At 42.8% G+C, this 243,793-nt stretch overlaps 11 protein-coding genes across 12 annotated transcripts; 8 read left to right on the top strand and 3 right to left on the bottom strand.

Moving 5' to 3' along the window:
* Window positions 1-3,540: 3,540 nt before the first annotated feature.
* On the top strand, window positions 3,541-26,169 carry glis2b (GLIS family zinc finger 2b). The gene is made up of 7 exons (XM_030790642.1): window positions 3,541-3,626; window positions 21,614-21,827; window positions 22,157-22,296; window positions 24,222-24,404; window positions 24,613-24,746; window positions 24,870-24,988; window positions 25,098-26,169. The coding sequence occupies exons 2-7, from the start codon at window positions 21,638-21,640 to the stop codon at window positions 25,832-25,834; spliced, it is 1,503 nt and encodes a 500-aa protein (XP_030646502.1). The 5' UTR covers window positions 3,541-3,626; window positions 21,614-21,637; the 3' UTR covers window positions 25,835-26,169.
* Window positions 26,170-29,889: 3,720 nt separating this feature from the next.
* Window positions 29,890-134,268, bottom strand: LOC115826260 (mitochondrial import inner membrane translocase subunit tim16). 2 transcript variants are annotated; one of them, XM_030790005.1, is made up of 31 exons: window positions 134,209-134,268; window positions 131,259-131,355; window positions 130,853-130,933; window positions 130,459-130,529; window positions 129,180-129,363; window positions 128,129-128,205; window positions 123,530-123,580; window positions 102,160-102,243; window positions 101,805-101,887; window positions 38,546-38,600; window positions 38,350-38,407; window positions 38,108-38,253; window positions 37,797-37,892; window positions 37,580-37,684; window positions 37,313-37,472; window positions 36,927-37,102; window positions 36,573-36,681; window positions 36,319-36,405; window positions 36,096-36,238; window positions 35,823-35,927; window positions 35,618-35,703; window positions 35,214-35,355; window positions 34,941-35,030; window positions 34,715-34,831; window positions 34,277-34,412; window positions 33,894-33,985; window positions 33,628-33,714; window positions 31,075-31,159; window positions 30,788-30,924; window positions 30,508-30,573; window positions 29,890-30,204 (listed from the first exon to the last, which is right to left on the bottom strand). In XM_030790005.1, exons 1-31 carry the CDS (start codon window positions 134,266-134,268, stop codon window positions 30,121-30,123), a joined length of 3,150 nt encoding a protein of 1,049 aa, XP_030645865.1. In that variant the 3' UTR covers window positions 29,890-30,120. The 2 variants fall into 2 exon arrangements, with proteins under 2 accessions (XP_030645865.1, XP_030645867.1); XM_030790007.1 differs by lacking the exons at window positions 33,628-33,714; window positions 33,894-33,985; window positions 34,277-34,412; ... (22 more) ...; window positions 131,259-131,355; window positions 134,209-134,268 and adding an exon at window positions 31,744-31,847 and having other exon boundaries at window positions 29,900-30,204.
* vasnb (vasorin b) lies at window positions 54,701-81,163 on the top strand. The gene is made up of 3 exons (XM_030790008.1): window positions 54,701-54,915; window positions 63,686-63,752; window positions 78,550-81,163. Exon 3 carries the CDS (start codon window positions 78,578-78,580, stop codon window positions 80,588-80,590), a length of 2,013 nt encoding a protein of 670 aa, XP_030645868.1. The 5' UTR covers window positions 54,701-54,915; window positions 63,686-63,752; window positions 78,550-78,577; the 3' UTR covers window positions 80,591-81,163.
* Window positions 134,269-134,939: 671 nt separating the features above from the next.
* dnaja3a (DnaJ heat shock protein family (Hsp40) member A3a) lies at window positions 134,940-140,840 on the top strand. The gene is made up of 11 exons (XM_030790676.1): window positions 134,940-135,161; window positions 135,963-136,099; window positions 136,367-136,450; window positions 137,047-137,253; window positions 137,471-137,623; window positions 137,732-137,879; window positions 138,044-138,108; window positions 138,516-138,644; window positions 138,799-138,914; window positions 139,036-139,133; window positions 139,949-140,840. The coding sequence occupies exons 1-11, from the start codon at window positions 134,954-134,956 to the stop codon at window positions 139,969-139,971; spliced, it is 1,368 nt and encodes a 455-aa protein (XP_030646536.1). The 5' UTR covers window positions 134,940-134,953; the 3' UTR covers window positions 139,972-140,840.
* Window positions 140,841-142,479: 1,639 nt separating this feature from the next.
* Window positions 142,480-148,822, bottom strand: hmox2b (heme oxygenase 2b). Its single transcript, XM_030790592.1, has 6 exons — window positions 148,785-148,822; window positions 145,803-145,931; window positions 145,286-145,403; window positions 144,462-144,953; window positions 143,965-144,088; window positions 142,480-143,793 (listed from the first exon to the last, which is right to left on the bottom strand). The coding sequence occupies exons 2-6, from the start codon at window positions 145,898-145,900 to the stop codon at window positions 143,666-143,668; spliced, it is 960 nt and encodes a 319-aa protein (XP_030646452.1). The 5' UTR covers window positions 145,901-145,931; window positions 148,785-148,822; the 3' UTR covers window positions 142,480-143,665.
* A 546-nt stretch (window positions 148,823-149,368) lies between these two features.
* On the bottom strand, window positions 149,369-160,192 carry cfap70 (cilia and flagella associated protein 70). Its single transcript, XM_030789703.1, has 26 exons — window positions 160,121-160,192; window positions 159,726-159,909; window positions 159,533-159,631; window positions 159,348-159,433; window positions 159,036-159,215; window positions 158,743-158,919; window positions 158,499-158,593; window positions 158,210-158,312; window positions 157,926-158,060; window positions 157,369-157,527; window positions 156,573-156,635; window positions 156,387-156,478; window positions 156,157-156,217; window positions 155,639-155,833; window positions 155,390-155,521; window positions 153,958-154,083; window positions 153,641-153,774; window positions 152,710-152,825; window positions 152,117-152,302; window positions 151,775-151,956; window positions 151,417-151,569; window positions 151,123-151,284; window positions 150,916-151,005; window positions 149,736-149,837; window positions 149,581-149,628; window positions 149,369-149,449 (listed from the first exon to the last, which is right to left on the bottom strand). Exons 1-26 carry the CDS (start codon window positions 160,190-160,192, stop codon window positions 149,369-149,371), a joined length of 3,213 nt encoding a protein of 1,070 aa, XP_030645563.1.
* Window positions 160,193-170,145: 9,953 nt separating this feature from the next.
* Window positions 170,146-170,532, top strand: LOC115826016 (transmembrane protein 100). Its single transcript, XM_030789702.1, has one exon. It carries the CDS (start codon window positions 170,146-170,148, stop codon window positions 170,530-170,532), a length of 387 nt encoding a protein of 128 aa, XP_030645562.1.
* Window positions 170,533-180,506: 9,974 nt separating this feature from the next.
* Window positions 180,507-189,629, top strand: ccnf (cyclin F). The gene is given in 19 exon segments (XM_030790926.1): window positions 180,507-180,584; window positions 181,525-181,679; window positions 181,852-181,958; window positions 182,071-182,138; window positions 182,296-182,492; window positions 182,907-182,960; window positions 183,265-183,369; window positions 183,483-183,560; window positions 184,146-184,297; window positions 184,453-184,617; window positions 184,897-185,020; window positions 185,373-185,553; window positions 185,997-186,031; window positions 186,033-186,085; window positions 187,995-188,094; window positions 188,182-188,315; window positions 188,514-188,683; window positions 189,154-189,251; window positions 189,303-189,629. Coding segments are annotated over 19 exon segments (2,316 nt in total). The 5' UTR covers window positions 180,507-180,571.
* A 2,527-nt stretch (window positions 189,630-192,156) lies between these two features.
* Window positions 192,157-219,282, top strand: abca3b (ATP-binding cassette, sub-family A (ABC1), member 3b). The gene is made up of 31 exons (XM_030790709.1): window positions 192,157-192,186; window positions 193,823-193,905; window positions 195,982-196,240; window positions 199,595-199,722; window positions 200,453-200,618; window positions 201,912-202,171; window positions 202,444-202,560; window positions 202,684-202,804; window positions 206,081-206,254; window positions 206,443-206,624; window positions 208,210-208,356; window positions 208,549-208,678; window positions 208,943-209,097; window positions 209,229-209,384; window positions 209,616-209,826; window positions 210,099-210,249; window positions 211,196-211,294; window positions 212,355-212,553; window positions 213,146-213,455; window positions 213,620-213,893; window positions 214,390-214,594; window positions 214,834-215,053; window positions 215,440-215,598; window positions 215,744-215,931; window positions 216,261-216,374; window positions 216,550-216,744; window positions 217,054-217,241; window positions 217,893-218,063; window positions 218,213-218,409; window positions 218,518-218,591; window positions 218,866-219,282. The coding sequence occupies exons 2-31, from the start codon at window positions 193,852-193,854 to the stop codon at window positions 218,995-218,997; spliced, it is 5,136 nt and encodes a 1,711-aa protein (XP_030646569.1). The 5' UTR covers window positions 192,157-192,186; window positions 193,823-193,851; the 3' UTR covers window positions 218,998-219,282.
* Window positions 219,283-222,756: 3,474 nt separating this feature from the next.
* On the top strand, window positions 222,757-226,059 carry LOC115826805 (cytochrome P450 2K1). The gene is made up of 9 exons (XM_030790710.1): window positions 222,757-223,074; window positions 223,162-223,324; window positions 223,432-223,581; window positions 223,704-223,864; window positions 223,966-224,145; window positions 224,305-224,446; window positions 224,827-225,011; window positions 225,138-225,279; window positions 225,441-226,059. The coding sequence occupies exons 1-9, from the start codon at window positions 222,868-222,870 to the stop codon at window positions 225,626-225,628; spliced, it is 1,518 nt and encodes a 505-aa protein (XP_030646570.1). The 5' UTR covers window positions 222,757-222,867; the 3' UTR covers window positions 225,629-226,059.
* An 8,094-nt stretch (window positions 226,060-234,153) lies between these two features.
* Window positions 234,154-240,729, top strand: LOC115826806 (cytochrome P450 2K1-like). Its single transcript, XM_030790711.1, has 9 exons — window positions 234,154-234,442; window positions 234,530-234,692; window positions 234,819-234,968; window positions 235,092-235,252; window positions 235,354-235,533; window positions 235,712-235,853; window positions 236,952-237,136; window positions 237,249-237,390; window positions 240,108-240,729. Exons 1-9 carry the CDS (start codon window positions 234,236-234,238, stop codon window positions 240,293-240,295), a joined length of 1,518 nt encoding a protein of 505 aa, XP_030646571.1. The 5' UTR covers window positions 234,154-234,235; the 3' UTR covers window positions 240,296-240,729.
* Window positions 240,730-243,793: the final 3,064 nt, after the last annotated feature.

Here is a 243,793-nt window from a genome sequence, read left to right as displayed (position 1 = left end):
CTTTATGGAAAGGTGCTTTTAACGACAATCAGTTTATATAGTCCGTATATACAAAAGTAAACGCTATAATGCTGTCCCATTCGGCACCCTTACGACAGGCAATCTTTTGTAATGCTTTACTACTCGGACAAAACATGTACATTTCGACAGGGTCTCAGAATCGTAATTGTTGCCTGTTCTCCACTTCTCCCAGATGAAATTGTTTCTAGCATAGAGCCACTCATCAAGGGCCGTATAGGTGGGTCATTCAAGGTACCTTTTTGATAACTGTTATAATAATTCAAAACTATAGCATACACTGCATTGAGGGCAGCGCTCAAGGGAGATCCTGTTACGTCCGGGAGTCAGACACCCCTCGAGGATCCCGAGTTCCAGTGGAACATGAATTGCTTACGTGGAAAAAAAAAGACTAATGATGACAAAACCAAGACCTTTTGAAGCGCAGTACTCACTTAGACAGTGTACCAATTCTCGAGGGAGCAGTGGCAAGTTATACCCATAAATGAATTTAAAAAACATGCAAACAAACAAACAAACAAAAACGAGTGAGTTGACTCACAAATTTCCTCAGTATCATTATGGCCCAACTTATGAATCTTCATAATTTTAAAATAATTATATTGAAGACATGGCGAAATTGATAACAATAAAATTCAAAGTGTATGCTATAAGCCACTTAATGCAAAGAACATGCATGTCTTGCCTTAAATAACAACTCTAGAGATATTTTGTGTTACCCCTTAAAGTGCCCTTGGCAATGTCAGAAATATATGGCCTCTGAAAGTGTTTTTGGTATAAAAATAGAAGTTAGCCAGCTTTGTAGTTGTTAATAAATGTACCATACTTCAGGGGGGTGTTCCAGAAAGCAGCTTTAGTGAAAACTCTGAGTTAGTTAACTTGGAGCAAGTAGTAAACCTCCTGGCTTTGTTTTGCTAAGAGAATGAAGCCATAGGGCTCTTCCAGGTTTACTGCTTATTCTTGGTGAACTAACTGAGTTTTCACTAAACCCACTTTCTGGAATACCTCCCAGGTCTCTCTCAGATCAGACATGAATGTTTGAGCACCATCTAGGATGTTGCCTATAATTTTTCCTTATGTAGGCCTACCACATTTAGACAATTAAAAAAATGCAAAAATATTAGGTCTGTTCCTAAGTTATTATGTATGACTGCTTCTAATTGAACAAGCATTTTAGAAAATTGTTGTTTGTTTATTTAAAAAACATCTTAATTCTGAGGTTACTCTCAGAGTAAACAAATAGTCAGTCATTTTTCTCAGTTTGATTCTCTAAAATGGAAATATATTTAAAATGTCAAATTGCCAGTTTTGAAATGTATTACAATTGCATACAAATTACCAGAGGAGTAAAACTGACTATCCTATAAGAATTTGGACCATCAAGTGAAAGTCTGTTAGATTCTGAAAGTTCTGTGCAGTAGCCTATACTTTGTTTAGATACTAATATTCAAAAGGTGCATACTTTAAAATACTAATTCACTACCAAAGAAAATTCTACAATTAGTTAAGTCACTCAGTGTATGGTCAGCTGATATGCAAAAGTTTAATCTTGGTCAGCCACCACACCCCCCACCCCATCCCAGATAGACAGATACATGCATAGATGGATAGATAGATAGATAGATAGATAGATAGATAGATAGATAGATAGATAGATAGATAGATAGATAGATAGATAGACAGATAGATAGACTAAGTGATACATACATACATGTATACACACACACACACACATACATACATGCATACATACATAGGCTACATAGAATGATAACTGATATTCTTGATAGACTTTTAGATAGATCTAAATAGACTTTTGTCCAGTGGTCCACCTGAACACCTAATTAGTAACTCATTAAATCGCTGATATACTATAGGGTATATGGTAACGACTTAGGAACACGAGACTAAGTTCAGGTAAACTATATTATACTCAAGGACGAATGCATGAGGGAAGGAATAATTCATACGGGCCATCATCTATTGAGGTGCCCTCTAGTGGTGTATTATATTTATACAACTTTGTTGGAGTTGCTCCTAGCCTCCCTCAAACTACAAATTGAAGAGCATGCCATTTTCCACTTACTTAGAAAATTAGACAGAATGAGCTACACATTACAGATCTAAATGGCTACACAACAACTACCCCTCAATCATACTATGCTATGAGTTAGAGTGAAAATCTTCGAACATATGAACCCTGCTTTGAAATTAAAATATTAAAAGATTTAAAGATGGATTTTATTACCCCAGACTGACACACAGGCCAGCATGTAGATGTACTCATCTCTCCCCTGAACTGACCACAGTAAACAACTTGATGTTCAGGTTCACTGATTATGTTCACAAAACAAAACAAACAAAAACTAAACTCAGACAATTAAAATGAGTATATCATTTTAGTTGAAGATTTGTAAGCTTTTGGTGCATAAGGGAACCCCCGGTGGCTTCATTAAACCAATTTTGTCTGTTCTTAAAGGATATAATGGGTTAATTTATGAGTGTCAAGTAGAAAGTGGAAAAAAGAAAGGAAGCAGCCCAACAATTTCTTGAGATTTGCTCATGGTAAGAAAGCTGTGGCCAAAAGAGAGGAGAGACATGCAAGGTTGTGTATGTCAATAAGAGTTTCTATACGAAGCTGAGGCACGGCAGGGGAGCCAACATAACTAAGTACGAAGTCAAGTATGGCTCAGGGAAGGGAGGGAATGAGTGATTGTTGAGGGGAGCTGAGGACTGCCCATGGTAGATGGGCGGAGCAGTAAGCATGCGCTGAGCTGGCAGAGTCAGGGCTAGTCCCCTCCGCTGCGCCCGAGGAGAGGGAGACACGGACTGGCTCAAGTCCGGGTGCTGTCTCCGTTTAGACAGACGCAGGAGACTACCTTTTCACTTAACGTCTCCATACGGCGAAGACGAGACAGAAGAGACAAGAAAAGGAAAACACCTCAGGATAAAAGACGAGAGGGAGACATCATCTGGAAACAAATCTAAACCCCCCCCCTCCTCCTGGCGACATCTCTCTATTGCCCTGCGAACCCCCTCCCACCCCCAAGAGGACGACCACCCATTGAAAACCCCACTTGACCAGCATTGCCAATAAGCGATGCACCTTGAATCTAAGAAGAAACCGACAACCATTTTTTTGCAAATATATGGTTATACAACTTGTGGTCTTTTATATTGTGGCGTAGGCTGTAATTAAGATTACGGACACTGTTTTAAGTGTTGACACAATTAACGGGTTTTTAGAGTGAGAATATTTTCTCATTTCTTCAAACTAACATCAACTGTCTACCTAAATTACTCGCTCCGATTTTATTCATTTCCACTTCTATAGTATTGTTGTTAGCCGTCTTAGTTCGTCAGTGAAATTTACAGCTTTTTCGACAATGGTCTGACAATCGACTGCTGTACGCAGCACTATATTTTTGTGCTATCAGTGACAGCGTCGCGTTTTCGACTGCAAAGACTAACCTTTAGTATTAAAGAAAAAGGCTTTTGGCTTCCCCCGAGGGATTTTCACGAGACGACTGAGGGGAAACTTTGAGCGGCAGGAGAGCGCTTCAGCTGGAGACATCTCGGCCATATCCAACCAAGGGATTTTGCCAAAGGTAAGCCCATCCTCAGAACTCGGTACCCGTGTGTTGTTTCAGATGGCACACGAATGTTACATCATTTTGGCCACGGTAGAGACGACAGTGCAGTTCTTTTGAATTCGATTATTTCTCCTATGTCCGTCACGCAGTCATTATATGTGACATGGTCAATTCAGGGCAGAGCGAAATGACCTATTTTCTAAGTCCAAATCGACGGATAATTAATGCTCATGTTGAGCTGTCAGTGCTTGTCTCCGTGGCGTACGTGCACTAGCTTGCTTTATGAAAGCGGGCAAGACATTTCTCCAAAGCATTTAGACCTGAAGACTAACACTGTGTAACAACACGCACGTTACTATATTACAGTCAGGCGTATGTATAATGTCTATCATAAATGCGGCCTCCTATTAGTTTGGAGAGCATCAGCTGTCGGAGTGGTAATGTCTAGGGCCGATAGTGAAAAAAAAAACGTAAACTTGACATCGGGTGTGTTTGATTGGTTCAGAGTGTTTATCATTTGATATCTATGACGCTGACATTAGACATACTATAAGTCTCCGAAGGCTTCCTAGTACTTTAATCTGACAGTTTGTGAGAGACTATTGTTGATGTTTAAAAAGATCGGACCCCAGATTCGCCTCCCATTACTGCACTGTTATCGTAGTTATCAAGGCACTAATGCTGAGCAGTGGCTGATGCCAGGATAAAAAGCTGTTTTCCTCCAATTAGGCAATTCCGCTGTCCCTGCGCTTAATTGTGAGCACATTGAGGCTGGGGTTTGGAACAGAGCCTGTCCTCATTGGCTGTGACTGCCTCACATACGCCTGTTGATAGACCAGAGGATGCCAGGACATAGTTAATGCATTGAGGACAACTTAGTGTTGAAGAACAAACCTAAAAAATCTAAATTTGGGCATGATAATTCTGAATTTGGACTTCAATGTTGATACTCCTTCACAAATTATCACTATGTCCCAACATGATTTATGGGAAGCTGGTTCACAGCTTACTTGAGAATTCCTTAAAGCAGTTTCAAAACTCTGTTCCTGGGAAACCATCGGAGAGCGTGTTTTCAGCCAAATCTAGAATTGCCGTACTTCACTGAACGTGAAGCAGTTCTGGAATAGAACAGGGATGGAAGGAAAAAATGTATAATTGCATGGGTTCCTGTAACTGAAGACAAGACACCCTGCTTTAAAGAAGAGAGGCAGGGGTGCACAGCTTGCTGAAAATAACTCTTTTTTTTATTTACTTCAACTCTTTTGTATCTGTTTTGTCTAATTCAGTGATCTTCGACTCTTATTTCTCTTAACAGAGATGAGAAGCCATAAGATAAAAATGTGAAAATGTGTTGTTGGACCCGCCTCAGTGCTTTGCCAGAACTAAATAAACTGGATTCAGTATTTTAATAGAGCATTTAGGTTTCTGTTGAGAACTGTATCCTGCTGAGAATATGCCAGATGGCCCCTCTACTCTTTACATCTGGGTTATCCACTCTGACCTGTGTAGTCCAGATAGTGACACTATCACACCTCCATGTGTGCGTATTTATTTGTGTGTGCACAGGTTTTAGCCTTATGTTGTACAAACTGCTCTTATTACTGTTCTGCATGTACGCTTGTCTGTTCTGTGGCTTTTTGGCTCCATTTAGCTTTTGACTCGAGTTGTTTTGCTTTTGAAAGTGAAGTTTGGACGATGATTTGATGATGTGGTTTAAAAGCTCTTACAAAACATTTTGTCTGAGAGGTTCGCACTGGGTGGTGATGACCACTTGTTTTTTAAAATGTTACAGCCTGTGTTAGAAACTTTGGCAGTCCAGCAAACTGAGGATTTGAAAGACCTGCCGAGTGTAGACTTTGAGTCTGGCTCATGAGCGTGGTGCGGATGTCCCTCCATGGTAAGAAAACCTTGCCATAAGAGACCCACCCTGAATAGTTGCTGTGAAGTCATGCCTTTGGGGCAACCAGCTGCATTGTGGGTAAAGAGGGGGCCCCTATGTTGTCACCATTTATAGATACAGATTAGAAGTATAGCAATAATGCAGAGCACATAAGTTAGTGAAAGTCGAGAAAAGTTGTTCTGAAGGTAGACTGACTAAGTGCAACGAAATAAACAACCCCCCACCCCCAAACCTAAACATTACATTTTTTTGCCTCCTTTTTCACCTATGATCTAACTCTTACTTAAAATCTGCACTCCTTCAAAGCAAATTTGTTCTCAGAAATCAGCTGTGTATGTGATTTCTCTCTCAGTCAGTCTCTCTCTCTTTCTCTCTCCCCTTTCACACACACACACACACACACACTCACACAGCTGATAGCACCTGCATGGTGTGCGAGCAGCAACACCAACACAGGGGAGTCTAAGAACATGAATGAGTATCTCTGTGGGGTTCCATAGCTGCCAGGGATTACAGTCAGGCTGAAATGCTATCTAGCAGCAGGGAAGGGAGGGTTTAAAGCGGTCATTGAATTGGAGTGCCACAGAGGAGAGGCATGGCATTTGCACCAATATCAAGGTGTATGTGATGTTAAATTGTGCAATTTTTGTCTCTTTGAAACTGTTAGTGTATGATTTTACTGCCTGAAATTGTGAGGAGCCATCTTGGCCTCAGACAGACTCATACTTCCAATGCTTTTTCAAGGTATCATTAGAACAATACAGCTTGTTTTATGATTCTCATGTGCAGGCCCTAAACAGAGAGATTTTTTAGCCTGTGCTCTACACAGTCAACACGAATGTGTGAGTGTATAACAAACCACATTGGATTAATAATTCCAGAATGTCTCCATTGCACCGGTTTTTGTCTTTAAATGTACTTCTGAAATGGGATTTTGACTGTGAGATGGGTCCATTGATGGAGTCCTCAACTTTGTCTACAAATTCCTTTAAACTAAGTTAGGTGTGTTTAAGTGTCTGTGTGTGATGGATATTGCAGTTGGTACATGGTAAGGTCCAAGTTCCAAACCACTATTTAACATTTTGCCTTTTATAATAGCGAGAAGCATAGTCTCTAAAATTCACTCTGGTCGCTTTCAAACAGTGAGACAAAGACTAGAACAAGCAGTCTAGACCTCAAATTCCAGACAGAGATGTGGAGAGCAGAGTGTTTGAGATTCCTGGAACATGTCACCTGACTGCTTAGACTGACATTGCCTGGAGACATGGGTAATGATAAAACTGTGGGGTTACTGAAGAAAGAAGACCACTGAAATGACAGTTCAGGGCTTGGTACTACTGCACTGTGTATGACAGATAAGAGAAGTATTTTCTCACATGTAAATGGGGTTTTGCTCTACACAGTCCATACATACGGTTTACTCTGCAATGTCTGAGTGACGGGTTAATACCGTTTATTTATACACGGTTTCATTTACTGAACATTACCTTAATGTATTCCCACAGGTGATTTCAGCTCTGCTGTTTAAATAACTTACAGTTTGATTTCGTTTAGGTGAGATATTTGGACAGAAACAGTATATGGCTAATAGACATGGCCGTGATAAATGGCATCGTTCGTCCAGTCTGACTGTTCTCACTAATTTGGAAAATATTTGAAGTCAAAGGTGATCAGGGAGTGTTAAGGACAGACAGACAGACTCTGGGAGACTGGAGTCAGAGCTGATATGAGAGAAATGAGGCCTGAGTCATGCAAGCTGAGAGAGGCCAGTTAAAAACCGCCCTCTCTGGCTGTGCTCACACCATGCATTTTTCTCCAGTTAAACTGTAACCACTAATCACAGCGCGGCCTCACTGTTTCCTCCTCTAGTGTCTCATTCACGTCCTCGCTGTTGCACAATCCCCCCCCCCCAAACACACACACTGCCCACCCCCCCACCTCACCTACCCTTCTCCCCAGTTGACCCCCCACTCTCCACACCTTTAACGGGCAGCCTCAAGATGTTCCCCTACACCTTCCTTCATTTTCTGTCTTTCATGCCATATTCCCTACAGATCCTGGTCTTTGGCACAGCATTTCCAAAATAAACACAGACAGAAATTGTGTGCCTTGGTTCACAGAACTTACATCCTACCTCTTTCTCCTATTCCATTTTTCTCTCCTTCCTTTATTTCCCGCTCTCATCCCCCCCTCCCTCTCTCTCTCTCACTCTCTCTCACTCTCTCTTCCCCCCCCCCCCCCCCCCCCCCCCCCCCCCCCCCCCCCAGTACTTTTGGAGAGAGAGGATTTTGTGAACAATACACAGACCACAGCTTTGGGGAGGAAAAACTGAACCAAGAATTATAAAGGCCTAAGTACAGGAAGAGAGACTAAATGAACCTTTTAAGGAAAAAAAAATGGATGAAATGTTGATGGAACTTTTGCAAGGATGGAGTCTCTTTAGAAATGTTATAAAGAGTCTATAGATGTTTTCAGGCGACTGTGTTGCAAGCATTGTGCCAAATAGCCACATCACCACAATTGTTTTCGAGCCTTAAGCTGAGAGCAGTGAGTTGCACGCTGTACTGTAATGTGCGGAGCTCTCCAGAAGTTAAACCAAAGTCACAGCTGGTCTTTATTATTATTTACTTGCTGGGCCAACACCCTGCATTCTCCATTATACCCCTACGATTGTGCTAGAGAAATACAATGAGCAAATATGAATCAAGCGTGTGTATGTCCTTTCTCAGTCTGGAGAGAGGGCGGCCGGGGAAGAGAGGAGTTGGGGGGAGGGGGGGGGTTGGCTCTCTGAAATCTGGACTTGGGCTTGGCACTCTGTCTGGGCAAAACCATTCCCGTCAATGCATCGCAGAGTCCCTTTTTATTTTTTGTTTTAGCCCCCACCCCTTTTCCATGGTCCTCTATTCCTTCAGCTTAATGTTTGCGCTGGTCAATACCACACTAGTAGTACACTTTGATCACACACATTTACTCTTTTTGTTCTTCCTGATGTTGGGCTGAGGCTTGGTAATGCATAGTGCATAAAAGGTGTTGACCAGACCATTTGAAGTATAATTGCTTTAATATTTTAATTTTAAACATCGTTAACTGTATTGACTGTAATAATTGTTAATCATTAACCGTCGTGACAATCAGAATTATTTATCCCGCTGGACTTTGAATGCTTCTAGTGCAGCGATAAATCAGTTAATCCACGAATTAGTTTTTACCTTCTAATATTTTGCCACAAGACATTCATTGCTTTTCCTGCGTTTTCTGTTTGTCATAGCACGTGCTGTTCAGTAAGATTGACCAGCACAATTTAAGTCTTACACATAAAAATTTCTATTTTATCTTTTGATTTCAACACAACGTCCTATGGTAACCTCTAGACCCCAGCTACACCCTCACCCTCATCCTTCTAACTCTCTCTCTTTCCCTCTCTCTCTCCCTCCCTCTCTCCCTCTCCCTCTCTCTCTCCTCCTGTGTGGGTAGAGACAGGAGATGAAAGGCTCTTAGTGTTTGGGAGGAGCTTGTCGCTCAGCTGAGCGAAGTCACAGAGGCTGAGAGAGGGGCAGCAAAGAGGAGGAGGAGGAGGAGAGAAAGAGAGAGAGAGAGAGATAAAGGGAGAGAAAAAAGGAGAGAAAAAAGCCTGTCATGTTGACCTTGTCTGGCTGCCAGGCAAAGGAGGGGGAGGGGGAATAGGGGGGGGGGGTAGCACGGGGGGTGGTTTTGCTTTGAGAAAACAGGCGCCCCATGCGAAGGGAACAGGAGAACACAGGCAGCAGTGAAGCTGGCAGAGCCACAGAAGGAAAGAAGAACAGGAGGCACAGGGAGAGGGAGTGTGTATGTTTATGTGTGCGTGTGTGTATCTGAAAGAGGAAGGGAGTGGGAGAGCATCAGCGGTGGGCAATCCTGAGGTTGCACCCGCTCCTTAAAGAGGCAGCAGCACCTTCACGTTTGGCCATACGGTGGCTCGGTAACACAGACAAAGATACATGGCCCCTCGGTACCCCACCACACACACACACACACACACACGCACGCACGCACGCAAACGTTGACTTCACTTACACCGACATGTCTATTTTCATATCACGTCAGTTTGTCTGCTAATTACACTCTGCTGGTTTGCGTTTTTACCTCTTCCTGTTTTCTTCCCGTTCCAATGTGTTTTGGTTTTTAAGGAACAGAACCCCCGCCCAACCCCCCTTGCTCTCCCTCCGTACTCAACAGCTCCCTGGCTGCAACTCAGGCACAACATCTGGTGCTATGGTCCTTCCGTCCTCCAGAAAGTGCTGTGTGGTTTATGCACAGGTGTCCCTCTCTACTCTGTGCAGAACAGCACAGGGCAGAGGGATTCTGCGTAAAGCTGCCTAAATTGGAAATGCTACGCTGCTCTTTAACGTGCAAAGCCAAGATCCTGACACCACATACATACCTCGAAGGCACTGTTACATAAAGCTGCCTCTTGTATCAAATTACGTACATATTGAATGCACATGAAAAAAAAGCTCTTCTTTTAGACCCGGGAATATACACTTCTACTCTGAAGTTGCAGACATTCCAAATTTTAAGGAGGTTACTTTTTTTTTTTTTTTTTGAAAAGACGAATGGTTAGTTTCTCATGTGGTGGGACCATAATATCTGAAGCCAGGAAATGACTTCGAGACTCAGACAGCCCCTCCCAAAATTGAAATATACCCAGAGTGAACTGTTCTGGATTGAACTCAAGTGTTCAGCCTGGTGTGTGTTTTATGTGTTCTATAATAGCCATAGCTCCTTTTCAATACACTAAAGCTTCTGTGTGGACGAGTAGCCAAGCCGGCATTTTGTCATTTCGAGAGTCTGCGGCGTTGCTCTAATAGCTTTCCACGGAGCTTTATTATGACAGAGGGTCGTCACATATTGTGCCCGTTTCCATATGCCGGACAACCCCCGTAAATCTGCAGTGCAGAGGCTGCTAAAGACGTGGGAGAGATATAACACTAGACCTTCCTCCTTACAGATAGCGGTGCCCCACCCTAGAAGTCATATGCTGGAGCAACATTGCTCTTTCTCGCTCCCCAATAGGGGCAATTTCAAACAGGTCTCAACCGAGCCATCAAACACCTGCGTGTCCTCGTAACTCCTTTTGCTTCGCACCCTCTCTCACCTGAATTTGAGACTGCGCCTCTCTGCCGTGGCACACCTGGACCGTACCTTAAAGTGATCTTTTCCTCGCCCCGAGGCCCCTATAACAACACACCAACTTAACGCCATACTCCTCAGTGCCTTGTGTCTAACGACAGCGCACGAGTAAGAATGTTATGACAGTGTATATGACATTCTTTGTGTACTTGGAGGTAACAAGTAAAGCTGAGCTACAGTCTAGCTATTAGCAACAAAAGAGTACAGTGTTGAGTTACTACTTAAAGAGAGTAACCCATTATAGATTACTTCTCTCCAACCATAATGAGTGTACTCGGTACATCCAGGAAAAAAACTAAAAACGCTACTCATTATTCAACTTCCCAGTTACTATTTAAAACCCACACAAATCTACAAAATGGAAAGTATGGGGATGATACCCAGCAGTCCTTTCAGTAGCTACTTTATTAGTGGTTCAAAAACACACTAAGTAACTGTAGGCCACATGTACTGAGAAATGACTCATTTACACACACTTTCAAAACATATGGATGGCCATGTGAAGTACTTTCGTACAGTAAAGGAAACGGCTCAAAAATAAATTTTCATAAGTAAAAATAAAACAAAAGAATAGAGGTCAAGAAGTTCAACAACATACAAACCACAACCAAAACGGCTTTTCAGAGAAAATGAAACGCACTTTATCAAATGTTCAGCACATCACCACATCCATCGCTTCAGTTGAACTCATTTTGCTTCCTCATCTCTGAAATAGTGGTTAGATTTCATTGACAAAAGTGTCTCAAATTGTTGGCTGGAACGTCAGTTCCCCTTTGAAGTCACCACAAGTCCACCTAAGCTGAAATATGATAACCGGTGGCTGAGTTGAACTGCGACTGTTGACCTTAACAAAGAGGTAAGATTCGTTTAAAGGGGTTTTGACAAAACTTTTGGGGAATTTGTTTATAAAAAGATTATGAAAGATTATCTCCCCTGTCCCCCCCACCCCACCCCACCCCAAAAAACCCCACAGACACGTCAGCAGCTGCTGCAATGACTCATGAAATACATGCACCGTTAAGTCAGCATAGTTTTAATGTCATTTCAAGAATTTGAATTGTAATTCATTACATCACTTCATTACAGAGAAGGATAATTGGATTACAGTAACACGTTACTTTGTACCCCATTACTCCCAAAACTGATTGAGTAACATAACACTGAGTTCATATGTTTCAGCAAGTATAGAATAAGGTAGTTTTACTTTCTTATCATATTCATATTCATAGTCAGTGTAGACATCACATTTATGTGTCTGTTCATAGTTTATCATAGTCTGATTTTAGTCTAAGCAACTGTGCATTCAGTATAATCTAGAGAACATGAGAGAAAGGGAGAGTAGAGGAGAAGAAAGCATGTGTATGGTGGGATTTAGGCAGGTGCTAATATCCCGCATTCTTTCGCTGACCTTGTGCGGTTTTTCTCCACTGCCTTCAGGGGAGGTCTGCCTCTACAGAGCCAACAAGGCAGGTCCAAGCAGAGGGGTGGATCTGTTGAACAATCTGTAGAAATATGCACAAACATGGCCATAAACCGGCCACAATCTTGCTTTCCATCTACGCAGGGTTCCACTTGAACTCACTGAATAGTTAAAAACCTCCCAATTCTGCTTTTTGTTCGATTCTTTAGCTAGTTTCAACCTGTTACATTGATGTAAAGGTTGCTGAGGTGCTACTCTGGTTTGGCTCTAGGAGGGGGAAAGGGAAGAGAACGGGGCTTTCTGTGAATCTGTCGAGAATATGTTAACATGCTTCTGCTGACATATTTATGCTTTAAAAAGAAGTTGTATTTCCTTTGGCTGCCTTGAGTGTGTTGGGAAAGCTATTCGGCCTTAAGATGGGACTGGCTCACATGTTATTGTAAGGAATTGTGGGAGGGTGATGGCACGTTCACTTCCGCCAACAGTCAGTCAACTAGCTCAGAGCTCAGCTGCTATGACTGCTGACTGACTGACGTGAGTGGGTGGTGTATCCGCCTTTTTTATCATTTGCTTTTCGCAGCTTTATCTGATTTTCATCCAGACAACGTAAATCTAGGGATAAATATTAAGACAAGTGACCGTGTTTACCCCGTTCTTTTACCTTTGAAAATACTCTAGACAAGCCAAAACGTATATATCAAACTACTCGAACCACATTAACAGCAACGGTGTCTTCGGGTGGAAGGTATCATAGTTCAAATGAAACCGTAAAAATTGCCCGTTTAATTTTTTTTTTTTATCATGGGACGTTCTCTTTCTCGGCCACTGGCTTTAATACTTCCAGACCCCTTCTCGCTTTTTCTCTTTCTTTCCATCCCTCCCTGCCTCTCTCTCTCTCTCCCTCCCTCACTCTTTTCACAGACACACAGACTGGAGCGGACACGCCCCTGCCCCGCTAGCTCGCTCCAGACCCTGCTATTGCACACAGGAGTCTGTGGATTGCATCACTGCCTGTGGGGAGAGGCTGCGGGAATCGGCGTAGAGAGGGAGAAAAACCAGAGGGAGGGCAAGAAAGGGAGAGAGCAAGAAAAAGACAAATGATATGGAGAGAGAGAGAGAGAGAGAGAGAGAGAGAGAGAGAGAGAGACAAACAAAATTTGGGGGCAGAAAAAAGTCACATTTGCAAAATAGCTCGTCAGGACTTTTGGGGGTAGCGGGAAAGTTGCGGATTTTCTGTAACTGATTTCCCTCAAACAAATGTCTTAGACTCTACTCCTGCACATGCTTTGAGGACTCTCACGTATTAGCCAAAATGTTACTGATGTAGCCATCATTGCAGATACTTTTTATGGATGATTGTCGAGTTTTTTTTTTCCCCCTCTCCCTAGGAGAACAGTGCAGATGTTCTTAGTTTATAACATTTAATGATAGATGGGCAGACATATGGATGATGCTCTTTTTAATGTGAGGGGGCAACTGCCTGTGAGTTACAGCTTCCTGTCAATGAGGGAAAACACACCCCCGCGTGTACACACACACGCACACGCACACTCACACGTCATGACTCAGCTATGAGAGAACCTAATAAAAGACTGTACTTCTGCTTGGAAGAAGCTCACCTCTCCTTTGCCAGAACTCTGAACCCTATACACGCTCTCCAACCCCTCTCTCCAGCACTTAACTCCCTCCTTCACAATCTACACCGAATAAGGTTCCTGTAAACACGTGAAACTTTCCACTTGCTTATGCTCTCTGTTTGACCTGTTTCTCAAGGTAATGGAACAGACACAAAACAAAATGAAAACCAATGCTGTTGGTGCAGTTTGCCATAGTTTTGTTGACAGGGAATAAAAAAAAAAATTCCCAAGGGCATATTTCTACACCAGTCCTCTGTCATGTATTCTCATCTTCACTAACTCTTCCGTTAGCGCAATGTTCTAATCCTTAGACTCTCTGTGGAGTAGCTATGCAACGGCACAGGTGGTTTACAGATGGATTTGGTTGTGAAATTCCAGTTGTCTTTTGTTAGTAGTTCAACTGGCAGAAGACACAATGTGCTCTGAGAGAGAAGCTGCTTAGGGCTGTTGTCTAGATTTAGTTAAGATGGCTAATCATGGAAACACAGAGACCGGCACTGGTACACAATGACCTGATGTGGTGCTGTTGAGTTTTTGGGTGGTCCTAGCCCTTACCCCCTCTTCCCTCCCCCCGCCCCCCATTCCACTCCTAGTTCTAGCCCCTGAGTCAAGTCAGGTCAGGCTGTGTTTCATAATTCAGGCCTTGGCTATGTTTGCAGTGAGGCCGACAAACGTGGAGTGTGAAAATGCCGGCGTCTGCTCTCAAAGGGTACTTCACACACCCTCGTCTGCGAGTGACGTTAAGTCTGTCGAAGAAAAAAGAAAAAACTGAAGCCAAGTCAGAGTTAATCTGTCCCTATGGGGTTTTCGGTCCAGGACTGGTGATAGATGGATGAATATTTGTGAGAAAAAAAAATAGTATCAGTTTGTTATGGCTTGTACCCAAGCAGATTTTTAGATTACACTTTTTAAACAAATTCTGAAGGACAAAAGGCTTGTTAACTGCTGTGTGTGAACTTTTATGCGGTACTGAAGCTGTTGGTTTCGAGCATTCGTATGTCTCAACACAGTGTTAGTGGTGGACTTACTGATATTATTGCCAACATGAACAGAGTGGCTTGTTTCATTGGTGTGGTGGTGGTATCCTTGAGTGTTTCAACCTCTTTACCAAGCCCTCGGGGCTTGGCCCAGGTAGTGATCCCTTTCAACTGTGAAGCCACAACTGTAGCCTTCCTTCTCCTTTCTCTCTCGCTCTCTCTCTCTCTCTCTCTCTCCTCCCACTTTCTCTCCCTCTCTGCCCTCTGCTCGGAATTCCTTAGTGTCTGAGATTTCTGGCTTGGAGCCATTGGTTGCTTGGTAAGAGGCTTCCTGTTGCCGTACTCCGCCTTCTCTCATTCCCTCATTCTGTCTCTACCACTTTTTTTTTCTCTCTCCCCCTCCATCTTTCATTCTTTTAAAAATGCGTGACTCTTAAGTTGACAGCTGTCAGCTGTCAGTCCTTTACCATGCCCGTGCCCGCTCTGGAAACGTAAGCAGAGCCACCGTTACCGTCTCTTGTGTTCCTCTCTCATTCCTTTTTCATCCTCTCCAGTTGATTTTCTCCTGTTCGGTGTCCTTCTCCTTTAATGCCCTCCCTCTCTTCTCTGTTTTTGATGATTACATAACAACTCATAAGTTCCTCAAAACATTTTTTTTTACAGGGAGAGAAAAGCAAGGAGTGCAAAGGGGGCAGAGAGAGAGAGAGAGAGAGGAGAGGTATCAAGGAGCGCGAAGGACAAGATTAAAGGAAAACAGATCAATTACAGCGTTACAAAATTAGAGAAAGGACTGAGGATATCCGTGCGTATGCGATGTGTACTCTATGAACCACGTTAAGAAAGAAAAAACTGTTTAAGGGAGGGTGGGATGATGGGAAAACAGCAGGGGTGGGAGAAGAAAGTCCAAGGGGGAGAGGGAGAGAAGGGGGAGTGAAAGAGAGAGAGAAAGATTGGCAGAGGAGAAAGAGAGAGAGAGAGGGAGAGAGGGGCCCTGTGGAGGCGGAGTGGAAACTGAGGTTTCCTGTCTGAGAAGTCGGCTGGCTAAGGAGGGGGGGGGGGGGGGGGCGGCAGGAAAAAATCTCTCAGCTCAGGGGCTGTGTGTGCGTGCGTGTGTGTGTGTGTGTGTGTGTGTGCCAGGGAAGGAGGGCTGGACACAGGCTGTGGTTTGGGTGTGTATGTGTCAGGGGAGGTGGGGTCAGTCTGCCAGAGGGGAGGTCAGAGAAGGAGAAAGAAAAAGAGAAAGCGAGGGGAATAACGAAAAACAAACAAGTTAGATATGGACATCGAGTTAGAAAGGCTGAAAGACTGCTCTGTTTGGAGAAATCCCTCCAGCGTATTGAATGCCCAGGAAAATAGGAGACAAAACACGGTATATGGTTTTGTCGCAAAAGTCAAATCCAAAGTCAGTACCGAATAGTGGTGTCCAGTGGTGAAGCTAGGGAAAGATGGTGGAGCCATTTTGTCTGACTTTCATCTCTTTTGACCTTCCCCTGTTCACTTTAGAGAGACTTTCTACCCCAACCAGGCCATGATTCGGTTCTTCAGAGATTAAACGCTCTGGGTGTGGACACAACCCATCCAAAAGGTGACACCCTTGCAGCATAGCCTCGTGTTTGTCAGTGAGTGGCTTTAAGTCTTGGTGGAGTAGAGTTTCAAGGAGACGCAGCACTGACAGCTGGTACCTTCTGAATACTGCACGATGAATCTCCAGCCGTGAGGAGAGTCCATAACAAGGGTGTGTCCGCTTCAGCCATTCAGCCTCCAAAATCTGAATCAGTTCACAAACCCTCGTTTTACACGGATACGTCGTGAAAGGATTGTACATTTTCATGTTACAATAATGTTCCCCGTGGGGTGTAAGGGTCAGAGAAATACGAATTGTACATTTCTGTTGTTCCATTCAAGATTACAGAAAACATAGTCACATTTTCAGAACAAGTTGTTTGTTATAATTCTGGATGTCAGTGTTTCATAGGCTATGGTGGAAAAAATGATAAGTTAGCATACAATGTGCGACTTTGTCCACTCTTGCTGTAGTGCTTATAGCTATTGTGTTGTATTCTGCAGTACAAAGGGGAAGGCAAGGTTGGGACCTTAAGGGTCTGTTGTTGATTTGTTGAAATGCGGAGAAATTTATATAGTTTGTGAAATTCATCTGTTTCCATGCCAGAGCCAAGACTGCGATATTTCACCCCCTCCCCTCCCTTCCCTGGTGGGTGCCGGGATAGGAGCCCAAATTCGTGTATGTGGGGGGCAGAACAGCAGGGGAAGACAAGCCCCAAGTACAGGGCTCTCCTGCAGACCACCCCCCCAGGGCCAGAGCAGGGGGGATATTCAGTTACACCCACAGAGAGGGAAACATGGTTCAGCACAAAGAGACACACACACATACACACTCGCACACATTTAACCGTTTTCATTTTTAAAGAGTCACTCTGTACTTAGTGGGAAAAAACAACAATATTTGCATGACTACCATAGCTAGACTCTGAGTGCAAAAAGCTTATCGGGAGCAGTTTCGCCGCCATTCTTGTGACCTTAGCTGTAACAGTATCGGGGTGGTGAAATCTCTACCCTCTTACTGACCCTCTCTCCCGTTCTGGGTGCTCCTCACCTGAGCAAACCAGAGGAAACGGATGGTTTCTGTGACTTGCGTCAGAGGTTACCCTCTGGTTTTAGAGGGGTGAAGCTGTTGGGGTCACTGTAGAGACAAAGACAGTTCATTCAGCACCCCCCCTTCAGTCCCCTACTCTGGACACCCCCCCCCCCTCCCCTCCCCTCCCATGCATCTCACCCTGCCCCACCGTCTTGTTCAGCTGCTACAGCCTGTGTTTACTCTGCAGGGGAGGGAAGGGGTGGGGGGCTGGGGGTGGGGGCGGCTAGTGGGACAATGCCACCTTTCAAAGACTTACCGACCCCGCGGCAGAGTGAGGAAGTCTGCATGGGGCAGACCGACACCCTCTCCCCAAACTTCACATTTACCCGACACCACTCCGCTCCTCTTTGCTCCCACTCTCGCTTCTGAGAGTCAGCAAACCTCAACCAAACAAAATACTGCCCTGTGTGTTCAGAGGAAGCAATTGGCAGTCACTTAGTCATCAAAGCTAGAGTGGTCAAATGTCTCCATCTTCATAATACACACCATCGGTTAAAAAGCAATGCAAGGAATCAGTTAGTCTCTACAGATCCTGTTTACTGATCATGCGTCATCTCATGTTGCTTCAGCAATGCAGACGTCTTTTGCTACTGATATGCCAATGAGTTTCATGTATGTTTTACTGTGTATCAAAATGATTCACTACAGGCTGCAGAAATGCGTGTACCAACTTTAATTACCTGGCACATTTTGGAGGACCTTAGTCCTTGTATAAAGCTATTGTAGGTGAGAATATATGCTTTCATGACAGTTGTATTTATAACATATGATGTAAGGAGGAACTCTCACCTGAATTCCAGTGACTCATCGTGGAGTTGTTTGAAAGCAGTAAGCAAAACTTTATCATGCAGGAAAAATCAATTCCTTCAACCCCCCTGCGCAGAATACAGTTTGACCCCTTTTTAGAGAATTGCAACACCCCAACAGATACCCTCCATCTGCCTGGACTATACCTTTCCAGATTGGTCTTGGAAATGGGGGTGGGGAGGGGGTAGTGATGGGGGGGGGGGGGGTGTCTGGAGGTTGGGGCGAACTAATTAAAAGGGGAAAAGATGATTTATTGCAGCTGTCTTTAGGCATGGACCAGTAATGGTTTACACATGGACCCTAAACCCATGTGAGAAGGTCTTTTGTTTTGGAGTCTTTTGAATCTTTTCTTTTTGAGCTGCATTATGTATGGCGCTCAGGAATAGGAGCAACAAAATTGACATATTTCCACTGGGGGTGAGACAGTACTTTTAGCTCGCTGTACATTGAGTATCCACGATTCTCCCAATCACACTGCACTCCTTAAAAAAGCGGTAAAAAAAATATTCTTCATTTGGAAAACAGCCTATTTGTCATCCATGAAACAATAAGCAGGGATAAAAAAAAAATCCAAATTACTTCCAACAACATTTTTAATTCTATTTCATTTCATTTCAAATTCTTTGTTCAGAGTAAGGAGTGGAGCATCTGAATTTTTCAGTACGGTTTTTCACAGCGAGAGGCAGTGCAAACAGACATCATCCCAATCCAGACGCTGGAATGTTTTCGACGGTAACTGATAAATATACACGTACTGGAGATCATAGCTAAGGGGAAATGGGTCGTGGTGAAATCCACATTGCTTACACTTGTACTTTAGATAGACTAAAGGGAAACGTCTGCTGGTTTTGTAGCAATGCTTGGAAAATGTCTCGATAATTTAGAGGAATTGACACACATAAAGTGTTGTTAAACACCTTTATCTCTGCTTGGAGGAGCAATCGAAAGACAATAATTAACTGACGCTTTATCAGAGCGCATGACATCTCTGTCTCTTCTAATTCCAGCCTGGGCTGTGCTAGCAGACAAAACTGTTTGCTCATTAACTTTTGTGATATGCAAACCTCATAGTTTGTTCTGAATTCTGAAGTTGTTCTGATTCTGAAGAGACTTTCGGGAATATTGTTAGGCGTTTTCATATGCACCTGTCCCAGATTTCATAGCGTTACATGATTTCATATGACACCGTATCAGAAATGAACTTTAACTGCTGTTTTTTTTAATCGTCGGAACGTGTGCTACACCAGACTATGTACCTCGCTAACATATGATACATGAAATGAATCTCTCATTTTCACACGTAAGAAAATCACACTCGATGCCCGTACTGTAAAGTGAACTGAAATATATAAATTTGTATTTCTGATTGTCACGATGTGAGGTAGTTTGGACCAAAACTTTAGAAAAAAAAATGTATAGGTGTGCTTGTTCGCAGGAGAGCTCCAAACGGCATTTCTACTGATGTTTGTAGTTCCGAGTTTTCTTAACAGAAGTATTCTGCACAGGACTGTCCGCATGCTGTTCAGATTAAATGTGCTCAGTTAGGATTTCGCCGATATTTCAACACTTTTCTAACGCTCTGACTTTCCGTGTCACAGATCGCTGTACTCGAGTTCTTTTTATGCTCAGCAGAGGAGGGCAGATTATGAAGTGATGAAACCAAGGTGGTTTTGCATAAAAGGAAATTAGTTTTGAGAGATGTTAGTGTGTGTGTGTGTGTGTGTGTGTGAGAGAGAGAGTTTGTACGCGCGCACACGCGCGCGTGTGTGGTTATCTGTTAATTGTCCACTCCGTTCCTCTGGGTGCTAGAGCAGCAGGCCCTCTTGGCGGGTTATTGAACTTGGTGACCTCTCCCCTTCGCCTCCCAGACACATCCGCTCCCCATGTGGACACAGGCCAGCCTCTCTTGAAGGCCGCCATTCAGCAGAGGTCTGTGTGTGTGCACGCATATGTGTGTACGAAAAAAGAGAGAAAGAATAGAAACAAATAGAAAGATATGATGAACATCATACTAGATTAGAAAAGTTTGTTTGCTGCTAAAAGTTTGCATAGATATTAGATATGGAACACATGAATTATAGATCTGGTGTAGTATTATATCAGACCCTGTGATCTATGTGGTCTGTATGTTCATATATGCGTGCTGAAAACAGGAGAATGTGTGAAAGCTAGTGGAAATAATCGTTGGACTTCATGGGTGTTCTGCTTGCAGTTGTGTGGGGGCACAGAGGACCATAAATATGTGTATGTGCATGTCTTTCTGTGTGTACGTGTGTGTTTGTGTGTGTGTCTGTATGAGAAAGAGAAAGAGGAAGAGAGCAAAATGTCTTCTGAAGTGCCTCACATCCCCTGTGAACCTCAGGAATGAGTATTGTATTGGACCGCAGAGTTGCAGGGGTCAGTCTCCCAGGGTCAAATCTATAGAGTGAGTGTCTGTCTACACAACGGTGTGTGGCTCAGCAAGAGGCGGGTTGAGCAGGATTATCTGGCTGAGCTGTAAGGTTTTTTTGTCCAGCAGTTTGTGTGTTACAGTGGTTGAAGCCAGGTGTAGGAGTAAACTTTGAGTGAGGCTAAAGCAGCAGTGTGGCTGTTGGGGTGTTTTTAAATGGCTATGTTGTGCTTGAGTGCTGTGCTTAGGCGTCGGGGGGGGGTGTGTGTGTGTGTGTGTGGGGGGGGGGGTTGCCGCCTTAGGGAGGGCTGCTGCCTTAGGGGGGGGTTGGGAAGGGTGGTCTGCGGGGGTCAGAGTGACCATCTGGATTGGATTGTAGACATTCCTTTGGATGAGCAAAGGTCAACAGGGAAGAGAGGGCTCATGGATAAGTGTGATTTTGAGGGAATGCGCAAGTTTGAAATCATTAAATTGTTTATTCATTATGATAAGAGAATAGATATATAGAACTGATAAGAGGAAGAGGACCTTTTGGGTTAGGGCCAACAGTTTACTGTTTTAATACCAAAGCTAGAAACACCATAGAATGTTTATGACAGAAATGTAAGACTGTTATTGTGTTTTCACATGTTGATAAAATTTATCTGAGACATCTTAACTTGCAGTTATACTCAATACAAAAAAAATGCCTTTCAGTGCTTAAAAAGTGTAATTTGCTATATCATTAAGAACTTTAGAGATGAATTGAAAAGATATCTGACTCTATGAAAGACAGGAGAGTCTTACCAACTTTTATTGCATACTCATAAATGAACATATTAACGTATTATCATTCATATGTATGTCATATGAATGAATCCCTTTTTAAATCCTCCTTTTTAAAATAAAAGACTGATTTTTTTTTTAAAAAAAAAAATGTTTTTGAAGCTACTGTGACGTATCCATGAAGATGTTTAATAGTGTTTCACTGGAAGCCAAACAGCCCACCTCTCATCTCTCTCTCGCTGTGTTTTTTTTTTCTGTGTGTGTGTGTGTGTGTGTGTGTAGGTTTGAGGTTCCAGGACCGCTGCCATGCTGTCCTTGGATGAGCCGCTCGACCTGAAGCTCCCACGAGGGCGCATCAATGGAAGGGACAGAGGGTCCAGGTCACCCCCCACCCTCACTCCGTCCCCCCTGCACGCCAAGAGGGCACGACAGCTCCGCATGGCGGACGACGGCACGGCGGTCATCGTTCCGGCCTCCCCTGCCTCCCCACATACAGGTAAACCTGGGCACAGACACACACTCTAACGCACACACACACACACATACAGAGTACACTTTTTATCTCGCTCACACTGTCTCCCATCAGGCATCTATTTTTATTAGCTGTGTTACAGTCCCTTACCACACAGTGACTTGTATGCTGCTCTGCTGTAGCAATACCATTTTATGCATTACGCTGAAAGCCTGACTGTGTGGGGATGAAACAGTGTGTGTTGTTGGACATAGGTTTGTACAGTGGTTTATCATAACGCTGTGCTCAGGAACTTGCAGGCACTCAGCTTCTGGTGGCTCCGCCGACCGGGTGTGTGTCTTTCACATTCACAGGCGTTCCGGTGGTACCCCAGGAAAAACCCGAGCCCCCTACACCCCCCGCAGTTGACCTCAGCATGTCCCCCTCCTCCCGCCACGCCCCTTGTTCTCCGGAACTCTCCAATGGCAACGGAACGTCACACATTTTCTCTGGGGTGAGTGGACAGGACGTGACGGAGCTCTGCTCCTGTTACTTCAAATGAAATATGCATCATTTAGTCAAGGGTGATCGAGTGAATAAACCTCATCTTTCATGTCATTAGATCACTTGTCTTACTCCAACATTGCATCAGTATGTATTTTTTGGTCAATGTTAGAATTTTTTTTTTGCCGCATATAAGTCATTTTTGTCTTTCCTCGTGAGCAGCTGCAGCTGAATAGACACAGTATCCCCACAGATCTGGAGAAATCAGTCACCACATTTGATCAGACACTCTCTGTTGTGTGTCAACATTTACAGCCCTTAAGTGATTAAGCAAAACAAGAGGGGCTGTGGAACTACATCAGGTCCTTAATGAGCTGCTCCACGCTGGGGCTCAGATTCTGGCTATGCATGCTGGGAAAATTAGACACACAAAGCTGTCCTTGACATAGCCTCTCCACACCACACCACACATACACACACATACACACACACACACACACATACACACACGCACAAGGGAACTGGCTTATGTAGCCTCACTGACCTATCCTCAGCTTTGGGAGGGGTGGTGTACTCTATCAAATACCCCCTGTGTCCCCTCAGACAAGTGCCTCTCTCTGTTGCTCTCACTTTGCTGACGGGACAACGCAGGAGTAAATCGGATTTACGGAGAGGTACAGCCATGCAGACCTCATGCCGCCTAATTCAATTCTCTCTCAATTGAATTCGGTTCCTGGTGGCTGTGCTCATTCAGTGGCTAGAGCTGGTTTGCTATGTGTTCAGTCACTAGTCACACACACACACACACACACACACACACACACACACAAACACAGTCACTCTCAAGCACACCAAGAGCCTCCCACCTCATCGTCTTGTGGAGGGGAAGGCAGATGCGCTAAAATAGTCAGAAGTCAGACGATGTCAGGGCCATACACTGGACAATCAGTTTCGTTTCATGAGATTGGTCACACACACATATTTCACATAGTTCAAGACTTCTCAAACAACCACAACACTGTCAGTAAGTACTAGACTTTTCTTTATACCTCCTTTCCCAAGGCCCCAGCACGAAACTGATAATTCAGTCAGATAAAGTAATAATGTCAGTACTCATATCAACAACATGCCTTTTTAAAAGAGTATTAAAACATTAAACACTTTGATTGTCAAAAGTTATTGAGATCCAAAAACATGACAGGTGATTATACAGCTATAAATATATATTAAAAAGTAAATATATTCAGGAGCGTTACTTCTATGACACTGGTGTATTATATACTATTATAAGGCGGGGAAACACCCTGGACAGGTCGCCAGTCCATCGCAGACAGTTCATCCTAAAATATTATATATGTTCATGTATTTCAGTATTTCTTCCAATTAATGTTATTTGTCAAAATGAATCTGGACCGTGTTAATCCACCCTACTAAACGTATCTTGGACCCTGTTCCCTTACTGTATCTCTCCAGTGTAAAAACGGTTTTAACCTCACGCATATTTTCCTTACATTGCTCACCAAACTTTCACATATCATGCGAACATGGACAGCTGCGTGTGGGAGTGCGCCTCTCTCTGTATGTGTTGTGTGAGTGTAAGGTTGATGGTGAGGCTGTAAGCTGTCTTTTCTTCCCACTGCTCCTTGGTTATTCATTGGTCCCCCTTCCATTCTGCCTTTGCTCACTGGAATGTAAGAGATAATTAACTGATAGTGACCCTGCTAGGTACGGAGAGTGGATGAGGTCTAGTCATCCTTCGCAGGGTAAGCCCAGTGGGGGTGACCTTGCCCGTAGAGTGGGAACCAACATTTAATACATTGTTATGTAATGTATTCAGCAGAGAAAAGGGCTAATTTGCCCCAGTGAACAAGGTCTGTGTTTGTACTTTTTATTTTCTCTTCATGATTGACTTCTTTCTCTCTCTGTGGTAACTAGGAAACTGGCCATATTCGTTATGTGGAAGGGGGAGCGTCATCTCAAGCCTTCCAGTTTTTTGTGCCGATTGGAGGTGGGGGCGGGCTTCACTTGCCATCCACCATGTTCATTGGCCCACCCAAGGACAAACGCGCCTCTCCTGATCTCTCAGCGGATGAACAGCTGGCCTGTCGCTGGAGGAAGGTGAGAAAAAGGACTGTAGCATAAAGACTGTTACAGCACAGCACTGTGGACACACCAGAGCACACAGAGAGTATTTTATATTACAACAGTGAATTACATAGAGATTCTCTAACTGATGGATGGACCCAGAGGATTTGCTGTGTGTACGTGGTAAAGGTCTGGGATCTGTTTTGACGGTTTTTGTATTCTTTTCTCTTCTCTCTCGTAGTGCCACCTGCTGTTCGACTCACTGCAGGACCTTGTGGACCATGTCAACGACTTCCATGTCAAGCCTGAAAAGGATTCTGGGTACTGTTGCCACTGGGAAGGGTGTGCGCGAAAAGGGCGGGGTTTCAATGCCAGGTGAGCTGGTTCAGTCTCTCTCTCTCTCTCTCTCTGTCTCTCTCTCTCTCTCTCTCTACCAGGAGGATGGAACAAAGATTTTTTTGTCGTCGTATGTCTAAAAATCTAAACACGTTCTCTCAGGTACAAGATGTTGATTCACATCCGCACTCACACTAATGAGAAGCCCCACCGCTGTCCCACCTGCAACAAGAGCTTCTCACGCCTGGAGAACCTCAAAATCCACAACCGCTCACACACAGGTCGGTGTGAAAAAACATCTTGTGATATTTCTAATCCTGATATCACGGTCGAATTTCTTTGAAGACCTAGATGACTTTTTTTTTTTTTCCTGTGCTTGTTCCGTTTTAGGAGAGAAGCCCTACATTTGTCCTTACGAAGGCTGTAACAAACGCTACTCCAACTCCAGTGACCGCTTCAAGCACACACGCACACACTACGTGGACAAGCCTTACTACTGCAAGATGGTGGGCTGCTTGAAGCGTTACACAGACCCTAGCTCCTTACGAAAGCACATCAAGGCCCACGGGCACTTTGTGGCCCAGGAGCCGCCAGCTGCAGGTGGGGTTGGCTCCCTCCTAAAGTCAGGTCAGATTACGGGCATGAGCGGATCTGTTGGAGCGGGAAAAGAATCAGAGCTCACCTACGTCAGTGGGGCTCACATCATCATACCCGGGGCAGCAGCTGCCCTCTTGGGAAGCCACAGCCTCCAAGGTCTAAGTGGTTCTCTCCCCCTGTCTCCTCTCAGCCCCAGACCGCTGGACCTCAGTACCCTGGGTTGCCCGAGCTCCCCTCCTGCCGGGCTTGGGGGTACCCCAATCCTGTCCTTCAACGGCTCCCCTCTGGGCCTGACCAAATCGCCTCTGCTCTCTCCTGCCTTCTCCTCCTCCGCCCTGGGGCTACCTATGGTTCCTGTGCTGGGCTCAGAGCGCAGGGGCCACAGCAAGGGCAAGGCCAGGGGGGAGGAGGGCGAGGACGAGCTCTCCGGGGGCGTCCTCAACCTCTCCACCGGGGCGTCCCATGACCCCCTGTCCTGGGTCGTCATCCCCTCTGGCCCAGTGGTGTTGAAGCCAGCTGTGGTCAACTGAGACCTACATTCCAGAGGAGAGCCGGAGGCGTGTGGGGGAGGGAGGGCAGCAAAGTGGGGGTCAGATGTGAGTGGCAGGCCTACAGGGTTCTTTTTTTTTTTCCTTCCCCCCCACTCCCCTCATAAATCAAAACCCATCTGAGCTGCTCTCAAAAAAAAAACAAAAAAACACACTAACGTCCTCCACCTCTGACACCGCACTTCACAACAATTTGTAACTCATACTTTCAGAATTTGACCACATTTTTCTACTCCTATTGGCAATTACAACCCACAAGTCATCAAAGAGAGAAGCTACACCCATGTGTCAAATGAAGAGTTTGGAAAAGCAGTGCGTTCGGTGCAGCCTTCGCCTCTGGTCCGTACTCTTAACGCTCCTGCTCTCTCTGCTTCAACCTTTTTTTTTTTTTTTCTTAAGTGTGACAGCACTGGTTTAAAAAAAAAAAAAAAACGACCTTAAAAACCGGTGCCCTTGCTTGTCTAAACCCATGACTATTGTGTATTTATACGTAACAGAAACTTCTGGACGACAGTGTACGCCGCACACTAAGGACAGTCTTATTTGATTACTATTAGGTTAAAGGTAAACTGTAACAGTCCCTTAACTTTGACGGTGTTTTACAAACTTCTGTGAAAAAAAAAGCAAATGAACGACAAGCTAGTGATCTGAGAGCTGGCAGTGAGACCGACTCAGAGGAGTCCCAGTCACTTTTGGCAGGGGAGTCTGACTTTGTGGGTTTTTAAGAGCTCATTAAAGATGTTTTGAAGATGACAAGCAGTATCTGTCATCAAACAGTACTGCGCTATGGCTCGAGTGATAAACCTCAATTCCCCACGATGACTCACAACCACCCCTAGTGAGAGGACATGCCATCGCTCAGAATCACTCGCTAGATTTAAGGAAACCTCGCAGTTGCTGCTAAGATATATCACAGCTGACTAAGCATAAATCATTTAAGGAAAACTTAAGGGTGGGTAAGATTATAAAACGACAATCTGTCCTCTTAGTGGAAGACGACTGAAGTTGACCAGCCTTGTTCAGTTTAAAAACCAGACCAGGCCTGAATACCAAGGCTGAGGTTTCATTTAGACAAACGGTGAAACATCACCCAGCAATGAAAGCTCCCTCACTTACACTTCTTTTGTCTTACACCACCTGGTGGAATCATTTCACACTGCACCCTCGTTGATTACACATTGATCCTGTCTATGGTCATTCTATGCTAACACTACATCAGCCCAGCAGGGTTAAATACAAAAAAAGATCTGCAGAGGTTGTGTTAAAAATTGCCATTTTAAGCCCTGCTTTGGAAAGCAGGTTGCTATCCACACCACAACACACTAACCATTCACAAGTGTGATACAGAAAAGGGCCTGTCATGTTGAAATTGATCACAAACTTTTGCCCTCAACTTAAATAAAATGACACTGTGCCAGAAATACACTTTGTTGTGTAAGTGGGGCTTCCCAGCTGCCGGGTTTTTCAGCATACTGATTGTTTTAAAAAACTGTCGAGGGAAGCAGTTGGAAGCAAATGGTGAACTTTTTTTTTTATCTTTTGTGAATTGACAGATCAATATATTATCTGCTACTATTGTTCTATAATGCAGTCAATCATTATTTTTTTTTATCTTTCTTCGCAGTAAAGTTCTACCATTCTTAGACATCTATTCGCAATGTTAGGGTAATGTAAAGTCTGTCTACCACATGTAATATGTATTCATCCAAACCCAGGAATATACCGGTCACTACTGTTTCTCTAGACTGAGGGGTTCTACCAAAACAGAGACACAGAGAGACGATACAGGAAATGACATAGTAAATATATTTGCCCAGTGTTGTTGTTGCTTGTGTGTGCCATATTGAGTGAGGAAGATGGCAGGTTTTTTTTTTTTTTTTGTTTAGCAGAGAAGAGGTAAAACATCTTTACATTTGAACATTCCTGTAAAAAAAAAAATACTTTTAATTACCCTGCCATAGCTCTCCTCTCAGAGTCTTATAATTCTACAATGGTATGTTTATTTTTTTGGAGTAATTCCCATTATTGCAGTTTTGTTATACGGTTTTTTGGACGAAACATTTCCTGATGTTGAAGTTGCTTTATTTCCTTGCCTTTGCTATTGCTGCTTGGCATTCGGCTTTCTCCAAGGGAGGAGGAAGAGGGGTGACTGGGGTCAAGGAGTAGGGTCAGTTTCCTCATACCAATTTCACCTCAAAACAAAAAAAAAAAAGGCTGCCTTCACTTGAGAAGGTAAACAAGACGGGGATACACACGACAGTTGTATCTGTGGTGCTCGTATTTGGGCTTAAATGTGGCTTTATTGGCCTTGAAAAAGCCATGGCATCATTCCATAGGCCCTTCAGCTCAGAGACAATTTTCAGTGTCCGAACACCACACCAATGAAAGGCTTTCAATAACCACTGTAATCACCATGTCCTCAAAACAGGGATTTCTCATTGAACCAAAACACAGAGAAAAACACGAACACGGCCTTGACTATTCTCTAAGGTTTTAGGAGTGGAATGAGTGTGTGAATGGATGAAAGAAAACAGTGATGTATGCTGGCTACAGATGAGACAGTCCATGCATCTATTTGGATTCTCTCCTGGTACAGCCAGTGACTATTGCCTTTCTAAATGCCACAGAAAAGGCGTACGGGGCAGCTCTCCCATGCCCACCAAGCGGCAAAAGTAGGCCGCTGAACCTTGCCTGACCCCAGTTTCTTTTTTAGATTAAAGCAAAGAGGCTGAACTCAGTGCCCTCTACAAAGCCTTTTACTAGAGAAGAAAAACACACAAACTCATAGTATATAACACAACTCTCTCTCTCTCTCTCTCTCTCTCCCTCTCTCTCTCTGTCTCTGCACTTTAGCTTTGGGAAAGGTTTTGTTCACCACAGCGTCAAAAAGAGACAGGCTTTTACAGACAGCGGGTAAGGCACACAATATCAAATACTTTGCCATCTGGTTTGTGAACAGAACTGTGTAAAATGACAGAATTCTCCATGCGATGTCACGTGGTTTAATTAAAAATTAGGTTAAGGGACATAACTTAAAAGCCTTCACCACTGTCCCCTCTCTTTGGACACCCAACCTCTGTCCTCCCTGTAAGTCTCCGTCACAGAATGCAGTCTGTGACTGAGGCTGCCTCTGCAGTTTGTTGGAGAAAGCTGATAACGACACAGATCCTACAGGGTCTACATTGTTCAATATTAAAATAAGCTGTCTGACTCATTAACCTTTGAGCACTCTGGAATACCCTGCACTTTCCCTGTCCTTGTAAATGTTCATTTGTGGGACATATCATTAGTTTGATGAATTGTGTAATGTTTTTTTTTCTTTGCCAATGACTGAATAAGGCTCTTAAAATAGTTTTTTTTTAAGGTGTGTTAGCAATAATTTAATGTCAAGGGGCCTCACAATAGCTAGAAATTCAAACTTGTAACTGAGTGAACACATCTTAAGTCATTTGAGCTGTTTTTATTTTTCTTTCACCAACTTGATCCTGCAAAGATGCGGTACATTCCACAAAACATTTTCCAGTGAAAAAAAATAAGAAATTAAACAGATGTTTTTCAGCTAATTTTAAAATGAGTTAAGTGCTGAAATGATTGAATCCCAGAGCACTCAATTTCGCTACTTGTTCTGCAGTATCCTTTCACAGAATATACCTTTATTAAGTGCCACAGTTGTGCACAAAGGGTTAATGCAAGACTAAGGCCAGGGAAGGCCAGTATCCAGTTTTTTTTTGCACATTTTGAGATATTGTAATATCAGTATTTTAAGTTTTCCAAGTGCCTTTTATTATAGGTGAAATGTAGAAGAAATACAGTATATGAAAAATAAATATATAAATAAATATATATTTTTTCCCGGCATCATGTTCAGAGGCCGAACATGCAGAATTTTAGAGCTGTAAAAGTCTCCAATTGGTACAACATAGGTGCGTGCTCTCCTGTTTTAGAGGAATTTTATTACGATATTGATAATTATGTCAATGAAAATGGAAAAAAATGTTTAATAAAGTTGCATTTGATAGATTGTTTGCTGTATTTTTTTGTGTCCTTTATATTTATTTAGGCCTTCACACAATCATATCATCTCTTCAAATCAGTGATATTGCTTTTACTGCATCAGACTTTTATATGAACTGAAATTCACATAAATTCATTTATAATAACAAGCAGTCTGAGACCCACTGTTAAACAAAAGGGTAAGGCTTTATTGGCCATAGGGGTATAATTTACAGTGGACGGGTTGAAGGGGAAAGGGGACTCGCTGGATAGACTTATGTTTCCTGCTTTTGCTCTGGCGGTACGTTCTGTTTCTGAATTGCTAGTTCTTCATCTAGACGCTCCTTGGCTCTCACCACCTGGACACAAATCATCACACCCAAAAATGAAGAAATGGAAAGTACAATTCAAATGACAGCATTTGTGTTAGAAGGCTCCTGAGTCAAACATGATTTCACAACCCAAAGATATAATAGATTATACAGAAATTTTATTTCTATACTGAGAAGTCTTCACTATCTTCATGCTAGTGACCGCTTAAACCTTAATGTAATATAAACCAGTAACACACACTTCTGTTGAATTGTAACATGTAACATACAGTTATGTACAACATGTTTCTATTAATATAAGTTTATCTACAAATGCATAAAGATACTCACTTTAGATTGCAGGTAGAAGGAGCCTCCAACCGACTTCTCATTAACCTTGAAAAGATGCTCATAATTCTGTAGGGAAACATTCAAATGTCAAACACTTTGGTAATTAATATCCCATTAAGAGTTTTGTGAACGCTTGCAGTATGAAGAATTTGATAAGAATACCTACTGGCTCACTCAGTCCTATCAGTGACAAATGTGCTTACTGCAATTAAATTTAACCTTGTGCTACACAGTGAAATTTCTGAAACACATATCAACAAGCATTTACTGATGATGGCACCTTCTGAATTTCCTCTGGGGACAGCGTGGACACATTTAGGATCTGCTGGGCTTCCTGTAAGGTCATTCCAGTGATGCTGGACGCCGCGGCAGATTGCCTCCCTGCCCGCCCCCTTGCCTCTGCTGCGGCTTGACTGGCTACAAAAAACACCCCGACATACGCTCACATATGCACGCCTGGGAGCGTTACATAGCTAAGTAATACGAATGCGAAGTAATACGGTTGTCCTCAGACAGTCGCTCATGCCACTACACTGAAATGAGTCATAAACATAAACATGACGTTACCTGCAAATTCTTGACGCAGTGCTCGTGCAAACGCTCGCCCCAACACCTGAGCACCCATCACAATGATTTGGGCGAGATATTTAGCCTGTAGAGGGTCAGATAACAGCTCCTGGTTAATTACTGCTAGTATACCTGTATTAAACACCTAAGTCAGACTTAAAGCCAAATTATGTGGCATTAATTCAAGTCGATTTCTCCTCAAGATGCGAGTAACGTTAGGGAGATAAAGGTACACTTCTATAAAGCTAAATTTGAAAATGTCTCCTATCCTCAATTGAGTGGCGGTGTTCATTTTACATATTTACAGGAAGATATTTATATACATAGTTTAATAATTACGTCTCTTCAAATGACACATAGTTAGATAACGTTAACTGAGACAGACTAAACCTATTGCCTCATCCAGTGAGGTTTCTTAAAGCTTAAAAGCTTAGCAGAGAATGGAGAAATGACCAACGCAGTTTTACAGTTTAATAACCAAAAAGCATGTTAGCGCAAACTGTCACGGAGCAACCTTTTCAGAGGGATTCTGTAATTACATAACACATCAGACAGGCAGCTTGACTGATGAAGCTGTTCTGTGGAGTTCATGAAGCTGTACAGCCCTACACGAGGAGAGAAAATGCCCCCCCCGAGTCTACATAATTTAACATATTGGGACAAACTTACCATTGGCTAACTCTGAATGTCTCTTGTGAATGCCCGAATAAACGATCAACCACACTCAAGAGCAAAACGTTTTCACATGTATCTCCACCAAGGTGAATGTTCTGTTAAAGTTGAAAGGCCACATCGACCATAGATGCAGATACCAGCCTGCTGTGTTATTACACATTGTCACTGGATACTGCCCCCTAGTGTTTGGATGTCCTACATGTACTTTAACTTTCCAGAAAAGAAAAGAAAGTTCAAAGAACATTCGAAAACGTTTTATTCTTTTTCTTGTTTTCATATTTTTTATTATTGCAAGGCAACATTCCCACATGACAATTTCCTAATCCATAAAAGAAAAACAACCACATTTTTTTCAGACCGAAATATAAAAAAGTTTTTGTTTGACAAGTATTATGCAAAATATCCCAATAAATGACATTCGTGTTAGAGGTGGTCAAAGGATCAGACACACATAAAAGTCTGACAGTAACACATCCAATAACATCAACTATTTATGCATGAGTGCGTGGTCACAATTCAAGAACAGTACATCACAGTAAGTGCTATACCATGCACAAATCCTTTCATATCACACTGAACCATGATCTACACAATAAGAAGGACAGAGTGAGTATTGCCTTAAACAACAGTCTTGATTGGTACGTGGATCTTGGCTTTATGATTGCATCAATTATTTATAATACTGCTGAGGAGAATGTTCGAAAGTGATAAACTAAAAAGAACATTGGACAACAAACAGATGTTGAAAAGAGTCCAACTGAAATGGAATGTTTCAAATGGTCTCCTGTCAAACTGTTTTGAGGTACAAAGATTCCAGTAACACCATAAGAAAAAAGGGGGAAAAATAATCTAACTGGAAGCTTTAACCCTGTTAATATTGGAAGTTATCCCAAAAAATTGTAAATGCCCTGACAAACATCAAGAGGAGAGTACAGATTTATACAAACACCACCAAGAACAAGAAAAATACCACGAAAAAAAAATCAATAGTCTGAGATAAAATGCTCTCTTTCCATCAAGAAAAAAAGAACAACAACATAGATTCACATACTGGACTGTGAGTGTGTTTGGAAGAATTCAGTTTAAGACCACAGGTTGAGAAACATGTACTGTATTGCATGAATGCAAGCCAAACCAGTTCAGAGTTTTCTGATCATAATTTAACCTGTCAGCACATACTATCAAGGTCCAAATTTGTGCACTTGTGCCAAATTGCAGTTGCAAATGAAAAATGAGTTTGTATGTAAATTACCATACATATTCCATTCAATTAAAGTTTGTTAATTACTTGAAAACCACAAAACAGTTGTACAATATGCTTGCGTTGTGTTCTGTAAGTTGAGAAAAGAAATTTAACTGAAGAAGACAAAAAAAATGTATGCATCCAATCCAGTTCTGAGCAAGCTGTGCAGTTGTGACAACTTCATAGAGTACATAAAGATTAATATGCATGTTATTTCAAGTTAAGCACTGGGTACGAGCAAAGATTCACTTCAACCAGTGATTCATATAGGAATGAGGTGATCAAACGTGTTCCCAGAGCTTGGAGTGTACATTAAGACTGTAAGCAATACAATGAGGTTGGTATAACATGAGAGGTCAAAAAAGTGGCATGAGGTTTAGGGTTAGGGTACTGGAAGCAGAGGTACATTGGCACTCGGGAATGGTAGCAGGCGCTTCCCTTTCACTGCCCGCTGCTGGAACCCTGGTTGGACCTCAAGGCAAGTGTTTCCACTAATCATCCTGAAAGACATATTAAGACATATTTTACCTCTTCTATCTCAGTGCAGCATCAGAATTGCCGATGAAAATTTCTGCAAGGCCCCATATGAGCTCGGTATGAGTCTGTGTTCTTCAATGTGTGTGGAGAACACTCACCCACTCGTCCTCATCAACTCCCTCAAACAGTTCCTGTGGCAGTGGGTCTTCTCTGTTACCCAGCTTTGCAACCATGGCACTCAGTAACTGTCATACACAGACACACACACACACACACACACACACAAACACACACACACACACACACACACACACACACACACACACACACACACACACACACAGAATAAGGGATGAACATCCTCTTGTAACAGAAATCGTACAGAGACTTAAACACAAGGATCATACACTTATGTCAACCATACCTCCTCTTTCTTTTGCTCATCAGTCTTTTCCTCCAGATACACAGAGGAGGGCAGGTACTTCCTCACCGGGGCCTCCTTTGGAGCCTCACTCACTGAAGGGGCATGGAGAAAAATATGACGATCAGAAAGAACCAAACCCAGAAAGCAAAAGAGAGAGAGGCGGGAAAACAGAAAGACGGAACGAAAGACAAAGACAGAGGGATGGAGTGAAGCTAACTTCTTCATTAGGTCAACAGTGTTGAAGAGACTAACTACAGTGCAGACAGATACATAAAAGATACTGTTGATATATATTTTACAACGTCGTTTTTATATTAATTGTAGGTAGTGTCCCAGTGTTCTGTGCTGTGTGTGAATGGATGTGTTGATGATACGTGTTTTACCAGGTGTCATGTCTTTGGGCTTTAGGCTGATTTTGCGGTGCTGTCCGTTGGAGCCAGAGAGCCAGGCAGAGGCGGTGAGAGCAGGCTCCCACCACACGGCTGTGTCAGGGTAAATGTCATCCTGGAAGTACTCTTTCTGCAGGTACGCCCATACCAAGAACAAGGGAGAAGAGAACCAATGAAAAGTCAAGAGCTGGCGTTAATGACGTGAAACCTCAGCACGTTTGAACAAAAATCTTTAACATGTCGAGGAAATATGTTTTGATGAGAACGTGAGTTAAGATTTCCTGCCTTCAGTTTGCATTGAACTATTTTCATACTGCAAATAATCTCGATTGCACTCGATATCTTGTGTGTGTCAAACACTGAGTTACCAGAACGTTCACTAGATGGAGGTGTTGTACCATGAGGCTGAACCAAAGGTCTCAGCTTACTAACCTTGACTCGTGGGACCTTAAAAGCCACAGGCTCTATGGTGGTCTTACTGAGCCTGACTGCTCTGGCCACCTCCACATCCTGCACCTCACACTCCGTCTTCGGCAAGAAACAAAAACCCTGCCAGCAAAAAAACCCAAAACAACCCCAAAAAAACCCTCGGCTGTTTTAGAATGTGAACATTTTACCAAAAGAAGAAGGGTATGTGAGAAGACAGTTATTAACTTACTTTGTGCGGCTCAGAGGAATGGAAGCTACTGCATTCCATAAAATATGGAGTCTCTGGCACAATCTCAAAAATATACACACGTGTATCACCCTGAAACAAACAAACAAATAAAAACTGTTTATTCATGTTTTTTTGGGGTTTTTTTACAGGAATACTTGACACCAGCTGTCCTAACTGAAACTGCTGCATAACCAAAGCTGTACGGAAAACCAACTTTTTTTTTTTTTCTATATGGGAAACATTTTGAGGCAGGTCTGGGGATTACTCAGGTACCTTTCCGGTGAGGATGACGACGCTGGTGTCAGGGTCATAGAAGGGAATGAGAGTTGAGGGTGACACATCAGCAGAAGTAGTCGCCAGAGCTCCAGAGGCCAAAGACTCAGAAGAGAACAGATACAGCTGTCTCTCACTGCGACTGCAGGGGAAACACAGGCAGCCAGAGGTCAGCATGAAACAAAACTGTAGCTAAAAACTGCCGGTCTCTCGAGAGCAAAAGTCACGGCGTGCAGGTCGAAACGTGTCCCGAAAGGCTCGAAAATATTTGCGAGACAGTAAAATGTTGAAACTCATCTTCATTCTTTTACTGACCTCTGGGGCAATGCGCTGAGTGAATTTTAAAAGTCTATAAATGGTCACTCGGTGAGGTTACAGTTTTTGACCCGCGTATGTTTTCTTACCTGTCAAAACCTGAGACCAGCAGGAACTTGCCATCACACACCCATACCACTCTGGCCCCTCTGTGGCCCTCAGGGCCTGGCCCCTCCTGCAGAAGCAGGACAGAGGAGAGAAACAATGGAACTGTGAAAACTCTGTTCTGTATAACACAGTTGGCCCCGTTCATGGTACAATCAATTAGCGTAGACGTCTCTGAACGACACAAACCTGGACAGGTTCGTTGGACTTGCGTGGATCGTACAGACGCACTTTCCCGTCCTTACAAACAGTGGCCAACAACTTCCCGTCTGGACTCCAAGCCATCCCAAAGATCTAGGAGACATCCAGTTACCAATACATGCCAATAAAATGAGAAAATTACAAGTGCGAATTTCCAAAAGTCAGTCCTTAATTACATCATAGCAACAATAATAATAACATTATTCCTTGCACCACCCCAAACGTCTGAGTCTCCAACCGGTCCAATCCAGCTCAACTAACCTGGTCTTCATGCCCCTTGAGCAGTTTCACCTCCCTCCCAGACTCCAGGTCCCACAGACGCACTGTCAGGTCATAGGAGGAGGATGCAAGGAGGCCCGAGGCATGGGGGTGGAACTTGATGGAGTATATCTTCTCAGTATGTCCTGTAATTGGTTGAGCCTGGTGTCAATCATACTATAAATCTTAAATTTAGATGTCAGTGTTCAAAGGGAGACGTTCTTACCCTGCAGGATACAAGCGGGGTCAGTGACTGTCTCAGTCACACCACCTTTTGGAACCTGCCACACCCGGATTTTAGCATCATCTCCAGCTTTGAGGGAGACCGAAAAGACAGAGATCAAAATAAATGCTTATTTTAATTTTATTTTTATATGTTAAATTGAAATATTTAAACTTAATATCTGCGTCTGATGAAAAACCGAGTATGTATAATGGAAAGGTATTCTTTGTATTGGCAAGTCAGAGAGAGTTCCTGACCTACGACCAGTTTGTACGGGTCAAAGGGGTCCCAGCAGAAGTCAGCCACATTCACTGAGTTCTGGATGGTGGGCAAAGCGGTGTCAGGCAGTTTGCCAGGCTGAGAGAGCTGGAGAAAGGAAAAGCACAACACTAAATTCTGTATACACACTGACAAAGTACTTTGGAGTGCAACTCTGCCCTCTAAAGCAACTGCATGGTCATTGCTAAGATCTTTATTTAACATAATCGACCTCTTTTGGAAATATCTTAGAACAAACTGATAGAGATAAGCTGGCTATGAGCAATAAAAGATATGCAATTTATCTGATATGACTATTGCAAGATGTTGGCATCTCTAGTGCAATACAGTACCTCAAACACAGCAATCTGCCCTCCAGCGATGGCCAGGGGTACTGCCACGCGCTGTCCATTGGCACAGAAACCGTCGCACTCTCCGGGCGTGGTGAGGTTGAGTCCCCGCAGGTTGGTGATGTGGGTATCGCGGTGCAGAACTTTCCCTTGGATGTGACGGAACTTAGAACTTGGACCTGCAAGAAAAGATAAGAGAACAATACTCCTATAAATTACAGTTACAATTGCAGGGAGGAACTTTTTTTTTGACTCTTCTCTTTTTAGCCATTGAGCAAACAACTGAGAGTACAGAAAGCTAACTCAACAGCTAAAAAAAAAACCCAAAACAGCGTCATCTTTTTCAGCAGCACTGAGGAGTTCAACAGTGAACAGAACGAGGTTCTGACCCAGCATGTTCTGGATGGCACGAGAGCTTTGACTGGGGCTGGGGCTTGGCAGGAATCCTGAGGACAGGCCACTGGTGGATGAGGGGGAACGGGACGGAGCAGCACTGCTGCTGGGGGTGCTCGTTGGACTGCTAGAGGTGGAGCAACCAGTGGGAGCCTCCTAGGAACGGAGAGAAAGAGTTAAACACGTGAGATGGTGGTAGAAGGAGGAGAATGGTAGTTTAAGGAGAAAACAACCTATGACAAGCAAACATTCTTGCCACTCACCTCCTTGCTCTTCCCACTTGTCAGCTCCTTCTTTGCGGTTGGCTGTTTGGCTGACTCAGATTTGGGCTTTGGTCTCTTGTCTGGGTGGAGGCTGACCCTTTCCACCTGTGGAGTCGTGTGATTGGACAAACTCAGGGGCAGATAATGTGCGTACACAGAGCTTGTTTGAGAACACACTGTGGGCGTGTGGCTGAGCGGCTGTGAGATTAGTTTTTACCTGTTTGTTTCCACCCTTCCACCATTCCTCCGCTGACATGGCCGCAGTCTGACCCAGCGTGTCCGGGTATAGGTCAGAGTGAAAGTCTTGCCCAGGCTGAAACAAACACAAACACAAACACATGCTTCAAATGACAGAATACAGAACATCAAATAAAACAGAACTCTAAACTGTAATTCGGAAAGGGACTGAGATGACATCTTTGCACATAGCTGGCGTACCACAGATCTTCATCATGTCTTTGATGAACTTTGAGTGGTTGTGCTGATTAAATAAACAGAACTGAGCATTAAGTTGGTAAGGAAGCCTACCTTGCGGGGCACCTGGTAGGCGACAGGTATGATGAAGTTGTCTGTCAACTGCATAACCCTCAGAACCTCACAGGAGCTAACGTCCAGCGCCAGTTTGGGAACCAAGGCAACGCCGCGAGTTGGAGTTTCAGTCAGACAGTGACTCACTGGAGCAGAGAGAGAAGGGAACAATGTTGAGAGAAAAAGAATAAAACATGTGCAGTTTATCACTGACAAATTCAGAACTCTAAACTAAGGCCTACCTTGTGAGAGGAATGGTTCGCTCGTAGTCACCTCAAAGCAGTCGATGCCACAGTCTCCCTTTTCAAGACAAGAAAAAGGAAAAAAAAAATTAAAAACCGTTGTGTTAAGCAAATCCGACATAAAGATGTCGGTAACAGTTTAAGAAACAGACAAAAGGTGTCCATGCTGACTAGTTTAAAATAAAAAAATCATTACCTTTCCTGACACAATCAGTAGACCAGTATCAGGGTCAAAGAGAGGCATCAGAATCCTGAAGATGCAAGGAGAGAGAGAGAGAGAGAGAGAGAGGGAAATATTAAACAATGCACTTCAAATAATTCCTCAGATTTAAGACTACTTAAAATAGCAGTTACACCCTTTAACCATTAGAGGGCAGGAGAGCACCAGATGAGAGGATCTTGCACCTAGTCAAAAATACCGCAGCCAGTCAGAGCTTTACAACAAACATCTATTCATTCATTTCATAAATAAAATGCAAACATTTCTGAAAGAATAGGTCTGTGTTGTTTAATGCAAACTGTTCCACTGAACTCTTAAAAATGAAATTCCAGCATAAAATCCAGCCGCTTAAGGCCTAACTACTGGCTTTCACATCCATACAATGCCACATTCATCTTAGTTCTGCCGAGAGCAGAAATAAACCAATAATCGCTGCATATGTCTCCGGGAGGATGATCTCCTACTCCCTTTTGTGATAGAGAGGAAAAAGGGAAACCATGTTTGAACCGCGTGTGCCTGTGGTAGGATGTGTTTGACCACAGCACTTACACTGATTACTGACGTGACCTCACCAAACAAGTCTAATACATTACAGAAGCCTAAAGAGAATTAGTTTCATTAATCCCCTTTCACAAGAAGAAATGCTGAATGTGAGGTAGGAAGTGGCTTAATTGTGGCCATATGCTCTAAATGACTAAACAATAGGTTCATTTACGTGTCCAGTGGCCTTCGGTAGTTACAGTGCTGTTTACAAATTTAGGTACAGACGCTAGTGTGTGAGAGGGAATGAAATCATTTGGAGCATGTTCTGTCAGTTTGGGGCTCATCAAAAGAAAAGGGCCACACAGTGAAAACACACACAAACAAACACAAACACAAACACAAAGCTAAACACACGCAGTCATATCATTTGTCTGAGGTTGTGTAAGACCGAGAAAAGCTGGGCTGAAGCATTCAATGAGGATGCAGAGGAAAGAGAGAGAGAGAGAGAGAGAGAGAGAGAGAGAGGAGAGCGAGAGAGAGACAGACGGACAGACAGACAGACAGACAGAGAGAGAGAGAGCAGGAGTCTATGTTAAGGTTAATAAAAATCCCCACCAAGTAGAGGATGGATTGCCGTAACCCCCCATAAGCGACATTAGGGTTACAGTGGAGTGTGTGTGAATGAGTATAAGGAGGTATTCTCTATTAGAACTGTTCCTCCAGTGACTCTAGACTCTAGAGTACTGGATGTAAGCTTAAGAGCTGCTTCTGTTTGCATTTGAAATTTCTGCTCTAACCATACATCACAGAACCGCTGGAGTTTGCTTTGGTTTGGTGAGAGTTGTTGTGAAGCATAACCACTCTCTTAGATCTCATTCTGAATGCTGATTGGGAGATGCCTTGAGTGACAGCTGACTCCACCCCTCAGACCTATATGTGCCTCAGGCCTCTGAAGTCAGTGAGGGGTGGCCACGCTTCGTTAGGCCAACGCTTCGTTCCCATGTCGAAGCTTGTCTACAGGGAGCCCCTAAACACCTCCATTCCCACACCCCCCTTCTCTCTCTCCCCACTTCTTCCTCTTCTTCCTCTCTCCCTTTCTGAACTTTACCTCATCTCCCTCTCAGACTTATACCATGTCATACCTATCCTTAGATGACAACACCTTTCATTTTCCCTCTTTGTGTTTCTATTATTAATGATCTCACTTGTTTTCCCTCTGGTTTAATCTGTCAAACTAATCATTCCATTAATAGAAAGAGAACCACAAAAAAAAACAAACAAAAAAAAACCCCCAAAGCTAATGGGACTCCACTTGAGTATAGTCAATTAGTCATAGAGAGCATTTTCCCACATAAGTACACAAACAACCCAGCCTCCCTCCAGTAATGGCGTGTATGTGTGTGTGTGTGTGTGTGAGAGAGAGAGAGAGAGAGAGAGAGAGAGAGAGAGAGGCAGGAATAGTGAGATGGAGTTGTAGTCACAGTCACACAGGGTGTAGTCATGAATGAGCACGGTAACAATCAAAGATTTCATTCATCAGTGTTTTAAAGCAGTAAACAAATGTGTAAGTAAGAGGGTGTGTGTGTGTGTGTGTGTGTGTTTGTGTACATGCTGCGGTGCAGGGTGCTGAAAGGTACCGTTACAGCAGATCCTGTTTAAGACTCTAAACCATGCGGAAAGACATAAGCCCATTCAGGCCAGTGTGGGGTGAGTCAGAGGAGCAGGGCCATGTGCTGCCAACAAACACACACACAAACACACACACACACAAACACACACACACACACACACACACACACACACGTGCATGCACTCACAGTGCTATCCTCCTTCAATGAGGCTCATGACTGGCCGTCCAGAATAGTCCGGTAAAGATGTAAGTGCATAAATGCTATTCTTACCACAAGTCTGTCTATAAACTTTGGTTATTGGTTATTAATAAATTTTGGTTATATTTTGGTTATATTCAGCATATAAAACAGGACAGCTTCAAAGACACTCCAGAATGAAACCACTCAAACTCATCACAGTGTCTGTATCAGCCCTGGGCTTACGGTACCCCAATTATCCACCGAATAAGCTTTTCCGTATGACAGGCATAATCATCACCCGCAGATATGCTTTATAATATTATTATGATCGTGATGATGGCTCCTCTGATTTTATTATTACACAAAAACAGCATGCCAGGAGGACAGGAACATGTGTGTGTGTGTGTGTGTGTGTGTGTGTGTGTGTGTGTGTGAGCTGTGATAATGTGGAAATATAAAGGCTGAATGAACAGGAGGGGACAGAGTGACAGACAGGTGGATGAGAGATGCAGACTGTTATCTCCAGGTGAGGCTGGGCGGGCTCAGGCTGGATGTAATATCTGATACGTGGGATGGCTTGGACACGGTCTACGCCAAACACAACAGAAACTGGAACAAATCCAACCAGAAGTCCATGCCTACACTTTTCCCACTGTGTGTGTGTGTGTGTGTGTGTGTGTGTGTGTGTGTGTGTGAGTGTGTGTGTGTGTGTGTTTGTGTGTGTGCATATGCATGAATCTGTGCTTATTCCCAGGAGGGTTTTCAGATAAGCCTAGCAGTCATTGTAACTGACTCTAATTGTGTGTGTGTGTGTGTGTGTGTGTGTGTGTGTGTGTGTGTGTGTGTGTGTGTAAGGATAGCACGATTGATCATGCATGACCAAGCTCTGTACCGCAGGTAGTTATTAAAGAAAAAGGTCCCCAGAAGTTTCAGCCATAAGCACTCACTGCATGGAAAGCAACTTCAGGGAAACTTCAGTGACTACAGCCCAGTGATCCTTATCATTTGAAAGGCACCTTTCACAGTCCACAAACAGTATGAACAAACCACAGCAGACCCAGCAAAGGGCCTTTCTGCTCCTAGTCACTCAGCCATGCAACAGTCTCTGTACCTTGGCCCCCACACACTTGTACAGTAAGAAAACACACACTGTGAATCCTAGACTTCTCTCTGTCCCACAACTCCTCCCTTCATGTATCTCTCCTTCTCTCCTTTTATCATCTCCCTCTCTCTCTCTCTCTGTCTATCTCTGGTGATTAGCTCTGGTGAAAATGACAGAGTGGTGTGTGTGAGAGAGTGTTCGCAGAGCGGGCGGGGTGCCCAGTAAAGTGTGTGAAGATACAGAAGGGGGTTAGCAGGGTGCTGAACCGTGTGCTTCCAAAAGCTCCGTTTATCAGGCCCCTGCTATCAAAGGGCAGTAAATCTCTCTCCAGTGGGCTCCCACACAACAGGGCCACAGGACAGACTCACTCCGCTTCCCTCTCCCTTAGCAACTGATACGTGAAAGAGAGACCTGGACTGCTTTATTGAAGAGGGACAGCCTGTGTGTATCGAAATGTGTGTGTGTGTGTGTGTATGTCTCTAACTCTCTGTAACAGACGCACAGGACACAATTTGTATTTATATAGCAGATGTATAGCAGTTACAGCCATTTATCATCATATGATGAATAGTTGCTATGACATCTATGCGTTGGTAAGGAATGAAACTGCTCCTGTATAAAAGCCTTGCACACATCTACGTTACTAAACAGATTACTGTGCTAATGGCTTTTGGGCGATCTATCTTATCACTCTCATCTCATTTTCAGGCTGCTTCATCTCATGAATAGAGTCTCTTGTTGTGCTAACAGTTGTGATTTCATGCGCTTTAAACATATACAGGCCTTGATTCAGATGAGTTTGAGATTTGAGCTGAAATAATCCAAATGTGATTAAAGAAAGAGAGAGAGAGTGAGAGAGAGAGAGAGAGAGAGAGAGAGCGCCAGTTTGGTCCAGGCTTGGAAACACAGCTGCTGGAAAGTTCTTTTATTGATATAGATGCCCAGGGAAAGCTAAGCTGACTTAAACCTGAACACAGGGAGAGTGGCATGGAGGGTAAGAGACTGTGTGGTATATTAATCTGATTACACACAGATACCATTACATAAAACTCTTATTAGCACGTCATGCTGTCAACCACAAAAACAACGCCTTCTCAACCTAAATAAAGTCTTTACTGCCGTAATGTTCTGATTATCTAATCCACTTGATGAACTGTTGCCTTATTCGCATTTTGTGGTAGGAGAGCGTGGGGTTTGTGACTCAGCGTCTTTCCAAGCCTAGCGTGGCATTTTTAGTGGCATCAAAGAGAACCTTCCAAATAAAACACAGGCATTAGTGGATCATTAGCATGTTGGGAGCTAAGCCCAGTGGTGATGGGACTTTTTTCCACCCTATTTCCACAATGACCTAAACACTGGTTATATATGGAGCAAGTCAACCCTAACACAGACCCAAAGTTAATACATCATCATGAAACAGATCCCAGTGTGCGTGTGTGTGTGTGTGTGTGTGTGTGTGTGTGACTGTGGCCACAGACTCATGCACATGTTCCTACATTTATGTTCTTGATCACCTTCATTACGGTCAGCGTCTGAGCCTGTTAATTATTTGGCTGATAGTCTACGTAACACTCTGAGATGAACGGACTTGGCCAAATCCATTAACAGAGAACACTATTAGAGTTTATTGGTCAAGAGGTTCAGTCATTCGGTCTGGGGTTTCTCACCATCACGATAAGATGACAAGAGCTGTGTAGTTTATTGTACAGAGTCGCCCCTGTGTGAGGCCGACTGATAGTTAAGGGCCTATCTTTGCATGGCATGCTCTGCGGGTTATTGCTGATTGGTTGAATGCACAGTGTCGAGTCATTCCTGGACTGCCTTCAGCGTTCGGGAGATTTGGCCTTCCACATAGCTGAGAACAGTAGCGCTGAGGGTCCTACTCCCTTGCCACCTGGAGCCTGTTCATTTAAAAGGACTTAGAGGAGCGGAGGTGGTGCGTTCCTGAGGTGGGGAAAGGGAGCGGGTCGGGGGCAGGGGAGGCCAGCTGTGCCCACACCGTGTGCAGGCTGATGAGAATGTCAGAAGAGATGCCAAGCCAAGCCCCGCCGCATTCGGCCCACCGTGTCTCGAGAGACGGGGTAAACTCAGACTTTAATTAAACTGGAAGTTTGTTCCAGAGCCAATGCACCTGAGTGTACTGACATACTGACAGGCTATGCGTGCATGTGCGCGTGTGCAAGCTCTCTCTCTCACACACACACACACACACACACACACACACACACACACACACACACGCACACACGCACACAGACAGACACAGACAGACACAGACACACACACACACAGACAAACATTCATATATATGGATACAATACTAGTCTGAAGAAAAAAAAAAACACTTAACACATACACACAAAACAACAAGAAAAACAAATAAAATCAAACATCAGCACCCTGTTTACAAACGTCCACTATGAAACCTAAGATTCATTTCCCAGCCCACAGAAAAAAAAAAAGGTTCGAAAGAAAACTGGGTCAGGCCCAGAATGATACCATAAGTTAAGGACACCATAATACTACACTACACATGGTACCATAATTTTTGTTACCATAGATAAACTATAGCACATCCTAAGGGCAGTAAGAGACGTGCAGGGGGGAGACTTGTAAACATCTGGTTACCTGTTCCAGACAGTCTCATAAACTCACTGGCCATGTCAGTGCCCATAAACCTACAATGACTGTGTACGCTGGCTATGGAGAGAGGAACTGCAGGTGGTGGTAGGCAGGAACGAGACGGTATTACCGTTAGGTCTTAAATGATTTATATGTTGAATGCTCTGCTAATAACAATGTATGGGAATTATCTACACTATTACAGAGGTAGTAGTAAAGTTGGCTAGATTTTCATTCCTGCCCACCATCGCCTGAAGCTTTCCATTAGGAAGTGAAATTCAAAACAACTGAGACAAAATGGAGTCTCCAAAAAAAAAAACAAACAAAAAAAAAAAAACAGCAGCTGATTTTCAATAGGCGACAAGGACAAAACAGGACGTATTTTGGTTGAATTAGCTCAACTTCAGAAATTCTTTAAAGGGTCACTGGTATGTAAGAACTTCATCTGTGAGGTCTGTCTGTGTGTGTGCGTGCGTGCGTGTGTGTGTGTATCTGGGGGGTTGTTTAGGAGGCAGGTCCTGACCTCTTAAGCCCCGGAAATGGGAGAGCTCTGCGTTAAACTCCAGACAACAGTCGGCTTCAAGGGGCTACAGGATATAAGCGTTAAACTACCTGTCAGCAGAGCCCTAAGAAGGACAGAGGCGAGTGAAGTGGAAGAGCCCAGAGAGAGGATGCATGGAGGGAGAAGAGAAGGGGTCAAGACAGAGAACCACACTCCGCTGAGGGTCACAGGAAGAGACTAGTTTGCTTGACACGGATGCATTGGATGTGCTAGTACAGAGGCTCCAAACACTTTCATTCTCTCTCTTACACACGCACACACACACACACACACACACACACATGCACAGACACGAATTCATATGCATATGAACACACACACACTTACATACATGCATGGGTACATGCACTCACACACACACACACACATGCACGCACACACATGCGCCCGCACACACACACACACACACACACACACACACGCACACACATGCGCCCGCACACACACACACACACACACACACACACACACACACACACACACACACACACACACAGGCATAGCAGATGAATTTCCAAGAAAATAATGACCTCAGTATTGACTTAAGGGACTTAAACACATTAAGTCAGTTTGCTACATCATTGTACACATAGCAGTGATATCATCCCAAATTAAAAAAAAAATTCCAAAATTCCACATTCCAAAATCATCAACATCAGCACTAGAATCTCAGTTTCATTAAGTCCAGAAAAGTTCTTAAACATACTACAATAACATTGTAAAATATCACACCTGGCAGTCAACAACAGAAATCTTTCAGAGGGACATGGAAATCACTCCAAGAAATCTTTTTCTTAGATTTTTCTTAGTTTAGTGTTTAAGTTTAAGACCGTTAGATTAAACAATGACATCAAAAGCTGTCGAAATTTTATGTCTGAGTCAGCACACAGTTTACCAAGTCACACGCCCTCTGGCTTGACTCTATGACTAAACAGAACAGACAATGAACATGCCGTCCTGAGGAATTCAAGCACTCAGATACATCAGACTAAGGTATGTAGAACGCGGACCTCTCATGACATGATCAGCAAGAAAATCAGCTGTCTTTTCCTCTTCCTCTGGGGTACTGACATGTAATGTGCTTGTAATTTATATTGCTGAGGCACTAATTTGCACCAGTGATCTAAAATTCCATACCTTTCACGGCGTTAAATAATAAATAGTGGTGAATAACTCTCTTTGCTTTTCCAAGCAGCGGTTCTGTTTGGAGCACAGTTTATTTGTCTTCCTGAAGTTTCAGCGATCATGACACAAGTATGAGGAGTGTATGGAACGTCTGTGCTTCTGACTTTAACGAGTCCAGAAGTCAGACCTCAGAAAACCTGTGAGCAGGAACTGGGACTGATTCCACCGAGTTCCATGCATTTTGAAATAAGTTCAGCCAGAGGTGTTCCTTTATCTTCCCCAGCCGTACTCTGCTATGGATCCATCTGAGGCCCAAGAGGCTGGTACTGGGTGGAGTCCAGAAATGTGCTGTTACACTTGTCGATTCATTTGCAATTTCTGGCGGTATTACAGCAACTGGTCCAACCCCTGTCATATCCACAGAAACAGATAAGTGTGTATGCAGGAGTCAGCTGGTTCTGACCTGGTATGGCGTGTACTGGATAACGAGAAGTTAAAACCGGGGTCATTTCAAGCTCGCGCTTGACCACAGACAGGACGATGAAGAATGAGAAAGAGGGAAACATATAATGATCATTCTTCTTGTAAGGAGAGCCCCAAACGACCCATTTTTCTTTCAGATTGCAGAGTAATTTCTCAGTAATGGGGTTCACTCCCCTTGATACATCCAGGTAAGAAAGTCCTGCCAAAAAAAACTCTTGACTTTGGCAGACTCCATTTCACGCAGCGGATCCACTAACTCCTGTAAATACAGAGAGATTTTAGAATGGCCAAGCTCAGAGTGGACCACATGTCTGGCTATACTGTTCATCTCAGTGCCAAGCTTCGCAGTGCCAAGGAAGAGGAACAGGAACCACATAGAAATGAGGAGGAGGACAACAATAAAGATGTTCCTCTTCCTCTGTGACGCCGGCTCTTGGGTTTAAAGCGATGAACTTCTCTCTGCTGACGAGGGAGAGCATTACCGCGTTCCCTGTAGAATCTGAGGCCTGGAGTCGACGGAATTGCTTATCGTCATGTCACATCAGCTCACATGTGGGAGCTGGGAATCTGTTATTTCTTCCTCCACTGGTGGCTGGAAGTTCTTTCTGTGTATATCTGAAAATGCCGCTGCCACGTTGTTACCAGCGAGATCTGTGGGATGGAGAGGGGCTATGTTCATATTACTCCACTCCCTTTGCGTCTGATGTGTGATGTATCTGATCTATTTTGATACGTGTCTTCCCTATCTTTTACTTTGTAAGTCTAATCTAGTCAGCGTCGGCCCAGCTCTCTGTGTTGTTTCCAAGATCTGGTGCACTGGGATAAAATCTCCCTCACGATCGGATCAGGGAGGGCTCCCAATCCCAATCCCAATCAGAGGGGAGCATTCCTGAGTAAACCATAACGTGTGATGGCACATGCTGAGCGAGAGACGTGCCGAATGCTGCAAACACACACACACACACACACACACACGGCTAAACAGCCGGGACCCCTACCACCATGTCTCTGCTTGCCTGCTATCTGCCTATGCTGCCTCACACTCCATTCTAATCTCTCTCTCTCTCACACACACACACGCACACACATACACACACACACACACGGACCAACGCTCGCTGACACGCGTGCGGTCCTTTGGTGTGTCAGGCTTCAATGCAGCAGTGCTGTCAGAGTTAATAGTCAGTGTTAAGGTGAAAGAGAGATTTTGCAATAAATGCCCTACACTAACTGTATGGATCCTGCCATGAACAATTAGCCAAAGAGACCTACAAAATGTTCTTTATCTCAGCTAATAAACTGTGTGTGTGTGTGTGTGTGTGTGTGTGTGTGAGACACATGACAACATCTCTCCTTTTGATAAAAATGAATGGCGTCTGAAGAGATTAAGCGAGACACGACGGCCATATAAAACATAACTAAGTGACAAAGACATGCCCTTCACTTCTAAGGATGAAAAACAGTGTAACTGCACATAGTTATTTCAATTGCTTTTATATCCTTAATACACACCTGAAAAGACTCTTACGCTGGAGGATTTACAACAGACAAAGCAAAGACGCTCTTGTATGACCACCCATTGAAAATGTCTTTTCAGAGAGAACGTGTGTGTGTGTGTGTGTGTGTGTGTGTGTGTGTGTGTGTTTTACTGTCAATCCTGGCAGTGTCTGCAGTATGGCAAGTTTGGGAAAACTTCGTGCCGAGCGGTGCGCCACAGTCCCTTAACAATATGGACTCTGACCAAACGACACAATCCAGGACTCGCCCGCTGCTAACTTTGTTTTTGACCAACAATAACGATAACAAATAAAAATGCCCGAACAATTTGTAAACGTGGCACAATGACAGCAGGAAAATTCCAAGAGTTATTTGTCATTAGTCCTCAGAACTAATTGTCTTCTTTTTCAATCGGAAACAGGTTTGGTTGGCATTCTAAATGTGGTTGCCTGAATACATATGAATCATTGCTTATTGCCTTGCTGTTGTTTTCGAAATCTGTGTTTCCATTCTCTCAGGTATGAGGCCCTGAAACAGTGATTAAAAATCACTCTTCTCTCATCTCTCTCGGTTTCTCTTTGTCCTCTCTCTCACTCTCTCTCTCTCTCTCTTTGTCCTTTATCGCTCCAACTCTCTCGCTGTCCAGGTTTCCCCTCCTCTGTTTCTCAAAGTATCTACAGTCAAGAGGTCCTAATGCTGCCTCTTTCTTTTGTACTCTCTCTCTCTCTTTAAGCATCTATGCCTTGAGTGATATTAGAGGATGCTCTCGCCCTCCCTCTCTCCCTCTCTTTTTGCGTGTGTCTCTCTCCGAGGCTAGTGGTTGTGTTATCAGAGGCGGGGGGCGATAATGCTAGTGTATGTGAGGTTGAGTAAGTGTCTGAGTCTGGTTTCAGTGTGTGTGTGTGCGCGCGCGTGTGTGTGTGTGTGTGTGAGAGTGGGTGGGTGGTTGGGTTACGAGGCTGTTTATGGGGATTACCTCAGCTGTCTGACACGGAGGTCCGTGCAAGAGAGCACGCATGGACAGTTAACGCTTCACCAGATTCTCATGACTGAGGGGCAGCATCTTTGACGTGCTCAGATGGATAAGAAGAGCGAATGGTAAGCATCTGTGTGTCCTCCTTCTGTCACCCCCCCCCCCTCCTCTCTTTCGCTCTCTCTCGCTCTCTCACTCTCTCTCCCTCTCTCACACACACACACACCCCTAAAAGAGCACCTCACCTACGAGGATGTGCGTATGGACTTGTTGTGCTTCAATCACAGTTCAGTGAGACATTCAGTGCATTGAGACATCATCCCGCGCATAGCAAGCATTTCTCAGACACGCTCATCATCAGCCCTCAGCTCAATAAACCACAGGCATCAAACCCCTCATTCCAAACATACCACAGATCAGACAGAAAGAGAGAGAGAGAGAGAAAATGAAGGCAACATTTTCTTAGTGCCTTTCTTGGCACAATTTAAATACTAAATCCAACACTGACTTGAAAAGAGCACTATAATGTGATGAATGTTTTTGGCAGCCCTGTAGGTAAATACATTCATAATTTTACACATACGTTTGGTGTGATGAATCCAGGACGACCTCTCATTATAGAGGTCACCCTCTCCTCTCGTACCAGTGCGACTATGGCAAATGGACACATATTCTCATTAAGCGTGAGGAATACACCATACAGCACATTCAAATGAAGGCTCCCTGATAAAAAACTGCCTGCAAGTTTATCTGTTTATAGCCAAACGACCGAAAAATTCAAAAACCAAAATTCGAAGCAGAAAATTACGAACCAAATCACTAGGCAGGCCTCTTCTTTTCTTCCCAACCAAGTCATTCAAAAGAACATTTTTTCCTAAGCCTTGTAATACTTTCAATTTGTCTTAACTTTATGTTAGCGGGTCGCTCCAAAGATTGGCACAGATGAATACCACTCTGCGGACTCATTTTGGTTTCGCTTGTTGCTGTCGTGCCTCTCTTGTAAATATGAGCAGTTTGAAATCAACAGAGCAGTAAACCACAGAGTGTACCCATGCTTGACCCCATCACAAATTGCCTCTCTCTCTCTCTCTCTCTCAACACTCCCCCCCCCCCTTTGATTCATTAACATGAATCTCTCTCACACACATCTCTGGCATCATTAAACTAGCGCTAATGTCAAAGGAAATTATTCTTTTTCAAATGATTTTAAAGGACTCTCACATCAGCAAGGGCCAAGAATCAATTGTGTGAATTAGAAAGAGTTTCTCAGGGTGTTGTTGACATGTGTTGGGTTCACTACCCCATGACTTCAGCAAACATTTGAACTCTTGGATTTTGAGAAAGTGTAAATAGAAAACCATTTAGACAAAAGAATCCATATTTTTACAGTCCAAAGCTGAGCTTTAAAAATGTAACTGCCCAACCGATTCTGCTAGAATAAGCAAAAAATAGGGGGAAAATAATTGTGTATTTACAACACTGTACAAAGAAGATCCAGTGCTGTCAGATGTGTGAGAGACTGAAGTGTGAGCAGTGATTGAAGTGAGTGTTAGTGACTCAGTCTGAGAAGAAAAAGAAAAGTCAGCAGTTGAAACCAGAAGATGATCATTTACCCAGTGTTTCAACACCCAAGCCTCTGCTTTCACTCTCCTTACCACCGGCTTATTGCCTGAGATGGAATCTCTCTCTCTCTCTCTCTCTCTCTATCTCTCTTTGGTACTAGGTTCTTTGTTTCAGTTTTTTTCTTTAAACTGATCCCAATTAACCCCCCTCACATTGTAGACAAACCCCTTGACTCTCCAAGTGTCCTCTCCACACTTCCCACGGACCTCAAATGCCAGTTTAAACCGGGGCTCTGGGAAGTTGCCACAATCCAGGGTTTCACCGAATGACAGAACCTCAAGCGCAGAACCTCCAGGTTCATAGCAAGTCACAGTCCAGCTGCAAAAACACGGATACCTATACGCTTGATGGACAGGCCTGTGGCTACGGAGAAACACAGTGAAATATGTGCATTTCTTCATTCCGTTGTAGACACAAAACTGTGCATTAAGATATGTGACAGTAAGAGCTTAGCTCATATCAGTGGACAAGTATGAGCTCTAAACATTGACCAGCGATGATGAGAAAGACACAGAGAGGGTAAATAACACAGAGCTATAAATGTGGTTAAAAATACATAAAAATATAACTTAATCCTGCAGTTCAACTGGGGACAGGGGAGGGAATATGGGACTCCCAAAAACATCCGCCCCTCCTTAGCAATTGTCAAGCACCGGCGCTAGCATTCTAAAATTCATTATTCTCTTCCCTCTTTACACCTCCATCACGACACTGAGGGCAAACAATTCCACACCGCAACCCTCTTGCACAGTCTTTTCTTCTCTCTTTTCTTCTGAGTTATGAGAAAATAAAACACGATGGCACTAGCCCCTCACTTCCTTTCACTTCTTTCCCGTAAAAGTGAAGGAAATGGAAAAATCGATCCTAACCATAAATACGTAACTCCGTCCCGATAAACACACAAGCTCAAAATCAGACCAATAAAACTACACAGCCAACAAAAATACACAAATGTTCCCATGAACACACCAGATGTGCTGATATGACAAATGACATAAGACACACACACACACAAAACAGTCTGTTTTTGGGCAATACACACAAGTTGTAACCATGTGTGTGGTAAAATCCTAAAAGTCACCTCACATTACTCTTCGAATCCTCGGCAGGTGATGTCATGTGGTATTTGACATGTTACAGACCTGAGGAAAAGACACCATCTCCATAGCGACCATTCAGGGGGGTCAGCTCACTGTGTCAGTGTCTATCTAGTTTTGTTTGGACAGATTATTGATTAACAATCAATCACACTGTCTGTCCTTATCTTTTTGCTGTCTATGCAAGAGTGTCACTGGGACCTTGAAATATCTTTTTTTTTTTTAGGGCAAAAGAAAGCTAGGTAAATTAAAACTATCAAAACAGAGCAAACCAGACACAAAGAGGGATGGACTGACAGAGAAATCTTGCCAGCAGACACTTGTGATTAGAGTGGAGACACAGGTGGAAACGCCATTATCAGAAGAGATTCTATAAATACCCCAGCAAAGAACAATACTGGCACTGACAGAGAGAGAGAGAGAGAGAGAGAGAGAGAGAGAGAGAGAGAGAGAAAGAGAGCAAGAAAGAAAGAAAGAAAGAAAGAAAGAAAGAAAGAAAGAAAGAAAGAAAGAAAGAAAGAAAGAAAGAAAGAAAGAAAGAAATATAAAGCATTAGGAGGATTAGTGCTCTTTAACTCACTGGCCACTGCTGGATTGGCACCAGCGCTGTGTTTTACAGGTTCCCCTGGGCAACATTACCTCCGGCCCGGATTCCACTGCACCATCTTTTACAAGGCCAAAGTGATTAGGGAACTCAGGGCGCTGACGGCATAGAGTACGGTTATTACAGTAACCATGATTTAGCCTTCACTGCAGCAGCTTATTTAGATCCCCCCACCGCGCACACACACACACACACACACACACACACACACACTAACACTGGCTCTACATCTCAACCCTCTCTGTTTACATACCACTTCAGCGGGGCCCGGAGTGAGAAATAGATCACTGACATTAAGGTAGAGATGAAACAGGATGAGGTTATTTTTCTCATCATAACTTATTGTACACACAAAGAGGGACAAAGGAGATCATAGCAAACGGTGGAAAACCCCTTAAGGCGTTTATTTAAGCCAGATGAAGAGAAAGCAGACAGAATCTGGGATGGGTGACTGTTTGGATTTCAGCAGAGTTGCGACCTCAGACTTGTGCTTCATCAAAAACATACACAAATTTACTGATGGACCGGTAACGTCTTCAAACGCACATGCCCTCTACCTGGATGCACATGCAATATAGTCTCATATGTTTGCACAGAGAGAAAGAGGGAGAGAGAGAGTGAGAGAGAGACAAAGAAAGTGAAGTGACAGAAAGAGAGGTGAGAGAGAGAGCGAAAGTGAGGTGAGAGAGAAAGAGAGAGGTGGGGGGAGAGAGAGAGGGGGAGAGAGAGAGAGAGAGAGAGAGAGAGAGAGAAAGAGGGAGACTGCTGTTTGTGTGATTTGCAAGTGAAAATCTGTGCTTGTGATAAACTAAAAAGGACGATTTATTCTCTGGGAACGTGCGCGATTCAGCAACGGCAACAATATGGGACTACATCTGGGTCTTGCTGAGCATGCATGAAATCGTCTGTCTATCCTCACAATTTAGAATAATGTGTTACAGATGTGTAGTGTGAGCAGTGTGTGAGGGAGAGTCAAAGGGAAAGAGTGTGTATGCGCGAAAGAGAATAAAAGGGCTACACCAAGAGAAACAAAAGAAAAAGTGAGTAAAGAAGTGTGGATGAGAAAATGCAAAGGAGAAGTTAATGACAAAGCCAAGAAAGCAACAGCGAGGAAAAACACAGAGATATACTGTCAATAACAATAAAAGCGAGACACAAAGAGGAGCTCTGTTTATCATGCAGGTGGGACAGTAGCCATTATTCTATAGCAAATCCTTTCCAGAAATTCTTCACAGTCAAGGAGCCAAAGTCCCCACTGTTTGTTTAATCTTACTCTTAGTAAGGCTGAGTCCAACCCGCAGCCCCGACAGCTCGAGAGGGAGAATGCTGTCATCACAAATATACAGGAGCACAGTGAGTCTCAGTCCAATTACTATTACAACCTCACGACAAATAAGCTGAAAATACTAGAGTTAACGAGCTACATGATATACAGGCATGCTCTGTTTTCAGACAGAAACTAACTACTGAAGGTTTTCTATTACAACTGTTTGTCTTTTTCTGTTCAAAAATCAAGCAACATGTGTTAACTGGTATAGGAAAATCAAAACAATATTTATATAATGCATCTCAACATGCAGCAAACAAAACTCAAGGTAGAGAGCACACTCCCCGTCTGACAATATGCATGACAACAAGAATTTATATACTACGTTTGGCCATAATGGCAAGCTGAGTAGCATTTTGAGATTATAAGTGATATATATAATATGATGAGAATTCAACTCTGTGTATCATATCTCAAGTATGGTCACAGAAGTTTAGAGTAAACAATTACTTTTATATATACCGGCAACTTAGCCATGTTAGAGCTATTACTTTTCCCCTGTTAAAAATGAGACCATAGATTCAGTGGAATCGGTTTACGCGTAAATCACTGTTGAAGCCTGCCTAAACATACCGGTCCAGCAAGTTAAAATTCAAGTGAGGAGAACAACCGAATGACTAAGAGACTGTAGCGCTACACATTTGTTTCTCTAGGTGAGTAGCGCGCTCTCCAATCCGTACACGGGACACGAGAGCTCGGAACGCTCACTGCTCCAGCGTCGCTCCTCTCGCCCCTCCCATTTCCAACTTTAAGTGCTGGGCTCCAGCTCACCGATAAAGCGCTATTGTGAGAGTTCGGGACGTGAGCGATTGCGCTTTCGTCAGTCACTTCGTGAACGTGGACACTTTCTCGTTGTCAAAGGACCTGTGATCAGTGTGTAACATTTCATCTGTAATACTGTGGTCGCACAAAGAGTTTCAAAGTCCGTAGAGAGACTCGAGAAAGGAATTTTTGAGACTGGTCGAATCCCTGGATAAACATAAATTAATAAGAACATCGGGTGTGTTTGCATCGATAACATTTCTGCGCTTGAATTGGTGAGTGCAACCGCTCTACATTGTAACATACAATACTATTAAAATTGTGTGCTGCAGTCAAGGTGTTTGGGTGATTCGTAAATTCATTGTAAAGACTGAACGAAAGTTGGATCCACATTACGTTACATCTCTTCTGCGAGCTTATCCCTGTGCAAGTTGCTTAAATAGCCGGAAGCCTGTTGCATTACACCCATGGTAATAGGCTGAAATTGGACTTTCAGGGATTATTAAACAATTTCAAAAGTTTCAAACATTCGGCGAGATTCAAATACATTTCGTCTTTCTGAATGATATACTTAGGTTCATATCAAATAAGCATGTAAGTAAAAATGTGTCTTAGGCAACTTTACCAAATCTGGTCAACACATTAGAGCAAAATTTAATGCATGACGCATCTGTGTAATTTAAACTGAAATACATGATTTTTATTCAGACCCTTCCGCCCGCTTCTGGAATGTTGGTGCTGTGCGCGTGTCATGCGTCTCAGTGACAAACTTTCTATCTGACACTTCGCACCATGCCCTTGACGTTAAACAGATATCCTACGTGATCAAACAAAAGCAGGCAAAACAAAAAGGATGAATAATTTGAGTTTAAATCTATCTGAATTACGTTGTTGGTACTACACTGGTATTTTGATCCACCACACGTGCTGGTATATGGAAATAGCAGTTTTTGACTGCATGGTACAATAATCGAGGTTGTAATTGGAAGATCCGCTACAAGAACGCACACTTCAGTTTATAACAACTAGAAACAACTTTGTCATAGGAGCCGAACTGGTATATAGAGGTAAGCCCTTAACCACAAAACAGAATATAGCACTGAACCCACGCCTGAACCGGGTCGTTCTCCACTCATCACCAGGGAAGCCTTTTTGGAAAGACCCACATCAAGGTTTGCTGGAAGTTTAGCAAACAAAACAGCTTCCATGGTTAGGAGAGGTTTTAATTTTCTCCGCTCAACTCAAGTTCAAAGGTAGAGTGTGGTAGCTTAGAGGAAAATCTGTTTAGTCACACGGAGCGGAAAGGAGATTAAATGTTATTATTTCGGGTTTAGGAATCTTTTATTTGATTTTTATCGGAGGTGACTCGGGGAGTCTATCAAAGGCAGCTATCAACTCTTATGACTCGGCAAACAGTCCGAAATAAAAAAATATATGACTGAAAGGGAAAGGTTACCATAAATATTCGGGTTCACAAGGGTAGCGCCAATACCAGGGGAACTCTTGGTGATTTGTGGAACCCTTATCCTTTCGTTGAATAAATCAAAGACCAGATAAACTGCTCATGCCGCAACAGACTACACACTACAGTTAAGAGTCTCCAGATCGCTGCAAATATACAATCACAATTACAATTCTATTATTATTATTATTATTATTATTATTATTATTATCATCGAATCGTTTCGCATTTTATTGCAGTTAAATGCAAGACAATGCATGTCTACTGCTGACGATGCCCTCATAAATCATTCTGTCTACCCAGTTGCTACGTTCTGTTAATTACTTTATTACCAGCAAAACATCTGGAAAGAACAGATCGTGTCTGTTCAGGAATACAAGCAAATGCGAGTCAATGTACGAGATCAGATAAAATTAGCGCAGATCTGGGCAACATCTTCAAAACATTTGTTTGACGGGTTTTTATTACACCGTCACCTGACTGCTATCAGATAATAACATAGGCGTTGGAGATTTTGGCAAAGTATTCCTGATATTTTAACAAGTTAAAAGATAAAAGTATATCCACTATAAGTGCCATTGCATTATGCCACAACATATTATTATTATTTCTGACTGAAGACTATGAATATACCATGCTATATAAACGGTCAAACTAAGAAATATCCACCCAAAAGCTCTAGGTTACATTTTCGAGGCTTTAAAACTTGAAACGTGCACACTCCCATTAAGCCACCTTGCTGTATCAAGAATCACTGATAGTCACATCTCTTAAAAAGTAAAATCAGACATTTTTATGACAGGATTCATGCTTTTTTTCTCGTAGTTGGTACTGAAAACATCTCGTGATCGAGAACACTCAGACAGAATCAGATTGGCATCGTTGTACACCCGCATGCAAGCGCGCAAAATCGTCTAATCTATCCTCTGAGCTTAAAAGACGGAGTGTGGCTTGTCAGTAAACTTCCATTAACCCCTGCGATGGGTCACAAACAGTGCGACTTCATCCATCACAGGTCTGTTTAGTGTAGTGCCTCAATTAACAAAAATATTTGCACAGTTCTTTCTATTTGTCATGTGATATGATGTGATATGATAAGCTGCCTCCTTTTTGGAGTTGGTAATGTTTCCAGATCAGGTAATTTAGACTTCATTAGGTGGCTTGTCCACGTTCGAGTCAATTGTGTCTAGGTTAGTTTGTACAACACAATCACTGAAATAAGATTGAAAAAGAAACAGTAGACTGTAATGTAGATAGACAGAACTGAGTCATGGCTATGTTAACAGTTGCTGGAGAGCTGAATAATTTGCTTTCTGTCTGTGTGTGTGTGTGTGTGTGTCCAGTCTTGTACTTTAGGGTAGAGCCTGTCCCCATGTTTGTATATTGACACCTTGGCACTCTGAAGCACCATCTCAGAGTTTCAGATGGATGGCATATTTAGAAGGAACAGACTAACTCAAAGCACAACTAAGGCATAAAAGCATAACAATAAAGGAGAGAGACAGACGCTAGAAGAGAGGGGGGGGGGGGAGAGGGGGAAAAGCAAACATTCCTGAATATGTGGTGGAGAGTCTTAATTACAGAACTGTGAGCTAGTGGAGTGAATACTCACAGGAAGATCAGGGTGGGCTAAGAGGAAGTTTTAAAGTCCTACAAAGAACCCCTCAGACGGACTGGACTTGAACCCATGTTTAAAAATCCAACATCACACCATCTTCACAAACAAAAATGGGTGGACATCTGCCTGAATACACGTAAAGTATTTCACTCGACGTGGTTCAGACAAATAAAGCATTTATGCTGTCATTTTGGGCTCAGTCAGAGACACTTGGAAAAAAAAGGTATGCAAAAATGGAGGATGCAACTATTACCTGAATACATACACAATGAGTGGATTAACCCTGTTCCCTGGGACTCTTTTGTCCATGGAGGTGGGCTAGGGTCAAGGCCAGCAGTGCCCCCTCATTTAACACAATTAAATGAATTAAAAACAGGCTCTGTGCCAGATTTGTGAGTACATAAAGATCTAGTCTCCACACAGGGTATGTTCTCTACGTACTCTCATGAAGGAATGCAAGTTAGAACAAAAAAGATGAGAAGAGAATGAGAAAGTGCAGGCGGCTGATTTGATTAGGTCAAGGATACGTGTCTGGAGTTGCGTGTGTGTGTGTGTGTGTATGTTTGTGTGAGTGAGTGAGTGTGTGTGTGTGTGTGTGTGTGTGTGTGTGTATGTGTGTGTTCGTGTGTGTGTTGTACCAAGCAAAGTGTCAGAACAACATCCCTTGGTATTTCCCTACTGCTGTGTCTAAACATAGTGATGTACAGTAGTGCCAAGGCTCCACTTTTCAATTCAAACAAACACACAGACACACATACACACACACACAGAGAGAGAGAGAGAGAGAGAGAGAGAGAGAGAGAGAGAGAGCATTTCCACAGTCAATGCAAACAGGGTATGCCATACTAAAGTGACACTCAAAAGCCACCTAATATCTCTGTTCCCAACTCACACACAAGCCTTTTCTCTAAATCTCTCTGTCTGAGCAGTCCACAGTCCTCTGTTTCTTTTGTTTGATCTTTAGTGAAAGGATGAATCAGTGTCGACCACTTCAGACCAAACAGAAGAAAACAAACAAGGCACGCAAATTTTTAACAGTTGAAAATTTCACAGATTTCCAGTTGCAAAATAGAACCTTACAAGTTTGGGGATTTTAACAGTAGCTTTACACGCATTCTTGTAAATTTAATTCTTTTCAAAATCTAACTGCTATTTAATCGAACATTTCATAAAAGAAAGGCAGAATCATAAACACAGAGTTGTCAGATCTGGTCCTTTCTGATTGGCTACAGACTTTCATGGCTGGAAAGGTGCTGCATTGCTTTACTGGCCTGCCCCCCCCCCCCCCCCCCCCCTTCTAGGTCCAATTAGGAGTTGCATCTTGGCTTTCCTGCCCCTCACAACAGAGGGATTAGGGGGTTAAAAGTCAGGTGCTGAAGTGAAGGATCGGTCAAGGGTGGGGGGTTGGATGAGGACCAGTCAAACAGCGGGCACACACAGAGAGCCGACAGGGCTGAAAGAGCAGTGCAGTAGCTCTTTGTGTGTGTGTGTGTGTGCGTGTGTGTGTGTGTGTGTGTGTGTGTGCGTGTGTGTGTGTGTGTGTGTGTGTGTGTGTGCACGTGTGCTTTCTGTAGGTTTTGAGAGCGTAGTTTGCTTTAACTGTGCTCCTACCACAATTGAAGACTCAGTGAATGAATTTGTATGGGAACCTCAAATTACACTCAGGTGCTCCACCAGGTGTCCAAGTCCCACAATCCCAAAGGCTTGTTGTGCAGGACTCTTAAATCAAACCCTGGGCTTCCAAAGCAATCTCTGCTGACCCAGCAATGTGTGGAGGCCAAACCATCCCATGTCCCCGCCAAGCCAAACTGTGGAAGAGCTAGATAAATGAAGCCCAATGATTCGTACACGGCGACCACTTCAAAAGGCCGTATAAATATGCACACTCGTCAATGCTATACGCTCCTCCGCTATAGCAAAAACCTCAAATAACTCATCTATCTGTTTCTCTCTCTGTTCCAATGTTCTTCAAAGACACATATTTTCAAACTGTCCTATCAGCGATTTGACTGTAGCTCCCCTCTCAAACTCTCTTTCTCTCCTTATCTAGGAGACTATGAATATGACAAAAAAATCAGAAAAATTTGTCTTCTAACCAATCTTTCCTCCCTGAGGATGAGAGAGAGAGAGAGAGAGAGAGAGAGAGAGAGAGAGAGAGAGAGAGAGGGAGAGAGGGAGGGAGAGAGGGAGAGGGAGTGAGCACATCCCAGAAAGCCACCGCAAATTGCCGTGTTTCAGCCAAGCAGTAAAAAAAGAAAAACGACTTTTAATCTAAGGTTGTAATTACCTCCCGACTGAACTGTAATTAGGAAATGAGCCTTGAACCAGAGAAGGAGCAGCTCTCCAGAGCAAACACTGGCCCAAACAGAAAATGCACTCAGAGCTGCTTTTGACCGCAGCCTTGAACTCAACAGAAGGTCAAATACTTAACCGGGTGCCAGTAACTGACTAATGAAAATTAAACAAATCATTTGATGATCATTAACTTTCACTTCGCTAAGAAATAGATTAGAAGATAAGGGCAGAATAAGTGGCAGCATAATGTGTTTTAACAAGTTAATGTTGTGGTATCTGGTTTAGTATAAAAGTGGGAACGCCTGTGGAATGACGATGTACATATATGTGTGTGTGTGTGTGTGTGTGTGTGTGTGTGCATGTGCGTGTTTATCTGTGTATGTTTGGGTTTGCTGTTGAGTGATTTCGAGTAGCAAGCGTTGGAATCAGCAGCTCGCTCAAAGTCGCGACATGTGTCGTTCGACCCGGTCAGCGCAAATTTGCGTGTGCGTTGCAGAAACGCACGTGCACGCACACACACACACACACTCCAGTTAGCAATTATGACATTCGTGTAACGTGTTTACGCACATGTACACTTAACTACATGTGTTCAGATTACGCCGACGCGGTCCGCACGCGACTCGTCTCCGAGCCCTCTGCGTGGTTGGTTCTGTGTTTGGGTATCCTGCCCTCTCAGTTTCTGTGGGTCTATTTCAGTAACAGCTGAGAACACAGCTATCTGCTTTCATCCGGGATGAGATGAAGTGGTCACTCTTACATGCCCGTGCACTTCCTTTGAGGAATAGTTTGGGATACCTGAGAAAAACAAGCCTAAGAAATCCACCACAATATTAACGTAAACATAACAACTGAATCTCAGCTGAAATCACGCGTTAATCAAACTCATGTCATTAAAAGCAACGTAAAATCACTAAGTCAAACTCATGTCATTAAAGCAACGTAAAATTAACCAGGCACTGCAACAGTCTAGATCATTCAGTCCCAGTCACTTACATATTCATCCACCCTCCAGTCTCCCTCTCTCTCCCTCTCTCTCTCTCTCTGTCTCTTATCCTTTCCCTTCATGTCGTCCGTGTGGTATTCTCAGAGCGGGGCTTCTTTCATGCCTACGGGTTATCTGTAATTTGCGCGCGCTGTTGGCAGATGATTGGTGGCCACTACAGAGTGTGCTCCGGGATCAAACTCAGTCAGACGTTTAGTCTGGGTGGTGCTCATTTGTATCTGGCAAACTTTCTGATGAGACTTGGGGGTTAGGCGGGGTTGATGGGAACCTAAGAGCACATCAGAAAACCTTATTTCATACCGTGTGTCATTTACCCACCGCATGGGTATCACACGGAGAGGGTTAGGCCAGCGTTTGTGAGTTGTGGCTTTTTGAGGTTGGGGAGTGTATGTGTTTGTGTGTTGGTGTATGTCTAACTAGGTCATAGACAGTGCACATTGTTGTCTGGTTTCAGGTGTTGCTTAAGATCACAATCCTGTCACAGAAGGCAGTTTGGCACATGTTTGCGTTGTTTGTGTTGTTAGACTGACAGACTGACTGACCCTCAGAATATGTGACTGGGGTGTGTCTGTGTGTGTGCGTGTGTGTGCGCATGTGTATGCGTGCATGCATGTGTGTATGTGTGTGTGTATGTGTGTATTTGTGTGTGTTTTTTAATATCTGGGGAAACAATTTTATGATCTTTTTTTTTTAATGAAAGACAAAATTAAAAATTGTGGTGTCTTGAATCAAACATTTCTTAGCAATAAACTCTGAATGAAGTGGCTAGTTTATATTGAATTGAGCCAAGCCTTTTCATCCTGATAATCTTTAAAATGCTACTTATAAAATTATAAAATAACAGAAAACAGAAGTGCACAGTTTCAGCAAGAGACAGAGGGAGAGGGGTATGTAGTAGAGTGAATGTTAAGTAAAGCCAGTTCACCAGCTGGATTTACACATAATTACCCTATTTGTCATCTATCTGGAAACAAGACACACACACACACACACACACACAAGGGACAGGATGATGACAAGAGTGATCAGAGCTGTTGTCTCTTGAGTGTTGTCACAGGGTCACAGAGCTGTCTACTATGGTTGCGCTGTCAGCGGCATCGCATGTGAGACACCTCAGGCCTTTACACCTGATCTCCTCAAGGGAGAACGACCCTGATCCAACTGCCTCTGCCTCTCTCCTTCTCTCTCTCTCTGTCTCACACACACAAACATAAACTGCCTCTTTCTCTCTGTCTCACACACACAAACATAAACTGCCTCTTTCTCTCTCAGACACACACAAACATAAATTGCCTCTTTCTCTCTCTCATGCACACACAAACATAAACTGCCTCTTTCTTGCTCACACACAAACATTAACTGCCTCTTTCTCTCTCACTCTCACACACACACAAACGTACAAAAGTGTACCCTGGTCTCAACACCTCCCTCAGGGCAAAAACTGTCACAGGGACCTCCTGACTCACTGGCTTCTTTCAGCACCCTGTGTCACTGTGATTACAAAATTCTGTGTGTGTGCGTGTGTGTGTGTGTGTGTGTGCGTGTGTGTGTGTGTGTGTGTGTGTTTATCACCTTTGGGTTATTCAAAGTGGATCTAGAGTACCAAATGGGCGTCTTTTCCTATTTGTGTGAAAGAGCTTCAAGCATAAATATGCACAGGCTACAAGTACACTGTGCGTTTTTATAGATGTGAGTTCAGACTGCATTATACTTATCTTTAGTGCCGAGAAAAACCAAGAACAGCGACACATTCCGACGACTCATCAAAGCTGTGTTTTACTGCTAACCCGAGACTTCTACACCACTAAATGTAAATATCCTGAGTCTATTACCCCAAAAACAGGGAGCTGTATTTGGACGCGCGCGCGTGTATTTGTAAACCGACGGGAGGTAAAAACGCGTTCGGACACCTCTGGGATGACAGTGTGATACGGGGGGGTCCAGAGGCGGAGCTGGGCCGTCGGGCCGCATTCCAGCCGCGCGCTGTTTGCGCCAGAGCGACACCCACGGCACACAGCCTGCTGGCAACCTCACACACTCCACTCCATGCCTCTGGAATCTGCGCTGTTAAAACAGAAATCCTCGGAGCACTCGCTCAGACGCAGACAGCTGCTCGCTATCCGGCCCCAGGACCCAGCGTAAATCGCTCAAACGTTAACATAATCTCTGTAGCGTTAAAACTTCCGAGACATCCGACTGTGTATCGAAAATGCAAAGGCAGTGTTTTTTTTTTTTTTTAAACAAAGACATCCCGTCATTAACGTCTCTTACAAATCAACCTACTGCTGGTTCAGTTCTGTCCAATCCAGATCAGTCTTTTACATATGAGTTTCTTACTAAAAGGAACTGCACAAAGGAGAGGGTGGAAAGGTAGAGAGAGAGAGACAGCAAGAGTGAAAGGCAGGAGAAATGTCATTAAAGTAAATCTGTAGAAAAGGGGGAGGAAGAGAGGGGAGAGAGAGAGAGAGAGAGAGAGAGAGAGAGAGAGAGAGAGAGAGAAGTGTGTACTGTGTCCTTTTCTCCTGGACACGGGCAGGCCTGTGCGTGCGCTGACCCACTGACTCCCCCACACAGACTTCCTGAAGCATTCCACGCCGAACCTGCCAGCCAATGATGAAGCCTGCTCTTTACCCAGATTTCATTGTTGTTGTTTTTGTTTTTCAGAAGGAGGAGAGCTAGCCTGGTGAGACACAGAGCAGAGTGAAAGAAGAGGAACTGTCTTGCTGCTGTGGTGAGTTGGACTTGGTCTATTACCTTTTTGGTGCTCACACCAAGCCTCCAAATAACAAAACCATAACACTGTACATCAGCTGACAAATGAGTCATCTTGCAAGCAGTCTACGGAACATTCTAGTTTACCACTACGACCGTGATTATACCAGGAGCCATGTAGGGCTTGCATTTTTGTACAACGCTCTTAAAATAGCTCTGGAGACGTTAAACGGTTTGCATTAAGAGCTTCCAAACCACACTGCTAGTTTCCTTCATAACGTAAACCACAAAACATGCTTTTTCAATAAGACTTTTCTCAAATTAGATTGGAGCGTTTGATGAAAAGTTGAGTGTTGAGAGATAGGCGGCCTGAAGAAATTTCAGCGCTTTATATGACAGCATCCTGCTCACACATGGTTGGTTCTGTGTTTGGCACTGCAAAAACAGAGCTGGTTTTGTGGACGTGTTATGGGGGCAGAGAGGAGTAGGGAGGTGTGTAGAGGTGGAGCGTGAAGTGAAGAGGAGGTAATAGGTGGGCTGGGCGTTTAACGGTCTGTTTTCTTCATGTGTTAGTAGTGGAGGTGAAAAGAACACGACGGAAACTACTAACCGAGTGACTGTGTGTGCATGCTCATGTGTGTGTGTGTGTGTGTGTGTATAAGAGAGAGAGAGAGAGAGAGAGAGAGAGAGAGAGAGTGAGAGAGAGAGAGAGAGTGAGAGAGAGTGAGAGAGAGAGAGAGAGAGAGAGGGACTTTTAAAAACTTTGGGGCAGGAGCACTCATTTAATCCCCGGTGATAATTGCCCCTCTGTGCCCCCCTGGTGTGGCTGCTGGTGTGTGTGTGTGTGTGTGTGTGTGAGAGAGAGAGAGAGCGTGTGTTTGGACTTGACCTGGCGCAGAACAGCAGTCATGCCCAGATCGGCATGGGCTCCTGTATTGTGCTGGCTGCTGCACCACAGAGTCCCTTCTCCACCCACTGTCTCTCTCTCTCTCTTTCTCTCTCTCTTTCTCTGCTCCCCTGCACCTCCCTGTCTTACTCCGCTGTGCCCTGGCCTGTCCCAGCCAGTGGACCATGGCCCTCGGGCCAGGAGATGCATCACTACACTCACTAATTGCCTAACGTCTTCCCCACCCCTTGACCTGAGCACAACAGTCTTCAGTAATAAAAAGAGAGAAAGTGTGTGTGTGTGTGTGTGTGTATCGTGTGCTACGATGCATGCACTTCCATTCCACGTCTAAGGCCCCCTAACGCATTCGTGTACTCGTTCGACTGGCACATATATGCCGAGACATAAACACACAAGCTCTGAGACGTGGGCATGTACATTTTTACAGATAAAAAAAAAAAATCAGCCCCAGCCTGTAAATTATTCACTATCTGCAGAGAGCTTTTTTTTGTGTCAACAGTTTCTCTCTCTCTGCGCTCTTACGTTAAGCTTAGTGTTTGACATCAAAGCTAAAGCACACTGCCTGAAATTACAGCACATAGTGACATCCTGCCTGTGTTTGTTTTAAGCTAAGCTCTGGAGTCTGCTCATATATATTCTCTTCTCTGTGTTTTTGACACTTTTAAACACGAGCCTCTCACAGACACGCGCGCACACATACACAAGATGAGCGGACTCTAAGCTGGAGCCGGAGCCCAGTCGGTTGGGTCTGCCTTCCGCATTCCTCTACTGTTTTTTTCACAACTCACAGATGAGTGTTAAAAAAAAAAAAATACACAGACATGAGCCAAACGCCTATATGCAATCTACACTATAATGCAAAGATTTACTGAAAGAAAATAAATACACATCATGTATTATTATGACGCATGTTATACACACCTTCTGGTTCCACGGGCCCTAGATTCGCTAACAGGCATGTTTTCACTCACGCGCGCACACACACACACACACGCACGCACACACACACACGCACGCACACACACACACACACACACAAAGACATACACACATGTGCGCGCACACACACACACACACCCCTACAGAAACAAACAAAATACACACATACACACAAAGACCAAGAACGTCCTACCTCTTGCTCAATGGCAGTTTAATTTAGAACTATCAGTGACAACTTAATGCATTCTAAACCACTGAAATCAGACACTGATTACAATCAGAGCATGTCGAATACTTTCATGTTGCCTCTGCCCTGTCTTTATATTTCTGTCTGCTCGCAGGGTCAACGTACTTTTGACGTGACATTGTGAATAACCGATACAGCACATGTGGTTTCCATCCATGCATGTGGACACACACACGCATGCGCACGCACACACACACACACACACAGACACACACACAGAGCGGAAGGCACATGGAATTCTGAGCGGCCCCTAAAACCACAACATCGACCCATCCCTGAACATCTCTGCTGTGTGGATGGATGGGTGGGCATGACGAGGCCCATGGGATCAGTCCGATTTAATTTAGTGTGTGTGTGTGAGTTTTTTTTTTTCAAGTGGAGAGGCGTGTAGCGCACACGGCTGGAGCAGGCAACAGCTTCCTCAAGCCCTTTCCTCTGGGGCTCTCTGTACCTTCAGCTCCTCTTCTCCTCCAGACACCCTCACAGCTCAAGGCTAGTCACTTAAAAGGCCTCCAATCTGGCCACGGCACATCAGTGTTCCACGTTTCACCCAACTGAGAGAGCTCTGAGTGGAGCTGCAGGGGTGAATGAGTGACAGTGTGCTTCTGCTCTGCCTTACCATTGGTCTGTTTGTAGAAATTCCTCTGAAGGTACCACTGGCCACCCTCTAGTTTAGTGTTACTTGCATTTACACGATTAGTGAAAACATGAAAATTTGGAAATTTTGGAAGGATGGTCAGATCAACTGTAGCTCAGTGAGATGAGGTGATTCAGGTTAGCTGAGAGATTATATTACCGCCAGTGACATCAGTGTGTTGGAACCATGAGTTTTCACTCGCTGTGAGGTCTTGGCAACTGACCAATAAGGAGACAAGTGGCTTGAACAAAGGCTTCTTTTGTAGCATACCACGCAATTTACGAATCTTCCTATCATCTCATCTTTTATGCATGTGCCTATGTGTGTGAGCGTGTGTGTTTGTTTGTTCGGAGAATGTCCGCAGGGCTGCCTGACTTGAAAAATCACAAACGGTAGAAGTGCGGGAAGCCAGTAAAACAGGTAAACCCGACAGTGGCCGATAGCCAAAGACATTTACCCGCCATCAAGAATGAGGAAAGACGTCTGGGTGAATGTAACTCTTCTGTTCTGTTTTGTAATGAGCATTGAGAAAGCACTGACTTCTGCTTATGCAATTTGACAAAAGTCAATTCCATGAGGACACGTAAGAGAGAGAAATTGAATGGGCTGTTTTGCGTTTCGCGGAAGTTTCAATCGCAAAAAGACAATAAATTTGACAGCTGCCAAGAGATTAATGTTGACTCTTGTGTTTACTCTTCCTCGTAACTACTGTCATCGAAAATTCTTCCTCATCATTCATAACTGACAAATTTGACCTTGTGCTAACATCACAGCCTTCTCAGAATCGAGTGATATCCTCTAATATAAGAACAGCTATGACTATAGCTGTAAAAAAAAAAAAAAAACAAAACAAAAAAAAAACCTAGTGGAAACTTAACCGAAGCTATTACACTGCTGTTTAGCTGGAAGCTCTGTTTCCCCGTACCCGCAGAGTGGCTCATTAGGGGAAGAAATATAATCATGAGGACATGGCTCTCTCACTTTTAACTCTTTCATTTCACAATCTTTACATCTCCACTCACCCTGCTGACAGCACACAGTGAGAGACTAATGAGCAGACCACTCTTATACATGGCAGAGGGCATGTTTTGGGGAGAGAATGAATATCCCAGAGACAGGTTGATAAATATATACTCCGCTGCTTTTGTTCTGAGGAGTCCAGGTGTGCTCGCAGATGTGGAGAGGACCAAAGTCAGACTTCATATCTCTCAGGCACAGGTCAACTGCTACACAGCTCTTGGCCAATTATGTGTGTGTGTGTGTGTGTGTGTGTGTGTGTGTGTGTGGTGTGTGTAAAGTAATGTACATAAGCACACGTATATCCAAAAAAATGCACAAGCTCAGTGTGACACGAAGAAGTTCCGGCACTTGTCAGTTGAACCATGCGCCTTTATCGTTCATCAAATGTTTGTCTATCCTTACAGATTTGTGCTCAACCTGTCTGTCTCCCCATGTGCGCGTAAGTGTGTGTGTGTGAGTGTTTGTGTGTGTGTGCGTGTGTGTATATGTGTGTCAGTAGTGCAGACAGTCCTGCTTATTTACAGATAAAAGCCCCGCAGGGACAGAGTGTCAGTGTAAAGGAGAAGAGAGAAGAATGGACAGAGATATTATGGCAGGTGTCAGGCGTACGCTTACTCAAGGGCCATGCACACGACAACGGTGAAAAAAGAGTTTTTGCGAAAACAGAAAAATTTTGTTGCCTTTGGTCCACACGACAACAGCGTTTTTGGGGGCCCAAAGACGCAAACTTTTGAAACCGCCCCCACCTTGCACATGGCTATTTATGTTTACGTGGTGCTCCTCTGTGGTGTTTGTATATTTGAGTGGCAAAGTTCCACTGCGCCTACTGGCCTGGCACACATACCACAGCGTTTTCACTTGTTTTTGAGAATCCCTCTGGACGAGGATGAGTTCTCAAAATGTTGTTGTATGGATGTGAAACTTCTTGAAAACGCAAAGTAGAAATGACATTTTCAAAACATTCCGCTGTCATGTGGATGGGGCCTCAGATTCCTGTCATTCTCACCTTACACACACACACACACACACACACTTCTGTGCATTCTTACCTATGCACTGGTGATATGCATGAGTGAGAATGCAGAATGTTCACCTGTTGAAGGTCAAACAAGCCAGCAAGTTTAATTGCTCGTGTAGGCTTAGACGGCAACATGAGCGCAGGTCCGGATATGTAACAGTTGCTCTTCGCGGGGAACGACCTTTATGACTGGGCGCAACACGACAAAAATACTGTCAGACCTGAAGATTTAACGCGAGATGCAAAAGCACAGACTGATGAAATGTGGGCACGCTCAGGCACGTTCAGGTACGTGGACCTGACAGAGAGAGACTGACAGCCGTGAGCTGAGAATTTAAAAAAAAGAAAAAGGAAAGTCTAAAAGAGAAACGATAGAGAGATACGCAGATAGGCATATATACACGCATCCAAGAGTGGCTTCCTGCTCGAAGAGAACAGGTAGAACCACTTAGACAGTGTTCAATAAGAGAGAAGGCATTTGTTCTTTTACCTCACTTACTCCGAAACTCAAACAAAAGAAAAAACAAACAAACACGCACGCACGCACACAATAAGACACAAGCTGTTCGAGGAACACAGTGATGAATGGCCACGTACAGGCATAGCTTGACTTTTCTTAACGCACGAAATGAAAATTCCAAGACCGCTTCTCTTCCGCCCTGTGCGTCATCTTTTTCTGAGCTATTATTTACTGTTTGGCTGTTCCCTCTCTCGCTCTCTCTCTCTCTCTCTCCCTTCCCTTGTCATGGTCAAGCAGTTTCAGCTGGAACAGCTGTGCGGTTCGGTCCAACCCACGGCCCACTACCGACCTGTACTCGCCCTCGTGACTGAGCACAAACACACAGTGAAATCCATCTTAAGACGGCAGCTCTTTCCTGCCCAAACCAACAAAACAGCAAAATGAAGACAGAGAGACACAGGAAGGGAAATTAAGATACAGATTCTTGTTTCTTTGCTCTTTTGTGGCCTGTTGGCCATTGGCTGGGGTCGGACAGGTCAAACGGGGGCCGTCCCTTGGCGTCTGTGGCTCAGGGGTAGGGTCATATCTTCTTTTTATTCCTTCAGTGACCCATCCAAATGCACTGTTGCATTTGAGAACTAATCTAGTCATTGTCACAGATCTCACAGATCAAGTACAGGATGGCGCAAGTTTGGTACATTCTGAATTAGAGTTAAATAAGTTTTTAAAGGGAAAACAAGAGTGTCTATATGTTTGACTCACAAGGATGTATGGTTTTTGGTTTGTGGTTTATCTGACAGCATTTTAAGCGTTTAGTATTTTTAGTGGGACGGCATTAATCATCTCAAACTGTTGATTAACAGAGGAGAGGTAATGTGGGTAACCAAGCAGACTTTGTCTCTGCTTCTCTCATTACAGACTCAGGAACATTGTTGGCCAAGTCTGTGTCAGCTATTCAGTAATGTCTAAGTACTTCTACCAACAACACAGACTGCACGCGCGCGTGTGTGTGTGAGTGTGTGTTAGTTCGTGTGTTACTGTGTGTGCGACAGGGTCGCAGTGTATCCAGAGGCATAACGTCTGGCATTTTTTAATATAACGAATCCCCCTAACAAGCAAAAAAAAGGCAGAGGAAACAGACGACATTTCCTTTTGGATTGAGCTGAGCCTGTGACCCAGAGCCCCAGAGCTCTGGAAGGGGCTGAGGAGTGAGCGAGCAGACATCTGCTGACCCAGACTGCGGCCCACTCTCCTTCTTCCGTTCCTCTCACCCCCGGTTCCCGTCCCTCGGGTCCCAGCAAGGCAGCGTGCTGCACAGCCGTCTGAGTGAAGTCTGGCACGGGGAAAAGCGGCTCCGCGGACACACGTCAAGGGGTTTCGAGTTTCGGTGCCCCCAGGGAACCAGCTGAAAACACCTGCCTTGACTGAGGAGGGAGGGAGGGAGGGAGAGAGGGCAAGGGGACGGGGAGTGGGAGTAGGAGGAGGAGGACCGGTGTAACCGTACCTGAAAGAACGTGTGCCAAACATAGCCCCGCAATCTCTCTCTGTCTCTATCTCTCCGTCTCTGTGTCTCTCCCTGACAGTTGCACAGCTATTACACAATGCAAAAAAAAAAAAAAAAAAAAAAAGGACCTATTTCTGATTTCAGCCAGAGTCCAAACTGCAAACATACCCCTTGACCCGGACACGCTGCAAACAAGCCCAAAGAAGATTGCCATCTAACACTGTGGTTTAGCTCTTAGAGAAAAACAAACAAACAAAGAAAGAGGGAACGGCCACAGTGAGGCTGTGAAATTCACAGAGCGTCCCGTTGACTCACTAATCCTCATCATACAAAAACTGGAACATCTACAGATGGGCCAATGGTTTGATCCATTGAATGATCCAGTGAATTAGAACACAGGGCTAATGTTGTGTATTCCCCATAGCAAGAGTGGGAATTGAAACAGAGCTTGACATAGCTGGCGCTGTAACATTGCTGTACATTCACTGCAATCTGATAGTCTTTATGTGCAAAAGAAATGGACCTGTTCTCATAAATCACACCTAGATTGGATCACGCACGTCTCAAAAGCGGCTAACGGTGCCTTTTTATTTAGGGCCGAGCATTATTCTCCAGCCTGGCCCTGACTGAAGCGTGCTCTTAAAAACGCTCCTTTCATGTTTCCAGCAGTTCACAGTAATAGGCCTGCAATTACCCTGTCCTATTGGGCAGCCCCTGTGAAGCCAATAAATCTGAGACACCAAAAAGAGCTTTTCACAAATCATGATCAGTCTCACTTTAACGGAGTTCAGAGGGAAAACGGTAGGGGGGGGGGGTGGTCAGCAGTGCTAAAATTTGTGAAGCGCCAGTATTTAAAGAATTACAGACAAAACACAAGGCTTGACAGACAGTGTGACAGTCAGCCATGAGCTGTGTCTTTTATTCTAGGTCAGTGCTAATATCACCCAAAACTCATACCTCAGTCTATACTACAACGCGGAAACACAGGATCAACCTGTAGCTACAAGGGAAGTTTTGCCGCTGTTGGGGCCGTCTCTTGTACATTCAAAACTATTTGAAAAAGGAATCGACAAAAGTGGAAGTACCCGCTAAGATACAGTTTTCCTCAGCCTGTTGAATGCTATCATGCGTGACATCGTAACCATGATTCAAATCATATCAGAAACTTCAAAAAAAAAAATCATGACTAGTTCAACAGGTATACTTAACAGAGCATTACATCAGAAATGCTTCTGTGAATTCTTTGCATGAATAAAGGACTCACTATTACATAGCACACGTACCAGAGCTTTGAACTGAACATAGCAGACATAGTTAAAGTTGCTTTCCACATGTGACTTCTGTGGCTCCTGCATCCATTATCTTTTTTTTTTTTATTATTATTTTTTTTTTTTACGTCACTTAATTTTGCCTTGCTTCTTTTGTTGTTTGTCTCTGTTTGTTTCTCTCTCTCTCTCTCTCTCTCTGTCTCTGTCTCTGTCTCTCTATCACTCTCCCCTGTGCTGTCTAGAGCTGCCATGTCTTGTTGAGGGATGGTCCCGGTGCACTGTGGGTAACAGGGTCCAGCTGTGGTCAGGAGGTTGCTGACAGAGACAAGGGGTGCATAGGGGGCCCCTGTTTCATCTCACAGGGACAGCAGGATGGGGGTGGGGGGTGGGGATGAGGGGGTGGGGGGGACAGCCAGAATGACGCTAGTCCCACCATGTCTGCCTTTGTTTTACTACCTTTATGTACACAAATCCCTGCTCTAAACTCCACAGTAAATCTACAGAGATTGTGTGGATCACAGCTTTCGAAAGAATGAACATGAACTAAAACTGAGCTGAGATTTGCTATAATATAGGGAAACATTACACAAACCTAAAGGCACTCTTTTCTCTGTACATTAGGTGCCCCCAGACAGGGCTCCTCAGATTGGAGCGGGCTCTGTTGACTCTCTCTTATCCCCTTTCCGAAAAAATTTCCCTTAGTGCCCCTCAACAACCCGCTGTCTGCTCTCCTGGATTACACAACCTGCCCCCTCCTGCCGTGTCCCTCCCCTTCCAGCCGCTGGCTTTCTGCTGAAGATAAGGGTTCTTGACGGCGACCTTGTGAAGCTCTAATTGCTGCGCCCCACTTCAATCTCTCAGGCTCTGCTTTGCCCACCTTTGCTACTGCTGACAGGGCTATTCTTTTCTTTTCTTTTCTTTTTTTTCTCTATCCCATTCCCTCACTCTTGTTTTCTTTTCCTACATGTCTTGAAAAGAGACAGAGGGTACAAGAGGAGAGAGAGAGAGAGAGAGAGAGAGAGAGAAAGAGAGAGAGAGAGAGAGAGAGCCTTCCATTCACAGCCCTTTGTGGGTTTTCTTCCTTTGTCCTCGACAAATGTTTTTCTGGCAAGGTGTTATGTCAAGATATTCCCACACCATCATAGCACAGCTCTTCACTTAAATAAACAGTTCACTTTCAGCAGTGAATACGTCTTTTCTAATAATATGGTAAAAATTGGACTGTGGGGCTCTGCTGCACACAGCTGTTTTAACAATAGTTTAATGATGAAAAGGGGAACAAAGACTGGAACATTCTCTACAGTAAGTCATTAGTCCTGTAAGAACCTAGTCCTTCACTGAAGAGTTCCTTCTGTTTTTAGTTTAAAGTATCACTCAGACTAGTTATTCAGACTCAGCCCCTGCACATTCTAGGAATGTTTAAACAATGACTGTACAATTTGGAGACAGGAGGAAATAACAGCGCTGAAGAGAGGCCAAAAAACCTGACGGTTTAACTATATGACGGGATCGTCAGTGGATTTGACAGGTCAATCTTTCCTTTCGCTCTCTCCCTCTCTTTCTCTCAGCAGTACAGAGGCACTTGAGTTAATACCACACAGTCACAAGTCATTCCGCACAAAAGGATCTCAGCACTTCAAGGTAATCCTGCAGAGATGGTTTTCATCTGCTGGCTGATAAGAGGCGTGCTGGCAGAGAGAAAAGAAGATGGAGAATCTAAACCAATGTATGTGGGAGGTTTATCAGAAATCTCCTTACACGTAAAACTCCCACTCTCTGTCTCTATGTTGCCAATGCGGATGGCTCCCCTCCACACCTATCAGATTTTTCTGTACTGGTTTGGAATGAGGCATGTTAAAATAAACACCAGGCAGATACAAACGGAGAACGGAGGGTGGGGGTTAGGGTCGGGGTGAAATTAAAAAAAAAAAACAACAAAAAAAAAAAACCCATCTCCAGAGCTGCAATTCTCGCGGTTCACTTTCAGGTTTCCCTCCCGAATTCCCCTCTCCTTCGAAATAGCCTGCATCCATTCAGCCCTTCATCAGGGCAGCTACAGTATGAAGTTCCTTTCATCCTATATGCTCTGGCTGAGCTGCTCTGTTTTCCAGACGTTACTCCATCCACCAGTCTCTTTTCCCCAGCACAGCAGATTTTGGGCTCTGCAGTTTTTTGCACCATCTCCATCAGCTATGTGTATCATCTGTGTCTGTGTGTGTGTGTGTTGGCACAGATTGCAGCCACCAAGCTTGTATCCAATCTGCTTCAGTCCCTGAGAGACTCTTCTGGCATCTAGTTGAGGCTTTGAAACTTTGAAGCCCAAGTGATAGAAATGGACTCTGACCTCCAAATGGCAATCTGTCAGTGACATCCTTTTCTTTCCTCTTTCACCGTCATTCTGTGGGTTTTCTTTTCATTCTTTTGCTTTTTTTTTTTACTCTCTCTGTCTCCTTCTTCAGGGAGGACTGTAAAACCCTACTGCTTGATAGGTGAAAGAACATCCGCTTTGTCCCCCTCCATTACCTTACAGTGTTTCTCTGTTTCATTTTCTCTCTGTCTGAATCTCACTTCTGCATCCCAACAGCTCTTTCTTTCCTAGTTCTTTATGCCTTGCCTTGTTTTGTTTTTTTTTTTATAACAGATTACTATTCAAACAGGAACATCCTGGACAAACCTAACAACAGTTTTACGAGACACATTCTCCCTTAATCTCGCAGTCACATTTAAAATCATTTATAGAATTGCAAATTATAACAGCTTATGATAATTCAACCATTGTCGACAATGGCTGATGGTCTCTCATCAAACTACGTCATGGTAAAAGTTCTTTGTCTTCGCTCTATATACAGTAAATTACTTACATTCAATTGTCTGACGCAACAGTCATAATTAAAGGGGTAGTTTTTGTACCATTCTTAATTCCATAATATCTCTAATGTTTATCTAAATAAATGTAACTGAGTACATTCTCACAGTACTTGGAGAACATAAACCCCATGGAACATGACTGCCCCTTAACCTTGCACTGCTTGACCAACAGACCGCGTCGTGTTGTGGTTTACCTGTTATCCTCTTATCTGAAATGTCAGGGGTGTGTTGTTTCCATTAGAACCTAACATAAAACTTCTAATTAGGCTCCTTACTGTTGTGTCATGCACCACTGACTAGAAATCGGTGATAGCTCACCACAGATAGTACAATCAGAACTGCAAAAACAGCAATGGTATATTAAATCAAGGGAATTTCCATTACACTTATTTGCGTAATTCTTTTCCTCTGTCTTAACTGAAGATCTTTTCTTTGAAACACCCTCACCTTGACGATTTGTCAGTCAGGCCTAGCACTCCACAGAGTCAAACCATGTAAAACCTCTGCACGTTTTACAGGCTGTGTTGACCTAGTAAAATTACGCAGTAGTGTATAACATCATAACGGGATCGCTTTTTACGCCATTTCGCCTAAACAGCTTTCTCTGCAACTCAGTATCTTTCTTCCAAGTCCTCAGATTTTAGACAAGATGCTCGTTTTAGTGTCAGTGAACGATGAAAAGAATCAGACAAAAATAGCTCTGGCTATTAACTGCTTTATTTATTCAAAAGAAGAAATTACAGTTGCTTTGAGAGGACAGGGGTAGCATCATTGACAAAAGACAACAATAATAGCCTAAACCTTTTTTTGTGCTTTCTTCCCTGAAATTTTCCATTGATTCAAAATGGAAAAAAGTGGGTTTCTTCTCTCAGAGTAAGATGCATTCAGATGACATCTGTCATCAATTGGGCTTAGAAACAGTAAAGAACTACATGCTACACACCCTCACACCATAGGAAAACCACAGGCTTTATTACACATGAGCTTTTAAAGTGCCTAGACAGAGATTGAGGATTTTCTGATTCAGAGTTTTGCTTAAAAAAAAAAAAAAAAAATTCTAACGTCATTGATATAAAAAATGTCCGAAAAGGCTCTCTCATTTCGTTTCAATTCACAGTTGAACAATGTGTCCCAGATATGACCATCTAGGTGACAGCCCTCTGTGCCTCTTGTACAACGTCAATTAAAAAAGTAGGACACCAAAGTGAAATTAAATTGATTACGCCGCTTATGAAAAGGGATGTCTGTGCTATGAGGTCTCCTGGAACAGTGGGATTCATTCAACAGATGGGATGAAAAAAATTGGATTGAACAGTGGATGAGTTGGAAAAAACAACAGTGAGGTTTAGAACACAGGACGGGAATTATAATGTTGGCTGGTAAGGTGACACTTGGAATGCTGCTATCAGCGCTACAGAAGCAGGGCTTGGAAGCTCTGGTCAGGGTAGTTGTGTCTTTGTTTGGTAGCTTATATCATACCGTTGCTGTGTAAAGTAAGCCAAACCACAAAGAACTTTTTCACTCATTGGTGCAGCAAGAATGCCTGTGTCTTAAAAGTTTTAAGAACAAAATCGAGACACCATGGAACAAAGTGTACTCTGTGTGCACTCTATAAAAAAAAAGTCAAACTTGGCAATAATCAATTCACTCTCTCTTACAAGCAAAAAAAAAAAAATTAGATAGTGTCCCAAATAGCTACCAAAACACATTTTAATAGACCCCTAGGTGGCCTCTTTAATGGGACCAAATTGACCCAAAGGTAATTTAGAGTGTCAGAAATTTCCACTTGCTTAACGAGACAGGAGTGTACTAAATGTTCCTCTAACCTTTTTTTTTATGATGAATAGTGCAGAAATAAAATAGCACGGCAGTCATCAAAGAATGACTCCATGAATAAATCAGACTATTGTGTCTCGACTGCCTGATTTAAGAGGCAGGAAAATTATGGCCATCTTCTCTCTTCTGCACTGTCTAATAAAGGGAACTGGGGTATTTCACTTCAACATGAACTACAGATATTAAAAAGCCACCCCTCCTCCCATGCTTTCCTTATCAGTCTGGAGAAAGTTAAAGAGTAAAATAGTAAAATACTGAGGGGGGGGGGGGGGCTCTTTTTCCACTTTTCTTTTTAAGGCCACTAACTTTTCAGAATTAATCTCTTAGGGAAGGATGATAAACTGCTTCCCTAACTCAGTTCTCAGTTACCAGTATCTCTGCTCATTTCTTTCATTCTATCTTTCCTTGCGTGTTACTTTTTATTCTTCTTCCCACAACATGTGTGTTCTTGCAGGTGATCTGTGTCTATGAGGATTCCTATCAGGTGAATCCTTTCTGTAAATGTCCAGTGATGCTTCCTGCACACACAGTTTTCTAGCACAGCGCTTTCTCACTCTTTCAGCCTCTGGGGTTAAGTGTACCACTTACCTCAGACATGTAAGCTTTTTCAGCTGACATACATCTAGGGATAATGTGTAAAACTATGTGTGTGCTTTTAGACAGCCTGTGGTTACACTAGTTTGCTTTTTGTATAGAGAGAACACCCATGTGCAGGACACAAAACCATATTACAAGCTATTGCAACAAATAAATATTGCAACTGAATTTAATTTAAGTTAAGAGAAAATTTAAGCGAGGAGAAAGAATTTTGATTAATAGGGCACTTTGTATTTTACTTTAAACTGTATTAATAAAATGGCTATTTTAGTACAATTATATATCCTAATCACAAATCTATAGTGTAAAAAACAATTAAAACTGGAATGACTTATATACAAGTGGAAGAGAACACGTTACACATTTTGCTGAAAAAATTTGGTGGAAAATTGGTGAGAGGACTGTAACAGCTAGAGGTCATATACTAACAATACAGCTCTTTTATACAATGTTACAGTCAGATTTTACATTCCTCCTCTTTTCTTTGCTCTTTTTACTCTATGAAGAAGAGTAGATGGTGTATGTGCGGCTGGTGTGTGGGTGTGTGAGTGTTTGAACACTCATATGGACTAAGAGAGGGTTTCACAGGCAAGATATTCTGCTATAAACACTGAAGGGAATGCCAAACATGTTCCATTAAACCAGAGAGATTTGTGGGTGGGCTTCTAAGACCCTTAATGGAAAGAAAGGAAATGCACTGAGAAGTAGTGCTTACAAATGAGCAACTGGGGAAGAAATACCCTTCAAATCACTGATATTTATCATTTTATACAGGCCTTCAAGACAGTACGTCTTGTGTTCCTAGTGATCATCACAGGAAAATAACATATCCACCACGGCATTCATCAGCCCATTAGGCTAAACAATATTAGTTACATGTTGATGTAACAAAGAGTATAGAATATGAAAACTTATGGCACAAGTCCACAGAGAGAACTTTCCCTTATGTCAAATGGAAAGTTCCAGAAAGCCCTAAGGTCAGTAGTACTATCCATTGTTTGAGGAGCACCAAGTCAAGAGACCCTGCCTTTGATCACTCAGCTGCACTCAGTCCAGGCAATGGCAATAATCCCACTCAACAAAGAGAAAGAAGAGAGAAAAAAGGAAAAAAAAGAAAAGGAAAAAATCAGACAGGGAGTGAAAAGGAGCTCAGACAGGGAGTGAAAATAAAATTCCATTTAAAAAAAGCAATTCTATTACGGTTGTTAACAGTTTTATTAGATAAGGGGAAAAGAAACAAATGAGTCAGTCATTCTATTCTGTCTCACTGATTTTTAATAGCATATTTTTATTGGTTCTGGTCTTCTTAGAATGTCCCTCACAATGCACCGCATTGAAAAGGGCACACAAGGTGTAAACCATATGTTTTCAAATAACTGCTCGATAAGATTCAGGCCCGTGTTCCTCAATGTCTTTGTGTGTATAAAGGCAGCACATGCTGTAGGCTAAGAGAAAGCACCCTACTGTTTAATGTTTACTCAAGTCACCAACCTTTTCCTTGATCTCTCATTGCAGGCTGTGTGGGGAGAGCATCAGCAGCAACATGAAGCCCTTCCTCTCTTTGCTGTCACCCCTGCTCCTCCTCCTCCTCTCTCTCCTCTTGCCATCATGGACGCTGGCAAGTGACTGCCCTAAGGACTGCACCTGTTCTAGCCCAAATTCAATCTTCTGCCTCATGAGACGATCTTCACAAATGCCACCTGCTGTGCCGACATCAACCAGGAACCTTTACCTATTCCAGAACGGCATTGAGACTCTCTCTCAGGAGGATTTTGAGGGACTGCAGAACCTTGAAATGCTGGACCTTAGTCAGAACAAGCTCTCTGAGCTAACAGACCATGTATTCGAACCACTGTCTTCTCTGCGCAATTTGGACCTTTCATCCAACCAGATCACCCACATATACAAAGACAGTTTTGCTGGGCTTGAGCTACTACAGAGGTTATACCTCTACAGCAACCAGATCGAATCTATCCACCCTGCAGCCTTTGATGAACTGACTGAGCTGTTGGAACTCAAGCTACAAGGGAACAAGTTAACAATGCTGCCTGCCCTCAAAATGCCCAGCCTGCTCCTACTGGACCTACGCTATAATAATATCCCGTTGCCTGATCCTGCAGATCTCCAGACACCCAACCTAGAGTCACTGAAATTGGGTGGACTAGGCCTAAGTGGATTGGATGACAAACTTATAGGGAGTTTGGTGAACCTCCAAGAGCTGGACATTTCCAACAACCAACTGAAAGAATTTCCTCATGTCCTACGGGAGTTAAGGGGCTTGGTCATTCTCAGCCTTGCTGGAAATCCAATGGGCCCCTTGAAGTGGGAGGACTTCGAAAACTTGAGGGAGCTTCAGGAGTTGGACATAAGCAACCTCAGCCTGCAGGGCCTCCCAGAGGATTTCCCCCAACGTTTTCCTCATCTGCAGAGGCTGACTGTTGCAGAGAATCCCTTCAACTGTCTCTGCACACTGGCATGGTTCCCTGGCTGGCTGCGTAATCAGAAGATAAATCTGGCGAGGACTGAGGAGACCCGTTGTCACTTCCCACCTTTGAATGCAGGAAAGGTTCTGGAAAGGCTGGAACATCGAGATTTTGGATGCCCCACTACCACTGTCACTACGAGCACGGTCAAGACCACCGTTCCAACCCTGATCACTCGTCTAACTAGCACAACACAAGCTATTGTACCTCCAAAGCCAAGTGATGATCCTTCCACAGGAACAGACAGCTACCCTCTCCCACCAGCACCAGCTACACCTACAACCAACGTGGACTGTCCATCAAGCATCTGCCTTAATGGAGGTACATGTTTTCTGGACCAAAAAGGACATGTGGAGTGCATCTGCCCACGTGGAACATCAGGAGTATATTGTGAGACAAAGGAACCAACAACCATCTCCACAACAGTAATCACTGTGGAACCTGATATCAGCTCACGTCATGTAACTAGCTCCTCTATACTCATAGACCTACATCGCTACATTGACTCACGTCCTCATATTCGTGGGATCAGACTGACCTACAGGAATCTTTCTGGGCTAGATAAACGTCCTTTGCAACTTAGTGTACCGGCCACTTACCCAGAATACACCCTAAGAGGACTGAAGTCTAACTCAACATACTCTATTTGCGCCAGCCCAATGGGCGAGCCCAACAGCAAGGACAGTGTCTGTATAGAGGCCCACACAGACACCCAGCAGCGATCTACCATGGTGGCACAAGTGGAAGACCAGAAGCTTACCACTATGATTATCCCTGCTCTAGCCATCCTCCTTCTCCTAGTGCTGATGGCTGTTGCAGTTGGCGTAGTGTGTTATGTGCACAAAAGAAGAGCGAATGGACAGCTGGATTTTGAATGTGACCCTTCACAGCTGGAACAAGAGGATGTAAAGGCTGGATTGGACAATGGGGCATTACCCCAAAAACAGCCAGAGCTTATATCCTCTCCGCCAACAGCGCAAAAAGGTGGCTTGGACTATGAAGTCCCACTAATGCAACAAGAACACAGCACAGCCAACAACAACATGACTGCTAAGAAGCCATCTTATTTTTGACATCATCACTGTTAGTCAGGGATGACGGTGAGACTAGGTGAGAAACTCTGTTGCCTTGCCTTTACCTTTCGGTGAAAAGATACTGAGATTCAGTTGTATAGTTGGAGGCCATGCCAGCCAAGAAACAGAAATATCAAGTTAGAGTGCAATCTTTTATAAAATCAAGGAAACTTTCCTTTTTTTCAAAGAATCCTGCAAGTGCCTTTGATCACATGTCCTCCACAGACTCTTTCTCCAGTTGTACTGTTGGACTGCTACTATGCAGGAAAATTAGGTGTCCCCTAATTGGCCCAAGAAAAGCCAAGGGCAAGTGGTGTATCTGAAGCTGAGTTAACAGACTTCATGGGCAGGTTATTTAAGTTGATCTTCTCATTGACTGTGGGCTCTTTTGTCAGTATGTTAAGGTGGACACTGGACTGAAATGTGAGCAACAGTAATTAATGACTGAATCAACTTTGCTAAGCAATGTTTTGCTATGTAGCATCTGTGTGCAACTCCAGAGGAGCTGTACTTGCTGTGAACTTAATTCGACAGAGTCAGCTAATGAAGATAAGGACTGCTCTCGAGTAATTGGAGAATAAAATGGCTGATGTCTGTTATGCTATGGCTGATATGATTTGTGAAGTCAACATTTTTATGTACATTTTGTACCTGTGTCACTATGTGTGTATGTGTGTTTGTGTACGTGTGTTTTTTTCGTCTAAATACGTGACTGTTACTAGGCCTCCCCCACCTCTTGTGACTTAAAGGCAGACAAAACACCAGATTAAAATCTTTGAAGATTAAAACATGTTTGTACCACGAAGTCAATCAAAGGCTTTACTCTATGCATGTCAGACAGCCTAAGTAGCTGAAGATCTATGCAGACTTGAAACTAAATCCCCTCTCAATTCTCTGGACCTCAGCCCCTACCCCTACACAAAGAGGGCCAGATAACCAAGATTATAAGAGTTACAAAGGGAAGTGGTCAACTGAAACTCCAGTCTCTCTGTAGCAAACCTAATTCCACAGCAAACCTAAAATGTCGCTTCAATTTGATAACCACACTCTTGCCTGGGAAGTTAAAATTAAGACTCTGCTTTTAACTTCTCAAGGGTTTTATTTACTGTTCATGCTCCCTAAATAATTAAGTTTCTTCCTAAACCACAATTCACAAGATGTCTGCAGTTCCTAAGAACAGTAGCAGATTCCCTGTAGGCAAAAGCCTCTTTTGCATGTTCTGTACCATTAATTTGGTCCTTGGCAAACAAGTTCTGGTTTATTAATTGACGACCCATAAAATGATGCCATGCCCAGACACTGCATAGAGCATATAGCTGTTCCAATGAACTTATCCAGAGACAATAAAGAGGTATTACAATATGCAAATTTCGAGGTGCATTCTGCTTAGCTGTCACCATCCCTATTGTGTTAACATTTAATCATTAAATGAGGGGCAAACAAAAGACATGAGCTAATTACTGCGTCAGCTGTAAACCTCCAAAATGATGGAAACATTTCATATCAGAAACTGTCAGTGAATATCTCTAGTGATGAGTCTTGTGGAGCAGTGGTTCTCAACCCCAGTCCTGAGGGCCCCTTGTCCTGCACGTCTTTGTTTTAACTCCTCTGGACTCAGGACTGACACACTTGATTCAAACGATCAATTAATCATCAAGCCCTTGATTAGCTTGATTAACTGTGATAATGAAGAGTTAAAACAAATATGTGCAGGACAGGGGGCCCTCGGGACTGGAGTTGAGAACCACTGTTGTAGAGGTTGTGTCTTTCCAAAGGAGTGGTGGGCACAACCTCATGTGGAGTACTTTATCTCGAAACAAAAGTAACTGAAAGTAAATAACAGGTTAGGAAAAAGTATCATTATACACATTCTGCAAGGAACGTGAGTTAAGAAAACTGAGCTTAGTCAGGTTTCTGTAAATATACATTAATATGTAACAAATGGCATTTAAGCTAGTTTATCCTGATTGGAGAACAGGCCCACGCTCCGTTTTTTTAAAGAATGCCGAACTCTGAGTCAGAGGAAAGGAGGAGCAGGGACCTGTGCTGATTGCGTTGTGTCAGGCAGAATATTAGTATTCAAACACTTCTGCAGGCTGTCACTTCACCTAAACCCCAGTCAATAAGACACATGTATGAATAGCTTTGCTCCCACATAAATGTAGCTTGACATCTTAAGTTTTGCCAGGAGATCATTTACAAGAGATACTGAAGAGATATGAAAACAGCCTAACTGGAAAACTAAGTTCTACAGTGTGAAGTATTGAAAATATTCATGAATATTTTTAATATATATTTTCCCTGTTTATTTTGGGAAACATTTTTTGTCCTTGATCTATTTGGAAGAGTGTATATATTTGTACAATGGCATTGTTAAAAAAACTGCAATAAATACAAGTTTTAAAAATCCACTGTCAATTTTTTTCTTTCATTTGAAACTCCTCCTTTCATTAAGAATGACTGACAGTAGTGGATGTTATATGGTGTCATCCCAGTTATTGCCTTTTTCAACCAATCATAAAGCAGTCGCTAACAGAACCAACAGGATGTCACCATCACTGCCTTTGTCCACTGAGTAGTATTTACTCGTTTCTGTTTAATGAAGTTCATAAGACGCACTGGAAGAAAAACTGTGTTTTAATAAAAATTCACCAAGATGAGAGAATCTGGTAATACAGAATGTTGCCCTCTACAACACCATCTGCTAATGCACCACCTCAAGCAACCTTTTATGAGGCTATTTAGATTTAAGTGTGAGGAGAAAAGGAATTTGATTTTTTCTTTGTGGAGAGTGCTAGAGGCAAGGGAGAAGCAAAAAAAAAATACTGAAAACATAACAAGGTTAAATCTTATACATCAGTTTATCACAGTCATTCTAACTGACCCAAGCATAATGAGAACACATTGTTTCTTAACATACACATCACTGTGACTGGCCACCCACAACTTTACAGGTAGAGTACTGGCAGGAGAAAAACACACACACACACACACACTCTCTGTTCTACCCTAAAACATGCAATGTTTTGGGATAATTGCAGCTGCAATTTGTTGACCAAACTTTGTCAAACAACAAAAACACATAAAACCGCCCCTCTGCTACCAATTTGCAATGAACAGGTCCAAACCCACAAAATTCAAACATACACTCACATGTCCGCACTCTCTCACACACACACACACACAAATGCACGCATGCGCGCACACACACATACACACACACACACTTATGCACACTCACATACTGAGCAAAACATTGATTGAAGTTCCACTCTTCACCTGCCATTTCATTTAGATTTCACTTTTTCACAAGCATTGCTCTTTGTCTCCTTCTTCCTTTCTTCTCCTCTAGCAAAAAGTTGAAATTGTGGTCTGGATAAAGCTAAGGAAAGACTTATGCGCCTTTTCAAATATACAAACAGTCGGTTGCGGGCCACACGTTTTCCTGTGCTGTATGTAGACATGGGTAAGTAGCTGAGAGCATATGCCTAAGTATATGTCTGTTTCTCTCTTCTCATTCTTTGAGTAAAAAGACCCCTTTTATTCCGTGAATTTAAGAGACCTGGCCCCTGGCATCAGTCCAGACCCAACGCTCAAGCTGAGCTACTCAAAGAGCCCCATTGTAGACATGAGGCCCAACTTTTTCAAATTATCATCCAAAAATTCCACACAAAATTACTGCTGAGTAAATATTTTCACTACTCATAATTTTTTTTTTCTTTTTTTTCTTTTTTTTTTTTTTTCTTTTGCTGAAAGTTTTCTTCCAAACCTAGGACAAGGAGGCAGGCTGCCAAGGACAATGTGTTAAAACACTGGGTCGTGTGGCTCAGAATAGACATTTTCCCCCTTGTTTTCAAATAGCTTTGTTTCTGCCTTTAACCCACAATCTTTTAGGTCCTCAATTAGCAAGCAACACAAAGCTCAAATGCCCACCCTGTAAGTTCGTGAACTCTCGTTGCTCGGTCTGGAGGCAAGAAGACGCTCAAGCATCCTGAGAAGACGTTGACAGGCATTTAGATAGAAAGTTTCCATTAACAACTACAACAACAACAATAATAACAATGAATACAGTTCCTTGTAAGGTGATTTAGCTTTAATCCAGAAAACTAAATCTTTAAAAAAAACACACACACACACACACACAAATTGTTTAAACATTAATTTAGATGTTGAGGTCATTTAAGGTGATAAAACACAAAAGGCAATGGAAAGTTAGTGCTAAGTTGTTGGGCAGCCGTGGTCATATCAACATCTCTCAGAGAGAGTTGTTTTTTTGTTTTTTTGGATGAAGGGGAATAAGTAACTGTTCTCCCTGTGGTATAATCTGGCATGTGATCCTTTTTGTTTCTGTGCTATGCATTTTCTCTTTGTGATGTGGGTTCCTGCCACCACATCCTGGATGGAGAGGCAGAGGTGAGCTAAAGAAGGACAAAAGTGAGACTGCTTTTGTTTTTGAAACTTGCAGCTGAAGCCCCTCCCTCTGCCTGGCTTCTGCGGTAAGAATGCTTTGGGCTCCAGTCTGATAACAGAAGACTACGAGAGGTCAACGCACGGGGTTTCGCTATCAGCACTGTCACAAGACAACTGTATCAGAGCAACGACTAAACCTGCAGGATGTAGGACATTTCAGGAGGTAGTGTGAGGAGGCAAAAAAAAAAAAAAAGGCGAAACGGGGAAAACTGCATGCCTGAGGGATTTTTTATTTGGTCAAAGGCTCTGCTAGTAGCACACACGCTGTTCACTTCCAATTTTAGAAGATTATGACAATTATAGTAAATACAAGAATAATGTTTCCCTCTTTTTCTCCCACTCCCTGCCATTTCCTCTCTCCCTCCAGACCAGTGCTGTCGTGCAGGGTTTGGACGTTACAGAAACCAGAAAGATATCTATCAATATCCCTCTCGGTTTAACTGTCTCCCCGGAATCACGCAGAGTGATGGATGATAGATAGAGAGGGGGTGAACTGATAGAAGAAAGGGACACAACAAAAAAGAAAAGAGGGAAATACGTGCAGCACAGGGTGAGATTTGGCAAAGGAAACGAAAATATCCCCAGTAAAAATGCAAGACAGAGTGTGAAACTGACTGGAATAGACGGGTAGGGAAAGAAATGCCTTCCAAAGAGAAAGAAAGAGACAGAGAGAGAGAGAGAGAGAGAGAGAGAGAGAGTTTGAATTAAAATAGAGGATGCAGTGACACGTGCCCTGAAACCTCAAGGCACTTCAGAGGTGAAGTATTGAATTTTAAAGAGAAGGCAAGTGGGGGTCCACTCAGCAAAAACAGCTTCCAAAATTAAAGAGTATCTAAACGGAACAGTAAGTCATTCTGCAGAGTCTTACAAATGTGGTTCACATTTCGGAGGAATGACGGGGGTTGGCGGGGGTGGGGGTGGAGGTGGGGTAAGCAAAAAGAGAGAAAGAGACACCCCCCCCCCCAAGAAAAAAGAAAGAAAGAAAGAAAGAAATCTGGCATTAATGAAAGAGTTTGATGGTTAGGACAGGGAAGGGTAGAGGGGGGTCAGGGTGTAGGAAGGGTGGTGGTTTGGATCGAATCTGTCAGTAAAATTAAAACCAAACCCAAACATCTCAAGCCTAGCACGACTGCAGAAGCAGATAGCTCTTAGAGAACACAGCTGAACCCAATTAACTTTCTATTGGCAGGGAAAGATAAGGCTGATACCTGGCTAATCTCTAACACTTGGTCTAAATGATGATGTGTGTTATTTGTTTTGCCTCATTGTTGTTGTTACTGCTTGGCCGTCTCTGGCTAGGCCACAGGGTGCTGGTCTGCTGACAGAGGAGGTAACTGGGAGCAAGGAAATCACCAGTGACTGTCTTGAAGGAAAACCATTACAGGCCCAATGGGAGATAAAGAGCTCCCCTGCTGTTTCCGAGCCGTGTAGTAAGATTCCAAAATGTTTTATGGTGTTTGGCTTCAATGAAACCGCCTCACAACACCATCTGTATCCAGAATGTTCCAATACATAGAAAGTATCTACATTGTGAGGCCTCACCTGGAGATGGTAGGTGGAAGATTCGTTTTACTACAAATTGCCAAGTTCTTGCTTAATGCACCTGTTTTCCATCACTCTATTGTGTATATTTGGTTATCTGGGATACTTTGAAAACTTTACTGTTTGATTTACCCTCAGGCAAAGCTAAATAACCTTAAATGCTCCTTTTACAATGCCAGCTATTTAATACTGTGCTAGAAATAGTCAATGAGGATCAGTGTGTGCAACGCAAGGCAGTATCTTTCCTCTTTGCATGCCGCTATCAATTGAAACAGATTGAAATTATGTTAATGGTCCAACAGTGTTCAACGCACTGACTGTTCTTTGACCCAGATCACAAGTGCATTGACACAAACCTGTCTCCAAGAAGAGATCCGCTTTTTCTCATAGTAACGACATAACAAGTGACATAACCATATCTTATGTCGTGCACATGTTTTTAGGATTTATAAAAAATAAGGCAGATGACACGCCTAAGATATCCAAAAAAAAAAAAAAAACAGAAATAGAAGTCTGGTGATCCAAATCCCCTTGTTGAAAAAACAGTATGATTACAGTCAAAGCCGAACAAGAGAAATCACAAATCCACAGGTGCACAGTGCGCATATACACAAACACACACACGCTCATACATTTTCTTTCTCTCTCTCTCTCTCTCTCTCACATACACACACACACACACACACACACACAGTCATGCGTCTGACAGGATGGGGTGGATTTTGATGAGGAATACTGAACTGACTAAGGAAGCGCAGGGAGAGCCAGGTTTACAAACACAGATATGCATAGTCTAATTACCAAACGCCCAGCCTTAAGGCTACACCAAACCCACAGAGATTCCCTCCAAATCCATTCTTTCATAAAGCAATCCACCTTAATCCACGTTGTTCCATTCATTCTATTCTGACAGGTGCAATATCACAAGGCTGTTTACAATCACTAATCTGCTTAGAAAGACATAAAAGATCTTAGGTAATCAAACATTCAGATCCCTTTAATTCCTTTAATTCCTCCAAACTCTGGCTGTCGTCTTCAGATGAATAACACAAGGTGAATATGGTGTAACTAATATCTCCGCTCAGCACAGCTGAAGTATCCAGCAGTACTAAATCAGCCTAAAGTGAGATACTATCATAAAAAACACATTTCAAGATATGGGGTTGAGAGCATTGATGCTTTCAACAGGAAAAGACAGACATATCAGTGCATGTTTAGAGCTAATATGATGAATAATACTGATGACTAATACTCAGGAGTATATTACAGTATATGAGCATCAGCAAAGTTCAAACCCCAGCAGACAAACTCAGCCTTCTCTGATTAAGAAACAGCACAATGCCAAGGACACCAAGTAGGATAACAGTATCACTCTGTGTGTGTGTGTGTATGTGTGTGTGTGTGTGTGTGTGTGTGTGTGTGTGTTTGTGTGTCTAACTTTATTCTGGAGTTCAGAGAACAGCTGCGTTGACTCAGGTCTGATAAATCACTCAACTATGACAACAAAAACAGTTCCTGCCCCCCCCCCCCCCCCCCCCCCCCCATGCTTAAAACAGACGATCGTTCGAAGAGGACTGCGTTCGTGGGGGAGCGTCGTGGCTGCCACGCTTTCCTCCTGCTCCATTCTTCATTCGGTTTGTGGCGTTTGGAACAAACGGTTAAACGGAGGAGAGGAAAACAAGTGACAGGGTTCTGAGTGGAGTGTTAAACTGAGACAGGATCAAGGCCAGGGTCAAGCGACTCGACAACACTGTTATTCTTCCCCAAGCACCGCAACCCTCCTTTATCACAACCTTCTGTATACACTCTCAGAGGGATCTGACTCTCGCATTGCATCATGCGGCGAATCTGTATACAGACCGCAGAATATTTGTGCGAGTGGGGTTTTTGGAGGCTGAGTTGTGTCATACACACAGTCCAGTAAAAGCAACAGAAAAGAAACAGAGCTAAAGTTTTAAATTATAAAAAGCAGATTTTTTTTTTTTCATGTTTACACTGAGCAGAAGTTTGTGACAGACCACCAACCATTTGCTACATTTTTTAATTTTTTTTTAGTTGTTTGCTGCTCTGGAAATATGGATTTCTAAGTAGTCTGTGATGTGAACCGTGCGGGTCAACACTGCATGAAAGTTTCCAGCACAAAGTTTAAGGAAATAATAGTCAGTTTGAGAACGTGTTAATTCTAGAAATTTCTGAGAAGGTGTTGGCCCCTGAGGTTTTGAAGAGTGTGAAGCAGAGGCCTGTCACGTTAGTAAGACCCAGTCGAACTGAGCACAAGGGGTCTTGGGTTAAAGTGATGGCAAACGACAAAACATGGACATAAAAAAGTGAGAGACAGGGGACGCATGACAGTATCACCCAGAATGAGTCTGAATGCAACGACATTGCACGAACACACAGTCCTCAGTGGGCACACACAGTGACCAGCCCAGTTGAGCCAAATTTAACCTCGCACAAAACAAGCCTTGCACTCCAGCTTTGACATAAAGACAGTCTTAAATTCCCTGCTAGCATTTAGGGTGTTCATGATGACCTCTGACCGCAGCCTACAACCTCTGACCCTGAAGGAATGAGAAGGGAGACCGCTACTACAACCAGCCATTTATGTCCTGCTATAAGCCGTATACAGGAGTCTGTTTCACACTCTGGTTCACATAAACACAAACACACACACACATACACAAACACAAACACACACCAACAACTTCCTCCGAGCTGATCACAGGAAAAGTTTGGACACTGACAAGTACTCACACAGTGCTTCCAATTGAGTACCTGAATAGTCCAGGAAGCATTTAATCTTTTATGAGCTGTTGTCAAGCCAATTAAGTCTAAGTCTACATGTCTCGACCAGCCTGTGCTGAAATGAGAGAGAAAAAGAGGAATGAGCTAAGAGTACCCCCCCCCCCCTCCACCTCCTACCCAAAAAAAAACAGTGGGTCTAACAGATAAAAACAACCACAACAAATTCTAATCTGTATTGTGCTTTTTAGAGCAAGGCACTCAACATGCTTTACAACATTAACAATGAAATACAAATAAATAGATATGAACATAGGAAAAAGAACAAGAAGTAGGTAAGTCATTGGCAAGCCTGCGTCAGTCAATATGCAGTCGTTCCATCACAAGAGAGGTGTTCATGTCTTAACAACAGACTGCTATCAGCAGCCTTTTCTCCTTTCCTGGTCTCATACAACAGACACTCAGAGGCAAGCTCTCGATGTCCTCTAAAGCTGCAAGAATGTGTCAGTCATCCAAGCAGATATAAATGGCAACAGTTTTTCAAGGTCTTAAAATGGATTCTGCTTGAAATGTGTATGGCAAGTTTTCTCAGTGTCAGAATTCTGAGCAAAAAAAAACCCCCTTTGTCCTAAATGATTTCTTACTCCCTGAAAAATCAGACTGTCTTACGTTTGCCGAGATGTGTTTGAAAGTCGATGAACGCAGTAAGCTAACTGAATCTTATCCCCGAAATTTAAATCCTTAAATTCAAGGCCATGGTGGGGAACTGGCACCACTCAAAAAGACGAGCTGTAAGATTTGACCAGTCTGCTTTGATTATTTCACCTCCTTTCAGCTGTTCTGATTTAAACCTCTTCTCTGGTTTTCTGTACTGGAGTGAACAGACCTACTAAAACCAAAAGTGCCTTTCTGACAGAATTATTTTATTTTATTATTGTGGAGTCAAAGAATAAAATTCCAATCTTAGATGACTATCAGTCACATTAAGAACCTGTCTAATACGCTGGCTGTGGAGTTCTGAAACATTGTACAGTCCTCGCTGGTAGCCTTGGTTACACTTTTGATCTTATTTTGTGTTTTAGCCTGAGTATAAACAATGTAATTACAAAGAATACTTAAGCCCCCAAAAGTAAAGGAATGCATTTATCGAAAACAAACATGTCATTCCCATCTAAAGATTACCATGTGAAAAATGGAAAAGTCCAGTTTATGTTGGCTACCAAACTCAAACACCTCTGAATCACTGTCACGTTCAGGTCCTGTTGACCACTATTTCATGGTTTTCTTTGACTTGTTTTGGATATTTTGGATCTTTTATGATTGTTCTTATTCTTTTAATCGATAGTTCAAACATATGTGCCAAAACACTAAAAACCACGCGTAGGCTGAGAGTAACAGCAGTGGCCTGTGTCCCTGACACGGCCCGATCTCTGTCTCTGGTCTACGGGGCCGTCCAGCCGTGTGTAGTAAATTGGGACCTTTCGAACACCACACAACACAAACACAGGCGTCCGCCTCGCCGCCAGACGCCGGGCCCCGGCGGCGTGCTCGTCTGTCGGGGCTTGACCGCGGGCACAGGCTCCGCGTGGCTCGCGGCGGAAAGTGTGGGTCATCCCTAATGGGTGCCCTGCGGCATAGGACAGCAGCCCTGTGTCCTGCCCCTCATGCACCATCTACCGTTTACCATTTTCCCCAAAACCACAACAGCTTCTAAATCCATCTCCAACCAGAGAGAGAGAGAGGGAGAGAGAGAAAAAAGGAGGGAGTGAAGGAGAGTGGGAATGAGAGTATATGCAAGAGAAAGAGAGAGAGAGAGAGAGCACAGGGGTGGGGGTACAAAATGCCTTACCACCATATTTTTACCCCTAATGAGAGATATAATTTGAAGAGAGAGAGAGCTGATGTGAGGTTAACACTCAGGCAGCATGTGCCAGCCGCATTGGCCTAGACTTTTCGCTCTTTTTTTTTTTTCCGCCTGTCTTTGCTGACATTGGTAGGTATCTATTTTATTGGGGCCGTCTCCAAAAGGTGGTTTGAAATATATGGTTTGGGATGATTGCGTGCATGCGTTGGTCCAGAGCCGTGCTGCTTTTAATGGAAACATTTTTATCTCTTTCGCTCTCTGTGTGGTTGAGGGGCAGCCTGGCTCTCTGGCTCCAGGCGGGCTTCTGGTTTGGGTTTCATCTCTGCTAGCCGACGAGAAAGGCCAGTGGGATTAGAATCTGCCATGAAGGTAGACTGGTTTGACAGAGTTTAATTTAGCTGACAAAAAAAAAAAAAAATTCCTCAGATGAGGTGAAAGCCGAACGGTCAGGGGGTGAACCCAGGTCGGCGAAAGAGAACGAGCTCAGGAGAGACCTCGGTCTCTCAGGGAGGACAGACTAACAGCCACTGTACAATTAAATATATACAAAGCTTCAAAAGTTCAAATAGGGCATTGACCAGCTAGGCATCACAGACACATGAGAGAATCCTTGGGAACTATTCCAGTAAAAATCTCTGAATGGCATACAGAGAAACCAGTGACAGCTCGTTGAAGCACAAGACAGAGCATAAAAACTCAGTGACCCAAACAGGCTCTCCCACGGGGAGGCAGGTCTGACTGAAGTCTGTCCATTACATGGGGCCCAGATTATTTTGCAGTGGAAAACAGAGTGAGCAGTGCTGAGAGATAGACGATAAAACCAAACATAAGAAAGACTAACAGTGCACAGCTGCGAGGTGCATAGGCACGGCGGCAGTGAAGCGTGATTGGCTCAGGGAGAGAGGTCAGAGGTAACCAGGAGCAACCAAGCCAAGCTGTATCCCCTTTATCTATATACACATCAGACAAGCCCCCATGGTTGTATTCATTGTGTGTGTGTGTGTGTGTGTGTGTGTGTGTGTGTGTGTGTGTGTGTGTGCAAGTGTGTGTATGACAGGCCAAGGGGTGTGTGAAGTCTCAGCCCAGTGCTATTGGAAGAATAGCTTCTCTTGTACACAACCGAGCACCTCCAAAGCACACTCGTTTGACTGTTTGGCTTGTGAAAAAATTTGGCCCCAACATATTTTTGTGAACCCCGGGCCTCTCGCTTTCTCTCCTTGGCCAAATACCTCTCTAAGGCAATGAAGGTTCACAAAATTGCTCTTTCATTCTCTCTACCTGCAGTAGCCTGCTCTGTTCTGAATCTTCCCTCAGAGAAGGGTCAGGTACAGAGCATGGACGCATGACAAACGTCTTTCTCATACTGAAACAGCTGTGTAGGTAGCAAAAATAACAAAACAACAACAACAACAACAACAACAACAACAAAAAACAGCCTTAAACTGTGTACAACTGGTAAAGGTATGAGTTCAGGAATGTACCTGACAAACTGTGATCAGTGTGGAATGCAGACTTCTTGTCAATTTTCATTTTTATAGTAATCTCAGAAAGGAGACGTGTAAATTTCACAACCTCGACTCTCGCTTTGGGGGACTCAGACATTTCACAATGGCAATAGATTATTAAAATTTATATTCAAATGACTAACACAGCCATACTGTTTCACATTATAAAACCATTCTCACAAACATGGGATCGCTAACAGATAAGATCACAGAAACAGCTGGAATTCAGTTAAGTATGAGTGATGTTGTTTTTGGATGGTACAAGTAACAATGACAACAGGAAGAAGCCTGTTGAAACACGTACTAAGTGTCTGTGAGTAAGTGAGTGTGTTCACATGGAAGTATGCACTTTTGGGCTCATGCGAATCTTTTTTAGAAAGAAATGTGTGTGTATGTGTGTCTCACTTTTCACACAACATGGCTAATGGAATGGTTCTATACGTTGTACAAATGCAAACGCATAGGAATGCCTGTTGGAAATCCTCTGCCTTTATGAACATGGTTTGCTAACTACCTGTGTGGTACAGTGTCTGTCATCTAGACCACAAGACCGTATGTGTGTGTGTGTGCGTGTGAGGGTGTGTGTGTGCGTGTGCGTGTGGGTGGGTGTTTGTGTGGGTGTCTACATGCAGACTCTTCTGTTTGCATCAAGGAATGCTGATCTTCCAGCTTGTCCCAGGGTCATGCTTGGGCTGGCATTTGAGGGACACCTGTGTTCTGAGCAGGGAGTCTCTATGGTTACGCCATTAGGACAAAGCTGTCCTAAATGGAAGAGTGAGTCTACTTAGAATCAGCCACGGTTATGAGCACACAGTGAGAGCACATAAAGAACAAGGACCCATCCAAACTCATCAGGAACCAAACCCAGCCAGGGAGCCTGATGTCTTTTTAACATTTCCTTTGTTCTCTTGATTTGCTCAGAAGGAAGCAGAGCACTTCAAGGTAACAAAAAGGACAAACCCACCCTGTTACTCGTTCATGGTTGAAAAATGAATCAAATAAGGCCAACTCCGCAGTGGAAATTGCTGGAATCTAAGCCAGTACACAGTTAAACAGAGTTTAAGTTACACAGTTAAATACTCAATCCTAAATTACAGTGTTGACAACCAACAATAACACGCCAACCTACTGACTTTCCCCAAAGTAAACTTCACACTCGGTACCTAAAATCCATTAAAAACACGGCAAAAAAAGAGAAGAAAATCTCTTAATGAACGGAGAGCTCAAAAGCTTCCGTTGTTCATCTTTCAATAGGTCCTCTCTAACTTTTCTTTCTTCATTCCTACCATGAGGAAACACTTTCCTTCTGTCAATTACATTTTGATGAAGTTTTTTAATCTTGTGAGAGCCCATTTCTTTGACCCCTATACCGGCTGCTCACATAGAACCACGGGCAGGTGCAAAGCATGGTCCTATGCTATGTTGTTCTAACATTACCATGACGACCAGATGGATAAGAACTCTCATTCTTCCAGTCTCTTATTCTCTTGTCATGCCTCCCCCTCCATATGGCCCGAGTAACTCTGAGGATTTCTGCTTCACGTAGTGCATATCTTTTCCTCAAAAACCCCTGCAGTTCAGCTTGGGACAGCTCTTGACAACTAAAATACTACAACTGTGTATACACAAGAGAATAAAAACAGTTAAGATTGGCACCGGCTGTTTGCACTGTCCATACAAATGACCAATTAAAACGATCAATCAAACTGACAGGTAACAAGCCATATATGCCCGCTAACACACACACACTCGCACTCACACTCACACACACACACACACACACACACACACACACACACGGACACACACGGACACACACACACACAGTGACAGCTTAAATGCTTTTCACCTCTCAAATGTAATTGTGTCTCTGTAATTCTTTCCTGCACTGACGTTAATATGTTTCTCGTTGGGCCCATCTAAATGAATGAGTAAATAAACCACTTGAAGGATCTCTGGAGGGTCTATACAGGCAGTTCACCTGTCAGCAGCCAATCAGATGAGCTTATTAATGAAGCGTTTCCAATGACAACCTGGCACAGACAAACAGGAGAACATTCTAGACTACCACAACGGAAAGAAAATGGTGGCAAAAAATGAAAGACAGATTTTAGTTAAGAAGCCGGAAAAAAAATACTAAAGTAGTAAAGTAAAAAACTGTAAAACTAGCCTGTGCAGAAACAGAGAAACAGATGAGCTGTACTACACTAGATATAAGACTATTTCAACAAGGGAGAACATCAAATGAAAAGTAATTCTACAGCATCAAGGCTGGCAAGCTATCCCAAAACCTCATTCAAATCATTTCAGTGTTTTATATGATGTGCCCTACAAGAAAAACAGACACAAGCAGGACCTGTGACCTATCCCAGAACTCCTGTGGCATGACATCACGGAAGAGAACTCAGACTTTAACCAGTGCCCAAATGCTACTCAATTATCTTGTTGAGATATGTTATTTCCTGCACGGCTGCTCCGTTTTTCCTAACTTGATTAAAGCTGCTTTGGTCTTTTCATGTGTGTTTAAATAAAAGAGCACGGACGCGTGCGTGCGTGTGTGCGTGCGTGTGTGTGTGTGTGTGTGTGTGTGTGTGTGTGTATAGACTGACAACCTGCCACTCAGTGCTGGGAGGAGTGTGTGGGCCAGTGGAGACCAGGCTGTACAAGAATCCAGCACAGGAAACCAAAGACTAATGGGAAACACACGTCCCATCGTCTCATAACTGAGTAGAGAAGGTGGCCATTCAACAGAAACTCCAGTCCAAAGGCATCATTTAAAACCAGCAGTTAAAGCCGAGCTTAGGACAGAAAAAAAAGATATTCAGATAGAGGGCAACAGGGTATGAGGCAGAGAGAGAGAGGGGAGGGGGTTGGAAAAGGACGGAAAAAAGAGAGAGAAGAGAGAGACTGAGAGAGAGAGAGAGAGAGAGAGAGAGGGGGGGGGGGGAGAGAGAGAGAGAGAGAGAGAGAGAGAGAGGGAGAGAGAGGGGGGGGGGGGGGGATCCCTAGGTGATTTGTTATCAAAGTCCACATCAGAACTGCACATCTCTATCTCTCTTCGTTCTCGTTAATGCAGTTCACTTTCTGGGTGACTATCCCATTGCATTGGCTCCATGTGTTCTGAATAAGACCCTGGGCTGTTTTTACTTTAGTGTACATCATGCCAAACCTCCATAACCTCTCTCCTGATCTCTCCATCACACGGCAGCTACCGAAAAACCCACCCAGGGGAGACAGCAAGACAAGAGTAATTATACAGAAATGAGACGGCACAACGGATGGGTTCAGTGCCATTACTAACACAGAATATAACCGAGTATTTCAGCTAAAGCAGAGAGAGAGAAACAGATGGATGAATGCAGCAAAGAGCTGTGATCTCATTTTAGGGGTTATTCCAGGATGCTGCTGCACAAGGAACCTGATCCCACAATCAAGTAGATTAATATATCATCAAAAAGCTAGTACTTCTTTCAAAAAAATCCCTTTAAAGCAACAATTAATGACTAATAGAAATAACTGTATCATGACTATTTAAAACGCCACATGGAGTAATAATGGCTGTGAAAAACTGGTCCAAAAGCAAGATCGTGGAGACCTAATTAAAACCATACTGGCCATCTAAAAAAGATGGAGGGAAGATCATTTTTTAAAATTATTTTTCTTCTGTGGCAATTTCACACAAAAAGAGCCTTATCCCAGGGACGCACTATAAATACCTGTGGGATGAAATTGAAAACCTTGGAGAATTACTGCAGATACTCGCTGCCAGCTGTCAAATATTTCCATATCGATTTTTCAAAAGAGGGTGAGAAGTCTCCATTAGGCCCCTTATATGAGACCTGCTTAATTACAATCCCAGGGTCTCTGGATTCTGGTCCAGACATTCAGTCAGAGGATGGGGCTTAGGGTGGGGGGTCAGGTATAGGGAACACACTCAGAGGGAACTAAAAAGAGAAAAAACACTGAATTTCTGTTAGCTTAGACAAACTGGAAAAACAGCTATAGTTCTATTCTGTGCCACATGGGAAAAGGACAGAGAGAGAAAGAGAGAGAGAGAGAGAGAGAGAGAGAGAGAGAAAGAAAGGAGAAGAGAGAGAGAGAGAGAGAGAGAGAGAGAGAGAGAAAGAGAAGAGAGACATGGGTAGGGGTACAAAGCTCCTCAACACCTCATTTTTGATCGTCATTTTCCACCTCGAACTCACTAAAGCCACGTCTTAAAAAAATGAAGAGATTTTCAGAACCCCTGTCATTAGCTACAGCTGTCACAAAGAGCTCAACCTGGCAGATGGAGAAGTAAGATCCAAAATGACTAACATGTTCCACAGACTGCCTCTCAACCAAATGAGAAAGACCGAACCCGAACTGAGCTACGGTTCCCCGACGGGAGCCACCGCGGTCTCCGACTTTCACCACCTGGGATCTGATCGTCCATCCCCAACCTGACCGATCCAGCACTGAACCGACCGCAACCATCAGGGTTTATCCCGAAATCTGGCTGAGCACAAAAGAGTCCATAGAAATTAGCTGACAGCAGAAAAGTGGGGATAAAATAGAAGTACTGTACAGTTGGACGAACACACGCCAAACATAAACACAACCGCACCCCCACCCCCACCCCCCTTTTTCCCCCATCATCACTCTCTTTTCCGTACCCTGTGCAGCTGCCCTTAATCCAGACAGGACCAATTCATCTGGGTTTGATTTGCCCGTTGAGAGGGAAAGAAAGAGGGGGATTCTGTGCTCCGAACGGAGGAGCGCTTATTAACGAGAGACCCTCAATCTGGTTGATTAAAGGAGTTTGGATCGATTACAGAGGACGGCGGAGCCGTGGTCCAACCGACCCCTGAAAAAACAAAATAAAAGAATCGTGCAGAAAAAATAAACCTTAACCTGCCATGAGCAGACAGACTAACACAGAGAGCCTACATAACACTGGCTCTAAATGAAAGGCCTATACTAAAGTGGAGCCAACGCCAACTCACGAATTACAACCATCCCCCCGTTCCACTTTTCCACTGCCATCAGAAAGCTACTGTGTTTCTCCGGGAGAGGTACTTCATCATGTTATTTCACCCATTTCTGTGACTCAGTTATGGAAACAGCAGGGTCAACCCCTCCAGGTCTCCTGTTGAATCAGCACTACGGTAAATGGAGTGTGCTCTTATGTGTGTTCGTGTGTGTGTGTGTGTGTATGTACTACACGCAGTAATATTTTTAGCAACTGCAGACAATTAGTAGGTGAAAATGTGACCCCCATGAGTTTAAAATTCAGTCATGCAGCATTCACGACAAATGACCCGATTGGTCCCAGAGCTTTTTGTAATAGTATTTTTGGATTTGAATGCAGGGCATCTGTCGGCTTCCAAATATACAGGCACTCAACCCAAATAAATCTGTATCGTGCCCATCTTTGACTGTGCTGTCCTGAGGAGGGGTGGGTATGGGAGGGGCTGTGAAGCGGGACAAGAAGCCCCCTCCAGAACCAGGACGGGACAGGAAAACGCAGCGCACAAAAATAACGTCCGTGACGTCCCGGTGTTTAGACAAAAAGCTGGTTGCAATTGAGCTCAATTGTAAAGTTCTCTGATTGCAGCTGGGCCAGAAGGTCCAATTAAACTCATCACAATTATGTTTGGAGAGGGGTGGGGTTGGGGGGGGGGGTAAGGAGTGATGCACCGGAGAAAGAAAAAGAATACAATGTTGAGTCTCAGTCACGATAAAAATCTGTTTCCAAATGGAAAATGGGGTATGATAGCCATCATCTCTTATTGAAAGCAACTAAATCTCTCATTCCTGTCCAAACCCAATGTTCTTTACGGTCCCTTTTTTTCAACAAATAAAGAAAAACAAACATTTCCTGCAATGCCACATGTCAAATTTCCATCCACAACGACCACGATATGTTGGAACATGTAAAGCATTTTTAACACCATTCATCTCCAGATTAAACAGTCCTCAAAGAGCGCTGACGTTTAACCCACACACAAGTCATACGATACAATCCAGAGCTATTTCACAAACATTATTTAAGCAAGGCCAGTTTTGGGATCACTGTAGTATGAAACAAAATGCGTACCCCAAGACGTGTTTCTGCACAGTTCCCAGAAATGCACCATACCACAATGCTGTTTTGTTGTCAACTTAACCTCAACACAAAACAGAAATGTCCCATAAAATATAAATTCAATAAACAAAACAAACTATAAGCAGAGGGGTTGTTCCGTAAATAATGATTTGAAATCAAGGGATGCTGAGCATTCAGGCAACAGGGGGCAATTACTCGTGGTTTAATTTGGGACATCTGACTGCTGCCCAGCATTCACATTTTCAGCCCTTCAGACATTCCTACGTCTATTTTTTTTTTTTTTTGTAAAAAGCAGTTGTTATTAATTACATATTAATGTGATATAAGAACGGGGAATGGAACGGAAGGAAAAACGACAAGTTCAGCTATGAATGAAAAAACACGGGCCATACGCTGAAAAAGGGGTATATTAGCTTGATTGTATCGAAAGGGAAACAAACTGGGAGATTAACTGACCTTTTTCTCGGAGGGCGAAGCCCAGAGCGAGCATTCCATACTCTACGCATTGCCAGGGAAACAGACTGAGATCTGGAAGTGGGATACGCAGGAAGACTTGAGAGGCCCTATCTATGTTTTTGTTTATCACCACACACCATTCATATTTTACCGAATGTGGCCGGACTCTGAAAAAAAAAATCTTTCTCTTTCTTTGGGTTCCAGGAACGTAACGATTGCATTTTCCCCTCAATTTCACTTCTAATTCCAGTTTACTCTGGATTGTTACCAGTTTGGGGATTAAGGGGAGAGAGAGAGAGAGAGAGAGAGAGAGAGAGAGAGAGAGAGAGAGAGAGAGAGAGAGTAGCAGGCTTTTTGGAAGAGAAAAATGAGCACAGAGGGACCAGAGGAGAGTTAGCAGAGACAAAGAGAGAAAAGGTCAAAGGCTCCCTCACAGACTCATTCAGTCTGAGTTGACATCTGGAGTGAGAGCGACCCTTTGTGCATGAAAAGAGATGTCTAGGCTGCTGACCCCTGTCATATGATAGTAATCCATATGATAGAATCATTTGGAGGCCGTTCAGCAAGAGTACTACCAGACACCATCTTCTCATTTACCACGAGCATACTTTCAACCAGACAGTGTATACAAGACCACAGGTCACAGAGCTCCGATGATTACTCCAGTCAGGTCCCATTATTTAAGGCACACAAAGCCTGGACTTCTGGATTTCCCTCACCTAAATCCAAAAGACCAGCTTAGCAGTGTTACTAACAAGCCCTCTGCCTATATGTTATTGGAGTTATGAGCTTCAGAGGGGAGAATAATCGGAATAGGAATGGGTCGTATGGAGGTAGGTAATACTTTGTGTGCACAACGACGGCAAACACTGCATGAACAAACACCAGCCTTTTTTAATAAGCGCAACTCTTTGCTTTGGTGCAGCCTAGATTAGAGCTGGATTGTAGACTGAGCGCCATGGTGAAGGTGTTGACGTGGAGACACCAGAGAGCTGGAATGTCGGACAGCTTGTCACCAGATGAGCCAGACATCGCGTTGTGAGGGACCTGTGCTACCACTGCACATTCTGCACATTAGCACGACTGCAGAAAAATCGACACAAGCGTTTCGCAGATGCTAGGTAAACTACGACATTCCTCAGTCAACAGCTTCAGCTCTCTTACAAACTTACTAACAAGCAAAGAACAAATGACTTGAAGTAGCACACAGCTGCACATTTTGAGGTTTGGATCTCTCTCTCTCTCTCTCTCTCTCTCTCTCTCTTGCTTGATTTTGGCTAGTATCTGTGCTTGACTGAGATGGGTTCACAAGTTCATCATTTTAATCACTTAAAGCAAGAGATATCAACTGTTCATCACAACTAAAGCTGTACTTGTATGAGATGGTCAGGGACATCATTTGGTACACATATAATTTAAAGAAAAGCATTCAGTGGTGATGTTTTATAATGGGGATTTTTCAGCCGGACAGAGTGGCCGTTATCTACCTAACTAAGCTTAGAGGATGTGGGGGGAAGGAGGAAAGGGGTGTGTGTGTGTGTGTGTGTGTTGGAGGGCGGGCAGGCGTAGGTGGGCATTTAGGGTCCTCTTGTGTAAACCACCAAATGCCTCAGACAAACAAAGAGCCCAAATGCAGTAACATTCCACCAAGGGGCTTTCCTTAGAGAATAACTTGGTTTGTAAGCACAAGTGCTTGTTAAAAAAAAAAAAAAAAAAGGAAAAAAAAAAAGGTTTTCCTTCATTCAACTGTCTCTGTTAAATGTCCATGTCTCCGGAGAAACCTCCTGTGCCTGCGCTTTCCTTAAACGCTGCAATTGCCTGTTTGGGCTTTTCTCTGTGGCACACGCCAGGTTTCAGTCACAAAGAGCAGAAACACGAGGCTGCTCCTGAAGCTCTGCCACACAAGTGCCACATAAATGCTACCACATTTCTCTCCCTCTCTCTCTCTCTCTTCTTCCGACGGAGCTGTCAAAATAAACCGGCGAGCGTGTTTACAGTAACAGCAAGAATCACAGGCTCCCCGTCAAGAAGACCGTACCGTCGTTTTGCGGCCGAAGTTCGGCCACCGGGGCCTCCTTGCCTGCCGCGCTGCCCTGCCCTGAAGAGTAAACCCAGCTGAGAAGAGAGGTCACAGCGTTGAGAGGGGACGCACAAGAACTGCCTATTTAGTGTTGCCACTGTCTCCAGAAATTCTGCCAGGATTTCAACCACAGTCAGCAGGAGGAAGAGGAGCTCTCTGTGTGTGTCTGTTAGAATCAGTGTGTATGTTTTTTTTTTGTGCGAATGCTGAGAACACAGAATGTCTCTGTTGCTGATTCTGGGCGGTCTGCATTTTTAAACGCAGAATAGTCTTCGACTTGTATGGGCCCTTCGCGTACATAAAATGGAAAGGAAGTCATCATTCTGAAGTCAAAGGAACGACACTGTAGGAGCGTTCACGCATGTCTACATGCACACGCACACACGCGGGGCAGAGGGCGATGTGTGTAAAAGCCCACACACAGAGATATACAGTTCATACGATGAAGTCAAACCATTGTGTGGACTCACCCATTGGAGGTGCCCAGAGACACAGAACTCAGAGAAGAACCCAGCTTCCTGCTGTCCCAAAGCCGCACCTCCTGCTGACGCATCTGCAGGCCGTCACAAACAATTACACGTCGTCACACATCCATAAGCACACACTCTCTGCAGACGCAACTACCATTCTTGTGACTACTACGGCAAATAATTTACTAAGAACTCCAGGAAGCATTAGGAGATGAACCCAAGCATTAAAACACAGGTAGCTTAGAACAAGAAAGAAAGAAAGAAAGAAAGAAAGAAAGAAAAAAATAGATAGAAAGAAAGAAAGAAAATTCTAGAGAACTGCTTTTTAATGCATATTCCTCTTGGTTCCTCTTACCTGGTTGAAACCAGTGGTTAGTAGGTGATCATCTTTGACGAATAGAATCCGTGAGTCCTTGTTGCTCTGTAGACCTGAGGTGCTCTGAGGAGAAAAGACAGGAGTTATTATGAAAGAGAAAATGATTTCCTTCCCTGGACAGATAGGAGAATAAAGTTAAACAGACAGACAGGCATTCAAAGGAACATCAATTGGACACCAGTCCTACTTCTAGACTTTTCTCTTACTAATATTACAGACACAGAGTCGGCACATAAAGACAAGTCAGAGGGGTTAAAGCAGATGATGACAGGAGGTCACCATTGGCAGGCTGGAGTGGACAGAGGTGTAATGACAGGAGGTCACCATTGGCAGGCTGGAGTGGACAGTGGTGATGAGTGACTGACAGAGAGTCAGTAAAAAACAAAAAAAAAAAAAAGAAGAAAAAAAGAGAAGGAGTAAAGAAGACTCTTTTCAGCCGTCCTTTAAAGACGCCTTTGTGAGTTCAAAGACAGATCGGGACATGTTCGTGACAGGGGGGCCTTGTTTTTGTCGGTGTAGAGGATGACATGGCATCTGCTTCCATGAGACAGAACTCAGCAGCTTAGACATCATCACCAGGACTGTGCAACACTGTTACCATAGATACCAGTGTCAAAAAACTATTGGTAGAGCCTCAAGAAAGGATGCTTTACTAAACATGTGAAGAGAGATACCTACAGAGGTACACTGCAACATGTGGGTGCGAGGACATGTGCAGAGAGAGAGAGACAGAGAGAGAGAGACAGAAAGAGAGAGAGAGAGACACACATTTAAGGTCACTTTTATTGACGCAAGTAACCCCTGTGAGACCAGCATTTTAACATAAAAAAATGTGGAAAGGATTAACAAAAAAACCACAGCACAAGTTATTGACATTGGGACAAAAGACAAAGGAAAAACAGAATTAAGCACCCATTAGCATTCTAAGAGCACAGTAACAGAGTTCTCCCCCTCACAGGCTTAGTCTTAAAACCACACATACATCAGGCTGACAGACGTAGATCCCCACCTCCCACACATTAAAGAAACAAGAGAGAGAGAGAGAGAGAGAGAGAGAGAAGAGCTTGTATGTTTATAAATATGGTGCTTCCCATTTTCAACTGCTTTGCTATGACAGTGGGAGAGACAGGGGGAGGAAGAGAAAGAAAGCAATAGAGTTTAGTAGGAGTACCATTACGCATGCATGTGTGTGTGTGCGTGTATGTGCATCTGTGTGTATGTGTGCGTGTATGTGCATCTGTGTGCATGTGGGCGTATGTGTGTGTGTGTGTGTGTGTGTGTGTGTACGCGTCCATGTGAAGCAGAGCGTCAGGTGGATGAAGCCTTTGTGTTTTTAGGTTCTTAGGTTCTTTGAGAGGTTACAGGTCTGGTGAGGTGGCCCAGGCCGGTCAAGGACTGGGGCCAGACAAGAAGCTTACGATTCGTTTCAACGCAACACAGGCCTTTCAGTAACAAACAGCTATATCTCTGATTTTCAAACTCAGAGAGATCCAAAAGATCCAATCAAAGCAGAAAACAGACGGAGTTCAGAATCAGTTATCCGTACCACTGCTATTGGAGACCTCTGAAGTTCCAATTCATTCATTGGAGGTTTGATTATCCATCCTAGCTGACAGAGAGCCACGTCTGGACGCAAAGCAAGCAGCTCAGATGTCTCCCTTCAGGAAACGCTGACAGGGCGTTTTTTTGTGCCACGAGACACATATGCAGGGGGAAAAGGATACTACTCTATAAAAAAAAAGACAATTTAGGACCTGAGCAGGGTCCAGAAACTGAAGGACCATTAAGGTGCCAAGCCAAAGACGAATATTACTAACTGCCCGTGATTGCGAATTCGGCGAACTCCTGCTGGGTTTGGGTTTTGAAGGGTAAGAGCGAGCGATGGCAACCGTCTCTGAGCAGCTTACCTCCTCTGCTCAAATTCTTGCTGTCATTTTTATGGGCGCCTGTGGCATTGCCAGAAGCAAGGGAGCGTGACAGAACGGCGTCAAACAGTAAAAGTCAGAGCCCGATCCCTAAGACCCTGACACTTAGTGAGGGGGCCACCACACTTCTTCCCACACTGACACACGCAGCGCAAGAGAAGGAAAAACAAACCTGGCGGGAATATCAACCCCCATGTGTACCGTCCTTAAAAGAGCCTTTAAATAAGGCCTTAGTCTCAGGGCCTCTCCATTCTCCCCTATGGTATAAACCTCTATGTTGTTCCCTATGGTATATACGGTGGTCTATACAGTTTCCCCTTTGGTATATATATATATATATTATCCCCTATAAGGTAAATACACACACACACACACACACACACACACACACACACACACACAGGTAAACTCTCTCACAGACCAAACAACACACACACACCTTTGACACATATTTAGGGGTCTCTTGTTTGATTCTTCAGACATAAAAACCAAAAAGGCAGGCAGGTTCTAGTGCCGACAACAGAACACAATACCTGACTGAGAGAGGGAAAGAGAGAGAGAGAGAGCGAGAGACAGAGATAGAGAAAGAGACAGAGAGGAACAGAGAGATATGGAGATGCACTGAGAGGCATTGAGGGCACATGTGGGCTCTATCAGTGTATTCAGTTGTCTGTTTTTCCATGTTCTGACGTTTCACTCCCACGTTACTCACACTGTGGTCGGGGACTAAGAGCGGGTGGAAGGAACTATTAAACACACACTCCAACAATCCTTGGAAATTATCATCAGTGTTTATTGGCAACATTTTCTACTTCCCTGATGGGTACAACTCACATGCATTGGAGTTTTCGGCTGAAGTTATAAACACAGCCCTACCCACCCACACACACACACACACACACACACAAACACAGTACCATTTACTACAAAAGTCAAATTTCCCTCCATTTAAACCTAGTTTAAGTATTGATCCGGAAGGTTGAAGACTAATTCAGCACTCAGGGAAGAGACAGACTGTCTTTCATTAAAACTTCGGATGAAGGTTGAGTGGGAGGTTAGATGTTAAACTTTTGGGTTGTTCCCTATTGATTTCAGAGGAATGGAATCTTGTCCTCTCCCTCTCTCAGGGAGAATCCCACCATTCAACAGGAACTGAACAATGTAAAAAAAAAAAAAAAAATACTGATTCACGTAGTTTGACACATAGAGTTAATGTGCACACACTCAACATCACTAGCTCTGTTTGACTGAGGGTGGACCGTAAACTCAGTACCTCAAATTCCTCTTTATGTAAGTCTCAGTGTATTACTGCACCTCTATGTCTGAGCCCCCCCCCCCTTTTTTTTAAGGTCAAATGACGACTTCTTGCACTAACCGTGGGTCATTAATCAAATGTGAACACACCCTGTGCATGAAGCTGCTTCAATACAGTAATGGCATGAGGACGTCTCCAAAGATACGTCTCCCACAGGAGACATAGCTTTTCGGACCATATCAAGGATTTTTATCACAAACCATCTGGAAGGCATGTATATGCACTCGCTCTCAGCTTGGTACATGTCCAGATGTAAATACATTTATTGGAAGATTACCAAACATTGACGGAGTTTAGCACAGACGTGTGTAATAAACAACTCGAATACCAACACTGGGACCATCATGGGTTAGAAGAAGGGTAAGCGCTTTAACCGTAAAAGTGAGTTCAGATTTCTGAGTACGGTTTGGTCTGCCTGTAGCAGGTACTTTCTGAAGTTTTTTTTTTTTTTTTTTTTTCCCCTCATGACGGGAGCAGCATGTAATACGACTGACCCACCAGCTGTAAGGGAGGAATGGAGAGCAAGCGAAGACCCCCAAAGAGCGATAGATCAAACTAGAAGAAGAGAGAAAAGAGCCAAAGGCGAAGCAAACAGACGAGGCGAGACTCCCCAATCTCTCATTCCGATCTCCTCTGCTCCACTGACAACAGCTCTTCCAAAAGGACTATAAAAACTCACGCAGCCTGGCAGCTCCCTCTCTCTGAACTCTAACTCTCTCTCTCTCTCTCTCTCTCTCTCTCACTGAACTTTGATTGGCTGGGATTTTGGAGAGCACTGGCAATAATTCGTTGAAACGATATGAGTGCATCATTGCCGAAAACGCTGGCGGGGCAGAGCTGAGAGGAGAGGAGGAGGAGAAACGGTTGGCATTGAGTTTCACTCTTTTGTATGGAGCATAACATAAAATGGAGTAGTTACAGTTCAGCTGCAAACATCAAGAGCGTGGTCTTAAGCGCACTATTTATTACCTCCCATACTGTTTTTTTTTTTTCTTCTTCTTCAGGAAACAGAAAATTACGTTTTGGTTTAGAATCCCTAATCAACTAACGAGACTGTGATGATAAAAAAAAACACACAGGGGTGACAGACAGTGTCTAACCAATCAGTTAAAGCTCTATTGCCTATTCGTTCAGTCTGTTTACAGGCCTGTCTGCCTCACGCTAGCCAAAGCCTGGATAAAGCATGGAAGACAGCCTGGAGAACTGGCCAGAACAGGCCCTGCTTGGCAACAAGACATACACAAACACTCATACACAAATATTTCTTTCTAAACAACTTCCCAAATATATGTCTCCGCTAATCCCCATGCTGTTACTTTTTCATTTTCAGCTAAGAAATGGTCTGTTTGGGTGAAAATATAACATCTGAGATGCCGATTTTCGGGGGGGGGGGAGGCTAATTAAACTATGACATGGTTAATTTACAGGCCAATCTCACCCAACACTGGTACGGCGAGGTCTGATGACTTTGTATGACTGTTGGCTCCGACCACAAAGAAAACCTTTTGTCTGGCCTGGGTAAAATTAACCGTGATCCTCCCTATAACACAGCCTCGAAAAGTTCAAGCCTTATTTTCCCTCATGCTCTAAATGAATCGAATCAAGATGTAAGGAAAATAAACATCTCCGACTCCGTCGCAAAGCGTATCATATGCATGTTCCATAGATTTAAGGCTCTGCAGAGATGATGTCACTCTTCCCACTGATCTGACTGAATTGGATGTTGGGCAGATGCGGGGGCCTTCGGTGATGATGTCATCACTGCTCGCCGGCAGTGGTAGGGTTGCTGCAGCTGCAGTTTGGAGAGGAAAGAGGCTCCAGGGCCCCTGTGCAAGGGACCATCTATCACCCTGCTTGGCTCCCTCTCCCAAATAAACACTCCCGCACATGAAGGGCTTGAGGCCCACCCTCACTGCCACTCACCCCCAGGCTTCACAGAGTTAAGCCAGCTGACATCTGGACCTCTGAGTCCAGCAGATGCACTAGAGGAAGTACGTGTGTGAGTGTGTGTGTGTGTCTGTATGTACGCGTGTGCTCAACTTCACTGCTCGGCATGTGTTTATGCGGCACACTTAAGGTTTCCATCAAACTCCCTGCTTGTACTGCCTTTGTAACAGTGACTGATGATTCCATCAAAAAGTAATTGCAGCTTAATGAATGACTGACTAGTCACTTATGCATTGATTTGAAAATCTGTCCATTTGCCAGAGCACTTCTAGAAACTGATCTGGAGTGAACAGAGTTCATTATGAGCAGTATTATTTGTGTCTCCATTTACCGCCCTGTGTCAGGAGACCTGTGATTCGGTCAGTTGGCCTGATAGTCCACTTCTACCATTCTACCTGCAGTTCTAGAGTCTTACTCCTTAAACTACACTACTTGAAGCCGCCTACTCAGGCTCTGCATAGCTTGATAAAGACTCCACTGGGACATGTGTGCACATATTTATGTGCATGTACACAGGCACACACATGCACGCGCTCACACACACACACGCAAGCACACACACACGCACACACGCACACACGCACACACACACACACCTGCACACACACACGCACGTGCACGAACACACACACACACACACAAGATGGAGCAGTATGTTTTCTTTAGCAACAGAGCAAAGCATAGCAGAAATCACTCAGGAAGAAGAGAGAGGAGAGGTGAGGGACAGAGGGAGAGAGAATTACTGGGTGTAGACAGGACCTTCACTCTGGAGCGTTAGTCAGACTAAAACCATACAGCTAATGAATTTATCAAACATTCACAACCAAAACCTATAGAGGCTCAAGAAGCTTGTGAAAAATAGAGAAGTTAAAACGTGTATACATATTCAAATAAACAAAACCAAAACAAAGCAGAGTGAGAAAGAGTGTCTTAACGAAAGAAAACTTTTTTTTCCACTCTTTTTGGTTTTTTTTAACCTTCGCTAAATGGTACATTGGGAATAATAGTTTGGGGGGGAAAAGAAAGATGACTGAAATGACTGAGACCCAAGAAAATGGCTTTAACTTAGCAGACGCAAAGCAAACCTCCGGAGGCAATCTGAGCGCTGATCAAAGACACGTCAGGATCATAATTGTGCTCAAAAGAGACAAGTCGCAGACACAGTCAAAAACACGACGTCACAATCAGTGTCTATGATTTAGGGATTTATGAAAACGTATGCCCTCACGACTGCCGTTCCCTCTCGATAAGTGAACGTAGCTTAAACAGCCTGAGTGCACATCTGTGTCACTGAAAGAGAATGTTGATTCACCCACCAGGAGGACTATCAGGTGTCTACGTGCACATATGGGAACAATCTAAGTCTCTCCCACTCTGACTCTCTCGGTGCTTTTGACAGTGTAGAGTAGGCCTCAAATATTTAGGACTCGGTGCCTCATTCATACCCCTCCCCTCCAACGTAACCATCTTCTCTTTCTCTCTCTCTCTCATTATTTTCCACGTCACATTTATCAAACCTTTGTGCTCCTCTGCTTCCCAGACGATGAACTGAAGAGGAATGATCTTCTTCTAACTGACGTGGCTCTCCAAACCTTGCGTGTGTCCTACCTTTTCGCATTCCCAAAGAAATTTCCTTTTTGCTCTCTCGCCATGGACGTGGGGATCTGACCGACGCTGTTGTTGTTGTTGTAACGTGAGCCTGTGTGCTGTTGGACAAGCTGACAGACCCTTTTTTTTTTGCCTGAACACGACTAATTAAACTGATGGCTGTCTTGATTAAAGCGACTCTGTTTCCGTTGCTGGTTATGCTCGTAAGGGAGGGGGGGGGGGGGGGGGGGATCTAGTGTATTTTTCCTTGATTACTGGCTGAGTGATTCTACCATAAAACCACCACAGTCCTACAGCTGGACCTCTTTTCTCCCTTTTCATCCGTCCAACCTGTACCGCAACCGCCGTCTTCCTCGGCCGGATGTTCTATCCTTCCTTTCTTTCCTCTCTCTCTTCTCTAATCAGGCTCTCTTGGCAGCTCTGCCTAATAACACACACGCTAATAATTCGTCTTTTTTTACTTTTTACTATCAACAGCGCTCGCTTTTACATTTTATTTGCTTTAATGGAGATCTGTTCCTGTTTTCTTTTGGTTTCTTTCATTTGGGTGTGTTTTTCGCTAACACGCGATGGTGAAATGGATGAAAAAAAAAAAAAGGTAAGAGAGAGAGAGAGGAGGGGAAAAAAAAGGAAAAGCATATGGAGGAGGAAAAAAAACCCCAACAAAATGCCAACCACCCATTTAATTTTTTCATTTCCTCCACAGTCATTTACTTTTTTTCTTTTTCCTCGCTGATTAGAATAATCTTAAAGCTCCCCTTTTCTGACATCTCAAAACAATCTTTCCTTCTCTTTTTCTTTTTTTTCCCCAAAACTAAATTTGTTTTGTTTTGTTTTTTTTTTCTTTCCACTTCATGCTAGAGCTTTCTAATTCCATTTGGGAGAACAGGAAACATGCCACAAAAGTGTAGCAGGAGTGTAACCTGTTGTAGTAGCCCATTTAGGATACAATCACAGTATGCAGACGTCCATGTGTTTTTATGCGTGGAATACAGTGCATGCATATACATGTGCACACAAGCGCCCAAACAAGCCCGGAGTTTGGATCTAAGGACCTAGCTCCAGATCCTACTGACAGGTCCGCCTTTCTTTAAGCGTAAGCATCTGTGACTCAAATTCATTCAACCTTTGAGTTTACTACGCATGAGGAGCTCTCTCTTTCTTTCTCTCTCTTTCTTTCTCTTTCTCTCTCAGATGTGAAAGATATGAGGGGGGTGAAAGAAAGTCCTTGGTGACGTAAAACAGAACGACAACGATAGGGTCTTAAGGGCACTGTTCACTACAGGGGAGTTGCAACGGAGCCAAAGTGATGTAGGTATAAAAATAACATCTCTTCTGAATGGATTATGCAGAAGGATTTTTTTTTTTTATCTTGGTGTGTTGTTTGCACTTCTTTTCTTCTTCTCTGGGAATCTTCCCACAATCTTCCTGGGAATACGCTTGGACTAAGACAGAAAGGCAAATGAGAAGCGTAGAAGATGGAGAGAGAGAGAGAGAGAGAGAGAGAGAGAGAGGGATTGAGTAACAGAGGAGAGGAAAGTCTTTGGCTTAACCTATATCCTTCAGATATAGCAAACAAGTGATCCCTGAATGCCCACCCACACACGTTCCCTCAGTGTTATTACTCCAACCATGTGCTGACAATGCAATGAGCTCGACAAAATAAAAAAGACTAAGATTTCATGCTGAGTTTGGTGAGGCCTTGTGTTACCTTGGGAACTGCCAAATCCTAATACATGAAAGAAATTTATTTTCACTGATGCATTCAAAGTCTTTGCTGACTTGTGGACCTTTTTATTTGAGGCCTGAGAGGTTTGACTGACAGAGAAGTACTCCTGAACGTGATTTATACAGGTCATATTCACAGTAACCTTACAGTGCAGATTGATACATCATATATTTCATGCACACTGTTTTTAGACTCCAAGAGAAGTTTCAATTTTGTGAATTACAGGTCTGTGCTATTTGATTGACATAAGGGTAGGTTTCCCTACAGTCCAGTCCTTTCTTAAAGATTGATCACCACACAGCCGCTCGCCACAAAGACGTCACTGCGCACAGTCAGCACGCAAGAAAAACATCCTGCTTGAGTCTGTCTCACGGAAAAATCGAAAAGAGCAGTCAAAAAAAAAAAAAAAGGAATATAAAGGGAGCAAAAAAAAAAGCTAAACTGCATGTGAACTAATAAAACAAAATCACATTACTGTCTGGGCTGAATGTGTGTGTGTGTGTGTAAAGGGGGGGATTGGAGGCTGAGAGGTGATAGCCGTGGGCTGTAAAACGCGTACAGTTTGAATAGGCAGGATGGTTTGTCCGCGAGAGGCTAAAAATACAGACAGAAAAATGGAGGTTGCACAGACGCTCTGGTGGCCACTTTCTCACCGGTGTTGGCTTTCAGTAGCTGGCAGTCATATTCCAAACGACTGCTACGACTCCTTTTCACTTCACACAGACTATTCCCACCTCATCATCCCTGATCCATGCAAATTTAAGAACTGGACACGTACGCATTCAGAGTGGAAACAGTAAACTTTAGCCTTCTTGTTTATTCTTCCGTGTGTATGCGAGCGCAGATGGTATAGATTCTCGTCATGCTTCAGCTTCTACTGATGACCTATACCAGCGGGAGCAAGCGGTAAACCGATGATCTCTCTCATCTGATTGGAGTCTCACAGTGTTCACAAGAAGCTGACGTGACAATTTCAGAAATAGTCTATGTTCTTTTCACTCACAGTTCACTCACAGGTTTTGCCATTAGAGACACATGTATATGTAACCAAACAAGCATACGCATAGCTTCAAGTAAAAAGTGCCACCTAAAAAGGTTACGAAGCCCCGTGCTGTCTGCGTCATCCCTTAGAAGTAAACGTGGTTTTTAAACTTGAGTTTCCGGAACAAGCATCGAGTGAAAATGTTCGTGCGCAAACCATGCCAAAAAGCACGTTGCGTCCCGTCCTGGGCAGGATGGACGTCCGGTGCCATACTTATTAAGTCTTAAGTGGAAGGACGGTAATCTAATCTGGGACGTGTGATTACTAAGGAAATCGACGGGGTGTAAAAACCATTAGCGACCAGGATGGTAGCCAGAGCTGGCTACTGTGGTAGTCACAATCCTCCCTAAAACAGGAAAAGCTTCAGCAATACGAGCGTTTCAATTGACTTGTTTATTGGGGGGGGGGGGGGGGGGTTGTCAAGTCAGAGTATCTGCTGAGAGGATAAACTGAAATGATTCACTGTGACAATCCAAAAATATTCTATATTAAAATAATTCAGCACCGGAGAAAGTAAAACAGTTTCTGTTATGAGATACGCAGAAGTGACTGTCTGGTTTTTCCACTAGAATCTGACAGCATGACATATCATAGGGAACATTATGGGAGACACATGAAGGAATTTCCCTTGGGGACAATCTGTCCAAACCCCAGCACTCAGTTTTGGTCTGTTCCACTGGGGATATCTATATAAAAAAAAAAAAAAAAACTGCAAACGGGTTTAACTGCAGTGTGAAATAAAATAAAACACTGAAGTGGGAAGACAGCCTGCAATTATTTGGTCACTGCGTTAATTGGCCTCCCTCTCCACATTGCAAAAGCCAGAGAAACTGTGGTCACCCAGAGGCCTGAGGACAACAACTCTGCCATATGTGAGTACACCAGCTGAACGGGCAAATTGGCTTAAGAGCGTACCAAAGAGCGGGGTCTAATAAGGGCAAGGCATGGCAAAGATCTACTGTTGGAAGCAGAGGCTGACCTTAGTGAGGGCAATGGATAGAAATGGTTTCTCTGAAAGAGTCAAATGGTAGAATCGAGCGGAACATTCTAGATTCCCAGATTCCTTTGGTTCCCGCATTCAGTTCCATTCCCTCCTCTATGGAACCATTGTCCTCCTTTTTCCCCCTCTTTTGGTAAAGATCTGATCACCAGCTTTTCAAGGATGCAAGTAGAAAACATTTGGTTAGGATGTTCTGAAGACACTGCACTGTGGCACATGAAAAAGAAAGAGAGCAACACATGACAAAGTTGCCCCCAGCAATCTGTCACTGCACTCTGATGCCTTTTGTCATTTACAGCTTTTCCATAATTGGAATGGTTACGGTTTGCTGGCTTTAATTCTCTCATAACCACATGAGAAAGGCCTCTGTCTTCAAAGTGCCTCCACACACATGCACATATCGACCCCACGTTCAGTTAAGAAACACAGATGTGCAAAGCATGCATACATGAATACATGTGTTGCAGTACTACACACACACACACTGACAGAAATACATGCACGCTGACAGAAATACACACACACGCGCACCTGCATACACACATGCACACACACACACACACACACACACTCAAAGTTATAGAAATCCTTACAGACACATATTAACACACACCATGGAGGCCAGTGTGATTAAGTCTATCATAATAAAACTGGTGTAACTTTCACACTTAAAACACCGAAAGCTAGTTAAGGCCAGTTCTTAAGCAGTTCAGGCAGGTACTGACAAAATCAGTGATTGACAGATTGATTTATTGCTGAGTTCCCACAGCACTGCCAATAAGCAAAATCTCCATGACAGAATCAGCACTCAGTTCCAGAAAGTTCTCAGAAGTGTGACAGATCCACAAATGCAGCTCTGTACAAGCGCAACACTTTATGGGACTGAGGAGAAATCCCAACGGTTCAAACCGTCAAACCACAAACTGTCAACGAAGTGTTCTTTTGTTTGTGTGAATGCCATAAACATCATGATTTAATCAAGGCGGGATCTTTTTTTTTTTTTTTTTTGTAGAAAAAAAATATCTGTAGATAATCCATGAACAGCTATGACTTAATCTAGCCTGATGCACAATTTGGACTCAGTTACAGACATACAGCCTAATCTTCAATTCGGTTGTTATTTCCCCCAGAAGCCTCAGGTGACTGCCAGCACTTCCAGCGGTTCGTCAAGGCCATATGGAAAAACGCATTTTTTTTTTTAATCCATTCTTGAGACTCACTATAGCAAAAACCACTTCTGCATCGCAGTAGAAATGGACACCTGCACAGACTTCCAAGCTCACAACCACAGCAGAGGAAAACCTGGCTGCAGCTTCGCATGCCTGCAAAAATACCATGTCATAGACGCAACATTAACTATTATTTTTATGGGGGGGGGGGGGCGCGGAAATGTGTTTCGGGTGTGCTAGCGCTCTTGGATGCTCACTGCTCCGTGTGATGAGTGGTGCCGAAATGAACTCAGGATGGGATAGCGTTACACTCTCGCAGATGGCCCCGCAGAACACACATGCACACACACACGCACACACACTGCACCAGAGAACCAGGGGGGGAAAAGGCCTGTAATGCCTATGAAGTCTGCCGAGGTCGTCCATAATGTCGACTTCACAGTCACACATGGAGGAGCTGGCAGGCAGTAACAAAGGACCAGCATTGTGTTGAAGCTTGTTTGAATTTTGCATTGACATATAAAAGAGCCGTGGAACGTGTGTGCAATGCAAGCCGAACCGCTAGTAAACTGCAGGGATTACTATTGTTTCGATTGGTATATGTTTGAAAAGGAAGAATATCATGTTGGTGGATACGTGCTAGTCTCACTGAAAACGCACAGGTGGCTGGGTAAGGTCGACTAGGCTACCACACGCACAAAGCAGCCTCCCTGCAAAGCTGATTTCCTCTTCATCCATTAGGGAGGTTGCTCCCAGTTCTGGTAATTTTTTTGCTGCTATGCCACTCCATCCAACTCCATTAGTTTAATCTCAACCTGAGGCCTGTGTGCTGTCTATTGTCACCTATCTCATCCTCCAAGAGTACCCCCGCCTCCAACAAAAAAAACCATAGGTCTCCAATGTAAAAAGGTCAAATCAGTTTCAAATTGTTCACTACTTTTCTAGAAAAGCTCAAAATGTCTATTTATGGAATACATATAGTTATGGCAAGCAAGGATGGTATTTTAAGTCTGGCTCTGGACTTCAATGAATACAAAACTGTTTGTCATGTCGTCTAGAGACAATCACACCACCTGCCTAAAGTAACACAAACGGAGACTCAAACACAGAGAAAGTCACGCTCAAACGCAGACAGCAGCCTTCAGTGACGGCAAACGGCCTGAAACCACATCTTGGGCCAATGAGCAATCAGCAAAGGGCTTCATTACTCTGACAAACATATGAGTCAGAAGATGGAGCAGGACTTCAGAATCACGCCTCTCTTTGACCTCTGTCCTCGTTTACAGTGATGAATGTTACTGCCCATCGTTTTGACTTCTCTCAGCACTCTAATTTTCCGTCCAGTAATGATTCACCCTGGTCATGGGGGTGTGTGAGGAACCGCCTCAAATCAAACAGTCTCCTCACAATTTGACATGTGGTGTAGCAGTTTATTCAGAAAAGCTCAAAGTCTTAAGTGTTGCCTCACAGTACATGAGAAATAAAGAGGCTGTGTTGGCTCTAGGAAATCATGAGACTAATCTCAATCACCCAGATGACTTGTTGGTGTCCTTGATATCTTATACCGTTTTGAGGATCGGATCCCTCAGAAGGTCAGGATCCTCAAATCGGTGGAGAAGTAGTAAAGGAACTGGCCTAAAAAATGGAGGGAATTTGGTTGAAACTGCGGTTATGACAGCTCACTTCCAGTGTAACCCTAAGCAAGGCATCTGACCCTGCGATTTCCCCAAAGGTGTGTGTGTGTGTGACCTCTGACATGGACAGCAATGAATGCGAGCTCGGGATAAAAGTGTCCGCAAAATAAACATAGCTGTAAATTGCAGTATTTCAAAGTCCAAAAGGGGTTGGCCTGCGCTTTCAGATATCTGTTTTTGTTGTTCAAAAAAGAAAAAATGACAGCACGACAGAGTAATGCCTTGATTCAACATGAGGTCAAATACATAACGGTGGAAAAAAAAAAAAAACATCTGAGAAGCAGATTTACCCTTTGATGAAAGCTATGGGAACAGGAGGCTGTCACCACGGCACGGATCAGCCTCATCTCTGGCCTGCCTTTACTCCGTTCTCACATCCATCTGGCTTTCTCAGGGTGGGGAGTATTTACTAATGGACCCTGCTTATGATTGACAGCTCTGCTTCTCTATACCACATCACAAGCCTGAGTCAAGGCACTAAGGCATGAGAGCCTGCACTGCATCGCCATTTTGGAGCCTCTGCCAGGCCTCTGCAGGAGGGCACTGCTGTCCAAGAGCCGCCATTTTGGCTCCAGGTGTCACACACGTGTGTGCGCTCATATAATTAGCTGGAAAGAAACAGTCCCTGGGCAACAAGCAACAAGTAATGAGGCCTCCGTTTACAAACGACGCACACATGTGTGAGAGGTTCTCCATCACTGCCAGCTGGCACACGCCATCTCCTCTCACTACAAAAAAAAAAAACACATTTCACCCCCTATTCTATTCATTAGCTAAAAACCTCCTTGAAACTCCTCTGTTTCCCCAATGCTTTCCAAACACACTCACCCTCCTTTTCTGCCTGCATTCATCAAACCTCTCACCTCCACAGCCAAGCTATGACTCTCTCTCTCATTAGCTCATTCCTTCTTTTTTCTCTCTCCCTCTCTGCTATACACACACATTATGCACCAAATAAAACATAAACACTCCAAACAGATAAAAAAAAAAACATACTGTGCATGTATTTGTGAAATAAGCCGATAGGAGTCTCAGGGGCTGGTTTGCAGTTCAGTTGGCCAGATTCTCAGGTGAACTCGGGTTCTCACGTCCATAGGCGCACCTGGCCTGTGATTTACAACCCGAGTGTGTGTTAAATCGGAACAACTTAAAGCAAAACATATTTCTACATCGAATATCAATGGTCTACACAGACGATACCCTTCAGCAAGATGTTGTTCAGATGACTTAAAATATCCATCTCATTCCATTCCGGAAAATTCTTTCTGTATTGCTTCCTGAAATCATGAGGGATAGTAGCCGACAGACGGGTGGGATTACAAGGAGCTGTGCGAGAATGGCTGTGCAGACCATTGCAGAGGAGCGGAGTACAATGAGCAACACATGGGCAACACAAGTCGTTAGCCAGTTAGCTTCAGGATACAGGCCTGTGAATGACAGGGACTTGGAGCAGTCGAAGACTCGTTGACCAGAGGGAGCCTACAAAAACCTGCAGGCGCATACAATGAGCCCTAATGTTCCGAGCAGCCAAATCGGTACGCAGCTGAATTAGGGTTCTGAATAAGATGAGAGGAAGCCAGATTAGTATGTCTGTCTCAGCTCTCAGGCTTTGGCTTGGAGTGATGTAATTCAACCTTGTCTATGTGTGGAAAGTTCAGAGGAAGTGCAGGAGGCAGGTATTGGCTAAAGGCTAGCTGCAGATGGATGAAAGGATCAGACGACCTCAATAGTACAGCATTTTAACTGTTGAATTATTCAATTTTTTCCTCTTCTTTTTTTGCACAAATTCCTTCCCTATTCACTCATGTTATTCTTCTCAGTCATCTTAAAATAATAATAATAAAAAACCTCTATTATACCAAATTAATCATGAGTTTGACCTATGCAACAACCACAAGCAATAAGTGATAAGGGAATTTTTCAACAAAGTGAGGATTGAGGAGGAAGACAAAGCTAAAACCTCTTCAGAAAAGCTGGCTACCATATATAAGTATTATCCACTTAACACGTATTTTTCTGACGGCTGTGTAAGATGTGTTTATTAGAATCTGTCGGAGTTATCATGTTCAACAATGCTATCTGTGAGCGCACACATAAACCGGAGAGCAGGGGCAGTAGTAAAAGTGCCATGAGAAGCTAAGCGTCGCCGTGGAGACGGCGGGATATTTCAGCGTTGAAATGTTTACAGTGGCAAAGATTGATTGCTCTTGGACACATACTCCACACTCCAACCTGCACATTCTCAAACACCTCTGGAAGCTGAGAAACAGTTGATCTGTTCACTATGGTGACGTTGTATTTTTCGTTCTCTCTCTGCGTGGGATTTCAGCTTTATAGCGCCTATCCAAATGATAATTTGCCGCATTACATTAAAAAAGACTGTTAAAACGACGAACATAATGCAAAAGTCGTTGTTGATATCGTGCCTTCCTAGCTACGAGGAATTCGTCAAAGACTGCACTGCTATGACATTTTCTTGGACAGGAACATAGTGCCTTATGGTTGATGTATTTCTTGTTTCACAATGTTGACGCTACGCTTCATAATGTTAGTGTTACACATTCTCTTTCTGTATACATGTTTTATTCTTGAGGACACATCAGAATGGATGTGCTTTGGAAATGCTGATTGCAAATTTCAAATTTATGAAAAGATTTGAATCTGTTATGGTTCTATTTGAACGGTGGAAGAGACTATACTGAGGAAAAACGCACAGAGGGAAAAGACATGCTGAAGATTGCACAAGTTGAAACATCTTAAGTATACAAATGTGGGTATTCAGATATTCATTTTTTTTGCAGGGCCTAAAAGCCATAAAGTCAGAACCCCGACCCATCAGAGTGGAAATAATTACGCTGAGTTAAGAGAATCATTACGCATAGATCATTTTTATCCAATGACGCAGTCTGTTCAGTTTTATAAAAATATTAAACATTGCATGAATTCTTTTTTTTTTTTCCAGGCAATAAAAATGGATGGAACTTTTCTGGAGATGTCAAAAGTGTATAACTGAATATATATATGTGTGTGTGTGTGTGTGTGTGTGTGTGTGTGTGTACACGTGTGCATATATGGAAAGGAAACTCCAGCTACCGTTTCTAAAGCACATTCCAAATTGCTTACTGGGCCGGCTATGTCTGATCAGATGGACCAGTTAAGTCACAGTGTCTGCCAGCTCTCCCATTAGAGTCTCCAGAAACACAGGGAGATTTGATCCCAATGCTCCAGAACTTCAAACGGTCACGATGCACTACCAGCATACGCCGTACAATCATTACGCATTGATGTAAATGCAAAAGATCTCAATGAAATTCACAGTTGCTGACTCTGATTGAAGTTCCTATGTGATGCCCTGTCTCCTCTCAATGAAAAAAATCTTCAGACTCACAGTGCTACCTGTTGGCTTTCATACTACATTTCGACTCACTCATACACCGGTCACTGAAAGTTTATGGCACGTGACAGCAAAAGCCAGGCCAGAAAGACACTCACACACCCATGGACACCTAATGTTTTTCTGCCCTGAAATGTGCGTCTCCATCAGCCCTTTGCAGCCATACTGTCTGTTTGGGCTGTTTTTTTCGTGCGGTCTTGCCCTTTTTTTCATCAAGACTCATTCCAAGCCCTCTCTAATTTCACCAAAAGCAGCAGAAGCCGAGGACCGAATCGAGAAATCTGGCCCCCAGGTCCAGAAAACATTCCCTTTCCTGTCTCCCTGCTGCTGCCAGGGACCACATCTCTGCTTCTCTGTAGCCAGCACTGGCCCAAAACTATGAGGAGTATTTTCAGCTCTGTAATTTGAAACACACGTGCAGACGCACATACACACACACACACACACATACACACACACACATACATACACACACAGAGCAGCACAATAGAGCATACATACTCCCAGAGGGCATGTGTAAAGCATCCAGCAAAACACCCCCAACACGCGCCAGTCGTAATTTCTGTTTTAAAAAAAAAGAGAAGATGACTGCCACTGTCGGCTCTGTAAGCGTGAACTGCAGATGAACAGCTAAGAAAGAGTGTGTGTGTGTGATGTGTGTGCGTGTGCGTGTTTGTGAGGTATAGGGGGATGTCGTGAAAAGCTCTGGGCTGAGGAAGAGCTGCACAGAATTAAAGGGGGGGGGGGGTTGAGGTTCTCATGTAAACATTTCTGAAATCAAATCAAAATGACAACTTCTTACTGGGAGCAATTCTGAGAACCCCATAATCTCTTTACACACATACACACACACACACATATACAGAGCCTGCCAGCTACCTAAATACACCCATACACTCAAACAAACGCACACACATATGCGCTGATTACAGATTCAGGATTCAGGCAGCTCTTCTTGTCCAAGCTCAAAATTACCCCGCTTTGCTTCTTTCCCGTAAATGTGCACGACAGACGAGCAGAGCTACAATTTCCGTCTATTTTCACCCTACCTGTCTATATCAAGATATCTGTCATAAAGCCCAATTATAAGCAGAAATACAACCTCTGGACAACCATAAAACAGTCAGAATACACAAACGTGTCGCTGCCCACTAAAGCAGCCAGTCCTGGTTGTTTCTCACCCTGTCTTCCTTATGGCAGCTTGACTGTTTTCCTGGGCACAGGCTTCCTACCCACAGGACAAAAGTTTGGTTGTCTGTCCTGATGATGACAAACTGATCGTTTTTGGTACGGGCTTTAAGGCACACAGGCACCCCTGGCCGCCCTGAGATACTTCATAGCCTCCCACTGTTTACGCTGTGGCCTGGTTTTTTGGTTCCCTGTGACTGAACTACACTGGAAAGACCCAAATCATAGCAGAGCTTCAGAGACTTTACGCATTTAACGTGCGTCTCTGAACTGAAACACACACACAAAAAAAAAAACAAGCAAGCGGAGGCCCCCGGGTGGGCACAGAAAAGAAAAGCCACCAACAGAGAGGCGATGCGTCGGCATTGTTTGACCTTACGCTGAAGCGATGTATACGTTAAAGACTCGCACACTTCGAAATGGAGCAATTATGAAGCTCATCGGGTTTTTTTGTTTTAACGCCGGCCCTCCGCAGCTCATTAAAGAGCACTCGAGTGAATGTGGTGTTAATGAGAATGGCAGCTCTTCTCACGTCTTCAGACTTCCAGCTGGAAACTGTCAAATCTATGGCCCGGGGTTGGAGAGACCCAAGCAGACAGGGTTAGTCAGACGATGCAGACACAGTTCTGGAACTTTTTTTTTTTTTTTTTTTTTTTTAAACTTTATTTTTAGGAGATGAACAATTGTTTATACCAGGGCTGCACAGTAATACACAAACAGTGATACTCAAACCTCTGCATTCTGTTTTTCAGATATCCACCATTCCTCGGTTGTGCTTATGCCTCCCCTGTCTTAAATAAGTTGCGGATTTCTTCCAGAATCCCATTCTTTTTTCTTAGTCCAGTCTTAATGCAAATGTCAGTCTCTCCATAATGTATAATTTACTGACAATGCCCATCCACCTCGTCACCACAGGGGTCTCTGTAGAAAGCCATCTTCTATTGATGGGCTTTTTACTTGTTGCCAAAACTTTCAACGGGTATTTGTCATGGTTCTGCTATTCGCTGAGCAGATCACAGAACCCATTATCTCTCTCACCGAGGTACCAACATCTTCACAGTATGACTGAATAAAAGTTCAGGACCAGAAACACATGCATGGTCCACCATTATCAGCCCACGCTGCCTCCAGCAAGTCATTAGATACTGAATTAGATATTAGATACTCTCCCTCGCTGTTTAGGTAGCTCTAGAAGAGAAGAGAAGAGAAGAGAAGAGAAGAGAAGAGAAGAGAAGAGAAGAGAAGAGAAGAGAAGAGAAGAGAAGAGAAGAGAAGAGAAGAGAAGAGAAGTATGATGCTGAGTCAGATCTCCTTTCCTTCTCCTCTTTGGCAGGAGTCTCTGGCTCATTTGTGCAGAGGCACAAGCCCTCTCTAACCTCTTCTCTCTAACCTCTAATAAAGACAGAGAGACACATACAACCCAAAGAGGCCAGTGGGGCTACGCTGGAATGCAAATAAGGCTCCAGAGCACAGACGCTCAGACCAAAGCTAACTCAGCCCAAAGCTAACTCAGCCCACTTCCACAGACATTACATATGGGGTCTTCCAAAACCGAATACAGTCCCTGTGGCCATCAGACTTCAAACAACAACAGTCAACACAGTGACGCAAGACAGGCCAAAGCACAACGTGTTGTGAGACTATACAGAATTCCCCCAACCGTCTCAAGGAACACTAAAAAACTGGAAGTATTATTACCACTAGTCTGACTACAACACAACTCATTATTATGAATAATAGCCCATCTCATGGTAATGTAAAAAAAAAAAAAAGAGTCTGCACTTTTTCCTTTATAACATTAAAAGGAAAGGAGATACTGATGATTGGTTTTGCAGAGGAGCCTTGAGTGATGCAACGGACAAATTCTGGAAAGGCCGACATGAACTCATCCTTTGGCACCCAGTCAAGTTTAAGGACACTCGGTCATACATATTAAACACACCTGGAGCGAACGGCTCCAATTCATGAACAATAAAAACACCAGCAATTACCAACAACAGTCCAATCTTCTCCAAAAACCCTCAAAAAAGTATACAAGCAAGCTACATGTTTAAGTTCCAAACACAAAGTTTGCGTGTGTGTGCATCTGACGTCGGGCCTGGTACTGTTTTAAAATGCAAGTGCCTGATCATAAAAGGTGTCTGAACACTCAACACAGCTCCAGGTGTTTACCTAGAGAACGAACTAATACTTAACCAAACAAGGCCTTTATTGTTTTTTATTTGTGGGCTATGTGTACTGATAAAAAAAAAGGCACTTGACAAGCCTACGTGGACGTCAAACACCTTGGTTGAGAAGTGTGGGAACATTTGGTCAGCTCTCCCTTACTCTCTCTGGTCCTCAATCTCATTTCCTCATTCCTTACTGCACTAACTATGACTGATTAGTTTTGGCAATGGTTGAGGTTAACATCGACAACGCTTCCCAGCAACAAAATAAAGTGTTCACGAAGGTTCACGGTCATACCAGTGTGTACTGTACCTTTTCCCATGATAAACACGGTTCCCACGATCACCAGCTTGTGAGAAAATCTACAGCAAATTAGTCAGTAACATAAATCAGAGTAGGCAGTGATATGTGATAGTACTGAACCACACCCCAAACTCCTCTGATTGGATGGAACAGAGATTGAGTGACAGGTGGAAGCTCAAGGGCCAAATAGGGGGCATTGGGGTAAGTCATTCTAAGTCATTCTAAAGTAAACAGAGAGGAAGAGGTAGACAGCTGACCTCATAGCCCCAGAACCAGTGCACAAACACACACATAAACACACTAGTCACTTCTCAGAGAGGCAAGCTGACCTCTGGGACTCAAGGTCTCATTGCCTGTCAGGTCACCATGGGCTGAGGTCTCTAGGTCAGTACGAACGGACAGACAGTGACTGTAAGACCAGCCCTCTGTTTGTGTTTCTCTCCTCTTTGCCCTCTTTCATTCTGTCTTTTTCATAGTCCTGACAAAATACAAATTGCCACTAAAAGGCTATGATCAGTGCATTACTGAATAGAACTGTTCTCAGATTTCACAAACTTAAAGTCCTCAAATGAAGGGCAGCACGTGCTACCCCTACTGACGCATTACAATGCTCTTTTGCAATTTACATTGATTGGTGGGTTTGGATCCTAAAAAGAGGGAATATCTAAGTGTGAATATTTCAGAATGAATAACTCAGAATGAACATTTAAGAGTGAATATTTAAGTGTGAATAATTCAGAATGAATAACTCAGAATGAACATTTAAGAGTGAATATTTACGTGTGAATATTTCAGAGTGAATATTTCAGAGTGAACATTTGAGCGTGAATATTTCAGAGTGAATATTTAAATGTGGTTCACCATACCTGTACAGGAGACAGCTGAGCTCTTGGATCAAAGATTCGAAGCTTTTTATCCTATGGAGGAGAAGAAGACGGAAAGTTGCTTTTAACAAACAAAAGCCATCAGTAAACAAAATAATTTACGAGACAAAGTGTGTGAGACAAAATATAACATATTATTACGGACGTATGGATGGTAAAGACTGAACAAAGTTCTTTCCAACCCTGGTTATGTTTGAAAATGAGATGGTTTTTCTGTGTTGGTGTACATTTGAAGCTGCCACGCAACAGTGGTTCATCAAAAGCTCGTGAAAAACGTGTGAAAGATTCCATTTTAAAGGGCTCACACTACACCACTCAGTGCCAGTCCACTCACCCCACCTCTATAAGATTACAAACAAGGTCTTTACACCTTTCACAGTCTAAAAAAAAAACAAAAAAAAAAACGGTCTGGCGTCCAGCCATGGTTTAGGTCTAGTGTGTCCTGACACGACTAAACAATTCCACATGATACTCGCCAGTCAGAATTTGATATGGCTACTGCACAAGTATGTATGGAGATGATTCACATTTGTAGATATACATATATATCTCTTTTTCTTTTTTTTTCAAACATTGTACAGACTTTCAGTCATGCTAAATTGACTTCAGTGAAAGCATATACCGTTGAGATACACATCACAGTATCATAAAATGGTAGAGAGTAGGCCAAGCTGAGCCCTGCCTGATTGTTTAATGGGACTCCCCTGTCAAAATAAGTCAGGATCTCACTAGCCTGAATGTCTAGCAGTGACCATTAAATGACCCCCCCAGGCATACGGCAGTAATAAGGAGAGCCAATCAGAAGAGGGGTATCCAGTGATTAAGAGGAAATAAGAGCTAATGGGAACAGGCTGTTACCAGCTTTGCCCCATCAAATAGTCACTCAACACAACACAGACCTTAATCATGGTCAAAGACTGACACGTTGACTCAAGAGTGACACACAGAGGCTCTCTCTCTCTCTCTCTCTCTCTCTCTCTCTCACACACACACACACACACACACACACACACACACACACACAAACCTGCTGGCAAATCCCTCACGTAATGGTTCTACACCGCCGGGTCACAGAGACTGACACAGACACACACCCAGGAGATAGACAAGTCTTCACACACGTCTGCATACTACATTTTATCAAGGCCCCCAGAGACAGACACTCTTACAGCCTACACCCTCCCTAAAGAAAAACAGTCAACTCTTTACTCACGGTACACACTATCAGTCCCGTGAGATACACAGTCTCTCAGCTAGCCTCTCATCTCTGAACCAACACGCTTCAAAGCTGCACACACAAGCAACAGAAACAACACGACCAAGACACACACTCAGATACAGTGCATCAGCAAAGTGGGCAAATACACTCAGGCACCCAAACAAGTTACCTCAGAGTTTACACTTAACGCCACGAAAGCACAATTGTTCTTAGACGTACTCAGTACTTGACAGTCAGAATTTCGTTTCATAGTTCAGTTTTCTCGAGCTATTATGACTGCGGATGCTGTTTTGTTTGCTGTTTGTAGGTTAGAAAAGCAAACAGGGGCTTCACTCGGGGCAAGGGGGATTCTGCAGCAGCCCACCCAGCTTGCTGTGGAGCTCTAGGCTACAGGGTTAGGCCTCTGTGACCGCGCGGTAGACCCAGGCCTAGAGACGAGGCTGGCGTCTTAAACAAATCAATTCTGACTACAGCTGCACACCTCAGCTGAGCAGATTTCATTTTATGTCCCCCACTTAAAGGGCAGCATAAAGACAACATATCCACTGACCTCTTTGACATACGAGAGCCCCACACACAACAAATTAAAGAAAAAGAAGAAGAAGTCGCATCTAGCACACACAAACACAGAAACCTTCGAAAGTTCTCACAAACAAACAGATGAGGCCGTGTAATAAACACACAGCCAGAGCTCAAACACTCCGGCTCATTCACACGCGCATCAAACTTTAGTTTGTGTGAGTGCGTGTGCGTGTGTGTGTGTGTGTGTGTGTGTATGGGTGTGTGGAGGCGGCAGCTGTTCAATCAAAGAGGCAAAGGGCAGGGCACATTCTCACACTGCTGATGATGAGTGCTGCCCTCTTTGTCTCTCTTTCACACACACACACACACACACCTCATCTCTGTAAACAGACAGCCCAGTCCCACATTTTCACAGTGTGTACAGTCAGTCCCCTGTATCTGCCACACACCCACCACTGACAGTCCCCAGCAGTAATGCACCACCAGGCTGTCAACAAACAGTCACCAGAGGCACTGGTTACCCAAACACTAAGCATGATAAACATAAGCAATGACGAACAATGCGTGTTTGTAAAAGAACAAAACGGAAATGTTTGTCATTAATAATAACAACTGGATTACACTGGATTAAATCGAAGCACACACCCAAACATATGTAGACACACACAAACACAAACAGGTGGTAAAGTCATAATCATCCGATAGCATTCTATCCTATTCTTCTGGTTTGTCTCCCAACACTCCTTAAAGGCCAGCTATAGGCCCTACTAGCTAATACACTTAGCATGAGGTCTGTGTTGTAAAATATGCACTTCCATGTCCCTAAATGAAGCCTGTCATGAACAGTGCTGTCTAGCGATCGCCATGGCCCCGCTGGTCTAGCATTTACTGCGTTTACCCAATGGGAAAAGCTCCTTATATTGAACACATATGTTGGCACCGCTTATTTACTTTAATAAGCTGGATTTGGGGGACTGAAAGACTTATTGAGCTAGATTACACCAGAGCTAAAGGGAGGCCAGAACCGCTTGGAGTGAGCCTGTGATCTAGTGTCACATTTCTCCTTTTTCTAGATTTTTCTTTTTCTCCTTGTCTTTTGACTTTTTCCAAAGCAAACTCTCTAGCTTACGGCGCACTGTCGCCGTGTCTTCACCTATAGCGCTGTGAATTCCAGAGGGAAGTTTGCACATATTACGTTACAGTAATAGCAAAAAGACAGCGCCAAAGTGCTTTTCCAAGTACTGTCATGACCTTTACCTTATCACCACGTGTGCTTGCTTATTAAACACACTTACGGTGACATGATTGTAACTATCAGAGCTGCTTGTGTAAGTGTTGCTGAATTTTCTTTATTTGTGTATAGGTTCAGTGATCAAATGATTCCGTGAGTAAATCCCAAAAAGGGAGCTTTGAAACAGCATGAAGTAAATGAAGGAACATTACACACTCTTGAATACCCCTGCTTCTTTTTTTTCCTATAAACTATGGCTAAAATTCCATCTCCACTCATAAACTCCCCTTGCATCTCCACCCTCCCTCCTTCACCATACCATCAACTCAACGGAAAGCCCTTCTAGCGGTGTTATTATTTCCTTATGAATCGCTTTTCATTTCCTTTGGAAGATGACAGGAGGGGTGGCACACATAGTTCCGTGCCCAGGTCACGTTCCTTCTCCCTGAGTGCTAAATCACCCGCTCCTGAGGCCCTGTGTCGGGCCTCCCGTGGCCAGGTGAGCTCTATGGTCGCTCTTTTCCTTGCTTTAAAAAGGCCATAATTCCAGCAGTTGTCAGGGAGCAAGCGGAGGTGAAGTACTCATTAAAGAGATCTTACCCTAGGAGATGCAGGAGAAGCGTCAGAAAGGACCGTGCACCGGTAGGACATGGGGTCAAAGGGCAGGTCAAGCCAAAAACCTGCTACATTTATCTTGAATATATACTCATTAGCTATCCCTTTTAGGCCCTAATTAATGGCAAACCCAATTGTGTTTAAGGGTTCGAGAGACAGAGAGAGAGAGAGAGAGAGAGAGAGAGAGAGGGGGAGAGAGAGAGAGAAAGAGTGAGAAAGAGAACAAGTAATTGAAAGAGAAAGAGGAGAAACCCAAAAGAAACTGCCTCAAACCCATCTTGCATTACCCTAAAACATTTCCTGTCCTTGGCTCCAGTGTTCTTCATCTATCCCCTGAACCACAGTTTAACTAAAATCAACCCCAGCACTCGCAATCCAAACCTTTGTGTAAAAACAAATCAAATTCATTATCAGAGTCCGTGGCCTGTGAATGAGGCCTTACTCAGCAGGCCTACAGGGCACAGATAGGGGCCAATCAGTGTCTTAGTTTACGAGTGTCACCCCTGTTGACTCGTTAATGGAATGATCCGGCCATAAACAGATGTCAAATAATGACCCACTATAACAAGCTGGGAGAGCATCACTTATTACTACCAAAGCTTTAAAGGTATTCTAGTGACATCAGCTGGTGGCTTCATGTAACTACATCTCAGAGGGTCAAATGAGCTTTACTTGATCATGTTTTCAGAGAAGAGAAAAAAACTCATCCACACGCAAATAATTCTGTTACCAACAACAAGTCGTTGTTCGTTTTCTGTACTATCAAATGCATATGTTTACGATTTTGAACATGTATTTTCTCAATATTAATATTCTGGACCTTTTACAAACCTTAAATTAGGGAGGAAAATCTAAACGGAAAATTTAAAGTGTTTCGGTTTTGAAATAACAAACAGCCATGGAAGATTTCCAGCCTGTGGTGTGTTACAGAACTGAAACCATGACAACCACGAGAGAGGGAGAAACCGTTCTCCTGTCTGGAGACAAGACTCACCTTACAGGAGGTGGCCAGTAAGGAGCCGTCCTCTTTCCAGGCCAAACTCTGCAGCTGCTCCGCATGGGACTCCAGAGCTGTAGACACACAGCACCACGTCACCATACGGAAAAAACACGGCTAGCGTTACAGGGTAACCGAGGACAGGGGGGGGCACTGTGACAAATTTACCACGGGACACGCAGAGGAAAAAGGAAAATAGTGCACACAGATAACAAAGACAACTTATATTCAGAAAACAAATAGAGGAAAAAACACAAACACAAACAGCTTGATGGAAGTGGTGCCAAAGTGGATGAACATAGCACAGCACGTGTGAATTAGGAATGAAGCACGTTTATATGGACTAAAACAAGATATAGCTTCACTTCAAAGATTCAGTCACACAGGGTGGTATATAAAGCTCAGGTCTCAAATTTCACTCAAATCCTCCAATTCCTCTGGTTTTCTTCCTCGCGTGAAACTTTGAAACTTGAGCCCCTTTCCCGAAATGACTGCATTAAGAACATTTAATAAGGGAAAGACACACACACACACACACACACACGCTCCAAGAAGTGAAGTTTATAACCAATGAAGAATGCGTGACAACTGCATGAAGGGGAGGAGAGAGAGAGAAAGAGAGATGAGGGGGGTCCTGCCAGTAGGTGGCAGCAGTGAGCAGCAGCCATCATGGGGTCTGGGTCTGTGACCCAGAGTGCTGTGGTGCTACTGAGCACAAACATTTACCTCAGCTGCTCCAGTTTAGACCCCAGAGGACTGTCAAATGCAGCCCTGGAAAAACCAGAGGCTATGCAGATCAAAAAACACCTCACACGCCCAAAAAATTAAATACACAGAGACAGAACAGAACAAAAAAACACAACAGACAGGACGCAGACAAAACTCTTACGTGCTAGTCAATACTAAAGTCTTCCTTCAATGGGTTGTTAAATTGTTAGCGTAACTGACTTGATAACGAACGGAAGTGTTGGTATATTTGATTGTGTGTATCTGTGTGCGTAAATTACAGTATATTGCATCTAATACCATTCAGTCAGATGATGCATACCTGCCAGAGCCGTGTCCCGGGTCGAGTCCCACACTTGGGCGGTTTTGCCAGAGCCCACAGCCAGCAAATCAGAGGAGGTGGGATGGAAGAGCACAATCTCCAGCCTGCCCTCCCCTGGGCTCAGGGTCACCTCAGGGCCTCCGGGCTGCTCCCGTTCTGGATCACACACACGCCACAGCTTAACCTACACAAGACAGAGATGGAGAGAGAGAGACAGAGAGAGAGAGAGAGGGATCATTTCAGAGTACTTCGGTCTACTGTCTTTGCATGGCCCCCTACAGACCATAATAAATGGTTCTCCATCGATCTACATGCTCCCAACTGCTGTGATGAATACGGCCAGTCTGTCTACACAGCGATTCATTACAAGTTCACTGTAACACTAACAGCCCTACCCTTAGATCCTAACCCCCTTTTGCTGCCCCCAAAAGGCCGACACCAGCCCCGGACACCTGACCGAATGCACTCCGTCGCCGCCTGTGGCTGAGGGTGCCAGGTGGCACACATCTGTTAAGACATAAACAGACGGAGTGCGCAGCGGTAAGATATGAGTGTGTCAGCTTGTCTGAGGTCTGGAGCGAGAATAAATAAATGAAGCGGAATGCGTTCCTCTCCCGCTCTGCTGACTTTTCACTTCACTGCTTTCTTTTAGTGTGTGCTGTGAAAAGACAATCATCTGGACTCCAGCATCTGCGAACTAAGCACAGTTCTGTTACTTTAATTAGGAGTAATGCAACGATTCTGCATAATAAATGAACGTGTGTGTGAGTGTGTGTGTGTGAGTGTGTGTGTGTGTGTGTGTGTGTGTGAGGGTGTGTGTGAAACAGGTGTCTCTAGAACCACATGTGCCTGTTTTTTGTTTATTTCTTGAAAGAGAAGAAAAATCCCGTAACCCCTAAACGTTTACAACAAAGTTTTTCTTGGCAAAAGATTAGAAGGAAACGGGTAGTCTGAGCTCAGGGCTTTGACTGCAAACACTGCATGATTTGCAAAGCCTCTATTTAATCTGGATGTGTTTTATTCCAGTCACTCGCTTGAAAAAAAAAAAAACCCAACAGAAAACGTTGAGCAAAGATAAATATGATGCAACTTTATCTACAGGCATGAACACAAGGTCAGACCAGCCTAAACAATCTGACCACTAAAACAAAAGAAAAAATGGGGCCTTTATATTTACAGTATTTATCAAAACCCAGTATGAATGACTGTGACGCTGGTCTGACTGGAAAGGACTTTACAGGGCTTCAAGGCATCCAGAGGTGAAGGTGCAGAGGCTTACCGTCTCATCAGCTGAACAGGTTGCCAGGACATGGTCATCAAACGGGGAGAAGTCCATATCAGTTACCTGGTCTAAGAGGGCAAAACAGAATCAGGACAAATCCATCTGGGTCACATGCACTGGGGTTTATTCTTGGTGTGCAACAGCACTCAAGTCAATCATGTGATCTACTGAATAGTTTTAAAAGGAAGTAAAAGTTGGTCACTACAACTTAAAGCATGGGATGAGACAAAAATGTCCAGGGAAACATATTCAGTCGCAAAAATTAAACAAATGAATAAAGCATCAATAAAAAAAGGTTTTCTCTTTCATTTTTGAAAGAATATAGGAACAGATGTGGATTCAGATTGTTGTTATGATGTAGTGTAGTGTAGTGTAGTGTAGTGTGTCGCACCAGCATGACAAGGAATGTTAGTCACTGTCCATTTTCCATCGGATCCTGGAGCTACAGCACAGAGCCCCACAATTCCACCTCCTTCAGAGAGAGGGACAGAGAAAAAAGAGAAAGAGAGAGAGAGACAGAGAGAGAGAGAGAGAATTACCTAAATTTGGATGTATTCATATTAAACAAACACAGAGTTTGTTTCATATTACTCTCATTGCCTAAAACCCAAATGCCTTCAAACAGGAATCAGATTCTCAACACAGATAACATGGTATCTGTTCACACACGTTCAGACAGACATTAAATATGTTTAAACAGCACCAGGTTGCATAACTGAAGGAAAAGAGGGATGAACCCGTCCACTATGATGATGCTGTTCACGAACGTGGTCATTGAAGCTAATGTTACATCTTACCGGCCTGTTCAGTGTTAAAGGCCACCAGGGTGCAGCTGGACTTAATGTGATTCCCCTGAGATGTAAAGGAGCCTCCTCTTACATTTGGGATCCAGCCCTGAACAAAAGAAATGAGAAAAAATTTTGTCATGAACAAACAATACACTGTAAATAATGTTTGAGCAGATTCCGAATTGTTAAACTAAAGCCTCTCTATACGAATCACGATGGGGTATTAGTCATTAAATATTAAATAAATCGTTTATGTTCCTAACTTTCACGTCACACCCGTCATCCACACACAAGACATGTATCTGTATGTAAACTGAAGACTGTAACTGTAAACTGTTTGGTGAAGGGAAAAAAAAAAACACTTTTTAGTGGTAATTGCATTTTCCTGTTTAGGAGTTGTAATTTGTCGTTACAATTACATCAGTATAGACGGAAGAGACAATGACGATAGCATGAAGAGAAGTGCACGTGACCACATAAGGGCATGGAAAACACAGGTGCCAAAGCGTCTGCAACTGAGACTAGAAATCTCAGCACACATTCAGTTTGACAACAGTAACACCAGCCTAACAGACATATTCATTCCTCACTCTAAACAAGTAAACAAGGTTCTGTTTTATTAAGAATCTTGCCGTCGACACAAACAGGAGGAAGGAAACAGGCAGGGCCGTTATGCTTTCTGTGTCTCTCACTCACAGTCTACAGCTCTCTCCCTCAGACACACACACACACACACACAGACACACACACACACACATCATGCCTGTATTGAATCAGCAGAAACTTGAGGAAGTGCAAAAGGCTCCCTGCGATGCACAGCGGAGCAGTTAAGAACCCTTTTAGAATGTTAACAAGAGAGCGCAGGCAGGGGGGGAGAGTGTTCCAGCAACGTTCCCTGGGACTGCTGAGAAACCTTTATGGAATAACCGTGTCAAACAAAGGGACGCTGAACCAGGCCAGTGACGGCCACTCGGTCAAACCAGATGGTCTAACAGAACTGAAAATGGACTGTGTGCGAAAACACACATTTCTGTTCTGAGTGCAGTCGAGCAGGAAAAGAAACACGGTGCTCCTGGCTCGCCGTGTCTGAATTCTCATTTCTTTGAAGTGCTGCCTTTCTGAAACATTCATCTTAACAGGATTAGAAATCTCTTGAGTCGTAATACGGCAACGGACTGCACTGTCTCTCAGGCTAACACCCACTCTGTGTGGCAGGATGCCAGCACTTCAAAATAACACAGTTATTACAAAAGCTCCAAAAACCAACCAGGAGGGAGAACATTCACACCTAATTACACACATGAACTAGATCTGTCTGAGGCCTTGGATTCTGGCCCTTGAATATATAAGGGCCTTATACTTGTATTATCTGCCTATACATGGTCACATCACAGTTACAGTTTGAATAAAGAGATTTAACCAATGTCCTCTATTTAACCAGTGTTTATTACAAACTCCTATTGATGTAGTCCACACAGGCATGGTTTAAATACATTGTTGTTCATTTCCCAGTTGACACATGCAGTGATAGCAACCTCAGCAGCTGTCAGGGGAGACACAATCTGATATCTTGGTGAGTGTGTATGACAGTGGGGATAGCTGACAGTTCGTTCTGTTTCATCACATCACTGGCCTCGCGCTAGTTCTTATTCTGCTCTTGCTGGTGCTTTCAGTCACTTCTTTTTACTTGCAGTCTTACAGCCTCTGCTGTAACTGTCATAATTCGCCGCTGAACAGGACAATGCTAAAAGCGTTCTCTTGCTGCTAAGATCTGTCAGTGTTTAACAGGCATCCTGTCATATGAGAGAGCAATCTGTGTTGCTGCTATTATGATTCTTAAGGTACAATGTGCGCGGTGGATGACGTTGGGGGAGAGAATATAACTGCTCTTGAAAGCTCCGTAGAGAAATCTGCTCATTGAGGAACTTAAGTAAATCTTATCTTCATTGCTGTAACCTAACACACTAAGAGACTGTCTAAAATGGCACAGTGAATGAGATACAGTTTTAGCCAAAGCATAAGACAAAATTATACAGAGATCGTGACTTACTAAAGCCTTTACCGAGCGCAAAACCGGCGATTGAGTATCGTGATTGTGATGTACCAACCATCCATGTTCTCGTTTTTGCATGTGAAAATAATGTGCAAATGAGGCTGGTAAATCTGACCTTATGATGTATTGTCACATGTTAACACTTATGAAGTTACTGAATGTTTTCTCAGCGTGTTAAAATGGGTAAAGCAAAACGCTTCGCGATAAGTGCTTATTTTGACAAAACGTAACTCATACCAACGTTCTTTCAGACAGTGGTATGCCAGACATGCCCGAGTAACCTGCTGCGCCTCGGGACAGAACGCATTCAAAGTCCGCGTGCAGCCAGTAATTGAGATTTGGGACTCTCAGTATTCTGTCTCTCTGTAGTTCTTAGAGGTTGCTGTCATAGACTGATCATACTGCACAGCTTATGAGCACACTGAGCATCCTGCAGTTAAAGTAATTTAACACCTAAGGAAGAGCGATCCAAAGAGAACTGAAAGTATGTCATGTATAACGGAGGATTAAACTTAATGTGCGAAAACAAACCAAACTGAGCGCATATAAGTGACAGTTGCAATGTCCGAAAACATCGCTTAAAAGGGGCTGCATGAACATACTGCAAGATCTTTCCACAGGACGAGTCACCATATGAATTAAACCGTTCCATATACTTTTATGCATGTGAACACACTGTACAACGTTAACAGCAAAGTGTATGTAAAAATGAAAATTTTCTCTGTGATATTCACGTCTGAATTTCATATATCTCGTAAGGTACGTAGCAGGAAGTTGTACATCCTCCATACATTTGCGGGCGTTCCTTAGACCACCACTCCTTCACCATTGATTACGAACGGTTAGCCTAGCCTAGCCACAAGTCTAGCCACTGTTTGCTTTCAACTGCATCAGTTCACTACTCACATCTTTTTTGGGCACCTTCGGAGTTGTATTTTTATATTTTGAAGTCTTGAAGCGGTTCATGTTCGCCTTCAGTGCTGCGCCTTCCGGGTGTCTCGGTCTGTTGTTACTCTCAGCGTATGACACAAGATGCGACTGCGAACTGATTGTATTCACTGAGTGCTCAGCTGACAGTTCAGCACTGTCAGAACACGCTTTCGCCAGCGACTCGTTCGGTAATCGACCGACTGACTATGTCGGGGAATGTGCTTTGAGTTGGCAGTTTGAGTTTTGAGACACATTTCCACATATTCCCTTTTTTCAGACCAACAGTACACATCGTACACATTTTAGAAAAATTGTAACTTTAATAATTAATACCACGCAATATAAGCCTTTTTACTCTTTCCCACTTTTATTACTGAAATTATGTATTATATTGAATTATTTATTATTGATTACAGTTCATAAGCTAGTATTACCCATGATCTCATTCATGCCCAGAAGTGTATGATGAAAGTCACATTATGATTAGTCAACAAATAATTTACATGCTGTACAAAACTTATCGTGAAAATAATACTGCGAAGATTGCCATTCACGAAACAGTGATGAAAAGCCGACCACACTCTCCCCATCCAGCACAAACCTACAAAAGCGCTCGAGTTAACCATCTTGTTGAGGGGAGCTCTTTACTGCAAGTCGGCTTTGCGCAAGTGCGTTGACTGACGCCTGCGCACTTCGGCAGAAGAGTGGCCGTGTCGGTGGAATGATGGCGTCCAATGCTGCTCGATGTTCATCACGTTGGATTACAGTTGCCGTGTCCTCTTGCCACCGTCGGGCTTGCTTGACCTTTGCTTCAAGTGCTAATGGAGGCCCTCGTTCTGTCACCAAAGTTAGAGCCCAACAGTTCTGGTCTGCTGGTAGTGTTTTGCGCCAGGGGCCAGGGAATGCCGTGACATTGAGGGGGCTGTCAGGTGAGGAGTGTACTGAAGTACGGCCTGTCCAATGCAATGCTATGTAGCTAGCACCTCTACAAGTCACATTCACATTCTAGTTATGTGTTATATGTGAGATGATGCCAAAGCTTATCAGATCTCTCCGGCAGGTGCAATACTCGGTGCGTTCAGATCAGGTAGTGGACTATAACGTTACTTGTCATGTACGTCTAGCTTATGAAGATGTGTGATGTAACGCTAACATAGCTCGCAAACCATTAGGTCTCCCCTCCAGTTTTCCAGTTCTTGTAAACTTATCAGATTTTTATTTCCTTACAAGTGTTGGACACACTTAGAATCTCAGCAAAAGCACTTTGATTATATAACTGAGCTTAGAGTGCGTTTTTCTAGAAGGTTCTCCATGCAGCATGCAATTATCCTGACCTTGTCACTCAAGAACTATATGCCTCAGTTAGTGTCCATGTCCCCGATCAGATATGTCTTAAAATGCATCGGTTTTCAAACGAAGACAGACGAAAGATCAAATAGAATTCTCCGGCTCACCGAAATGATGCAAGATTACATGAGATAAGAACAACAAAAAGCGCGACCAATCAACAGTCAATATTTCGATTGTTCCTCCAATCATAGTGTGCTGTACTGCGTGGTATAAAGTACAAAACGTGGCCGATGTAATAATACATTAAAAATACATTATCAACAAAATATATTCGCAAACGATTGTATTTGGCTGAGGGAGGTTATATATCGTGTGTGTCAATAATATTCCTCCACAATGGATTTGACATCATTATTTATACATAAAATTAATATCCGCAGGTGTGACGTCACCTCATGTCATTTGCAAGTTGTCATTTCACACCAGTGCCCCCAGCTCCAGCAAGCAGGATTATTACCAGGTGCTCGGAGTTCCACGTACTGCCACCCAAAAAGAGATAAAGAAAGCCTACTACCAGGTGAGATCCTCCTGCTTGACTCTAACTGTGAACTATAGATATAGAAAGAAAAAGAATATTATACGGACAGTGACTTGTTTTAATGAGAAAGCTATAGATGCTGATATCAAGCAAAGGCCAACATACCTTTTAAAATCTCTAAAAATGGATATGTGCACATGGCCATTGTCTATATCTGCTGATGGTTTGGAGAATCAAGTTCTTGTGAGGAAATGTTTTACTTCTGAGTACTAAAAAGGGTCAAATTTTGTGTTTGTTCAATTTCAGCTGGCTAAAAAGTATCACCCTGATACAAACAAAGATGATCCTCAGGCAAAGGAGAAATTTGCACAGCTTGCTGAAGCATATGAGGTTTGAGAAATGCGAGACCTTTTTATTGAATACACAATCAGCATTAATGTAATGGTATAAATGAGCAGTTCTAATCATTATTCATCTTAAATGGGAAGTTCACAATTAGTAACACGTGGGACTATTTTTACTGTTGCCACACTGTAATGTAATTGAGATTTTTCTGCTAAACATTGTTCTCCCGAAATAATTAATCAATATACTGTGTGCTAATATACTGTGTGCTCATATACTGTGGGCTGACAGAGCAAAAATAGCTCTTTGCCCTGTATTAAAAAATGCTGCTTTGTTTGTGTATTTTGGTTTGTTACAGAAGAACAGCAGTTTTCCTGTAAAATACAAAAACAACAACCAAAAAAACAAAAAAAAAATGAAGCATCTGAAGTATAAACACATGTTGAGAGTTACAATGACAATTTACATTGAATCTCAAAAAGAGTCAACCTTGCCCTTTAAAGGTCGTCCTTAGACGAGATTCACTAGAGAGATTCGCTAGAGTTTAATGGGCTTAACTGACTGAGGTAAACAAAGCTATTGTGGAGCTCAGTGGGAGGGTGAGATTCCCGCCGAGTCATGATCACGCCGTCTCTGGGCAGGTACTCAGTGACGAGGGGAAGAGGAAGCAGTATGACACGTACGGGTCGGCAGGGTTCGACCCGGGCCAGGCCGGGGCTGGACAGCAGCAGTACTGGGGCGGAGGGGCCAGCATGGACCCAGAGGAACTCTTCCGAAAAATCTTTGGGGAGTTTTCGGGCGCTCGGGGTTTCGGGGACTTCAACGCCATTTTCGATCAGCCACAAGAGGTCAGTCTCTCTCACTCACTTTAATGACGTGATGGTTTCAAAACAATCTCTGGGGAATTCCATGAAAACATTTTGTGAGTTTGGGTCTATGTAATCTTCAAGTGTGACGGCATTAATAGGACTGAATGCATCAAAATTTGGACCAAGAAAGATAATGTTTTGTTTCTTCTCTGATTAGACTCATTACCTTGTCTGCGGTCTGTTCTGTCTCTGATAGTATGTGATGGAGCTGACGTTCACTCAGGCGGCCAAAGGCGTTAATAAGGAGATTTCCGTCAACATTGAGGCCAACTGCCAACGTTGCGATGGCAAAGGTCACGAACCAGGCTCTAAAATCCAGCACTGCCACCACTGTAACGGCACAGGCATGGTTAGTGCCATGTCCACACAGACAGCAGACCCTAATGACATTAATAACACAACACAGGATGGGGTGGGATTCTGGCTATGAGCGTACGTGTTTTTTCTATCCCAACAGGAGACCGTCAACACGGGACCGTTCGTGATGCGCTCTACCTGCCGTCGCTGCGGTGGGAGGGGCTCCGTGATGACCTACCCCTGCACGGCATGTCGAGGGATGGGTCAGACCAAGCAGAGACGGACCGTCATGGTACCCGTGCCAGCCGGTGAGTCACACAGATACACATACACTCACACGCTTGAGTCAACAAAAACACCACGCGGACCACGGTGACCACACGAAGTCATTAACTTCGCAATAGAATCACCGCGTTAAACTCTTTGTATGGTAGCCATTCATGATTGCTCTGTTACTGGTGTGCCCCCGCAGGCATTGAAGATGGACAGACTGTGAGAATGCCAGTGGGAAAGAAAGAGATCTTCATTACATTCAGGGTGAGTGTAAAGTGACCGCGTATGAAAACAGCGGTAACTGAAGTGGTGCTAGTGTCGACGTCCATCCAGAGGCTTACTCTACAAAGCACGGTTTTCTGTTTTCGCAAGATAACTTGAGGCAGAAGTGAAACAACTGAGCAACACCCCTGTTGGATTTTGAGTTTTGATTTTGGGTTTGACTTGTCAGACTAACTGAGAAATCCTGCTTTGTTGAATACCCTCCTAGCCCTTTGGGTTTTGTCTGGTGACAGATGAAATGGATTAGTAGATATTGTAAAGAACATGAACCTGTACAGACAGTGCAATCCCATGAGCACTCCTCACACACTCCTACATCTTCTCATTTCTGACTGATGGTGGTGCTGTAATCTTACCTCTTTAGTGATTCCTGTGTGGTGCTTTTTCAGGTCCAGAAGAGTCCTGTGTTCAGGAGGGACGGAGCAGACATCCACTCTGACGTCTATGTCTCTGTGGCCCAGGCCATCCTGGGGGGCACAGTCCGGGCTCAGGGCCTCTATGAGACCCTAAACCTTTCGGTGTGTGGTTGGTACTGCCTACAAATAGTAAAGGGGGGGGGGGGTTTGGATGTAAATGAAATGTATCAATGCAGTGTCCAGCAGCAAAGGTTTCTGATGAAACACATGTATGTGAAGAATGGTGTTTTGTAATCCTGCTGCATTCTTCTCACAGATTCCAGCCGGAGTTCAGGCAGACCAGCGGATTCGTCTTTCAGGGAAAGGCATCCCACGGGTCAGCGGTTACGGTTACGGAGACCACTACGTCCACGTCAAGATCCGGATTCCTAAGTAAACGCCTTTCCTTTCCCCCTAAGGCTGCTTTACTGAACTTTGCTAGAATGGAAAACTGCTTAAGGACGCCTGCCAAAGACGACAGTGGTAACAAAGACTGTTCTCTTGTGTTGTACAGGATGCTGACGGACAGACAACGGGCTCTCGTGATGAGTTACGCTGAAGACGAGTCTGACGTAGAAGGAACTGTCAATGGAGTCACCAATACTGCCACAGGTAGGCGCCCTGCAGAGACACAACGGCAATAGTTTGTTAGGGACACTTACAGCAATACTTCTCCAGCTGGCTGTACATTTCAGTGTGGTACTGAGCCTGATATTCTGAAATGCTGCGTTCAGTCATCCCTTTAGCTTCTGGTACACTGCCATGTAACAGCTGGTATTCTTCAAAAATAATATGCCTGTTTGGTTTGAGTTTTGAATACGTTTTTTGCTTTCAGTATTTTATTTAGGCCAGTAGCAATTTGTGAATACACAATTCTGCCTCATGATGGATGAGAGGATAGATAAGAAGATTTTATTTTATTGGTAAAGCCTGCCAAACTCTGAGAATTCAGTGTCTGATGAAGAGAGACTGAGGTAAAAGTGGGCTCTGGACTGACTTGTATTACCCATCTATGTCCAGGTGAGGGCAGCAGAGGTAAAAAATCTGAGACAGGGCAGAGCAGTCGAGAAAAGAGACAGAGCAAACAAAAAGGAGAGGAGGAGGAGGGCTTCCTTTCCAAATTAAAGAAAATGTTTAGCTTCTCCTGACAGCCACAAACCAGGTACGGCTAATCATCTTATTACTCAGTCCTTTATGTACTCCCACGAATTTGATAGCTGCAGTCTATAGGGATACTACATAGCTTACTAGACAAATGTTTATACTGGTTTGTGGCTATCATTTATACCAAACTGAATGTAACTTGTATTTGTCAGACCTGCATGTTCAGCTAGGAAGGAGCTTAAATTGTATGAGAACGCATCTCTTTTTTTTTTTTTTTTTTTAAACTACAGCCCCTGCATTAATTCACTCCACTTTTTGGTCAGGTAAAAGATCGACTGGGAACTGAGAGCGAGCCTAATGGTGGGAGAGAGTTCGGACTGTTTGCACTTCATCCTGAGAGACTGTTCTACGGACATAAAGAAATACAAACAGGAGAAGAGGAGGAGGAGGAGGTGCACAGGCTGCACAGCAGCGCTGAGCCGACCCGAAAAGAATCCACTCTCTGCCACTCCGTCTCTAAACAAGAGGACTGTAACGCGTCGATGAAGTCTTGGCTGTGGGATTTAGTCTCTAGAGACAATACGTCAAAGATTCCTCAGAAATAAAATGGCACAGATAGCCATGTTTATCACAGTCTGAGATCAGTAGTAATTTGTTCAGATTTTTTTTTTGTTTTGTTTTTCGGTCTGTGGTAATTAATTGTTCCTCATCAAGTGCAATGATGTTTATCCCTTATTTTTTTCCCCCCCTCAGAGAATATTCAATTTACACTAAGGAAATAGATATTTTTAAATGCCTCAGATGTAATGGCATGTTTCCTCTCATCATATAACTAATGAAGCGTTCATGTACATTTTTTCCCCTCCTTAAAATATCATTTTTCTACATCATATGGCCTTTCGGGAGGTTGGTTGTAACCTTCAGATAAAGCGCTCTGAAATATGCTCAAATATAAGTGTGCCACAGAGAGACAGGTACACAGCTGTACATACATCTGAATGAAATGTGAGGGCTAGTGAGTGCTATGCAGTGCAGTAGCAGAGATAATAAGAGGTAACTATGGTTACGGCTCTCTCGGTCAGTAACCCAGGCTGAAAGCATGAGTCCTAATGTCCCACCCACCGTACGCATCTCAGACGTGCTTAAGGTGTCCGCTATATCGCACCACACGTGTAGTAACAATAACTTTGTCTCTGCCTCACCAGCTGGATAGATTGAAACAATTTCAACATTAACAGCTGTCTATGTGTTATGATTGTAGAGATATCAAATGCATCTATAATAAAAAGATTCTACACATAAATGGCAGTTTTGGAGCTGGACTGGACCGTAATGGTGTGAACTGCTGTGTAATTGAATAACTGTGACAGAAGCTTGTCCTAAATGTTTGGAAAAAAAATCTTTACTGATTTATAATAGTAGAATGTTATTTAAGGTCTAAACTGTGAGACAAAGATGAAAACAAATCAGCACAATACAATCAATATTTTTATTAGAGTCATATATTGAGACCACTGTTCAAATTCAGCAATTAATCAACCTTAACGAGTTGAATTTACCAGACCAAGTGAGTAAAGGTACATGTTACTTTTATAATAAATCAGTAAAATGAAGTGGTTAGACCCCAGAAGACCCTACTATAACCTTTCTCAGTTCTAGTCCTGGGGACCCCCATAACAGCAAACTTCCTTCAAAGCATCCACTGACCATTCACAGAACCTCTGATTTCTGGCTGGGCTGGACCAGTATCTGCAGTCTGGTGAGTCCCCATGAGTTGAACTGGGAGGCAATGTCATGCTGACACTGTCTGACTTATAACTACCCCAGGTTAATACCTCTTCTGGCACCTGGGCCACAAAATCAAAATATCAGACCTAGTGCAAAGGAACTCTGTTAAAGTTTATGTTTGTCCATGCCTTCCTAGACTTCCCTGTGGAGAGAGAGATGACGGACATACCACAGTCACCTTCCACTTCAAAAACCAAGAAAAAGAGTTAAGACTATCTTAACACAGTGGCAGAAACAGAATAAGAAAGCCGCTAATCGTATCAGCTGCTTGGAAACCATTAAAGATTCTGTGCATTGTTTATGTGAACTAGAAATACTGTGGAACAGTTTTAAAACCAATGATTCACTGAAAAATACAAAAGAAAAAAAAAAAAAAACTCCCGTTGTGCTTTTGAGTGTGTGTGACTGCAGCTCTACACTACCATGACAGAACCTTTGGTTTACAGAATTCAAGTCTTCCTCTAGCATCTTCCACTCGTAACAATCTACGGAATGTTCCTTTACTGACTTTGGTCAAATGATCACTTCTCATAAATATTTACTTCTCATTGTGCCCGTACAAACACACCATGCAAAAAAAAAAAAAGAGGCAATCTCTGATATATTTATTCCTTTTAGTGACACTGGTATTCGGCGTAATATACAGTGAAAACTCAGTCATGGGCTGCACATTTTTGAAGCAACCAAAAACATTTCCTTTAAGGGTAGATCAGTCCAGGTCCAGCAAACGTGAGACCTCAGGTTTGCTGGGAACTCTGCCTGCCCAGTAGGCCACCGCGCTGTCTCTTCAGTCTAAAAATAAAGTATTATTCCATCTTATCACTCTGGTATGAGAACAAGACCCAAGACCCGAGCCACAATGCCTTCCATTCCCATACTAAATAACCGGCCAAGTTCAGTTGTACACGATGGACTCCCACCTGTGCTTGACTCTAGAGCTTTCTGTCAAATCATATCAGCCTACATCATTTCTAAAAAACCACTCAGCTGCTTTATATACAACCATGTGGCAAAAATAAATCATCGATGTTGGAAACACCGTCTGCCATGTCGGTGATGGCCGAGGTCATGTCAAAAGACTGCCGGTCTTTTTTTTTTTTTTTTCCCCGCAAGCCAAAGGTTCTTTTCCAGGACGGCTATAAACATTTCCAAACAGTCAACTGATAAAACTGCCTGAGAATCCAGAGACAAATCGTCAGTTGTCTCCACATTACAAAGCTGCTTAAAAACACCTTGGCCGAAACATACCGCAAAAGGCCAAGTGGCTGTGTTATGTACACCGTTTTCATTTCAAGATATTTTCTTCATAAACATCCACTTTCCCTGAACCTTTTCATTGACCATTCCCTATCAACAGAGAATTCATTAACATTAAAAGTTGCACGCTGACCTGTTTGAGCATTCAAGTCTGTTACAAGCAACAACCGTCTTGCATAAAAATAGCTCAAAAAAATCAGTATAACTGAATGAGAAGAGTTTACGCATATTCACTCATTCTCGTGGTCCACTCGCCATAGGCAACATGGGAATACATATGAATGGCCAGAGGAAAGATTATATATTTGATTATAATACTACTAATGCTCATAGCACATGCTCCTGCATTTGTGTCCTTGAGCCATCCTCAGTTCAGTCACCCATCTTCTACAAAATTTATTATCGATAAACAACCATCATGGTCCGGATTTAAAGAAACGGTTATCTGCCCTGCAGATACACCCTCTTCTCTTTTTCCTTAAGTTTTTATGCATAATAAATGCATAGCATATTGTGTGGGTAGCTAAAAGCCAATTGAAAGATATCCTTCAACTTGCCAAAGGAGACAAGTTTCTATCGGAGTATTAATACAGTCATTTCCATGGAGGTATTTCTGTTATCTAATCTAGTTATCTGCACAGCTGACATCCAATGTTCCATCGACAGAACATGTTCCTAACATTTCAGAAAATATGTTCATATGTTATATTACTACTAAGACATTTTTGATTTAAAATGCACAATACTATCTTATCATTGCTGCCTAAGAGTCGTTTATAATATGATGGTTTAACACTTTTACCCAACGTTACTGAAGGGAAAAACGATGGGCAGGAGGAATGTGTTTGGGATATGGAGGGAAACAGAGAAACGGGGAGGTCGAGGGTTAGGTGCTCTCCATCCAAACACGTCTTTCTTGGGAAACCAAACCCGTCTTGCTTGCAGTGCCCCCTTCCCCCAACTCCCGGCACGGAATCGACTGATTATGACTCAGATCACATGAGGTACCAGGCGGCTGCTCCAGCCAGAAGAGCGATCCAGGCAGCCAGAAGGACCTGGCCGGTGGGCTTCCTCAGGAGAGCTGTAGCCATTTGATAGGCGTACGCTGATCCGCCACTGGCAGCTTCAATTAAGGAAAAAAAAAAAAAAAGTCTCAAGTTAATAGGAGTCTCTGATTTCTTTAGAATCTAGAACATTCTCACTGATGAAAATAAAACAGTTCTACAATATTTTTTCCAAATGTAAGCAAGAGTAAGTGTTCAAAATCTCTCGGGTGTAAGTTGATGGAGCCTACCCATTTTGGCAGCGTAGTAAGGGCATTTGCTGATGTCTCCTTGCATGTCTCCATGAGCAGGAATTCCTCCATCTACAACATCATCCTGCAAAGTTTTACCTATCTCTTCCAACTCACCAAAAACCTGCATCAAATAGAGAAGGGGAACCAGGTTAAAACTGTACGTGAATTTTAGGACATCGTTATGTACTGTACACTTTTCCATTCTAAAACAGGAAGTTTAGTTTGATACCTAATGTTAAAAAGAGGAAGAAAAAGCAAGAAATGACAATGTGAAAAGCAAATAAGGGAACAAAATTTACTCAGTAAACAACAGTATGATATAATAGTCATCGTTTTCTTCAAATATCATTTTTTCATTCATTCTTTTATGTCTTTAGACATAAACTAATACTGGATGTCTTCTGTCGACAATAACATTTATCATTAGAGGCCAAGTACTTATTAATATACTGCCACAGCAGCAGAGTAAAGACTTATTTCCCTGGATCTCTTACTTCCATGTTAAACTGGAAGGCCAGCACAGCCTCTGCCACTATCCTCTCCTTGGTGGCGGCGTCAAGCTCCAGCTCGTTCATGCGGCTGCGATAAAGCTGTTTGAAAGCCTTGGCACTGTGAATGCCATCAAACTGGTAGAAGTTAAGCCCCTCTCCAGTGGGCGGCAGCTTCAGGGCACGCTGAGCGACCTTCTTCAGGACCTGACCCCCTGACAGGTCGCCCATGTAGCGGGTGTAGGCGTGAGCCACCAGCAAGACGGGATCGTCCTGCCCAATTTCGTGAATGCGGTCTACGTACTTCTGCGTGGCTGGGGAACAGCTGATCTGGTTCTCCCAGTCCTCCCCGTAGAAGTATTCTAGGTCCCGGGCTAGGGCCTCGTGACGATGCAATTCATTTGGGAAGTAGAGGGGGGCAAAATGAGGGTGATCTTTATTCTTCTCGATCTCCTCCTCCATCGCCGTATACGTGTAATATAAAGCAACAGCACCAAGCTAAGAGAACAAAGAGACCAAAGAACAGAATGCATCAGTGTTTTAAGTGTGACACAGAACAGCCATTATGTCTGTAAGACTCAGGCGTGTATTTGATTCGAAGAGGAATACTACGTTTAAGACAAACTTTTTACGAAAATATAGGGCAATATCAGTGTTCCTACAAATGTTGCTCTTTCTCCCTGGACATGACTCCCTATGACTCAGAAAAATCAATCAGTAAATATGTGGGCACGCCTTTAAGGGAGAGCTAATCTACATTTTACCTGATACAGTCTTGTTAATCATGATACAGTTTTGTTGATCATTTGATGTTGGTCATTTAAGCTGACCTTAAAGAGCTCCCTGCTGATCCGGCCGCGGAGAAAGTCTTTGACAAACTGAGTGTTTTCTGCCTTCTCATGAACTTCTTTGGTCCCTGCAGCCAACAACTCTGAGAGATCTCCAGGCCTGTTAGGGAAAGACATTCGTGGAGGTTGGCAAACTGACACACATATGGTTGGGTTTGTGCAAAAACACAGTGAGAAACGCATACAACACATGCACACGCGCGCACACACACACGCACAGACACACGCACAGACACACGCACACACAACTTGCCAAGCTGAGACCTGCCAGTACAGAATCATTTTTGGTAAAATGAAAAAATCTATGTTACTGGAAATTTTTTTAAGGAAAATGTTTGTTGGAAGACCTACAAAGGAAAATCAGTAATCTGCTGTTAAAAGGATAGAAATGAAGGTCATAGATTGTATTCAAGGATCTTTTAGCATTTCATTTCTCTTACACTAACACTGTGTACTCCAAACCCATTGCTTCTTGAGAAAACCAAAGAGATTTGGTTACCTGACACTTTCATCTGAATCCTTCTCTTCATATAACAGCCCTGCGCCATTGGCCATACCCTCCACTCTCCCATTCTCTTCCTTCACCTCTGCAGGCATCTCAACGTTCTCTCTGTCAGTCTCTGATCACCTGTTGTTTTGATGACAAACACATTCACTAAGCACAGGCTCAATTGCTTCATTTCTTTTTAACACATATGGTATGCATTAAACGATCCAGTGAACCACTAAGTTAATATTTTCTTTTTAATGAATTCTTCAGCAGTATCTACATCCTCATTCTTAGCATTTCCTTTTTACCGCTCTTGGAGTAAGCCTTGTCGTGCCAATGGTATGAGGAAAATCTGGTTAATGGTTCACTGTGAATATTAGACTTAATACTAATATCACTTTGCTGTAACCATAACCTTATTTTGGAACCTGAACCCAGTGAAATTACAGATATTCTGAAAACTCCATTTATTGCGCAGCGCTCTGAAAACTCAACCGAGAAATTATTCTGAATACCTCTTCATTAGCCGTACATATACTAATAACAGCATTAAAGTAGCAAGTACAATAATACTCGTCGAATTTAATACTTCTAGCTAACTTAGTTCCTGGATCACCACATTCAGTAACTAGGAAATAATTTATCACGTACTCAAAGAGTAGGACTACAGACGTACACGTTTATTACAACGATCAAATTCAAACGGTACAGAATGAATCTAATGTTGAATAAATTGGAAATCTGGTGGAATTAAGGCAATCCGCTATACACACACATACAACGGCATCTAAACTACTCACAAGAAGACAAACAACTAACGGTAGACAATAACAATATCCTCGTTACCTAAAGTATGTATGAATGAACAACTACGCGAGCATGAGGCACGCTTAACCAAAAGAACTACCTGAGTGATGTTCTAGTGGAGTTACTTACACACAAAAAGGGGGTGTCTCTGCCTGAAAGGAGGAGACACTCCTTGGAATTTGGGAAGTATTAATTTGAGCTCGGTTGAAATCATTTTACATAACTTTTTTCCCATTACAGAATAGTAAAATTACGTCCGCGTACTCGAATCTATCGCATTTTATGCTTGTCATACGATTAGCTGTTAATGACTTGGCTCCTGGCCAAGTCATTAACAGCGAACAGTTGGGCCTATGACTCGATATGCGTATTTAACCGATAATATCGTATGGTTAGTTTCATTTTTCTTTTGTTCTACATAGTTTGTACTCGAATGGAGCAATGCAGATGGGGCCTGTGACATGGTCTGAATTCCATTCTCACAGGGAAACTAATCTCCCGAGGTGATCTAGTCTCCCTCGCAATTAAACGTTATCAGCATTTGACCAAATGGTCTGGGGGTTGGTGCGCTAAAACATCGAGCCTGGCGTCTGTTAGGTGTTACTGCGAGTGGTTTCTGCTTTGGTATGCATTGGTCCTACACGCAGGCAGGCCTGGGCCATGAAAGAGAGAACTGGGATCAAATGGGATAGGGATAGAGAGGCAGAGTGAGGGTGATAGAAACAGATAGAGAAGAGTGAAAAAGAGGAAGAGAGTTTACACAACTGCAACTTTAATTACTAAGGAACACTTAAGGTTAACAAATGTCCTTTTCTTTCTGAAAGCTGCACAGTGTTTGCCCGACAGCCTCAAGAGACAGCAACGAAATGAAGCCCAAACATTTTTGGCTAAATGGTCAACTCAGCGTGAGGAGGAAAACACAAGAGCAAAATAAAATGCAAAATCACCAGTTTTTTTTCCTGACCTCAAAATATATGTCCAGTGGAAAAGGAAAATGTGGAAGTGAAGCAGACAAGACACACGGCTCTTAAAAAAAAGGGGAAAAAAATGATAAAACAAGATAAACCAAAGCGCATATCATCTTTAGATCTGGTGAATATTCTCTCTATTACATCATTTACTTTTCAGTTCGCTTCAAGCTCTATCTCAGCGCACAATTCATACCTTCAAGTTATCAGCTGATGTAATGTTCGATACTGATAGTAATGGTTGATTACCAAGCATCAGGAACAGCAGTTTGGTGTGCTGTCTGACCTTGGACACAGAATGTCACACAGAGTGTCTATGGGGAGTGACATAAACAAAATAAATAGAGCAACTGGCACTGCCTGGCTTGAGCTGACACAGGGGTCACACGGGCATGTGTTTGAAATGGAAAAGGAACCAAGGATTACAATGACAATGCATACCAATGCATGCAGGGGGAAACAAAGGACCAGTCATTGTGTGTACAGATTCACAGGAGTTCTGGTGTTTGCCACAAATGTAAAGGCAAAAAAAAACGAGGGCTCAGGATTCATTTGATGGATTAAACATTTCGAGTACAATTACATGAATTACAGTGAAACCAAGTACACAAACAATAGAGCACCACAGCTTTGGATTCAGAGTAATTTTGTTAGTGGAACTACACTCAAAACATGAACAGCTAATACATAAACGCTGCACAATAGCCCGTATTCTTACATTTAAACACGTCATATCTCAAGCTTTGCGGTGTTCCCAGTTATACCTAACGCCAACGGCTATCATCCTAAAAACTGACAAATAATCATTTCTGGTCAGTAAATAGCTTACTGACAGCGAATTAGAAGCTAGCCACAGATTTGACTGCGAAGAAATCGCACGACCCAACTGTTATCCACCACAACTGGTTCTCTGTAGCGTTTAAACTAGTACATTATTCATATTATGTATTCACTGCGTTTTGTTGTTTAAGATTTTCAGTTTAAAAGACATATTGGATGGAAAACATCCCCACACGGAACAAGGCTACATTTGCAGCGCTGCCTGTTGTACCAGGACTAGCTAAGATACTTAGCTATGTCACTGCCTCCCTGATTTAGAACCAATCAAAACACTAAAAATTGAATATGTCCTATTTTCAGGTCTAAATAACAGTTGCGTAAAGGAGTGAAACCAGTGCGCTGTCCTCAAACAAATAAGAAAACGGCCTTGATTTACCTCAACGCTCTTCGACTACTAAGCAAATCACTCTTGGGTCAAAACAGGAAGCACTAACTTGCCAAGATGAGACCACGTGTTTATCAAAGGATACCCGACTCAAACAGTAGCCGCGAACTTGCGCCATGGTCCAAGATAGAATTACTTGTTCAGTTATAAGTATAATGTTGATATTGATAGTGAAGGAGAAAGGGGGAGGGGGGGGGTAGGCTTATTGAATAGGGTGTTTGACTTCATGGTAGCATAAGGTTAAATGTCCACAGATAAGTGATAATAATAAAAACATCAAAACAGAGTGCACCGATTATATAGTACACCTGCTCAGCAATGCAATAAAACACAGTTTTTATTTGGTTTTCATTCTGGTTTTATTTTTTGCCTTTTAGTCACTGAGAGAAATATATAAAATCCAGCAGAAAGTTTTAACAGCAGGGTCTTCTTGTGGATGGATAAATCTTATGTCACAAATTACATATTAGTTTAACCATGTAGTTTTTTCCGAGTGTCCACAGCAGCTTTTAAGCACAAAATCTTGTTTAAAAAACAAAAAAGCTTAAGAACAGCCTGCTGAACAATGCATATTATCAGAAACAAGGATTGCCAAACCCAACATGAATCTGCAGCTCCTTGATCTCCTGTAAAAGGGACTCGTTTTTTAAGTTCAGCTGCGGAGACAAAGAGAAACGAAGGAATTTTCTTATGCGTCAGATATATATCGTGCACAGGTACTAAATGTTTTGCTGTATGAATGCAAAAAAATCTGTATGTATAACATGGACATTAATAAAGGACCAACCTTAATGGCATACTTATAGGACTGTTCTGCTTCAAGCTTTCTGCTTGTCTGAAAAGGAGACACACAGTAAAGTTCACTTTGGGTCTAGGGGGTATAAGTTTTCACACCATGATACTAAATTCTGTGATCCATCACACTCTCGATTTGATGTTTACCTGTAAACAAACCAGTGACAGGTAGGCCCAGACATCTGGATTTCCATTATTTAGGGTGTTGGCCTCCGTCAGAGCAACCTCTGCTTCGGTCATGTCCCCGAGCTGATTCCGTGAGACATGAGAAAACATATATATGGAGCCACCATAGAGGGAGTCAAACACGGACACAGGGTGCAACATGTCAAAATAATTAGACGTCACCCGGACGTCAAGCATGAAAACATGTGGGTGTATCGTTAGACAGATTCTAATTTCAAACGCACGCTGAGATTTATGGTCACAGACTTTCATCACAAGTTACAGTAGATCAAGTTATCATTCCAGACTTATATACTTCCAGACAGGAATCCAGTTATGTCTGGGCTCCTTGTATCAAATGTCCGTCATTAAATCTTTTCCATCGGCTGCAAAGAATGAAATCAAGCCAGCGGTGTAAAAAGTCCCTGCATGCAACATTTGGTTATGAAGGCAACATATAAAGTGGTATACATTTAATGGAACATGCTCTCTAAGACTCATTTTCATTCAAATTCAGTTTGACTGTGTCTCAAATGGCCTACTGCACCCCATCTGCTGTGCTATTTTTGACATGGATGAACACTCTGCTCTTACCCTATTACGGATGTACGTTAGAGCCCACGAGGGAAATAGATGTCGCTTCAGCGATAAATTCTCAATGTATAATCGTTTTTACACTGTAGTTTTACAGACGTCATGGTAGGTAAATCTTTTGCAACGTGTCATTAGCTGCTATAACTGAAGTATTAGAGATCTTTCTGTTCATGCCACATATGTGCATTCATTAATCTCTAGGCTACCATTCTATGACAGACAAATAATAACTCCATTCCACGTTTGCAAACATCTTCATTGCCAAACAATGACTAACACAGTCACCGGTTATCATAAATACACTTTCACCTTGAACTCCTAAATGCATAATAACAAGTAAAGATATCAAAATTCCTCTTACTAGTGATTTTCAGTGTGGTAACCACAGTATGGAGAAAGCCCTGTATAACCACTAACGGAGAAATTATATAACAAAGAACATAAGTAGAAAGCTGAGTCTTTTCAGCTATTTTAGCAATATTGTCCCTGGATACTTGTCTATGTTGTTCCCATCCATGAGAGGTGTGATATGTGAGTTTTACTGTCTGGAAGATAGGGAGATTGTTACCCGGTAGCAGGCAATCCCTAACCCCAGCCAGGTGAGGCATGAGGGGGAGCTCTTGCAGGCACGAAGGTATGTCATTTTGGCCTTTTCAAACTAGAGAGAATGTAAACAGATGACAGAAAATATTGAACATAAATGTCCATAAAATTACTTTGTTTATTTTCAGCTCAGAGAAAGAAAAAAAACCCTTGACCAGACCACACACCGTACCTGTCCTTGTTGCAGGTAGATGGAGCCCAGGCGTAGATAGATGAGGTGTGTGTCTGAGGCATCGGTCACAAAGTCAAGGGTCCGCTCATAGCACTTCTGAGCTTGACTGTGATCCTCAGTCAGGAAGTGCAAATGACCGTACGTTGCCCAGACATCAGGGTTCTACATAGTGCGAAAATATTGACTCACACAGACACCAACACTAGCTCGATTGTGTGTTAAAAAGTTTATTCACTGCCTTGTTAGTATTAGCAGAAATAGTAGATGTTTTGGGAGGGAATGGACTGACTTTACCTCAAAGCCCCCGGTGAGTGCCTGCCTCAGACTGGCCTCAGCACTGCGGTACTCCCCTTTCAGCAGCTGTAGCCGGGCCAGAGCCAGGTGATAGAAACTGCTGGGACTCCTCTCTGGACACAACAGCTCTTGAGCCAGGGCTCTTTGGGCCATCTGAAACACACACATTTACAGTTAAAACACAGTATAACTGTAGACCAATAAAAGATTAATCTAGAGCGCAATAAAATATGGTTATAAATTTTAGAGCAAAGTTATTTAAAGTCTTTTGTGCAATGTGATCCAACCATGTATTGACCATGATCCAGACAACAGTGACCTGAATACATGCTTGTGTGTTTATGCCTCCAGAGCTGACCTGTGAAGCACCGTTCTCAAGTAGGAACTGGACTGTCTCCATGTAAATACTGGTGCGGTTTCTGATGGGAGCAGTTTTGTGTGGCGCACCCGCAGGTTCGGGATCAGTTGTCTCTTTGCCTGCATCACTGTCCTGGCTGCTATGAGAACCAACCTCAGCATTCTCTGTGTTGCCCATAATAGCTACCATCAAAACAAAACAGTGAGGGCAAAAGAGCAATAATAATAAATAAAAATATTAAAAAATATATGAAAATATGAAAAAAAATATTAACTACAATTAATTATACATAGCCTGTTCAAAATGCCTAAATTCAAGAAGAACATTTTCCACTATTTATACCGATGCAGGGGTGGTCACCTGTTTCATTCTTTGTAGTCTCTGTGGTTTCCTCATTCTTCTCTTCATCTCTTCCTGACTCCGGCTGGCTGCGTGGGCTGCAGAAGACGGCTGCCCTCAGCTGCTTAGTGGCCTCCAAGAAAGCCATTTCTGCCTGGATTGATTTCTCCTGAGCCTGATAGAACAGACCTAACCAAGCACATCACAAATGAGATTCAGCCATGTTGAAATAAGATGACTAAGGGAGAGGAACTAGATTGTAATTCACATAAACAGTTGCAGTTATTCTCCTTTATCACCTTTTTCCTTAAATGACATTTCCAGTTAAACATTTTATGTTTTGGGAAATTTCAAAAAAATGTTTTGGACAGATGTTACAGAAGAATATTCTAGAAATATATTCATGTCAACTTTACTCATGGAGTTGCCAGACATCTGGGAACTGTTATGTGCAAAGTATTTCCATTTACTGTCTTCCTGAGACATTCTTAGAACATCCCAGGAATGTTGCAATACAAAATTCACACAAAATTCATAAGGACTCCATCACTGCTGACAGGTCCCTGCTATCTGGGTTAGCCTTATCCAACTTTTACCAAATAGGGTCCAGGCCACAACACTTTTCGTATCCACACAAGTGGCCCCTTCAAAAAAGGTCTCAGCATCTTCATAGCGTCCATTCATCTCTGCCAAAATCCCACACATGAGTAAGCTGCATAAAGACAGCACAAGAGCTTCATAAGAAAATGACTTTGTTTCAGGGAAATTCTTTTTATTCATTTTATGGAAAGATTATATGTTAAGTACATAGGAAACAGAGGAAAATAACATTATATCATATTTAAAAGACAGTGCTTAATGGTGACACAACACAAATAGCTCAAACCTATGCATACGTATATCATACGCATAAAGGTTCTTTTTCTAATTCATTACAGAATTTTCACATTGCATTTTAAATAAACATATGATTTATCTGTAGTCATTGCAGAATTGAGTTACTGAGTCGTCAGACAGTGGAGCAGGAGTTCATTTTAGTATCCCCACATTACAACTGCCAGGGTTAGGTGACCTATTTTATATACAACTTCATATACATTTTTTTTACACCCAACAATCAGTTCCACAGCCTAATGCAGGCTTTAAATGCCATATCATGCTTAAAACTGTCTATATTTATCTTATCAACAGACTTAATATTTCTTATGTACTATAGATATAAAGTACATATGTTGCTTTATACAGTTGAGATTTAAATGTAGTATTTGTGTAAACCCTCTGAGCATTAGAGTTGATAGATTTGGATCCTGAGGTCTTCCTCTCTCTTCTCCATAAGAGATTTGATGATAACTCAAATAACAAGTCATATATTTATGATATGAACTTAGTTCTGAGACAGGGTTGTGCACAGACAATGAGTGCGCTTTTTTATAATGTTTATAACTGCATTCTAAATATTTTATGATTGACAGAGAATACGGACAATGATTATATTTGTATCTCATAGTGTCATTTTCATTCCCAGACCTGGGTAAATGTGCTTGATAAATGGATACAGCCTGATGGAAACACTCCTCTGCTTTCAGGAAGTCTGCCACCAGCATGTGATAGGTTCCATAGTCAAACCAGTGGTCAGGATTACTGCGGTCTCGAGCCACCCGCTACAGAGAGAGAAACGGGGCAAGAGTAGAATGTAAAAGCCTTATGATTACAATCTTACCAGTATACTGCATCAAAAACACATCAGACAGCTAGGGGGTAAACACGTGCATAAACAACAGTTTATGAAAGAGGTGTGTTATACAAAGATACAGTGTGTTCTGACTCAGGTATGCGAGGAGTACCTCTTGGTAGTACTGGGCAGCCAGCTTGTGGTCCTGATTCATCTGGGCTTCCCTGGCAAAGTGCCTCAGCTGGGCACAGTCCAACAATGGCTGCGGCTGAGTCTCTTGGGCATCCACTGACAGAGTCTGTTGGAGACAAAAGAGAAGCAGACTGTGAAGTGCAGGAATTGAAAGGCTTTATTATGTGATTTTAACTTGAGGAAAATTGAATGGACACAGTTGAGAGAAAACAGGAGGAGCAGAAAAGGCTCTGTGTGTGTGTGTGTATGTGTATATGTTTGTGTTTGTGTTTGTCTGTATCTCTGTGTGTGCATTTGTGTATGTGGGTGTGTGTGGGTGTGTTTATGGAGGACTTGCCAAAAAGAGGATTTAACCGAAGCATTTGACTCAATAAATTGGAAAGCTCTCTAATTTGTTTGGGAAGGCTTCAAATGTTTCAGGTATCCACAAAATCTTAGGATAATCAACCATTTTCTCAGCCATCTCAGTGTCAGGACAGATATCATACAGGGATATGTAATACCTCATAGACCATCCACCTGATCATGCCTGTCCAATTCCCACATTAAAAACTCAAGACAGATCTCTCTAGATTCACTATCACCTCAATAGGACGCTGTAACATCTTAAGCTGCTCTTGTGCAAGAAATAAGCCGACCATCAAAACACTCCATGACCCCCTTCCTCCATGACTACTGCAACAGCGAGTCTTCATCTAAAATGCAGTTGTGCTTCCGACCCCCTGTGCGGCAATATATTTGAGGATTTCCACAAGTGCATGAGGCTAATCCTCAATATCAAATAGGACGAGTGAACAACACATTCCAGTGCCCCTCTGGAAGCAAATACTACCAGCACAGAGATCATGCAAATAAGGTATTAACCAAGGAAAGCCAGAGGAAAAGAAACTCATTGAATGCCATTCTTAAGAGACATGCTATTAATACCCTTGACTTAAAGGACAGGCCAACAGACCAAAAAACTTGCAAACACCAAGTGTCCTGAGGCACAGATCAATTTTAAGGACATCAGTGCATTACTGAACCTGCCGTGGGTTTACAGCAGAAGAGAGGGCACACCAACCCTGAAGCACCCTGCTAAGTTATATAATCTACCCCCACTGCAGCAAAACCATTGGCTTCCAACATTGGATTGTTCAGTTATAAACAAATGCACAAAGCCTGATGGATTTGATCCTTCGAGAATGAGCGCCTGCCAAAGATGAGGAGGTTGGTGATACTTAACAGAAACTGACCTTCCTGATGACATCAGTTATGCAGTTTCTACCAAAAAAGTTAAGGTTAGAATTAGAGTAGAAGATTGTTCTCTGGAACACCATAAATGGGCAACTTCTGTCAGGAACAAATATCCTCAGAACAGAGGCCAAGTCAATGATTGAATCTATGAAGGGCCATGTACGTGTGTTTCTTACCTTATTGAGAGTCACATGCATCTGGTCCACCAGGAAAACGTAGAGCTGGCTGAGAAAGGCTTGGAGCTGTGCAGGGTCAGTAAAGGCCTCTGTCCGCAGCATCTTCTCACGAACGATCCGCACCACCGAGTACTGCTCATGATCACAAACACCCCAAAGAGAAAGACGGAAAAAAGCCCATGAATGTACGCGTACCTGTTACCATTGTTGGAAGGTAAATTTTCTAGGTGTATAAAAAACTAAACTCACTTTTAATTGCTCTTTGAATGCAAAGTACTTCCCAGAGTAGTTGAGCTCGCCAAGGATCTGTCTCTTGCACTGTTCCTGAGCGGAGGGGTCTAAGAGTTTCGCCCCCAGTGCAAAAGCCGCACCAAACAGCTGCTGGTACTGATCCAGGATCTGGGTTACTACATTGGCTACCTGAGCCTGGTACTCCTGCACAGCCTGAGAACATGGCCAAGATCATGAATGAAAAATTACATGATCTGATTACACATGTCAATCAACTATACTTGCTAGTGCAGTATGCTGATCAAACAGCTTAAAAAATCCAGTATTTACCCACAAGATGGCAACACCAAATAAATGCAAAATTTTGCACACAGATAACTTATGATACAATGGACTGCATTACATCAACATTTAATTTTGTTAAATATTAACATGATGCACGTATGAAAAAAATGGTTTTGGTCACTGGTTTTACATGGGCTAGAAGACTGGACCATAATTATTTATGTGTTTCTATGTGTGCACTTTGTATTTACTCTGTCTGCTCCTGCTGGTCGACGGGGGAGTGGAGGTCTAGGAGGGATCAGCTCCATTACTCTGCGACACACACAAATCAAAGGCATATTCAACGTTCATTAATAGAGTGAAGTCTTTAATCAACATGTGTCCTGTATCTTAGCTCATTACCAAGACATCCACAAAGTCATAAAGAATCTAAAACAGTTGAGAATTTCATTAACATTTTTAAAAACATCTTCCTAGTTACCGTTTTGCAAGTTCCTCTGGTGGTCTCTTTGGAACCAATGGTTTTTCCAAGGCAATTTCAATGATAATGTATGATTTTGAATCTGCATACATCTGTCAAACACAGACCATTCCTTATTATCACAAGAGATAAGGCTGACAACTTTAATATTAAAAAAATGAAATGGATAAAGCAAAAATAACTGACCTGTCCTTCCACATTTACTTGAGGTTCTACCTCAGTCACACTATCAGCTTGGGCAGGCTTCCCCTGTGTACAAGGCTGTAAACAGATATCATTTTGCATCAGCAGATATCAGTTTACACTTTCCTATTATCTTCTCTTCACACAATGATAAACTCATAGCCCAAGACCCAAGCGACATAAAAAAGGCTGTCTTTTTTATGCCAGCAGAGTATTTTAAAGACACTGCTCAGATATTGTGTGTAAATGCAGATTTGCAGCATACTGTCAGTTGGACCACAAGAACGCGTAATTTTGTGAGTATGCTTAAACTACCATCCATGTCTGTGCCTGTGAATGCACGTGTATCTCTTGTGAGTATGTATTCTGTGTGGGGTGGTTGTTTGTCTGGCAGATGCAGTGTCAGATGCTCAGTTACTGAGGTGTCTCTGTGTTCTTCACCCTATTCCTTCTGCTGTGGCGTCACAGGGTGCCTGCTATGGGTGAGCTAACGAGATGATTCACTGCTCCATGATTAGACTGGCAATCTGCTGCTATTACTGCTAATCACTCTGGGAAGCATGCTTCTATGATAGATCCGGATTTAATCAGCGGGAATATCAAATACGGGGCTGAGCGGACATGGGTGAGTGGGTGGGAATGAGCATCTGCATCTACAAACAGCTAAAGCCCAAAGGATTCCAAAAACTTTCACGTGAGTTGAGCGCAAACTCACAATATGAAATCTGAACCAGATTAAAATATTTCAACAAAGCTTGACGTGGCACCACACATAACGGTTAAATTAAGAGGCAAGTACCTTTTTGGGAGATTCCTTGGCATCTTTGCCCCCTTTCTGAGCTTCAAAGACTTTACTCTGGGCTACTTTGCAGGAGCCAACAGAAGAGGGGACACGACCTCTGGTATGTGTCGCTGGCGCTCTAATGCTCTCTCGCAGACTACTGATATTCCGTTTGGCCTTTAATACACAATAATATTGACATTACCATAGTAACTCAACATTTGGAGGTCTCTCAAGAGTGATTAAGAAGGCACTGAAGTGCACTGACTCACAAAAAAAACATCACATAAAAACAAAAAAAAAAAATCCACTAAATTATACAAGACACTCAACAGAGCAGTCACAAAGGGAATGGAGGGATATGAATCATTATCTGCGCTACAGCTGAAAACTGAGTCAGAAAATGAATTGCATAATGCCAGTGTACTCTTTGCCTGTGGGTGATGCCTATATTTACATGCAATACAGGACAAAAATAAAAACAGATTCATCCAGCCAAGTGCATCCCATATATACATTTGTTCTTCAGGAAAATGGAGATCCCAAATCCCCTTAACAACACCCTTCTCTCTTACCTTGATCAGAAGGTCAGACTCGTAGAAAGGGTACAGTCGATAAGCTCCACGAATACATTTGACCCCTGGATACAACAGTGGTGCCATGTCCACATAGGCAACTCCATGAAAGGAAATCTGGGTCTCATCTTCTCCCTGATGTACAAGGACATACTCAGACAATATTTCCATCTCTTTAATAACAAGAAAAGCTTTTCTGGAACCACCACCTCACTGCTGAGGAAAACACTAAGTAGTCCTTAAAAGCTTTTTGATAGGCATGGAGTGATTGGAGCCAATCTTACTGGCTTCTCTTTGCCAGCTTTTCCTCCTTTAGCCGCTCCAGCCTGTGTCGACCTCATTATCTCTACTGGCCATAGTCTGCATTCAACAATCTTGCCTGCAAGACTGAAAAAACAAAACAAAACAGATAACACGTATTTTATAAGCAAGACAGATTGAATGTTGCACAAACAAACAGGGACAATGAGAGCAGAAACTGATCTAATAAAAGTGTTTTCATTTCTGTGAAAATATCTAATGGTACCTAGAGTGTGATAGAACCACGTGAGTATGAGATCAGTATTTTCTCACCAGGCTGCACCCCCGGCATCAATAAAGCAGCGGCGTTCAGTGTCCCAACACACTCTGAGTCTATTACACTCAGCCTCAGCTCTGAATTCCCTGTCCTAAACAAAAGAATAAAAGACACAGATCTCATTCTGAGATTTCAACACTAACCTTTGCACTAACAGTTTCTATCATTTACTATAATGCTATTTATGGACAGCTTCCTAAGCCACTGGGGATGGGAGGTTTCTGAAATGGCCTGATATACCTCAGCACTGGTGAGATCTCCATACTCCATCTCAGAGGACTCGATTATAGAGTCCGGTATGAACTGTGCTCCAGAGGCTTGGAGGGGACCAAGGGGCCACTTTTTGGGCCTGGGAAAAGGCTCCCTCTCCCCACCAACTTTCAAAACCCCATTAGAGAACATTAGGACTTGTTCTTTCTGTAAAATAATATGTTTTACATCTAGTAAATGCAAATGAGCGAAACCATAAAAATAAACACAGCCTCTAAAAACACTGATACACATGATTCATTCTCTGGCAAATGCAGACCTACCGCAGCAGTGAGAGGGACTTGTAGAGCTGCAACATAACTAGAGGGATTTCCAGAAACTTGGTTCCAGACCTCTGGAACTGAGTATGCTGTCTCCACAGTGACTTTTAACAGATTGGAGTTTGCGATCTGGATATCCGAGAGCAAAGGTTCGCAGACGCAGATGGTGACATCCAGTGTTGGCTATGCCAAAAAAGAAAGAAAGAAAGAAGGAAAGAAAGAAAGAAAATGATAGGGAGCTCTGTTCAACACGCTAATGTGCGCGCGCGCACACACGCACACACACACACACACACAAGCACACAAAATTCTTACCTTAATGCTCTCATCTTGAGAAGCAGTCTCAGCCAAGGAGCCAGAGGTAGGGTACAGCAGAAGAGAGGATGACAGACTGCACTGTCCTGCAGTTAACAGTAAAATGTGAGTCCAGAATTCATGGATGAATAAATCATGTATCCCAAGCAACAAGTGGATATTTCTAATATTTTTTTTAGTTTAACCTTGCAACAGAGGCAACAGGTCCACAACAGCTTGTCCCACAATGGCCGTCTTCTCTTCCTTTTGCTTTTTCTCCTTTGGTAGCACCTCAATCACTGTCACTTAGGGGACAGAGAAATGGACACATTTACCAAATTAAGATCTAAACAAGTGCCAAATTATAAATTATGAGTAGATGAGGAGTGAGTGACTCACACAAGACAGGTTTATGCGCCACGTCATCGAGCGTGTAAGCAAATTCTGAACATTCGAAGCTGCAGGTGAAATTATAATGTACCACCTCATCAACCAATGCATCGATTCTTTGCGACTCTCCCAGAACTGTGTCACTGAATTCGGCTCGAACGAAACTAAGGAGGGATTCTGTCTTGCTGCCTCTCTGAGAAAGAGAGAAGAACAAAATTTTCATTTCATTTTCATTTTCCATTTTCCTAGGTTTTATGCGGTAAGTTAAACGCTGCAACGTCGACCATCATCATTAGTGGGCTTTTAGTTATGTTAGCTGTATTCTAACATGTAAATTAGTTTGCTAACTGTCCAGTAGCAACCTTGCTAACTATCCAAATGTACATTGCTAACTTCCAAAATACCATGTTATTCCCACGTTGAACAGTTATCTGCACGAGAACAGATTTAAGCTCAGTTCCTTGAGAAGGATTCATTTCCAAATAAAATGTGAACGTATGGCTTTCGAAATGTTTAGCGTGTATGACAGCAGCTGGACTTCGGTAATTTTTGTTTTACGGTGATGTACATAGGACACCCACTCCTCAGCGTCTGTATGTTTCTATGGTAACATTCAACAGCGTCGCGAGACTATTATTTTTGCGTTCCCACCCTTACACGTTTTGTTTTCGTAGGGTAACCATGGATAAATTATGTTTTATATGTTTGGTAAACGGCAAAGTGTGTAACCTGGGAAAGTCTACGCCGAATAATGTAGAGTGATTTTGAAAAGCACATCTGTGCCAATCTCACTTTATCATATAAAAACATACTTTGACTGAAACGTTCAGACGAGAGGTTTTAGATTTGCACTTCCGGGCTCTCTGGCGGGTTAGTTAAGGCACTTCCCATGTTCACATGGCACAGAAAGTAAGGATACTTTTTAAACTAACCGTTACGTGTCAGAAGTGTTGGATTATTTTTTGTTTGTCTGTTTATTTTTAATCAGAATCGGGTACCCTTACAACTCTCATTGTCAGGTGCTGTGTTCGATCGCTTATTTGCTTTTTCGTTTAAGAGTATCAGTGGATTACTCCGTACCGTGGATGAAGTTGTCAAGATGTGTAAGGCTGAAGAAGTTCGTATCAACGAGAAAATCCATGAGTGCAAAGACATTCTACGCTCTATGTAAGTCAATTCGTGATGATCTTTCCACATTTTTATTATTGTCGTTGTTGTTGTTGTTTTGTTATAGATTCAAACATTGTTAGACCCAGTACTTGGAGATAGAAAAAGTATAACGTTGAGCTCCGTGCCATGTTACTAATGTCTTCATATATCTGCAGGAAGATGCTTGTGAAGGACAGTAAAGAAACAGAGGGAGAAACAAACACTATTGTCAAAAATGGTACAACATGAGTTCCTTTGCATAAGTCATGTGATCAAGATATACACAGTGACACTTACGTGAGTTTACCTGAGGCTACATTTTGGTTTACTGTTTTGTTCCCAGACCTTCTACCTCAGGAGAAACAAGAGATTGAGCTACTTGAGAAAGTGCTGGAAAAAGCACTGAGAATACGCACTGCTTCTGTCACCCAGAAAGAGTGTGGGACCTCTGGCAGAGAAGTTAAAGCAAATGCCCACTCAGCCAGGGGTGACGGCAAAGAAGGCACAGTAGTCATAAGCCACACTGTCAAAGAAGTGGGCAAAAGAAAACAGCTGAAATCTACATTACCTACTACTTCTACCATGCCTCGTCAGCATGGCAAACCAGCCGGGAGCAGCACGGCACGAGGATCTGCTCAGAAACGCCCTGCTGCGTCCAAGAAAGGTCCGTCTGTTCGTCCCCCTGTGAGAGAGAATGAGGCAAGACCAAGGCACTCCACAACACAAGCCACGGGCGCTGATACCAATCATAGGTGCCCATGTGCTGAAGACTCAAGCAAAACATTGACAACCCATGGGCCGGCTCATGAAGAATCGGTGCCCACTACACATCAGGGGCCAGAGATAAAACACTCCCTAGTTTCACCTCCCAAAGAACACTGGTAAAATGCTTTTCAACCAACTCAAACATTAGATATATTGTCAAAGGGGAGTAGTTCAGAGCTGCTGTGTCATAACAGTATACAAGAACATTTTTACCTCTTTATGTAGTACACACAAGTTGAAATACCTTTCTTCTCTTTCTTTCAGGATACCCTCCCCATTATTGCCATCATGGAGAGCCCAGAGGTCCAAACAGCGCTGGTTAGTAATTTCCTTTACCTGTAAACTTAAATGGTGGCCTACATGTGTGTCTGTTATGTATTCCCTTCTGCAAAATGGATCACCATTTGGTCTTAACACATAAAGAATCAATGGCCCTTTTATGTTTCAGTAGTTCGTTTAACGACTTTGTGTATGAAGAACCTTAATGTTGCATATAAAATGTTTCAGTTATTAAACTATGAGTCATGTATTTAATTTGAGAGTTCATTGCTGATTGGATGCTAATTGTCCATGATGATGAAATAATCCTAGTACTGCTGACTATTATGAAAATGTGTAAGAGTCAATGAATGTGTTTTTCAGGTAAAGTTCAAAATTAATGCACAGGATGATATTAACAGTCATTGTTTGCTCTCATATTCAGGTTGTGGAATAAAGTGCTGGTCGGATATGCCAAGCCAGTACCAGAGAGGAGTCACTTCAGTGAAAGGCTGCGTAGTACTGTATCCCTCAGTTAAAGGTTTCAAAGTAATACACTATACATGTTGGTAGTAGTTCACCTATTGATGACTTTTCTCTTTAATGTGTCCCTCTTCATGTCAAAGTTTCAGAATAGCATAGCAATATGATTATATGATACTGCCCAAACCAGTCACATTACCACATTGGATCAGCGTTTTACTGCAGTGTTTTCCTTGACAGCTGGTATATAATACCACTCCGTACTCAGTATCTCACAGGAGCAAGCAATGTACCCCAAACCATTTCTTTTTTTTGTGTGTGTGTGTATTTTACATACAAAAAATCCCTCATTTCCATATTTCTTAGACTTGCTTAATTTGTGTGTAACGTGGCTCTGATGTGTTTTACCATTTCCCATAAGAATGTCCACTTCAACTTTTTTTTTTTCCCTTGACCTTGTCCTCCACTTGGCTCAGTTTCCCAAAAAGTGGCCCGCTAGCTGTCCAGCTGATAACAGAAGAGAGCTGAACTCGCTCTCACAGCTGTGTCAGGACCTGTTTCACTGCTACCATGCTGAGCTGCAGGCTAATAAAGCCTACAGGCAAGACAAAGAACAAGGTACCGGCGAGAAGAAGAGGCTGGGGGAGTGAAGGGGATGATGGAAGTCAGTGAGAAATGGGCAGACAGACACAGGAGACCAATACTGCACTACAACAATTTAGAAGTTTAATATCATGTTTTCAATGTCTGGTAATTGCTTTATCTTAGTTCAAAATCAGAGAGGATTTAGTGGATTCAGGAGGGAGTAGATTGAAGTGAAACAACATATTTATGTATGGTGATTCAAAAAGGCATTTTTATTATTGTAATATTACTGTTATATGAGGAGGCATGCATTCTTAAAGAAGGATATTATAACAGAAGCCCTCAGTGGACAGCATATGAGCCAAAGAGAACAATGCAAATCGCATCCTTTTTTTTTCCCTCTCAATCTTTTGTTCATCTTTTATTCTTTTCTGTGCACAGGTACAGGAACATACTCAGAAAAGGAATATGAATCATCTTTAATGCTGGATGGTCTGGAGAGAGCGATAACAGACGTCTTGACACGTGCCAGACATTTAAAGAGAGGTTGTGCACTGTCTTGTCTACAGTCATTCAGTCTGTCCTCTCCTTGTTAGTGTTTGTCATATTCATAATGGCTCTTAATGCTTTTTCACCAACAGCAACACAATATTCATAATGATACCATTGCCTGGTAATCATGGTTACTTCTTAATTGACTTCGACAAACAATAGAGGAATGCGTTTTCAATGAGCAAAACCTTTCATCTGCATTCATTTTTGGTTTTAATTATTCCTGCACCTTCAGAGACTCAATGAGAAATCAATGTAAATTGACGAGAAGCATATCACTCTTGAGAATAATGGACCTTCACACCAGCGTCCGAATGAATACAGAAGAGAGCTATGGAGATTATTCCTTTCGACTTAACTCTGTGACACTAATCAGTTCCTGAGCTCAATAATAGATTTCATCAGTCTGTATGCTCCTGTCATTATGAGTCTTGGGTTTTGGTCATGTGCTGTAAGTGCTCCCACGGGTGTAGAAGAAGAGCTGGTCTGTCAGTGGCAGACCGTGAGGCATCAGTGTTCCTCATTCAGAGAACAAATCCCACACAGTCCCAAGAGGATCTGCAGACCTCTGTCTGGAGTTTCAACCATGTGATTTCTCGTATTCAAGATCCGTACGTGACTTACAACATGTCAGTGTTGTCCTTCTGAAGAAACACTGAAAAAATAGGTCATTCACTGGACACGTTTTGTATTAATATCGTTTTCAAAATCTCCTTGGAAACACGTAATCCAAGAATTAAAATGAAGCAGAAGGACTATTAAATGGGAGATGTTGTAGTACTTGGTTTTGCTCATGTCACTACTGGTAGAGATATTAAAGACTACCCATCCTTTCACTGTATTTTTGCTGGATCTCTGCTCATAAAGAGTTTGGTTGTTCACATTCATACTTAAATCATTTGTGTTCCTCTCAGAGTCTGAGCTGTGGGATAGCTGGAGGTCCAGAGATCTTTGTCCAGTCAGGAGGAGAGGTGACTGGGGGAACTCCGCCTGTACCTGCCTGCCTGCTCTCCTGTCCTATTCCCATGAGACTGAACTGAAGGAGCTGGATAGACTCAGACTCAGGGTGGAGCAGCTACAGCAAGAGATCTACCTGCACCAAGTAAGAGCTGTATCTCCATCTATCCCCGATAAGTAAGACCTGTAGCCCCGTAGACATGCTACCAGATGTAGAATCAGATATGACAGTTATTACTCCTAGCCTCATTCATCTGTACCAAATAAAACTCGGGCACATGCCTGTCCCAGGTAGCAATAAACCTAAGTCTACATTCATGCTGTTAATTGTCACCACTGACCTTTATGTACTTGGCAAGAATGTACTTGTATTTTTGTTCTTTTCAGAGAGACACATTTATGTACCTACACTTGTTCTGTGATTGTAAAAGAGTCATAGATTGGCATATGTGTTCTGATAGTTGTGTAGCCTGTTTTGATAGGTTGTGCTTTGCATCCCATAGGCTATGACTGAAGGTCTGATGCCCTCTCTGACCACCGCACCGTCTTTCCCTGGGCAGCCCAGTGCCGCAGGCCTGCGGGGTCTGTACTCGTTGCTCGGAGAAGGAGGAGCGCATTTCCCGACCTTGGTTCTGGATTCTGAGCCCGAGTAAGCCCGGACTGGGGAAGCAACAGTACCCCTGAAGACGTCACTTTTCAGAGAGCACTTCGGAGTGAAGAGAGATTGAGCCCCCCTCCCCGCGGACTCTGAACTATCTAGACGAGCATCGTCCAAATATTTCCATTTCTGAAGAGATTACAGAGGAGCCTTTTGTGAATTGTGTGTTTATTTTTAATGCGCTTGGGGTGCCTTTTGTCAGATGCATCATTTAAATGCCTTCCATTTTACAGATTGAAATCCTGTGAGCTGAAAAGCCGCAGCTGCTGATAAAAGCTGAATAAAACCACCAGCTGATCTTACAATGCTGCTTTGAGAAATCTCCGTATCCTCCTGCTGTTTATTACCTCATCACTCACAGAGGAATCGCTTTATCACTCAGCCGTTGGAGGGGATGTGTAGATTGATTAAAAGCTTTTATTTTCTTCAGAGAGTTACAGCTAATTTTGCCTCTAAGTCAGAAGACTTCCTTAAGAAACACTGACAGTTTTAGTGCTGTTAAGTGTTTCCGTTGATACTCTGTACATTTGTAATTTGACATTATGGCCAGCAGGGAGTGCTGTTCTCATTTGTCTCTCTGTTTTCAAGCACAATTAGTATCAAGTTACATGAAAACAGGTTAGATCAGGGACAAATGTAAGCATATCTAATGACAGTTTACCCCAAGCTTTGTCTGTGTATACAGATTGAGAGAAGGAGGAGCTAGAGTGATGTCATCCCCCTGTGAACCAGACACTGCTTTAGAGGAGCTGGATGAGTATGGGTTGGAAAATCAAAATTAAAAAAAAAAAAAAAAGCATGCCTTATGTTCTGTGGGAGTTTTGAGTTTTAAAACTCCGAGAACGAAACAAAAGGAGGTGTGTTCTAGCTGATACAGTGTCACGTATAGAGCACGTCAGGGACTTCACTGTTCACTGTGGAGATCTGCGGAGGAAGAAAGTAAATATCTAACTACTTCGTGTCACACCTAAAGGACAACCTCTTAAGTGGGCACTGATGGATTGAAGTACCGTAGGGTTGGTAAATTAGATATCTCACGTCTTTTCTGACGTACTCTCTGTCCACTCCAGGTGTGTTGTGTGTGAGTTAGAACCATTATATAACATCATTTTTAAACTCCTCTGTTTTTCTTGCGAGAAGACTCCTATTTCTCTCCAGTCTGTGCGCAAATTCATTCCAGTTGTAAAATATGTTTATTTATGTCAGGCCCATGCTGAAAGTGTGAGGGCGAGTGTGAGAGATTTGGGCTTGTGTGACTGAGTGCCTGGGTGTACAGAGAGAGCTACTTGTGTGGCAGTGCCTGCCTGCAGGCGACTCAAACTGCTCCAGACCGGGCGACAGGTGGTGATGGGTTTGCACAGTGGGCCCGTGGGTGTGCGCCCTTCGCCAGTCCCCCACCCCCTCCACGTTCACTGACTCATTTGGGAATGAATTCAATGGACAGTTTTTCTCAGCACCAGGTCTTTCAAGAAAGAAAGCAAGAAAGAAAGTGAACAAAACAACAGATGAGAGAAATCAAGGCTTTTTTTTTGTTTGTTTGTTTTAAATTGCGTGACAGATCCAATCTGCTGAGACACGCCATCCTTTTTATGTTTGTGTTTTATTTGGATTGTTCAAACTGAACGTATTGTATAGGGTGAGAATATCGGGAACATTCCTAATTATTCATAGAGAAAAACCGTACCAATGCCACGTCTAACACTACCTATGGTGAGAGGGTGGTGGTGTTGGTTCAGCTGAAACGTTTTAAATAGACCGCAGTCCCTGGCTTCTTCGTTTCACTCGTGTAGTGTAATTACTTTGTAGTCAAGTTATGGTAGGATGTTTTCATTCAGCGTTATTCTAAGGTTGCAGATTCATTTCCTTACATCATTCAGCTTCTGTCTTTTTTTATTTTTCTCTCTCATACCAGATTAAAAAGGACATCTGAGTTTCCTGACACCATTACCAGGAATTAGAGATATTTCGGTGCATGACGTATTTTAGGTGTTACACCCAATGCAGTTTTTTTCCCAAGCAATACAACGAATAAGTTCTTTATTGATCACACACACTAGGAACAGTGGGCAGTGAAATTCAACCTCTGCATTTCACCCATCCCATACACACACAAGGAGCAGTGAGCAGCCACAGTACCGCACCCAGGGAGCAGTTTGAGATTAGATGCCTTGCTCAAGGGCGCTTTAGCCGTGGATGTCAAGGGAGGGGAAAGTGCTGTTCATTCACTCCCCCACCCACATTTTTCCCTCCAGTCCAGAGGATTAAACCGGCGACCTTTCGGTCACAAGCCTGCTTCTCTAACCTTTAGGCCACGGTTGCCCCTTGCATATGGAACTCCTGGGACGTAATGGCTCATTTTCGACATCTGATTAACACGGTATGAACGCATCCTTGGAAAGTTGTTGACGTATAATACTGAGAGAGACAAAGGACAGGAAAGTGTAAGTTTCACAAAAACACAGAAAGAGAGAAGCCAATGGAGGGTGGTCTTCCTTTTTATAACAGGGCTCAATTCAACTGCTGGGTGTTGTCTCTAATTTACCCATCATGCTCTGTATCTCCCTCCCTCCCTCTCTGCCCTCCACTCCTTCCATTGCCATATCATGTCAGTACCCTACAAATATGCTTGTCAAAACAGCACAGTCTTGTTGGAAAAGATGTTGCTTTTTAAGATTAAGCCAACGCTGTGGTAAAGCCGTAGAGCCGTGGAAACCGAGCAGTGTCTCAGAGAATTTATTTACCTCCCTTTTATCACACCCCTTCTTCTTTCTCCTTTCTCTCTTTTCTTTCTTCCCCTCTCTTCTTTTCTTCGGTTTCCCACCTCCTTCTGTCCTTTCTGTCAGTCCCCCCTCCTCCTTTCTTCTCTCCCACTTCTCTCCTCTTTCCTACGCTACTGTACGTCTTGTTTTTTTTTTTTCTGGTGTAGAGTTACAGCAGCCAATGTTGAGTCATTGTGGTCATCAATTACCCTGCATTTGTGTTTATCATTTGATTTCACCCCACTCAGCCTGTCTTGCTGCCAACCTCCTCCGTCACGGAAAGCTTTCACTGTGAGACAGGGTCAGACTGGAACCACTTATCAAGGGAGGGGTTTTCGTATGAGTCAGTCTCCTCATCCTGTCTTTAATCCTCTCATTTAATGTTAATAAATGAGAAAAGAAAGTGGAAATTGAATTAATCTCTGATAATTATCAGATACTTTCAAGATAAGATAAACATATTTGCGCGATATGACAGTTAAATCAGACTTCCTGACGTGCATGCTAGGTGACTACAGTTCACAGTTCACAGTATGATTGTCTGCAAAGGTAATTAATGACACACTGAAAGACCATGTCTTTGATAGTAAGTCTAGCAAGGTTCTTAGTCTTGTAGATGATAAGACATTTATTTACTTTATCAGCCTGCCTTGGTGCTCTGCTATTTCAGAAGATGGATATTGTGATGGTGGGAGTATAGCTTATGCAGACTATTGCGTGTTTTGGAGGTTTGTTTTTTTTTTTGGTTTTTTTTCAATGGATCTTATCAGTACGTTGATCCTTCGGTCTGTGGACCAGGATTACAGCAAAGCTAAACCCTCACCCACACACTCACATACACTTAGAGAACAGATGAGACATCTGGTGGTATGATGGAACCTAAATCAAATGCACACATGTGCTCACTCAGAGCTTATCAAGCACATGCAGTATGAGATTAATTAGACAATATCAATGATTTTGTTCCACGCTGGTGTTTAATTTTGTACCTTATAGTTATGCAAACAAGTACCAATAAATCATTTATCTGATGAATCGTTTAATCAGCAATGATCGGGTTATCTATCAGTTTGACTGGGATGAAAGATTTAATGTGTGAAACATGGTCTTCGATTAAATTTTGCTCGTACAACACAATAAGACACGCACAAACACACGTACATTACCCTCAGAATGCCATCTTACAGCCTGAGCGAGTCTCACAGCAGTGAGTTATGTTTCTGAATTGATTTTCTCTCCTTTATAGAAACACGGTTCAAATCTCAGTTGGGTAAGGAGTCGATAGGATTAGACACAGTCATCCATACTGAGTCCTCTTTTTCAGGCATTTGGCAGTCTCCCTTTGTGTGTGCTGGTGCGTGGGTGGTGAGGGTGTGTGGGTGCATTAAACGTGTGTGTGTGTGCGTGTGTGTGTGTGTGTGTGTGTGTGTGTGTGTGTGAGGTCTCTGGCGTGACATGGAGGGATAGATCTCATTGTTTGGGTACTGTGAGAGCATGGGGTGCGCAGCAATGCCGTTGTGTTGAGGGGATGGACAGTCTCATTCAGAATCCCTCATGTCTGAAACAGAGGCAAGCAGCGTGTTCAGGGACTCCGCGCAATTTTCTTTCATGCTTTAAGTGACTTAGCACGATGACGTCCAGTCCCTCATGAAGAAAGATGCGGAAATAAAATACGAGGGGTTTGCAGACAGGAATTGATGTGTATGTTCCCTGCAAGATGATTTTTGTTCTCTAGCTTAGCTAGATGGAGAAATGCAGAAAGCAGGAATGGGTGGAGATTCGTGGATAAACGGCGGGGGAAGAGTTAACAGTCCCTCCCTCCTCCTTCCTGTTCTCCCTGCACTCCCCAGCCTCCTGCTCTGATACTTGACGTCACACGGGAGCCGCAGCCAGTTGGAACCTCCTATCCACCCCCCTCTCTCTGCTCCTTGGCTCCACCCCCGTCTTTGCTGCTTTATATATCAGCATTCAGCCTGGCAAGTGGAGAGATCGGTGTGCTGCTAGTGAGTGAGGAGGCAGAGCACAGTAACACAGTGAGAGAGGGAGAAAGAGAGAGATAGAGAGAGAAAAAGATACAGAGAAAATGTGAGTGGATTTCCTCCTGCTGCTGTTACATCATCCAAGTTAAATCCCTCTCAGATTCATTTTGAGTTGACATAGATCTGCTCTTCTCTCCTAGGCCGGCGCTGACTTCTGAGAAGAACAGAAGCAGCACGTCCAGCCCTCCTTGCTGGGACTAGCCCGACTGCTTCCCTGATTTAAGATGGGCTGTACCAGCGGTCACCTGGCCTGTCAGCCCCAGCCCCCGACTGCCCCCACACAGGAGTTACAGTCCCAAGATGGGGGAACCAAAACCCCTGAGGTCCTCTCATCCTTGGAACGGCTCTCCCAGGCCACAGGGGGTATGGAGAAGTCCTGGTACCGATGCATCTTCCCTTTTGGGATCATCTCCCTGGTAATTGGAGTAGCCGGAACCGGTGTAACCTACACATACAACGACCTCCCTCAGACCAAGGTGGTGTCCGTGGTCCTGCTGATCGTCGGCCTGGTTCTGGTTCTGATGGCTACAGCTTGCTGGACAGCCCATAAGAAGAAGCGCAGGAAAAAGAAAGAAGGAGGCTCCTTTAGCTCCGAGCAGTGCCCTCTGTGAGTGAAGAAAGAGAGAGAGAGAACAAAAGGAGACGCGCTGGACTTGAGGCACAGGAGGCTGCTTGTTCACTCAGGAAGCTGTAAAACCAGGAGCGCAGCTGAAACCAGATGGACAATGTGTTTGGGACGCGGCAGCGAGGAAGTTATGAAGAGCGCCGAACAAGCATGAAGGTTCACTGGAGTCACGCACGCAGTTTACCGTCACTCAGCAGGTGTCTGGTGTCAAAACAAGTTCAGAAGAGACACACACTTGCACACGCACACACACATACACACATACTGGACACTTTACACGCCCGGGCCGTAATACCAAGCTGCTGCCGTCAACACCGCTGTCAGAATGCAACATTCCTGCTGTTGGAACATGTTACTACCCAAGTGGAGAAGTGGGCCAGAGTCGGTAACCAGACACTGCGACAAAAGAGGAGTTCAAACCCCGTCAGTGTCGAACGTCATCTGGTTGTCCTGTGACATGGTAGCAATGTGTGAGCTTTTTACGCAACAGTAAAATGGAACCCTAACCCAGGGTCTGGTGGCACTTTGGCTGGCAGCTGTGAATTGGGATATGGAGAGAACGTGGACTGTACAGGCTGTGCAAGTGTGTGTCCATGTGTATGATTGTACAAGAGGAAATGGAGGAGAGGAGCATCATGCTGGTTCTTATTCTGTAATGACTGCTCGACGCAAGTCAATGTACTGCCGAAAACAAAAGGATCTCAATAACGTCCAGTCTGCTACAGGAATCCCGCTTTGAACTGTATGCATAAACTGTAGAGAGAAGTGTATATGTGTGTGTGAGAGAGTGTGTCTGTTTCACTCCAGGCTGATATTTGAAGAACAGAGAGTATAGAAGCGGTGCTAACTGGGATGGTGAACAACAAGGGAAAAGAACTTTGAAAGAGGAAGAAAAACAAAAACCCCCGACTTTTTCGGGGAGGTGGCCGTCTGAAAAGCAAGCCTCGTCTCCAACGATAAGACTTAATTTCCTCTCTCAGAGAGGAACAGAAACTTTTTGGACAAAAATAAGCCACGAGGGGACGAATACTTCAAGTGTCTTCAGATACACTTTCCACCCAGTGCCTTGAGCAAACAGGACTCAGAGTGAGTTTTCTATTACTTTTCCCTTGTCCCTTTCTTTTGCACCCTTAACCACTACCCCAGACCCCCTCACCCGTGCACAGCTTTTCTATTCATGCCGAACCTCGTTATCATGTCCAAAAAAGCCAGAGGGATCAGCATGCCACACTGCTACCCCCATGAGCTGCCCTCATAACTCCCTTCAGGGGAGGGCCTCTCTCCTCTCGCTCCATCCATACCCCGAAGGCCCAGATTTTCAGTCTGTTCTCATAATGGAAACATTATCCTTCTCTGGAGATATCTCTGAGAAAACACTTGCCAGTTCTCCTGCTGACTGATTGTTGACTGATTACAGGTGTCAGAGTAATTGAAATGACAGGTTTGTCATAATGTGACTTTTCTACTCCAAATACGAGTTGCTGTCTACCTTTTACCCAGGTCGGATGAAAACCAGCCTGATTTTATTGGTTATGTATTTTCCGTTAAATATTTGTTCTCGAGTTGATTTTTTTTTTTTCTTTTTGTAATGTCGTAAAGAATACGCTGAAATTTCCTGTTAGCAGGCTGTGGACACAGTGCGTAGACAAATTACACATTTTTGTGAGTCGAGTGTGGAGGTCAAAATTTTTGATGTATCGATCTAGAAAATATTGATCACATAGATAAGTAGAACGTCAGGCTCTGTGTGCATAAATAGTCAGTGAAGAACTGAGGGAAGATGAGAGAGGTCAGATAAAAAAAAAATCACATTACAAATAGTACTATTGGAAAAGGTTGCTGTTTAAGCTTCAAACCATACTAAAGCTTGTTATTCATACAGTTCTGTTTAAGTCTTTATTTTACACATAGTCCAGTACTTCAGTCTGCCTGTTAAAATCTGATACACACCAAAGCTCCCATATAGTACCCCTATAGGACCATATAGCCAACCAGAATGACTGTAATATCCAAGGACTGTAATAAAATACACAGAGTACATATGAAACGCACCAAGTTTCTGGTCAGTGATGTACTTACCTCTGCGCTCCAGGGGTACTCGCAACGAAAGGGTGTGGAAGATCGAACAAGATGTTCAGTGATGTAACTAGAAATTTTTTTTTTAGTTCGGTTAGTCACGCTGAATGAGATATTCATTTAAACTTACGTGGATAGAGAGCACCACAAAAAAATAAGCGCTATTTCAAAGATGAGAGCAATTCTGCACTCGAATCTCCAAGCTGTGAGCCGCTGCAAAGCAATTAGTCTGTTAGAAAACAATGTGCCTTGTTTAAAGCGTACATGCTGTATGAAGTGCTGCACACTGACTGTGCCTCTAGTTATGTTACTAATCCACCAAGCTCGCATATGAACACAGTTTGTACACAACTCTATGATGTGTACAAAAACTACTACGACTGTAACAGCTTTAACCGTGAGGAGGTGGGAGCGTTTGCCGCTAACGTGTGCTTCTTCATCTCCGAGGAAGAGAGGATTGCCCAGAGAAACAATTATTCTTTCCGAATGGTGTTTAAACAGCAGCTCTCACTCTGGTGTTCTCACAGGTCCCGCTTTTATATCCGAACACTCTTACACAGCCGTAATGGGCTTCATTCTGGCTTCAGTTCAGTTCAGGATTAGACAACTGTGTGACTTGAAACAGATGAAAAGAGCAGAGAGGGTTACAAGGCAAAAGGCAGAACGCATGTTAAGATTTGAGGCTATGCTTAATGGAGTAGTTACCCACATAGCCTTTACACAGGTGTGGAACCTGATTAAAGAAACAGGGATGAGTCATTATTCTAAAAATCAATTATGTTCACAGAAATGCTACTATGAGCACTGCTGGCAGCCTTGTTATTGCTGTGCTGTGCATTCTGTTCTACTGCTGGTTGTGCTCATTTTCCTTTTTATATTTTTTTCTCTCCTTTTTTTATATTACTGTTTTTTTCAGTGGGATACATGTCACAATTGTACATTTTTCCACGTCCTGATGTAAACATGGGTTTGGAGAAATGGAGGGTTTTTTTTTTTTAGAATGGACATGTTTATGGACTGAATTATTATATCTGAGTCACCCAGCTCTTCACTTCTCTGCTTCTGTTTACGAGAACCAGAGAGGGAAAGACATACAGAGAATTGTACAATTTCATTGAGAATGTCAAGGCAAGTACATGATAAGAATGCAGAATCATAGAAAGTGAGACTAATGTTAAATTTGCTTTCTTTACCCCCCCTTCTCTCTCTCTCTCTCTCTCTCTCTCTCTCTCACACACACACACACACACACACACACACACACACACTCATGCATACATGCAGAACCAGATTGTTATCTAACTGTACCCCCGCATATACAGTCTTGCATATAAACGCAGTTGTGGGCCATAACATCGAAGATTTTTATGACGGTTATCTTCTGAAAACAATGTGGAGAATAGCAGAATTATGAATTTTACAATTGTTCTTTAAAATTTGCCATAGAAATACTACTCAGTTAGTCTTAAAGAAAAAAAGAGAGAAATCTACCTCTCATCTTTTGAGGGTGTTCATCAGCAAAAGGAGAATTGCTATACCCACGTCAACCATAGTGCTGTATGTCACTTTGCCAGTGGCAAATGTATTCAATCTGTCTGTAATGTATTCTGTGATGTAAATATTTTAATATTTATTTATGTATTTATACTTGTATTTAAGCAAATTTTCAAAAGCAGTATTAAAAAAAGTATTCTGTGAAGTGGTTCGTTCCTGTGTCATTTTTCCGTGGCATGATCAGTCTGGGTGTCAGTCGTGGAAGAACGTTGTGAATGCAGTGCCAAAGTCAATATGGCACATGGACAGTGAAGGAGAAGCTAAACTCCCACCCTGCTGATTCCAAATGATCTATATGGATCCCTGTCTCGGAGGACTGAGCTAAAAATAGAGAGAGTCAATCTGCAGGGGTGTTTTCTTTGAAGGTTCAGTGTCGTGTGTGTATATATACGGTTTGTGTGACGTGTGTGTGTGTGTGTGTGTGTTACAGAAAATAAACGCAAAAAGATCCTTGAATCTCTGACCTTTATTTTGATATGTTTAACAGCAGATTACTGATTTCTGGTCCTCCCTTGCAGATCTTCCAGCATTCTCCACAAAAAAAAAAAACAAAAACCTTCCAGTAATGTAGATTTTTTTCATTTTACGGAAAATGATTCTGTACTGGCCGGCCACAGCTTGGCAAGTAGTGTGTGTGTGTGTGTGTGTGTGTGTGTGTGTGTGTGTGTGTGTGTGTGTGCAAGTGTGCGTGTATGTGTGCCTGTATGTGAGTGTTGTGTTTGTTTGTGGGCTTGTGTGCATGTTTTACACAAAAAATATGCAAAGTCACACTGCCTCTTTTTACTCAGTGGAACAAATAATAGAATAAACATGATGTGCTCATACTTGGCTGTTGCCATAAAAGCCATGTTTAAAACACCATCTCAATAGAATGGTTGAATCAACTTGTATTTATCATGGAGTCCTGCCAGAAGCTCCACCTACTGGTTAAATGATGATGTTCTTCTTACAGGAAATTTCCATTGAAAATGAATAAATAATTTTTCTTACTCTCCGCATGTCTTTTCAAACTCCTTATTTTGGTTTTTGCACCCGTGTGCTCTGCAAAGAATTGGTTGCTTCTGAAAGTTATTAGCTCCTTTAAAAATGTCTGTAGGAGATGTGGTCTAAAAAACAGATGGCTCCAAAAGGGGCATTAAAATTCCATTAAATGGTCATTGAATATCACCAAACATCTGGTTTAGCACAACTCAAGTCTTATCTTGCTGGTATTTCTGCAGACTTGTAAGCTATTGTTAGACTGCATGAGACTTAACGACTTGAATTGTACCGTACTAGGCATTTGGTGAGATTTGATGAACATCTGTTGGGTTTTTGTCATGGAACCTTCAGTCTGGGCTGCATCACTTTTTGTCACTTGAAGGGGCTGATAGCTTCTAGAAGCAGCTTGCTCTTTATAGAAACATGGATAAAAACAAATAAAATGATTTTTTCAACGAGTTAAAAAATTAACTTAAACTTCATTTTCAATACAGTATCCTTTTCTCTTCATCTTCCGCTCACCCACAGAATTGTTCTCTGAGTTTCATCAGAGATGGCACCTTTTATGGCCCTGCGATTTTGCCTTTATTTCTGTGTATGTCAATGAGTGTTTTGTTTTTCCAGCTGTGTCCACTTGTGTTTTTCTTATTTTCTCCCCTGGTACAAAAAAACTAAGATGAGGACATAGCATATAGGTCACGTAGGTCAATCTCACATGGGTCAAATAATAGCAAATAGTTGTGCACAAGCTGATTGACATCCTTATAATTGAAAAATCAGCAGCATGATGCTGAGTGCTGTTTAACTACTCTATTATTAATGCATAATTTTGCAGCTTCGTGAAACCAGATCTGTAACTGTCTGCCTTTGCTCTGCCCATGACATTGAACTTGGGGTTTTTTTTTTTTTTGAGTTTCAATATGATTGCGTGTGAGTGTTCAGGCAGGAAGTGGAATGATTCAGGAGAAAGGGGCCAAAGGACACCCAGGGCAGAGGAGGCGTCGCTGGCTTTGTGATGGTCAGTGTGATTACAGGAATCTGCAAAGTGAGTCTTTCCACCTTCTCCACCCAGTCTGGGTTTCATAGCCACATATCTCTGACCTCTTTTGTTTAACCCTTCATCATATTACATAAGTTGCCTTTCCTGACTTTAAAATCTCAGCAGAACAACAAGGAATATCACATGATACTTTCACATTCAAGCCTAATTGCACAAATTATACAGAAGAATATCGACTGAAATTACAGTATGGTATTTCGTTTTTTAGTTTTAATTGCACCCCGGTGAATTGAAAAGAGAACGGTGAACAGACGTAATTTTCATTTTTTTAATTGTTAAGTTCATGCAGGCGAGCAGAAATTTTGCATAATGTCTCTCATCTGTGAAAAGAACTGCAATATTCCAGAAGCTTGGACACTTGTACAGATCTAATGGAAAACAGAATGTAATCAGGTATTGAATGCTATTATGTGACTAATTATGATGGTGATGGCTGTGATATGAATGTAATCTGTGGTCAAATAAAGGCAGCACATCCACTGCTTCACGTGCGTCTCTGCTGCTTTGAACCTGTGGTCTTCTCAATTTAGTGCATGAACATCTGACTTACCTGCTGCTAAACTGGCTGTGACAGACCAAGAGAGATTAAACTGCATCCTTATCTCATCTCTGAGAGCTAACCAAATTACTCTTCGTTGAGAGTGGGTCCATGTGTATACGTTTTTCTCATTTTGTACCATTTGTACCATTTATATATATATAAATGTGTGTGTGTGTGTGTGTGTGTGTGTACATATATTTTTTTGACTAAGCAAAAAGGGAGGATGCAGCGGAAAAACATGGCTCTCTGAGAGCAAGTGGGGTGTAAAAAAGGAAACAGAGCAAATGACAGAACTAAATTGACTGTTCAGTGGCTTCTGTAGAGTGAACTTAACAAAACATCACAGCCAGATGTTCTCATGCCTTTATCCGGCAATTAGGTGGTGAGAATTTCCTGGAAAACTGCCCCTTCAGTTTTTTCCCACCATCCCGACGAAGCCACACCAGACAGAGAGCGAACTGAAATGCTGACAGAAGACCATGAAGGACATGGCTGGCTTATATACTGTGCCAAGAATACAAACGGTGTGACACTGAGCAGTCTCCAAAAAAAAAAAAAAAAAAAAAACTTCCCCAAGTTCCACCTCCTTTTCCTCAATTTAACCATCAAAAGCTGTGCAGGGGTGTAATCGCAAATCAACCCTTTTGAGGATGCATTTTTACCAGGCCTGGAAGAAAGGCATAATGACACTGTAATACTGACTGACTTGTTTTGACAAAGAGTGACTGCCTCGCCTTCGCAGTTTGGAGATTTGTTTATTGTGCTAGTTACTTTCTCCCTTGAGGAACGCAATGTGGGCTGGAACACTAATGCCTTACGTTGTTAGGTATCTGGACTGAATTTTGTGTAGCCTTAATTCTTGGGAGGCTGTTTTCTAGAGAACGTTTTATTTTCTTTCAAGGATTCAGTTAAATGTGTTCCTGTCTGTTGCGCTTCATTCTACTTGTCTGCAAAATCAATGATGTCATCACTGCCCTTTACTTAATGAGATTTTGGTTTTTAAAAAAAATGAATCCGTTCAAAGATTTTAGAAAGTCAGACCCACCACTGTGAAAAAAAAAATCTCATTTCTGCATCCACCAAAAAGTATCTAACAGAATATCGGAGCGGTGTGGGTCCCTTCTGACTCAACACAGGTGATCCATGTGGAGATCATTAAGAAGGCATTGTTTTGAATGTGAACATATGCCACAGGGAAAAATACAAACAACCACACAGTAAAATTTGTTATATTTTCTTAGACTGTATTGGTTGAATTTTTTTGTCACTGAGTAGCAAGAAATCTAACCTACAACATCTTCAATCTTTCATCTGAAAATGAGATTTGCTGTTGCCTTGTGGTTTGTAGATTACCTTTTAAGGTAATGACACTCGTGTTAGGTTGCCACTTTAAAGATTCATCACTGTGTAAAGGTATCACAGTAACACCAAAATTTTCTTCATACTTCTTTTGATATCCTCTGCACATTGAAAGCACATTACAAAAAACATCACTAACATGTTACAAAAGATATGCAAACATCCACACTTAACGGTTTTCTGATTTCTTTCAGTCTCGGTGCACTTTTTTTCAGCTTAGATATGTTCAGGATTTTCTGTCTGATCACTCACCACGGCCTCGTGAGGAAGAGGGTTTCATAAACTGAACATATTGTCCTGCAAATATGACCTAATTAGTCATGCCATGGGCTTGTACTATGTAGCCCACAGTGTTCCAATAATATGACCTCTATGAAGCACAGAAAACTCAACACTATGTAATACAATAGAAATAGGAAGAAACCCTGTCCATGCCATTTTCTTTGACCACTTGATTTCATAAGATAACTATCTGCTTCATCGAAAACATCCCCTCTCAAAGCTGTTTGGTTCTTCTCATTCCTTTGGAAATTGTTAGATTGTTTCATCAAGATGACATGTGCCACTGCCAGTAATCTTTTACAGTGTTAAGTCCCTTAGTCCATAATTAATGATTATGTGTGTGTGTGTGTGTGTGTGTGTGTCTGCACCTATGCATGTGTGTTTTGTGTGTGTTGTTATTTGAGATTTCCCTCCTATTTTATACTCTCCCGTTGTTCAAGATGTCCAAGATCCCCCCACGTTTTTCATATCCTTCCTTTCCTACGCAAATGATTTAATGTGTCCAACAATGGTGATGAATATTGGAATTTGCAGGAGTTTTTTCATTTCCTTTCATCGTGACACGATAAGGGCCAGAAAGGTTAATCTATGCACGCTATTTCCATTGTGTGAAGCACAGGGATTGCAGCCCAGCTACCTTTCATGGAATAAAGACAATGTCAATCACTGAGCACTCATCAGGCACATTTTTTGTCTCAAAGTCAAACTAAACAAAAAGAGCTATTATTCTTAATCAGTGGATTAACTTTTACTAATCTTGCTCCCTAACTCATTTAGATGTGGGCTGGGAAGCTAGAATTACTCATGCGAGAATGCAAGCTTAGGTACAGACGCGTGAAGAATAATTTTCAAAACTGAAACATAATAGCAGACGTGACCATTGGGAAGGCTGTCGGTAAAATGTTGGGAGATTCATCAGAAAGACACACACACACACACACACACACACAAAGTGAATAAAAAAAAAAGCAAGAGTGAGAAATACACTTTTATCATTGTCTTACGATGTTTGACTATGATTTACAAAAGAGACTAATGCAGCCTTGATGTATCAGAATTAGAGATGAAAGCTGCATTGAGCTGAATCAGAATTATTAGTGATGACTAGTCATTTCCTCCCCCATCTGTTCTGCTTCATAAGACTTTAATAATCATTCTGACAGGTGTGACAGGCCTGCTGAAAGCAAACTGTCAGTACCAGCCACAGACTGAATGCAACGCAAGATGTTTTTGACAAACACACACAATGATGAACTGAGGCATGTGCTTGACTGAAGTGGCAACCCGTGTATGTGGAGTTGTCAACTCTCTGTTGAATTGATTAATCTATGAACTGAGGATGTTGCTTGAATAAGCAGTGCAAATTTGCCTAAATTAGGAGCTTTAGACATGGAATGCAGTCTCTTAAAGAAACGTGCCTTTACCTTTACCTTTCAGCACCATTACTGCTATCAGGAGGTTTCAACAACGCTCCAGTGAGGTCTTGCAACCAAACCCAGTAATAGATTTATTTTCATTCCAATCCAAAACAGTGCGATTATAAATCAACTGTAATTTTAAATATTTAATCATAAACAAGATTACAGGAGAATCGTTTCAAATTATTTTGTTTCGTTTCCTCAGCGAATTTGCTGCTGATGTCTCTTTAACGAGGTGCATTTAAACGCTGGTTTTAAATCTTTACTACATTTCCCAGCATTGTCGGCAACAACATTTTGACCAATGACGAGTATGAACGATGTGCGTGCGTAATTCGAAATAGCATTGTCTTGTCCAATCTGTGGTCTTTATTTAATCTTTGAGGAAATGATCCAATAGAAAACCGGCATTTGGTTTTCGGCGAATCAGCACGTAGCAGGTGGGGCGAGAGATGTGTTTATGTTTTGACCAATGGACTTGCAAAGTTGATGTTTAAACTGTTGCGCGCGGGCGGTGCCAGGCAAATGGGGGAGGATCTTAAAACTTAAGTTGTATGCATGGGGCCGAGGTCTGATGCCAACTAGAGTGTAAGCGGCTCAGTTGAAGTAGAGTTCTGGAGTAAACTTTTATAATAAAACAATCAAGCCTGATCACATAACTCAACTGACCGAGGCAGATTTTTTCCGTCTGAAGATACCAGTTTGAAGTTGCTCTTGTAATAAGACCAATCCCTGCAAACAAAACCAACTTGAAATGAAAGCGGGCGGTAAGTTATCAGCGGTAGCAGACCGGCTAGTTTAAGTGTCTTTTAAAGTTCTGTGAACCTCACTGTGTGTTTTCAGACATGCTGTTTAAAGTAATAAGCGACGTAACTTGTCTTCTTTTAAAATGAATTTTATACGCTGACTGACATTGTATTGATCACAGTGTTGAAATCAGGTAATTTAATGTTAGCTATCCAGCTAAATGCTCAGGATACCTGTGAGCAGTTGAGTGACAGAGTAGGTAATAAATTGACCAGTTGTATATATTTATTTTGTATGAGTTAGTTCACTCCAGCATAAGTTTTTGTTTCTTAAAATGTGATTAAAAATGCCATGTACAGAATTCTTGCCTGTCAATTTACTTCGACTAGCCAACTGTGTTGCCAATCACTTGCATCAGTTATTAACGGATCATAGGCAGCTAGCAAGCTAAACTGTTGAAGTTGGTTAAGAGGAGGGAAAAATTAGGCGGTGATTCAAGCTGGCGTTATTTAGCGGAACCTCGACATAGTGACCCATCATTAACATCTTTAGGCATATTATGACAGTTTAGGAAGACTATTTTAAATCAGGTAACGTCGCAGTTAGTGTTTTGTATAATTCTTTTATTTTCCTGAGCCTAACCCATTGCAATGAAATAATGCCTCCCTGCTCAGTGAACCTACAGCTGTCAGGTGAGAATACTCTTGGCAAGCTAGTGCCTTGCTTTATTCAGAAAAAACTCACATACGTGAGAATTGTATTTTGAGGGATGACACATGCTGTTCTGCAGTAAGGTAAATATTATCTTTCCACAGTTATTTCAGTAATTGCAGCAAGTATTGCTGCCATCTGGTTTTGGTCATTATTTACTATTTGTGTTTCCCAGAGAGTATGCCACGGTTGTAGTGATGTTTTTAACTTTTGTTAATGATCATGCTTTTTTTTTTCTTTCCTCAACAGTGCTACACTGCCGTTGTTCTAAATGCTTCACTCTACCATTACGAAAACGGGTCCGAAAACGGGTACCCACTCGGACGCTGTTATCACTGCCTGAAGAGGTGCTTCTGTGTGTCTTCCAGTGCTTATCCGCTGAAGATCTGCTGGCTGTTCGAGCTGTGAGTGTCATACATGCACCCTTTTCACTCCTCATATTTATATATTGCATTACTCTTCAACTGTAACCTAGAATCTGGCCAAATTGCCCCCCCCCCCCCCCCCCCCCCCCCCCATTGTGTTTCATAGGCTAACAAAGGTTTTTTTTTCCTGTTTTTTTCTACACACTTCTAGGTGCATTCTCAGCTTCGTGATATAATTGACAACAACTCCTGTGTTTGGGCAAGGGTGAGCTTCAAGGACTGCTGGCCATGTCCAAACACAGTGTGGCTCTTTGAGAGGTGGGGTTCTGTGGTTTTATACTCAAAACTTCTGCTGCCTCACTCATCTTGAAGTTATTTTGGATTTCATTTGTTCTGTGTTTCTGACCAAAGTTATCTTATTCTGACCCAGGGCTGCAGAGAAAGGGAACTTTGAAGCTGCGGTGAAACTAGGAATCGCATACTTGTACAATGAAGGACGTAAGTATCCCTTTTGACAGGTTTTCACAGATTGGAATAAGCGTTAATGGTTGGATCAGTAATTGATTTGATGAGATCGTTCAGATGATTAAATCACTCAGTTTGGGGATTTAATTGGTACAAATGGTTAAATGGTTTAATTGTCCTCTCCATACAGCATCGCTGAGTGATGAAGGACGAGCGGACACTTGTGGCAGGAAGGCTTCCCGTTTCTTCAGCCTGGCGGAAAGCCTGAGGTCTCCGCAAGCGGATCCGTTTGTGTGGGTCTTTATCAGGCCACCCTGGTCGCCCTCAGGAAGCTGCTGCAAGGCTGTGGTGTACGACAGGCTGCGGATGGAGTGTGACACCAACCTGGTGAGAGTTTGTCTCCACCCATCACTTTCTGCTGACACACCCTACTGTTCATTGTCTCACCGTACCCTCCTATGTAGTCACCCCCTTAATTTACACCCACACCCAACCCGTTCTCCTGTTTACAACTTGTTTGTTTAGTTTATTTGTTTATGTTCTCTCTAAAAGGAGTAGTAGACAGTAAAAACCTTGTGTAGCAAGGATAAGCAAAGGATTAGCTAAAAGATAGTGAGAAGGCCTACTGTTTTACATATGGTACTTAAATAATCATTTTTGATATGCGTAAATTTGGTTTACTTTGTTGAATGTCCAGTGAAATGCTTAATGTGTTTTTTTTTTTTTGTTTTTTTTTTCATATTACTCAGCTGTTGATGTTAGTGCTGATTTAATTTGTCCTTTCCTTTCTCTTTCTTGTAGGAAAGGAGAGGTACCTTGCTTCATTGTCTGGCCAGAGTCCTTCAGCTCTTTGATGTAAGTGGATATGAAATTGAAGATGTGAGAGAACAAAAGTTTCATTCCAAAGTAGGATGCAAATTAGCTTGCGGTTTAGACATGCAACATTAAATGATCTTAGTAGGTAATTTTTTTTTTTTTTGAACAAAGACAGTGACAGTGTGAGTTTCCAGTTTCTCTTTCCAGCCTCTTAATTCGTACCTCTTATAGCTGATTTCCCCTTCGCCCCTGTGTGATGACGTGATTATGAAGTACCTGTCCCTGCGCGTTCGTGATTGTGATTCGTCTCATTCTCTCCCCTGTTCTCCGTCTCTGTGGATAGGATGAGGAGAAACATGTGGAGGCCCTGGCTATGCTGGAAGAATCTGCCTGTAGTGGCAGCCTGCAGAGCTCCTACCTGCTGTGGGAACATAATCGCAGAGCGGCCGTGAGTACCCCCCCCCCACCGCTTTTATGCTGCATCCTCGGTGGAGGGGTCTGTCACCGCTTTCCTTTTTTATTATGTTAATCCTGAAGCCTGTTTCTTTGTGTTCTGCTCAGATGGCTGACCCGGGAAGATATCTCCAGTGTGTGCGCACTCTCAGAGACTATGCGGCAAAGGGATGCTGGGAAGCTCAGGTGAGTTGAAGAAGTGGGGAGAGACATGAGGTGACTCATAGGCCACAAAAGGTCACCTTCAGGCAAAATAACTGTCATTGAACTGACGCACTTTGTTTTTTTTTTTTTGTTTTTTTTTTCACGAGTTGTCTTGAACGTCTTATATTTGCATCCACATAATGTCTGGAGTGCGTACTGGTCCAGTCTTCCCCCGACTCGATATTATCTGCTTTTATCTGTTCTTATTCTCTGACAGCCCTGTCATCTTTCTTATTGTGGGGAATTTGTTTGTTTTTTGGTTTTTTTTTTAATGCGTGGGGTGGATGTGGGTGGGATGCATTCTGAAATGTGTTAAATCATAGGTCAGAGTGCTTAATGTGGAAGCCTGGGGTATTGCTGATAGCTGCAAATATAAATATAAAGTCATTATTTTTTTTTAAACAAACGAGCCTCGTCAGGGGCTTTGTGTATCCTCTGTAATCCTGATCAATCAGACAGAACAAGTAAACTCCTTGTTGATTTAGGGAGAGTGTGTGGGACTTCTGTTGTGCTCTTTCGGCATTGTAGCTTTATTTATTTATTTATTTATTCTCTCTCATCACTCAGCTTTCGCTTGCCAAGTCATGCGGTAGTGGAAACCCTCTGGGCCTGGAGCCCAAGGCCTGCGCTGACTTGGTGGCTCAGCTCTTCCGCTCCTGTCCATCTCCAAGGCGACGTGTAGAGGACATGCTGAAGCAGGGCATTAACGATACAATGAGGTGCGAAGGAAAAGTCTGAGTCTATGGCTGGTCTCAAACCATTTTTTTTATTTTTTTTTTTTAAGATGGTAACTATATGCCAATGTTAAGTTTTTCAGCCCTTTCTGCTGTGGGCTGTTTTTCATTTTATATCTCTTGGGTGTTCTCCCTCTCAGATACATCCTGGTGGACTGGTTGGTGGAGGTAACTACTATGAAGGATTTCTCTAGTCTGGTGCTACATGTGACTGTGGGTTGCGTGGACCGCTACCTGGCCCTCCGATCTGTACCTAAAGCCAAGCTGCAGCTGCTGGGGATTGCCTGCATGGTTGTCTGCACCCGGTAAGAGAAACAGAGAGCAGCTTGTTTTGTTCATTGTCCATGTTCCTTCAGAGAGAAGTACCTCTTTACATTCCCCATCTACCTTTCAACACTCCTACAGAATACATTTTAAGACCAGTCGAACTGTACTTCTGTACTTTCTTTTTTTTTTAATTTATTCAATTTAGTTAGTTAGTTAGTTTGCACTGCTGTATCAGTGATCCTTACTGTAATATGTGTGTGTTCATGACCTGCTCTGAAATGCATTTTGAACTCTTCTCTGCCTGTATCTGTTGTCAGGTACTTGAGTAAGGAGATCTTGACTATCCGTGAGGCTGTGTGGCTTACTGATAATACATATCAGTATGAGGACCTGGTGCGGATGATGGGGGAGGTCATCTCTGTACTGCAGGGCAAGATCAGAGTGAGTAGTTTGCTTTAGTCATGAGACTGCCATGACTCAGGGCAATAAGCCCTTAATGGTCCAAGTCTTACAGGGAGTATGCCAAAAAACATGTTGAGTGTTTTTAAATTGTCCCAATGCCCTTTGTTTTCTTTTTTTTATTATTATTTTTTGTTTATTTGTTTGTTTTTGTTTCTTCTGCTTTATGCCCCTGTGTTCTCTGTAAAGAGTTAACTAGCTCATAGAATATGTTGAAATGATTTTTTTTTGTTGTTGTTGAAATGATTTTTTTAGTTGTGTCCGTGATGCTGTGTGTGATGTCAGTATGATAAATGAATTGATGGTTCATTGGAACACATTTCCGTTCTCTTAGACTCCCACTCTGCTGGATTACGGTGAGGTGTTACAGTCTCTTTTGCCTATGGAGAGACGCAGCGTCCACCTCTTCAGCTACATCTGTGAACTGTCTCTGCTCTACACCTCCCTCACCGTTCCACCCACCGCTTGCCTCGCCACTGCTGCTCTCCTGCTCACCCGAGCCCTACACAGCTACGGTACACATGCTCTCCCCTCTCTCTCGCTCTTTTTCTCTCTCTCTCTCTCTCTCTCTCTCTCTCTCTCTCTCTCTGTCTCTTTCTCTCTCTCACTCTCTCTCTCTCTCTCTGTCTCTTTCTCTCTCTCTCTCTCTCTCTGTCTCTTTCTCTCTCTCACTCTCTCTCTCTCTCTCTGTCTCTTTCTCTCTCTCACTCTCTCTTTCTCTCTCTCACCCTCTCTCTCTCTGTCTCTTTCTCTCTCTCGCCCTCTCTCTCTCGCCCTCTCTCTCTCTCTCTCTCTATTTCTTTCTAAATGTGACCTTGCATCAGTTCCCTGATGATCTCTAACAATATCTTCTCTGCTGAAAGCGATGATGGCGTGACTGAAACCAGTGATTGTTAACGCAGTGTTAAATGAAGTTTGAACTCTTGTTAAATTTCTCTCTCTGTTTCCCTGCATACAGTCCCTGTCTGGCCAAGCCAGCTGGTTGAAAATACAGGGCTTCAGTAAGCAAGACCTCATCCCCAACGCCATGCTGCTCTACATGAAATGGTGAGTATTTTACAGAGTAGGAAATTGTTACGATCCAAAAGCAGAGTTCTGTGATGGTTTCATTCAGCTGCCGCAGCGTTTTGCGTTGAATTTAGATGATTCAAGATGATTATTTTAGTAGATTTAGTGGATGGTTTTTCCCCCGTTGAGTAAGTTTGGCTGAAAAAACTTTGAAAGAAGATTCTTTCCTAGTTTCTCTGGTCCTATTTGGATCATTTAATATTTCAGGAAAAAAGAAAGTAAGAGGTCGGTCACTTTGTGTGGAAAGCTCTCTCTCTCTCAGCAACCACATCAGTCTGGCAGGGCAAAGGTTGGCACACAAACAAGACGGACATTTCTCCATTTTCCAGACTTTGTATTTTGGCCCCTAAATCTACATCTCAGGAATTAAGCCCGAGGACAAAATATGTAAAAATAGTCAGAACCCGTAAGCAGTGCCTGAAAAGTAAATAAATGAAGTGTTATGGGTCCCATTTGAGTGTAACTGGGGAAACACTTTGCAAAGAGGCAAAAGTGGTGTGTGTGTGTGTGTGTGTTTTCATGTGTGCATGTTCATTTGTGTGTAGAGATGGTGTTTGAATTGGGAAGTGTTAACTGTGGCTGCTTTCCAGTTCTGCTAAAGAGCTCTTATTGTCTTAGCTAGTTCTTCCTGCATACAATTAGCCATTTTAGTTTCGCTGGCAAAGCAGTTGTATCTAGTGAGATAGATACAGAAGGTATGTTAACAGGGGGTTTGCTCATCTTTTTTGGCCTTTTTGCTATAAGGCAGCACCTGTTCTGGGTTTGACTCGTTGGGCCTGTAAATGTGGACTCCTTTAACTCCACATTACCCTACACCAGACTTTGAGGAACAGTTAACTCTTAGCATACAGCTGAAACTTTGGCTTTACTTTCTCACAGAAGTTTTGGTAAAATAGGTTTCAGGCCCCGCGGCGTATTTCTCACCGTAATCCACTGCTGAGTTCTCGACTCTGTAAGGAAGAAGAAAATTCATTTTTCCCACGTCCTGTGGCTCTTGACACTTAGACGAAATTTGGATCTCTTGCCCTTCACACATTTCCCGTCAGCTTCACATTAATTCTGAGCCTCTGAGTGCCTCGCTCTATTATGTGGCCGACTCCCGGCGAAAAAGCTAATTTGGCTCTGGTTCGGACGGGGGACGACGGGAGGGCCTCCCTCCAGCTGTGACGCTGTAGCTTTGCTTTGAAGAGTGACGCCGTGCTGAGTCGGCCTCCGCATTCAGCCGCCGCTGACCCGTATTTACGGCGGAGCAGGAGCCCAGGGCCTTCTCTCACCTGCTCTCACACAGCTGTGTTAATACTGTCTGCTCCAGTCTGATTTTAAAAAAAAAAACAACAAAAAAAAAAGCCTTTAACGGCGTCCATTGTGGTTGGTCATTATCGGAATGCATCCGCATGCGCGCGGATGCATCCTCCTCCCCCGCGAACATGCACAGACAAAAGATCCTATGAGCAGCACTTCACTGCCGTCCCTTTGTCTACTGCGTTTCTCAACACCAATTATAATTTCACAGATTCTGTGTTTCAAGGCACTTGCATGAAGACAAAGGAACCGCAGAGGTTCATGTGGCCCTGCCATAAAAGAGACCAATTATATTGATTTAAGCACGAGTTCAGAGAGTCTCTGCGTTCTATTCTCGGCTCGTGTTAACTAGACTCCCAAACAAGCGCACAGAAGTGATCAATATGTGTGGACGAGAGATTGGGTTGGGTGAGTCATGCGCGGCTTAGATGTGCGTCAGCTGAAGAGAAGTTATGTCAAAACGGTGCCTTTAGACAATTTAAAGACCTTTTTATGTTTGCCTTGGCCTTTTCTGGCTGCAAAAATGATATTGTAAGATGTCTCTCAGCTGAGTACTTAGCTTTTGTCTTTTTGTCTCTCTCCTCAGCTTCAGTAAAGATATTCCCAAAGACTACAGGCATGTCTCTCTGACAGGAGTGAAGCAAAGGTTTGAGGATGATGCTTACCAGCAGATTAGCAAAGAGACGGTAAGTGTGTGCTCTTCGTGTGGCTTGTTACTGTCAGCGTTATTTCCTGTGCTGGTTTTGATCATGGTTGTGATGTGTGTTAAACAGATGATGGGGTACAAGGAGCTCTGTCAGGTGCTGGAGGTTCCAGAGGTGGAGCCTCAGATGGAGCCTCTCAGTCCCACCGGCCAACCAGCAGACATCCACACCTTCCTCTCCTCTCCCTCCAGTAACAGCAAGAGGTAAATACCAATGCATCAGTCTTTTTTTACTTTCTCAAGTTTTTTTCTTGAACATGTGTTTTTGTCAGGATGTTTGACCCATGTGTCAATGTCTAGACTCTAAATGCTCACTTAGTATCTGTCTGGAACTCCTTTCCGTGAGGGGAAACAGAGTTTGTTGTAACCCTCCCTGTGTCATCTTTTTCCCCTACCCAGGAGGCGTGAGGACAGCATGCAAGCCCACAGAGGCAGCTTCCTGGCCACGCCCACAGCCGAGCTGTCCACTCAGGAGGAGATGCTGCTGGGGGACATCCTGGATTGGAGCCTGGACACTTCCTGCTCTGGCTACGAGGGTGACCAGGAGAGCGAGGGCGAGAGGGACGCAGAGAGTGAGTCAAGAGATGACGAGATCACTTAACAGCCTCTTCCCGTTCCAGCTCTCCTAATACAAAGGCAACTGAGTCAGTCTTTGATCAGAGAGCCATGTCATTTTAGACTGCTCATGAACTTCATGATAGATGTGTTTAAATCCCCTCTTACATCACTTGTCAGCTTTCCACTCCCGCAACTACACCCACCAATAATTACAGGGAAAAGGGTGGGATCAAAGAAGGGGGAAAATAATATTTTCCAAATCTCTCCTCGAATAGACATATGTTCTCTTGTTTTCTGAAAGATAGTAGCCTACTTCTGAAACTGTTGGTTGCAGACCCATACAGTAGTTATTGATGTGAACCGGGAGTTAAAGAACTGAAATAATTATAATGAAATTTTTCGTAGTAGTAATGTGCGATAAACTGCACACTGCCTCCACTAATAATCATATCTGTCTGTCTGATTTTTTTTTTTTCCTCTATAGCCTCAGCCCTGGCCGTACAGCTAGAGCTGGATGCGGAACCTGAAGACGGACGGCTGTACTGTCGTGCGCTCTCCAGCGATGAAGACAGCCTCTGTGAAGCAGATGACACAAAAGAATGTGACGTAGGTGAAGTCAGAGTGCGCGGCAAGAGCCAAGCTCAGGCCCTGGAACTGTCCTCCGCTACCTGCTCGGCCGACGCTCACAGCTCGGGCTATTCCTCCGTCCAGTGCGTCAGCCCGTCCGCGTCCTCTTCGCTCGCGCCCCGCTCGCCGTCCCCTGCCGGCCCCGCCCGGGGACCTACCTCAGCCTCCGCCTCCCCGGGCTTTCGCCTGCTCGTTCCCATGCAGAGGCCCCAGGGCTCCGCCCGCAGGCAAGTGAAGAGGAAAAACACGGCAGCTCACAGCGGGGGTGAGGCAGAGGGCGCGGGAGAGCGCGCGGAGGGAACGGCCGATGCCGTGGCGTTCCTGAGCCTGTGAGAGATGACAGGTTTGACAGCCTGTGAATGACGGATGATTAGGCAGCTTTTTTTCATTACCTTTCACTTAGCCGGGGGTACCTGTTGCCCCTCCTCGGACCTCGGAGAAACAGACAGACAGAGGTGTGTGTTTGCCAACAGACCCACTATGAGCTTTAAATAATGACGAGGGCGACGAGACGAGAGAGAAGGAAAAAAAAGTAGTCGTCCTTCAGATCTCTCCTTCCATTTTTTTTGCTGTTACATTTCAGTTGTGCTCACTGACGTGATATTTCTGATCTTCCTGGAGTTAAAAGCAATGCTTTTTGTGAACTTTCCTCATATTTAAAACCACTGGAACACATGCACTGCCATATCAAGATGATCGCATTACATTTCGTCTGTGATGGGCTCTTGTCATGAACTATTCAAACTCTGCAACAACCTATCTCACGTCCTGCAAACCTCATAACTCAAAGGACTATCTCAGAACTTATATGATTCTTTGCCACTGGTGAAAACATTCAGGAAATACAGTTTGTCCTTGGAATTCTTCAACTACAGAGGAAGCTGAAATGAAGCAGTTCTGTGTTGAATATGCACTGCCTAATAGGACCAGTTCATTTTACACTGCAGGGATAGTTTGTTTCAGGGGCTCAACAACATCTTTTTTTTTTAGATAGCTTAACTATCTAATTGTTTTCATGATGATGACTGAAGCCATCGCTCCATTCATTAATATGGACTTTGAGGCCCATCCTTGACTCAAAGCCATGTCAGATGCCAAAGGTACTTACAAAGAGTAAGTTATGACGAAGTAAACCACTCACAGTCGATACCCAGACTGTAAACTGTTAATCTGGAGGATGTTTCAGGAATCCAGGTTAATTTGTCAGATAATTTTTTTTGTGTGTGTGTAAAAATGAAATTGCATTCAGAGGTTAGGGGATAAAATTAGGAATGTTATTCTTACTGAACAGTTTGGACCTTTGACAGCATATATGTCAATGACGTCCAGCTAATATTTGGCCCTGTGAAATTCCCTCCCCAACGGTGCATGTCTTAGCTTGCAAATTTCTCTTTGCGGGTTTACGCTTTTTTTTGTTAAGTGAAATCTGTTCCCAAATTGGCCAACAGAGTTCACTAGTTATGGAGTAACTCACAAAACATACATATACTGTGTTATTTCTCACACACTAAGTATCAGGTTGTGATGCCACCGATGACTTGCAATGACTGACGAGTGGTGAACAAATCTTTGTGTGGTCCTTTTGTGAAGTTGTGGATGAATCCACGCGACAGCCGCTATAAATTTAATGTTGGGGATGTTTGACATGCCGTTTCTTAAGCTTAAACAGAGCCAAGCACTTTTATTTCTTTTTTTTTTTTTTATCCAGCTCTAAAAAAAAAAAAAAAATCAGTCATTATCTGCATCAAAAGTGTTAGTTTTTTATGGCGACATTCACAATGCTTGAACAATCAGCTGTTGGTTTTAATGAATACGTGTGAGGTTGATCTCCTTGAGAAACGGAAGTCACAACACTAAAAGCATTAAATTATTTTTGATGGTTATGTCAGTACTGTATATCTAGCTCCACAAGGTTGTGACTGTAAATATTTTCTTTCAAAACGTTTGTGTTTGTATGTGTGTAAATATGTAAATGTACACACCCATGCTGAGCCACTTGTACTTGAAACTTGATAGTTTTTATGTGCTGAATTCCAAAAACTACAATAAACCATTACCATAGTGGAAGTCAAAGAACTGTCTGTTGCTCTATTGAAATGAGACACACTAGTGTCCCCCTCCCAGTCGGTTCAAACATTGAAACAAACATGTTAACGACATGGGTAAAGATAATGACATTTTTCTCTCTCCTCTCTCTTTCTTTTTTGTTGTCTCTGCTTAGGGTTCAATAAAGCACCATCTTCTCTTATTTGGTATCTTTTTGTATGAGCGCTTGTGAGAGATTTTGCAGCGCTCATTAAATACTGTTAAAGAATTTTTTTGCTGAGAAACAGTTAGTAGAAATGGACTTTTTGAAAGGGAATGCCACTTGGCACTTAGGAAAGGGCCAATTAACAACAATGCAGCAAGCAAGAATTTAAGTTCACAATACCCACACTGGGTAAATGTGCACATTTAACACCTACACGTGACATTCCTCTTAAAACTTAAGGAGACCCTCACTCCCTCCCTAAACTGCCTTTCAATTAGTTCATTCTTTTAGAAATCCACACAGCGGAGGCTTTGTAGTCAATCGTGGCCATTTAACAACGCTCCTGTTGATCACGTGACAGAGACCAGTTCCGGTATTATTTGTTTTTATCGGAGAATGACGGGGAGCTCTAGCAGCTCTTGGTGCAGTGCAATGAGATCACTTCATAACTGAAGATTTCTGCCCGGATTCGAGATTTATATTTTTTCATGGGCATGTAGTGACGGGAGAGCCTCTGCTGAAGATTCAGCTCAGATTATCAACATTTACCCACCACTAGTAATCATAAAAGATTTTTGGACACCGCCTCAGAGAAAGCCTATGAAGTTCATATAGCCACCGAACACCTACTCTGTCAAGGTAATTTGCAATTTGTGCTCATATTGTGTAATCTCCTTGTGTTGGCGTATGCTCAGAAGAATCGATATTTTAAATTTATCCTACAGATTTTCTAATGGTCCTCTTAGTCACCTTACCCCATCAGTAGTAATGTCATGATAGACAGGCCATTTGGCCAATCGCTCGGCCTATGCTCGCTGCGGGCAGGCACGGTGAACAGATCTCAAAGACAAGATTCAGATCCATTTCGGATACAAATGTTAGAAAATGACAAAGCATCGCAGTCTCTGTTTGCATATGGTATGAATTCATGTGCCTTCTAAGTCTTTTACACGTAATCACTTATGCCTGTTACAGAGAATGTGTAGCAAAGCGAGCACAAAGGTTGTCTTTGTGAACAGTTAAACGATGGCTGACGTTTCTCTTTATGGCTCTGATGTTTTCATTTTCATTGCCAGTGTCTAAATACTTGCATGAGTTATGACAGTGTTCATTTCAGTAGATCAGTTAGGAAATAACTGATTGTAAAGCCACAGTTGGCTTGCGCAAATTGAGAATTCTGCTTAATTCCGTTCAATCGCACATGTTTTTAATTCAAAATTTACATAGTTGCGCAGTCTCTGATAATTTCAGTCTCTGACAATCGCTGCTTAATGACATGGCTTGACATAGGACAGACCGAACATATGCGTTAGCGTGGTTAACAATTTCTGTTTTCTTGTCTTTCCTGTAATGTGACACTAGACACCCATTACAACAAAAGACCTGTTCTTTAAGCGAATAAGTCAGTCAGTCCTTCATGAATTAAATTAGAGAGTCTTCGGGTTTCACAGAAAACCCACTTTAATGGTAAGAAGCTGAGTTGACTCCATAATTGAAAGCTTGTTTGTTTATAAGACGTTAATGTCACTTCATGTGTCTGGTGTTGAATCCCTCATGTGATTCTGAGTAAGCATATATATGGTCATTACCACTGAAAACACTGAGTGTTTGTTTACATGTAGAGCACTGAAAATGGGTCTTTATTATCCCTCATTTGATCTAATGCTTGTAATTTCCCATAGGCTCTGACGGAACACACACACACATGGACACATAAACAGGGAGAACATTGATTTTAAGATCCATGGACACACAGACAATTGTGAAACTTACGCCAATCAAAATCAGATACTGTCTTGAATAACATGTTTGTCAAGTGTCCTTTCCCCCGTCTGTATCTCATACCTTGATCCCCTTTGTTTGAATCCTTCCTGGTTTTTGCTTAATCGTGTTGTTCATTGCCTGTAAACTCCTAATATTAAACTTGTCAGTGGTTGACCATAGTGGCGTGCATCACATGATTCTAGGCTAAAATTTAGCCTTGTAGGTTTTTCTACAATATACAGATCATGCTCGTCAGTATATTCCATGACTAGATTTTCTCAGACTTTCAGTTCTCCCTCTTTGGGTGTATGTTGTGAAATTTGGCTTTTTGCTTTGTTTTGGTTTTTTTTATCAGCGGGTGTGATGTTACAGTAGGTAAAAAAATTCCATGTGCAGCAACAGCATCTTTGTCCCTTCGAATCAGCTTGTGTTTTACAATAATCAATCACATGAACTTCTCCCACTTCCTTACATTAAACATTAATGAACCATGCTATTCATTTTTCACCAGGTTGTGCACTGCTGGTCAGTCCTTCCAAAATGGCAGTTTTGAGACAGTTTGGGCTGCTCGTCTGGAAAAACTACATTCAGCAGGTGAGAACTCAAAAACGATACAAAGTAAAGACAGCGAAATTCTTTCTTATTCCCTTAAGTTTTAATTTCAGAATTCTATCTTTCAGATCATCATGTTAGTTCAGTTGCACAAACCATTGGATAATTTTTTCATTGGTGTACTTTCAGTAGTCATACACTCTAATGTCTTTGCCATACTTGTTAAAGAGACTATTTAGGTTTGATCATGTGCAAGGGGAAAATCAACTCTTGAGATAAACATTTGGTTGCTCAAGACATTCGTTTGGAACATATAACAAACAGCTTTGTTTTTCAAGTGACTCGATTGAGTTTCATGAAGTAGTTTTGATGTACAACAAAATTTAGTTTGTGTTTTCTGTTAATAAAATGTTGTCTTAATTTGCTTTTACAAAAGTGGTGTGCTTTTGAGGGACATTATCACATTAGTTGACAAATCATTGCCTCCTTGTGAAAGGCCCCTTTTTTATGTTTCAGGATCTTTTTAGTCCTCTAGAGGTGCTTAAAAAAAACATCTCACATGATATCTGTGTGAATGGCAGAGCACACAGTAATGTCAGCGTTATGCCTGAACAACAGGTCATTTTGATGTAGTGTCTTGGCCTAAGCTTCAGAATGTTGGCAGTATGATACTTAAAGATAAAAACCAAAGGTTGTTTACAATGGCAATTATGCATTATGCCTATTTACTGGAAAACATTTCTGACCTTCTTGAAAGTTTATGCTGTGCTTCTGGAGATTTGTTATCTCATATTTAATGTGTTAAAAGCCCAAATACTAATGTGGACATGCAATGCTTTTTGTGTTATTGCAGGGTTTCAAGAGGGTTGAGTTAAGATCCCAACAGGATGATAGATTTTATTCTCCAAGAAAATGTGAACCTATGACACACACACACACACACAAATATGAAATACAGTTTACCAGTTGAATTGGTCACTGTCGCAACAGTAGACACAACAGATTTTCATTGTTATGAACAGGCCAAACTTAACCCACTAAGTTTATCTCAAGGAAGGTTGCACAATAAAATGGTCATGCTCAAGTCTTGCATGAGGAAAAGAGGAACAACCATTCAATCCCCCACTGACAGAGGATTGTTTATTCTCCTCCTTATGCCTTCTGCTCCAGTTATGGTTGCTAGGTAACCAAACCCAACCGAGGGCAATAGGGAAACACAGGACATGTCTTGGCCTAAGTATTGATAGACTGGTGTGCATGCTAGGTACAGAATATTTGACCCAGAAATAATAAAAAAAAAAGATTAGGGAGTCAGAGGAGGGTCAGGGATAAGGAACTGACCAGACTGTAAACATTCTTTCTGGAAAGAACTGGGGTAAGCTGGCAAATTGCGCTGAACTGTTTCCATCTGAGGTTACGAAAGGGGTGCATAGAAAAAACAAACATTTTAAAGGCCCAGCTCAGAAGTCATCTACAAAGATAAAAGTATATGAGTTTATAATAGTTTATAATGAATGACTTGTAAAATGACATTTTTAAATTACCTTATGAGATGCAAATACTGTTTGGGAGAATTAAGCAAATAGAGAATTTCAGCAAATGCTTTGGAACATCCCTTATTCCAAAAACCTGTGATCTGTCATTTTTGTTATTGTTCTACTAATTCGTAATCTACTAAATCTTAATCCCGTTACTCTTCATTTTTGGTTTAAATTTATAGTATTTCTATCATTCGGTACATTTTATGTCCTAACACTAGCATTTCTGTGGATTAGGATCCAGTTTTGCAGATTTGTTGTTTACTATGTGAATTTCTTTGGGGGATAGAATCCATATGGCTCCAGTCCCAAAGCGGTATTTCAGCTGCCTTTCATTCTTTTGTTTATGATTAAGTTATAAACATGCATCCTCATTACTAAATGTCAGCTCTATGAAAATGAATGGATATAGTTCTTTTGGTTTTCTTTCTTTCTTTCTTTTTTTTCATTCGTAAATGGCAAGATGAGGCAATAAATCAAGAGGCTTAGAGAGATTTGTCAGGCAAAAGTCTGTCCATACTCCCTCACTACACATTATTCCTCTGACCCCCCCCCCCCTTCCTCTCCTCTGTCCTTACAGAAACGTCAGATTTTGGTCACCCTCGTGGAAATCGCCTTGCCCTTGCTTTTCTCCGCCATCCTCATCGTTCTGCGTCAGAAAGTGCCCTTCACCAACTATCCGAACGCCACTCATTATGGGAGCTTCTCTGTGGACCATCTCCCCCCACATTTCTTCTTCAGCCAGTTGCAGCTGGCCTACGTACCAGGCAACTCCAGTGTTGTGCGGCAGGTGGCTGAAGACGTGCAGCACAGCCTTGGTGCCTATTCCATCGGCTCTGGTACGTGCCCAGGACTGAGAGAACAGGAGCAAGTGATGTTAGAAGTGATGTAGCGAACCCTCGTTAAGTAAAAAGTGTATTTGTGGCGTCGGGTCAGTGTAATGGGATGGATGTGTGGGGAGTGAACTTAACAGTTGTTAAGAACTTAAACTTCTGTGACAGTTACAGTAACCGTGATTTCAACTAGAGGTACCAGTAATGTCACTTATTCCTGGTCCAAGCAACACCTCGGGGATATCTCCCTGGCTTGTGCTTGTAAGTGATCTGAACTTAAATTCTTCAAATGTTTCCCCCTTTTTTTTTGCTTGCGAAAACCGTTTGTCTGAGGACAGTAAGCCTGTAGGCATAGTGCAGAGAATGCAGAATTTCCTGAGGTAATGGTCAGAATGGCCTGGATGTTGGTACGACTAATGAACATTTCAACGATTTGAAATGTTCCTATTCCGTAATATTATCTAAACGTGTACTGGAGTTTCTGTGTCTAACCAGAGGAGTTTGTTTCGATAACAGACTTTTTGGAGAGTCCATGGTGGATATTTCTGATCAATTGGGTATGCGGCAAGGAAAGTTCTCTTTGTGAAAACCTCATCTGATTTATCGAAAGAGGAAAGTCATGGATGAGAGTAAGTCCATAGGCAGAGGTGGTATCTGATACTCAGTTTGTAATAAACCTAGTAATATGGTTTATGATTCAGCGTGAAGCAGTTTCTTTTCCTCTTTGCCTCACTGCTCTGCCCATACTTGGAAGCACAAGAGACAAGCCATATTCACAAAATGGCAATGTAGAATTGCGTCGTTTTAAATTGATTCTATTCAGTCAGCCTATTTATTTTGTTTTGTTGATTACATTTGGCGATGGTTATGCATACAAATGAAAATATTAAAACAATTTTAGATCCTCTGCAGTTCCTTTGAAATATGTTATACCGCTCAGTGTAATCCATGAAATGTTCACATCAAGGGTTTCCCTCTTGATTAAACCGTTTAGCATTGAACTGATTTTATAGTAAAAAAAAAAAAAAAGCATGTAATTACACTATATTTGAATGTATTGATAGTGTTTCCTAGGTTGTCATAGTCAGTTGTCCCTGACTGACCCTTATTATGTGTGAATCCTGAATCTAGAGTGAAAACTGGGAGAGGTCTCCCCAAAATTTTGTAAACATGCATGTCTGTTATAAAGGCTTCCTGAGTGGGGCTGTAGGAGAGCTTCCCTCCTTGGATTGCACAACTAGTTCAGCTTGTCTCTCCAGTTTTCTCATGGCCAACTGGTACCACGTTGAGATTCTGTTTCATATCGTACGAGAGTCACGCACACTCATATTTCTGATAGTTTTCTCCAATGTGAGAAAAAGACACAGAGGTGTGCAATGAATATGTGCGTTGTAATTTGGGGCTGCTCTGACCTCATACTCCCTCTTTCTCTGTGTGTAAGGGTGCGGTGGTTTGTCTTTGTGCTATTTATGATAATACTCTATGTATTTATGTGAACCGTGTGTGTGTGCGTGTTGAATTGAAGCTTTTTGGTAGGGACCGTGATGTTGGAAAAAAACCCGGTTGTACCTTATCTTCCGCCCAGAAACAGCATTCCGTCCCAGCCCGCTCTTTTAAATTACGATAAGACACGTTACATTACTAAATGTTTCGAAATGGCAAATAGCTTGGATTTTTGGATCAGTGAAAGTTCATCTGTTAGCTCATTATTCAGTTATGCTGCTGCCTGTGTTTTGGCATGTTTTGATTCAGTTTTTGTTTTGGTTTGCTTCATTTACTATACTATTTATTAACATTCGTATTGGTTTGGATATTTGTTTTATTTACGTGTTATGATGTATGAGATTGGAGGTCTGTCACTTATTTATAGTCCATATTTTTAAGACATCTGGTATTTGTTGTAGATTTGTGCAGGTAAATAACAGTATCCAGTAGGACTAAGCTAAAATGGGGAAGGAACAATATTATGGCATCGTGAGCTGAGGGGATTTTGAATGATGTATGGCAAGCTTCATTTTTGGTTAAACAACCAAAGAAACAAACTCACTTCCTCAAGCAAGTTTGGACATGTTTTGTCTGACAAAGCAAATCCGACTAACCAATGATCGTTCCATTTGAAAAAAATACCCTTAGGACAGAGAACTTTGTCATTTATAACCTCTGAACCCATAAACCCATATTTTATATTATACCTAAGAATGGAGACTGTGATGAAACAATGAATGTAAACATTGAGTGTCTGAAGGTGGAAGAATTTTACCATGTTCCACATTAGTTATTTGCGACCACCTTCAACATACAAAGTGCTTCAGATGAACCCATACGTTAGGGTGAAAGTTTTCTCACCTGAAGATCTAGAAGAAAAACGTTTAGAGCGGCGCGTCGGTATTGTGATTTATTTGCTGAAAAATCATCTTTTGAAAATATGGACTTTTTAGTCAGTGGTCATCCTGTATCCAATTTCAACCTTCAAAAAAGTTTGACTGTTCAGAGCTCCAACCATATTTATCTTGTCTCTTAACGTAGCCTATGACTAAAAAAAAACATAAATCGCTGCCTCGGAATGGATCGTTTTTTAAAAAGACTGGTCTGGTTTTGGGTGGAATGACCCAGAGCTACATGGTGTTTGCTCAGAGCTTGTAGGCCTTCATTTACCTTGGAATTTTTTTGACCTTTTGTCTATTAAAACCGACTTCATCATAGCCTCTAGCACTTGCTTTTGGCTTGTTCATTTGAGTCTGCTTTAAACATGGAGAAGTGATGTTCCCAATCAGAATGTAATGTGCATTTTTTTCACTTCAATATTTCAAAAAAAAAAAAAAAAGAAGTAGGCCTTTTATTAAACCTCAGAATGTATCTGTGAACAGTGTTCGGCAGGAGTTTTAATGCCTGAAATATTAGCCTAGGTTTTGTTGAGCAAATCTGAACTACTACACCAAGTAATATATAGTGTATTTGGTTTCAAATATCTTGATATATCCAAAAATGATCACTTAGGTTTCCAAATAGGAAATGTAGCTAAGGCAATACCAAAGAATGCAGGGGTACAGCTTAAGTCATGGACTCCCATTTTTGGTGCCTATAATGCATTAACTGTTGTTCAGTGATACTTCATGGGATAAAATATGAAAACACGGAGTGTAGGGCTGGTCAAATTCTATGTGGGAGGAAGGATAGTACTGGCCTAACTAACCTTGACTGATTTGGTTGCTGTGAAGGGGGTAACTTATGACAGATCATGAATCACTTGGGTGTTCCACATTTGGGGGAAAATGTGGGGGAAACATTTTTAAAAAGGGCCCTGTGTAGCTCGTCGGCTTTGATTTCATCCCTCATTTTTGTGATTATGTTTATTTTCAGTTCGTGGCTTCGAGACAGAAGAGCAGTTTGAACATTTTGTGAAGACAGATTCTCAGTCAGCCCAGATCTTGGCTGCTGTTGTCTTTGAACACACCTTTAACCAAGATGACGAACCACTTCCACTGCAGGTAAGGAAAGAGACCTGTTGGAGTGGACAGGACACAAGAGGAAATGGCTGAATCTTCTAACACCCTGCATTTAGCACCTCTTCTAAAGAAATTACAAAGCCACTCCCCCCCCAAAAGAATGTTTTGATCTGTTAAATGCTTCATGATAAACATTAACTCCAAATAGAATGTGTTTTATTGGTCAGGCTCATGCATAGAGTAAGATAAGGAAGTTTCAAACTTGTTTGTCCAGTATTTTTGAGCTAGGTCGTTGGGATTCCTGCTTTAACGACATATCTCCTCCTCACTAAACAAGCATGACTTCATCATTGTTGTTGTTGCTTCAGTAGAAGTTGCCTGACGGTCTGGAAAACTGCCATCACTGCCTTATTAAAAACCTTATGCAATACATTGTATGTGCCATAACAGTTACGGCACCATTTTTTGTATTGAAGGTTTACTTCTGGCCACCAGTGAAGGGTCAAAGTCTCTCCTGAGGAGCTTATTTTTCTCTTTAAGATCCTGAGTGAATGACCAGTTTTGTGCTATAAGGCCAGAAACACCAGAGACAGTCCAGAGACTTTCTGCTGCTAGCATATGGATGGGCACGGTGCTTGAAGGACATTGTAAATAAGTAGAATGCATGTGTTTCACACCCGCCCGCTTCTCAATGTGCTTCATTTTGTTTTTCTCCTCTTCACTCCCATCCCCTTCACTCCCTCCTCCCTCTCTGACCGTCTCTCTCATACAGGTTCACTATCACCTTCGCTTCACGTACAGTCCCCGCAATGCCCCAGCCAGAGAGAAGTCAGAGCTGAACCCCAACAATGACATGGACTGGCACACCGGCAGTCTGTTCCCCCTGTTTCAGCTTCCTGGCCCCAGAGAGCAGCATGAGCCCTGTGGGGGCACTCCAGGTGAGCCCACAATTGGTGCTCTGTGAGATATTTAACACAGGACATTTATGCAAAGTTGGTCTAATATAGATATATCTTCACTGTTGACTCACATGGGTTAAGAAGGAAAGAGAGAGATATATCTTCACTGCTGACTCACATGGGTGAAGAAGGAGAGAGAGAGAGAGAGAGAGAGAGAGTGAGAGAAGCTGTTGAGCAGTGAACAACATTCAGCAAATGAAGGGCATTCAGTAGCTGATTAAAAGCTAACACTAGATTCACATGGGTTTGTTTAAAAATTTGATGAAGGAACAAATTGTTTCCTTCCAAGAAATGGTGTTAAATGTATGCCTGCCCTAACTGGTGTGAAGGGTGCCATCAGCTTCAGCAAGCAGAGGTTGGTGGGGGGCTGGACAGCCATAGTAGGACGAGCAGCATACTGATAACTGAATGACCTTCCAGAAAAATCTTCTTCATCTGTCCTGCTCTCCCAGGGATCTGTCTCTATCCTTCAATAAGGCTTTCCCTTCCTCTTGCTCCACATATTATTGATTAGGGAGCATTGTGGGTGGGACGCCCTCCCCCCAGCCCCCACCGTCAGAATGGCACTCCGATGGTCCTAGCCTCGGCCATCGTCAGAAATGAGCGCCATGGATCCCTCACGTCTGATGTTCAGTCTGAGAGCAGAGGGACACCTACCCTTTGATGCTCGCCTTCGAGAGCCTGTTAGTGTTGCCGTGAAGATATGCTCGTTATGTGGTAGAACATGGTACTCGCTCGTTTTGCTCACCTTCCCACCACAAAGAAAGCTTTGATCCATGCTCCTGCCGCTGGATGTCGAGTCAAATCAGTAATTACGGCGTAATAGTCACTCTGCTTATTATGAGATCTCTGTGTGAGGTGAATATGGAGTAGAGAGACGTCAAGAATAATTACCGAGGAACCTACTGTGTTTCAAGAACCTGTTAGTGGGCTTATTAAGGAAATGTGCGTACTGCTGTTATCAGGGTAAGTTAAAAGCTGATGAATAATGGAAATAAAGAGAAAACATGCCGTGTTAGTGAGGACTTGTAGAATATAATGTTAATTAGGTCTGTAACTTAAAAAAAAAAGGTGACAATTCTGGTTCTCATAAGTACTGGTACTCTCTCATTGTTTTACTGCTGTTTAGGTTTACACAGGTGCAGTGTAGCATAAAGTATGAATGTCCTCCAAGGAGCTATATTGTGGGGGGTGAAAAGGGAGTTGTTGTTTTTCTGTTCTGTGGCTCTTATGAGAAATAAAGTGATTGCGTTGGCTCTTGTCTCTCATCAGGATATTACAGAGAAGGCTTCCTGGCCGTACAGCATGCAGTGGACAGGGCTATCATGAAGGCATACAACCACACTGCTGCATCCAACCTCTTCTCCCAGACCCGTGTGGTGCTGAGTCGGTTTCCCTACCCAGCCTTCATCTACGACGTCTTCATCCTCGCCATTCAGAACCAACTGCCCCTGCTCCTGGTGCTCAGCTTCACCTACACTTCCCTCAATATCACACGTGCTGTGGTGCAGGAGAAGGAGAGAAAGCTCAAGGTGTGTGTGTGTGTGTGTGTGTGTGTGTGTGTGTGAGTGTGTGAGTGTGTGAGTGTGTGTGTGAGTGTGGATGTGTGTTTTTTAGATCTGCTGCCTGGAGCTATTTTGACACTGTATTGATGTTTTTTTTTTTTTTTTTCCACCAACTCATTCTGTGCACAGCCTGTGGGACCTGTTGAGTATGAGTGTGTGTGTATGTGTGGTTGTGAGAATAGTATCTGTGTCTTTGTGACATTTCATTGAGAACTAACTTTGTAATCCTGCTTTCTCAGGAATACATGCGTATGATGGGCCTCAGCAACTGGCTACACTGGAGTGCCTGGTTTCTCATGTTCTTCCTCTTTCTCTCCATCTCCATCTTCTTTGTCACTCTGCTCTTTTGTATCAAGGTAAGGAAGCCCCTCATGTGTCCCAAAGCCGTGTCCACGTAAATCTATATCTATATTTATATTTTTTCCATATAAGGCAGTTCATTTATCCTGTACTAACAGTCAGTTGTCTGAACCTTAAAGGTGAGCCCAAACGGAGCAGTTCTGACCCACAGTGATCCTACCTTGGTGTTTTTCTTCCTGCTGGTCTTTGCGGTGACTACCATTAACTTCAGCTTCATGATCAGCGTCTTCTTTTCTAGAGGTGTGTATGTGTAGTTCCCCGTAGTGTCTGCCTCATTTTCCTCAGTGCACACGCAGACACGCACACAGACACACGCGTGCACACACGCACACGCACACGCACAGAAGAATTCATTTCATTTAGACGCACACGAGCCACATTTAACTAATAAAAAAGGATTTGTCAAAAAAGCTTATCTGTGCAGTCAGGCATTCTCTCTTTCATCCATTAGAAGTGTAGACCAATGATCACTGAGCACCACAGACTAGATTAACAGAGGTCAAAGGTAAGCAGATGTGGAATGATGTGTGGCTGAACAGCATCCATGTTTCTGTGGAAACCCAAGCTGATCCATCAGGGACACAGAGCGTACGTTAATGCAAATGAATGCCCTTCACTTGCATTGGATTGGAGACGTGCGATTTGTGCGTGCGTGTGGGAGTGCAGCGTGGGCTTGATGCGTGATTTGACTTGCATCCTTGATGAATTGTGCTGGTAGCTTTGGTCTGATCGTATTGGATCGTGTTGGAAGTATGTTGTTCATTCATTAATGTGCCCAGAAATAAGATGGCAGCTCTAATGAAAAATATAGCTGACCGAGCAAGGTGCTCTCTCTTTCTCCCCCTCTCTCTCTCTGTCTCTGTCTCCATTTCTCTCTCTGCCTCTCTCTCCCTCTTTCTCTCTCTCTCTTTTACTCTCTCTCTCGCACTCTCTCCTTCTTGCTCACATGAAAGCACCTTAAGACAAATCATAAGAGACAAATAATGTCAGAAGAAAAATTACTGATGCTCCTTTCCTACTGTCATCCTTGTGACTGATGCTAGTTAGACCCATACAACACATGCCAATAAAGATTGCTAGTTAGTGCTCAGAAAAACCAGTATGTTTTCAAAGGATCAGCGCGTTAAGCCCACGAACAATTGGTCCTTCTCTCAGACAGCACCCGCTGTTTGGTAAATTGTCATTTTACTTCATCATAAGTCTTTTCTTTTTCGCACTCTTTCACTCCCTCCACCAATTAATGCAGTTATGTGAAAATCAAACTCTGTCCTCTTTCTCAAATGACAGGCTCTGACAAATGGGCACAGATGAAAATAAGCGGAGTTTAGGCGTGAGGGCGGATATCCGCGGCTAAGCGACTGTGCTTAGTCTTCTGTTTATGCCTTGTGATTTGTGTTATATAAAGGGGCTTTTAGGAGGCTTACGCTGATTGGTGCTAGAGCCTGTAGCTGCAGCTCTCACAGTGCCGGTCTAACAGCCCCTTATCTGCATTGCAAGCAGCCCCCTGCTGTATGAGGTTTGCTCCCAGTGTGAAGCAATAATAGGGAAATCAGGCAGATTTGACACCTGCCTGTAATGCATTGGTATGGGGTCCTTGTTTGAATGGCTGGATTGTTAGTCTCACTGTAGTGGTTTTAAAACTGTGGTCTCAGCCTGATTTGGGGGAGTTTTAACTTCCCACTTTGGGAAACATCCCCTCCTACCCCCATCGCCACCACCACCCTCCCTCCCACCTCTCACAGGTAACCCGACAGAGCTGCCCGAGGTTATGAATTATTCATAGCAGAAGTGTCTGGTTACAGGGGCTTTCATGCGTGTGGTCTCTCCGGGGAGATGTGTGGCAGAGAGGCCTGGGACAGAGGGATGTTTTCTTATCTTTGGTCCGTTGTGCTCTTTTTCTTAAGGTTTCAGTGATGTTTTTGTGAAAGGCTTATAAAAAAAAGCATATGAAAGACTTGTTTTCAGGCCAGTTTGAAACTGTGAGTGGAGGAAAGGCTGGAGCAAATATTTGATCCTGTAGTGTTTCAGAATAGACCCATTGCTGGCCCACTAAGTGAGTCATGGTGACCTTGGAGGGTTTTTGTTAGAATTTGTTTGTTTTCAGACAGTCGTGATTGGTTTGCTGAAGTTAAATGCTTCCCTCAAATTTCCTCTTGTTTCTGTGTGGAATAGCAAACTGATTTGAACTTGAGGAACTATTGAGGATGGGAGCTGTAGGCTAAGTAATGTGGTTATGTGTTTGAGCTGTAGAAGGGCAGGCTATTTATTTATTTATTTTTTATGCTTTTTCTGGAAGCTCATCAAGGTCACACGACAAATGGCTTATTTCTGGGTCACAGCAGTACATGATGGAACTTTAATCAGTACTTGTCAGCAGTGGCTGTTCAAACTCAAAAATGACCTGTTCTCAAGTGTGTGGGCTCTCAGAATCTTTGTCCTTTCCTTAGATCTGAAATGTAAAAATAACTCAGCCCTTTTTCTCTCATTCGTTCAACACAAAAACCTCACTTTTCTCTCTCTCTCTCTCTCTCTCTCTGTCTTTCCTTTTCTCTCTGCGCTCTTCTCTTTCTGTCATCTCGTTATATCTGCTCTTGTGTGGCTGTGATGAGTGTTGCTAAATGGGATTCAAGGTTTCAGTGTTGCATGTAGTCATTTGTGTCTGTGAGTGTGGGTGATTGTGTGCATGGGTCCATGCGTGTGTGCTCAAATATAGACTCCCTCATCATGATGAGGAATAGAGAAATAATGGTACATATGAGAGTCTCAGAAAACTCATTGACACGACACAAACCTGTTACCAACCTGACCACAACCTATACTGTATTCTGCTTCTGGCCCCCGAGTGTGCGTGCGTGCGTGCGTGCGTGCGTGCGTGCGTGCGTGCGTGCGTGCGTGTGTGTGCGGCACGTGCGTGCGTGCGTGCGTGTGTGTGCGCGCGTTTGTGTGTGCATGCGTGCATGTCTTTTTGCTTGAACTGTTGGCACGTTCTCTGTTTAGACTCATAAGACCAGGCTTATCTAAAAATAAACTACTTTTCACATTTAAATCCACATTTAAAGTTTTCTAATGCAAAATGATCAAGTAAAGAGCCACAGGTGCGGTAGCCATGTAGCTTTGGATATCAATGCTATGGTAACATCTAGTGTTATTTGTAGCGTTGTACTGCAGTAGGTTTCTCACTGTAGTTCAGAATCTGAACGCTCCGACGGCATTTTGTGAAATTCAAACTAGGCTTTCTTTGGTGCAGCAAAGAGCACAGCTGAGCCATGAAAACAAGATCTGTTAGAGCTGTGCTTAGAGCCTTATTCGACCTATAACAAACTCCCTCTGTCTGTCTGTCTTTTATATCCTCCATTCTACGGCACTTTAGACATTAAAAAGTATTATAGGGGATTATACAGAAAATGCCCATAAGAGCAGACCTGTAACATATGCACGTCTGTGCTCAAGATTTGTAAACAAATCTTTTTTTGTTGTTGTTGTTGTTAAAAATTCTGCCCCTGTCTCCCCTCACAGCTAATGTGGCAGCAGCAACAGGAGGCTTCATTTACTTCCTGAGTTACCTGCCATATGTGTTCCTGTGGCCTCGTTATGACCTGCTGTCTCACGCTCACAAAGTGTCTGCCTGCCTCATCTCCAATGTCGCCATGGCCATGGGAGCCCAGCTCATCGGCATGTTCGAGGGCAAAGGTAGCTTTCTTTCATTCCTTCATTCCTTTCTTTCATCCCTCTTTTCTTTCTTTCTTTCTTTCTTTCTTTCTTTCTTTCTTTCTTTCTTTCTTTTGTTTTCTCTCACTAACCACTTGAAAGGATTTCTTCATTATTTTAAGGACTGCTTGGACCTTGCCTTTATTTGTGTCTCTTGTTGCACTTACCAGGCACTGGTATTCAGTGGTCGAACCTGTTTGAACCAGTCACTGTGGACGATGACTTCTCTCTGGCCCAGGTTCTGGGTTTGCTGTTGCTGGATGCCATACTCTATGGCCTGGTGGCCTGGTATGTGGAGGCAGTGTTCCCAGGAGAGTATGGAGTGCCACTGCCTTGGTACTTCTTCCTACTGGTACGTGTAGTTTACACACATATGTACACACAGTCCCTCCCTGTGTACACACCCGTAAGAAAGTCAAGACTACCACTGTTTAAGTTCCCCCATCGGATTTATTGTGCCATACTTCTGAGTTGCAGAAATTTATCAGATTAATTATTTACTACGGTTTATCAAAGCATTCTTCCTGGTCTCTTCCCAGTCAGTTTATCTAACTGCCCAGTCTGTTTAACTGAAGATTTGCTGATGTGTGTTCTCTATACTCAGATTAAACAGAGTGCACTGTGACTATGTGCAGGAAAACCAAAGCGTTCTGACATACCTTTGAGCAAGGACGCTGAGCTGGAGACCCTCACTGTTGGTTTATCAGGAGGAAGCTGGCCAGTGTCAGACAGTGAAAGTCAGTGAGACGGTAATGGAACAGCGATAGTGAAATGACAGGAGCTCGTTAGGTGTACGGTAGCCTCAAACGAGGTCTGTTGTCCAAGTCAGCTTTGAATGTCCGGAAACATTCATCTCAGCGGGAAAAATCTTGTTTATCTTCACATGGCTTGGCTTTACATTAGCAAAGGAAGTTCAGGCTCCGCTCACGTACAGGATGTAGGTTTGGGCTGAATTAGGGAGGAGACTTGGCGATTTAGACAGAGGAGTTTTCATTTACCATTGTGTGTTTGCTGTGGTAGCTGCGTCAGTGGAGTGTTTGTGATGATGGTTTTTGAGAAACTTATCAGACAGGGAGAATTTGAGGACAGAGACCCTGGCTGGGTGGAGGGTCAGCAGAACAATGGCGTTGCATGTCAGCCCCTATCAGAGGTTTGCTCAACGTCGGCTCTGGCTCCTCTTTCTTCAAACCAGGCCGTTTTCATTGTCTTCTCTGACTATTTTAGTGCTTGAATAAATGATTTGCATAAGTGTAACAGAGTCAGAATGGCTTGGGGATAATTGCACAGCACATTCAGTAGGAAGCTGTAGAGTTCTGTGGTTCTTTTTTGTTAAGTGTTTATAGGATCTGTCAGCAGAATTGAGAGTGAAAGAGGAACTTGGCTGTTTGTTGACATGTTTTCCTCTCTTGTTTCTCCTCTCTCTTGCGCTCCTCCTTCTAGCTGTCACAGTTTCTGCCTGTTCTCTCCATTCTAGTGTGAAAACACCTGTTGGTGCCAGTCAAAAAAGAAATCACACATGAGTCACCTAGATAACTCAGTCTTCATTTCAGTTTTAATTTATGTTTTAAAAAGAGAGGATGACATGTTAATTAAACACCATAGAGACCCCTTGACACTAATTTACTCTCTGTCATTGTCTGTATCTCAGTGAAGGAACTGAGTCAGGTACTACTTTGGTATCTGATGCACACGGTTGGAACAGTCAAATTATGAACGACCTCTTTTACCTTCTTGATAATTCCCTTCAGAAACATGACCCCCCCCCCCCTTTAACCACTGTCTTGGTTAATGCTCCACTCAGTAGAAAAATGTATTGTCCATTGCTCATAGTGCTATACAGTGTTTGTGTGAAATCTTGAGAAGAGTCTGTTTTGCATGCATCTCATCTGTAGCAAGGACTAGGAGTGTAAGCCTCTACTTTTATTACATCCCCACAGCCCTCCTATTGGTGTAGCAGCCCCCGTGTTGCCCTGCTGAAGGAGAAGGAGGAAGAGGAGGATGCGGAGAAGGCGCTTAAGGGCGAGTTCATGGAAGAAGAACCAGCGGGCCTGGTCTCAGGGATCAAAATCAAACACCTCGCAAAGGTACAGCACTAAAGGCAGCAGGGCTAGCAACCTTATGTTTATTTACTCAATAAAGTCTTCTAAAGTCTCCTCCAGAATAGGAACAGATGGTAGATCAGATGGGCTGGGGTGATGGCACAAGGTCAGATTCTCCTGTGGTGATCTACCTTTTTAATTGGAATAGCTATAATTATTCTGATTTTTCTCTCATAGGCTTTCAAAGTGGGTAACAAGACCAAGGAGGCGGTTAGGGATCTGACTTTAAACATGTTTGAAGGCCAGATCACTGTTTTACTTGGACACAATGGAGCTGGCAAGACTACAACCCTGTCTATGTTAACTGGTGAGAAACGTGCATACGCATAGTGAAGCTCCATAACTGCACTGATATAGATAATTATGTACACATATACTTGCTGCCTCTTCCTGGTGAGAGATTAGTTATCTCTTATGACCAATAGCATTGCAATTGACTGCTCACACAGTGATAAAGGATTCATTCCCTGCAGTTATACTGCCCTTGGCTGTTTTAAGAACAACTCACACTCATGCTCATGTTATTTACACCGTGTGTGTGTGTGTGTGTGTGTGTTTGTCTGTCTGTTAGGCCTCTATCCTCCCACCAGTGGCCGAGCCTACATTAATGGCTATGACATTTGCCAAGACATGGTCCTGATTCGTCGCAGTCTGGGCCTGTGCCCTCAACACGATGTTCTCTTCGACAATCTCACAGTTGAGGAACACCTTCTCTTCTACACTCAGGTAGACCAGGCTTCTCTAGCACTTAGCTAAGCCTCTTCCCCTTGTACCCCCCCCCCCCCAAACCCTCTAAAATCTCCAGTTCCTTGTCCTCCTCATCAACATTGCCGTTATTTCTTTTTCTCTTGTATTAGCTGAAAGGGTATCCTCGGGAAAAGATCCCGGAGGAGGTGGATCGGATTATCCGTATCCTGAACCTGGAAGACAAACGGAAAGCTCGCTCAAAAACATTGTCAGGAGGAATGAAACGCAAGCTGTCTATCGGCATCGCCCTCATCGGAGACTCTAAGGTGAGCTGGGACACGCCAGGGTCAGACAGAGGGTCTCGTTCATTTGTCATGTGTTTTGCTGGTTTTATTTTTTCCAAGAGTTTTGAAAAGAGTTGATGTTATAGTCAAGGTCTGAAGAAAGGTTGCTTCACAAACATCGCGTATTCCAGTATTCCAGCACAAGGTTCTTACGCAGTAGTTGGTTGAAATGGCAGTAATGTTAATGTTTTTGGACCGGATGTCTCGGTATAGGTGGTGATGCTGGACGAGCCCACCTCGGGCATGGACCCCTCGGCACGCAGGGCCACCTGGGACCTCCTGCAGGGGGAAAAACGAGGCCGCACCATCCTCCTCACCACGCACTTCATGGATGAAGCCGACTTGCTTGGAGACCGCATCGCCATCATGGCCAGCGGAGAGCTCCAGTGCTGCGGCTCCCCTCTTTTCCTCAAGAACAAATATGGTGAGCAGAGGAGAAGGTTGGGGAATGAAGGTGGACAGGATGGTCATGGGAAAATAAGTCAGGACAGTGGTAGGGCCTATGTGAACGCGTGTTTGTTGAAAAAACAGAAAAGTATCAGAGGGAGCATAGAGGAATGACTGTAGGTAACACAGAGGTGAATGTTCTTGAATGTTCTGATGTCAGAAACACATCGCGCTTATTTTTCAGGCTGGGTTGTATGGATTAGATGAGTTACAAGATTACTCTGAAGTGCTTTGCATGGTGTTTGTCAGGTGCTGGCTACCACATGGTGATTGTGAAGGATGCGCTTTGTAACGTGTCTGAGATCACACGTCTCGTCAATATGTACGTACCCAATGCTGCTCTGGAGAGCAGTGCTGGAGCTGAACTCTCCTACATCCTGCCTAAAGAAAGCACCAGTCGGTAAGGACATGCACACACGCACACGCACGCACACAAACACAAACAAACACTCACACAGCCATGGAAAAACAAACACCACTATCCTGGATCAAAACAAATACAAAACCAACTCCTAGCCTTTGCAAAGTAAACTGCTCCCACTCCTAATGTACAACCCCACACGAATATTTACGTACAACCCAAAAACAGGTCTTGGCCTCCACTGTACACAGAGGGCAATCTGTAAGACAGTATAACAAACAACATCTCAACTAAGGAAATGCCAAGGACCAAAGTAAACATGTTTTTTAACTACACCTCTTGAACAAAAACGATACCATTTAAAAACTTACGATAAGTACCAACCTCTGCTCTGAAGATCAAATTACTGTCTTAGAATTTATGTCTTATCAGAAATAGATATTGAATCTTCTTTTGTTTACCTTTGTTTTGTTGTGTGTCTTCATGTACTTATGAGAACACCTGAAATACCACCCCGCCACGACACAGACACAAACGTAAATAGTCAAAAGAGATGCAAAGTTTTCTACCTGTAATCTGCCAAGACAAACAGGAGCAGATCAGACAAACAGTCCTCTCCTGGTCTTACCAGACCTTCATTTCTTAGAAGCTGCTTCAGGGCTAGAAAGTGTAAATGGACCCATCGATCCGTCTGATATAGAAAGCCAAGAAACGGCAATCGTCTCTCCCCACAGCTAGCCCTGGTCTGTCTGCTGCCTCTCCTCCACTCCTACCCTAAAATCAATACCTAATGTCACAGAGACCTTTACCACTTTCTAGTCTGAATGTTGTGAACTTTACTTTGTTTCTCGGTACTGTTGTCACCGGTTCAAGCCTCTGAGGATAAGCTCTCTATGGGCTCTGTTCTTTGGGTTTGTGATGCTGAGTTGGAAGGTTTTTTTGTCAGGTTTTGCGTGACGATCTGAAGGTTTTCTTCTATTCTCAGGTTTGAACTACTTTTTGCTGAGCTGGAAATGAACAGAGAGGAACTAGGCATCGCCAGCTATGGTGCTTCAGTCACCACAATGGAAGAAGTCTTCCTCAGGTAATCTAACCCTAAAAGGCATCGTCAGTGATGACAGGGCAGGTTATTATGTAAAAGTCCCCGTATTAGGATTATTTGTATCACAAACATAGATGAGATTTTTCATTTTTGTTTAGTTTTCAGGTATTTTAGATTTCAGATGCTGAGCTTTGTGTCTTGAGTGAGTCCGTTTTTCACCCCACAGAGATAATTACTCTTTAAAACCTTGCGTGAGAAATGACACTGAAAGTCAGCCTTTCTTAAAACTGCACAGAAGGTACCTCTGTATGGTGGGAAGTTAACATCATCCCAATTCTTATTCTTTCGCTCTTCACTTTTTACACGGAGCCTCCCCCAATTACGCAGACCATCCAGCAGAGTGCAAAAATAAGTCATACTCAGAGCATGTTCTTTCCTTTCTTCACAAGACCAAATCTCATTTTCGATCTTCCATCTGATTCGTTTGGGCTGTAAAGTCCCTATTGTGAGGCTGTAAATTCCCCTCCATTACTGTGTAGCTACTGCAGGGTAGACACTGCTGATGGAGGCCTCCTGGGGTGAGGTAGTGTTAGACAGGAGTGTGAACAGATTTGTGGATAACAGGAATAGCTACTTCTCTCTATTCTTTTGCGAGAATAGAAACTCAGGCTTTCCTAGAAACCCTCTTTCCACTTTTGTTAGAGTGGGCGGTGAACCCGTTATGTCGTTACGGAAAGATTTTTTTTTTCCCCGCTATCTCCCAATTACGTCTTTGTACATTTCATCCTTGGATGATACTGAATGTCCGTTTTTAATTCCCCCCCCACACACACACACTCCATAGCTCCTTTTGTGTCTGACCTCAAAAGGAGTTTCACTCTGAGCTCAGTGGATACAGCTTTGCAATGAAAGGTCTACTGAGATGGTCTTCAGTGTTTAAACTGGACATTTACTGTGTTTGCATTAGTTTGCATGGAAAATGAGAGCTGGGTTTTTAATTTTGTATGTCTGCATTTGAATATTGATGTGTGATAAGTAGTTGCAGCACTATTTTTCTGACAGTGTGTGTGTGTGTGTGTATGTGTCATTTACACTCTAATAGGGTGGGGAAACTGGTCGATTCCAGTTTGGACATCCAGGCCATCCAACTCCCTGCTCTGCAGTACCAGCATGAGCGGAGATCTCATGACTGGACCATGGATGACACGAGCAGTATCAGTGGTCTGACCGACGTGACGGACTTCACCGACAGTGGCACGCTGATTTCAGAGGATTGCTCCAACATCAAACTCAACACAGGCGTGAGTCCCTCCCTCATTGCTACCCCAGTTTGCCCAGGTGTAGTGTCTGTCCAAAAAAGATGTACTCAGTGATTAGTGGTTGTTGGTATACATAAGTACACATGAGTATTTGTTGAAAGGCCATATATATTGTTTTGGTCATTATTAACACTAGATTAATGAAACAGTCATTATAGGGAAGCAATTATAGGGCCATGAATTCTGATTCCTGAAACTGTGGTAAAAAATAACTATGTAGTGGAGAGTATCTGGTCACGATTCCTGACACTGCTAATATGCCCTTGAGCGAGGAACTGAACACAGGGGTATTTCAGTGTGGTTGACCCTGTACTGGTAGTCTGACACAGAAGAGTCTCAATACAATAAGGTGCTGAAAGACCACACCACTCCAGCTGGTGCCAGGTCACACTGTGGCGTGACCCTCTCCAAGGATGAAAAAAAAGCAGTATTGTCAGCAAAGCAAAAAGTTCATTGTCGTCTATTGTGACAAGTGAACTCTGAAGCTTTTATTATATTGCTTTCTTCCTTTCTTGGGCTAAATCAGTCCTTTTTTTTTCTTATCTTTCTCTGTCTTTCCTCTCCCCGTCTGCAGGCCAGACTGTACATGCAGCAGTTCTACGCTATGTTCCTGAAGAGGGCGCTGTACAGCTGGCGGAATTGGAAGGTGATGGTGGCTCAGTTTCTGGTCCCTCTCATCTTCACCGTGATCTCTCTGATAGTGGCGCGGACTTTCCCCGGACGCCGCATCACCCCCCAACTCGGCCTCACTCTGACTCGCTACGGCCCCACTGACGTCCCCGTGGCTTTGGACGCCAATGCTGGACCTCTGGCAACAGCCCTCGCCGAAGCCTACGCCTCACAGCTCACTGCCCAACAAGCTAAACCCAGAACCAATATAACAGGTAGAGTCCTGGGCTTGGGGGGGAGATGCATGCTACTCATTCACTAACTGCGGTCACTACCATTTTGGGGGAAGGCATCAGTGTTTGAGTCAGTTGTGCATCACTAAATGTACTTTTTCCCCTACTTTTAATAGTAACTGTTTTATGATCTTGTTTTCCTGCAGACTTCTCTGAATATGTGCTATACAATGCTAAGAGGGAAGGAGGACCCTTCAACGAACACTGTGTGGTGGGAGCTGCTTTCAGGGGTAAAACCAGGAAATTTGCTGAGGTGACGGCCTACTTCAACAACCAAGGCTACCACACCCCTGCCACGGCTCTCATGCTGGCGGACAATGCCCTCTACAAACTGCTGGCAGGGCCCAATGCCTCCATCCACGCTGGAAACTATCCCATGCCCCGCAATATGTCGGAGATTGCCCAGAGCCAACTCAGCGAGTGAGTGCCCAGAGAGAAAGGCAGGGGGAGGGGAAAAAAAAAAAGAGAAAAAGAGAAGGAGGGATATGGAGAAGGGGAAAGAGGAAGAGAGCAGTTTCCTTGGGAAAAAAAAAAAAAAAAAAAAAAGAGAGATAAACAAAACAAGCCAGCGCTTTGTGTTTCTGCTGTGGGAAGATCACGAGCGTGTTAAACTGTGGTCGGTTATTATGTACAGTGGATTTGTCATTCATTGTGATGGCAGGCAATTTAGATAAAGACAACACAACCACAGTGATCTGCCATTTTAAAGCAATTGCAAGGGGAAGTGTTTTTGGAGGGGAAAAAAAAAAAGACATTTGAAAAACCGGGTCAGTTAATATTTTGCAGGGACTGTTGCAAAAATGGAGCCAACACACACACAGACACACACACAAATAACGTAAACTGTAACCCCTTTAGATCTTCCTCTGTAACTTCTTGCTCTTTTTTTTTCTCTATTCTCATTATCTCTCCACAGAGGTCAAACAGGTTTTGCCATAGCTATAAACCTGATGTACGGCATGGCATCTCTGTCTAGTACTTTCGCTCTGCTTCTGGTCACCGAACGTGCCATCAAGTCGAAGCACGTACAGCTGGTCAGTGGCGTCTACCCGTCCAACTTCTGGTTTTCTGCCCTCCTGTGGGACCTGGTGAACTTCCTCATGCCCTGTATGCTTATGCTGGTCAGTCAACTCCACTCACTCATAGCCGCTTATCAGAGATCTGTTTACTGTGTGCTCTCTTATCGATTCACGAAGTGTCTTTGCTCTTCACTGGCAAGATGCTGATTCTTATGTGCTCATCAAATCTCCTCAAGTTGTGTCTGTATTTTTTTATTCTTTTTTTTCTGCCCTCCCTTCTTTCACTCATTCATTTGGTCTCTCTCTCTCTCTCTCTCTCTCTCTCTCTCTCTCTGTGTCAGGTGGTGTTCCGCGTGTTTGCGGTGAAGGCGTTTGTGGAGGAGAACCACCTGGTGGATGTTCTCTTGCTGTTGCTGTTATATGGATGGGCTATCATCCCCCTCATGTACCTGCTTAGTTTCCTCTTCTCGTCTGCCGCCACCGCGTACACGCGTCTCACCATCTTCAACATCATCAGCGGCACGGCCACCTTCCTCGCCGTCACAATAATGACCATCCCAGGTCGGAGCACGCGTTCACACACGTTCACACACGCGCACTCTCTCTCACACACATGCGCATACGCACACACATGCAGAAGCACATACAATGTGTCACACACACACACTCTCTCTCTCTCTCTCTCTCTTTCTCTCTCTCTCTCTTTATCTCTCATTTCAGAGACAAGAACATGTTTTTGATATCATGTATAATTTCACAATGTCTTGTAGTTATTGGAGTTATATGAATATGTACTTAGTTTGTATTGTTTTATGCTTGCCCTTATCACATATGATAACGTTTGGATTTGATCAAGAGTTATGAACTTTGACACTGGCCTCAGAGTCCATATGATAAGTTGTGATGGCAACAGTTCAAATCTGATTTTTTTTTTTTTCCCCCTTCAGAGCTCCATCTCCAACACCTCTCTCATATCCTCGACAAAGTCTTTCTGCTGTTCCCCAACTACTGTCTGGGCATGTCATTCAGTCAGTTCTACCAGAATTATGAAACCATCTCCTTCTGTATGTCCAGCAAACTGGCAGAGACCATCTGTGATCTCTATAGTGAGTACTGTTTGGAGTGAGGGGAGAAGGAATTGGTGTGGTTGAGTCACATAATTCCACTTTGTTTTATTGTTAAATCTTAGTAAAGAGAAGGTGGCATTTACCTTGCAGTGCTTTTATGAACGTTTATCAATGTCTTTTCCAGACATCACATATCAGACAAACTACTTCTCCATGAGTGAGCCAGGAGTGGGCCGATTCCTAGTGGCCATGTCCCTGCAGGGCCTGGTCTTCATCATTCTGCTTTTCGTTATTGAACTCCTGGGTGTGCGTACCTTCTGCACTGTATTCAGCAGACGCAAGAAGGTGAGAACAGAGGACAAATCTGCTGCAGCAAAAGATAGATAGACAACAAATTCTGTCTTTTTTACCGGTGGATTTAAAGTGATGGCTTGGCTTGGCCATTCAAGACCAGTTAATCTCAAATACGATACGATGCGAAGCAATGTATGTTTTCACAGTACAGGAAGACCTTGCTCACAAAACAGTGACAGAAACAAAAAGTTTGATTGTGGCATCAAGTTTCTGTTTACAGTGACCTTTAACAACCTGTCCTCAGCTGAAAGAGTGAGATAACCTGTTTATTAGTGATAATATGGAAGTTGATATTCATACTGATGTGTGTGTATGTGTTTTCCCAGTGGCTGTTGATGGGGGAAGAGGCCATGCAGCAAGAAGACAGGGATGTGGCTGAGGAGAGAAAGAGGGTTTTGGAGTGCCAGCCTGTGGTAGAGTCCATGGTGGGCAGCCCTCTTATACTGCAAGAACTGACCAAGGTACAGAAATGCCACTTTTTTCTTTTTTCTTTTTTTTTGGGAGGTGCGTCTGTGCCTGTCTTGTCATGTGACCCGGTCTTCTCTGTCTTCCTTTGAGTGTGTGTACATGTTTGGATGTATTTGAACACTTTGAGGTAAAATATGTGTTTTTGGGGGGGGTGGATTTTTTGACAAGGTGTACACCAGTGGCCAGTCCTTGCTGGCAGTGGATCGGCTGTCCTTGGCTGTGGGGAAAGGAGAATGTTTTGGCCTCCTTGGCTTTAATGGAGCCGGGAAGACCACCACTTTCAAAATGCTGACAGGAGACGAATCGGTGAGCTCAGGGGACGCGTTCATTGACGGCTACAGTATCCTAAGAGACATCAAGAAGGTGAGGCTGCAAGGAGGAAGATAGCATGGCATTATAGCCGACCATCAGCACAAGTCAATCAATTCACAATAAAACCGCTACAGTAAATGTGAAATATTAAGCCATAAAGATTGCTACAGCTTAAACCATATTAAATACACCAAAAGGTTCAATAATGTTGACCTTTTTGTTCGTTCATTTGTGAGGTGTCTAATTGGATTGCGATTATTTGAATTCTCGTTGCTACATGTACAATGTGGCGTCAGACACGCGTTAGGCTAATCTGTGTAACCCTTCACTGAAACCCGTACCTCGTGTTCTGGGTGGCAGGTGCAGCAGCGCATTGGTTACTGTCCTCAGTTCGACGCTGTGCTGGATCACATGACTGGACGCGAGACCCTGAGCATGTACGCCAGGCTGAGGGGCATTCCAGAAAAGTACGTGTCTGGCTGCGTGGAGAACGTCCTGCGTTCGCTGCTGCTGGAGCCCCACGCTGATAAACTTGTTCGCAGTTACAGGTATGTACTGTACAGGACTTAAGCCGCCAGGCAGCCGGAAAGGATAAAGGGAAATGAACAGCAGTGGTTGTGATGACAGACAAGCTAAGATGGTGAAGAGCATAGAGTAAAGGACTTAAAATAGATAGTTTTGGGGTTGGGGGTGGGGGGGGGGGGGCGGGGTCAGGACACTCAGGGGTGACTGGGAGTGAAGCTTGGGTAATGTTCTGTTTCTTACATTAGTTACCAAGATTGTTCAAAGTCCAGTTTGTCAAATCCAAACAGCGCCTTTACTTGATGCATCAAAAATGACAAGTATTTAAGAAAAAAATCTTGTCGGAGCACATGTCTAAAATATTCAGGAACTGGTAGGATCTTGCAATGATACGTAAATCTATATCCATTCCAGCAAACATCATTCTTTACACAGGGACCATATACATGTACAGTGGAAAAAAAACCATAAAATCACTTTGTCCTCTTGATATGCTAACAGTGTAATGTGAGAGAATGTAGGAAGGAAAAGTCTATTTAGTTCGTTATTTTAATTTAAAGGTGTGGGGGGGTTTTTTTAGGCGTGTTTTTGGACCCATTTGGTTGAAAATGTTATTTAATGTTGATGAGCCCAAATGAGAGTCATGTATCTTGAGTTCTCCCACATTTCTGCTGTAGTGGAGGCAACAAGAGGAAGCTTAGCGCCGGCATGGCTCTGATTGGCGGCCCACCCGTCATCTTCCTGGATGAACCGTCCACTGGTATGGATCCGGTGGCCAGACGGCTGCTTTGGGACGCCATAACTCGGACCAGAGAATCTGGGAAAGCCATAGTAATCACCTCACACAGGTCGGTTACGCGCGCACACACACACACACACACACAATCCCACTCTGTCAATGGACTTCAGATTTCAGAATATGAATGTCTTTTTTTCTCATCATAATTCTCTCTCTCTCCCTCTCTCTGTCTACATCTGTTTTTCTCTCTGTCTGCAGCATGGAAGAGTGTGAAGCCTTGTGCACTAGGTTGGCAGTGATGGTAAATGGGCAGTTTAAGTGCTTGGGCAGTCCTCAGCACCTCAAGTGTAAATTTGGCAGTGGCTACACGCTGCTGGCTAAAGTTCGCTCTGACCCAGAGATTGAAGATACAGAATTACACCTATTTAAAGAGTTCATAGAAAGCACTTTCCCAGGTCAGTATGTGTGGCAAGCTGTGCCATTGTTTCAGCTGAGATGTTAGGTTTTGAATGGTTCCATAATAAATAGTGTAACTGTAGCAGTAATATGTCATTTATCCACAGGAAGTTTACTGAAAGATGAACATCAGGGTATGGTACACTACCACTTGACTGAAAAAAGCCTCACATGGGCACAGGTATTTTCCATTGATGTTTTCTATTCATTTAACATATTAAATGGCTACTCTTTTAGCTGGTCACAGTTATAAAGAGTTTTCATTTTTGTTTCTTTGCCTAATTTCTTCCCTCATTTTTGTTTTTCGCTGTGTAATTGCTTTTGTCCATCTAATTTCTTGTCTTGTGTCACCCCCTAGTGGGGACTTGTAGAATGATATGGTTTTCATATTTGACTTACTTCATCTCACCATCAACTGACATTAACATGACTGTAATGTGTCTTGTCTGTCTCAGGTGTTCGGGACCCTGGAGGCAGCCAAAGAGAAGTATGGCATTGAGGATTACTGTGTGAGTCAAATCTCTCTGGAACAAGTGTTTCTCAGCTTTGCCCAGTTCCAGCATTGCTCAGAGAGCTGCCGGAATTGAAAAGGAGAGGGCAAGAGATAAGACTATTGGCTTTCTTTTTGTGCCCTGTGAAAATCCTGGCCCAACGAAATCTCTTCTGGAAGTCTCCAGGGAGTTAAGCTCAGGTGTCCATCTCTACACACACACACACACACAGATACACACCTACATACATACACACACCTACATATATACACACACATGCACATACACACCCATATGTACACAAACACCCACAAACTCACAGGCCTCAACTGTGAAGAGTTGGAGCACTCCTATATTTGACATCATTACAAACACGGTGCTTTGGACTTAGGTGTCTTTTGTATGTGTGGGTGTGTTGTATGTGGTGTGTGTGTGTGTGTGCGCGCGTGTGTGTGTGTGTGCATATGTGTTTTCCCCCCTCACTCTATGTGTGTTCATGATGTAGAGTAGTGTGGAAAAAGTACATTGAAAGGTGCAGTCTGTCTGGAGTGAGTTGGCACAGGGAAACAAACCACACCAAGTAAAAAAAAAAAAAAAAAAAATAGAAAGATCTAGATGTTACAACTTTTTTTCTACATCTTTCGGATATAATGAACGTATGCACCACTGGATGTGAGAAGAATTGTGTATACTTTTGCTTTGTGATTGTTTGTGATGGATCTTTACGTGTGCTCATGTATGAGACCTCTTTGTTATTTATGTTTTGATTCACTTTATTTTTCATATTCTCCTCACTGTGGTCTTAATGTTGAGAGTTTGTACTCGGCCAAACCTGAATGATGGCCTACAATGAGAACAAATGTGGTCATACTAGTCAAAAGACTTGCAGATTTTTGTAACTTCATCAAAATGTAATTTAATGATGTCATTGCACAGCTTTTTTGCTCCGCCCATTTGATTCAGAGTGTAAATAGTGTATTTATTGTTTTTTTTTTTTTTTCCCAAACTGAAAGTAATTTCTAGAAAAATGTGCATGCCTAAACAAGTTGCGACCTTTTATTGGCTGCAAGGCATGGTAGATGTCACTATCTGGCATCATCCAGCTCCCAAATATTCCAACAAGACAAAGAGAGTTATAAAGATGTCATAGACCCTATTACTGACACAGTTAGATTAGTGGATTAGTGTGGTTACCATGACATTAGAGCTGATGTGCAATTTCTCCAAGTTAGGACCACAGTAAGTATCGTGGTACAGCAGGTGTGGTGAGATATGTCATGCACATGTATAAATGTTCACAAACTGACAAAAGACTTTTGAATGAACACCTTAATACATTCCACAGGTGTATTGAAAAATATGTGTGCACTATATTTATCTTTAATCAAATTCATATGCAGCCAGTGATTTCCAAACGCTGCTCCAGTGGACTAAAATGTCTCAGAGTTGAACATCTTAACAGACATTCGTGCACTCACATCATCATCGTGTGTTAAGTGGTTGCTGACTAGCTGTATAATACATGTTCCAACAGAGAAGAACTGTTTTCCACTGGGGCATTTATTGTAACTATGCATGTATATCATGTTTTTGATCTGACCTTTTAAACGGATGCCATCCAGTTACCACGTTGTCGTTAGTTATATGAAGTACTGCAACGCTATTCCGTCACAAAGCGGAGTTAACTCTATTTGTAGAATCACTACTGGTCTGGACCACTGTACTTGGCCTTTATATGTCCTTCAAGGGCTCTTAGCTTGCCTTTTTGAAGGTAATTCACCATCCATAATGCCATGTGAAATAACTAGGTTATGTGTGACAACTAAAATTCCTTAATGCTGACCTGATTGGTTCCAGGATGAATCTGCTCAGTTGTCCCATACAGCAGCTAATCACCTGACTCTTTTGTTCTGCAGTATGACAACACGGTGGTCATGTGTCTACGCCAACCAGTTAGAAAGAGTCTTTCCAAACACTATGTTTCTGATTACAAAGGAGAACTAGACCAAAGTGACCTTTTCTTTTGGGAGACTTGAGTAAGAGAGGAGGATTGTTTTGAGATCATGCTGTACATGATTTTTCTGTGCTAGGTCTAGGACAACAATATTTCCTGAGGCTCTTCCAGAGCTAAAATGAATGTGTTTTCAGATGCAAAGGAAAATACATCTGTTTATCATTAAGGCATCCTCCAAAGGAATACAATTAGGCAGCATAAGGAAGTCAGCCAGGGGATCTGGGAGACTGGCGCTGTTGACAGATCAGCTAGAAATTACATTTCAACAGGACAGTCACTGAAATGGGCCTGGAATGTCAGTACGTTGACTCTTGATTTTTAAAATATGTTGATTCATGTATTTGCACAAAACAGTTAGCTGTCTTATTTGAGCTGCTTCTTCTGAAATGTTGCATTTTGAAGTCGGAAAAGTTAAACTTGAAAAAGTGTTGAAGATAATGACATGATTTATGATAATGGTAAAAAAAAAAAGGTATGATATTAAAAAGGGAACTTGTGTCATTGTAATCTTATGTACTATACCATTGAATTAACCTTGTCTAAAATGTATGTATTGCTATCTCTCTCTTTTTTTTAATTAAATCTGCTTTATGCAAATGGAAATAATTGAAAGTGTTTGTGTTGCATTCATTTTAGTTGGACTGGAATAGTTGGACATTATGTAATAACTACTTAACCACAATTATTTCCAATATCACCCAGTGTCTGAGGCAATCAAGTGAAGGAGTCTGGTGTTGCTTCTACCTCCAAGTCAACCTCAAGTCATCTGTTTTTACCTATTTTACCTTTTACCTACACAACTCATACCCGCAGAGTCATATTCATTCAAAAAAGTCCAAACTGTTTGAAATACATTTACATTTATTCATTTAGCAGATGCTTTAATCCAAAGCAATTTCCAAAACAGGCAGAGTATAAAACCAAGCAAATAGCCATTGAGGAGCTGATTGTTACAGAAGTGCATCATCAGACTAGACTAGATACACATGCAATTACTCAAGCATTATGTTTTATGTAACATAAAAAAAGAATCAGTAGTGTAGTATGATTAGCACCTTTGTTGAAGCCAAAGCACAGCCAGTTGACTTGGTAAAATTAGGGTAAGAGTGCATGTAAAAGCGTAGAGCTGCACAAACACAACCAAAGTACCTTTCAAAGCGTAATACATAACAAAGAACAATGCACTAATGATCTCATGACCTTTCACATGGTTTTCACCTGGTTACTGAAATGTATACAAACAGATTGCCTGTAGACAAAAGTGCATATCAGGTCAAACTGCTATTCAGGTGAAGGGTTTTGTCTGTTTCTTTAGAGCAGAGGTGCTGAACAATTATGATGTATTTAAGGTGTGTTGCTGAGAGTTAACCTCACATTATAAGTTATGCAGTCATGACCTGTTAAAAAAACCTCAAAGGTCAGAGCTGTTGCATGGGCAGCCTACACTAAATGTATTTTCTCTCTTCTTTAAGGTGGTAGTGAATGAAAGTATTCTCTCTGACACCTTAAAACGTGATCATGGATTAGATTAACAAACTTGAATTATTACAATGGACTGGCATTGCCTTGAATCTTTTTTTTAAACTTCTCTATCTTGTACCAAACAGATTAGGGAAAGGGTGAACACTGATCAGCAGAGCTACGTCACAGTGTTCACATGCTCCTGAATTTGTGCCAGTTTTTCTGAAGGGCAATCAAAGTTTTATATCTGCCAATGAGATGAGAAGTTCTGACTTCAAACAGCCCACAGGTTAACACAGCACTGAAATTACAGCTCTAGGTAAGAGTTCACTACAGGTTGATATATAAGCTTGTAAAGGACGGCTGAGATTTCCTGCTCCCTGTTTTATTGACTCTTCCCACTCTAGCTCTTTAAAAGCACAGTACCAGACAACAGAGGTTTCAGAGCACAAGAAAGGCATCTAGGAACAAATGCTAACTTAGATTTAATAATGGCAACACTGGAGATACTCCTTTCACAGGTCCCCAGCACAGGCACATTGCTGACTGCTGTTCTACTTCTTCTGGTTCTTTACTTCATCTCCTCTGGCTCCAACACCCAGGAAAAAGGAAAGCAACCTCCCGGACCAAAGCCACTGCCTGTCCTGGGAAACCTCTTACAGCTGGACCTCAAGAGACCCGACGAAAGCCTTCATGAGGTGAGTGCTAATGTTTACAGAGACCAAAAGCAAGTTCACTTGCAACCAGCACATGAGTATTGTCTAACTTTATGTTATTCTCCACAGCTGTCCAAAAAATATGGATCAGTGTTCACAGTGTACTTGGGCCCCAGGAAAGTTGTAGTTTTGGCTGGATACAAGACTGTTAAGGAGGCTCTTGTGCAACATGCAGAGGAATTTGGGAACAGAGACATTCCTCCTGCAGTAGCTGAGTTTAATAAAGGACATGGTAAGAGATGCAAGGACCACCATCCAAGCATGTGTATTTGTGATTTACTGGTTGACATTTTGATTCTCATGCTTCAAACACATTCATGTGCATGCCGTATATTTTAGGAATTATCTTCAGTAATGGAGATGTTTGGAGAGAAATGAGGCGCTTTGCTCTTTCTACTCTAAGAGACTTTGGGATGGGCAAGAGAGGGAGTGAGGACAAAATCATTGAGGAGATCCAGTACCTCAAAGAAGTTTTTAAGGCATTCAAAGGTGAGATTCCAGCTGTATGTCTGCTCTGTGTGGACAGACTTTCAAATGTATCATTAACAATTTGGTTTTCAAGGACATGAAGAGAAAGAGGAAAATGTTTAATTTCTCTCTCCTTCCCACAGGAAAACCATTTGACACAACCCAACCTGTAAATTACGCTGTATCCAATATCATCTCCTCTATTGTGTATGGCAACAGATTTGACTACAATGATCCTCAGTTTAAGGCTATGGTTAACAGAGCCAATGAGAATGTCAGGATTAATGGCTCTGTCTCTGTGCAGGTAAATCTCTTTTTTCTGTGACACTAACAATGATGACAAGAGTATAGCTTAGAAAAATGACAGTGTGTGTTGTAAACTTGGATGTTTTGATACACTTTTAGCTATTTAACATGTTCCCCTGGATCGGTCCCTTCATTATGAACTGGTGGAAGATATGGAGGAATGCAAAGGCCAACAGAAAGCAGATAACAGAACTCATAAATGGTCTAAAGAACACATTGAACCTTGAGGAACGTAGATGCTTCGTTGACTGCTTCCTCATCCGTCAGCAGAGTGAAGAAGTATGCTTTTGGTGTTGATTTAACAGCAATTTGAAAAAGAAAAAAGTGTTTAACACAGTTGTAGTATTTAATTTTCAGGTTTCTGAACAGAGTTCATTTTTTTTTCTCCAATTGCATGTGACAAGATGACCATTTCATTTCTGGTTCTATTTGTATCAGGAGTCAGGCAAGAAAGATTCGTTCTTTCATGAAGAGAACCTTTTCTTCAGCGTGATCCATCTGTTTGTGGCTGGGACAGATACTACAAGCACAACAATACGCTGGGGCCTCAAACTTATGGCCAAGTACCCACATATACAGGGTAAGGGAGTGTGATGTAGTACACACAAAGTGCACAACCTCATGCAGTAGTCATGTCACACCATGGGCATCCTTTGTGCACTTTAACATTTAAAGCAGTGGTTCTCAATCCAGTCCCCAGGAACCTCCTGTGCTTCACGTTTTTGTTTCTTTGTTTCTTCTAACCTTAGATTAGCACAATCAGTCATGATGATGAAGGGTCAAGCTCTTCATATGCCTAGAATATATCTGTCTTAAGCCTTCACTATGAGAAATCTTTAAGATCAAAGGGAGAAAAAACAGACAGGTGAGGGTCTATTTGAAGGACGCATTAAGGCAGTGATTAAGGACATTAGTTCATCAGGTGTCGGATGACTTAGAATATTCATCGTTTTACTTCAGACCGGGTCCAGGAGGAGATTGACAGGGTGATTGGCAGTCGGCAGCCAGTGGCAGAGGACAGGAAGAACTTACCTTATACAGATGCAGTGATCCATGAAGTTCAGAGACTGGCCAATATTGTACCCATGAGTCTCCCTCACACCACAAGTTGTGATGTTCACTTCAAGGGTTTTTTCATTGAAAAGGTTGGTCCCATTGAAATATCATTCCGTGATGAATGTGAAAACACAAACAACAAAAATAAAGAATTATGTGCTTTGTTGCACCAAACTTACTTTTAGCTAATTCTTGTCATTCGTAATTGTTTTTAGGGAGCTCTTGTGTTTCCTCTGCTGACGTCTGTGTTAAGGGATGAGAATGAATGGGAGACCCCTTACACCTTTAACCCAGCACATTTCCTGGACCAGCAGGGTCGGTTTTGTAAGAAAGACGCCTTCATGCCCTTCTCTGCAGGTATTTTGAAACTTTATTCACACTCTGCATTAGAAATGATCAGCTCAGTAAAGATATGAAGAGATCATTGTAGATGTTTACACCAAAGTAAAACTGCCGAACATTTTACACTTAAACCAGTCTTCCTGACAGAAGCCATGCTCTGTTCCCGTGTGTTTCAGGTCGTAGGATATGTCTGGGAGAGAGTCTTGCCAGAATGGAGCTCTTCCTCTTCTTCACCTCTCTCCTGCAGCACTTCCGCTTCACTCCTCCTCCAGGGGTGTCCGAGGACGAACTGGACCTGACATCAGTTTTAGGGATCACATTAAATCCTTCCCCCCACCAGCTGTGTGCAGTGGCCCGGTCCTGATTCCCACATTTTTTATTACAATCATAGCAAAGAGGACAAACCATTTCACTGTGTAGGAAGGGTGGGGAGACCATTGAAGAGACTGATGTCACTCAGCTCAAGTGTAACCCATATATTAGACATGGTTATAGCAGTGTGGATTTATCATCATCAGAGCCTGTGTTTGCACTCCTGAGCAAGTAACTTTAGTTTAATATGAAGTCTAATCATATACTGATTAAGACAATGTTCTGTCTTCAAGGAAATGTTGATAAGCTGTTGTTTTGAGCCTGGCTTTTATTAGTTTCTGAACTAAGATTGATTGCCTCTAGTAAAGTATTAATGTCAGTTGGCCTTTTTTTCACGACCTGTTGCATTTTACAACAAACAAATTTTATTTGTGTTTACTTGCAAGGTACACCATATGAACTGAATTGAACCTAATAACCTTTCCTGTGGCTTCTGCATTTGGGTATTCTCTCCCTCCCCCCAAAACATACACACACACACGCACACACACTCCACTCTATGGACACAGGTGTGGTCCATAGAACTATTAGCCTAATGATAATTAAACTAAGCTTATTTGTAACCATAGCTAGCAATAAAAATAAAAGAAAAATGTTTGAGCGTTAACACTGTTATGACCTAACACCATTAGCTATACACTTACTCATTTACAAATTCGGCTTTGAGATGTTTCATAGGCCTACCATTGATACCATCGCCAACATAAGCTGTTATTTTAATCAGTGGTGTTATTATGTGAAACGTTAGCCTACTAATATGAAAGAAATAGCCTAACCTTCATCATGGCCAGACTACGCATGTTTAATAGATTTCATACAATTTCCTTTACAGGTTACTGTTTTGAACATTTCTTACAGATAATGGTATAACGGTCATTGCTTTGTCTTACCGAATATGGTATGCTGCCAGTTCACACACAAGTCACCTGCTGCTGAAAATGTGCGTTTAAAATTCCAATTTCTGTCGGTAGAACTGCTGATGATGCAAGAGGCTGCGCTCGCGCCCTGTCTCACAACTCACACACACAGCAGACACAAATAAATAACAAGTCTAAACTGAATTAAGCATGCACTCGGCTTGGAGGAGAAGTTCTCAACTGCTGATTTTTTTTGTTCAGTTGTATTTAGCTTCAAATTTTATTTTTAGATCTAATAAGGTTACTGAGGTCCTGACCTCGGTGACCTCATAGCTGGTTACGGTTACGATCTGCACAATACAGTCTGATTGTCTTATTGAAACTAATTCTATTGAAATGTTTTGGGGTTTTTTTGAAGTTGGAAAGGGTAAACTTGAAAAATTGTTGATGGAATGATTTATGATAATGGTAAAAATGTATAATATTAAAAAACAGAACTTGAGTCATTGTAATCTTAAGTACTATACCATTGAATTAACCTTCTCTAAACTGCATGTATAGGTATCTAAAAAAATCTGCTTTATGCTGATGGGAATAACTGAAAATGTTTCTACATTTACATTTATTCATTTAGCAGACACTTTTGTCCAAAGCAAGCTCCCAGACAAGGGGAATACATATCAAGCATGTAGCGATTAAGGAGCTGTCTATTGCATAAGTGCCACCACTAAATCCAGTATTAGACCTGATACAAATTCAAGAATGCAGGAGGTTGCTCTGACATCAAGTATTTCAAAATAAGTGCTTAGTAGTACCAGTCATAGAGGGAAGGAAATCTACAGCATAAAAGTAAGTGCACACAGGACAGTATAAGCATCAGCATAGATTAATAGTATTTATAAGGAAGTGCCATGAATAACTCATCATAGAAAATTGAGAAATATATTGGAACTTTTGAGCCATATAAACAGTAGGTTGGGGTCAAGATAGAGGGCTGGGTTACTCTGTGGTGGTGGAGGGAAGGGTTTCACGAAAAATGGAGGGGTGTCACAAAGAGTCTTTAGGTGTTTCTTGAAAGTTGCAAGGGAGTCAGCAGACTGGATGGAATTGGGCAACTCATTCTACCCTCAAGGAACCACACAGGCAGAGTCCAGTTTGTAGTCCAGTTTTGAGATCATAAGTGCCTGACAAAGAGTTACATACTCTGACAGATATGGTCTGATATTCCTGAAGTTTTATAGAATGAATCTGCAGGATTATAAGGTTGCTGCAATGTGGTCACTTAGAGCCAGCCGGCCACCTACCATCAGTCCTAGGTTTCTGGAAGGCTTAGACAGTTGTGGTGAGGAAAAGCAGTGCTGAGCAGAGATGTAATGATGAATGGAAGGACTGGGTGGGGTGACCAGGAGTTCTGTCTTTGACAGGTTGAGTTGGGGGTGATGTTCTTTTATCCGGGCATGCAGAAATGTGCACCAACATAGTGGTATCCTCTGGGGAAAAAGACAGATACAGCTTAGTGTCATCAGCGTAACAATGGTAGGAGAAGCCATTACGCTGGATGACAGAGTCCGTTGAAGTGGTATACAGTGAAAAGAGGAGAGGACTCTTCATGTGAAGCTAAGAATGGGTGGTAAAAGCACAGATGAAGAATGCTTTGCTGAAAGTCCAATCTGGAGGAGGAGGTCTCAGCAACACTGCACTTTGGAAGTGAATGAAGGTCATAGGGATTACATTTTCTCTTGTAGATGAATTTGGAGTTGTGTCTGTAGTGGACCATATAAATGTGCTGGAAGCACATGCTGAGTTACTCAGTTCCCCGGTGTCCTTCTTTAGTGGACTTTCACAGGTACATTTGCTGGTCTTTACACAAGCTGGGTCTTCTGCAGAAAATCAGACCATAATGCTTCTGTGGCACATGGTCAGTTTCCCTAAATGTTCTGCTACTGATTGTTTACAGCTGAGAATATGCGACCAACTATCAGAACAAAGCGAATTAGAGTTGTTGCTGTTCACGAGTGAAAATGACCAAATCCAAGACCCTTATGACCTGAATGAGGTGCTAATTAACCGGATGCAGCACAAATTCTTACAGATTCTTTACTCGTTCACAACTGGGGTGTGTTCAGGTTTGAAAAATCCTAAACTTAAACTCGAATTCCGACTTGAGTTAGCGAAATCCTACACGTGCTGAATTTTTGGTTCCAGAGTAGAGGATTCCAAATCCGGAGATTAAGTTCACTCAATCCCGGATAGGTTGAGCCTGAATTGTGCACGTTTGCGACAGACTTTAAAAGCCATCATCTGTCGAACACTGAACATGTGATAAATGATGGATTCTGCTGACATAGGGAGACCACGTTGAACGTTTTTTACAATAACAGAGCAACAAGTACACACAACAGCATACCAAGACTACCAGAAAATATTCTTGAAGAAAAGTAATATGGCGACAGCGGCAAAGGAAAAGGAGATGGCGCAGCAAAAAAATGCTGACAGAGTTAACAAGATTATCAAGTTTTCTAAAGTAGTTGCATTCAATATTTAAAGTAATTTTTGAGAATTTGGATGTAATTTTGCTTGCATTGTACACTATAATACTGAATGCATTTTCTGTTTTTGAATCTGATGTAACTTTAGTGGTATGAAAGGCACTTGGCAGTAGGTAACGGTCAAGTACAAAAACATAATTCATTCAGGTAACATTTTATTTACTTTATAACGAATTTGTTTCCTTAACTGTAAATGTAGGCCTGGGCATAACTGTTGAGTTTCACTTTGTAGCCAACGGGAAGAAGGTGGAGGCCCGTAAAACAGGTGGAGGGCTCCCGCCACCAACTTTGACTCTGGCTGAAGAGCTGGCAGTTAGCCAGAGTAGAGAAAGGCCATTTATGGATGACATTCTGGAGGGCAGCTCACCAGGGCCAACTGCTCCCCAGGCAATATAAATGACAGGTTTGTCATATTTGAATAAAGGCTGATCGATGATTAACACTTTTGCATCTAACCACCTTAATCTCCAGTGCCTGAAGGGGTCCTCAATCTTTTGGACATTCCTACATCAGTAAGTTCCTAATTTTCAACTGATTTTGCCTGATGCATAGGTTTCAAGTAGCCTACCTTTAAAACATTTTGTGTTCGAGGATGAAGACGATGAGACTCTCTCAGCATTTACAGAGAACTGTTGAGCCAGTGGTATAGGGAAATTCTGGTTAATGGTATACTGTGAGTATTAGACTTAATACTAATATCACTTAGCTATGACCATAACCTTATTTCAGAACCTGAACCCAGTGAAGTTACTCTATTTACAGCTCAGCGCTCTGAACCTCAAAATTATTCAAAATAACTCTTCATCAGCCTTAACATATATTAAATAATAGCATTAAAGTAGCAAGTACAATAATACTCTTCGAATTCAATACTTCTATAGCTAACTAAGTTCCTGGATCACCACATTCAGTAACTTGGAAACAATTTACCAGAAAAAAGGGGAAGAGGAAGAGCAGGCCCAGCCACATTCAGGTATGAGAGACCGGAGTACCTGAGGTTAGCAATAGGAGATGGTGAATAAGACTTCGTGTCGGTACCGGGAGAGTCTTTCAGCGAAGTGGTGAGGCTGGGCTGATTCTTCGCAGAGATGAGCGGGTCAGAACGGAACGGACTACATTACGGTTGGGACAACCGGAGCTCAGCTGGAGCTGAAGCTGAACCGCAGCTTAGCTGAAAGCTGAACTGAAGGATAGCAGGAGGTCTGGCATTTTATGTGATCTGCAGATGGGGGGGTGCTGCTGCTATCCTTTTGGGGGTGTCTCTGCCTGAAGGGAGGAGACACTCCTTGGAATTTGCCGAGGGATAGAAAGGGTCAAGGAAAGGTGAAAAGAGATAAAAAGGGTCAAGGAATGGTGACATGTGATAAAAGGTCAGGGAAGGGTGAATAGAGATAGAAAGGGTCAGACAGAGAGAGAGAGAGAACAGGGGGACATGGGGAGAGTCTGTGCAATGTTTAACCTCAGAATCATTCTGTGCAATGTTTAACCTCAGAATCATTGAAACATTTATTAGCCAAGACATTGCAAAGTAAAAAGTCTCTCCTCCAGTTGCCACCTGACACAACCCTGTGGAGGTATACCTTAAATTCTGAGAGGGGTGACTTGTAATTATTTGGTCACAGATTAAAATCTTGCTTGTCGTGGTCCTGTCAGACCACAGCTGGCTGTTCCCCTTCCCCTGTGGAGGAATCCCCATTCAACTCTGGAGATCATCTTAACACAGTAAGAAAAGTTTTTCGTATGTCTGTATCACTCATGTGTCTAACTGAAATCATAACATGAGAAGAACACTATAACCTCTAACAAAACAACATTGTCTCTCTTCCTAGATGCCAGTAAAATATCTATATAATGCTCATCTGGAGAAGCAACTAAAAAAGGGACCTCCAGAAGGACCACATACAACTTCAAATCAAAAAAACAAAGCTTGAAATTGTAATACTGGAGCACAAGTTAAAGGTGGGTTTATAAAATGATTTTATTTTAGCATTGGTGTACATGGTGTTAATGACTTTCATTTTTATTTGCAGGACATAAAGAGGAAATGAGAAATCTACTGACAAACTGCTGTATTTATTAAACATGCACTGAAAAAATAAATTACTATTAAAAAAAAAACCAAACCAACACTTCTTGGGGTGATGCCGCACTTTGTTGAAGTGGTTGTTGCAAATCGTGTCCCTCACAGTCCGCTCATCTCAGTTGTCAGGAGGTGGCAGGAAGGTGCATCATCTTGTTTTATGACTGCAGAAGAGCATCTTTCTCAATCTATTGTGACAATATTACGTAACACCACACTTGCCACAATGATGTCACATGCCCTCTCTGGGCTGACTCTGAGCCCATGCAAGCACTGGAATCGGACCTTGAGGATGCCAACGGTCATCTCTACCCTGGCTCTTGTCCTGCAGCGGGCCACGTTGTAGTGGCACTGTGTTCCAGGGTCAGGGTACAGAGTCATTAGAAAGGGCGAGCAGGGGTAGCCTCTGTTCCCAAGGAGAATACCATCATATTGTCCTATAATCACATGATAAAAGTAACTTTATGTTATAACACTTAACGTAAAAAACTGTAAAAGTAAAAATTTAAGCATCAATCAGTTTCTGAAAGGTAACTCACCCTGTTTGAACTTGTTGTAGAGGGTGGACTCACAAAACACCCTTGAATCATGAACAGATCCTGGCCATTTGGCTTCCACATTTTGATGATGTGGGTGGCATCACATATTATCTTGACAGTAGAGAATAAGTTGCATTACTATCTGAAATGAAGACTTGATTTAGACACTTGAACATTTATCATTACCTGCACATTGATGCTGTGAAAAAAATTCCCGTTCACATTATCTCCTTTGTTCACACTTTGAGCTTTAATAGGAATCTGTTCCATCATCCAATTATATTTGGAAATACTGAAATGTTGGATAATGATCATTTATTGTTGAAACAGCTCAGTACTTAAACCCTTCATACAGATTTTTACATAAGATTAACCAACCTGCTAGACTTGTTCACCGAAACCGGCTGTTTTAAAAGACCTAGGGAGAGCTATAGACGAGGCCAGTGGGCCAGACGGAAGTGTTAACGTTTTGTGCACGTGTGTGTGTGTGCGCGCGTCTTATAACTCTCAATTACACTGATATCTCTCCGTGTGTATTTTATTGCCTGTTTACAACAGTTTTGCTGTGTGTTTAAACTGTAGCTTCGGATGACGGCGATTAAGTAGTTTTGGCTATTACTTTTGGTTTTGTTGTAACTCTTTATTTTCTCTTTTCTTGACATATAATTAAATTCACGACTCACGTATTTCCGTTTCCCATCTATCTTTTTCCCCTTGCTTTAAGTTTTTTTTTTTTTTTTTTTTTGTTACTTCCCACAGTCCCTAGATCTAACTCGCGGGAACGTAACAGTTTCTTTTTTACAACCCTTACTGCTGTATGTCACGGGAAAACAACGAAAATGTGCAGAAAGTGCTTCAGTGCAAGGCACACTTTTCGGATGGATCTGCGTACTGTTGCTTTCCCGATATGTTCAGCATGTCCAATGTTTTATATAGAGAAAAAAAACAAACAAAAAAACCCCAGACCTGACATTTTCCAGTTCAGTTTCAGAGCATCGTCGTATGTGGAATCGAAAATTCCGGTTTTCCGTGAATTTCCATTTAAAAGATCTGGCTAACTCGCAAATCCTGCTTTCTGGACCAAAGCCCTGGTGTCTGTCAATAAAGAAAACCAAGCTATGACACCTACTGACCACTTACAGTCTCCTTTCTCAGTGCAGATGTTGTCTTGTTTCTGTTTCATATCATTTTATTCGTACAGTTGTGTCCCAATTGCGCTGAGAGAATAATTGATATGGAACATGGCTTTAAATTATATGCTTGTAAAACCATATTTAAATATGTATTTCAACTTCAGTATCACCCAGTGTCTTAGACAATTAAGTGGAGAGGGCCAGTGTCGCTTCTGACACAAGATCAGTTTCAACTCATCTGTATTTTCCTATTTAGAAACCTACTAAAGTTCTGTAATACTCTTTTCACATGTATAAACTGTATGGAATCACTCTAGCATGATGTTCTATTTAATATCAAAAAGAATCAGTGCTGTAGCATCATGTACACCTTTACTGAAGCCAAATCACAGCCAGCTGACTTGGAAAAATTTAGGAAAAGAGTATATGCAAAAGTGCATTGTTCTGCAAGGTGTTCAAAGATTATGACTTTCAAAGTGTAACACAAAAGAAACAGCAATGATGTGACAGAACTCAGGGAGGCTGGATGCACATCCAGAACTGAATGAATCCAAGAGGTATATGTACACAGGAAGAAATGAGGCAACTGAATGAAACAGGTGTGAATGAAACCGGAGAATCTGAAAGCTGATAGGCGTGATTAGAGAGAGGAGAGGAAGGCGCGACAAATGCACTCATGACCTCTCACATGGATTTCACCTAGGTTTCTGTAATGTAACACAATACACATAGGTTGCCTTAAAGCAAAAGTGCATGTGAGTTGAACCTGTTATTCAGGTGAAGGGTTTTCATCTGTTTCTTTAGGGCAGAGGTGCCAGTTAATTTAAAGTGTATTTAAGGTGTATTGCTGAGAGCTTATCATTACAGTATAAGTTTTACAGTCATTGACCTGTTAAAAAACCTCAAAGGTCAGAGCTGTTGCATGGGTGGCCTACACTAGATGTATTTTCTTTCTTCTTTAAGGTGGTAGTGAATGAAAGTATTCTCTCTGACACCTTAAAACATGATCATGGATTAGATTAACAAACTTGAATTATTACAATGGACTGGCATTGCCTTGAATCTTTTTTTAAACTTCTCTATCTTGTACCAAACAGATTAGGGAAAGGGTGAACACTGATCAGCAGAGCTACGTCACAGTGTTCACATGCTCCTGAATTTGTGCCAGTTTTTCTGAAGGGCAATCAAAGTTTATATCTGCCAACGAGATGAGAAGTTCTGACTTCAAACAGCCCACAGGTTAACACAGCACTGAAAATGCAGCTCTAGGTAAGAGTTCACTACAGGTTGATATATAAGCTTGTAAAGAAAGGCTGAGATTTCCTGCTCCCTGTTTTACTGGCTCCTCCCAACGTAGCTCTTTAAAAGCACAGTACCAGACAACAGAGGTTTCAGAGCACAAGAAAGGCATCTAGGAACAAATGCTAACTTAGATTTAATAATGGCAACACTGGAGATACTCCTTTCACAGGTCCCCAGCACAGGCACATTGCTGACTGCTGTTCTACTTCTTCTGGTTCTTTACTTCATCTCCTCTGGCTCCAGCACCCAGGAAAAAGGAAAGCAACCTCCTGGACCAAAGCCCCTGCCTGTCCTGGGAAACCTCTTACAGCTGGACCTCAAGAGACCCCATGAAAGCCTTCATGAAGTGAGTGCTAATGTTTACAGAGATCAAAAGCAATTTCATTGGTAACCGGCACATGAGTATTGTCTAACTTTATGTTATGCTCCACAGCTGTCCAAAAAATATGGGTCAGTGTTCACAGTGTACTTGGGCCCCAGGAAAGTTGTAGTTTTGGCTGGATACAAGACTGTTAAGGAGGCTCTTGTACAACATGCAGAGGAATTTGGGAACAGAGATATTCCTCCTCTGGTAGCTGAGTTTAATACAGGACATGGTAAGAGATGCAAGGACCATCCAAGCACGTGTATTTGTGATTTACTGGTTGACATTTTGATTCTCATGCTTCAAATAACTCAGAATACAAACACAAACACATTCATGTGCATGCCTTATATTTTAGGAATTATCTTCAGTAATGGAGAAGTTTGGAGAGAAATGAGGCGCTTTGCTCTTTCTACTCTAAGAGACTTTGGGATGGGCAAGAGAGGGAGTGAGGACAAAATCACTGAGGAGATCCAGTACCTCAAAGAAGTTTTTAAGGCATTCAATGGTGAGATTCCAGCTGTATGTCTGCTCTGTGTGGACCGACTTTTAAATGTATCATAAACAATTTGGTTTTCAAGGACATGATGAGAAAGAGGAAAATGTTTAATTTCTCTCTCCTTCCCCACAGGAAAACCATTTGACACCACACAACCTGTAAATTACGCTGTATCCAATATCATCTCCTCTATTGTGTATGGCAACAGATTTGACTACAGTGATCCTCAGTTTAAGGCTATGGTGAACAGAGCCAACGAGAATGTCAGGATTAGTGGCTCTGTCTCTATGCAGGTAAATCTCTTTTGCCGGAGATATTAACTGTTATATCAAGACAACATCTTGGAAAAATGACAGTGTGTGTTGTAAACTTGAATGTTTTGATACACTTTTAGCTATTTAACATGTTCCCCTGGATTGGTCCCCTTGCTATGAACTGGTGGAAGATATGGAAGAATATAAAGGCCAACAGAAAGCAAACAACAGAACTCATAAATGGTCTAAAGAACACATTGAACCTTGAGGAACGTAGATGCTTCGTTGACTGCTTCCTCATCCGTCAGCAGAGTGAAGAAGTATGCTTTTGGTGTTGATTTAACAGCCATTTGAAAAAGAAAAAATCTTTTGATACTTGCTCTTCAGGCTAATGTAATGTAGTGTTTACCTTTCAAGCTTCTGAACAGAATTTTCTTTTTTTTTTTTTTTAACCGTAAATGAGACAAGATCACTGTTTCATTTTTGCTCTTTTATAAGGAATCAGGTAAGAAAGATTTGTTCTTTCATGAAGAGAACCTGCTCAACAGTGTGGCCAATCTGTTTGTTGCTGGGACGGACACTACAGCCACAACACTGCGCTGGGGCCTCAAACTTATGGCCAAGTACCCACATATACAGGGTAAGGGAGTGTGATGTAGTACACACAAAGTGCACAACCTCATGCAGTAGTCATGTCACACCATGGGCATCCTTTGTGTACTTTAACATTTAAAGCAGTGGTTCTCAATCCGTTCTCTAGGGACTAGCTGTTCTCCAGTTTTGTTTCAGACCAGCACTAGAACACCTGACTCCATTGAAGAACTAATCCTTGATTAGCACAATCAGTCATGATGATGAAGAGTTAGGCTGTTTGTATGCACAGCACATATTTGCCAGTGGTAAACAGGCTGTGTAGCTCTGTGGATCAATGAAGAAAGACATCACACATCAGAGTATTACTCAAGTGGGCACTATTTTATTTCTGAGATACTCATTCCTGTAGTTTTGGGGTAGAGTTTTAAAGAAACTATTAGATTAGCTCTGAAAATCTAAAAAACTAGGGATCATGTCTGTTTTGTAATTAGACTTTAAATGGAAGCAATTTCTCAACCCTCTACAACTCAAACTAATTCATAAAACTTTGATTATTTTAACAATTTGTTAATTAGTGAAATTAGGTGTCACGGCAGAATGGTGCAGGACCCAAGCGCAAGACACAAAGATGGTGGTGACAAAAAAAGTGCTTTATTTACAGAAATGAAGATAAATAAACAGGTGCAAACAGGAACAAGGGCTAGTAACAACCGGTGCAGCCTAACAGAGTACATACAAACAATAACAACAATAGACAAAGGATAAGGCAAACACAAGGGCTTAAAAACAGAAGGAGAACTAAACAGGGCAAAACAGGATTGGTTCAAATTAACGAGGTTAATAAATGGGGCAAACAGGATCAGGTGAGGGGCAGAGACAAACACAGAACAGGAGCACAAAGACATATCAGAACAAGAGTCCAAAATGAGGTGCAGGCTGTGACATTAGGTGTGTTAGTGCCTGGCTGAAAGAAGTATATGTACGGCAGAGGTTGTTGAAGGAATGGATTGAGAACAGCTGAATTAAAAAAAAAACAAAACAGACGGTCAAAAGTCTACTTGAAGGACACATTAAGGCTGTAATTAAAGACATCCGTTCTCGAGATGTAATTAGGTGACTTAAAATATTTATTGTTTTGCCTCAGACCGGGTCCAGGAGGAGATTGACAGGGTGATTGGGCATCGGCAGCCAGTGGTGGAAGACAGGAAGAACTTACCTTATACAGATGCAGTGATCCATGAAATTCAGAGACTGGCCAATATTGTACCCATGAATCTCCCTCACGCTACAAGTTGTGATGTTCATTTCAAGGGTTTTTTCATTGAAAAGGTTGGTCCCATTGAAATATCATTCATTGAAACACCTCTTGAAAATAAAGAATTACATACTTTTTGCACCAACTTACCTTAAACTAATTCTTGTCATTTGTAATTGTTTTTAGGGAACTGTTGTGTTTCCTCTGCTGACATCTGTGTTAAGGGATGAGAATGAATGGGAGAGCCCTTACACCTTTAACCCAGCACATTTCCTGGACAAGCAGGGTCGGTTTTGTAAGAGAGACGCCTTCATGCCCTTCTCTGCAGGTATTTTGAAACTTTATTCACACTCTGCATTAGAAATGATCAACTCAGTGAAGATATGAAGAGATCATTGTTGTCAAAATTAAGTCCAAGTCAAAGTCAATTCCGCCATATGCACAGGACACATAGAGGATTGAAATGCTGTTTCTCTCAGACCCTGGTGTATACATATACAAGTACTAAACAAAACAACAAGAATTTAAAAAATACTACTATAAAAAATACCATAAAAAAGTACTAAGAATTTAAACATTTATGAGTTAAGCAGGGGGTCCGGGATAGGACGGAACGATAACAAGGCACAGATCAGGAACAAAAACTGTATTGATAACAAATAGTACAGTGCAAAAAGTGACAAAAGGATTTCCAAATAATACGTCCTCCACAGGATGAGTAAGTAGCAGCAATTTTGGAGTAGTATTCTGTACAAAGTGGCTGGTGCTGAGTAGGGATGTTAATATCCCATTTAACCGTTAACCGACAATAAGAATTTTCACCGATTAATACTAACAGTTAAAACAATATATATATATATATATATATATATATATAAGTGATTTAAAAAGTTTGCTGCATGGTAAAAGAAAAATAGGCTATACATATCAATCAACTCATGGGGGCATGTTGACACATGCAACAGACTAGACCCACAGCATGGTGACATATTTTGAATTGATATTTCTGAATAAAAACCAGTAGACAAGCTGTCTTCTGTGCTGAGGTCTGGGGTAGTCCTGGCCTGTTTATTTTATTTTGAGGTCTGAAAAATGCGATTACAAGTTTCTGTCTTATTAACCAGTTGGCTGTTTCTGATCGTTAATTAGCCAAGAGCAGAGGATGATGAGGAGGAGGAGGGTTTTGTTACAGTGCTCTCTGCGCTGGATGATTAAGTGTGTTTTCGTTTTGTTTAACTGTTTATGGGGCGCACGCTGGCGCAGTGGGTAGCGCTGTCGCCTCACAGCAAGAAGGTCCCGGGTTTGATTCCTGGCTGGGTGGCCAGGGTCCTATCTGTGTGGGGATTGCATGTTCTCCCTGTGTCTGTGAGGGTTTCCTCCCACAGTCCAAAGACATTTAAGTTATAAAATATTTTCCTACATAGGAGGCATAGGCTATCATGCCAGTTCTGCACATGTAAAAATAAACCCCTTCTTAGACAAAAAAAAAAAACATTTGTTGTATTGGTATTTTTTTAATGAGTCACAGACACTCGTCCATTCTAAATAGTGCATTTTAATCTTGTCAGTTAACAGTTAACGTTGTCAGTCGCTATCAGTCAGGAAAAAAATTCAAAATGAGCATCCCTAGTGCTGTGTGTAGATGTGTGTGTGTGTGTGTGTGTGTGTGTGTGTGTGTGTGTGTGTGTGTGTGTATGTTTATAAAAAGCTTCTTATGACTGGTGCTGTTGGACGTGTAGGGGGTGGGATGGTTGAGCTGCAGTCTGGGCTTTTTGAGGGCAGACGGGAAAGAGTTCAGCATCCTGACAGCCTGATGGATGAAGCTGTTACCCAGTCTGGTGGGGTAGGCACGGAGGCTCCAGTATCTTCCCCCAGATGGCAGGAGACTGAAGAGGCTATGTAAGGGATGAGAGGGGGTCACTCACAATGCTGGTTGCTTTGCAAGCTAGGCGGGTGTTGTAAATGTCCAGGAGGGAGGGGAGTGAGGCACCAATGATCCTACCAGTCGCGTTCACCATGCGCTGCAGGGTCTTGCAGTTGGAGGCAGTGCAGCTCCCAAACCACACAGTGATGCAGCTGGTCAGAATGCTCTCAGTGATGCCTCGGTAGAAAGAGCACATAATGGGCACTGGGGCTCTTGCTCTCTTTAGCTTCCTGAGGAAGTAAAGATGCTCCTGGGCTTTCTTGGCCAGTGATACAGTGTCATTAGTCTAGGAGAGGTCCTCGGTGGTGTACACACCCAGAAATATGGTGCTGCTCACCAACTCCACAGCAGTACCATTGATGGTCAGCAGGGAGTGTTGGGTGTGGGCTCTCCAGAAGTCAATAACAATCTCCTTTGTTCTCCCAACATTTAGCGAAAGGTTATTATCTTTGCACCACGTGGCCAGTTGGTTCACCTCATTCCTGTAGTTCATTTCGTCATTGTTGCTAATGAGACCCACCACATTTGCATCATCAGTTAATCTGATGAGGTGGTCAGAACTGTGATTTGGTGCACAGTCATGGGTCAGCAGGGTGAAGAGCACGCACCCTTAGGGGCACCCGCGCTCAGTGTGGTGGTGCTCGATGTGTTCTTGCCGATCCTTACTGACTGTGGTCTCTCAGTGAGAAAGTCTAGTATCCAATTACAGAGTGAGGCGTTCAGGCCCAGCAGTTCCAGTTTCCTTATCAGCTGCTGAGGGATGATGGTGTTGAATGCTGAACTGAAATCGATGAACAGCATTCTCAAATAAGAGCCTTTCGTGTCCAGGCGGGTGAGGGCTAAGTGGAGGGCAGAGGAGACTGCGTCATCACTGGACCAGCTTGCACAATATGCAAACTGAAAGGGGTCCAGGGAGGGAGGGAGGATGGATTTTATGTGGTGCATGACTAGTCTCTCAAAGCACCTCATAATGCTGGACGTCAGTGCGAGTAGTCATTGAAGCAAGATGGGGGTGACCTCTTTGGCATAGGTATGATGGTGGATGTTTACACCAAAGTAAAACTGCAGAACGCTTATACTTATCTTCCTAATAGAAGCCACTCTGTTTCTGTGTGTTTCAGGGCGCAGGATATGTCTGGGAGAGAGTCTTGCCAGAATGGAGCTCTTCCTCTTCTTCACCTCTCTCCTGCAGCATTTCCGCTTCACTCCTCCTCCAGGGGTGTCTGAGGAAGAACTGGACCTGACATCAGTTTTAGGGATCACATTAAATCCTTCCCCCCACCAGCTGTGTGCAGTGGCCCGGTCCTGATTCCCACATTTTTTATTACAATCATAGCAAAGAGGACAAACCATTTCACTGTGTAGGAAGGGTGGGGAGACCATTGAAGAGACTGATGTCACTCAGCTCAAGTGTAACCCATATATTAGACATGGTTATAGCAGTGTGGATTTATCATTAACAGAGCCTGTGTTTGCACTCCTGAGCAAGTAACTTTAGTTTAATATGAAGCCTTATCATATACTGATTAAGACAATGTTCTGTTTTCAAGGAAATGTTGATAAGCTGTTGTTTTGAGCTTGGCTTCCATTAGTTTCTGAACTAAGACTGATTGCCTCTAGTAAAGTATTAATGTCAGTTGGCCTTTTTTTTCACACCCTTCGTGGGACTTAGCTTGCCTTTTTGAAGGTAATTTACTATCCAATATACCATCTGGGGTAAAATGAATTAATTCATAACTATTGTTATTCTTTTTTTTTAATTTTCTTATTCATATATTTGCACTATACAGTTAACTGTCTTATTGAAGCTGCTTCTTTTGAAATGTTGTACTTGAAATTTTTTTTTGAAGATGTCATGATTTACTCTTATGGTAAAAATGTATAATATTAAAAAATGGAACCTGTGTCATTGTAACCTTAAGTACTGTACAATTGAGTTAACCTTCTCTAAACTGTATGTATAGGTATCTTTTTTTTTCCATTAAATGCTCTTTTTGCTGATGGGATTAATTGAAAGTGTTTCTACGTTTACATTTATTTATTTTGGGGTTTTTTTGTCCAAGGAAACTTCCCAGACAGGGAGTATACATATCAAGCACGTAGCCATTAAGGAGCTGTCTACTGCATAAGTGCACCCCTAAGTCCAGTATTAGACCAGGTTGCGGGGGCTGGAATGCAACTCCTAAGTAGTGACCCCATTGTATGGAAGTGCAGTTCCACTGGTTGATCTCAAAGGCAGCATCAGGGACTTAAACTTGATGCAGGCAGATACAGGGAGCCAGTGAAGAGAGATGAAGAGGGGTACAAAATTTGCCAACTTTGGTGAGTTGAAGACCAAACATGCAGCAGCATTTTGAATCATCTGAAAGGGTTCGCTTGCGCATGCCAGTAAACTTGCCAGGACATGGTTGCAGTAGTCCAGTTCTGAGATCACAAGTGCTGCATACTCTGGCAGACATGGTCTGATTTTCCTGAAGTTTTATAGAATGAATCTGCAGGATTATAAGGTTGCTGCAATGTGGCCAGCCGGCCACCTACCATCAGTCCTAGGTTTCTGGAAGGCTTAGACAGTCGTACTGAAGAAAAGCAATGCTGGACAGAGATGTTATGATCAATGTAAGGACTGGGTGGGATGACCAAGAGTTCTGTTTTTGACAGGTTGAGTTGGGGGTGATGCTCTTTTATCCGGGCATGCAGAAATGTGCACCAACATAGTGGTATCCTCTGGGGAAAAGGACAGATACAGCTTAGTGTCATCAGCGTAACAATGGTAGGAGAAGCCATTACGCTGGATGACAGAGTCCGTTGAAGTGGTATACAGTGAAAAGAGGAGAGGACTCTTCATGTGAAGCTAAGAATGGGTGGTAAAGGCACAGATGAAGACTGCTTTGCTGAAAGTCCAATCTGGAGGAGGAGGTCTCAGTAACACTGCACTTTGGAAGTGAATGAAGGTCATAGGGATTACATTTTCTCTTGTGGTCGGATTTGGAGTTGTGTCTGTAGTGGACCATATAAATGTGCTGGAAGCACATGCTGAGTTATTCAGTTCCCTGGTGTCCTTCTTTAGTGGACTTGCACAGGTACGTTTGCTGGTCTGTACCCACTGGCCCTTCTGTGCAGGCAGTAGGCAATTTGTAGGAGGATGAGGGGGGATGCCTTTCCCCTTGTTAGCAAAATTATCAAAATGCATCGCCCTCGTTTACCTGCCATCCCCCTATATAATCTATAGCAGGGGTGGGCAAATCCAGTCCTGGAGGGCTATGGTCCTGCTGTTTTTCTTGTCAGCTAACTAAATACAATCTGTGACTGGCTGAAGAGCGTGCACACCTGTTTGCAAGGTGAAAATCAACAGGTAACTAAGAGGTGAAAACAAAAACCCGGCAGGTCACTGGCCCTCCAGGACTGGATTTGCCCACCCCTGCTCTATAGAGTAGTGTCAGTGACCATTGGGCCATCTCCTGGTTGGCCATTAGGCCACCTCCCCTGTAAAAAAATAACAAATCACTGACTGTCTACAGGTATTTTGAAACTTTATTCCCATTCTATCTTAGTCTACCAGAAACCTAGGGCTGCTGGTAGTTGACCAGCTGACTCTAACTGACCACACTGGAGCAACCTCCCAGTGCTGCAGATTCGTTCTATAAAACTGCAGGAAAATCAGACCATTATACTTCTGTGGCACATGGTCAGTTTCCCTAAATGTTCTGCTACTGATTGGTTACAGCTGAGATACTTATGACCTGAACAAGGATGCAGCACAAATTCTTACAGATTCTTTACTCGTTCACAACTGGTCTCTGTCAATAACGAAAAACAAAGCTATGACACCTACTGACCACTTACAGTCTCCTTTCTCATTGCAAATGTTGTCTTGTTTACATTTCATATCATTTTAGTTGCACAGAGAGAATAATTGATAAGGAATGTGTCTGTAAATTACAACCATATTTAAATATGTATTTCAACATATTTCAACTTCAGTATCACCCAGTGTCTTAGACAATTAAGTGGAGAGGGCCAGTGTCGCTTCTGACACAAGATCAGTTTCAACTCATCTGTATTTTCCTATTTAGAAACCTACTAAAGTTCTGTAATACTCTTTTCACATGTATAAACTGTATGAAATCACTCTAGCATGATGTTCTATTTAATATCAAAAAGAATCAGTGCTGTAGCATCATGTACACCTTTAGTGAAGCCAAATCACAGCCAGCTGACTTGGAAAAATTTAGGAAAAGAGTATATGCAAAAGTGCATTGTTCTGCAAGGTGTTCAAAGATTATAACTTTCAGAGTGTAACACAAAAGAAACAGCAATGATGTGACAGAACTCAGGGAGGCTGGATGCACATCCAGAACTGAATGAATCCAAGAGGTATATGTACACAGGAAGAAATGAGGCAACTGAATGAAACAGGTGTGAATGAAACCGGAGAATCTGAAAGCTGATGGGCGTGATCAGAGAGAGGAAGGCGCAACAAATGCACTCATGATTTCATGACCTCTCACATGGATTTCACCTAGGTTTCTGTAATGTAACACAATACACATAGGTTGTCTTAAAGCAAAAGTGCATGTGAGCTATTCAGGTGAAGGGTTTTCATCTGTTTCTTTAGAGGAGAGGTGCCAAGTAATTACTGGTGCATTTAAGGTATATTGCTGAGAGTTTATCATTACAGTATAAGTTATACAGTCATTGACCTGTTAAAAAAAAGGTCAGAGCTCAGAGCTGTTGCATGGGCAGCTTACAGTAAATGTATTTTCTCTCTTCTTTAAGGTGGTAGATGAAAGTATTCTCTCTGACACCT

Source organism: Chanos chanos, chromosome 13, assembly GCF_902362185.1.
Source record: "Chanos chanos chromosome 13, fChaCha1.1, whole genome shotgun sequence".
Classification (NCBI taxonomy): Eukaryota; Metazoa; Chordata; class Actinopteri; order Gonorynchiformes; family Chanidae; genus Chanos; species Chanos chanos.
The sequence above is the reverse complement of the archived record's forward strand: the minus strand, read 5'-3'. Positions and strand labels throughout refer to the sequence as shown.

Bases quoted from the DNA above. Each gene is read 5' to 3' on its own strand.
- LOC115826016 (XM_030789702.1), top strand. From the start codon at position 170,146: ATGGGCTGTACCAGCGGTCACCTGGCCTGTCAGCCCCAGCCCCCGACT.
- dnaja3a (XM_030790676.1), top strand. From the start codon at position 134,954: ATGATGGCGTCCAATGCTGCTCGATGTTCATCACGTTGGATTACAGTT. The intron at 137,624-137,731 runs GTTAGTGCCATG...CTATCCCAACAG, and splicing joins ACTGTAACGGCACAGGCATG to GAGACCGTCAACACGGGACC. The intron at 138,109-138,515 runs GTGAGTGTAAAG...GTGCTTTTTCAG, and splicing joins AGATCTTCATTACATTCAGG to GTCCAGAAGAGTCCTGTGTT.
- abca3b (XM_030790709.1), top strand. From the start codon at position 193,852: ATGGCAGTTTTGAGACAGTTTGGGCTGCTCGTCTGGAAAAACTACATT. The intron at 209,098-209,228 runs GTAGACCAGGCT...CTCTTGTATTAG, and splicing joins ACCTTCTCTTCTACACTCAG to CTGAAAGGGTATCCTCGGGA. The intron at 216,375-216,549 runs GTACAGAAATGC...TTTTTTGACAAG, and splicing joins TACTGCAAGAACTGACCAAG to GTGTACACCAGTGGCCAGTC.
- hmox2b (XM_030790592.1), bottom strand. From the start codon at position 145,900: ATGCCTGCAGAGGTGAAGGAAGAGAATGGGAGAGTGGAGGGTATGGCC. The intron at 144,089-144,461 runs GTAAGAGATCCA...TATTTGATGCAG, and splicing joins CCTTCCAGTTTAACATGGAA to GTTTTTGGTGAGTTGGAAGA. The intron at 143,794-143,964 runs GTAGGCTCCATC...CCTTAATTGAAG, and splicing joins TTACTACGCTGCCAAAATGG to CTGCCAGTGGCGGATCAGCG.
- cfap70 (XM_030789703.1), bottom strand. From the start codon at position 160,192: ATGAATCCTTCTCAAGGAACTGAGCTTAAATCTGTTCTCGTGCAGATA. The intron at 158,313-158,498 runs GTGAGAAAATAC...TTGTTTTTTCAG, and splicing joins GATGCCGGGGGTGCAGCCTG to TCTTGCAGGCAAGATTGTTG. The intron at 151,957-152,116 runs GTATAAATAGTG...TTTTGATGGTAG, and splicing joins AGGTGACCACCCCTGCATCG to CTATTATGGGCAACACAGAG.
- glis2b (XM_030790642.1), top strand. From the start codon at position 21,638: ATGCTGTCCTTGGATGAGCCGCTCGACCTGAAGCTCCCACGAGGGCGC. The intron at 24,405-24,612 runs GTGAGAAAAAGG...TCTCTCTCGTAG, and splicing joins TGGCCTGTCGCTGGAGGAAG to TGCCACCTGCTGTTCGACTC. The intron at 24,747-24,869 runs GTGAGCTGGTTC...ACGTTCTCTCAG, and splicing joins GGGCGGGGTTTCAATGCCAG to GTACAAGATGTTGATTCACA.
- vasnb (XM_030790008.1), top strand. From the start codon at position 78,578: ATGAAGCCCTTCCTCTCTTTGCTGTCACCCCTGCTCCTCCTCCTCCTC.
- LOC115826806 (XM_030790711.1), top strand. From the start codon at position 234,236: ATGGCAACACTGGAGATACTCCTTTCACAGGTCCCCAGCACAGGCACA. The intron at 234,443-234,529 runs GTGAGTGCTAAT...TATGCTCCACAG, and splicing joins CCCATGAAAGCCTTCATGAA to CTGTCCAAAAAATATGGGTC. The intron at 237,137-237,248 runs GTTGGTCCCATT...AATTGTTTTTAG, and splicing joins AGGGTTTTTTCATTGAAAAG to GGAACTGTTGTGTTTCCTCT.
- LOC115826260 (XM_030790005.1), bottom strand. From the start codon at position 134,268: ATGAACCGCTTCAAGACTTCAAAATATAAAAATACAACTCCGAAGGTG. The intron at 130,934-131,258 runs GTAAGATGTAAC...CTCTCTCTGAAG, and splicing joins CTTTAACACTGAACAGGCCG to GAGGTGGAATTGTGGGGCTC. The intron at 101,888-102,159 runs GTAAGAGGAACC...GACGGCCTGCAG, and splicing joins TAACCACTGGTTTCAACCAG to ATGCGTCAGCAGGAGGTGCG.
- LOC115826805 (XM_030790710.1), top strand. From the start codon at position 222,868: ATGGCAACACTGGAGATACTCCTTTCACAGGTCCCCAGCACAGGCACA. The intron at 224,447-224,826 runs GTAAGGGAGTGT...GTTTTACTTCAG, and splicing joins CAAGTACCCACATATACAGG to ACCGGGTCCAGGAGGAGATT. The intron at 225,012-225,137 runs GTTGGTCCCATT...AATTGTTTTTAG, and splicing joins AGGGTTTTTTCATTGAAAAG to GGAGCTCTTGTGTTTCCTCT.